The sequence below is a fragment of the Dermacentor silvarum genome, chromosome 4 (assembly GCF_013339745.2).
Source record: "Dermacentor silvarum isolate Dsil-2018 chromosome 4, BIME_Dsil_1.4, whole genome shotgun sequence".
Lineage (NCBI taxonomy): Eukaryota > Metazoa > Arthropoda > Arachnida > Ixodida > Ixodidae > Dermacentor > Dermacentor silvarum.
This window is the reverse complement of record NC_051157.2, coordinates 71,961,219-72,249,576: the sequence shown is the minus strand read 5'-3', so window position 1 is coordinate 72,249,576 and position 288,358 is coordinate 71,961,219.

Below are 288,358 nucleotides of genomic sequence, written 5' to 3'. Positions count from 1 at the left end.
CTTCCTGAATTTTTCACAAATGTACAAATATGAGCTAATCCTGCTTCAGAGCTCGAAAAACCATGGAAGTCCCAACTTTTGAAGTTTCTTTTTGATAGTGGGAGCACCATGGGCAAGAGTCTTATACATGGACGTGCGGTTTTCCCTTCAATTTCTAGACTAAACATTTTGCACTTCCCGCAGCGCCACGCGTGCTAAAATCCCGCAGGAACATCGAATTTTTATTCGCCTGGATCATTCAAAGTGTAGTGGGGATGAAGCAACGCGCGCAGCAGTGGGACACTGTCTTGTATAGAGGTCACGGAGAAAGTGATAGAGGTGCGAGCGTAGATCGCGAGCTTTTGACGCCGGCTGAGACTGTCTTTGTTCCCGTCGTGCAACCATTCCGCCTGACGTCCAACGTTAATAAACCCCCTCCCAAAAGTAACACTTGGCATTGTTACTTGCCTAATTTGTCAAGAACGGACTGCGAATTTGTGTTCGTCTGCACCTCTCAGATGCACCCTAGAACAATTATTGGAAGCGAATCTCGAAGGCTCTTTCCTGCCGTATGGCCTACTGCGGAAGTAACATTACAGGGATGTTTGAGGCATAAATAACTGCTAGGAGTGGTGACGAAGATCAATTCGCAGTTTTTTTCTTAACAAGGCAAGTAACAACGCCAGGTGTTACAACGAACAATGCAGGTTATAAAAGGTAATGTTTCTGCAAAGTTTTAGCAAGAATGGAGCTGCGGTAGGCGCAAAAATCTTTTTTCTACGATTTTATGCGTTTCGTAATGGCTAATCTAAGCTTCGCCGCAAAACAGATATGTATTGTTAGTGACATCATTAACACGCGAAGATAAAAATAATTACAGCCTACGGAGGCCTTTGGACCTAAGATTAGGATAATGCGGATGGCGCAGTATCTCTTTTGTGTACAAGATCGGCTGTCCGAGATTCTCACTTTTGTCGACAATGCACCGTGTGCGCTTGACCAAATTGCACAACGTTGATGCGACGAAGCTACCTAAGCCCCTTACCACGACGCCACTTTTGTTATAATCTTGTTGTTGTTGTTTCTTATCGAACATTTCGCCCGGTACGCAGCACCTTCATCTGCCACCTTTCTTCTTTTTCTGCCCCATGCTTCATGCAGTGAAATAATCGTAAAATGCTTACGGAAGGTTCAGCAGTATTGCACACTAGCAGCTCGCAACCGACAACCGCAAAAGAAAAGCCTAACTTTAACTAAAAAACAAAACAAGAATGGAAACCAAACAAAACTTCGCACGACGCCTCCACATTCGTTTTGACAGCAGCTGCCCGGCGCGCCCTCTTACCAAAAGACGCCACCAGGAGAAAGTACGGCGCTGCATGTTTCTGAAAATGACCATTCCGGCGCAGTCTTTAGCAATGCTAAATGATTGGGACACGCGTTGGGGATCGAAGCTGTAGGGGTGTTATTCTATGTGTTTATTCGTCGTGTAATAGAGGTAAGAAACCGCAAACATTGCACATTTTCTCACAATATGACATGTTGCTTTCTGTCTGCCTTCTGAAGTTACCGACATCTGTGCGATTGACAGGCGTACGGTGACTCAAGGAAGAGTTGGTGAACGATTTATGTGCGTATGACAAATGCATCGAATGCTTCGTCACCACTACCCTAGGTGTGCATGTAAATTTTGCACGTTGTCGCACATGAGATCACGAAATCAAAAGTCCGAATATTCGAAATAGCCTCGCAACAGCGCCAATACCTGGGCACTTAGCATCATACCAGGGGCGGTATTCTGTAAGAGTTGATTTAGTGGACTGTCCACTTCGGCTGTCACCATTGGCTGCTGCTTCACGAGCAGGAAGGTGCCAGCCAGTCTCCTTCCTGCTCGTGAAGCAGCAGCTAATGGTGACAGCCAAAATGGACAGTCCACTAAATGAACTCTTACAGAATTCCGCCCCAGGTGGTTGTGCGAGCCCATCAGAAGAGTGACTGAAGTAAAAAAAAAATGAGAGGGCGCTTAATCTTCGCTTTTAAGAGTGGAACGCGATAGCATTCAAAGATCCCTGACTGCTTCTCACGCTTCCCACAACTGCAGCTTAAGCAACCGTAATGGTTACCGGGAAACACTGGCGGCGAACGCTATGCACGAAGGCGAGCTTTTTGGTGGAAATGCGGCCTCTTGCGTGGGGCGATCCCGGAGATATTGCATAGCCGCGCCAAAAAAATAGCATAATTTTCAGGTTTCCGTTTTTGTTTCGTACTTTTATTATTTCAGTCTGAGAAGATTTAACATAAAAGGCATGCGCTGTGGGTGTTTTGGTTCATGAGATTTGTTTGTTGATTGTCATTCCCTAAATTTCCAGGAATAGCTTTGCCAAGAATGCAAGACAAGGTATGAGCAACATTAATGATAGAATGATGTGGCATACCTAAATATATTTGGAGGGCCTGCGTGGTTGGGGATGATTTTCTCGGCCGTGGGCGCCAAAGCCGACACCGACGCCGGATTTTCTGCAACACGGGGGCCCTTATAACGGTGTCACGTTAAAAGAGAGAAGGAAATGCAGAACCACAGGATAAAAACATCGCCAAAATTGCTGTCTTCGTGAAACTACACTCTCTCTCCTGAATGAAAGAGCCACTCAAACTAACAAGCCCTTAAAGCCAGTATCTTCAGTGAGATTATTGATTACCCTGCTAAAGCGATGTTTTGCCAGAAAATAAAATGTTCGTGGTTCTCAATAGCATCAAACGATATAGAACGTGATTTATGTCGCGTCCCATCTCGAGGCGTTTGGCGTTCCTCTGTGCGGAGCGCTCCGTAATTAATGAACTGTGCCGCCTGATAAAGAATTCCATCAGCATTAATTGCTATGGCTGTACTCCGAGGTGAGATACAAGAAGGCATACCTCTATAGCTGTAAGAATATTTGCCTCTTTTATATATTCGCGAAAGCAAATAATTTAAAGTAATACATGGCGAGTGAAACAAGCCGTAGTATTAATCACATGCAATCAATTTATTAGTTCTTCAGCCCTCGCAAATCAGAAAGTTCATGCATATATTTTTTTTGCCCGAACATCCTCAACTTGGCTATATGTTTACCCTAGATGAGTTGAAATGTGTCATTGCATTACGCCGCTCAAAGACAGCTGCCTGCCCAGATGACGTGACGTATGTGATGTTAAAGAACCATGCGCCGGCAGGTAGAATGGCACTATTAGAATTATTTAACGACCTCTGCATATACGAGACTCTTTCTGATTCACGGAAAGTTGCACGTGTAATCCCCATCTGGTAAAATACAACTTTGTCTCGACTGTTTCCGACCTGTAAGCCTTACAAGCCGTCTTTGTAAGGTAATTGAGAAGATGGTGGACTGTCGATTTCAGTGGTGGTGTGAAAACACAAATGTGCTATCCAATTTTATGCCATAGTTTAGAAAACTGTGTTGCTTTATGGATGCAGTGCTGGTCCTCGTCAACAAGCATCGAACAAGAACGTAGCTGTGGAAATGTGACATTGCGACCTTTCTAGACATTCAGAGAGCGTATAACACTTAAAGTCTTATACATGTGCTTGTTAGCATGTTCCCCCTTGGTCCATAAAAAATTTGTATGCAAACCAAGAAAGAGCTGAGTAAATATCAAATTGTCACGCAGGGCGTTCCGCAGGGTAGTGTACTTACAATATGTATTTTTAACTATGTAATGAACGCTTTGCCATAAAAACTTCTGGCTGGTCTACAGTATTCATTCTACGGAGATGACGTCTTCATATGGTCTTCGGGCTCATGTGTAGGTCAGATACAGTCGACTTTGCAGGAAGGCCCCGAAGTAATTCATTTCTTTAAAAAAAGGGCATGGACTTTCGTACGATAAGACCGCTGTACTGCCTGTTACTAGACGGCAGCCGAGAAATTTTCAGCTTAGCCTAGAAGAGAGAACTTTGACTGAGAAGCAACACAAATTTCTTTGCATTATTCTCGATCGCCAAATTGTCACGAGTCTCGCACATCGTTACACTCGAAAGCAAGTAAATTCTATCATAAACGTGCTTCGCTGACTATCCGGAACAACGTGGGGAGGATCAACCTCATCGCTACTGCAAGTTCACACTGCACTAACAAAGCAAGAAATCGCTCATTCAGCGTCCATCCTCCACGGTGTATCGCGAACTATGGAGGAGAGACTAGCGCATTTATTGCCAAGAGGGCTTATAGTGTCTCTCTGCGTCTCCAAAACAACCTCGAGCCCTCTTGTAGTCGCTGAGGCTCGTCATCTGCTTTTTACAGTTACGCGACCCATCGAAACTTGTAGACATGCGTACCGCATCCTAACGCAACATGAAAGGCATCCACTAAAGAAGTCTCTTCAGAAAAAAAAAGAAAAGTGAGAGTATCATAAAACGTAATTACCGTGTTCTGAAATGTGCAGAATGAATCTCTGTTATCAGCCTTGGATGCTGCCTACCCCCAAGAAAGAATTATCAGTCGAGAACATCATACGCACGAGAAATGTGTTCATGATAGCTGCGCAACAGCTTGGTCTTTGCAACTTGGTTCGGTGCGTCCGTCCGCCCTTTTTCTCGTGACGCCATCATCACCGAGCCTTCTGCTCATCATCACCCTCTCTATGTAGCGAAAAAATAAATTGACCCACCACAGCAACTGGGTATAAAAATCATACGTTAGCACCAGGCTGCACTCGGAGACCGAATGCACTAACCACTGAGCTATCGCGCCATTTTTTACCTTTATTGTATAGAAATGGTGCCGCGAAAAACGAAGGTTGTTTACATCACAGCCACGTACGAGAGAGAGAGAGAGAGAAACGAGAAGGAAAGGTAGGGAGGTTAACCAAGGACGTGCCCGGTTTTCTACCCTACGGTTGGGGAGAGGGAAGGGGGAAGAATAGATAAGGAGCGAGAATATAAATAATCATAAAGAGTCAGTCATTCACACAGTCAGTCGCAGAGGAAGGTCCACTGTCACAAGCGCTCATACAGTCCAGTGTCCTTCAAGAAGTGAAGAGCTTTTGTGGCCTTTCGCATGCAAGAATGTGTAGGCCATGGTCCCAGAATCTTTTCCTCTGACAGCATTCTGCTATTTAACATGCTTAGTTGAGCTTGAAGAATCCGTCGTTGAGCGTCAAAAGCTGGGCAATGACACAGAAGGTGCTCTAGCGTCTCATCAAGCCCGCACGAATCGCATGCCGCACTGTTAGCCATTCCTATTAGGAATGAATAGGAATTTGTAGATGCGACGCCCAACCATACGCGACACAGTAAAGTTGCTTCGCTACGGGAGTGTCCAGGTGGCAGGCGAAGTCGTAATTTAGGGTCGAGAGAATGCAAGCGTGAGTTGCTGAAACCAGGTGAATTCCATCTCAGAAGTGTGATGTGGCGAGCAAGTGATTGAAGTTGGCGCGCAGCGTCCGTTCTTGAGAGCGGTATAGGCACTCGCTGATGTTATTGATGAGCCGAGCGAGCAGCTTCATCGGCGTACGAGAAAACTGAACATCCTTCGCGCACATAGGTGCCAAGCGAAAAGTTAGAGCTTAGGCAAACACATACAAGCATCTATCTGCGAAAGTCACTCAGGAACGACTTCGAATTAGGCAACAACGCTTCGCAAATGAGAAGCTTCATATCGGAAAGATCTCGTCGACAGAGGTAGGTAAGCGTGGATATTGATCACGTGGCTCCTCTATACCAAACAGCTAGCCTCAGTAATAGGAATAAATTCTATTTAGCATGCTATTTACGTTTTTTTTTCAACAGAAATAAACGGATACCATAAGACGTGATAGGCAGTTCTTTCCTGGTGGTCGCTGTAAAATGTCCGAAATATAAAATGCGTCACAGTACAGACTGAAGAAGTCTTTCACAGTTTCACATTGGTTGCACAGCTGACATTACACACTCTAGTGCACACATGCTCGTTTTTCATGAAGCTATGTGTTTTTACATCAAGACCGGATGTGCGAATCTTCAATAAAATTCTTGAAGACATACATATGCTATGAACACAGACACAAGCACTTTCACTGATGAAGACACGGATACGGCTTTTGGTTCACTGGCACAAGGAAAGTGTTATGCACAAGTTACGTGAAGTTATGCAAGCTTTTTGTTCGAGACGCATACTGTGAGTGTGTTGGCATCTGCGCGTATAATTTGGAGGCCACCAGCTGAGGCCATTGTAGCGCATGCACAACTGGAAGAAGTCATTTACAAGATGGCCGGTGTGCGCAGTCAGACCTCTCCGGTTTATAGCTTTGTGACGGCTTAGACGTGAACCCGTTGTAATAAGCTGAAGCAACAAAGCGGGTGTGGGATGCAACAATCGTTCGCAGCGCGGGTATCAATGCTACAGCGATAGCGTTCCTCTTGCGAACACGGACCTTCGCTGCCTTGTGTGCCAGTGGGTGAAGCATCGTCGTCGTGCCACCGCTGTCGTCATCGTTGCATCACCGTCGTGCCGTCGGCGTAGTTGCCTTTATGTATAGTCGCCATTGTGGACACCGACAGTTGACGGACTTGCGCAGCATTGCAGGTGTTTTGCACAAAGTTCCGGGCTTTGAGGCTATGCTCGGGAAAGAAAGAGAAGAGAAGGGAAAGGAAGTAGGCCAACCATATGCATACGTCCGGTTTACTACCCTACTCAGGGGGATGAAGGTCAACGAATGAAACAAGAGAGGCAGGAAAGTTGGGAGAGCGCTGCTTGAATCCTTGTGAATACACAATTTTTGTAGATCTAGTTCATTATTTTTCCTTTCAAATCGTACATTCGCACCAACTTGTACAGCTCTCAGACTTTACAGAGAACAGTGATAGTGCCGCTTCATCCGGAGGCATACATCGCTACGGCAACAGTCGATCAGTGAGGTATGTCGACTTCAGGAACGGCAGCTTCCGACGCTTGTGGTATTTGACTTCAATACCGCAGACGCTGCTCAAGCCAGGTCATTTTTTGTATAGAATTATACAAGTACAAACAATGTGTTTGGCGAGAACTCCTTCCTTTTTTGCCTGACAGCAAAGAGCTGGTAACAACGCAGGGAACGGTGCTCGGGTGCCAATAAAAACTATCGTTTTTCAGAGAGCTATGCATCATGCGAAGAAGTAAAAGCGCGACAGTCCGCACGTGTACGAGTAATTTGTATTATTTTATAGTGTCATATCATAAATTCAAAGACTATGAAATAAGGCCGGTGTTGCGGTCGTCGAGACGAAAGGCTGCTAAAAAATGAGACGGCTAACCTCCAATGCAACAATGACACTTTTTCTTCACAAGAAATAATAGCTTCTTTCTAAAGATAAATAAATAAAAAAGAAAAAAGAAAGAAAAAGAGGAAGGCTGTCAAAATTTCCGAGGAGTCATATTTAGACGTTCTTACACATCTATACGCGCAGGCGTAAAAAGAAAGCCCTGGTAACGAGAAATGCAACTATAGGCAAGTGGGAATGCGATGAAATCAAAATGCCGATTTGCTGTGGCTTGCAGAAAAGGGGCACAAGGCATGAACAACAGTCATTTATTTTTATATTTTCTTTATTTTTTTCTCTCTTTTCTGTTTTTTAACTTTGTTCCTTCCTGTCTTTGTTTCTTTATTGAATAACGCTCCAGTACATGATCGGATCGTTAGACTTCGCTCCGCTGTGTAGGAAGAAAGAAATTGGGTTTGTGCTTTCGGAGGACCCATTGGACGTGAGTTAATGCTGCATTTGTGCGTTCCAGATTGGCAATCAATATCTGCATGGCGAAATACTGGATAGGAACCTCAGTGGATGGCCCGTATACTTCGTGAGCACGGATCTAAAAGCAAGCGTAGGAACAAGAATTTTCGATTCCTGCTGAGTATATAAAACACTTAGTTGGCGAAGCGATTACTAGTGGTCGCTCTGATAAAACAAATCAAACAAACCGTGAAGGTAGGATCCAGTTTGCGAGTGCTGTATGCAATCAGAAAATAAATGATGCGTCAGCGTGGACTGTTACTTTTATTCACCATTAGTAGTAATTATTCAAGTTGCATATTACTAAAACAAAATAAGAAGGGGAACCGAGGGGCTCGATTTTGTTAATCATAACCACATGAAGCCAACAGACAATGAAGCCAAGGAAAGCATCGGGGAAATTAGGTGTGGTTGAAATTGGAATGTAGAAAATATTGAAGAAAAGGGAACTTGTCGCCGGTTCGGCTCCCGCCGGCGACAAGTTATCTATTGCTTGGTATTCTCTTCTGTGCTGCGATTAAGTGCTCAAATTTTATTTACCATGAATTGTACTTTGTTTTCTTTTTGATCTGGTTGTGTATGCACAGCTGGGATTTTGACGCCCACCAATAACAATAACAATAAATTGCTAGCAAGTCGCTGGCGTTAGGGCGAACTAATCGACAACTCAAAGCACTGGGACATGTACCATGTAAAACCAGTTCTGCATAAGCCCGAAGGGGAAGGAGGGTTCGCGAAAGAAATAAACTGTCATCCACTCGTACGTGGGACGAAGCTACAAAGAAAGTCCACGCAGGTTTTCCTTTCTTGACAATACCATATAGCAAACCGGTTCACGCAAGCCATAAAATCAATTAATCAGTCAGCCGTAAGGTTGCACGCTGGTGTTATTGACGTGGCGTCTGCGGTGATTTATGTGCCAGGGCAGCCGTATACTTTTACTGTAGCATATCCTTGGGCGCCGGCATATATGATCATGTGACAACTCCTGCCACTCACCGCATTCTGATCGGCGTTTGCTCGCTGTTTACAAGGACCATGGCGGCCGCAGGCGTGGCTCAGAGGACCGCTATTTTGGGCTCAGAGGACCGCAGTGAGTGTGCACTACGACACGAACTTTGGCCGAAGGTGCAGGAGGAGTGAAAGTATATACGTTTGATTTATAGGTTCTGTCTGTATTACAGTCGTATATCGTGTGTAAGCTTACCGACTGAAGGCGATGAATGTAGCAGCCTGGTGTTTCGTTTTACCCTTTGTATTCCATATAGCCTTTATAGTGGTAGATTTATCGTCGTTAACTGTATGTGCAACAACTTGCGTCTTGGATTAGGCGTGAGCGCGTGCGCATAAAAGCCATCTTAGTGACTTGCTCCAACCACGGTGATTGGTTCCGACCGCGTCATTCTTGTCGCCAACGTTGATCAGATAACCTGAGAATGGTTTTCTTATTTTCTCAAATTAAAATGCATTCGCGTACGCGTGGACTAAATGGTCGCAAGTGGGCGAGCGATCGCTCGCGTGCCGTTTAAGTACCGGCACTGAACGAAAACTCGGGGCGCACCCCTATTATTCTACGTTTGACTTCGGAGTTATGTAAAGTAGAAGTTGCTCGACTATGTCAGTCGCGTTTGTGTGGGGAGGTCGTAGCGCCGACTTGCATGCATGCTTATCGAAGTTCAGCCTTCCGTGATATTTTGTGCTAGCGGGGGCAGTAACAATGTGTTGTTGCAGCAGGGGGTGGGGTTGTTTGATAGTTGTCACCGGCAATTGGTCCAGCAACGCGGAGCCGACCAAAGCACAAGGCGAGCTACCAGTGCTCCATCAGTCCTAAGTCGCGCAAAGAAAACCTCAAGAAGCTCCTGCCTCTGTGATGCCCATAAGAGATAATATCTGTTTTCTTGTAGCATGACGCTTGTTGGTACACTTTACCAGGCTCAAACGTCTACGCCGCTGAGCGGTCGGTTGGGCGCGATTGGTGTGGAATTGCAAGCGAAATATATCCAACACCAAATGCGTAAACAAATCCCTTCTAAGTGCTGATACATCCACATTGAAATCACCGACAACGACCACAGGCCAAGTGTCATCGCAACTAACCCACGCAAAGCGAGTAGCCATGAACCTTTCGGCATCGCATTTCGACATCGAAGAGACCTTCGCTGCATTCTCCGTTTCGCGACCCGCGTCATCCCTTCTAGCTTGCCACTTACGGTCGGCCTCTCAGGCACGATCTTCGGTGCTACACTGCTCGCTGCGGTTGTGAGTGCTTGTAGCCTCTGCCTCACGAGGCTATGTGCCATTGTATTTTTTGCTTGCTTACGGGGGTATGAGCCATTGTTGATGATAATTTTTGTGTGCGGACACGACAGCTCTATGGTACCTTAGCCATATACAGCTCCGCTATAAAGAGATACCCTACGCAGTGGAAAAGAGGTTACGGGATGACATGAAAGAAAGGAGGGACGTGGGCATCGCTATACAGTTTATGAAATCGAACAGTGATCAATTGATGAACAGAAGAACGTGTTCACATTTCTAGTGCGACCACGTAAGTTAACAAAAAAAAATACAGCTCTGCGAACCTGTTTCTCAGGCATGCCTTATTGGACGGCTCCAGTGCGTTCTATTAGGCAAGCGCGGTTTGAGAATTTCAGTGTACAAGACACCCATGCTCTACCTATCAGAGGAATGCTTGAGCCCGCCATGTTTTTTTTTTGGCCTTCATAAGAATTGCAATAAATGTACTGTTGCCCTCCTCCTTCAGTAATCGATGTATTGTTAAAAATGGTGTTCGTGCTTTTAGTAAATTTTCTTCCGCCCGCAAAACATCGCTAACAATTCACAGAGCTCCGCAGCCGAAGGTCAGAAGCGAAATGAATGCGGTGAGTAACAAGAGTATATCAGGTATCAGATCCAGACGCGGAGTGCAGCTTTTTTTATTAATAGAAGACGCTCCCGCCAAAGGTTCGGTGCCAGAGAAAGCACTCAGGAGATTGCGCGGCGGTCGTCCTTATTGGTTATTTGTTTTTGTGAGTTTCCGATATTATTAGATTTGTTCAACTGTTATCTCCGCAGGCGTCCTAAAAAATAAAAGCATCTTTATAGCAATGGAGTACGAGCGTTCCTTCTGGCTCCTGAAGGGACCGCGACGGTTCCTGTAACAAGAAAGCGACGGAACATGTCGGACTTCAGCAAAGAGTATTAAAAACAGACCACTGGTTGCAGTGGCGGCCATAGCGGCCGACAGAAAAAAAAATTCAATCTTGCCTGCTTGCTCTATTTACCCGTTGCTGTGACCTACATCTGGTACTTTCGGAATGTCTGCCTCTAGCTACGCAGAGGTACTCTCACCGGTCCAATACCCGCGAATATTTTGAGTTTGGGAAAGCAGAAGCGCTTTTATGTGTCACTGAACAGCTTATGTTGGACATCTAGAAACTATGAAATGCTTGTAGGCGACCTTTAGCAGATACCTGCAAAACTGTGATGGCATTTCGCAACATTAGTAGTGTCCATTCGTCCGGCTGACCTGATAAAGCCTTGGCATTCTCGTAAACTTCAGCCGACCTGTGAGCAAAGGACCTTCCACTAGTAATAATGGAAAATCTCCGATCTGTGGCCGAGCGGTGACATTCATATTTATCCTTAAGGACTCTTACAAGCTGTATGGAAATGTCTCTGAATTCAAGGGTGAAGTGTTCAGGCCTGTGTGTTGAGCCCGAGATCTGTCATCGTTCAATCGATCAGAGAAGAGGAATCCAGCGTGCTGCAAGAAAAAGGCTTGGCTACAAAGCATATTATGAAACGCCTTTACAAAGAGTTGAAGAGAACAGGATCCAAAATATTCTTCGTTATACATGTCACCTCGTTATAAAGGTCGTGAGTTAGAACACTGAATGGGGCAGGATGAGCGTGCTATGAAACCGATGAATCTTCATTCTTAGCCTGATACAATGTTTATTTTTTTGAAAGTCTGTCTTTTGTCTTTCTTTTTATGGCTGCACGCATTGCTTCACCGAGTAATTGTGTATATATATATATATATATATATATATATATATATATATATATATATATATATATAAATGAGTCTTTATGTGTCCATGAGGAGAAATAAAAACTAATTTTGGCAGGCGAGTAATGCCTCCAGATCTCGTAGTCGCTAATTGCCATTAGAGATATGCCATCTCCTCGCTTACACGAGGCAAATCTCACAGGTGTCCTGTTTTCTCATTGACAGAAACTGAGCTCCAGTTAAACTTTTATTCGCCCCCCCCCCCAAAAAAAAAAAAAAAAAAATCGCGCGTTATCGTTATACGTTTTTTGCGAGGCCAAAACTTTCAAATTACAGGAATAGGGAGTAGGCGGAGCGTGGCCGTTGTTCCAGAAAGGCAGACGGCCCGAACGTCGCGAGGATTATAGGAATGTGGGAAATGTGCGGGCGTCGGGACGCTGGAGTCTCGCGGGCAGCCCGAACGAAGGATCACGCGGCTGTCCATCTGAACCGGGCGGAGACGACGCACGTCTCCGCGCTGTCGACCAAACCGCGCAGGAGTCTCGGCCGAACCGCGCGCAGGCGAGGCAGGCCGGGCGCCGCCATAGCTTCTACGAAGCTTTTTCCCTACCAATCATTCCTCCCAGCCGGAAGCGTCCTATGCGGCGGCAGCGTATTCTCACTCTCCGAGACCAATGGGAAGTGTGCAGCTGGACCACTCGGGTTATCACGCGCATCACTGCTTCCCTTCGGCGCGTGTGCCCTCGAAGCACCGTATCGCGTTCCGTCTTTCCCGAGTGTTTCGTCCGAACTCCGACGCCGAACCCTTGCGCAGCTTGTAGGGCAAATTTGGCAGGTGAGCTCGTTCTTGCGGCTTGTGCGATGTGGCCTATGTCGGTGACCTGACTGGATGTTAAAGAGCCCGTGTATACAGCGGTGGCGTATAGATCTGCGAGACGAATTGGAGCGCTGGCACTTCAGTTTTGCTCAAGTAACCGATATTTTCATGTTTAACGTAGCATTCAGGGGCTCTCGTATGCCCCAGCGGAATGGCATCTTCATCCGCTTCAGCGTTGTTAAAATCCGGCATACCAATGCAGATATTTAAGAAGCGATTCAGAGAAGTGCTATTCGGATAATATATATATATATTGACACAAGACAAAAACCGTCTTTAAATAACGCGCGCAGGTTCGTGCACCCTCGAAGAGGACAGCGGCGTATTAGAAGAACAAAGACGAAGACGTAATGGCACGTGCATTCGCCGCACGCACTGGGAGATATGTGACCGTCGCCAAAAGAGGAGGAAGTGAAGCGTAGCTCGAGGAAAAGAAGGCTTCTTGATCTCCTGCTTGGAACGCTGCAGCTATTTAATTTATTTACTTGCCGGGCACAAGTTCGCCCCAATAAATAGTTATCTCAGAAGACCTTGTATCATTCGTTACAATTCTGGTGGAGGTGCTGGGTATGATTTCCAGCCCCATTCGAGTTGAAGAAAGCAGCCCGGAGCCACGCCAACTCGGACCCAACGAGCTCACGCCTGTCCACCAGCGCACGAGCCGTCGCCTACGTGGTGAGCGACCCGAGTTTTCTCTTTTACCGGAGCCAACTAGAATAGCAGCAGCAGCCAATACCGAAATGACATCCCAGACCGCCTCAACACACGTCGTCGTTGATCAGCCGATGACGCCTAAGCCTTTCCACGGCGACACTTTTGAAGACGCCGAGGACTGGTTAGAAGGCTTTGAGCGTGTGGCGGACTACAATGGATGGAACGAAGACCGGAAGCGCCGCAACGTTTATTTCGCGTTGCAAGACTCTGCACGAACGTGGTTTGAAAACCATGAAGCTGCCCTCCGGTCGTGGGATGACTTCCGACGGGAGCTGTTGGCTACGTATTCGAGCACAGACCGCCGAGAAAGAGCTGAAGCCGCTTTGCAAGCAAGAAGCCAACGAAACAACGAAAGCGTGGCAATGTATGTTGAAGATATGTCCCGCTTATTTCGCCGGGCCGATCCGAGCATGAGCGAGGACAAGAAGCTTCGGCATCTGATGCGCGGTGTGAAGCAGGAGCTTTTTGCCGGTTTGGTTCGAAGCCCTCCACGCACCGTTGCCGAATTCCGCGCCGAGGCGACAACTATGGAGAGGACACTCCAACAGCGAGCGAGGCTCTACAACCGCGATATGAATGTCGCATCTGTGGACGCCATATCAACGGTGTTCGGGAACGGCGTCGATGTCTTACGAGAACTCGTAAGGTCTGTGGTTCGAGAAGAGCTCCAGAGGCAACAGATGAACAATGGCCCTACAGCGGTCTCTTCATTGGCAGAAGTGGTTCGTGAAGAAGGTGAGACAAGCAGTCCGCGAACAGCACCCACAAGCACAGCCACAAGCGTCACCAATGGTACGGCCGACAGTATCGTACGCCGAGGTACTCAGAGGAACGCCTGGACGTACTTTCGTCACGGCACCTACCCATGTACCCGAACGTCAGTTCACGCCACCTCCGCCTGAGACGAGATTGCGGAAGGCTGACATATGGCGCACTCCTGATCGAATCCCACTGTGCTACCACTGCGGGGAAGCTGGTCATCTCTACCGGATGTGCGAGTACCGCAGAGCGGGACTTAGGGGTTTTTCCGTAAACGCTCCTTGCCCAAGAAACGGCGAGCGCCCTTTTGAAATCCGGGAGTATTTGTCGACGCGCCAAAGCCCTCATACTTCACAGCAACACCAACCTCGGTCAACAGTACCACTGCGGTATCGATCACCGAGTCCGCGTCCATCCTCCAGCTCCCCGAGGCGAAGTTCCCAAAGCCCGCGTCGGGAAAACTAATACCGGCGACCTGTGGAGGTAAGGCCGCTGTCGACGCAAGAACAGAGCCTCCAGCGCTGACTCCGAAATCTAACGACAGACGCGAGAGCAGTTGCGGAAACAGTGACGTTACTTCCGATTTGTGTGTGGTTGTGGACGGCTACGAAATTACTGCTTTAATAGACACAGGCGCAGACCATTCAGTGATGAGTAAAGAACTTGCCAGAAGACTAAAGAAAGTGCTGACTGCTTGGAGAGGACCGCAAATTCGAACAGCCGGAGGACACCTTATCGACCCGGTGGGCAGGTGCACTTCTAGAATTGGCATACGTGGCTTCACATACGTCGCTACTTTCATTGTGCTGTCAGAATGCTCGAGGGATTTAATTATTGGAATGGACTTTTTGCAGGCGAACGGTGCAGTAATCAACTTGCAGGAATCTTGTGTGTCGTTCTCAACGAAGCACGCCATCGCTACGTTCGAGTGTGAAGAACAATTCGATGCGCTCCAGATTATAGACGACGACGTCACGATACCCCCAAGATCCAGCATAGCTGTCGCCGTAAGAAGCAACGTGTTCACCGACTATGAAGGAATAGCAGACAGTAACATTGGCCTCTTACTCGAAAAAGGGATCTGTATGGCCAGAGGTCTTGTTCGGCTGCGTGGTGGGTGTTCTAATGTCTTTGTCACTAACTTTGGAAATGAAGTCCAGCATATTGCGAAGGGAACTGTCATTGCCCGCCTTAATGATTATGTCCAGATTATGGATTTGAACCCTTCCGAGGCTGCACCACTCAAGTCTGACAACGTCGACTCCATACTCGCATCCATCAAGATCGAAGCAGCACTATCACCGATCCAGAAGCAGCAAATAGAAAGCCTTATACGAGAATTCGCCACGTGTTTCTCAACGTCATCCAAAGTCCAGAGAACATCCATCGCCAAACACCGTATCATTGTCGACGAAGCTGTCAGGCCTATTTGCCAGCATCCCTACCGAGTGGCACCGAAAGAGAGAGAGGTCATCAGAAACCAAGTTGAAGAAATGCTGAGAGACGACGTAATTCAACCGTCGACAAGCCCGTGGGCTTCGCCCGTGGTGCTAGTAAAGAAAAAGGATCAGACCTTGCGTTTCTGCGTGGATTACCGGAAGTTGAACGTCGTCACAAAGCGGGATGTTTATCCACTTCCGCGGATCGACGACACCCTTGATAGACTACGGGATGCGAAATTCTTTTCCTCTCTCGACCTCAAAAGTGGATACTGGCAGATAGAAGTGGACGAAAGAGATCGTGAGAAGACAGCGTTCGTCACACCAGACGGGTTATACGAATTCAAGGTACTTCCGTTCGGCCTCTGTTCCGCACCTGCCACATTTCAGCGGATGATGGACACTGTACTATCCGGGTTAAAGTGGCAGTCCTGTCTTGTTTATCTTGACGATGTCGTGATTTTTTCTACCACCTTTGATCAGCATGTGGAACGACTGCGGACTGTGCTCAACGCTATTAGTTCAGCAGGGCTGACGATAAAGCCACAAAAATGTCACTTCGGCTTCCATGAGCTCCTTTTCCTCGGCCATGTGATTAGTTCTGAAGGCATCCGTCCTGACCCTGAGAAAACTGCAGCAGTAGAAAAGTTTCCTAGACCAACGGATAAAAAGGCCGTGAGGCGATTTTTAGGACTTTGTGCCTATTATAGACGTTTCGTCAAAAATTTTTCGAAGATTGCCGAGCCGTTAACGCGATTGACTAAAGAAGATGTACCTTTCATTTGGCTAAGTGAACAAGAAGATGCATTCAATGAGCTCCGACGCCGACTTCAAGACCACCCGGTTCTTGCGCACTTTGATGAAGAAGCGGAAACAGACATCCACACGGACGCAAGCAATTTCGGGCTTGGTGCCGTCCTCGTTCAGTGGCAAAACGGAGAGGAAAGAGTGATTGCATACGCTAGCCGCACTCTTTCGAAGGCTGAAACTAACTACTCTGCTACGGAAAAGGAATGTCTCGCAGTAATATGGGCCATAGGAAAATTCCGACCATACTTATACGGTAGGCCGTTCCGAGCAATCAGCGACCATCATTCGTTGTGCTGGCTTGCAAACCTGAAGGATCCTTCTGGGCGACTTGCTAGATGGAGTCTGAGGCTGCAGGAATACGACATAACGGTCGTGTATAGATCTGGTCGCAAGCACACTGATGCTGATTGCTTGTCACGTGCTCCGGTCGAGTCTGCTCCTGTGGAAGATGGACACAACTTTCCGTTTCTTGGAGCCGTAACCACGTCTGAGATGGCCAAACATCAACAGTCTGACGCCGAGATGCTTCTACTCATCAGGCACCTGGAAGGACACCCCGTCCATGTTCCGCGAGTTTTCAAACGGGGATTATCATCGTATGTGATGAGGAATAACGTCCTCTACAAAAGAAATTTTGAGCACAGCAGAGAGAAATTCTTACTCGTCGTTCCTTCATCCCTGCAATCCGAAATCTTGGAAGCCTGTCACGATGACCCATCCGCAGGACACCTCGGAGTGAGTAGGACATTCGCTCGAATTCATGCTAAGTACTACTGGCCAAAGCTATTGAGTTCGGTGCAGCATTATGTGAGAACGTGTCGGGATTGCCAAAGACGCAAAACGCCTCCATTAAAACCCGCAGGCCTCCTTCAACCAATAGAACCCCCAGAAGCCCCGTTCGAACAAGTAGGAATGGACTTGCTTGGTCCATTTCCGACATCGTCATCAGGGAAACGATGGATTGTAGTAGCGACTGATTACCTAACCCGATATGCCGAGACAGCCTCTCTAATCAGTGCAACAGCCATTGAAGTAGCTGAATTCTTTGTCACCAACGTGGTATTACGACATGGTGCCCCTGCAGTTATTATCACGGACCGAGGAACTGCGTTCACAGCGGATTTGACGCACTCCATTATGCAACTAACTCATACCAGCCACAGGAAAACAACTGCCTATCACCCTCAAACAAATGGGTTGACCGAGCGACTGAACAGGACGCTGACCGATATGTTGTCAATTTACGTAGACTTAGAGCACCGTACATGGGACAAGATACTACCATATGCAACATTCGCTTACAATACCGCATTGCAAGAGACCACTCAAGTGACGCCATTTCAGCTTGTTTTTGGCCGAACAGTTACCACACCCTTAGATGCAATGCTGCCGGTAAACGATAGTGCAGAACAAAACCCTGAAATCGGCGAATTTATACAGAGGGCCGAAGAAGCACGCCAGCTGGCGCGACACCGCATTCAACAAAGACAGCGCATTGACGCCGACCGGTACAACTTGCGGCGAAGAGAAGTCGAGTATGCACCAGGTGACAGAGTATGGGTGTGGACTCCCGTACGGACGCGCGGCCTGTCCGAAAAGCTTCTGCGCCGTTATTTCGGCCCTTACAGAGTACTTCGCCGCATTAGTCCCTTAAACTACGAAGTTACGCCGGAAGGACAAGTGACCTCATCACGATGCCGACGTCGCACAGAAACTGTGCATGTGGTCAGAATGAAGCCATATTATGACAGGCAGTGAATGTTCTACCAAACACCTCTACTCAGTGCCATATACCATTTTAGTGTGGACAACAGCTTGTCAACAGTTTCGCCACTTTACGCATCGGGACGATGCGTTCTTGGAGGGGGAATAATGACACAAGACAAAAACCGTCTTTAAATAACGCGCGCAGGTTCGTGCACCCTCGAAGAGGACAGCGGCGTATTAGAAGAACAAAGACGAAGACGTAATGGCACGTGCATTCGCCGCACGCACTGGGAGATATGTGACCGTCGCCAAAAGAGGAGGAAGTGAAGCGTAGCTCGAGGAAAAGAAGGCTTCTTGATCTCCTGCTTGGAACGCTGCAGCTATTTAATTTATTTACTTGCCGGGCACAAGTTCGCCCCAATAAATAGTTATCTCAGAAGACCTTGTATCATTCGTTACAATATATATATATATATATATATATATATATATATTTATTGTTCTCTTAGTTAGTGACTTTTGCAATATTTGTTGGAAATCATATCGTCACCTAGCACATGATTTGCTGTAAAATGTTTTCCTTTGCTGTAATATGCTTCCTAGTAAGCATTTTTTCGTATTCTTTGTGTGTTGTGCTTGTGTAGGTTGCGTCTGCCTTACTACTGCACTTGTAAGGGTGCCAGGGCCTTGTCAGGCAATGTTCGCATTTAACCGTGCCCTCGAAGGCAATGTTGTAAGTGTGTCGCAACTAAACCTATAAAGAAGATTCCCCCGCTCCCCCACACTGATTCGGCGCAAGAAGAGTAAGTGCATTGTTACGCCCCAAATCGGATGTGTGGATTTTTTTGGTGCTCCCCACGAGGCAGCCCTTTCATCAGCACCCGCCCAGACGGCGACGGGACCCGACACCGACTGTGACACGCAAACAAAGGAGCTCACTTCGGTGCGGCAACAACCGCCGCCCTCCGTGGAAGCGGCAACGACCCCGAAGGCCAGTCTCCTGACCCTGCAAGCTGACCATCACGGAGATCCGCATTGATACAAGATTGATACAAGGGGCCAACGTCGAGGACTTACATGGGAACTCCGTCGACTTCAGGTTCCCAACTTGCAACGTGGTTGCCTAGTATGCGGGGGGCGACTACGCAACATAGGAGGCGGAGTCCGGCGGAAGAGTACGTCATGGGCGTGATTTTACGAACGGTTCGACGATTAAAACCGCTCAGCATCACGAAAGTAGACCCGTCCAGGGTTACAGTGTACTAGAATATAAAGGTAGTGGGCTCAGCGGCGCCGGGAGCGTGAAGCCGCCGATGTCAACTTGGGAGCGGAGCTATACATTCAAATCGACGGTGCAACGCTTGGTGTGCCATAGGGAAAGCGCATGTTGCTACGCATTCAAAGAAGAGTGGCGTCGTGCCGTCCAGATCAGTGTAGCGTCAACGACCGCGTTCCCACCCTTTCCGTTTGTGCTTGGACACCGCGGAGATCGCTGTGCCTATTCGCGGCGTCTCGTCTTTGCATGTGCAGCAAAATGCGCTTCCCCTGTAGCACAGCAAGCATCCCACCGTCGATTTTAATGTAGAGCTCCGTTTCCAAGTTGACATAGACGGCTTAACCTCGCCCCGTTTCCGCTGGTGCGCAGTGAGCACACTACCCTTTTATTCTAGTACACTTTGCCCGTAGTAGTTGTGGCTCGCCATTACACAATTTATTCTTAGTTTATGCAAAAATTACACCAACATCAAACTATTTCCAGGTTCAATGCATAATGTAGATTATATTCCTCCATGTTTAGGCGAACATGGGAGCGGTCAATCAACACTGTACCAAACCGTGCTGCTGTCGACGTCGCCACCGCCGTCGCCTATTCGTACACTGCTCCGTCGTGTCTGCTGTACGTTTTTTTGACGCGACGGTGACGCGACGGTGCGCTTGACGGCTTTGTGAATGAGGCCTTAGGGGAGAGGCGGGCGAGAGCCCAGAGAGAGTCGGCGGCACAGGCGGCAGAGGCCGGCAGGGTAGCGCATGCGCCGCAGTGGGAGAGCGGGCACGCACACGCACAGTCTAGGGTGCCTCGATATCCTCCTCGCCCACCGTTCCTCTTCCACTGAGAAGTCGCGTTTGCTCTCCGCCGTGAGTTCGCTCCCCATGAAAGCGCGCGTCCCTGGCCCTGTCGCCTGTGCCGCCTGTGCCGCATTTATATACCCCAAATAGGAATGTAAATGACACCTGTTCTTCGCTTTTCGAAAGTAATGATCGTTAATCCTACATTATGTATCTACGCAGTTATTAGAAGAAGAACGCCAATGACAAACATACTCCGGGGGGGGGGGGGGGGGGGACACAGATAGGACAAGTGCCACTACCAACTGTTTCGTCTTGTCCCCTCATCTCTTATGTTTCATCAAGTAACCCAACAATACTCCTATGTTTCTACACGTGCGCCAGTTGTCAATCGAATATTTTATTCCTGCCAGATGATTGACACGATAAGAGGAAGTTATGGCCCGGTTTTATTCATCCCAATTGCGAGGAGCAAGTTATTTCATTCAGTATATAGACATCTCGGCGTGTGTACAGATAGCCCTCACGAGACGTATCGCAGAATTGGCGGTGAAAGCGGAGAGACCGATTGCGGCAGGGCCATTTCGAGGAATCATCTTCCGCATCGCTGAGCCCGAGAGGGGCCGAAAAGGGGAAGTAAGGCGAGTCAAGGAAGCGAAAACACAGGAAATTGAAGGACGCAACAGAGGCGTGGAAGGCAGGTCTAGTAGACCTGGTGTTATCCTGCTCGGCGCGGCAAATTACGCGTGCGAGGGCGGGCGGCAAATGAGCTGCCGCCATCTTAGCGACACAGCTGCAACTTTGTTTCTTTTTTCTTGTCTTACGGCTTGAAGAAACGTTACTGCTTATAGCCTCGCTATTTCCATTAGGCCATGCGTGTGTGAAAATGTTCTTCGTTCGTCGCTTTGGTTATCATATTTCCTCGTGATAGAACCTTCTCTCGAAAACACACATATTACATAGCAAGCTGTGCCTGTTTTTCGGTATAACAGGCAATTGCAATGAGCTTTGACGGGGTAGTTCAAGTGTATTTTGCTATCGATATCAGTAAAAATTTTGGGCAGCAAATATCCCATCAGAAAGTGTTTGATCGTTTGTTCGGCTCTGGTTATCGAGTTACTTTAGTATCGAGAGTTTAGTATCCGGACGTGCGTCTTGTTAACCTCCCTGCCTTTCCTCGCTTCTATTTCTCTCTCTCTCTCTCTCTCTCTTAGTATCGAGTTACAATAAATAGTAGGCGAACAGGAGAAGCCGCATCCTTGAGCCAACGTTTCGAAAAGCGGATGTGTCTCTCTCAGGGCTGCACTACAAGGTAAAGTCAGGGCAAGTCCGTTGCCAAGGCTCTAATTGTTGAAAAAGCTCAGCGTTCAGTTGCTCGCCTACTGTTGGTAATTTCGTATCCATATTCCTGTGTTTAGCTTAGTAAGACGAGTATCATGACTAGGGTCTGCGCTCTAAATAAGGCGTAATAGAGTACGTATGTTTTCGTGGGACTCACCTAGCTACAGCGATCAATATTAGAATTAAGCGCCTTATGGTTGAACTCTCGTTTCTTGTTTTTCATTAATCTGATGGTTCGCAAACCACACCATGGTGAAGCTTTCTTTCACCCGTAGTCGTGTCGATCAGTGGTGCACCAACTCTTTCACCTTCCTATTTTCATAAAAAACCTTCCATTATCAAAATAATTGTATACGAATATCAGTTTTTTTTTCTCCTTCACCATCTCCCCAACTTCGCATTCTCATTACTCATGCCCCCTTTACCTGAGGACCAGCTGCGGCTGGTGAACAGGGGCGATGCTATCAGCGCAGAGCCACAGCTATCTGGAATAGGGAGGCCGCCCGCCTTCGGGAATCAGCAGCTTGGTCTCCGAAATAAAGTTTATTCATTCGCCCTCCTTCCTACGCCCTTATACCACTTGGGATTGACATGGAGTGCTTCTCTCCAGGCTTCTCTATTGTGGCCTTGTCTATTGCACGCCACGAAACAAGCGTGGTTCATCTCTGAGCGTCTTTAGAGGGCCAGATAAAAAAAAATTGCGAGCTGGACGAGTGTGGGACTTGCCGTTGACAATACTGGCACGAACTGCCGAGTCTAGTAATACAGGTCAGTTTCTGGAGTCAACAAGTTGGTGGTGACATGACGGCCTATTGCAAGTCAAACACACTTTAGTTATGCTCCCCCCCTCCGCTGTGTTGAACTTGAACGCTGTGTTGAACTGTGTTGAAAGTAATTATAATGGACACTAGGAAATTGCAAGCTCAAACAAACATCAAACCTTCAGTTTGTTTGTGGTTGTTGTACTAATCGTGGATCAATTGGTTTCGGCACAGTTCTGCACAGCATAATTTAGCGTTCCGATTTTAATATACCGAGCCAAGCGGCAAGTTTAGGAATTCACCGCTGCGATTGAATTGGCTGTAGGCAGCTGAAACACAAGCGAAATTGTTACATCGTATTTTGTTCATATATATGAAAGAAATATGAGAGTACTGACAATAAATTTTACCGATAAGGAGGGCAACATGACTCTGCCATTGCCAAAGTGACTGTGCTCTATGGCAATGCACCATTTTACATGAACTTGCAATACCATTCATACAAGTGAACGAATGTTTGCATAAGCAATGCTCAAGACTGGTATTCAACTGACGCCTGAGTCAATTACTGTCACATTGTGCCTCGAGCAAGAGGGCAAGTGCTTCCTAATCTTTATTTTCCTTTCCGAAGCTTTGAGCGTGACGTTACGAGTAGTTGTGATTCTATGAACCATGATGTTAAAAGCAACTGTGATGCTACGAGAAAGCGTTATGTTATAGGGGTATCCCGATACTTAGCTCATGACTGATTAGTGCACTAATAAGGAAACAGATATGCTTGCTATTCGTTGAAGGAGAAGCTAAGCGTAAACTCATTTGCATCCTCACTAAATCATAGTATCAACGCGTTTTGATTTCGCCTTGCGATACCGAACTAAATATTTTGAATTGTGCTGTTGGTTTAGGGAGGTACTGGTCACTTTGAGCACAATAAGTCGTGAATAATAAACGGGTACCTCCCAATGTGTAATTGATATGCTATCATCGAACCAAAAAATGTTACGGATGTTACGGAGATACTTTTTATATCTGCACAATTTGGGATGCATTATGAGAGGCGAAAATTGCATTATTGGAAAGAAAGTGAAAAACAACCTCGAAAAACAACCAAGAGACAGCCAGAAAAAAAGAAAAATCTGCAAGAGTAGACCCACGATGTTTTTAAACTGACCGAGCAGTAAACAAACAATAGGCGATCGTGCAGAGATCTAGCACGAATACAGCTGGGTTTAGCTTAAAGAACGAAATGGCAGAAAAAGGTGTTATAGAGGGGCCAAATCAGGTATTTTGCTTTAGTGTACCAAAAACAGGGGTACTTGTGAGCCTTCGAGCGTGCCTTGTCCCTTTGGTTTGTTCGCCTGTGCTTTCTTGAAGTAGTATTATCCTTTAATGTACGAAGTGATTTTTTTCATATTAAAAAGGGCTGTCTCTATGTGGAGAGTTCGATCATTGCATGGAGTCAGAAGTAGTGGCTGGTCGAGTACAGATGTGTGCAGTGTTCATTGATGACATACGCCGAACGAAAAAGGAAAAAAAGGTTAAAATGTGTACATGCTGCATAAGCAGGAACGGGAGGGGGGGGGGGGGGGGAATGGGGCTGCTCAGCGGATTTGTGGTATCTAATCTCTCTATTGCATGACGCCCCCGAATGGACCACGATGTTGCAGTTTTGAAAATTTGCGTGCACTTCTTAAATAACGAGTGCCTTTGCTTGAATAAAGTGTGCAGACGCGGCACATTATTAGCACGTTAGGCACCTTTAACGCAAGCTGCTCGCCCTTTGGGATGTTACACTACAGCCTGATTGTTACTTGATTTTTTGTTAATTATCTTTCAGATTAGAGCAGTTCGTTAACCTATTTGCAGTGTCACGAGGCAGACCAATGTGCTCAGAGGTCAGGCATGGAGTCTCCATAACTTCCTCGAAGCAGCCAACTTAAACAATGATTTGTAACTTATGCGTATACTACTAAGATTAATATTAACTATAGAAATACAATTTATTATTATTTATTGAAGAGCAGCTCGGCACATTAAAAATGTTTCTTAAGAATCACTGATACGTGACCTCTGAGTCACGTGCAGTCTTTTGCCATTTTATAAACTTTGCACCCTTACCTTGTTCTGTGTGAACAAAAACTCTTTAAAATATAAAAAAAATATCCCGTTTTTATGACTGAAATCTGGAAATGACATAATACGTGGCGCAGTCCGTGTAATGAGGACACTTGTCTTGTTCTATATGCAAGCACAAATCGTGGGCGTAATACCTTCCAAAACCGGATTCCGAGACTCCTAAACGATTTAGTTTCCGAGGGTTTATATTAAGAAACACTCACGCATACAACGTTAAAATTGCGTTTACAAAATCTATTCCCCTGAATTTCGGCATGCGTTGGAAATTAAATCAAGAAAATTTCCGCGGTAGTCGCGTGGCCACAGTTTTCATTTTTTTTACTAATGTCACATAACTCTTCTGCTCGTTCCTAACTACTACTATGTGTTCGAGTTGAACTCTTGGGTTTTACGCACAAACCTATTTTTGAAGCACTTAACATAATACCCATAACAGAATTGTACAATAATGTGCTGCTTAAAAGATATAAATTTAGCATTAGGCAAAATGCCTTTCTTGTTAAGCTATCCAATTTAAAACATAAAACGTACACATACGATTCCCGAGCCGCTGGTGATTGGTTTATACCAAAAACACGTACGAATTATGGTCGACAAATGATTTCTTATCGACTACCCTCTCTACTAAATTCATGCAATGCCCTATAGAAGAGTGATTTTTGTTTTTGTTTGCTTTCGCGTGTAAATCAACCTTTGAGAGCAAGTTGTAAGATGCTTTTTTTTTCTTTTTTTTAGTTTTGTTGTTGCTGCATTATTGGCCACTTTACAGTTATTATCTATCTATGCTCGTACAAGCCAAGTTTTTTGTAGGGGGCGTAGACCCTCGTCAAGCCTGTGAAAGGCTTTTTGTCTACGTCCCCATCATCATCTTAATGATGTAAATAAAGTTTCTGGCTGTCTGTCTGTCTGTCAAAATTACGATATGAGTATGAGGTGCGCCGTAGTGAGGGTCTTTGGATAACTTTTGGTCGGCCTTTTTTCATTTATTTTACACCGTCAAAAATACGGCCACCGCGGCCTCAATCATACATGTGGCTTGGTTGCTTAGTGGCTGTGGTGGGTGTTGGGCTGCTAAGCACGAGGTCGCGGGATCAAATCCCGGCCACGGCGGCCGCATTTCAATGGGGGCGAAATGCGAGAACACCCGTGTACTCGAAATTATTCTGGAGGCCCCCACTGCGGCGTGCCTCATGAGATCGGTGTTTTGGCACGTAAAACCCCATATTTCTTTTTTAAACCTGTGGCTTCAGGATCAACAGCGCAATGCCATAGCCACTGAGGTACTACGGTGGGTATTACTATACGTTGCTCTTGTACTGTTGCATATATGACCTTAAAAATGCTAATAATGTGTGAGCGATAATCTCTCTACTGTATATTTGCTTCCCTTTGATTTCGTTATTTCTATGCGTAGTTTTTTTTTCTGCTTTACCTGCTTTGGTTTTCGTGTGATGTACCTGTTGTGACTACATGTAAAGTTATCGAGGAGGGAATTTGTATAGCTGGTACATGGCCGGATATTTGTCCCGTTCGCTTGCAATCTTGCTACTTTGCAACGCATATATAGACAAACATGTGAGACAAATACCATTACGAGAGAATAGACATTACATTAAGAATTATAACGCTTGTCGCTATCATTTGAAAATCGATTCTTTGTGGACAATTTTACATTTAGCTTATGGTCTATTTCTGTTCAACCATAAAGTGTACCACTTTTTTATTGTTGTCAGAGTTTGGCTATGCCCGCCATGTATGCCATTTAATGTCAAACAAATTCCCTAAAACAGCCTTCGCCTGTAAAATTAGTAAGACCACTTGGCGTGACACGCGTTTTTCGGTGTGGGCGATTGAGATTGTTGTTCGAGTGTTGCGGCTTCGACTGGTGTTGTCTGCTAAAACAGAGAGCCTAAATTCACAGGAGAGAGTGCCCGAGCTAATTAGGGATATTCACATTCTCCGGACTGCTCATCACTCTTTCCATTTTACAACGTCAGCTGTTATTAACATATTCAGCTACAACATTTGCTTTGTTTTTCTGTCCGAGAAAACGCACGTACATGACTTCGGCACCTTTCGAAACAGCTGAATCACACACGTGGAATGGAAGCCTTGACGTTCACTTTAGCGCGATAGCGTTAAGGACTCCGTGTCGCAGGAAATCCGGCGTCGGCTTCAGCGTCGGCGTTAAGCATCGACGTTAAGCATCGGCGTCTGGCGGAAATAATCATGCCGAACGACATCATCCCGAACCACACCGACAACAAAGGCCCTCCGCGTGGCTCAAGTCGTTAAGGAACAAAAATTGAATTTCTGAAAGTAAGATCCATCAGAAAAATTGTAAAGTACGACTTAACCGAACCTACAGGCATGATAGCGTCGGATTGTAATTTGAATATACGAAAAAGAAAGCATGATAAGCAGCCAGGGATCTTTTAATGCTATCGCGTTACACTCTTAAAGGCGAAGCTTAAGCGTCCTCCAATTCTGATGGTGTTTCACTGTACTTTGGTTCTAGGCAACATTGAGGGGAATGTTGAAAACCGATCCTTTCTAAATTTCGGACACGCGCGCGCCTCAGGGAATAGCAAACAATTAATAAAATAATGAAAAAAGGTCCTGGGGCCTTCATATTTTTATATAAGACGGCTTAAATTCCTCCCGTAAAATGTCTTCCCAGCACAGCACTTGTGTTTAAACGTGAAGCCGACTTTAAGAAAATCAATGTAAGCTTGGTTTTTGTAAGCTGGCTTTCCCACGTTGTTTGTTGCAGTGAAGCCTACTCATGAAGAAAATTGTGATGCGAACGGAGCCCGATAAAACTATCGCGTTCCACTCCTAAAGTCGAAACTTAAGCGTCCTCCAATTTTTTATACGGTGGCTATGGCACGTTCTGCTGCTGATACCAACGACGTAGTCCGATTCGTAGCTTCGGTGACCGCATTTCGAATAAGGCTGAAATGCAATAACGGTCAGGTAGTCCGATTTAGGCGCACGGTCATGCAGCCCAGGTGGTCTAAATTAACCGGGAGCCTCACACTGTGGTGTCCCTCATGGTCCATCTATTGCTTTGGGAAGTTACAATTTATAAAATAATTAAAAAAATAATTGTCAAACGTTGACCACAGGCAGTACGCAGAAGATGTCATCACAAGAGCATATACAAACTGTTACAAGAAACTTCCCAAGAAAAAAGAATAAACAAGGTAGACTTTACGTATATATCGAATTGGTCAGGGCTGTATTGAACATCTGATGTAGCGTTAAAGTATTGAAATGATTACCAAAAGCCCATCGATATTCCTCCTAAGGGCTTTTAGAATTCTCGCTTTCAGTGCAATAATGTTATCTGCTTATGTGTAGCTTCCTTATTCAATGCAAATTTTCCCACGCTAACACAATCATGGGCAGCGCATTAGATCGATCGATCGATCGATCAATGAATCAATCAATCAATCAATTTTATTGATAAAACACGAGCAATAGATAGAAAGCTATAGCCTACATTTGGTAGTGGCCCACTCTAGTTAATACATCGAATAGGTCAGCAGTAGCCTATAATAATAGGAAAAAAATGCACATACGCATGTCCATGACCGCACCACTAAAACAGATAACAAATAACGTAACTAAGCTGCACTAAATACTAAATAGAATAAAAACTGTTTACCGACCCTGATTAAGCCAATAAAATATTTTGGAACAATACTAAAGGTCTCCTGCTACCTTCATTTCTAGCGGTAGCTTTTGAGGAATAGCAGGGGCAGCGTATGACATTCTGTATGTGTAGATGAGTCTGATAACTCAAAATGTTCAAAAAGTATAGATGAAACTGAATCATATTCCGAACTTTTCTATGGTATCTCTCGGCTTTTTTCTGTCCTTCTTGCTGCTTCTTCTCAACGTAAACAACGGTGAACGAGTCCTTTGTTGGTGCGAAAACGATTTATCAAAAGGCACACTCCATCACTAATAGTCAATTTTGATTTATTCGGGTCGCTTTCTTGGAAACATAGATTAGCCGCCGTGAAATCATTTTTTTCGCAATTTACTCACGTAATGAATGATCGTGCCGAAACACCACCAGCGGAACTCTCCTAACAGTGCTTTGTCTGCTTTGCTTTTTATCCTCGAAAACCTGCTGGAGTGGCAGACTTGACACAAAACTAATAACAGCTTAGTGCACCGCATTCAGACGGAACACAGGCGCGTGTGGGCTTTAGGGATCACAAAATAACAAGTACCCTGTTGTTAAATTTTGGTTGTCAGGCTAAGGAACTTTCTCTATCCGAACGGTCCTCTATGATACCGTTCAGTATTACATTTATCAACACTTTTTCATCTAGCTCTGTCAAACTGCCAATTTGTAGCAAATAAACTTCACGTGTTTGCTATTAGAGCTGTCGCTGTTATGTGGGTGGACGTGCTCTCTTTTTTTTTTCTTTTAACTGGCTTTGGAGTCCTATTGGTCTTCAGTGTCATGTCCTGATTTATGCGACAGCAGAACATGACATCCTCGGATGTCCTGTTATTTTACGGAATGCTTCTCAGGATAGAATGCGGTGGCATACAATAGTCATACGAAAGTGTACGTCCAACTATTTTCAACTTTTATCTTTCTATTTTTAATGATTAAATTTGAATTGCCCTTTTGTGTTGCCTTTGTATTCGGAGTTTTTAAGGTCGGCAGTATTTAGTAAATGAATAAAAAAGTTCGGACCTGCACTTAAATATATTTCCATAAACATTTTTGCATTTCACCCACATCAAAGTGCGGCTACGGCAGCTGGGATCGAACCCGAAACCTCAAGGTCAGTCGCGCAATGCCATGGCGACTGATCTGTACCACGGAGAATTGCGTATGATCTATAATAGCATGAGTTGTTGGTCGACAGGCTGGCGTTTATTGCATTGCACGGCGATTGCACTGCATTGCGCTCATTGCATTGCACTACATGTCCTTCACGTAGTAATTTTAGCGGCATTAGCTCTAAACAAAATGAGTAGCACAAGGAAGAGACTACGAAGATTACTCCAGAAGCTATTTGAGGTAAGGGCGTTGCTCTCCCATGACAGGAATAGAAATCAAATTTCACTTGGCAACCCCGACTACCCCGCTTTCGTCGCTGGATATATGGCCTGGACTCCCTCCGCCTATTCGGCCTGCTTGAGAGACTTGACCTTCGTGCTAGCATCTCCCAGTAGTTTTCTTTCCTCTCCAAGCTGCATAATGAGCATTTCCGAAAAACATTATCCATATCGCACGCAGTTTGGGAATTAGTGTAAGCGACATTTCAATGACCACCGATCAAGACAATAAATGTGTTCGTACCTTTGTTCAAAATTCTGTGTCACCTCTGTGTCGTGTGCGAAACAGCTTCGCTGGTCACCCACCTTCACAGAGTAGAATGGCACAGGATTTTATTTTAATGACGAACGCATCCCGTAACGGCCGACAGCCACAATAGCGTATGTTGCAGTTTTATACAGGGACGATATTCTCGAGTGATTACCCATTCCTGGCACTGTGCGAAAACAGCGAGCTTTGCAGGGCGCCAGAAACGCGGTCAGTCGTATACGCCGACACGTCCGGGGCCGAGTCACGCGATACCTCGTGAAAGTGATCGAAATCCTGGTAGCGACAGCTTGTACTCACTTCGTATTCCTGGTGATAGCCCCAGATTTCCCCAGTCTAATGGCCCGACTGAGAAAGGCATTCAGAAAGTTAAAATAATTTTTACAAAAACGACGGAACGAAAGAAGAGACTTTTGGATGGGTCTTCTCTGCTACAGGCCTAAGCCGCTGGAAGACGGAATGTACTCAGGAGAGCTAATTGAAGGTTGGCAACTGAAGACACCAATACCGGACTTCAACGAGGCCCTACGAACAACAGTACTAAAACATGGGCAGGCGCACCCGAATCATCGGTGTCTCCCACCTTTAGCAAAAAGGGCAAGTAGAGTGCGAATTCGGGGGAATACGTTGGAAATAAAGGCTAAATTCCTCAGCACGATGCAGCCAAGATTCTATTCGGTCACCACCAAAAATGGCAACGTTCTGCGGCGTAACCGCCAACTCCTCTAGGCAACCTCTGAACCATTCTGCGACTTGGAAGACTCCTCAGATCAAGAGAGCGACAGTAGTGAGGTCCTCAGCCGTCTTCACAGAACCACGGATAGTCCAGCATTGGAAACTGAGCCTCGGAGCCTCGGAGAAACTGAGCCTCGGAGCCTCGGAGAAACTGAGCTCGGAGCCTCGCCGCTGCGGTACCACGTGACTAAGCGACAGTTTAACGGCTGCTTCGACGGCGCTTAGTCGCTCAGTCTCGCAATTGGCCGTCGGTGCGCGCGCTTCAGTGCAAATGACAGGCTGAATCCAATCATCCAGTAGATATGGCTAGACGGCAGGCTGCGAAATCTTAAGCAAAGACAAAGTTGGCTGCTGAAACACCGGAACAATGGGAGGCCAGATTATCACGTCATAGAGAAGCTTACCAAGCGCAGAAGCGTGCATTAATGAACTACTGTGTGCATAGTCTTTGCAAAACCAAGCTAAACAGACATTTCGCTCATGACAACTAGGTTTACAAGAGTTATAACTCCGATAATTTTTCTTTTCACGCCTCCAATGAAAGGAGTTCTTAAAATAGAAGCTACACACGGACGCGTGCAGCACACTTTAATCACCGCGCACAATCAGTGGCACTAGATTCCATTGCCCTTCGTATATACATCAGTGCTGAATAAACTGCCAGGTTCTTTGGCTGGCCTGGTATATGGTGAACAGTGCCGACGACAACCCAAGTACAAAACAATAGGCGACAGAATAAGAAAACTTTGCCTTCCCGTCGCTTAGATTTAACTCAAGTATTTGCACGTCAATGCATCGCCGGTTCTAGTCCCGCGAACCAATGCGTAATCACATATTTCTAGCGTTTAGCAATTTGTATCTTAGGCTTTGTGTCCACTGCAACAATCAGTAGAATGATATTCGAAATGTTGGCAATGTTGGAAGAAGAAACGTCTTACGATACTGGAGGCGCAATAACACAATCTTGCACGAAAGAAACATCTCGTCTATATAAGCAGTGCACAAGTTGGAGCCTAGATTCAAAGCATCACACTATCCGTCTCTGTGATCTTTCCATGCGAAGTATTTTTTGCCTCATTCTAGGCACTTAGTGGTAGGTAGGCAGGCAGGTAGGCACGTATTTCATGTGTCGCCTCGTTTCGGACGTCTGTAATGAAAATAAATTCGTGGGCGAAAGGGGAATCGAATGTCGGCGTAACCTGCAGTGCTCTAACCGCTAGGCCAAGATCACTTTTTATTGCGATAGCAATTATATGGACACTCCAAGCGGATTTATGCCGTCGTCGTCGCCGTCGCCGTGAGGTTCCGTATGAAATCTAATGGCGATGAAATCGTCGCCGCGCACCGTATGCTGTATGAGTGAGTGAAAGCGCACGAGGGACGCGCGTTTTCACGGAGAGCGAACGCACGGCGGAGAGCAAACGCGACTTCCGTCGCGCAAAAGGCCGTGGTGGGACGGGAGGAAGGGAAGGGAGGCGACGTTTAGCTGCGGCATCGAATGCGTATTTATATAAAAACATTGCGAGGCGAGAAGGTGGTAAAGACTTCCGACGCCGCTCGACGAGTGTCCCGTTCTGATCTCGTCGAAAACCTCCGAGCCGCCGGCAGAGGCACCGGCAGCAGTCACCAACGGCGCGTACGTTCGGTGCGAACGCGAGCAAAACGTCGACGGCGTCGACAACACTTCTGCGCGTGGTTGGTGCTGCTACGTGTCCAAGTGTTTACAGCTGATAAAACTACTATCCTTACTCCGTATAGCTTTCTACTAATTTGCTATCGCGATTGATGCTTCGTCTTTTGGGTGAAACTGCGACATTTTTCCGCAGCTGGCTCGTTGGTGCCCCTCGGTTTGCGCTCGTGCTTGTGCTCGGCATGCACTTTTGCCACTGCTCCCGCGTTCGTCGTCGTCGTCTGCTCCCAGAGCTGGCTGCTTTGCCGCTAATCATTCCCCCGTAGAATGTCACTTCTCTTATATTGTCGTAATGGGGAAGCTGCGTTTACGACAATATCAGCCATTGCTTAAGGAGGTATGAGCCATTCATTGTCTTACGCAACGGACAGATTTCATTTTGAAGTAATTTTATGGAAATTCATCCAGAATCAATGCGCTCGGGAAAGGGCTTGCCGTCGACGTGCCTATTCTAGCGTGAGGGCTTCCGAAGCCCAGGCGAAACGTCAGCGAAGAGCCGCGGACCACGAGTTAAAGGAGCGCGATGTTGAGGCCAATTGTCAGCGTCCTCTTGCCCTCCAGGAACCTGACAAAGGTGTTGCACGCATTGGCAAACTAGCGCCAACTTCTCCGGTGCGGCGGCCAGGTTTCAACGCGAGCTTGTCAACCGGAACTTCGGAGCCAGCTGCAGTGCGTGTTACTGGTTGTGGTTCGAGCACAACGTGGTACTGGTCAGTACAATTCGTTCGGAGGAACACCGACGAAACACACGACAAGCTTCGCTTAGCCCCATTTCCTCGACAGGGGAGGCATACAGATTTTTGTAGCGTTAGCTACACTGGCCTAGCCAAGCCCGTTTCGCGCGGAACATCAAGAGCCGTGCTGCGCATGCGCAAGGATCAGTGATGTCACGCGGCTTGCGCACCGGAGCCACCGGAGCCGGCACCTCTCGCGGACTCCGCCGCCGCCGCGCGCGACTCACCGCCGCCGGTCTGCGCATTCCAGAGGAGTGACGTCGTAGCCGTGGTAGACGCACTGGCGCCGGCAAGCGCTCGCTGTGCAGTCGCCGTCTGACACTGCGCGGGAGCCGCTGCGCTTCTGATTGGCGTTTGCCAGTGTGGTATAGCCATGGAGAAGGAGAGCGCAAATGCTGCTCAACAGCGCAGGAGAAGCTTGACTCGTCGGATCCCGAAGTAGTTGCCTGGCAATTAGCGGTTGAGCGTAGGAGGAATGAATACATGTGCCACATAATACGTATACAGCGTGTGTGTCATTGGAGCAGCAGTAAACATGACAATCAAGCTAATCCTTGACAATCTAGACAACCAGGAAAGCTAAGAATAATCAGCTGAACCTTTGCTAACGCTACGTATATCCTGGCATAGCTGAGCTAAGCCACTGCAACATTTTTTCTTTCTCTGTTGCCTATGTAAGACTAGGAAGGAGGAAGGAAGGAAAGAGTGGAGAAGGAAAGGCAGGGAGGTTAACCGGTTCAGCACAAACGGTTTGCTACCCTACACAGGGGAGCGGGATGAGGGGGAATGAAAGATGGGGAGGAGAGTCACAGTCCATCACTCTTGCGTGGTATGTGACACACACTGTCACAGCCGCCTGTCTAAGCCCGTTTCTTTTAAAAACCTAAGTAGTCCCTTCGTCGCCTTCAGCTGCGATGTCTTTTGTCGACGACACGTGAGAATCGTTTCAATTGACATTGGTTTATTGTCAAGTTTCGCTAGAACGGACGCCAGGGACTGTCTCGGAACATTATATTCAGGACAGTCGCATAGAATGTGTTCCAGCGTCTCCTCTCAAAGACAGGCATTGCAAAAAGCGTTGTCGGCCATTCCAATGAAAAATGAATAAGATTTCGTGAATGCCACCCCTAGCCATAAGCGATAAAGCATAATGGCCTCTCTTCGGCGGAGTCCAATTGGCATACAGAGATGCTTCAAAGAGAGCAGGTGGTATTGACGATTGCTCCGGTTGGTCTGGCCGCTTGGTGCGCACCATAGAGAGAGCATGATCTCCTGTGCAAGCACTCGAAGTCTGCTGGCTGCGTCAGACCGTGAGAGTGGTATGGCTTCTTCCTGTGTGACATCAAGAACTGCCCGAGCGGCATTATCGGCGTAAGACTAGGCCGCGATCGCACGCATACTCCTCTCGTGCAAAAGCTTACTATATAACTGTTTGAGACGTTTCGCGAGTTCGTCACGTACCAGGCTCTCGTGTTCTTTCCTCGTGACAGCTCGCGATTTGAGTCACCGTGTTAGACCGCACCCGTTTTCAGGATCGGCTCACATTCATAAGCACTTTCCTCGTAGTAGCTAATGGTACGTAGACACTGTGTCATGCTGTACCCCCTTCATGATCGGCCCAGGTTGACCACGCTATATTGTTTCATCGCCAGAGAGCAAATGCCATCGTCGCTTTAACATAAACCACATGACACAGCTATACGCATACGTATGATTGTATAACACGTCGCTGACGACGTCACAATCCATGTTTATCTCGCTCGAACTCATTCAGTACCTATGTAGAACCCACCACTCAGCATGTGTTAAGGTCGCGTCGAATATCAGGTGTATAAATTATGCCGTCGGCGTCCCACGATTGTCGTCACCGTCGCCTAGCTTCTTTTGTCACGCACATGCTCGAGTGAAGCCCACAGTACTCGTTTCACACAAACTAGTTGGTCCACCTGGTAACGCTTTGTGTAATCCCAAACAGTGCTGGGCAGCCAGCTACCAGCAAAATTACTTCGCATTCTATCGATTGCCATAGCGTGTGGGAACTGCTTCATTTTTTACGATCGGCTTTCGAAGTGCGATTTGTCCTGACAAAAGACTCAACATCCTCGCTGAAAAGAACGCATTTTTCACGAGGAACCTGCTGCCTGAAATTTTGCTTCCACTGCGACGATCAGTCATCTGGAGCGATGTTCGACGCATAAAAAAGCGCAAAAAATGTCTAGCTGTCAAGAAAGGAGAGGAAGTAGCACTGATCTCTGCCGTATTCACAAGCACCCTGACACCCGCATTATCGTTCACTGCTGACTCAGCAACGGTTGTCTTTCTTGCTGGAAGCGTCACAGTGATGCATACAAAAAGAAAAGGCCTTAATTCAGATCTCACTTGACTCTTGTCATCGTCACAAATATGTATTTTCTTTTATGCATGAGCTGTGCTTTCTTTTTGAACTTGCGTATGTGTACGTAAGCTTACTTGTACTTTTTGATGGGGGAAACGACGGGTGCAGGTCGTACTGCAACGTATTCCTGGCCCCTCTTTGACATTAGACTAGCAGATGCCAGCACTCTTTTTGTCATTCCCCGCTCTTAGACTGTTGGACTCGCTCAGCCCGTTCGTCAGTGAGAAAAGTAGAATGACATTCAATGTGCTTGCTACGTTACAAAAAAGAAGAAATAAATAAATAGAAAGAGCTGGGAGGCTACAGGCGCAAGAACATGATTTCACACGATAGAAAAATTATCTCTTATCTATTGAAACAGATAGTGCGTATCGCGGAAATCCTCAAATATATGAACTTCTGGCACCCTTGAGATATACGTAATGCATTCTAAAACATTTCGTAAGCTTGTGTTAACACTGCTAACAATAATTCTTTACTATCCCGAGCTCATCAAAAGAATGAATTATCACTAGTTCCTCTAACAATGAGTGACGCGCGTTGTTTATTGAACAAACTATGCGGTAAATTGTCCAAGGAAACTTGGTTCATGAATGATGCGCAGAACTCTCGATTATGTAATATTGATCCTGGAATAGAATTCAATATTCCGTTTAAAATTAACCGATCGGTTGAAACAACAGTACATAGGCTTCGTGTAGGCACTGCCTATACTAAAAGCTTCCTGTATAGGATAAGAAAAACTAATAGTGCTACATGCTCATGTGGAGAGGCTGAAGAAGACATAGAACACCTTCTTCTACGCTGTAAAAAACATGACGCTTCCCGTAAGAAGCTTTCAGAAAAACTACGTGGCTTGGACAGACGACCACTATCCATAGGAAAAATTTTGGGTCCATGGCCTACAGAAAAACAACAAAACATCGCTGCGCGCGCCTTGGTACAATTTTTGCAGGAATCAAAAATATCACAAGAATACTGAGTCGGATATTAGTTATTGCTGGTATTGTTATTATTAGCAGGCACTCTTGATTACATGTTTACTGTGTCTTCGTGTTCATGTGGCATTTGTGTCTGCGCACAAGACTGTTGTAATTAGAGCACGGCATTCAAGAGGGACCTAATTCGCAAGTGCCCAACATCATCTTTGTGAACTTGGTTTTGAGAACATTTATGCTTTGTGAACTCATGTGTTGTGTGTGAACACTTCAGTTTTGTGAGTATTTATGTTATGTGAACTCTTTTGTAGTGCGAACATTTATTTATATTTCAGTTAGGATTTTCTACGTGAACGTTCGTACATGTGTTTTGTGAGTTTTGTGAGTTATATGAGTTTTGACAACATTCTGAGGACAACTATCATGCAAGAGAAGAGGAGTAGCCGGCGCCACATATAGGCACCAACCTCTCCTTAAATACATTTAATTAAAAAAAAATAATTCTTTACCTACTTTTGCCCCCTCTCAGAAAAACAAAGGAAAGTTGGTATTTAACCTGACTATCTTGAAAGGGAAAAGCTGTCGTACACCTGAGAGTATTTTGAAACTACAAAGAAAACCCATACGGGCTTCGCAGAAAGCTCCGAAGAAGAAAAATTCGTCCTGACCCCGGGCTTTAACCCAGCGGAACCGACGCCTCAACGGGGCTGTCGTTCTGTTATTTGAGCTAATCAGAAGGCTAGCAGGTCGCGTAGCGACGCTGAATGGATCAGCCGAACTGATTTTCCATAAGTCTAGGTAGGCGTCCTCAATAAAAGAAGGAAAACTGTTCATATATAGTGTCGGTGCTCTCAACAGGTTGTTAGCATTAGCAAAGTGTTAAAAATTGCATGATATTGAAAAAAACAGTGTGGAAAAAGGCAGACAGGGAAATGACAGCAAGATACACAGAGAGCACTTTACGCGGAACTACGCAACATATATATTTAGTGCGGTGTTCGGTTGTTGACTCTGGTGTTATGATCGCATCTGCCTACGCGACGTTCTCATGCGAACACGCTCAACAATTCGCCTTTCGAAGTGACAGGCTGTAGAAGCGCCTGCAGTCCGAAGAGTCTAATGGTGGGATTATTTCAGCACACCTGCTACTAGCCTTGCTGTTCTTTTAAGACAACATTCTGGTTTGCCTAGTCTGTACCTGAGACGCCCTTCGCCTTCGCCTGAAACATATTTTATGCGCTGCAGCATGGGACCGGCGGACATCCTTTGAGACAGTTGTGTGTTGCTGTGCTTGTCTGAGTTTTAGCGAAGCAAGCATAGTGGTCTTGCAAACATCTCCTAAGCAACGCACCCCCGAAAACCAGACGCCTGGTAGGAGGGCTACTTGTACAAGTCTTAGTAAACCGGTGGTTGCCCGGCGGTATTGATGTATCAGAGATAAAGTATTTCCGCGGACACCTACTAAGGCATGCTCCAAATACTACATTTAAAGGCTACTGTCTCGATAATAAGCAGTAACATGTCAGTTGAACATAGACATAGATGTTCATTTATGGAGAAATTCGCAAGACGTACTGTAGCGCTGATGTCGCCGTCATATTATTGTCGTTATTTTATTCTAGACAACATTCTATTGTCGCTCAATAAACAGGAAATTGCAAAAATATCTGAAATAGAAATTTAATTGTGGCAGCAATTACAGCACTGCGGAGTACCAATAAAGGAGCAACTCGAAAATCTTCAGGAAGACGAAGTAAACGAAACAAAATCTGTAAAATTTGAGACTGTGAGGCACGTAGCTGGACGACCGAGTAACTCACCGCGATTTCTAGCTGCAAGAAAAGTTTAATGAAGCAATCAGAAAGACAGGAGTACGTTTTTCCTGTATGTCTGACTTTTTCCTTATTATGTTTTTTTTGCAGCTGTAAATTACAGTGCTTTATAATGAGCATTTAATACTTTTCTCCGTTTACCCTAATATTCACCGAAATCGCGAACATGCTGCCGAGCATCACGACAAGCCTTAACGGCGACGAAAACAGTAGTCGTTAAGCTCTGACGAAAGGGCAGTATACGCGGGATCTGGACACCTCTGATCCGGCTGACATCTTTTTCAGCATTGAAACGTCGTTCAATTTTATGAACATGAAGAACATAAATTACGGGAAGATGAAGAACATAAATTAAATCTATGGCACCTAGCGAGTTCGGGAAATCTCCTGTATCTGTACCGGTTCTGTACCTGTCTAGAACATGACATCTTCATCTTGCCTGCCGTCTGACAGAGCCCTTCGGAAATAATTGATCAGTACAAGCCAAAGCTACTGTGATCAATTATTTTTTTTTCACTTATCCTCGACAGCCCGCAAACTTTGTCACTGTTCTGCCTAGAAAATCTTTCGGCCCTCAGTTTCTTATCTCTGGTCAAAGTCGCTGACACAAGCAAGCCTGACGAAACAAGCTGGAGCTTAATACTGCCTTAATTGATAAGGAGCACACTGTCCCCAAGATTGCATCGTTTCTGCTTTCCTGATTCGGAGACCGCCTCGCTTGCAACAGCGCTTCCAGCCGATCTTTCGCTTAATCTTCAGCTGAACGACGCACGCCACTGGGTACTGATATGCGTGTGTTTTGTTCGCGAGCAAGTAAGATGTAATTGTACACTTCCCAGTGCCAGTGTTACGAGCGCTTGCTTTGATTGTGTCACGAAGAGCCATGCTGAGAGCCTCACACGATTACAGAGGCAGGGCTTCAGTCTGGCTCGGAGCTACCTAATGTTATTACTTCCGGCGAAAAAAGGCGCGACCTCTGTTGCGGCGGCCAAGACCTCCACTCCAAAAGTATCTTACGCTAATCCTGGCCTATAGAAGCAGCTCTGCCGGGTCACCTCAAACGATTTCACCCAGCAGAGCTGTTTGACTGTGGGCTGCTGTCACGCTTTTGATCTCTACGCTTCAGCAGCAATAAGAGCACTTTCACTGTTCAGTTCCTTCATTTATTGTTCTGCCATTAATATTTCTGGTTGTTCGTTTATTTTGGTAAATAGAGTCAGATGTTTGGCTTCTCTATTCTCAAACTACAATAGTTATTCCTAATTGTTGCTTAAAAGGCCGCTTATTTTTGCATTATTGGGGTGATTGACATAAGCGAGTTTTTAAGGGCGATAACTTTTTGATATTTTGGCTTCATAACTGTAGCGTGGATGCGTTTTGATTGATATTATGGACGAAAAATGCGCTGCTGTCTACGATATGAGCACAAAACTGAGCCCGGGCTCAAGCAAGACACACTTGATTCTGAGATGCCTATAAGAGCGATTCAACCACAAGAACGTTTCTTACAAGTGTCACTCCGGCCTGAAGGTTCTGTGTCAATGATGATATTAGTCCTCAAATATTGTTCATTACTTAAATAGATGTTCTTGATTTTTCTGGTACGTAGATGGGGCTGGTTGAGGCAACCTGCAAGATCCTTTTTTTCAGCCTTAGTCCCACTCATGCAATGCAGTCGACATGGTTGACCTAATTCATGAATTTCTTGTCTGCGTTCAGCACAGAACGTCCCACATATTGAACACTTCTATTCGAGATGCATTTAATTATGGCAGACTATAGCTCGAAGGTTATCAAGACATTTCATTACCTGTAAGTCATTCTAACGGCATGGTACTTGAAGCGTACTGCATTCTCCACAGATATGAGCACTGATAATGATTTAGCTACGTTTGAGTATTAAAAACAGCTAGAAGTGGCTTACTTGAGAAAAAGATATAGCAGACGATGTGCATTTTCGTCACATTTACAACAAGGAATCGTAAATTATACGTTTACGCTAAGTCACGTGCTAAGTCATTTTTAGCGAGACCTTTAAAGAATAAGCCTTCACAAGACGCGCTTTTCGTGGCTGCCTCCAACGCAGCTTCCCGTCAAAAGCAAAGCATGCGGCACATTTTTTAACTACGTTTGCTGCTTCACTCTTAAAGAAGTGAATAAAGTGATTAAGTAAAATGGCAGAACCTTTTCTCCTTGTCTGCTTGGTGAAAAGTGAAACTTCGATGATTTGTAGACCAGAAAAACATAATTATTCATAGCGCTTCGTCTAATGTAGCATTTCTATGACGACGTGTCTCCAATTCCGACCGTGTGTAATACGCTTGTGGGCACTAATATTGTTCCGTCATTCTAGTACAGGTGTGACTTATTCGCACCACTTATTTATCGATATCACATTAAGGAAGAAAGAAAAAAAAGACAGAACAAAAGAGAAAAAAAAGCACACACAAAAAACATTCGGATACTGTAACTCTGTGAGTAAAGTGAATTGAAGGAATAGGGCAGTATTCTGTAGTAAAACTGTTCATCGACACGTGTTTCCTAAGCATTTATGTTTGGGCCAGACGTAAGCGCCACACGCAATGCGCGGCAAGCATTCGACTTATCGGCAGTGTTGAATACTACTTCCTTTGGTGGCCGAATCTGCAGGGTGCGCCCTGAAAACTTACCCGTAAGTGGTTCTGCCACAATATTTTCCCGAAACGAGGTATGGCGGGAGACAGTAATCGCATTTCCGTCGATGTTCGCTGCCGAGATTGAATAACGTTGCTTTCTTTTTTCATCATGCATGCTGCCGTTCTTCTGGACAGCCCTGCAAACAAGAAGCCTCTTTCGAAGTCCACGATCCTAGAGCCGCATTATGGAAGGATTCTATTTGGAATACATTCTTCTTCCTATTTTCTCAGTGGCTCCGACGCTGTTCAAGCTACGCACTTCCCATGTTGAGTGGCCGTTCTCGGCGATGACGGCGTCAGAGCCGGCCCGGCAATTTTCAGGCTGAATAAGGGATACTGCTGAAGCCACCTCATCATGGTTGTGAATTTGCTTCAAAATTATTTCCTGGCTTTTCTGGAGCTTTGTTTGCAGAAGCCTGATCAAGGAATCTCTTCCACCGCAAAAAAAAAGAAAAAAAAACAGAACAGTTTATATGAGAGACACGAATTCAGGATTACGTTAAAATCTCTTTTTCGCTGAGTGTCCGGCGCATGCACCCATTACTATAGGCTCTCAAAACAGCACGCAATCTGTCTGGTGTCATACTTTTTGCATATAGGATGCTGGGGTTTCAAACGGCTTATGTGACGAAGTTTTAACTAAGAGCATATCAGTACTGTCGTATATGCATATTCTTCCTTATGGACCGGTTGTAACAATCTCTGCCGCATTCAATTACATTTGAATCACATTTGGTAACCTTTTATCTCGTGAGATGGTGCCCTTCTCGAAGTCCTAAAAGGCACGATGTTGCAGCCTTCGTTATTCGGAAACACCTGGATACGCACTCACCAAAGTTTGCACAGACAAGAGTTATGATCTTATAAATACAAGCTGGGAACCTCAAGCTTTTCTATAAGAAATGTGAGGGGTTACTGTGAACAAAAGAAGTATACTACACGCAGGACACTAGGCATATATGGCTTTATCGATATAGACGGTCATCCCATTGCAAAGTGTTGTTCAGGAGCTCACTCGACACACGCCCTGCCTCTTCGATGAGCGAAGTGCGACTGTTGGAGGTCTGGAGCAGACCACCGTCAGTTGTCTATATCTATATATATATGTATACAGGTTGTTTCAGCGAACACTTTCAAAAAGCCTTAAAAGTTGCCTGTGGCAGATAGCACAATTATAGTTCATCAGCTGGTCTACTCGATGAGGCGGACATTACTTGCACAAGAAATTGCAATGCATAATCGAATAATTAACAGAAGGTCACTAATTAACATTCTAACTAATTGCCCGATGGCCCATATTGCAATTTACAAATTGTAGCCGTGGAGTTCACAAGGCGTATTCACTTGGAACGAGTTCTCGAGATGACACCAGTTTCGAGATATTAATTCCCGAACTTTGAGGAGAAATGCATTGGCGTTCCAGTTAGGTTCTTAATAAAACGTCGCTTTATGCATTGAAGCACAAAATTAACTGGAACGCCAATGCATTTCTCCGCAAAGTTCGGGAATTAATATCTCGAAACTGGTATCATCCTGAGAAATAATTCTAAGTGAATCCGCCTTGCGAACTCCAGGGCTACAATTTGTAAATTGCAATATGGGACATCAGGTAATTAGTTAAAAACTTAAGTGTAATGAAGAAGACAAGACGACGACGAAGCAGCCAGCAAGCAAGCCACAGTGTTGGTGCTAACCACGCGCCCCGAGCTTGCGCTTGCCCGGATTTTGACTGCTGGTCGCCTCGCCGCTTCTTGACGTTCGCCTGACGTTTCTCGCATTCATTGATGTTTACACGTGAATAAATCACGTTGCATAATTAGTAAATTTTTGATAATTAGTCGATTATGCAGTTCAATATTTTGTGCAAGTAATGTCCGCCTGTTCGACTAGACCAGCTCATTAACTATGATTGGCTATCTGCCACAGGCAACCTTAAATAAATTTTGAAAGTGTTCGCTGAAGGACCCTGTATATATATATATATATATATATATATATATACATACATACATGTATACCGGCCTCCAACACTTCACACATATACACTTTTTTCCCGACTGACACTCTAATTCTACCACACTAAAATATAATATGGAAACATCAGCACCACGTATTTGATGGAATGATTTTTAAATAGGCTAAATGAGCAGTTTCTGTTTGATAAGTGTATACACAGACAGACAACCAAACACAAAAGCAACCAAACGTGTCCGTTGCAGGGATCACGCTAGTCATCTGAAGTGCCACAAGCGAGAGGCGAAAAGCAGATCAGCTCTGCTCAATATATTGTGCAATATTAACATATGCTTTTCTTTCTCGAAGTTTCCTTATTGATTAAACGGATGTTGGTTTCAGTTGTCCCGAAGCAAGCGTCAGCAATCCATTACATTGAAATCCGCGATCCTACTGGCTTTAATTTTTGAATCACCACTTCGAGGCATTCTCTTCCCAACGAGGTCAGGAAACGGAATCTCCCTGCTGCTCGTTCGAAGCGTCACGCAACAGGCCTGTCATTAATCTGTCATTGCTCAGGGTAAGCGATCGTTTCGATTTTTCAAAATGGTCATTTTACGGTATGCGATCGACAGTATTATGTTCAGGGCGTTTTACGCGCTATCGAAAACTTCCAACGCACTGACAGAGTGCAGATTAGCCTCGATGTGTGCTTAGCTTCTTAGTCGTGTTTACGTATTGCATCCAATTAGAGCGAAGGGACGCACCTTTCTCTACATCAGCGAAATACTTGGTTTCTTTAGTGAAACCAACTTTTACTTATTGTAAAAGTTATAGAACCACGTCACTAAAATATCATCGGCAGTAGCAACGGGCCCGTGTACGGAACTGTTCTCATTGGAGACATGACTGGCTGTGAGATCGCCCAGGTGTGGCACAAGTGGCGAAGTCTTTAAGCAGTGAGGCTGGTGTATACCTCTAAATAATAATAATAATAATAATAATAATAATAATAATAATAATAATAATAATAATAATAATAATAATAATAATAATAATAATAATAATAATAATAATAATAATAATAATAATAATAATAATAATAATAATAATAATAATAACTGCAGGACGAAGGCGTCTCCAGCGATTTCAGTTTACCCCTGTTTAGCACTAGCTGATACCAACTTGCGCCCACAAATTTCATAATTTCCTAACCTCACCTAATTTACTGCCGTCCAAGACTGCGCTTCGCTTTCCTTGGCACTCATTCTGTCACTCTAATAGACCACTTTTTATCAGCCCTACGCATTACATAGCTAGCCCAGCTTTATTTTACCTCTCTTAGGCTACGTTTTCACACTTGGTCTCGAAGCCGGCGGAAGCGTTGTCTTGTCCTAACTTCTCGCTTTTGCAGAGCCGGATGAATTCATCACCGCGGCTTCCTGGGCGTCCGCTTCTTCAGCGGCTCGTTGTGCGCCTTCATAAAAGAAAAGATTAAATGATTTATCCCATTTGTTCGTTCAAAACTAGAGCGGGAAAAGTTTCATGCAATTAGTCCATAGAATCAGAAAGAGAAATATCACTATCCAGAAAATCACAGAGAAATAACACTTCATATGGAAGTGATGGCTGAAATGGGACTGCCGAAGAGACCGAGAAGAAACCCTAAATCTCGTTACTGTATCGACGGAGCGCGTCTGCTGGGCCCGTTGAAATTGCTGTCGGCGCTCCTGCGATCGCCGTCAAAATGTCTGCGACTATACGTGACTTGTTAAGTGTAGTAAATGAATTTACATGGACTTCAGTATAACTAATAGAAGGCTTTTTTTGTCAGAAAATGCATGTTTATGGTACAGATGCGGCATATAGAAAGCAGCAAGAGCGTAGTCATAATACTTACAAATAAGCTTGTGAAACACTCTTAGAATGCATGTCATAAACACATTGAGAAGGTACTTACACTGCTTGCGCGATCGAAGGTATTGTTTCGACGTCATTAGGGGAAATTCAGTTGTATTTACTTTAAAAGTGATGAATGGTACACCGTCCTTGGTAATGTGGCATCATAATGCTACTGAATCTGAACTAACATCTATCTAAAAAAATCTGAACTAATATCTGAACTAATATCTAATAAAATCTGAACTAATAATTGAACTAATATCTAATAAAAGTCAGAACTAATATTTATCTTGCCCGATATTGTTCAGTGATGGTGCTGCAATGATGTAAAAGAAAAGAGCCGACTAATTTCAACATTTTTTTAAATACTGGCGCCAATGAGAACGTCTTATAATGCAATTCTAAAGTTTCAGAGCAAACAGCAGAACCTGCTGCTTTTTTTCTCTTCTTATTCTTAGCAGCGTTGTTCACGAGTCAAATAGAACTCTTGCGTTGATTATGCCTAGTAACGTTTTTAGTCATAGTTGTAGCGCGCACCTATCCAATGAGTGAGTGGTGGATTACACGAGTAAGCTCCGTTCTTCAAACAAGAACGCTAGTCACGGTACAGGTCAATGCTGATGCCTATTTTTTGTCTCGTTTTTTTTTCTTACCATCACAGATATCTTTATAAAAAAATACAAGCAGCAGCCCCAGTCATCTGGTTTCAAGAGAAGGGCACGTGGGAAAAGCTGCCAGTATACTACGGCATTTCTGTTCCTTTCCAGCATGAAATTTACAACACAATGAACCGCAGGTTATCTTTTTTATCAAAGCACCGTTCGGTTTTGAACAATAACAGCCCAGAAAATGCACGAAAGTAAGCAACCCAGACGACACAAAGCGCTTTGTGGCCGTGCCGTTTCGGTGCCGCTTCAGTTGAAAAGTAAATCACGAACAAGCCCCGACACGTGCTCTTCTCCCGATCCGGTATGCATACGTCGTGCCAGGTAAGCGCACCTGAGTGGAGTCTGAGATGTACAGTAAACGGATAGCGACATGGAAGGATTGTGTTTCTAGAGCAGGAAATGACTGCGTCCTGGTCACACTGCCATGCAGTGCGCATTAGTTTTTAGCTGGTGTATCTAAGATCAAATAAGTTCTCTCTCTGTGTTCTTTTTTTTTCATTTTTGTAGCCGCATTGCTTTTTTTGAAATTGTCCAGCCTCCCCCCCCCCCCCTCCTCCTTTTTACATATCCCTACAAAGAGTAGCGAACTGGATTTTATGTATTAACTTCCATGGTTTTCCCCTTTCTTTAGTATTTCTCGCTCACTCACTTTGCTTAGCAGGGGGGGGGGGGGGAAGGGTGGAGCAAGCTGACACCAACCATGATTCATTTTCGTGACAGAGAGCGCACCCAGAAATGTTGGTGGAAGACAACGCCACGGGTATTCTTCACAGGGGTAGTTCTCGATTGGAAATCTTTCTTTGGGAACATGCTTTCCCGCTTGGTATTACTTCAAGTTTAGTAAGAACGAATGGCTGCAGTGTACACTACAACGGGCTTTCTTCACAGAGCTTGATGCGTACGATGGATACAAGCATTTAGCACTAAAACACCGAAAGCAGTTCTAATAGCATGCAGGAATATTCGATGCATGGAGGTTAGCTCGAGTAGGAGCAGCGCAAACAATGATAGATGTCACGTTCGCAACACCAGTGTGTTTGCGCACTGTAAGCCTTCATTAGATAATTGGTAGTTCACAATTCTTATGAAACGTAGAATGCAGTATTGAATCCACTGTGGGCGTTTCTCTGGGCAATCTTGCGCCAATTCCTTACCATACCAGGAACGACCGTAAAAAAAAATTCGTCGGCCCTTCTCCTACTCCTGCAAACAGGGGGGGGGAGGGGGGGGGGGGCACGCGAAGCTTGTACCCTCGAAATTAGGTGTCGTGTTCCCTGGCCTCGGGGTTTGCCGCCCTTCGCTGACGCTTTCTTTCGGTAAGACGGGCCTTTAATGTGGGATCCGCTGCCTGCCGCTCTAAACGAACCTGGGCTGCCTTGAACGCAAGATCCGCACAAGGAGGATTAAAAAAAATGCATTAAAAAAAAATCCTCCTTGGATCCGCACGGTGAGCGCGAGCCTGCTCCCGGCGACGCTGATGGCGTTTCTCGTCGAAAGCAGCCTGTTCCGCCGCCGACCGAACAACACGGGGCCTTCCCATCCGTTTGCTGAGTGTGCACTGAAAAGCAGACCCAACGCACAGCGCGCGAGGCCCTTTCCTTCTCTTGCCCTTGCCCCGGCGCGCGGCCGCTCCTGATTCGGTGCTCCCGTCACGTGTTACGGGAGCACGCATCACATGTTTCATCAGCGGTCTATTCTTAGCCTTTCCCGACGTTTTCCTTCATTTGAGCGAGATGTGTGTGTGTGTGTGTGTGTGTGTGTGTGTGTGTGTGTGTGTGTGTGTGTGTGTGTGTGTGTGTGTGTGTGTGTGTGTGTGTGTGTGTGTGTGTGTGTGTGTGTGTGTGTGTGTGTGTGTGTGTGTGTGTGTGTGTGTGTGTGTGTGTGTGTGTGTGTGTGTGTGTGTGTGTGTGGTGTGTGTGTGTGTGTGTGTGTGTGTGTGTGTGTGTGTGTGTGTGTGGTGTGTGTGTGTGTGTGTGTGTGTGTGTGTGTGTGTGTGTGTGTGGTGTGTGTGTGTGTGGTGTGTGTGTGTGTGTGTGTGTGTGTGTGTGTGTGTGTGTGTGTGTGTGTGTGTGTGTGTGTGTGTGTGTGTGTGTGTGTGTGTGTGTTGCGGTCACACCTGCAACAGCACCGACACTTGTGAGGCAATGCAAGCTTCGCTTGAAAACGTCATCTTCGCAACAATGCAACTCTAACAGCTTCACAGTTGTCGTGACTCGACGTGACAACTCGACCTGGCAGCAACTAGACGTGACGAGCAACTCGACGTGACAACGCAGGACACGATAGGGACTAACAGGAACATGCAGGCATAAGCAGAGGCTGATGGACGGTTTCTTCATTTGTACGGTATAGTCATCGGATTTCTGTTCGTGTAGGCATAGTACGCCTTTATGATTGGGTTCGATTCTCACCGCCGCCGGGCACCCACTGGTTCAAAAGGGTACAAGCGTACCCCGGCCTGGCGTTCGGCTTCCTTCAGGGGTGATACACTTGGGAAAGGAGCCTGCGCCCTGAATTCCCGCCGAAACCAACGTGAGCACGGAAATCGTGAGTGGGCTGAGCCTACAGGATCAGCCCACGCACTGCGTACCGCTCAGTGCTTGCACGAAGATCCACGGAGACTTCCGTCATCAGACGCAGTATGCTCTAGATTAAAGAGGTGCCCATAAAAACATCGTTCCAATTTTTTTACTCTGCATGTAGGGAAAATCAGACAGCTACTAGGAAGCGATATATGGCTGATATCGAGTTTAACCGGCTGAAACAACATGAAACACAATGCCGTACATGATAAAAAGGAGGAAAAAGCAGAGAAAATAAAATTTTCGAGGGTACATGTGTCTCGAAACTGCGCATACTGCCTGACTACTTGACCTGCGCCAATTCGCGATTTCGTTAATTTTCGCATCGCTTTGTTGGGGATTGCGGGAAGTTGCGGGAATTTTCAATATAGGATCTTTTTCTATCCGACTGCTGCCCATATGGGAGCATATTACGCCCCTGCTGCATGAACGAAGCCGATGTGTTTAGTGTTCCTAAGCTCATGTGACGCAATATGTGTGTAAAAGTAAATGTATCCGCTTTTGTATACACGTGAACATCAACCCATATAATTATATCAATTTGATACTAACTTTCGGACCTAGTTTTTGGCAAGAGGTTGCAAATCGTCTTATAACACAAATATATAGCAGATTGCGGCACAGTACAAAGCACTTAGTGAAGTTTCTCCCATAGAATAGCAAGTAGCCCGAAAGCAAGAAATCGCGTCATGTACCTTAGTGAGACACGTGGCCTGCGACAGCTGAGCTGTTCTGAACTAATGTCCTCCTGAAACCCCTTCTACAATACATTGCACATTGCCTTCGAGATTTTTTTGAAATTCACTCGGAAGTGATTACGCAAAATATTCATTCTGGGTATGAAGTACGGTGCATGTATAACTATAAAGGTGCGGTTTACTCATATTCTTCTCATCCGCTTTTGAGGAATTTGACACTAAATTGATCTGTACCACTGGTCGTCTCAGACGGCCGAAAGCAACCTTGAGGTGTGTTTTGAAAGCACCGAGATTGCGTGAAAATACCGGGCACAGCAGCAACATGGCAATGTACTACACGTATTTACACCTTCATCTCTGCATTTAAGCAATGAAATGCAGTTTTTATCATAGCAAAGATGAGGAGATGACGGAGATAGTGGAGAAATGGTGACGCAGCTTTTGGCATCTAACCATGGTATTTAAATATTATAAATTGCTTTTTCTAGCTCATAACATAACAGTAGACAATAAAAACCACCTTGAAGAGCGATTATGTGCCAAATTTGTGTTCGGGTCTCAGGAGGATATGAGTCCTCGCTTCTCGAAAATAGCGAACACGATTAATATCATAATTTCTCGTTGACAAGAAATTCACCGCAAAATCTCAGTCGCAGGTACGTGGTCGATGTTTGTGCAACAGTATTTTATCTCTTCAGACAACTGCACTCCTCCCTCCTGCGGTTTCGTGCATTCATTTCGCTCTCTCCGAAACCATCTGCGCAATGAACATAAATAAGCAAACCACGCAATGTCACCATTGTCCCTCGTGTACGTCGGCACACTCCTCTGACGACGTGTTTAATTGATGAGCGAGCCGACACATTGTCTTTCGCAGAACCACAATTCTGGGCAATCGCAAGCGTGTACCACTTGCATATTATTTATCACACGCCTCTTTCCCAGGGAGCACATATATATATTAGTGACGGTTTTCCTAATCACAACGAGAACTTTCTCATTAGGAAGTGGCATGCTGGATGGCGTACTTACAAACCATATTTCGTACAAGCATTGCATGATTAGACGAAGAAAAAAAATCGTTTAGGTGAAGTCGGTCGCAGCACCTAACCTAAACATATTTAGAAAGCGTTTTATTAGGTGCAAAAAAGCGTATTTAAAGATATGACAAAAATACACGGCAAAAATATGAGAGTTAAGTATTTGCAAGGAAAGTAATTCTGTTACACTCGGTCCTTAGACAACCCTATCAAACAGCACACCCTCAAGGGACGTGTTATAAATACAGAAAAGTAAATTTCCATGAAGGACATAAAATAAAAGCTACATGCTATTACAATAAGACAACTTAACGAGGTGTTTAATGAGTCTCGTGTGCAAAGTGCGTTTCCGCTACAGCCTGGAGGCGCACTGCTAGGGAAAACTTCATGATGCTGATGTGCCTGTGTGCGCATAGATTTGTCATGTGATCATCGGGTGGCATGTACAAGTCATTTGCACATGCAAAAATAGCGTACTTATGGACATCTGACGTCACTTCTCAAATCCAAAAGAACCGCGATCACAGACATCTGGTATACCAATGCTTTCACGGTTGGTCATACGCAGATCAGTGCGATCTGAGGCAAATTTTCCCAGGTAATTTATACTTTTATGAAATCAACACAATGCTGTTTACACCACTCAATCGGCATTCGGTTTGCCCTTACGCGAATAGATAACTCGACTATGATACATGTTGCAATCATTGTAATAGTACTTATTCTAGTATCGCTCGAATTGTATGAAATATTTTTGCGCCAAGGTGCCCAAGATGGCTACGATATTTGTGGGGCGTTTCTGTCGCAATTGCGCGTCCTTGTTGAAATCATGTGAGCGTTAGGGAGTATCGCGTTAGTCTCTTCGGCTGGACTGTGCATTGTAAGAAATCAAAGAACAAAGGACACAATCCTGAGCACGTGTCCTTACCTAGACAATAGTGTTGTATAGGCAAATCGACGACGTACGTTAAGTAGCCTCCGTACACAGGCCAACGCCCCTGAGCTTGTGCAGGAACGCTCTCTAACTTAGGTGCACGTTTGGCGCTCTCTTTCTGTTTATTGATGTACGGTGTAGTTATAATACATTTGAACAGATTATAGTCTAAACTAGATAGAGGAACCCCAGGCTTAAACTACTATAGCTCCCAAAGTAGGTTAAAGTGCCAGCAAGGGCAATTCTTATGAAGGGAGTGATTTCTCCAAGATAAATACCAGCACAATTAATCAACGGCCGAATGCCTCAAACGATATCTTCCACACTCATATGCGCATCTCATGCGTTAAACTATGTGGCTGTGTGGGTGTAGGTTGCGGTTTGGCTCTTATCAGTGACAACTTGTCTGTCTCTACAGTTCAATACTGCCCCCCCCCCCTTTTTTTTTTACATTTTCATAAATAGCAGAAGGTTATCATAAATATACCTCTCATTCATAATTCGTTGTACACTCTAAGTATAAATAAAATCGGGTGGGCTGTATCGGGAACGAAGCCGCAGTGAAGAACATGCAACGTCTTGTGCGTGCTGTCGAGGGTACGGCACGCACAAGAGGTTGCACGTTCTTCACTGCGGCTTCGTAGCCTTTTTATTTCCCGTAGCCTTTTTGTACAAGGCTACGGGAAATGACGTAAGCAAATACACAACTTACATTTACTCCACGTAATATAAATCTCACGTGCTCAACATATGTTACAGCTTGTTTACTGCAGCTATTAAAGGTCCCTATGAAAACGGACATGTCTTGCCGTGGTCAAAGAGAATGGGCGGGGATTGGTATCCCTCCGTGGTATTGCTGCCCGAGTCTCTGCACGCCATTTGTGAACCGTGTGCGTCGAATGCGAGGGCGCCATTACTAAGAAAGCGTCAAATTACTGCAACAAATTGCACACTGGCGAGCCCTATAACTCCTGATGAACGCAGATTAGCGTTTGATGGATTGTGCCCATTATGGCGGAGTTGGCTCTCTCAAACGCGACCACTCCCGCTCGGGTCGACAGAAGTACTGCCCAGCTATGCCTCTCTGAACGCCGACTGAGTGGCTAAATTATGCTCTCACTGAGTCACGCGTGACGCGCCAACAGTGCCATCTCAGCACGCGACGCATGCATGATCTAGTGTTGGCTTCTTTCCTCCACGGAACAACACCAAAGTAAAGCGCATAGGTATAGCACTGTTGTGAAGCGATAATACGAGTACTATAATACATTTTCGTTACATGAGGTTTTATCAAGCGACCCCTATGCTGACCGAACTGATAGACGTTTCACGCCAACGAAATGTTTATTTCCACTACACTTCCAATGAATTCATACTCTTACGCAGTGTTTATATATGAACGTCTGCCCTGCGTGTGGTAGAAAACTGGGGCCCAATTCACAAAGCTTTCCGTTCGTATATATAGGTGTTGTTTGGTCTTTGCCGACGGCCTTTTCTAATAGTATGTCCACCATCAGGCTTGGCTGGAATTTTCTTTTACGAAATATTTCAGCGCAAGTGCTTTTTGCAAATACAGGGCGCCAGTTTCATTAATGTGAGAGTCATGACTATGACATTACGTAAGGATTCCTTTCGCCTCAATGTCAGATTTTTGTTTCGTGTATTCAGAAGTCGGGGTTGTGGAAGCGCCGCCACTATCTCTCTAGGCAACACGTTATAATATCACAATAAATAAATGAGATACTCTACAAAGTGTTTTCATTCGGCACTTTTACATCTGTTCAACGGAAAGCGCCACCCACAGTTACGCTACGACGCTAACAGCTGTGTGAACATTACAGTGTTTTTTTTTTGTCCTTCGTTTTCTTTTATTTTGTTAAGGTTTCAAAGCAACGCCCTTTACACTGAACAGCTGTTGCTGTTTCATGCCAGTATTTGGTGCGAATAATAATGTTCCAACAAGAGGGGTCATCGCCATCCGCGGAGCGATCTATCATGAACTGCGCATAAATCTACTTATCAGCAAAATGAGAACGTGCGCACATACGCAGCTCCGGTTGAGACCCTGAATTTCTTTTTCTCTGTATGCGCAATTCATTATTTCCTACTATGCCGAGCCAAGGCTCTCCGTTAGGAATGTCGCCCAAGCATATCATGCCATCGCGTATGCTTGTATAACATAAGGTGTTCAATACATCAGTTTTTACGTATTTGTGTTGTCACATAGTTTATCACTAAATATTCTTGGCAAGACAAATATTACTTTCTGCGAGATGTGCAATTCTTCGGCACAGTGAATTGCATTTTCGTCCAGTGTTACATCTCACTGTTATGATGAAATAAATAAGCTTACTTCACCGAGAGAAAACAGCAGCAAAAAATGAAGGCATCCAGCAAACGTTCCCAACTGCATAATTCCACTTTTCACTGTGCAGAGACCCCTATAAACGTTGGTCCCAAATTCTACAAAAAGAAAACAAAAGTGAAATGAGCTTACTAGTCTGGTTATCCTCGGCTGCGTTGCTGTGAATAGTCGCGGTAGGAAAAAATGCGACAGAATTGTTTTGATGGTGAGTGACGCCACAATGCTATGTTCTAAAAAAAAATCGCTCAGGCACAACCATTGAACAAAATGATTACGCGCAGAAATTTCAATTCCCCCCTTGCCTTTTTTACTCCACATATGTTATTTGTTGCTCCCGGCCCTGCCGCGTAATGCATTTTCATCTTACTTGCTTGCGTAAACAACGCATGCCATAGGTTTAGAGCCCTAATGGGGAGAAGGCATCAGAAAGGATCCCCCGTCCTAGTGGGAGCCGGCTGTGTGTCGACAGTGGTGTCATCGCGTGTTTGGGCGCGACCTGCAGGATATCATTTTTCGGTGCATGCATAATAAGAGCATCGCAGTAAAGTTTTACCATCCCCGGTGACCCAGGGAATATTTCCATCATGTCGGGCAAGCATATAGAGACTTACTTATGAGTCCTCTCTTTTTACTTTTCCTTTTACAGGTTCTATCTGAGTGGGTTTGCGAAACCAGGTTACAGCCGCAACAAACTTGCCGCTTCTGATGCGAATTAACGAGGACCGAAAGCTGGCAGGGTCAAAGCTATAGGGCCGTAGCGCTCGCCAATGTGCCTCGATAAAGGCGACCTCGTAACGTTATTACCGGAGATATAGTGGCGACAAGCCGTGCAGCATAGGCTCACAGCCTTTGTCTTCCCACAGGATGCCCCAAAACGAACGCAGATATGCACAATGTGATGGACCAAAGGGCAAAGGCCCGGACCTTTCTAGCAAGATTTTCTGTTGAGTCATAGTAGACGCCCGCGGAATACCAACGACCGTGGGCATTCATCTTAAGACACTATAATACTCTGAAAGTGGAGCCATCGCAGTGATAACCGTGGTTAAGGGGGTGAGCGGAACCCAGAACAAGCACTGGACGTTGATAAGATACTCTGGCCACGGATCTTACATATCGTCTTTCCATACCAGCTATAGGCGTGCATGGTCGTCGGCTTCATGGTAGCTGGGAAAAAATTGGCGACACGATGTTGCGACGACGTGGCATCCTGTCACAGCATAGTAGCACCAAAGTTGTTGCAACGTGTTTCTCGTTGTTGTGATGATGGAGGAGGTAATGGTGTTTCTACTACAGGCAGTGTTGGTCTAGCAGAGAGTGTCGTCAATTACTCCGCCTGAACGCTGCTGTTCAGAACAGAAAAATAGACTACCACTCGTCCAGGAGCCTTAGGCATAACGAAGGCCGTAGTTTAACGAGGCTAAGCGCTGGGCGAGTTGATACGTGATCAACTAGAACGAAAAGGAGGAAAATAAACGCGTAAGCTGCAAAGGAGGGTTTGTATCTCGAACCATGATTGTGATGACAAGTTTGGGTGCTGATGTAACACGTGGTGGTAGTAGTGATGCTTTTTGTTGGAGCACGCGCTTTATAGGACCTTGTGGGTTTATGAAAAAAAGAGACGTTTGAAAACGATTTAACCTTTAGCGGAAGTCGATCAAAGACAATGTCTTTCTGAGCGAGTTCTGGGTGAGGTTTGGGCGGAGTTGCTGTGCCCGGCACTCTATACGTCACTACTCATGTTAAGGCAGTAGGAGGAGCGTCTGACTTAACTTTCTCATTGCACTATATTTGCGAGTAACCCACATTTTTAGACTGCACCACCTTCCGGATCAACCACGGAAGAGGCTAAAAACACACATACGCGCTACGGAAAAGTGGGGGTAACTCGCTGAGGAAGACATTCTCTTCAAACAAAGCTCATTTCTTAGTCCGGTATTCGTCCTGTGTACTTTTTGTATCTTCTGCGTCACTCGAGACACTCGAACACTCCTTCGCTCTCCCCTTCCTATTCCACATAATAGGCCGTCCGAGCCATCCTTCAATAAATACATTTTTATCGTCATCATCTGTGTCTGCCCACTTTGTAGTACCAAGAAGTGAGTGAATTGCACAGTGCTGTATAGACAGGGCAGTCGTCCACTGTCAGAACACGAACTTCTAGGCCAGTGCTACCAAAGGAAATTCCCGAAGAATGCTATATTTGCTCTACTGAAGTTCCTGAGGTCTACACGGATTCACGATGTACTTCAGCAATTCTGCCTCCTGCAGCTGTATAGTGTACGCGGTTACGTTGTTCATGCTCGTCTTCCTCCCTCCCCCTTCTCTTTCTCTTTCTGTACCTTTAGACTCTTTTTTTTTCTCTTTTTATCCACGTGCCCAATACCTCACTTGCAGGGTAGCCAACCAGAAATAACTCTGGTTAACCTACTTGCTTTTTTTAACATCTCCTCTCTTTCTCTTTGTATCTCGTGTATGCGTACTTTTTGTTCTTGTTTTCGTCGACTGGATTCTGTTTTAGTTGAAACCGTAGCATGGGGTTGCGGAATAATTTTGACCACGTATGGTTCTTGAACGCATATGTAATAATCGGCATGTGATCGTATTTGCCTTCATTCCTGAAGCAATGCGATTGCCGTTGCATAGAATTGAACCCGCGACGTTGTAGTCACAGCCAGAGAGCTGTCACGGGGGCTCGTCGTCGTGCAGCTCGTATGTTAAAGAAAGGCAGAGCCGGCGGCGCAGTCTACGTTCTGCTTGGCTGTACCATCGGAAGTGGTACGGTGCTAATATCCATAGTAATGATATCAATACTTCCGGTCTTTCCGCGCTTTTCATCACTGCGGTATGCTTCACCTCTTCTCTTCTGGTAACAATTATTCACACTTGGCTGACGAAAGTGCAATTGGTTGTTGCCACCAGACAGATTCTTAGTTGTAAGCAGCATGTAATGTTGTATACTTCTGATTATAACTATGGCATGCAAAGGTCTAGGGCTGAATTCGCAAAGATTTTCGTTCGTATAACTGCTATTTGCTATATCATATGTCCTGCATCACTATCGGCTGACATTTGTTCTTACGAACACTTCCAGCATATCAACGTTTTTGTGAGTAACCCGACGCAGTAGCCCAGTGGGTATGGCGATGCGCTGCTGAACTTGAAGTCCTGGGTTTGATCTCGGCCACGCCAACCCCGTTCTGGTGGGGCGGAATACAAAAACACTCGTGTACCATGCGTTGGGTGCCCGTTAAAGAACCCCAGTTGGTCAAAATTATTTCGGAGCTCCCCGCTACAGCGTGTTTCATAATATCATCATGGTTTTGGCAAGTAAAACCCCATAATCTTTTGTGTTTGTGTCCCTGGTATTTTTTCTTGTATGTGTCTCTGCTATTTGTGTGTGTCTCTAGTGTAGTGTGTGTGCGTGTCTCCCTGGTATTTGTGCATGTGCCTGGTATAGTGTGGTTCCCCGGTACGAGCCCTGGTATTTGATGTAGTATTTCGCATGTTCAGCTGAAGTTCGATTTTAATTATACGTGTGTGGCATTGAAAAAAATATTCCTCATTATTCTAATGAATGAAAAGATGGAGATCAGCTTTTCACGTACTCATCGGACATCGGCAGTTGACACCACAGACGCTGTACCTTGTGCACCTTTGCAAGTTGTAAGAAATACTGAACGGCTATATCAGCTTAGCGACGTAGAAGTGTTCATGAGCGCGGCTTGCTGGCCTAGCTGGTAAATGGTTATACTAGGAGAACGTCACAAAACTTGAAAAATAAAAAAAAATCGAGAGGCAGACATAGCAGGCATAGACCCTCCTGTCACTTTGTCTATGTCTGCCTCTCGATTTTTTCCTTTCTCAAGTTTGCTGGCATTCTCCAAGTATACGTAGAAGTGGTTTCACTTTTTCTTCTATATATTTTTTGGTTTATTTAACACTGACTCAAACATCTCGCTTGTTAACATTTGTTGAAATACAATGCCAAACAGCCATGAACTACGCGTGGCACTCAAGGCTATAGTTCTGTGCAGATCGCTTTCCGCTATGCGCTTGGCACAAAGTGTTTCGCTTACGTCCTGGCGACCTTGGCTCACTTCTCCCCTTAAATAGGACGAGGACGCAACGACAAGTTTTATTCCGTCTTCTCTGGTTACTTTCTCGTTGAGTGTAGGTCCAGAGTGCTTTGAGCCTCGTCCGCGCATTGTCGGTTCTCACCGCGCCTTGAATGGTGCGTGGATTAACTCGCATTCTTCGGTACGCGGGAGCACTACAGGGAGTTTCCGCGACGCCCGTTCTCCTATATCCGCTCAGGCGCGGAGCTGATTACGTCTGAGGTGAGAAAAGAGAAGTCGTCGCCGAGCGGAGGACCTCTTCTTCTTTTTATAACGCTCCTCGCTCGGCGCGGAGGCAGCACTCCCGTGAGACAAGAGCGAGAAACCCGCTTATGTGGGTCGTCATTGCGACGGACCGCTGCCCAGGCGAGATTTTGTCTTTCCAGAACCGTGCAGTGCTTTCGCAGCAAGAAAGTGCGCTCACGAGGGCGTAAAGTACGGCGCGCTGTAGAAGAGTCAGACAGTCACAACTCACTGTTCCCGTGATTTGAACGACACTGGCGGTATAGCCGAGGTGTGACGTCATTGAGTGTACCTTGCAGCAACATTTGACATGTATACACTTCATCGAGTACGTATACGACGGTTTCTTAGTATACCACAGTGGCCTCCTCTGTACGCGCAATTCCATGAATGAGACTCGAGGTGAAACATGGAGGAAAACGAGAAGACAGGACAGGGAGGTTTGCCTGTGTGTAACCGACTGGCTATCATGTAGAAACTGTAGAAACAAAGATAAAGGAATACCAGAAATTAAAAAAGAGCGAGAGAGAGAGAGAGAGAGAGAGAGATAAGAAAACAATACGGGTTGATCAAGTCTACCACAAGTCCGCATGTTCTCAAGTAGCGGAGCAACGCGTTTAAGGTCTCCTGCGCTCAGTTACATTCAAGGCAATAGACAGCTCTAGCTTGTTTGTAAAGCGTATTCACGTTTACGGAATAGCGGGTTACCACAGACATACGCTTGAGTTATTGGGGCCCTTTGTAACGGAAGAATCCAGAAAAAGCACAGACCTTAATTCCGGTGACCAACCAAATTATATGTAATTGCTTCTCTAAAGCGTCGACTGCGACATAATCGATAACCTGTTTATTTTTATTTCCTTCGGCAAGCACAGCCATATAACACAAAAAATGAAAAAGAAACGCTCTTAACCAGTCGTAGTTAAGTAAAGCTCCAAGAGGTTTGGCTACCAACTTGCTACTGCCATTTATGTGTTCGGTAATCCAATGTTCTGCAAAGGTTAAGAATTCGATGCGGACAAGCTGAAACTCACTAATCAGTGCACGCATGGAATATCTACATGAAAGACTTTGTCCTCTATATAGCGCGGTACTTTCTCACGCTGATTCGAGGTATAAAGCATAGTGCAAGGCATTTCTCCCTGTCATGTAACCTGTGAGTGTTAGCAACCTATTATTTTTGTGGGTTGTAAATAAAACTGAGTGCCGCGATGGCTATGTTCTTTTACAAATCACGAGGCCTCGGTTTCAATGCCGGCTACGGCAACCGCATTTCGATGGGGGTATAATGCCGCGATGGCTAAGTTCTTTTACAAATCACGAGGCCTCGGTTTCAATGCCGGCTTCGGCAACCGCATTTCGATGGGGGCGGAATGCAACAATGCTAGAACACTACGCTTTCGGTGCCGAATAAAGAAAACCAGGCGGTCAAGATAATCCGAAGCAACCCTACCCTTCCATGCTACGACATTTCTCGCTATCTGTTTATAGCTCATGCCTTGAGTTTGTAAACTCACTCCACTCACTCACTCACTCACTCACTCACTCACTCACTCACTCACTCACTCACTCACTCACTCACTCACTCACTCACTCACTCACTCACTCACTCACTCACTCACTCACTCACTCACTCACTCACTCACTCAATCAATCGATCGATCGATCGATCGATCGATCAATCGATCAATCAATCAATCAATCAATCAATCAACATAGCTCAATTGTATCGCATGCTATAGGGCAACTACACATAGGGTGAACTAGGTTTGTAGAAAAGTCTGCGATAAGCGGTTATAGAGGTGTACTGAATGCTGCTTCTTAGAACGCCCTGACTGCGCTGCGTCTTGACTATACCGGCTCAGAAATGATTTATTATTATTTTCAAATACTGCAATCCTGTTACGGGATTTTATTAAAAGTATTTATTATTGTTCAAATATTTTCGAGCCCAATGCCGGGTATGCTAAGGAAGCAATTTGTTTCGTTTCCATCCTACGGCAGAATTTCAGGGTCAGAAATCTTGCTTGAAAACGCTCAATAAACACGGCCCGCAAGTAAGTAAGTAAAACAATGCGGCTTTACCTACCCGACGTGCGGTTGTGACAGTGTGCCGGGAACGTCGGCAAAAAAGAAATTCGGACCTCACGGCGCCCGTTTCTCAGCGGCAGTTATACCAACCACAGCTCCGACTACGCTGTACCGATTTAGAGACGCAGTCGAGTCGCAGAAAAGTGAGCACCGAGCGCATAAGCGAGGAGAGTTTGCCGCGCGCAAAGTCCCCGAGGGGCGTCGCCGCTTCGCATTCGGCCGTGGCCCGCTAAAATGAGGAAATAGAAGTGCTGGTGGCCAGTCCGCGACTTCTGCCATCAACTATGGCGAGGTTTCGCTCCTATTGCTCCTTTTGCGCTGCTTGTGTATACGTGACGCTCGAGCGCTTTCTGCGGTCTCTGCCAGTCCTACGCCGGGTTCGAGGCACGCAGGCGATGCCCTCTATCGTTTCGGGGAAGCTGAGATCCCTGCGGAGGTAGCTTGTCGCAGCGTTTGCTTATGCGCGCTGTCATTTTTTATCGCTCCGGTTTTGATACAGATGTTTGTTATGAAGGCTGGGACACTCTGGACGTCGTCAGGTCAAGGTGCTCCGAACAGATGCAAGCAGTTATGTATGTACGCAATGGGATGAAATTGAAAGCAGCTAGCCTTTCCGTACCCTCTGCCTTACAAAAAAAAAAAAGAGAGAGAGAGAGAGAGAGAGAGAGAGAGAGGTGGGTACGCGGCAATACAGAAAGTGATGGGGCAATACCGAAATCCCGCGCTTTTCGTTTGTTCTTTCTTTTTTTCTGAGCGAAAGGTGAACATATTTGGAACCTGAAACGACGAGCCTTTTAGGCGGCTTATTTATTTTGATACCTCCCGATGGTATCAACTCTTTCGTATATCTGCAATGCAGTTGGTTTGCATCTTTACAGAATGTTGCACACTCGGGTATTCGTTGCGGCATAAGATGGTTGCGTACGCAAAAAGTGCAGCGTAACAGAGTTGAGAGAGATGCTGATAGTAAGAAGTATAATGAAGCGGAAACGCTGCAGAACGTCATGCAATTACTATTACTGAAATAGATCAAATATTGGCTCTTTCAATTGGGAATAGCGCACAACTGCTTCTTATGAAACTACAAATAATTGCACTGTGCAGAGCGCTCACGTTTGCACTAATCGCTGTATTAGTATGGAGAAGCTTTAGTTTACGCCTCCGCCTCAGTCAAAACGCCCAGCTAGCCTGCGGTTACCGGAATACCGGACATGCTCAGCGCTGCGACAGAACTGTCACAACGCACGCTGCTCGGACAGCTCTCGCATAGGGATCGACGGCCAGGTGGACAAGTTGGAGAGGCTTCGCGCGCTGGCTGTAAGACAACCGGAAGTAGACGACATGACGTCACATCATGACGCAGAGCCAGTGAAGGCGGAGCTTAGTCCCGGTCACTCGGTGGACGTGTTGAGGAGAAAAGGCATGGTTAGGGAGGAGGGTAACTTTTAATCGTCCGTAGATCCCTTGATATAAGACGCTTCACTTAAATTTCGGCGCAAATGTTTTACTGTAGTTGTACCATACGAGTCTACAAAATGCGTCCAAAGCGTTTCGGGAACCCTTTAAGATAATTTGAGGCTATCTTGGCATCAGCTGCAGTTCGCGATTCTGTGGGCAACTAAAAGCGGTTCTTTTCATTTGATTTATTTCATTTATTTACTTTCAAGGCCGTTCAGGCGTTACAGAAGGGAGTGGGTGACATAAAAAAATAAAGAAATAGCGAAAATAATAACAGCAAGTTGTTTAGTATAGGGGATGACAAATTGCAGATTTGAACATTATGGGATATTGTATGAAGACGATGGAGGCGCGAAGGTGATTCCAGTCCCGGCTAGTACTGGGAATAAACGATTCAGAATACAGGTTAGTTCTTTATACTTGAACGTCAACTTTGTGTCTATAGTCAATGCGCGATGAAACATAGGATAGCAATGATTGTTTCAGATTGGCGTAATATGTTTCGTGAAGTACACATAGACGAGAAATTTGACGGCACAGAGCCAGGTGGGGAAGCTTTAATGTTTTTTTTGTGTGTGTGTGTGTGAAACGTTTGCAGTCCGGGAGCAATTATCCGTGATAAACCTAGCAGAGCGGTTCTGGACCGGCTCTAACAAAGACGCAAGAGAGTTATCGTCGGGGTCCCAGACTAGTTAAGGACGCACGAATGTCTTGTAAAGTAGTAGGTTTATTGACATATGAGCAAGTTGAAGGTTACGACGAACAAAGCCAAGTGTTCTGTTAGTCCTATTAATAGCGTGATCAATATGCGTCTGCCAGGAAAGTTTATCAGTAATATGCACACCGAGATACTTGTACATGCTAACTATAGGTTCAAGGAACTGTTATTCCAGTCCAGTCTATATATATCTTGACGGACCAAATAGGCCCAGCTGGCGGAGCTGAGGTGGTAGCAGCAGTGGATGCGGTGGTTTGTGCCATGACTGGTGTTGGCGAGCACAACCGTCGACCAGAGCGGAGCTCTAGGGGTGACCGGTAGAGCAAGAGGACGGGGATAGCAACGCACGCTCCTCCACTTGTGAGACGACGCCCGGGACGACGGCAGAGCTCTTCTATTGTCACACAGCGCGAGACAGCCCACGAACACCAACCCGACAAAATGATAATGATTATGAGGATGGGTATATACACATGAAGACGATGATGAACTGCACAGTTAGCGCTCACAATATATATAGTTCAGGAGGTTTAATCATGCGTGTAATTCGCATGGCTTTTTTGTTAATGTTTAGTTTCATTAACAAAGTATTGCCTCAACTAGAAATGTTGTCAAGGTAAGACTGAAGGGTAGATGCAGCGGTAGTGTTAGAAATTTGTCTGCACATAACACAATCGTCCGCAAAAAGCCTCATGCAAGAATTAACCAAGTTTGGATGTTCGTTAATATAGATAAGGAAGAGATGTCCTAGTACCGATCCCCGATGAACACCTGCATGATTTAACTGGACAAGGGCAGTAGTCATGCTAGTTAGTTGTTACGTACTGTGTCCGGTTGCTTAGGAAACATTCGTTCCATATAACTGTATTGGTATCTAGATTTAGTTTATCAAGTTAGAAATTCAGCAGCTTGTGAGAGACAGTGTCGGAGGCTTTAGCAAAATCAATAAATATGCAGACTATGAAATGTGAACGATCCAAGATAGCAAGTAAATAAGTAGTAAATGCTAACACCTGAGTCTTGCAAGAGTGATGAGAAAGAATTAGATTCTAAAAAATCCGCTAGCCACGAATAAATAACGTACTCTAACAGTTTGCATGGAATGGAGGTGAGCGAATTGGGTCTGTAGTTATTGGCACTGTGAACATCACTGGAAATATGCACTGGGACCGCCTTTCCAGCCTTCCAGTCACCAGGTAGTAAGGCATCCTGTAAAGACTGCGATAAAATATGAGAAAATATAATGCCTGAAAAGGTTTCAGAACTCTTTAAAAACAGTAAATGATCTCGTCAATATCCGACGAAAGAGACGTTTCTGAGTTACTGATAAGCTTACTAAGGCCCTCCGAGTCTATTAAAACCGGTTCCATACATGGAAAGGTCGGAGCAGGAATGTCAGGAAGTGTGCGCGATGATGAATTGGCAAAATGCAACGAAAACTTTTCATTCAGTACGTGACAGCATTGCTCACGAGGAACGATGAGCCCACGTTCATAGTTTAAGGTAATATCTTCACTACTTTGTGTGTTTATCGCACTCAATAATTTGCGTGGGTTATGGCTAACAAGGTAGGAAAAGTGTTGTTAATCTTAAGTGACAGACAGATAAGGGGACCATGAGTGAAGTGTTTCGGAAGCCTTGTCACGACTAAAAATAGTCTTACTTATCAGATTGATGACTTAAAACCAGGGTGCCCGTTAACAGTAGATATACGATGAATAGGAATATAGCTACCCGCCGGGGTGGCTCAGTAAGTTAAGGCGTTGCGCTGCTGAGCACGAGGTCGCGGGATCGAATCCCGGCCCCGGCGGCCGCATTTCGATGGAGGCGAAATGCAAAAACGCCCGTGTGCTTCCGTTGTAGTGCATGTTAGAGAACCCCAGGTGGTCAAAATTATTCCGGAGCCCTCCACTACGGCGTGCCTCATAATCAGAACTGGTTTTGACACGTAAAACTTCAGAAAGAAGAAGATGAAGATGGAATATAGTTGTCTCTGAGGCCTCTCAGTTTTGTTTCAAACAAATACCTATTTTCATTCGGTGACCGACCGCTTTCTGAAATTTGGAAAATATGCATCCGCAAAGCTTTCAAACTCGGCATTTAGTGCTTGAAAATGTGCTTTGTTATTATTGCGGATGATTGTGCTGTTTCTGGTAGCCTTTGTAATGATGGTACTGTGATATTGATAGCACACTGATCCCTTAAACCGAGAAACAGCGTTAGTGATGAAACATGCTTCGGAGAACTTGTCAGTACAAGATCTAATGTATTCGCTGAAGAACTAAGTTCTTTAGCGAGTTGATGAAGATTGAAGGTAATGCACAAGTCAATGAAAGCTGCACACTCGGATGAAGCAGAACTTATAACAGGACCTGCTATAATTCCACAAGATAGCGATGCAATATATATATAGCTTTTGGATGTCTAATTGTCAGTGTATTTAAACAATCAAAGAAATCGTCAACTAATGCAGGCGCTATTGGGCGGATGGTAACAGGCGCAGATAATTGAGTCCTTCTGGTTTGCGCTATACACGCACACACAGAACCTTAAGCGGTGAAGAAACCCGAACGTTATAAGAGGCTAAATCATCAGACACTGCGATAATTCCCTCGCCAATTATACGGGCTGTGTGGTAATTTCTATTTATAGTGTAGTTCATTTCACAAGTGAATAGCTCGGAGTTATTGGCTTTATCTGAAAGCCAAATTTCAGGGGAAAAATAATGTTGGCGTGGCACGTGTCAATCATCGAAGGTAATTCAGCACGTTTCCTTACAATGCTGCGCATATTAGCGAGTAAAAACGAATAAGATGGTGTTTGCTTGACATCAACTGGCGCGGATTGTCGAGACCTGGGTGGCTGATACGAGGCGTTTCCTTTGTAATCTACAGCGTCACTAGCGCGAGCGGGATTTTCGGTTGCCGTTAATTCGTGGACCGTTTACTTGTTTCTCTAATTCGTCGGCACTGAGACTCGAGAAAGCAAAGACATGTGATAATCGCCTTCTAGTCCCGCATTGAGTCTTTCGGTGCGTCAAATAAAAATAAATAAAATAAATTGACGAACAATATTTGTGTTTCAGAAACATACGGGAAGATATCGAAGTTATAAAATGCGATTATTTACCGTAATATCTGCAATAAGCGCTTGCGTATTACGATGTTTACGGCATTTTCTTATTCCGTGTCATAGTGCAGCGTGATTGAATGTTACCGCCAACAATATTTATGCTTCAAATGCAATGTAATATAATCTTTGCTTTGAAGTTATAAAATGTCCGCACTATTTCTGTAAGACCTAGTGGTGCCTCATGCAAGATCAATGACATTTTACTGAATTTTCCTCTTCTACTGATAGGGTCCCTCCGGCTGTAAACAAAATTATACAATGCAGTTTTTATACGTATAAATCGAATATAACCGGTTTCCTTGCTTCCTTCACGCCTAAAGCAGAAACAAAAATGCGTGTGCATGCGTGCAGGTGAAAGGCTTATTTTATTCTGTGTCACGATCTGGCTAGATTTGTGAACGACGTGTATTCGACTTCATTTTTTTTCCCCCTGTTTATATATATTTTTTGCGCTGGAATACAGAAAAGAACTTTCCGTTGCTCATTTACGCTTGACAGGTTTCTCTATGCGATCGCAACCATGTCGGTTCTGAGCGGAAATTGAAAGTAGCGTGCTGAAGCTCGAAAGCTTGGAGTTTGATTGCTGCTTGTGGTCTAGCGCGAGCGCTGGGACTTCGAACTAATAGCACGATTATTTCATACCTTTCCATGTACCTGTTTACCTGTTTTGTATACGTATCATAATAATAATAATAATAATAATAATAATAATAATAATAATAATAATAATAATAATAATAATAATAATAATAATAATAATAATAATAATAATAATAATATCAGCCTATATTTTATGTCCACTGTAGGACGAAGGCCTCTCCCTGCGATCTCCAATTAGCCCTGTTTTATAGTGTTCCTATATTTTCCGTTATCTATTGGGTAACGGCATAATCTCCCACAAGGTAGGGCCAGGTAATTAGAGCGCACTGGTAGCTCTAGCTCTAGCCAAGTAATTAATGTGATCCATTAATGTGATCCGTTGCCGGTAACGGCAACGCAAAGTTGCCGTTACCGGCTGGGGCTGCGGCTGGCTACTGGCTGCGTTTGGCTGGAGCTAGAGTGAGCTACAAGCTCGTTCTAGCTCTAGCAAAGTAATTAATCTGTGATCCGTTCGGTAACGGCAACTTTCCACCAGCTTAGAGCCAGATGAAAAAAAAAGAAAAAAAAAGAAAATCAGAGGAATGTGCTCGGTGCGTTCTAACCTCATTCTTTTTCTTGTGCCATTCGTGCGCTGCTCTTGTTTTCCGCGAAATGTAAGAATTTTCTACCACTTCGGAGATATTATTATTGGTACTACAGAATTTTCAGCCCTGGCACCTCACCGGAAAAACCACTGGGGTTTCCTTTTCATACACGTACAACTTCATATTTTTTATAATTTAATAAACGTCTTTCTCTCTCTCTCTATAAGCCAGCAAGTAAAGATACACAGTATGTTTACAATAACACTTGAAACTGCGTTAATGTACTGGTTGACCTGCATTACTTCAAAGAGTAAGGAAAGATGCGTCGTATGAAGAAAGTTCTTTCAGGTTATATACAGATTTGTCCGAAATGACATAGCTCATTTTTTAGTATCTTAGTGATTTGCTACGGAGACGTGAACGTTGGTTTTTTCTATCATCATCTTTATGCTTAGGATAATTCTTTTTCTATTGCTTCTGCATCATGTGAATTAGCGAAGTTTGAGCCTACAAATATGACAGGCGAAGTTCGCACTGTTCTTTATTTAAGGAAGGTTTTCAAATTCAAATTCAAATTTATTTACCGGACAATAAGCTGGAAGTTCCGCTGGGCTAAAAGCCGGGAAAACGGTTTGACAGGGCCCAGGTGACCGTTACATGGCAGCAGCTGTACAAGGTGCGCAGGTTGAGATGGTAGATACGCCGTGACAAAGGTAAAATGAAAACAAGCAGATTATACAACATATACATAAATCACACAAATGCACCTAAAATTACAATGCACAAAGAAATGCATATGGAAATTTACAAGTAACAATATATTTATCAGTCACACAAATGTATAAAAAGAAAATATGAATAATATAGTTTCTCTAACATAGTTTTCTCTAACTAAATAAGGGGCTCACTCCAGCTGTGACCATGCTAAAAAATAAGGCATTAAAAACGGAGAATTTCGCGAAGCTGTACCGTTGGGTTCTGTAGTGCTACAGAGATAAGTTCAAGTTGCGCCGACGCTCGTTTAACATTGAAAAATAATAACCAAACTTGGGGCATTCGGTTGCGTCTCTTCAGACCCCAAGAAGCCTAGCGGTGGCACAATAATTATCGCTTTAAAGGAAACGTGCTTTCAAAGCAAGGGTTTGCGTGGCTTTCGGTTGGTTTCGTATAGGGGTGCCAGCAGCCACTACTAATTCCATGCGACCTACTTATTCTTGTGTGTAAAGTTCAACAGCGAGAGATAGACACAAAGAGAAACGGGAACGAGCGCTCGTCCTCGTGTGTTTTTGTTCCGGTCTCGCTGCTAGACGGTTCTGCTTTACACAGAAGATGCGTTGACGCTAACTAGCCTAATCAGTTACGCTGCTGTCCTACTTAAGTTACACAGGCGTGCGATAGAAAAAGGGGGAGAAGGAAAGGCGGGATGTTAACCAGAAATGCGTCTGGTTGGCTGCCCTACTCTGGGAACGGGAATGAGTGAATAGAAAGATGAGATTACGATGAAAAAAGACGCACGAACATGCAGTAAACATGGAATCCCAAAGTATACCTCACTGGAGCAATCTCATCAAAGGAAAGGTGCAGCTTACCTTCCGCTTCTCTTCGCTTTTGCGTAGCCGCAAAAGCAACAGTGAAAGTTATTAAACGGGTACACAATAACGTTACATATAATGGCATGCTTTTTTTTCTTTTCAAGGTGCTGTCATGTCCTCTCTACATTCATGTTGTGCTCGCATTTTGCAGTCGGCACTTCTAGGTTTTGTAACGTTGTCTTTGTGTTACTGTAATTACAAACTGATATATTCATGTTCCTTTTTAATGTCGATCTCTCTCTCTCTCTCTCACTCATGGCCTTTTATTAAGCATAGACGTGTGTTCGCAACGGCGATATAACGCTCTAGCTCATTAACGAAAACGAGAAGCAGTGTTTCTGTGTGAAGGGACGTGGAGAACATTCGCAGTAAATAGAAGAAATAAAAAAAAAGAAAGTAAATTATGGTGGAACTCATTTCTGGATGAATGTCGACGGTAACGCGAATAGTTTTCGAGCAATGTAGCGGCATAACGTATTCCTGAAGTGACGTTGATTTAACACATGTAGTGGCAATTCTTACACTTTCCTTTCATAATAAAGTTTCTCAACCTTCTTGCCATCGACCACATTTTTTTTTGCTGGTTCGTGCGGCAGCTGTCCGCAAATAAACCACGTGCAAGAATATGTCGACGTGCCGTCTATAGGCTGCGGACATGTTAGGGAATACAGTTTCTCTTTTTCCTAATTCTTAGCAAGGATGCCAACGACGTTAAAGTTGGTGCTCTGTGAAGCGGATATCCTTTAACCCGCATTGTGCGCTAAGACCACCGTTAACCTAATCCTATATCGCTTCAGATCTGTAAGGTTATACGGTAGACGCTTTCATTTTTTTTCTAATCGATTTCCGCTTCAGTCGACCACGACGTCGAATTTTCAGGAAGGACAGCATTTGGCTTATTATGGCGCCTTGCCGCATCAGGCGATTCAATAAGGATCGCTTCCAACGCTTTCCCTTTGTACGAAGCAAAACAGAAGCGAACCGTACGGCCGTTGCAAGGCAAGAAAGAAGACTCGCCGTCCGCTCCAATACTCGGGCAGAGAGGTTTTCTTGCGGAAATTGAACGCCGCCTATTTCGGGGTGTTTTGACGCCGGCCCCGAAGAGACCGAGACGTACAGCGCTACTTTACCTCCGCAGTTGCGTGTTTGCAGGACGCTTGTAGAAGTGTTTGTACACCACCTACGCGGTCTGAGATCTAGGCTTAAAAGTGCGGAGGTCATCCTAAATCCGTTTTTCACGTGGGCGTGCAGAGGCAGAGGCAATGTTTTCGTAGCTGTGAAGCCGGCACCGTCAAGTGGGTGCGCACACAAATCCGAATAGAAATAGGCATTTTCACTGTTCTTCCTGGAATCGGACGAACTATTTTGATATGTGCGTGCGTGCGTGCGTGCGTGTGTGTGCACGTGTGTGCGTGTGTGTGTTTTTGATAGTTAGGGAACGTTCATTTTCAAGTGCACTACTTGCTTTCTATAGGAAAGGAAGCGCATTTCACATCGTTTTGAAACGTAATGAATGGTCATGGATTCAATGAAATACTGAAGTGCGTTGTCGTGGGCGCCTACCTAATGAAGTGCCGGGTCGGAAATAGAGCAGGATAAAGGATCAGCATAGCTTCCCGGAAACTTCACCCGAGCACTTCAAACTGAGCTCCGTAATATCGCTATTAGACGGTGGTTGCGCAGGTCACTTAAGGCAGGGCTCTTCGCCGAAGCTATATAGCTCTAAATAGTATGGAGTGCCACGCGCGTTTTATTAATATATGGAAGGAAAGCAAGAAGCAAGGGCAAAAAAGAAAGGTAAAAATTTTAATACACAAGGCGGGTGCGTAATTTAGCCATAACTGCTCAATACAAGGCATTAAACGAGAGCAAATATAGCAGAGGCGTTCAAGGCAAATTGCCATAGCCATAGCTCAGTCCGAGAGATAAAGGAGAGGGCAGGGTGATATTAGTGTCCACGATAAATTGATGTAGTTTATATAGAACTACTTTCCGCTGCAGGGCATCGTCGAAATAACTGGTAATGTTCGGAATATGTTTTCCCTTTCATTGTATTTACTGGTCTAGGAAAATACCAATAAAGACATTTATTGAAAAAAAAAACACACACGAGATTCGCACTTTTTCGTTTTAGTTTTGTGCAGGATTGCTGGCTGGAACCTCCCTTGCTTCCCGAGTGGTGATGTGGGTGGCGAACGGTATTGGCAGAATATTAGGTACACCGTCCGAACTTTACGAATTGCACAACGGGAAAGCACAACGGGATTTCAAAGAGAAAGGCGCAGCGTTTTGAGAAAGGTATAGAGCAGACTTAAGCTCGGAGGTATTGCTGACTCTAGGTTGCAGAGCGCGTGGGTCAGACGAAGTGCGCGAACACCGGTGGAGGTGTAGTGTAGTAGCGCGGACCTCCTTATCGGCGCCTCCACTCCTTTTGCGACTGTACAGACATACTCTCCGATGGCAACCCACCTAAATTCTGCAGCAGATGAGCATTAAACTCTTTTAACAGCGGGGCTGTTTAAGGCCGAGGTTGAACCGTGCCGAGCGTTGATCAGTAGTGAAAGCAGAGCATAGGAGGAGAGGACGTCCAGAGAGAAAGAGAGAAAGACAGAGAGCAAGAGAAACAAATAAAACAAAATGAACTTTCTTGGCCAGTCGGGATTTCAACCCGGGTACTCGCGGCCCGAAGGCGAGCGTCATAACCACTGCGCTATACACCCATGCTTATTCCGTAGTGTTTAGACGCAACCAAGGACGGAAAAAAGTCAGGACAGGAAAGAGCGTCACTTGCAACTAATTTATTGAAAGCAGACAAGAGTCAAATTTATAGGAGAGGATGGCCTGGTGCGCACGTACATTTGCGCACGTAACTCAAAGTTTGCATCGTTACCCAATCATATGGTGCAGAAACTGTCGTTCAGTGCTGCGTAAAGCCACAGACGTATCGCTGACACAGATGTCACGTTTCATAGCGATAAAATAAGCCTCCATTAACTCCCGTGCCAGGGAATCTTTGCTTTTGCCGAGAATGCGGCTATTGCGAAAGTCTGCCTCACATGTGCAGGAATTACAGTGCATAGGTGAATGTGCACAAATCTTATTCTTGATAGACAGCTCCTGTTCCCTTGCTCTATCATTGATGCAACGGCCTGTCTGACCGATATAAACCCTGCCGCAATCAAGTGGAATTTCGTACACCACACATTCGAGGGCACAGGCCAGCAAGCTTCCGTGGATCCGAAAAAACAATAGGTACTTTGTACCTACTGGCCACTTTTTTTTTTAGATTGTGGGCCACTTTATGCATGTACGGAACCACCTGAGGCCTTTTTTCCACTAGCGGCTTGGCTTTCCGCTTACCCTTCAATTTCCGAAGGAGGGTTTCTGCAACTGCGACCATGACAGAACAAGGGTATCCGGCTGATTGCAGCCGTGCAACCTGGAAGTTAAAGCTTTCCTGCATTTTGTGAGAGCAAGACCTCACCAACGACGCCTCAAGACACATGGAGACTATTGCCCTTTTTACAAGCTTAGTGTGCGCCGAGTCGAAGGGTAAAAGTTCTTTGCGTGAGCGCGGGCAGTATGCCCAACAAATGTGTCGTTCAGACAAGAATAAACTCAAATCTAAAAACGGCAGCTTGTCATGTAAAGGAAGGGCTTATATCGGTCAGACAGGCCGTTGCATCAATGATAGATCAAGGGAACACGAGCTGTCTATCAAGAATAAGATTAGTGCACATTCACCTATGCACTGTAATTCCAGCACATGTGAGGCAGACTTTCTCAATGTCCGCATTCTCGGCAAAAGCAAAGATTCCCTGGCACGGGAGTTAATGGAGGCTTATTTTATCGCTATGAAACGTGACATCTGTGTCAGCGATACGTCTGTGGCTTTACGCAGCACTGAACGACAGTTTCTGCACCATATGATTGGGTAACGATGCAAACTTTGAGTAACGTGCGCAAATGTACGTGTGCACCAGGCCATCTTCTCCTATAAATTTGACTCTTCTCTGCTTTCAATAAATTAGTTGCAAGTGACGCTCTTTCCTGTCCTGACTTTTTTCCGTCCTTGGTTGCGTCTAAACACTACGGAATAAGATGAACCAACTAGCCCAGCAACAAGTCCTGATAAACCCATGCTTGCAGAACATGCATTTATGGGAACCATATGGTTGCATTGTACCGACGATTGCAATACAACTTGCTAAGGGCGAGAGAGAGAGAGAAAGAGGGAGAGGGAGTGAAAGAGAGATAGGAAGGGAGAGAGAAAGGAAGAAAGTGAAAGAGAGAGAGAAAAAAATCACAGCATATCCGCGAAGTGAATGATGATGAGTGGGCGAAGCACCGGGGGATCATTCGGGTAAACCACAGCTACGGACGAGAGATAAAGAGAGCGCGCGTCGGGAACGAGAGAGAAAATTACACCATCTTCCCGTAGGGGAACCCTGGGTAGTATGCGAAGCAGCCATGGGGTCGACTCAAGGTAGTTTTATCAGCTGTATAAACTTGGACATGCAGCAGCACCAGCAACGCGCAGAACTGTTGTCGACGCCGCCGGCGTTTTGCCCGCGTTCGCACCGAACGCGCGCAAAGTGAAACCGGAACCGGAAGTGGAACCAGAAATGGAACCGGAAGTGGAAGTCGAACCGGAACGCCATCTAGTGAACACTTCATAAAACTACAGGTGGCTACATGTATACTACTACTACTACAGAGGAGGGAACGACCCACACCCTTATGAGCTTCGCCCCTAAAAAATAACGATATAAAGTTTCTTGGCGAGGCGGGATATTTGAACCCGGCTACCCGCGGCCCGAAGGCGAGCGTCATAAGCACTGCGCGATACACCCACTTTTTTACTGCGATAGCAATTATATGGACACTTCAACCGGATTTCTGCCGTCGGCGTCGCCGTCGCCGTGAGGTTCCCTATAGATAAAATCTTCGCCGCGCGCCGTATGCCCGAGCGGAAGCGTGCGGGGACACGCGCTATCACGGAGAGCGAACGCACTCAATCTTCCACGCGCAAGCAAGGAAGCGAGAAGCGAGCGCCGGAGGGAGCGTAGGGGGGGGGGGGGGGGGGCGCATTTCTACTCTACCAACAACCGCGCTCGTCTCTCGCTCGCACCGTCTCTTATCTCCACACGGCTCTGACCTTTACGCGCTGTGCATTCGCCGCTCAGTTTCCGTTGAAGCGATAGACCGCACGTACCTTCTCCGCTGCGGCGTATATGCGCTTGCTGCCAGCGTTTTGACAGTCGTTGTCTGCAGTCATTCAGTGTGATCTATTCATGTTTGTTTGTGCGCGCTCACACGACGCTTGTTCAATCAGTTAGTAATAGTCGGGCCACATTTTCCAACGCAGGCTACACATGCAATGCTGCCCGGGTCGGCAGTGCAGCGCTACAGGTGTGTCCCTTCGCACGCGCTGCCCACGGGAAGCGCTTCTCATCAACACCACCGTTTCACACGCGCCTTCTCGTGGTCATCGAGTATCTCTTCATGTCGGTCTACTTACGCCGCAGCACACCTGCTTACTTAATCAGCTCATGTTTACTACAATTCATATTGCTACCAAAGCCGCTCACCTTACTTCGTATGACATTGCTGTGTTGCTATCGCAATCATTGCTTCGCCCATAGGGCAAAACTGTGACATTTTTTTTCTTTATTACCAGATATTCGGCAAATATATTAATACAAACTACTGCATCAGCTGACAATATTCACTTTCCCACTGCGGAGCTTTTAGCTTGCGGTACCGTATACGCTTGCAGAACCTGCATTTATGGGAATCATATGGTTGGTTTGTACTGACGATTGCAGCACAACTTGCTATGGGTGATAGAAATAGAAAATGAGAGTGAGAGAGAGAGAGAGAAAAAGAGAGAGAAAGAAAGAGAGAAAAACAGAAAGAGAGAGAGGGAGAAAGAGAGCGAGTGAGAGATAAAACACAATATAAACATTCTCGGCGAGGCGGGATTTCAACCCGGGTACTCACGGTTCGAAGGCGACCGTCATAGCCACTGCGTTATACACCCACGCTTGCAAAGCTCCACTGTTTCATCAGATTTCACAAGCGTGGACCTGGCTTAATTTTTTATTAAGACGAGTTCTTGTAAGGAGATAAACACTACTGTACTCCAGCATGTAATAAAATAAGAGACACTTTGGAGATAAACACTACTGTACTCCAGCATGTAATAAAATAAGAGACACTTTGGAATATATAAAGTCATAGCGATACACTAAAAGTGCTTAAGGAAGTGTTCTCGTGAACAGTTTACGAGTCATGAGACAGATACCGCATCATTAATACAAATTTATTCCACACCGGGGCCGCGGCAGCAGCTGCAAAAAAATGTTTGTGCAAAGTGCAGTCTCTTTTAGACAAAAAACATGAATTTTTTTTTTCGGCTCAGATAACCTGCAGAGAGGAAAACTTAAGAATCCCAGAGTGAGTGAAGCCATGAAACATACGTAAATACAAAAGCGTTCTATTCACCTCTCTCGATGATGAGCGCTCATTTTGAGCCTACAAGCTTATTCTGAGTGAGAATAGGCAGAATCTTGAACGCCAAAACCTAGAGATGATAACCACATGTTACCGTCCTTATAACCTTTACAGAGATGTGTAAACGTGCGTTATTCAAGAGTTCCTTTGTTGCTGGAATACCTGTTGGCATCAATTCATTAGGAATAAATTTTAGCTTCTCTGATTACCCGTTTAGCAGCTTTTCTGACATATTTTGTGCTTTTCCTTCTTGATACACTTATTGCGCCATTGTAAAACAAAAAACGTTATTAGTAAATATGCAATACCTGGTCACTGCGCCAGAACAAATGCGTTAGCGCGTTGGCTGCAGTATGTGGATTGACAAAAAGCGGCCTCTCGTGTTCCTAGAAAAACCCTGTGAAGTGACGGCTTGCATAATATGGTTGCGGCCTTTAAGAAATCGCAAGCGATCGAACGCTATGCCAGTTGTCCTACCATGAAAGCGGGCTGCATAACATTCAACACATATAACGTGTCTAGGTTTGCGAACAATTTAGAGGGCCTATATTAGCCCCTTAGTGCCTAAAATTTGGCTTTATGTACAACCGAGAGTGAAATTATAGAGACCACGGCATCAGCAAAAAAAAAAAATGCATTTTTTCTAGCTCAACCATACAAGTGAAATTGTCTTAATGCATGGCGCTGGTCAAACAGGCGATCGTATGCCGCACCACTTGATTTCCGCCTATATGCCTAAGCTGTGAATAAAAAGAAATGTTTAGTGCCACCCCTGCTCCCCAAACTTTTGCTCTCGACAGCAATTGTTTAAGCACCTAAAACCCACATTTGAGTAGCTAAAAATCCGGCCCTTACTCATGAAGTCAAGAAATTGGAGGTGTTACAAGAGAGGTGTAAGAGCACTGGGGAAGTGCTTCATATTCCACATAATTTTTGCGCTGAAATGCAGCGCTTTTGTGTATAAGTTTACTTCACCACGATTGGATAGATATATATTATTAGATCGTGTTAGCTCAATATTCCGTCCTATAGCGCGATAGACAGCTACTGGGCTTGGGCGCAGAAATGGGTTCGAAGGATTTCACAGTTTTTGCACGCAAAACTATGAGTAGGTTACCAGTCGAAATACATATTTGAAGACTGGTTACTGAGCGAAAACTGAGAGCTCGCGCGACTTGCCACACTCTAAACAGGGAACCTTTGTAAAGGTGCACGTTTTTAGGTTTTTATACCATATATACCAGCAAGAACCGAATTCATTACTGCGAAGTTGTCGAAGCGGCTAGACGCATTCGAAGATGTTATAGGCACGTTTTCTCGGTGTACTGAAAAGAACTACATCCTTCAGTAAATTTACATTTACAGCAAGGAGAAAAGAGACACTTAAGGGGTTACGTGCAGGCATATTTTGATCTGCGTGGGCTAATAAGGGATCCAAATTAAAAAGTTGCTAAACCCTCGTTTTCGGTCTGTTAAGAGGCGTTATAAGAAACGCTTACAAATGGCGCGCTTTCTCTACACCTGGTCCTTGGGCCAATAACATTTAATAATCATAATTAGAAACCATTACAATGTGCCCCCGTTGCCCTAGGAAGACAAATAATGGCAAGAGCTTTATATTTGCACAGAATGGAGGCCACAATATGGGTGACGTGTACTGAAAGTTTGAATTGTGTAGATTAACGTGCGTTTTTAATAAAAATAACTTCGCAATAACGGTTGTCTTCCTACTTTCATGCATCATGCCATCCGCGTAGTTGGCTTTAGATCTCCTTCCTCTCAACGAGGCGCATTGTTTACATTTCGTTGAAGTAGAAGTCGTGTTGCTGATCATGTACGAAGAACGGTTAACTACTGCCTTTTTAAAAATCACTTATACAACTGTTGCGGAGCTTTATAAGCGAATTTTACGAACCACGTAGGAAATTTTTTTTGTCAATTGAAAGAACTCAGTGTTCCACAATGTTCTACAATGTTTGTAATTTAAGGGTATAGGGTGCATCTATGGGTTACGTGTTTTCCCAATGTCTTGAAAGAACTCGCCGTGCAACGAAGTTCAGATTATGAGGAAATAGGGGGCACCTTATGGGTGATCTGTGGGCAAAGCTACAATAGTGCCTGGAAATAAGTGGCCTGGTTTGCCAGAATGAGCATGCAATGTTTCCAAGAGTCCTACGAGAACTCTGCGGGATACCGAGTTCATATTCGGTTCAAATATAGCCCATATTGGGTCGGTTTGGAGAAACTTCAACGTTTATAAGGGAAAGAAAACATAAAGTTGCAAATGAGTAGAGAATACTCACTTTATATCAATTTTCACGCGTTCCACGAGGCACGTAGCAGGATTATTTAGTGTTCTTGGTGAACTAAACGAGGCAGGTTTTCTATATTTGTTTAAATTAAGTGGCATATCTGGTGAAGTTCCAGTTGAGTGAGTTATTTACAGGATTTGTTTATTTTACGAAAGGCGCAAATTAGAGTGCGCTGTCCTGAAAGAACTACAGCTGCCCCAGATATTAAATTTAAGGCTAATGGAGGGAACAATAATGCCAATGTGCCTACGAAGATAAATGTGTTTGGACAAACGGACTTTGTGAAGCATTCTTGCAGAAATACTCCAAAGCGTTATACGTACGTTGTTCGCTATGTTTTCCAGTGTCTGAGTGAACTGTGCGTCACAGCGAGTGTAAGTTCCGTGAAATTCAAGGACACGCTAAGTTTAATGGGTGGCGAAATGCCAATGTTTCTCGCTGAACGAGCTTTGCAAATAATTATTAAAACCTCGTTTCCTCCCTATCATCATGCGGGATTCGTGGTTCGTAGTAAGTTTCCCCGGTGTCTTTGGTGAAGTAAAGCAAGCACCTCATTTATATTTGGTGAAAATTAGGGGAAGGTTATGGGTGATGGGTAAGCTAAGTTCTTCATAGAACCGTTCAACTTCATTTCCACGACCGGACGTTGCAGCGTGGGGTTGTGCCTCTTTTAATTTATATCTTCTATCTAGCTTTTACGATCACTACTACGCTTTCTTTAATATGGTAAATAAAAAAAACAGAACGTTTACGCATATTTTAGGCACGCACACCAACTCGCCCAAATGTCTGCTCCAATGAAAGCTCTCACTAATGCTGCCCGCTATTTCCTTATAATTTCCCAATCCTACCCTGCATGTTCTCTCACCCTAAAGTCTTTTGTATAGCAGAACACGTGGCCATTAGTAAACACCGTAATATATGCTTCACAAGTGCTCCCGACCTCAATTATCCGAAGGATATTATAGGCGCCACCTAATAATTCCTCAGAGTCCCGTTAATAGCTTCACCCGCGAGGGTTCTCGTGTTGAATGTTGCCAAGTTCAGTTTCTAGTGGCAGCCTGTCCGGATCCAGATATTCTTAGCACCGCCCTTCGGTGGTCTGACATCCGCCTGGGACAACTGAACCGCAACTGCTAGGGACTAAGGTCCGAGTGTTATATTGCAATATTCATGACGAAGGTACCGAAGAAATGCTACTCCAAGAAGGCTACTTCTTGTTCTTGTGAGGGAGTGTCTTCTTTGTCGTTTGAAGCTCAATGGGCTTTCCTAAATTGGTTCCACCTTGAATAGTATAAAGAATTACTCACTCACGCTTTTTTTTATCTTTTTTTTTGCCCGTTTAAGGTGCCACTTTAAGCCTGAAAAATGTAGTGGCCTAAATGAGGATTCCAACTTGGGACATTGAGCATGAAATACCAATGCTCTAACTCTACTCCACGCCACGCAAAACCCAAATCCACGTTTTATGAATTAGTAAAAATTATCGTCCTTTTGAAAAAGGTCAATCATGGCAGGCGAAAATTTGCGGCTGCTGAAGGTACCGAGGTGATGCGAAAACGCGAGAAGGCCTACGGCGAGTAAACTTCTCTTTCGTAAGGCATTGTGGTGGGCTACACCGTACAGCTTAAGAGTGCGTGGTTTTATGCAGCGGCCATCAAACAAGCCTCCATGCTGAAGGGCAGAACGCCCACCAGAAAAGGCAGTGTGGCGAAGAGAAAGTTTGGAGAACAGGAGTGCTGATTTCTTATTCATTTTCGTAATAAGTAGGAGTCACTGAAGTAGAAATCCATCCGCAAATAACAGAGCGATGGGATAGCATTCCTATGTTATCAACATTTCTTTCTCTAGATATTTTAGATGTAGCATAAACTACAAGGTACATTCTTGTATTGCAGAACTATTGATAGCATAGTCACATGCCTTAGAGCAGCGTAAAAAAAAATGTTAATGACTTTACAGCTACCAGCCCTCGACCTTATATCCCGCTAAATATTTACGCAGAAATTTCATTATCAAGAGGCTAGGTTAAAGAGATGAAGAACCGCCCCTTCGAAAGTCTTCCCTTCTGTCTGATGCTGAAATTGATACTCAACCCCACAAAGAGACGTAGCGGAATTCGAAGACGGAGCCGCCAATAAGCCTAGCACTTAACAACTTAATACAACGTGTTGCTTGGCTAATTGGGTCATACTTGCAGGTTTTAAATGCGCACACTTCATCACGACAAAGAAAATAGACAACCGACAAACTCTAACATAAAGCGCTGTAGCGCTTATCGGTTATCTACTATTTTGACCCGTCTAGGGTGGGCACTTTTCAAATTTGCAAGCTTTTTTTTTTATTCCGTGACCAAAGAGGGCAAAAGGTTGAACAGAAGCAGAAAACACGCAAATAGCAGTGCTTATTGCCGAAGGAATGTAGCCTAATGGAACGTGTTGCTTAACATTTACAGCTGAAAAAAAGCTACGACACCGTCTAACAATGACTGTTGACGGTAATGTGGTTAGCATTGAATGAATACCGCCACCGTCGAAACGAGGTATGTATGAGGCGTACATACTGCAGCGGGATTGCTCTTTCGCGCTTCCACACTAGGGAGCCTACATGCAAAAACAGCGCTTGCATGTAGGCTCCCTATTGCATACGAATACGCTGCGCCATTCAGCGCCGCCGCCACGGTAACCTGTGCGTAGCCTCGGAAATTCATGGCGCGCTTTTGCGTGCGAACGCCGAAAAACGCGTGGTGCGGCAAGCGGGCTCCTCCCTCGCGCTTCTTAATGGGAAATATAAGGTACAAGAGACAAGCCTCCTCCCATAAACAACGCTCTTCCTTTGCGCGGAAATGCAGAATGGCGACCAAAAGCGATCGCCTTATCGGCGTCTTGCCCGAACAGCGAAGACGGCGCGAAAGCCATCATGGACTATGACCCTGGCCGAAGCATAACAAGCCTCTCGTCCCGATAAACTGCCAGCTCATGCACGCTGCTCCTCCGTATTCACGACCGACTAGACACGCACGGTCACCGAATATGCTCGTTGGTGCGGCCACTGAGCTTCGGCGAACGGAGTCGCTCTGCGTGGTGTTATGTATAGCGAAAACCTCCCCAGGGCTGCGATAGTCGTGCACTTCCACTTCAGTGCTGGTATTACTGCTGTGGTCTGTGGGAAAGTTTTGCTAGTATACCACAGTCACATTTCCGTGCTTTGAGTTTCAACTTGCAGTGAACTTTCTATTATATATTTTCACTAAGCATACAATTAGAACGCTCCAACGCGTTCCTGTTTTGGTTCAGAACAATTTCCGCGTCTCCGCCCTAATTTGTACTTTCAGGTTGATATTCAGAAAACATCTCTAGAAACAGCGTCGGCGACTAGGTTCCGCATCGTTTGTTACCTCTTCATCACGTCAATCGCTATCATGAGTAGCGGGCACACGTACAAACGCCAGCAAAAAAAGGAAATGCTTTTGCGCAAGAAAGGTTTTGTGAATGCGGCCTTCTGAATACAGACCACAGAAACAGACTGTCGAAGTCAAAGTTTATTGATCATGTAGCACCGAATTCGTACATTAACCAAGCATAAATACAGGAGGACGTCCCAAAATGAAAACACAATAACGTGACCTTTCAATATGTGTATACAAGAGGGAACAGATAGGTGTGGGCAAATTTACATAGTTATCTTGCTTGTTAGGCTGTAAGCTGGTAGGAGAGCTTGCGCATGTCGTTCCAGCTAACCTGGACCAAGGTCCGAAAAAGGATGCATCATTTTGCACGCACGAAGCTAGAAAACCCGCGCGCCATAGCGAGTGCCATAGCATAATGGGATGATGTCGGAGCATGTGGTATATAGACGAAGCAACGAAAGTCTGAGAATTACCACAACACGTGTTAAGTAAACGGGGCTTCAGGATTACGGTCGGTCGCTACATTGCTCTAATGTTATTGGCATTACCGACGACTGTCATCGTGAGATCCGTTCTACCATAAATTTTGATTGTATTATTGTTCTTTTTTATTCTTTTGCGAAGCACAGTATTTCGATGGTCCATCGAGCTACTCTCCGTACATGGCCTTGTATATACAAGCCCTGTCTGAAAATTATCCGACCATGCTTCTTGAAGAGAAAAAAAATTGGCTGCATATCTGCTTGCTTCACTGCAAATGACGTCGAAAGACGATATCTTCTGCCACCCCTGATACGTAACACCCTCTCTTCTCCCCCCTCCCATTCCTCACGCTCTTCGCCTCCCCTCTCCCTCCTCCCATGATGGATGCAATGGAGGTTTTACTGAATTCAATTCAAATTTCCCGCGCTAGCCCTGCTCTCGCGCCATCTGTTGGGACCTTTTATTACTGTTGGCTTAAAGCCGGCTACAGAGCCACGGCTTCAGTCGGCTTGTTTTTAACGCGTAGCGTCTCTTTGACACCATGTCTAACGCGTTTATTTTTTCATTTATTAACGTAAAAACCAGTCAAATGTGTATTCTTAATTAAATAAACGCTGCGGATCATGGTTACGTACGTATATTTTGCCTCAAATAGGGCTGAGGTTTCCTTTGCGCTGTATAATGTTGACGTGTATGACCCCGTGCCACCAGTGCTAGTAGCTTGGTTGGTTTTAGCTGAGCGGTTGAATCGGTATTGGCCGGGTGGTTGAATCGAGTGACAGACAAAGTTTTTCGCGTTTAGGATAGCCCAAGAAAGACTATCGTCGTTAAAAAATCAAGTGTCGCCTGGTATGCTTGTCATCCTCATTCCCTTCAAAATAGTGTCCCCCTTAATGCACTCACCGAGTCCCATGGTCCTTCCACTTGAAACATTCCACCATTGTCAACTTCTTGAAACTGCTAGGGCAGCCGTCACATTGCACTTGCTGTTCTCTCAAATTTGAAAGATTTTTTTTCAGGTGTATTTCAATGTTTGGGAACAGCCAAAAAATTGGAGGACGCTTAAGCTTCGCCTTTAAGAGTGGAACGCGGTAGCGTTATCGGGCCCCGTTCACATCGCATTTTTCTTTATGACTAGGCTTCACTGCAACCCACAACGTCGAAAGCCAGCTTACAAAGACCAAGCTTACACCGATCCCCTTATAGTCGGCTTCACTTTTAAACACAGATGCATTGGTGGGAAGACATTTTTACAGGGGCAGTATAAGCTGTCTTATATCCAAATGTGAAGGCCCTGGGCCTTTTTTTATTATTTTGGTAATTGTTTGCTGTTGCCCCGAGACGCGCGCGTGTCCAGAACGCATTAGGCAGGCTAAGTCCCAGTTTGACCTGCCGAGGAGGCGAGCGCCATCTGGATGGTGTTCTTGCAAGTAGTCTACGCGGGCGCGCCGCTGTTTAAGGTACAAATGCTGGAAAAGGGGTTTGTGGTTGAGTTTCCTCGTAACAGAATTAAGTATTCTTGTACATTCAAATTACAATCCGACGCTATCATGTCTGTAGCTTGTAGTTAAGTCGTACTTTACGATTTTTGTGACGGATTTTACTTTGAGAAATTCAGTTTTCTTCACTAACGCCCCTGCGCCTCGTGGAGAGCCTGCGTGGTCAGGGTGGTTTGGGATGATTTTCTGCGTCACGGGTGCCGGCGCTTACGCCGACGCTGACGCCGGATTTTCTGCGACACGGGGCCCCTAACGTTATCGCGTTAAAAAGCCACACGAAGCCATGTATGGAGAGTAGCTTCATCGAACACCGAAGTATTGTGCTTTGCAAAACAATAAGAACAAAATTAATACATGAACAGTTTATGGCAGAAATCATCTTGTGATGACTGCCGACGGTAATGCGCGTAGCATTAGAGGAATTCGAGCAATTAGAGCGATTAGAGCGATTCGGCCGGCTAGCCTTCGAACCCACTGCAGATTGCCTCTAAGATAGGAAGCGCGCGGCCGCGCTCAGCCGCCGAGGCGCAGCTGGAGTTGGAGTAGATCGCAACTCCCTGATTACGCCCTCCCGTACTGTATGGTTCTTCGATGTCAGCTCCACCTCCATCGAGGATCCTACCCCGCAGCAGACAAAGCGCCATCAAGGAAGCTTGCTCGGCAACCTCATAAAACATAGTTAGGTTGGAGAGTTCCCGCTTTTTGCCGCCCCCCCCCCCCCCCCCCCCCAAGACAAGAACGAGTGGTGTTGGTACGGAACGAGCGACAAAAGCTCTCGCGTCGTTCAACCAGTGTGTGCGCAGTTATCTTTTGTGTTGCAATACCTTTCGCAAGACCTTTCGTGCCCAGGGATCCTGTATGAAGGAGCTGCTTTATGGTGGGAGTGGGTAGAGCACTGCACGGGCCGAATTTTGCAGCACGGGCCCGGCCCGGGCCCGATTTTACGTCGGGCTGCCCGCCCGAGCTTACCCTGCCCCCGGTACCCTACCTCGGGCTCGGGCTTACCCTACCCGCGGGTAGGGTAAGCCCGAGCCCGTGCAGTGCTCTAGGAGTGGGTGCGTAATCATGTGGCATTTTTCGTATTTTGCGCGATTTCTCCACCTCTAAAAATTAATCACAGTAATTGTACCTTGCTGAAAACGTTACTGTTCGATGTTTCTTATAGCTGTGTACAACTTTTTAACTGCTGTCTACTCAATTATCACAATAAATTTATAATTGGATAATTGCAATTAGATAATTATCTGTAAGTAACTAGTCAGTACAATCAACAAAAGTTACTGGTAGGTTATCAACTCAATTGCGACCCATACGTTCTTAGGTTTTGTTCGCACAAATTAATTAATATTTTTCAGAGCTTTATTCATGTTAGCTCGGATACGCGGTATAGAAGGGAAGGTCGCGAGCGCGTGCTCAGGTATTTACTTTATAACCAAACTGAAAACTCAAGATGCTGCGAATTCTTTAGCGTGAAAGACAGCAATTCGGCACAAAGGTAATCTGAGCAACTCGATTTATTAAACTAGCTGAAAGCTTAGTGCAGATGTAACAACTATTTATATAACTGCAATGTTAACAACACGGAGCAGCAAAGGAAAACGGTGTAAGGGCACTACGATGAACTCAGTAAATATCACAGGACCATTACGAAAAACCAAACAATGCTTAAGTAACGCTTTTCATCAGCCCATTTCATCTAAAACATAGCAAAGGTACTAAAAGGACACATGATTGCTCTTAGTTTCGAATAATAACACCAAAATAATTTTCCTGGGTGTTTGACTTTCTAACTAAAACATGCGTCGTTCTTCTGCGCTCACTTCAAGCATGAAATCTGACAGAGTTGAGCCGTGTGGGAAACGTGCAGGTGACGCGCTCGGATTGGTACACACTCATCAAATATTGTCCTCCACGTGAGCTCAGCTCACAAGAGCGTGTGCCGCTGTCGTTATGTCGTTCAAGTTTCGCGAGAAGCCCTCTAATGCCAGCTCAAGTGGGGCACAAACGCAAGACAGGGAAACCGGAAGTGCCAAGCTGTTTTGTACGTGCTGGAGCACTGAGCGCACACGTTTGATAACTGATTTGACGATGCGTGAAAAGGTGGCACAAGATAAAATGCAGAAAATGGCAACCAAGTTTAGAAATGTTTATTGTATTAACTTCCGGTTGGTGGGCCAGCCTTCGTCAAAGCATTGGTCAACACTTCCAAGTTTTCCATCCAGGCGTGCTTACGACGATATTTTCAGAATCCTTTTTAACACGAAAGTGTTTTATGCCGGGGTCCACCAAGACTTCACTGACGTATTTCCGTCACGGAAATACGTCATAGAACATAATACAAAGAAAGAAACCAGAAGAAAAAGTTCCACAAACATGCAAAATTTGGAAATCGAACCCACGACCTCTCGGTCCGCGACGATAGATCGCCGAACGCCACAAACGCATTTGCAGAGAGCTACACAGACGCGCCTTATATATCTAACACTCCTCCGTGTACCCGCGCTCTTGCTCGGGGCGGTGCCGCCGCCTACGAGCAGAAAAGAGAAGTACTGCATTATGTCACTAACGCGCACCGACAGTGAACGCTTCGGTGGTCTCAGCACTACGACGCCTCGATGCCAGCATTCGAAGGGACGCTGGCATCAAGAAGCACTACCAACGCCACCTAGGTGGCGTTCACCGTACTCAGCACAGCGGAGCGTGGCCTCCGCAATTAGCTCTGAAAATGTTTCTGAAGTTGATCGCGGAGGCTGCAATTACGACGCGCTGTACGCGCTGATTTGACTCGGTGACGATTCAGTTACGTGCTTTGTCTTGCGCGTTGTATTAGTGTGTCAGTTATGCTAGCGTGTGCAGCGTAGTGCAGCTTCCATATGCATGACGGTTGCTCATGGTCATCGACGTTGGTAGTCGTGATGGAGGAGACTGCCACCAGGCGTCAGCGTGGGTGCATCAACGCCTAAGGGCGCTTTAGCCACAAAACACCAATAGACATTATATATCAATGTGCAATAAACATTTTTCTGTGAAGACACGTTTCACTTTCGTGTTCTATACCGATTCCTATATAAGAGGGATCAACCACATTTTTTTTTGAACAGAGCAGCAGCCGACTTGAACTACCTTTCCAAGCACATTGCTTCTAACGGCTGCTCACGATCATTTACTGATGCTTAATGTAACCGCCTCCCTTCTTAACATCCCTAACGTCTTTCTAATAAAATGGCAAAGAACTCAATGTGTTGCAAGCAGCATGTAGTTTTTCAGAGTTCCCAATACACAATCATTACGGTGTGAAATGCGGCTACAGATTATCTGAAAAGCTTTTTTGTGCCACCCAAGGCAGGTTATATGCGTTAGGCAGCAGATTAAAAAAAATAGAGTGCGGAGGTCTAATCTCGGCGTGATGCGACGCATGAACATTTGTGAAACTTCAAGGAAAGCCATATTTATCAGCGGCCTAAAGACAAGTTTCATAATTACCAAGGCTGACACTCACATTTCTCAGAATAGTTTTGTTTGAATTTCTCGATTTCAGATATTTCCTGCAAAACAATACGATTCCTAGAGGAATCACTCTACCAGGAAGGGTTACTGCGCATCGTCGTTTTCACGTTATGCGTGCGTTATGCGTTATGACAGCGGTGGCATGCAACAGTTTAGAGATAGTAGAACTCCTACAGGGCATAACGCGAGGATGGTCTAGAGGTGAATTGTCGGATGCGCGACTGTACGGGCAGGTGATATAGAGGCGATTAGATATCGTCGATGCCTCTGCCACTAGCGCATGCCTTTTTTTGTTTTTCGCATAAATCACAGTATAAGCACCTCCTGACCAAATTATGAGCTTTTCTTTAGCAAAAACAGCACTCGTGTTCTCCAAAGGACGAGGCATCTCGTAGATTATAAGAAACACTTGGATTCACGTCACACCAAACGTGATGACCAGTGATATCAAGATTCAGACTACAAAAGTGAAAAACCTGAGGCCGTATTCATAAAGATGATTTTTTTTGTAAGAATGGTATCGCCATGGCTGTTGCAGAGGCGCCTGTCTCGCATGACAGCGATTGGTGTGAGGAAAAAAAACGATCGCTCTGGTATTGACGAATCCTATAGAGCAGTTACGTAAGATAACACAAGAATACGAGCCCTTTCCATTGTTGATAGCACTTGTGAAATATTTGTTCAGCTTTGTCGGCGATCTTGAGAAGTCGACAGTTTAGAAAAAGCTCGTGTATTGATATGATATTTCGTTAGGCATGGACTGAGCGTAGTGCACTGCGAAACCTTCGTGGACTATGCTGGCTTAGGGGCATCTGATTAGGTGCTGGTGCACTTCCTTAGTGATAACGACGACTGCACGATTGCACTATATGTTGCTGCTTGGCATGTGTCTTCAAAAAAGTAGGCTTTATCTTGGCATTGACAACACTTGCGTGTTATCCTAGATGCGCATCAAATGAATCCAGAGGTCCTAAAAAATTTACCAACCACGGCTTGTCTGTTCACTTTACGTTGGTTCAGAAGTCCAACAGCCCCAAGTCTTTCTTTTCTTTCTATTTATTTATTCCGTTCATAAGACTTTCCTACGGGCTTCGTGCTCTCAACCAGAGTTTAAACGAAACGACAGGACAGATCGCTTTAACAGCGAAGCTGTTCTAGCTAACCGTAAAAAGTGGCGCCTGCTGTCAGCAAAACCTCGCCCAGCTATGACGTCATTGCGTTGCCTAGCAACCACCTCGCGGAGCGGCGTGTGGCCTCACCTCCTCTCCGTGCCGTTCACATGTTGCCTTGGCATGGGACGTTAAGGAGAGGGAAGGAGAGCATGCGCGCCGCGCGCGTAATGCTCGGTGGAGGGAAAGAGAAAATGAGAGCGAGATGGAGAGAGAAATAAATTGTAGCAGCACCAACGAGGCAATGCGCAGAGCTGCTGCCGACGCCACCCGCGTTGCCTAGCCGCGCAAGCGCCGAAGCCGTAGCGATGACGTCACCTCGCGTTGCCTAGTAACCGCCGGCGCAGGAGCGCGCTCGCTTCGCCCGACACAGACAAGGTTCCTGCCTGCTTGCCTGCGTTTGTGGCATGCCAGGAATGCTGTCGCTCGTAGGCGCCGACGTGTACAGCGCTATTCACGCGCAATGTCGCGAAAGGGAAGGTACCTCCGAAAATGATCGCTCGAGAATACCTTCCCTACATGCGTAGTTAAGTTAAACCAAGTTAAGACCTAGCAGCAACCAAGTTAATACCTAGCAGTAGCAGCCAGTAAGACTTGATGATTGACATTATCACTGTGCCTAAGCTTTGCACGACCGAGTGCGAATGTGCCCGCTTTTTAACTGCTTGTTACTTCTTTTCGTGCATTCAACTTTTTTATTATAATCGCAATTATACGTACACTCCAGGCAAAGTTTCGCCGTCAGCGTCACCGTCGACGTCGGCGTTGCCACGCGGTTCCGCATATATTTAGGTATATGTATTCTATATATGTTTATGCATGCTGTATATGCAAGCTAGATGCTATACTATTCAACCCCCCAAGTTGCTTAAACCAGGTCTTCCGTTCTTCACTAAATTATTTTTCAGATGAGAGTCTGCAAGCCGTTCTTCACTGAAGTTTTCAGAATGACAGCCTGCAAGCAAATGAAGGAAGCCTAAAACTGCATGAAAAAATGAGGAAAATTAAACGAAAGGAACACAGAATACACCACAAGCGCAGACTGTATTGTTTCTTCCCTCCGCTTGCCCTAGTTTTTTTTTTCGCGCGGTTTTAACCTTCCTTCAAGTATGAACCAACTAGCCTGCAAGAACGTTCTACTAACGCAAACAAATTTCATGAAACAACATTCACAGCACATGGCTTTTATTTTTAATCTTGTCAGGCTATTTATTAATAAATGTTCAAAGACATACCTGTGCTCATTCCTGAAAAGGTGTAATTTAACTGGCGTGGCTCTTTGCGGGCAGCGTAGTGGCGCTTGCGCGCTGCCATTACCGGTCCTACATCTCGTGTGAAAGATTTACCGCTGCCAAACATTTCGGATGCACCCGCGCATGTCGCATCTGCGTTAGTCGGTCCCGCGTATAGTTAGATAACCATCCTAGGAGTTAAGCACAACGTTAAGCCTTGCCATCGCTGTCAGTGCTTAACCCTTCGGGTGAAACTGCCAAATTTTTATTTACAAATTTCATTGCAGTACTGAAGGTCTTGTGAAGCTACGTACAAACTCCGCAGAAGATTCTGTGACTGCACAAAAATTGAAGAACCACACGCAGTGTTCCAGTGCCCTGGCACGGACAGAGCATAATTCACTAGTACAGGTTACGTGGGCCCCCGCATCGCCTTTAACGTTCTCCCCTATAACCATGCTAAAGTTCATAACACAGCACCTGCGTGCTTCCTCTAGAAGATTACAAACAATTCGTATACGTATGTAATATTTCGCTTTGCCACGAAAACAAAAACAAATAAAAACGTTTCCTGACACTTTCATTAAATTGTGCTTCTGATTTTCTGCTTATGTGAGAAGCGCTGGCATTACGCGAGAACAACACGCCCCCCCCCCCCCTTTTTTTTTTCTTTCTTCTTTTTTTTTTAGTGCTTCAACTCAGAAGGCTGTTTTCAACCGCCTCGGAAGTGGTCCCCGCCGATGAAGTATTCGTGCACAGCACTGACTATCCTCTCTATTTTATCTCGCGCATGCCTGCTCTCAGTGAAACTACGTATCTCCTCAACCGGAATTGTTCGGATACTTATTCTGGCATCTGCCACATGCAGTCTGCAAAAGAAGCGAGTAGCAAGTGCAGACGACGACTGCCAGAAGCTCCTCTTGCTGACATCAGTTCACAGGGTGGACCGAAAAGGGGAGGTGAAGGTTAATGAAGCGAGACATTGCAATTGATGGTAATAGTAAGGACGGAGGGCCCAAATTCATAGGAAGAACCTAATATGGTTGTACCCTCGTGGGCATCATGCGCGTAGGTGGGTGTGCCTTGCAACTGAGCGCCGCGAGTTAAGTTACGCTGATGCTTGTGTGTTTGGGATGCGTGAGTGCGCGTTTCTTCCTGTTCACAGCATCGGCGCATATTGCGTGGAAAGCAGTGCCCCACTGTCTTAACTATCAGAGAGGTAAACAGCATCGAACGGAGGCTGGAAGTGCAGTTAGGAGCGGAGGCGGCCCCTACGACCGGTGCTGCAATAAAAAGTGAGGCAATGAAAGAGTTGCTTGCCATGCACGGTCAGTTGTTATTGAAATGGTTCATCGAAACAAGTTTCACTGCTCTCTAAGTATTGGCCCTTTATTCTTAATAAAGGAGGCGTTCCCGAGAACCTACATTTTGCTTTATTATGTTGTTCATTAACCTATCGTCGCGAAATCTGAATAAATATTTTGGCGCCTGTAGTTTACTTCATAAATTTTAAATACAGTACTTCGAATTCCGGTGGTACACTCGTATCACGAGAATTTCAATAAAAGCGTGAATTATCACACGAATGGTATCGGCCGCGCTGATCATACATCTCAGATAATCACAGCAGTGCCCCTGATTTTGATACTTTGGTTAGTGTTAAAGGACTTTCCGATCGAGGTAAAAATTCACAGGGTGTAAGTTATATACAGGCTCATATTGCGGCGCCACTTGTCAGGTAATGTGCCAAGTGTATTTCGTTTGTAAAACATTCTTTCCTCGTCTATAGCATGTTACTCTGCTCACTGAAGGTTGGACTTTGAGTACGGCACCGTTTTGGCACTTCTGTATTGCTTTACTTTCTGATCTAGTGCTTAGGATCGTAAGCACACGTTAAGAAAGTTTTCCTTTAAATAACCAGGAAAAAAGCTCCACGTTGCAGTAAGCGAAGCGAAGGCAACTACCAATGCACGGTTCATGGCTGAAATTAGCTTGGACAGCCATTTAGCGGGCCACTTACGCCGCATAAAAAAAGAAAAAAGAAAAGGCAAGCGTGTGGTTTAAACAGCTACAAGGTGTTTGCGTATAACGTAACCACATAATTGGTAAGCAGACACCTTTAATGTCTTCACTTCAACATATCTGGTATACTTTACTATGGTAAAACCGCCCACCAGCATATTTTTAAGTAACTAGTTACGTTTTAAGATAATCATAAAACAGCGGCGGGGACGCAGACAGGGAAAAGAAACAGCAGGGTGGTGTGCTCTTTCTTTTCGCGGCCTGCGTCCCTGGGGCTGTTTTATAATTATGATACCACACCAACTCGCCCTGCTGTCCCTACTTTTACATCTTAAGAGACGCGTTCACCACGCCTTTAATTCTGCGGTGAATACTGTTATGCGAGCCTACGTGTCGCTTTTGTTCCTTTCTTTTTCCCTTTCCCTTACTCCGCTTAGTTTCGTCTCCCCAAGTGCAGGGAGCAGACCTGGTGCAACCTGGTTAACCTCTTTTCATTTCCTCTTGTTTCTCTCTCTTCGACGCACATTTTAACAGCCCTATGTCGTAGTCCACACGCGAGCTCCAGGCTTTAGAAAAACAAAAATGTAAACCCTTGCATAGAAATCGAAATATTAAAAGAAATACACACAATGCGTGATTTCGGTTTACCACTTCAATTGCACGTTTCCATTCCATGTCAATTCAAAACCTCATCTCAAATAGCAAACCAGGCATAAAGCAGAGCTGTCATCTTCAACGTCCATTAATCCCCCCATTTCAGCGTTCGGAAGACATCTACAGGAATATTTTACAACTTCTTTTTCAACATCTCCCCTGCTACGAAACCTTCACGTTAGTTTGTATGTGCCCCATGCCATGTATCGCATTTTCTTAATAATTCATCAACGCAGAATTCACAGATGCAAACAACCGTTATAACATAAGTTGTGCCCTAAGTTCTCGCCATGGTTTCTTCGGCCCTTGCACGTTGAACTCATATTAACTCACTCGGTGGTCCATAACACTTTTCTACTGCATGACGCAGACTCATCGGGGTTAGTCAAGTGGCAATGGCATTGCGTTGTGGAGCTCCAGGTCGCGGGTTCCATTCGCGGGCCGCATTTTGATGCGGGCGAAATGCAAAAAGAGCTCGCGTGCTTAAATTTAAGTGCACATTAAAGAATCCCAGATGGATAAAAAAACGGAGTATCCCACTATGATGTTACTCATAATGGATTGCGCTGTTTCCGTGTAACCCGCCGTGGTTGCTTAGTGGCTATGATGTTGGGCTGCTAAGCACGAGGTCGTGGGATCGAATCCCTGCCACGGCGGCCGCATTTCGATAGAGGCGAAATGCGAAAACACCCGTGTACTTAGATTTAGGTGCACGTTAAAGAACCCCAGGGGGTCGAAATTTTCCGGAGTCCTCCACTACGGCGTGCCTCATAATCAGATCGTGGTTTTGGCATCTAAAACCCCTATAAGTTAATTTAATTAATGTTTCTGTGTAAAACTCCAACATTTCATTTTCAATCAATTACGCTGAAATAGCTGACAACGGAAGCAAAACTAAGACTCGTGCTTTCACGTTCATAACAGTGTGCAAGACTTCGTGAACATCATGGATGGAAATACAGTGAAAGAACAACTGAATCTGACCGTCTACGCTTCTGAACCTCTCCTGATTGGCTGACCCACATAGCTGCAGCTTCTACTGGAGTGGTGTGTTATCTGAAGCAGGATAGAGAGACTAGTTGAATCATTTTTGTTTCATTAATTATCTTTGATAAATGATCTTATTTCTTGACTTCATAAAAAAAAAAACTTTAGAAGCGATACGCAGAAGCAGGCTCCGCACACGCAGCGACGCAAACTTTCGAGTTCATGGTGAAAAACACAGTTTACGTTGGAGAGTGATAAGCTATGCGTGATGTACTACTTACCAAACTTTCGCCCTTTAACATATTTACTCGAGGTCATAATGAGCTGTCAGAAGCGAGCTTTGAAGAGGTGCGGGCTTGATAAGTATGAAAATTTCTTTGTTGATAACTTCACTTCTGTATTCGCTTGGATGTTTTTACAGTGGTGGTGTAAAAATATCTGGCGTCCTGCAGGAGTTCCCACATGAAAATCGGTCTAATAAATGATCTTGCCAAAATACCATCAGTCAAAACGCCCGCAGCGATGTAGCTTTTTTTTTTGCTCTTCGAAATGATAATAAAGATATATACATGTATATCGAGCAAAAGCCTCGAATCCAAACTAATGAGAAATAAAGAGCCGCGACTAGCAATATACTCGGCTGACATGAGCGTTTCTGAGAATACTGCGTGGGCATACCTAAACGAAATTCTTCCTTTTATATTTTTTTTTCGTGTCCTTGCGCGAGACTGTGCCCACGAAAGAAGCCTAACGTTTCTGAAAGATTTCCTGTACAGCGCTTTCTTGCCTTTCTGCACTTCATTCCCTAAGCACATGACCTGTGACTCGAGATGTTCCCATCGACACTTCTCTCTATCGTTAATGCTCTGCGGCCGTACAGTACGTAATGCCTACTGATTTTGTGTCGTGTTTTCCACAACGAAATGTGCCCATGTGTCAGGAAATCAACGGACAAATGGTGCGCCTGCGCACGCGTACTGCTATGCTAGCACTCCTGGTCGTCTACATACTGGGCGCATCAGGTTCCCTCCCTCGTCAGTGCGAAAGTATGGTGTTTATAGGTACTACGTCGATCCACCTGCTTGGTGACTACCTTTAGGGTCATATAAATCTAAGAATGTGTCACGAATGTTGAAATGACTATGCGAAGACTGACACCGTTTGCATTCGACAATGCCCAATCATTGTAGCCGCCTCCCGAACTGCTCGCGGTTGTAAGTTGCGCTGCTGAGCACGAGGTTTGAATCCCGGCCGCGGTGGCCGCATTCCGTTGGAGGCGAAATGCAAGAACGCCCGTGTGCTGGCGTTGTAGTGCAGGTTAAAGAACCCCGGGTGGTCGAATTTAATGCGGAGCCCTCCGCTATGGCGTGCCTCATAATGAGAGCTGGTTTTGCCACGTAAAACTCCAGAAAGAAGAAGCAGAAGAAGAAAGTAATCTGTGGGATTGACGGGGGGTTATTCTATTAAGCGAAAAGATTACGTATATCATGAGATACTGATGCATAGGATTAAAAAAAGAACTTTACCGTTCATCTATGAGCTTGAACTAGAGCCCATAGATCGTAATGTTCCATTTCATTTTCAATGCGTCTGTAATTGGCTCGGACATGACAGGCATGCCGCCGCGCCGCCATTGTCATTGATACCGAGCACTCAGCGTGCCACGGGACACGAAAAGAGCAACAGAAAACGGAATAAAATGTTACAGAATACTGGTCCAGTAAGTGTTTATAAAAGGTTTCCAAAGATCTCTCGCAAGCGCCGAATATACACATGCAGTACGCATTGCCACGCTGTCTGTATGCATGGCTGTCTCAATGCTTTGAGACAGTGAGAAGCGAAAACAAAAAATGTTGACAAAACGAGAGCATGTATGTTTCAGCCTAGCGAAAAAAACTTGACTCTTTTTTGTCGAATTATAGCTTGAAGACAGCTACAAAAATGTTATTGAAGTTGTTCAACAAAAAAATTAATAGCAATTTAGGCATCACTTGATAGTAGCAATGTCTATGCCACGACACTTTCACTTGTGCATCTTTGCGTGTTCCTATAATGGGAGTGCAAGTCAAGCAGCATTCGTAGCATTGAGGCATAGGGTATGTAAAACTAGTTTCAATGTTAAGGGCCCGTGCAATGAGCATACCAGTACATGAGTTCATAAGGAGGACCGTACCACTGAAAAGAGATGCCCAAACAACTGACTTCTAGCTTCACAGCCCTCAAAGGGCTAACTCAGTAGCTCTTATGTATCTTAAAGCAGAGACAGAATTGCATGAAAGAAATAAGAAATCAAGCAGTTTGCGACACTAAGGAAAGTGGGTGCAACTTGCCGAAGCTAGGAATGGGCGCAAACTCCTGCTATGACGACAATGGCCCAGCGTTGTGAAACTGTCGCTTTCCTGCCTCGCCTCGCCATTGTTTCCTCATCTAGAAACTTTGCCGAGCTTCTCCCAGCTGGCACCACATTGTTTACGCGTTTCGCGCACTTGTGCCACACTGAAACCTAATATATGGCTTCTCGCGCCCCGAGAAGGTGTCAAGTGCAGGCGATTATGTGCCTAAGTATGTGTGCGTAGTTGCGTCAGCCTGCAAGGTCGGAATCCATAAAGTTTGCGAACGTAGTCACGCGTGTTAACGAAGCACACAACGGTACTACCTGTGGGAACCTCCTCCAATACCGCCTCTACTTGACGACGTGCTTTGAAAATTGTCATTGGAAATTGCGCTAAACAATGAGCTAATTATCTATCTCCACCTTCGTTCCTTTTTTTAAGAGAAATCACAAATTGTTTGATAGAGAGAGAGAGAGAGAGAGAGAGAGAGAGAGGTTTATTGTAATAAAAAATCTGAGGGATCTGCAGGAATTGAAGTTTAGAGCAGTTACTCGGGACATTGGGGAAGGGAAATGGGATTAAAAGGAGAACTAGAGTAAAGTATTAATTACTCACATACATACCAGCGTCGGCGATTGGCCCACTTCTTGCTTAGCTTTCGGTGGCTGGTAGAAAATCGCGGCGGCTTACAGCGGACGGGTAAAAATGCCTCTAAATTGAATCCTCAGCGAAGAAAAATTGGCAGAGTGATGTCATGTATCTGCCGAAAGGGCTCGAGAATGTGCGCTGCCACGCAAAAACTTTCATTAAACGCAAATAAAACCCTTCTCCCCGGCAGCTCCGAGTAGCCAGTGCCTGAGAGATCATTGGGCAGCCATGTTCTATTCATTTCGCAACGGGGCAGTCTCCGGCTATTCCCCCCAAAAAGGACACTCAATTTTGTTATGTATATTAATGCATCTTTACTGCGTACACGTCACTTTGACGTGGTAAGCTTTCGCTGTTTTGCGACGTCGCGTGGCAGACAGGCAGCGGTGCAGTAGGTGCAGCGCAAAAACGTTTAACCAGCAGAGGAGGGCTGATGGCGAAAAAAGTGTAGAATTCGATATAATTATTTTTGGTGGGTCTAATCACGCATGATCAGTGCGCGCACGCCAGATCAGGTGTCACGGTTACCGTTGCACGAGACATGAATCAGGACAAAGACACACAAAACACAATTATGATGTACCACACCGATAAGTTCACGTCAAACCTTATACACAACCGCAAGAATCGTTACACTGAGTTTGATGTATCCTTCTTGAAACGGTCCTAATCACGTGCGATGTGGCGCTTACATGTCTGCTTCGATGTGCTTCTTGCGCATGGCCCGGTGGAATGCTGGCGTCTCTGATGATGGGTGTCTCCACAGAATCGGCTTGGCTTGTCGAGCGATGTCGTCGGTGAGGTTGTCCCCGTAGCATTGGACGGGGCCGTTGTCCTCGGACCAAGCCTTTGCTGGCGACCACGGTGCACTGCCGCGGGGCGTGGAGGATCAGGCCCGGCTGGTGCAGGGCCACCGGTGTCCTCCTCCTACTCAACTCTTCGATCTCGACGCCATTCGTTCACCGACTTGTTGTTCTTCTCTTCGCCCAGTCTCCTAGCGGACTTCTTCCTTCTTTTCTTCTAGCCGTCTTCTCGCTCCTTCCAGACCACGTCAGCCTTCTTCTTCCTTCTTCTCTTTCCACTTCAGCTCGTGACAACTAGGAGTTCTCGCTGTTTTCCCCGACGACACGTGACAGACAAGCGAAGTGGGGGTTGCCCGAAAGTGTTTGTGTTAAAAACATAAAAGTTTTTCCGAGCGTGAAAGAAGCCCGCGAATACACGCAAAGTGCCTCGAGCGGCCAGTCGCGCCGCAGTTTTGCGTGTATTCGCGGGCTTCTTTCACGCTCGGGAAAACCTTTATGTAGCACGTATTGAGCAACAGAAAGCTGTAGCGGGAGTTTGTCATGTTGCTCTACAATGTTCTCATTTACACTTTTTATCTAATTATAGTATTTGAGAAATTGAATAAATAATTAGGACTAAATATGTAATTAGGCGGAATGCAAAAAATAATCTGAGTATCTCCAAGCGACGGAAAACAACATTACCTCGGTTCTGGCCCGCTACGTGGCATCTGTGCATATTTTTTATAACTTGGTGCATGATAGTTGCGACACGCAGTATAAATAGGTTCGAAGTGTATGGGTAATTATTACCTTTGCAGCAATATACGTATGCAAGCACTCCTATGCGTTATGAGTGCTTTTCACGAACGCTCGAATTTGACATAAATAGGAGGAACATTATCGCCTATGGGCATGCGAAGTTTAGTGCGTGTGGATAAATTAGTTCTTCAATGGCTTGCAAGCGTTATGCGCCCGTTATTTACCCTTGTTTCATAGACTCCTGTAAAAACCGAGTACACATTCCGTGAAAATGGGAGAAATTTTAGCGGGGATTGTGAGAAAAGTTTAATGTTTCCGGCGCAATTATGATCGTTGCAGATAACTACTGAGCCCTCAGCTTTCAGCTATATTGATGAGTTATTCGAGGTGTCCGCCCTAAAGGACCCTAATAAAGTTTTTTATCCATCCATTCATCCGCAGTGTCCTCGACAAGGAAAGCGAGTTACCTAGTATGATTGTGTAAATAGGGAGCCAATGAAGCGTGATGTGCAGGTAAAATTCAGAGTACCTGGGTCAGTTACTGTGGAAAATTATAACTAATGTGAAAATGTGTGAATGAAGCCTTTGATAAAAATTACTTAAGGAGGGGCTCTAAAATGTTACATATTTTTATGCGGCAATATTGCAAGCGGTTGAGGCATATATGCTGGTAACGTGCTAATGTTTGTCGTCTAATAACAGGCAATTTAAGTGTTTAGTCCAAACGCTTGCAGGAAACAGCTTTGCGGAACAACTTACGGTGATTCTAGCAAGGTGGCATAATTCTGCTGTCTTTTGTCCTATAATAGCAACTGAGAAATACGGTTATTAAGCACCGCATGTTGGTAGTTATAGCAACATCAAGCTGCTACATCGCAGCCTTCAGCTCTACATAAGATCATAAAATCACACGAAGAGATAAAGAAAGTGCAATTTATTTCATCAACTCTTGACTTCATTACTTGTGGCACGAACCAGTCTGAAATTGCGCTTTGGAAATCATACTGTGCCGCTTCCGAACGCATTGACAATTTAATACCGTATTTGACCCTAGGGAAGCACAATAAACAAAATTATTTCACCCAACCTTCTTTAATTTTTACTCTTCTGGGAAAACACACCAGACACACGCGGACTCCATCTCCTCTCTTGTGGAATGTGACTGTTGTAATCTTACAGTCCTACAAGACCACAGTGACAACCCCTTTGGTACGCGTTACAGCACTGACGCAGTCCCGCCCCAGAGAAAGCTAGCATGGTAGCTACAGCTAGACATCCGCGGACAAAAGGTATGTAGAAGGGGACACAATACGGCGCTGTCCGCGTCTGTCGCGCTGTATATAGCTAACATGAAGCTTCTCCAACACGCCCAATTTTCCATCTTATAGAAAGCTATTTCATGATTTGGCCGCAGAGAATTGACCTTTTTTGTTATATCTGGGTAAAGAGATTTTGGCGCCTCGTAGAGGCGCTGGCTTAGACCTGACTTTATACTCACCATCGTTCGCAATCACTCGGCCCTGCTATGCCACTTCCCCTGTAACATATTCATGCCGACGTGAAGAAACAGTCAGTGCTATGTAGTGGCGCCTGGCCCTAAATTTACCAATGTGTACTCATTCTTGATTGGGGTGACGGATATAGTGCCGAAAGCAACGCCTGTGGTGGCAAAGAAACAAAAGAAAACTTTTTTGTTCTGTTGCCCGCCCCTAGAAAATGAAAGGCTCAGCCTACGCAGCGCCGTAAACATGTTAGTCTGATGACTTTTTTCGTTGAACAAGATCTCGTGTCCATAGTCTCGTATACCACGGCTGCAGAAGACCGTGAAAGCATTCAGCAATACCTGAAAGCAACCGGTCTGAGCGGCCATCTTTACCACACGGCTGAGAATTTTCGAAACGAAGCTTCTCGGAACCTTCGGGAATTTTCTGACGGTGGCTTCTGGGTGCTGTAATACTTCTGTAATGCCAACGCCAGCTAGCTCTTTGAGATGATCGCTGGGTGTGTTACATTGCATAGAACGGGTGTGCGAGAGTGCAAGCGCCAGTTTTTTTTTTTTTTACACCATAGACTCGGGAATTAAAAGGACAAGTTTGATAGCCTTTGATTAACACTTTACCAATGCTTCGCTTCACATAGATTCCAGGATGAACGTTGGACCTGCACAGTTTTTATTACATTGGCGACTTTATCGCACATCAGCTCAAATTTCCCACCCCTTAATTTTTTCCCAGCCGGGCTCTGTCCTGTTTATCCTCCCGGCCTTTCATTTATTCTTCTTTTCTCTCTCTCTTTGCTTTTTACTTGCATTCTTAGCTCTTATTCAAGCGAAAGTGCTAAAAATTTTTTAGTTTTGTGTTCTTACGGTTTTACATAGGGACACAGCACCACCGCCTTTCAGGGCAACGACCACATAAACACGCCTAATGGGCGTCTACGCGTGGTCGCCAGTTTCTGCCGGCCTTCTTCGCACAATTGTGGCACATCGTGCTCTAAATTAACGAGCCTTGTGGCGCAACTTTCGTGCTCCTCACTCTCGCCATCAGGTTAATTGTGGCTGATCCTAATTCCTCGCCAGAATGCACTGCGACCAATGTCTTTTCTTTACAAACTATCAAAACTACAACAATAACAAGTGGTGCTTGACCCCAATTATGCCCGCTCAAAGTCACACTACATGATTCTGTCTCAGCACTTGTGCTTCGTGTTGCTTTTCACGTAATATCCTAAGAGAATCCTGAGTAGATTATTCTCGCATGCAAGGTCCAAGAAAAGTACGACCCGCCGTGGTTGCTCAGTGGCTATGGTGTTGGGCTGCTGAGCACGAGGTCGCGGGATCGAATCTCGGTCACGGCGGCCGCATTTCGATGGGGGTGAAATGCGAAAACACCCGTGTACTTAGATTTAGGTGCACGTTAAAGAACCCCAGGTGGTCCAAATTTCCGGAGTCCCCTACTACGGCGTGCCTCATAATCAGAACTGGTTTTGGCACGTAAAACCCCATAATTTAATTTTTTTTTAAAATAGAGAGCGCTTCAAGCGATGTATAATAAATTCACAGGCATGCAAGGCGCATTTCGTGTTATACGACTACAATGTCAGCTTTGGTCTACAATGTCACTATACTGTCACTGCACTACACGACTACAATGTCAGCTGGTCGCATCTTTGATCTAAAGGTATCAATATAAAGACGAATCAGTTAGGAAATGCGCTCGAGATTGGGTGTCTAAGTTTAATGTGTAACAGATCACAAGAATTGAAGCTGTGTGATTTATATCTTTTCATGTAAACTAAGTGCACGTTACTGCTGACACAGAAACATGCGATTTTTGGACAAGTGGACGGATCTTTTTCACTGTTTATGTTTACTTATATTTATCAGAATACTTATTATACTTTATCGGTGCCCGTGAAAATTCTAGTAAACATTTCACTTCCTAAGCAGGGCTTAGGCGTGCCTTTGAAACGAAAATGGCCACAGCAGTTGCAGCGGCATAAAGATGTGTTGAGCAAATAAGTTTTGTGTTCAGTACGCGAATACGCTAAGTGGGCCTGCGATGCGGCTTTCATAGCTGTTTCACGGCACCTAACAGGAATTCTACGTGTACTTCCATGAGCCTTTGTCATCAACCGTCTGTGTGAGTTTGTGGCGTCAGCTTGTGTGCCTCTCAGTCATATCACTCACTGTTACTCTTTCAACCGGCCATTTCATCCTGTGACCTATCCATCAGAATCGACGTGCTAGGTCATTAGACGTGCTAGGTCACGCGCTGACTTGTTGACTCATCAATAAATGCGCAAAAAAGATAGCCAACTCACTATTTAAATTTTTGCGCAGATGTTGAGCCATTGCGACACGAGCCGCGTGGTAGGGTGCATACAGCCAGTAATATTTAGTATACTATACGACTTTTGCTCGGATACTTGCCCACTTAGACGAGTAGATTTTCTAACAAGCTCAGAATAAACAATGTGTGCGAGAACGTCCACACATAGTTTTCTAGAAAAATAATGAAGGTTTATTGGTCGACCTTGTGCCCTAAAGAAAAGTGAATAATGACTTGGCTGCGGTGATGAGAGCAAGCGCAGTCGGCGTCCGTTGATCGAATGTCACCGCATTCTCCGGTTCGTTATTAAGGCGAAAGTCTTAGGTGTCTGTGTTGGCGGTGCCCTTGTCGGTGACCTTGGGGAAACTGCACCTTTACGAAAAATGGCCAACGCCGCAATAATTGTTCGGCTTGACGTCACATTTCTCAGAGAGGTTCCTGTAAGCAAAGTAGATTAGTAAATTAGTGGCATTGATAAAAAGTTGGTACATATCGTTCCGGGTGGGAATCGAAGCTGGGCCTCCGGGGTGCTAGACCCGCAAGCTTCCCTAAAGCCACGGTTGCTCTACGGTTCTGGTTTCCTAAAGGTGTGCCTAGTGGGTGCGTGTTTGCACACGTCACGCCGCAGCCTTCTCGCTGGCTAAAGGCGTGGCCTAGTGCATGCACTAACATGCTGCACTTTAGGTACTGCGTTAAGTGTTCATATGTGGCGTTCAGGAGGTCGCCTTAGTGCCACACGTGTACTTCCCATTGCAGCACTGTTATGTCTGGCAAGAAGTCTAGCCTCGATTGTATAACTTCATGCATTACCAATATGCCTTACGAAGAAGTCTAACCCAGATTGTATACCTTCATGTATTACCAAACGTGCGGCAGGCTTTCGCCTTCTTGTGTTACAAGAGTGTAACACCTGCCGAACTTTTTGTACATCCGTCGGCGAACTTTCTCGATGAAGCGCTGGTAATTAAGCATCTTCTAGAAAGTGCTACAATTGTCTCGGATTATGCAGGCTAACCGATATGACGGATCCAGCTATTCTAGAAATGACGAAAGCGTTCAGGACGCAGCCGTTATGTTCTAACGCATCGTTGCGTGAAAAAACAGAGAAGCGATAAGAAAGCGGTACTGTCATAGCCCAGGATAAAAACACGAAATAAACGCACGTGGCAATGCCCCCCTTCCACCCCCCTCGCCCCACCTCCATAAAAGAGCATAATGCCGATGCTGAGAACAAAGCACTGAAGTGAAACAATAAACTTGAAAGCATGCAATGCATAGAAAAAAATCAAGATTGTCCAGGAGTTCTAAGATTTCTTGTCGCACATTCCTTGGAACGACGAGATGGTGCGTGATCACTATCTCTATGCATTTACTGTTTCTGTACACACCGGCAGTATTTGTAGGTGACGAGATAATCTACAATTCCAAGTCGCAATTCCGTCTCTGTAGTGCCAATGTAACAACCTTAGTTTGATCTGTAACAGAAAGGCGACAGGTACCATCAACACAGAGGTTTCTGATCTATAAGTAAGCATCTATAAGTATACGCAAAAGTTCTTATGTTCAGTCCTTGACAGTTGACTAACATGCGCACCGCGTGTAAAATGCGTGAAGAGAACATTAACGTGGTGATAAATGTTCTGCGACGCAGTGTGGGAACAAAATGGGGCTGCTCAACATCCTCATTTTATCGTGCGCACGGTGCAGTCATACGCGCACTGTGCGTATTCTTCCTTGGTCCTAGACAATCTATCCCGCTCCTCAGAGGAAGCTCTTGACTACATTCTGGCCAGAAGTCGGCGTATGTGCTTTGGAGTTCCACGTGCAACGGCAAGTGCTTTAATAGTTCCAGAAGCACGCCAACCTTCTTTTCGGGAATTGAAATGTGTTAAGTGCCGCTGTTGCTTTCGTTTGGCAACGCAGCATGCCTATCACCCGCTTCTTCTTGAATTATTCATAGAAACAGCGCACTTGTAAACGCGACAATATGGCCATTATCCCAAACAATAAGTTTTGGCCCGCAGAAGCTGAGTATCCTCCATGGCTGCTATGAATTCCAGAGGTTTCAACCAAAGTGCCGGGCACCTCTCGTAAGTATGACCTACCGGAAATAGCTGTGAAACAACTGACAGTGTGACATATCTACTTTGACCTACAGGAATAACATTCAGGTTTACGCAGATGGCCCTTGTCAAATTGAAATTTCAACGTCGGTTTTCTACGCACCCTTTACGGGAGAACTTCAAATTATCAAGCGTTCCTAACTATACTACAGCAGAACCTTACGCCATGATTTACGCCATGACATTCACTTGCTCGAAACCGCACTCACTCAAATGGGTCATCCTAAGCGACTCCCAACGTTATTGAGCATTGATTCCACAAGCATGATAAAAATTATCATACTTTATTATATTAAGTACAGAATATATATAAAAAGGCGGTAAACTTGCAACATGTAATTTTATTTCCGTGTATTCCTAGTCACTGGGGCATTACAGGCAACACATACGCAGACAGTTAAGCACACGCGGCGCTCACTGAAAATGATACTCATCTAATACCTCTTTTACACAGCGATCCATTCAACAGTTTACGTCAACTGTACATATGTTTATCGAGAGATAGTTGATTTTTAAAGCGGTGGTCAAAACTCTGTTCTGTTTTAGGTTGGCCCAAAAATGGAGTTAAATATTCCAGTAACGGGCACACGTTCTCTGTAAACAGTAATACACAGATTACGTCTAGGCACTGCGCACACAAAATTTTTTCTTTGTGTGCGCAGTGCTAGTGCATAGAGTAGGATGAGCCAGAATTGGCGGTGGGGTCTTACTCGGAATCATAAGCTGTTCAGCACCTCTTGTTGTACGACACACATGTTCCTACATTGTACCTCTTGTGCCATTGAGGCACGTACCCAATCTGTAGGATTGGTCAAGAAATGGGTACAAATGCAGTGGAACATACCGAATGGCTAAATAAAAAAAAAATTCTTTGAATATAATCCGCTCCTTCATTAATGGGTTGGTGTGGTTACCTATGAGCTGAAATGAGATGTTTATTTATTCGTTTGTTTGTTTGCTTTTTTGTTTGTTAGACTCACCGGCCATAGTCCAGTGCTTATGGCACTACGTGCTGAGTTCGAGGTGCCCTGCTGGTTGTGGTTTCGATTCCCACCGCCGCCGGGCACCCACTGTTTCAAATGGGCACAAGCGCGTACCCCGGCCTAGCGTTCGGCTTTCCTCAGGGGTCATACGCTTGGGAAAGGAGCCTGCGCCCTGAATTTCCGTCGAAATCCTCGTGAGCACAGAAAACAAGGAATGTTTGGGCCGCTCTCATGGCGACCATTTCCCATGTGGCGCCCCAAGCCCATATTGAGGTGGGAACACCTTCGGGTTGAGGACAAACACCCCTTTCCTAGCGTTGAGGTCCCATAATGGCCAAGCACCAGGCCAGGAGCGCGCTTGTACCTATTTTACCGGTAGGTACCCGGCGGCAACACTTGCCTCCCACAGCCGCGGCGGATGCTCTTTAACAAGGCCCTCTATGGTTGGACAAGAGGCGCCCAGAGACAACTCCTGAAATCTCTATTGGGCCCTCTTACGAGATGTGAACCCCCTCGAGAGCCGAGCACCAGGCCAGGGAACATCTCTACCCATTAGAAAAAAAACCGGTGGGTTCCGGGCGGCACCGAGATTTGAACTCGGTACCACCCGCGTACGAGGCGCATGCTGTACCGCTAGGCCACCGCTGTGGTCGCCGCGGCAGGTCCCTGCCGCGGCTGCCGCATTCCAATGGGGCGGAATGCAAATAACGCAAGTGTGACATGCATTGGGTGCACGTTGAAGTATCCCGGTTGGTCGAAATTAATACGAGAGTCCCCTCCCCGACTGCAGGGTGTCTCATAATCGGATAGTGGTTTCGGCACGTAAAACCCAGAATGATCATATTATTTTTTTCCAGCGAAGCTGTCTATGGCTAGGCTTCCGTGGCCTTTTCGTGTCCGTCAACAAATCTGCGTGTGCAAAAACTCAGCTCCCGAATTTGATGCAAAATCGCTTCATTCTATGCAAAAGCTTATACGTCTCATCGCTTGGACGTGTATTTTCAATAGATTAGTTATCAATGGCACCATTTTCAAGATCGTTAGACTCTCAGGTGGATAAGAAGGGTTTCTCAAAGATTTGCTGCTGTGCGACCCGCGTCGGCCATGTGTACGGTCGCACCGCCCTCTCTTTGCCATCTTTCCTAGCGCTGGCGTGCCTAGTTTCCTTCCGTTCTCCCGGCGTGGCGGTCCCGTCGCGCGTGTCTAGTTTCCTCCGGCTCCTCATGGTGGCGGTAGTCTTCCATGCGAATTTATGCCACCGATCAAGACCGCCGATCAAAATAAAAGTGTGTGTGCGTGTGTCTTTCTTCAGGATGACTGCTGTTATCGCTCAAAAGAAATAAAATTTGCTCATAGATTTGATTTAAATTCTTTTGTCACCTCTATGTCTTGTGCTAAACTTCTTCGCGGGTAATATTGGAATGACGCGTGATATTTTATTACGCTTAACAACAGTGCACTTACCCGCACTACTTTTTCGGTAACCATACAGGAGTTATATAAGCATGTCAGCTGGTACTAGTATTCGACGCACATATAAACCTCGTAATACAGTATATCTGCCGAGATACCACCCGATCCAATGGCGTGCCTCGTAATAACAACTTGTTTTGGCACGTAAAGCCCAAGAAGGAACCATCCGATCCAGCAGCAGACAGCAGCAGCAACCTTGCGAAGTGCTAGAGGGCCAACTAAGATAGCTTCAGTTTAATAAAAGTATGAATGCATTTGTTGTGTAAGACGAAATTCGAGAGACATGGAAATTTTCTATGGGAGACAGTTTTGAGTAATAATAAAAGAACCTTGGGGAAGCTTTGAGCAATGATGATTTCGGTTCGCTCCCAGCCGGTATACTGACTTTGCTTTAACGCGAATCTGTAGGTTGCATTGGAAATCAATGCCCCTCAGCGGCGTCAGCATTTTCATGAGCTAGCGATGTGTATTTTTTTTAATTTTGCCCCGCATCTGCTACGTTATTCGTTTCACCTCGGCATGTCACAAAAGGAGGGCATTATCGATTTATTCCCCGCCATTGTGACGCTTAACTTAGCCGGAACGAGGACGAGCTATTTATCTTTGCGGCGCTCTTGTATAACTACTACAGCTCGACCTGCATACGCTGCAAGTGACAGATGTTGAGATGACAGCCAGGCCCGATAAACTTTCCGCCGTGCAACGTAGGCGAAAATAAGGTGTCTGCTGTTTCACAAGGCACGACCAGAGGCGTCCAGTCGGTGGGAAAAGGTCGCTTCGTATGGAAGCCTCAGTTTGCATTTTTTTTTCTGGCTCATTCGGTCTGCACCATGCAGGCGAAGTGTTAAGGGAGACAATAATTCGAGCATCCAAACTTAGTTTTTTTTCAGAGCCCCGTAGTCTATCGGTACATAAGAATACTGTTCACGGCTACGAAACCGCATTCCAACAGCCTTATGTAAACATATCAACCTCTCCAGTGGCGTGTTTAATAAGATACTCGCCAAACCCTGTAATATGTCACTGTGAAATGTTTAACATAGAAATGCTTTGCGCAAAATTCAAAAAGAGCATAGTAAAATTTTAATGATGAAGTACGTCGTTGTAAATATTTTCTATTATATGCCGGAAAGTTCAAGCTTCTTAAGTTTACTCTATTAATATTAAATATATAGGATTGAAAAAACGAAAAGGCAGAGCAACTTAGGGCCCTTATACGCGAATTTTGTCTTCATCTTCTCACGTCAAAGTTCTTTTCTGTACCGACAAGCTCCAAGTTACACTATCTCTTTTTTGGGCGTCTACAGTTTGGTCGGGCCAAAACATGAAATGCGAGTTCAAAGTGAACGTTTTTCTTACATCTCTACTTGAACTTGCTTCAAATAGGATGCTCCTTTTGTTAGCATAATTTTTGTCTTGTTTACATTTATGGTTTTTCTAGAGGTAATTACACGTTTGGGGCATGTGCGCACGTGTTATATATACGAAAGGAGTAGCCTCAGTTTTGTAACTCTGCCATGGGACAGCCAGCTTTAATGTTGCCTAGCTTCCTGCTTGTATAGAGTTGTTAAACAAGAGCAACATTGCTTTACAACAATGCAGGGTACGCGGGTTTAAAGGGTACGAACTATACACTCTCTATGAGATAAAACATAGACACCATATAGTTGGATCTCTTTCGCTCAAATAAATTACTTGCAGTTAATATCAAACTCGCTTTTGCAACTTTTGTTGAACGGCAGTAATTTCCGCACCTACCATGTGAGACTTACGCTTCCCAGAAAGGGCAGGATAACTTTATCAAGCCAATCGCAAGGTTCAAGGACAAACGTAAAAGTATTTATAACGCACGATAAACTAAATAAAAGGCTGCCTTTGTGCCACCTATTATTTCCTGATCCATATAGTCCGTGGAATGCTACACTTGAAGGAGCTGTAAGTTGGGAATGTAAACTTTGTGATGGTTATACAAACCTGCCCGTGCGACTTTTTAAACCGTTGGTATTTCGATTGTGTGTGCTGTTGTGGCCGGGGGCTGAAAGCACATTTTCACTTTCAATACGCCTGCGTTCTCTTTTAGTTTTTCGAATCGAAACAATGTTCTTGTCAAGAAATCGAGGAAGAGGATAAAGTTGAGGAAGAGGAAAAAGAGAGGGATGGTGCAAGCTATACGGGCGGATATAGCCTTTAAGAGGCATGCTGGTTCCACTGGCTCCGCTGGCTTCACTCGAGCGTATGCTTTTACCGTGCAGGCATAAACATGCCAATGTCAGTGTGTAGTGGGACTGTAACAATGTGTCGGCTACTTCCTCCTTAAGCGAAACTGATTTACGAATAAATACGGGCTTAAAGGACTCGCGAACAAGTTGGTTCTCCAAAGCAAATGCGTGTTATTGCTGACACGGCTCGTCTACTTGATGTTACGTTGTGAAAGCGCAAGATATTTGCTTATTTTACTTCAATGAAGTTATCAGAAAGCCTATATGACAGCCAACCAAGCGTTAGTTTGTCGTCGTTTGACTTGAACCGAGGAAAGACGCAAGAAGGAAGCAAGCGAGCTCAGGCCAGTGACAAGTTCTTTGTTTTTTTTTTTTTTTGCCCTCCCTTGCAAGCATCTTTGCGTGTCTTCCCCACGCCTTTATTGCTTGCGCTCCATTGAAACCCACGTACGGGTGGGCACATCATCGCCGTACGTGACTCCCTAAAGCGACGCTTTCCCGCGTTTCTGACGGCCGCCAATTGGCCACATTCGAAGTACCCGGAGAAACTACGAGACTTGCAATGGCATTTCGCCACCGCGCTAAAAGTGAGGCCAGTAACAAGGAAGAAGAAACTGAATAAAAAAAAAATCTACCAGCCCGGCATGCAGTCAGCATCTTTTAGCTTAACGGTGAACAGAATCTACAAAATAAGAAAGAGAGAGAAGGCATCGAAAAATAGATAAAGGAAGAAAGAAAAAGAAGATTGACGCTGCAGGCTTTTTTCGTTCGCTTCTGTAGTTACCATGCGGATCACGTTGGATGACATCACGTCGGTGAAGGCGAAATCGTCTTTCGGCTAGCCGAATGCCATGCAAATAGGAAATAGAGTGCGTTCGGTAACAACACCACCCGTGATGTTCGCTCACATTCGCCTATTTGTGTCAAGCCGTAAACATAGGAACATGGAGAAAGGCGCCCTTACTAGTTTTTCAATGCTCTTGGGTATGCATTTGCCATCATAAAAAAAAAAAACTGTCAGCCCTTCCACTGGGTTGGAGATGGAAGACCAGCAAAACTGTACTATGGTGAGAATATGTGTTTCCAATTATGACTATTAAGTTGTGATGGTGTATTTGGTTATTTGAACTATTAAAGAATGAGAAATATATATGATCAAGTGGTTTTCATTTATTAAGTGACCACAGGGACCATGACCTTATGGTCGGTATCGTACACCGCCATAGGGTGTACGGCAAAAGTTGGCACGTTCTTCATAAACACGTCACCAACGCCGCGCGCGTTCGCCGCCGCCGTCGACAACAGTTGTGCGCGTTGTTTGTGTGACCGCACAGAATCGCTGTCAAAACGCTGGCTACGTGACGGAATGGCTAAACGCCGTTGTCGACACTGTTAGGGGAGAGGCGGGCGAGAGCCCAGAGAGAGAGTCTGCGGCACAGGCGACAGAGGACGGCAGGGCTGCGCGCATGCGCCGCATTGGGAGAGCGGGCACGCGCACGCACAGTCTATGGTGCCTCGATGCCTTCCTCGCCCACCGCTCCCCTTCCACTGGGAAGTCGCGTTTGCTCTCCGCCGTGCATTCGGTCCCCGTGAAAGCGCACGTCCCTCGCCCTCGCGCGCTTTCACTCGCACATACAGCATACGGCCAATGAGAGTTTTTGTTTTCCTATTGCCGGACGCGACCATCGAAGAGTGAGCCCTTAACAGCTTCGCTGTAAAAGTGGGTTATGGCTTACCTGAGTGTGCTTTGGTGCGGCCGTAGTCATCCCATCAGGACCGCGGAACGAATCTCACCTCATTGTCACCCCGCAGTGCCAGCGGACAGCTTATGTGAGGCGACAAGGACTCTGGCAATCATGGTAACGCCTTGACTCGACTGTACAACGATCGACCCAGGTGCCCTTGCCGACAGCGCTGAATTGAAGGGCAGCGGCGCAATTTTATCGAAGCAATAGCTACACTATAATGCTCATCTGCGATTTCGGAGCAATACATACGCAAAATGGGCTCCCAAGATCAGCGTGATTAACAAGGGACCGCATGGAAGGGCGTTTCATGAGTAATTCATTATTTCAGTAACAGCCAAAGAGTGCTACTTAAGCGTGGTGGCTGATGCATTCGAATAGCTGTGATGTCTTTGGTTCGTTGGAGCCTGCGGAGCGTCGAGTGGAAGGCGCGCTTGTTGCTACGGCTCTCAAGGCATCGTAAGAACTCAGAAAATCAATTCTGCGGTGCCAACCACGTGTAATACATTGGTTGTTCCTCGCTAAAAGGATGTAACCGACTATAGGGTATTGGTCATTATTCAGATTGTACGCGGGTTCAAAAAATAAAAAAAATGAAAAGGGAAATTGAACATTGTGAAATGAAAAGGTAGGTCATATAGATTTCAAGTGAATAATAATAAAATTATTACAGTAAAAAAAGATGAGAAAACCAGAAAAAAAAATATGACATGCAATTCTCGTCTCGCAGAGGAAATTGCAGATTTCATCACAAACTATCCTATGGCTAAATCCAGATAAGGCCACTTGTGATAGTTGTCAATATTTTTCTTCTTCTTGTATACAGAGATGAAGCGTGCGCGCCTGTGCCATTGAGTCAGGGAATAAAAATCTGAAAATAGCCACTCAGAAGAAAGCATTCAAGATCGCAGCCTTTCGTTAATAAATGTGTCTCTGCTCGTTGGTCCTTTTGCCCTATTTCAGCCTACAATAGGCCGTAGCATTCGCGAACATCATGCAGATTATGCAGAAATCTGCTGGTGAACCATTATAAAAATCATGTCCCTGGCAACCGTTTGTATAGCGTTGTTCAGGATGATTATAGAGCTAATGCAAGGAACCAAAGAAGCACATATACAGGGAAGTATGCAATGGATCATATAGCGCAATTACGCAGAAGAAAAAGGCAGACAGAACGAGCGACTCCTTTGTTTACGTGCTCTCATGCATTTCTTATCCTCACGCTTTCATCCCATGGCTTTGCAATATGATCAACTTGAAAGGTCAGCCATCACATGAAAGCGCCCGACCCGTATTGCGTGCCTGCACGAAACCATCCGTTCATACAAAGTAGAGTTCTATGCATTATGGACCACAACAAAAGCATGGCCCCCGACTCCACAATTTTCTTCCTTGCTGAATTTATTTCTCAGCCACGAATCTCCATAGCTTTCAGCATTGACCACCTGTTGTTGTCAGCCACACCGCGCTTCGTACGACTCGGAAATTTTCCTGCATTCACGAACAAGCTCAGACGAGTGTGAGTTCCCGACGTCGTCCTGGTCTTGATTTGCGCTAGGTGCATATTTAGTATGAAGTGTGAACGAGGGGAGGCTCGTTGAGCTTCACAATACCGCTTAAATATAATAATCCTGTGCCCACGTGGGCCGTATACCAGGAAGCTGCTCGATGGAACGCTAAGATTATCACGCTACAATATGTTCTTTCCCTGTGGCCTTAAAACGGTACACGTCAAGAAAAACATATCCGCACACAACTGAAAGTCGTGGTCTGTTTCGACCCAACACGCTTCTAAGAACAATAACCTATATGAATAATTGTTGACTTCGTATGTACTCCTTTGAAAATGTATACATATCAACCATAAATATTTTCGTTGCACAGCATTTGCTTTTACTTCAGTGATGATGCTTATCGCGTTATTGTCTCCCTACCTCCAAATATACTCCTAGGAATTCCTTTATTTGAGCGTTTTTTTAACACGTACGTTATTTTGTATGTCATTGTTATTATCTATGTCGAGTTCTAAGTAGCCTGTCCTATTCGTTAAGATGTAGTTGGTTGACGAGCATCAGAGCTTCACGTTTACCGGGGGAAGAAAGGCGATGTGAAACAGTAGGAATCACTTAGTCGCTTGTCGACGGAAGAGTATGAAAAACGACAATGAGTACAGAGATATACCTTCACTGCTCGAGCCGTGGTGTACAACGCGACAGATTTCAGAAATGCCTTCTTGAAACTGTAGCACCACGAAGGTATGCGAGAAGTATGCACGGAGTGCCTAGGAAGAGTGTTTCGCAGTATGCGCCTTCTCGACGTTCTTGTTATCTGGGCCTGATGCCGTAAGTGTGCCGCGGACGGTAAAATCTTTACAATTGAAATAATATACGTTTGAGAAGTTAAACACCCCATAACTTGGTCTTATGAATTCTTCCCAGTGTTTCAGCAGCGTCGCGGTCGTCCTCGATCTCACCTCCGTTTCCAGATATTGGAGCTCCACGCTTGGGCAGCATCCCTAACGACGAATGCCCTAAAGTTGGAAAAAAAGGCCAAAATTTGGTGCTGTAGTGCACCGTAAATGTGTTGCACGTTGTCGTTGTAGAAAGATGTCGAGAAAATGTTGGAACCGATGTGGACAAACTGTAAAGCGGATACGCCGCATAGGCGAAGGTACGTGCGGTCTATCGTTTCAACGGAAACTGAGCGGCGAATGGCGCCTAAAGGTCAGAGCCGTGTGGAGATAAGAGACGGTGCGAGCGAGCGACCAGCGCGGTTGTTGGCAGCGTAGAAGTGCGCCCCCCCCCCCCCCCCCCCGCTCCCTTCGGCGCTGGCTTACCGCTTCCTTGCTTGCGCGTGGGAGAGATAAGAGACTGTGCGGACGAGCGACGAGCGCGGTTGTTGGCAGAGAAGTGCCCCCCCCCCCCCCCCCCCCCCCCCCCCTGCTCCCTCCGGCGCTGGCTTTCCGCTTCCTTGCTTGCGCGTGGGAGATTGAGTGCGTTCGCTCTCCGTGATAGCGCGCGTCCCCGCACGCTTCCGCTGGGCCATACGGCGCGCGGCGAAGATTTTATCTATACGGAACCTCACGGCGACGGCGACGGCGACGACGACGGCGACGGCGACGGCGACGGCGACGCCGACGGCAGAAATCCGGTTGAAGTGTCCATAAAGTAAAGCATCATCGTCATATTCGCCCCCCCAAAAAAAAAGCCTACAACAAAACGAAAACAATTCCATTGAGGTGGCGACAGATTTGTCAAGAGAGATAAAATTAGCAGAAACGGCTCTGAAAGGAAGCACTTGGGAAATCCTAAAGACATCGCTAACAGCACTATTACGTGCCGTGCCTTCCGACGCCCAACTGTTTCAGCAAGAGAAGGTCTTAGGAGCAGCGTGTAGGTGCCGGCTATGACGTAGTTAAGGTTTTTGTATCATTCTACCAGAACAGGGAGTGAGGCATCTAATTTCGAGAACTTTTCCTTGTACTTGCTCTAGTGCGCTAATGTTTTAACTTTCCTTCTCGAATGTAAGACTCCACCACATGCTCAGTGTGATACGTAATAGAAGCAGCCGTTCTTCCTGAAGTGCACACAGTGGCGGTGCCAAATGAGGCCCGAATACGGTTAAAAGGGCCCATAGCACGAAACAGGACGACAAGAGACGGGGACGAGCTTCAACTTCCAACTAAAGTTTATTGGGCTTGTACCTGGCATCGCCGTCCTGTTGCTTGAAGTTATATATATATGCTCTTGTAGCATGACGTAATGCAAACTTGCTTAATCTGCCATCCTTCTAAATGAGGTGATGACATATCCCAGAGGCACGTCGTTGACTCTGCAGATTATCTTTTATTGCAATAGCAATTATATGGACACTCCAAAGCAGATTTCTGCCGTCGCCGTCGCCGTGAGGTTATCTATGACGTCAATGGAGATGAAATCGTCGCCACGTGCCGAACGCTGTATGTGCGAGTGAAAGGGCGCGAGGGACGCGCGCGTTCACGGGGAGTGAACCCACGGCGGAGAACAAACGCGCGTTCTGCGCCGTGCTCCCTTAAGGGCTGCAGAAGTAGGCGTCTCTTTCCTCCTTTAATTTCACCCGTATATGTAGAGCAAACGCGCCTTCTTCCGACGCGCGAAAGGCCGTGGGGGGGAGGGGGGGGGAAGGGAGGCGACGTTTAGCTGCGGCACCAAGTGCGTATTTATGTCGACGTTTTGCCCGCGTTCGCACCGAACGCGTGCGGCGTCTGTGACTGTTGCCGGTGCCTCTGGCGGCGGCTCGGAGGTTTTCGACGAGATCAGAACTGGACACTCGTCGAGCAGCGTCGGAAGTTTTTGCCACCTTCTCCCCTCGCAACGTTTCAAGTTTCTGTTTGTAGATGTCTGCTTACTCGTGCTTAAGCAACTTCTTCACGTGCAACACATGCGCGCTAGATCTACACACTCATCTAGTCTGCTTGATTTAAACATTGCGAGGCGAGAAGGTGGTAAAGACTTCCGACGCAGCTCGAAGAGTGTCCCGTTCTGATGTCGTCGAAAACCTCCGAGCCGCCCCCAAAGGCTCCGGCAACAGTCATCAACGCCGCACGCGTTTTGTGCGAACGCGGGCAAAACACCGACGGCGTCGAGAACAGTTCTGCGTGTTGCCGGTGCTGCTGCATGACCAAGTTTAAACAGCTGATAAAGCTACTATTATTACTCCGTATAGCTCTCTACAAATTTGCTATCGCAATTGATGCTTCGCCTTTCGGGTGAAACTGCGACAACTTTTTCTAGATAAGCCGCACACATCGTGTGTGCAGTACAGATGGACACCAAAGGCTGTTCGGAAGACAATGAGGTGCATTCATTGATTTTTTTGTGATTTAATCAATATTCCTTTTATATTGCTACATATAAAGTAGCACGGGAATGACTACGATACAGGTATATTTACAAACGCATATGCATGTAGCTCTTACCAGAACGAACAGCCTGTGCCAGGTTAAGACGTCGTCCTCTTCCTCTTTTCAATCATGACAGGCTTGATGTTGGTTACTGAAATAACTGTTCCGTAGAATTATAAAACCCAGTGCTGCTTGAAGAACTCGTCAGGAGCACATTTTCTCCTTCGCACTCAGTCCAACGTCTTTGTGTTAACGCATGCCGCAAAATGATACGTTCTCTTGATTATGCCCTCGCACGTCTCGTATTGAAGCCAAGAACGCTTTTACAAAAAGAAAGAGGTAATAAATTGTGCCTTACCCACAACGAATTGGCAAAACCCCAACGCCGAAATTAAGTAGACAGGGAAAAAGAGCTATATATGCGCGCACGCTCCTGATTGAATTCTAGTGACGACAGGAAAAAAACCGCAAGAACGGCTGCAAGGAAATGAATTAGACACGACAGTAAACGAGATCAGATACTTTGGAAATGAATATATTAAGAACTGATAGCTATACTACACGTAGTTTAAGAGGTGAAGAAGGCAAAGAAGGAGCAGGTTTTCACGTGCTTGAACGCTATCCTATTGTGCCCGTTTTAGGTGCCAATCCGCTCCATATTCATGGTATCCCTGAACAAAGTGCACTTTGTATGGTGCCGTCCGACCACTTATTTCTGATAAGACGCCATGTTAGGAACTACACATTGTAACCAATTGGCCTGTATTGAATCTTGAATCTGTTACCTGCATGACCCGGGAGTTTTTGCTAACGCACCAATAAAATTAGTACGTTGCCATAGAGGCTACAACAAAGGGTACATGACGAGGGCTATTCAAGCAGATCGCTAACAACAAAAGGAACTCAGTGGCTGTGTATCACGTTGAGTATAGTGCTATGAAGTGACAAATCGTCAAAGCGTTTCATAATTTTCATCGCGCACATAGATTCCTGTCCTCTTATATTCCACCGCCACACTAGCTCTCCTAATACATTATCCTTGGTGCAGGCGCAACGGCAAAACCATGCGACGTGCATTTATCTTTTCTTATTTACTTTGTCGTTATTTAGTGACAGTCTTGTAGCTGCGCATTTGCGTCGTAATTTTTTAGGCCGCAGTTTAATTATAGCAGCGCTCGTCAGATTCCACCCGTTGTTTGCCTTGGGTCGCTGGTAATTATGTTTTCGCAGCGCTTTCCGCAGTTATCGAAGAAGCTAACAGATCCACCCGGCCGGACCATGGCGGAACAAGGGAATTAACGGGTACAGAACGCAGCTGGCGCCACTGTGTGACTCCTATGCTCGCCGACCCATCTGTGTAGGTCCGCAGGTGGTCTTGATACGCTGCACTCAAATCGTCTGGCACGAGAAACTTCACTTCGGGGGTTGGAATGGTGCATTTTACGTGTAGCTGGTGCACCCTGACGCGACCGATAACGTTCCGCCAATGATTGCGTTCACTCTGTCTGGTTGTGAAGTTTTGACACTAAGAGCCGCAAAGAGGCTAACAGAGGCTACTTAGATTTTGTCGACAAAATATGATCAGGAATTGTCACAAAAAGAAGCTGCATAAGTGCGTAGCGTAAGATGCGAGTTGCTTGTGCAGAAGGTGAGTATTAAATTAGCAGGATGCTAGGCGAGGCACACAAGGAAGCTACAGTGTAGTTCGAGCAATAAAAGCGCCGCTTGAAACAGGATGACAGTCACACTGGGTCGAGTCTGGGTGAACGGTAGCAAGATAACAAGGAAGTACTGCTACAGAGACAAACGCAGAAAGACAGCGACGACTATAGAGCCCCGTCGACAAAAGTAGAAAGTATGAGACGCCGAAGAATATAAATTGAGAACAGAAGATTGGGGTTCCGAAGAGCTTTCTCGTAAGGAAGCCTGTCTATTCGTTCGCCAGTTTCAAGTTGCATATGCTTGTGACTTTCTGAAAGAAACTCCAAATGAGAAAAAAAGAGAATGACTCAACATCAGTTTAGCACTAAGGTGACCTGGTTTTGTTCAGATTTTGTTCAGAGCTGCGTTTTCCCGTATTTGCGCTAGCAAACGAAGCAGACAACTGCTCGCGGCCGGAAATCGACCTCCTTTTCTGGGAAAATAAAGAGAAAGGCTGTGCTGAATGCGGAACGTGCTACAATGTGCCAAAGTGAGGTAGAAACACAGAATGTCTTTGCTGCACAGTGGTAAATGTTTATTTTATTGCAAGATCTAAATAATCACTCAACCTGTTTCTTTCCTTTGTCAGGAACGAGAGGCAAGATAATATATCGCACTTTGTTACGTGTTGATAATACTGGTATTAACAAGCAGATACACGTCTGTATGTTCAATAATGATTTCCTAATCTTGTGCCATTTTTATGCAAAGCGACCGCAATTAAGTACGCCGGTATCATGCTGGCAAACCTTTCTACTTGGTGCAAAGTCGCAATTGCTGGAGCAGCTGGCCAAATTATTTCACAGTATGAATCTTATAAGAGCTCAAAAATAAATTAGAGTTAGTGGTCGAGAGAGAGAGAGAGAGAGAGATGGATGTCTATAATGGAATGCAGAGAATTCTGCCGGCTTCTATTTAGAAGCTTAAAAACTCTGCAACTGAATAGGGAGTGGACACGGGTACAGAAACAGCCTTGGAGGAGAAGGAGGGTGAAATAAAAAAAATTATGGTATGCACAGGCGAGACAGAGGTGATGTTGTTGTTATAAATACTACTTGAGCTTGACAATCAAGCTAATGTCTTGAAGGAGGAAGACCAAAAAATTTAAAGCTTGACTTCGCTTTGAAGGATAAGGAGCGGACATAGGATTGGAGTTGAAAATATTTCAGGCCAACATAAACCTTCTTGTATTCACCGAGCAATCGGATTTGATCTCCCGTTTATTTCTTTTGTTTTTCTTCGATGAAAAACTTTGATGGAAACTTCTAACTACGCATACTTTTATGGTCACCCTGTACACGCTGACTGAAAATGTCACGTAGTGGCTTCAAACTGCATGATTATTAAAACTGATACCTCTTGAAATCCTCGTCCTAAAACATCGATGGGCCGGATGGCGTTTAGAGTTCAGTACCCCCTTTCAGAGTTGCCAACTCCGGTCACGTGAGCGTCGAGAAAGAGGCACAACCTATACTAACGACCTGACGGAAGCACCTGCCACAATTCTTGCATCTGGTTGATGTCATCATCCTCAAGAATTAAATGGTCATGACAGTGAACGAGAAAACAAAATGTAGCACATCCTGAAGGTACAGTCACGTGAAATACGATCTACATTACGTGATGGTGATTCAAGGGGCCCAAAGATTGTACGCCGGCGCCGACATACACAATATTGCAGAACAAAACAACATTCTGATTATTGCTATTCATCAATCCAATTTTTCGTATATCGGCGCCACCGTGTAGCCTTGGGGCCTCTTCAATCGCAGACACCGTGTTGCAAGTCATATTGCACGCAACTTTACATTGCTTCAAGCATGCCATGAGCTCTGGTGGTGTATCGTGAGTTAGATCGCAGATATCCTTCTACGCCTCATCTGCTCTGTTTAAGCACTGCTGTTGGAATTCAGTGCTCGAAGCAGTGCACTGCAATAGTTTATGTCAGATTTAAGAGGGGTGGGGGGGGGGGGGGAGGCAGAACAGAAAATCTACCAAGATGCTAATTTGATAACTTCTTTACAGCGATAGCCGTTATGGGCCCACGTTTACTTTATTGACCCTAGTATGGGTTCCCCTCGTCGTGTTTATCCATCTAAACTTACTTCTGCGAATCCAAAATATGTCCTCCTTATGTTTTCCAATTTCCCTAACTCTCTACCATACTTTCGCGCTCGCGTTTATTTTCTCTTCTATTATCTTTTTCTAAATTCTGTGTGAAAAATTTGTTAGACCTTCTTTCTCGCATAGACTTTCTTTGGTTCAATCTCAGCATGTTTTTTTTTTCGTTTTGCTCTAGCAATGTGTCGACTAATCTCTGGAATATTCGCTTTCCTCATTTAAAGCATTTTTTGTATTTTGATTTACCTTGCCTATTTTGCGGCTTTCCCCCAATTCTAGGTGCGTCCTGCACATAGGGTATGTGCAATTTTCTAAGGCCGCCTCCACTGTCATGATCATACTCACTATCCGGAGCAACTATTAAAAGGCACGTCTACCCTAGGATGTCGATTATGTGCCTTGTTAGACAAAGCGAAGCAACCTTACCCTCGCCCAATCGATCGATAGCCGTCAAGTCCCTTCAGACATGATGAACGAGCACCAAAAGAGCTATTCTATAAAACTAACAGACTGAACCCAGCTCAGGATCTGGAAAGCCTAGTCGTAGCGGTCACTGCCATCTTCGTCGTCCAGGGTCCAGCCCTGTAAGGCGCCAGTAGCTCACCAATATTCTTATTGATCGAAGCGGCTGACGCTGAAAATAATAGGCTTGAGCCAAAATCTCGGCCGAGTGTTAATAAAAGATCGCGTTGGAGCAGTTCGGTGACCTCTGCGAAGCACAAGCTGAAAATAAGAAGAGGCTAAAATTGAACGTCCACCCTCGGATGTTCCCTTTAAAAGAATAATAACCTTTCCTAACAAGGCAAGACAAAATTGCGAAGAACGTTGATGACCAATGTAAAGTTTGCAGTTTTATAGTACATGTATTGAACTTTCAACGTTCTCACACGCGTACAGCTTGCACATTGCCCTCTTCGAGATTACACAATTTGTGAAGCAAGTGCCTCCGTCACCGGATAAATCTGATAACACGTGTCACTATGTGTCCTAAATAAGGGGGTGCTTAAGCTGGACAGTGTTATGTTTATTAATGTGTCAGTCCTGGCGGTTCATTCACTGAATGAATGACAATAACCTCAAAACATTCACTGAAAAGAATGACAATAACCTCAAAACATCACCGCAGTAAAGAGGGACACCAACTACAACTACGCGCATGTAAAAAGCAGTCATGCAGAGAACTTATGAATATGCAGAGTTCTCGAAGCAATGTCCATCCGGCCAAGAGTGAACGTCGGTATATAAGGTACACATAACAGGGCATCCGCCTATCGACTTAGTATTGCTGCCCCATGCCAAGCCCAGGGCTGTGGGGCAAGGACATAGTGTTATTCTTTAGGTAGGTAAGCTTGCACTGGACTCTCCGATTTGGGACGCAGGTTAGGATGAAATTAGAGTTTAAGAATTTATTTACCGTGAAGGCGAAGGCCTGGAGTTAAGTAAATTTTTAATTTACATCAAAGATCTTCCCAATCGCTTAGCAAGCCGAGTGCGAAGTTTCGCCGACGACTGCAATATTTGCTGTCCTATAACCAGCGCCGACGAGCACCACATTCAAAACGACATTCAGCTTATTTTGCATTCGTGCAACACTTGGTTAATGACTTTATATTCATATAAATGCAAAGTAACTCCTTTCACTTGCAAACGCTCAATCTCTGATTTCCTCTTATCACATAAATAATAACCTGGTTTTTTTAGCTACTCCATACGAGCATTTAGGCATTAATCTCTTACAAAGCCTTTCCTGGACCCATAACGTTGCTACCATATGTGCTAATACTTCAATATCACTGGAGTACTTACGCCGAAACCTACATAATTCACCCTCCAACAACCGCAAGCTAGCTTATCAGATGTTTGTTTACCCGCAGCTAGAATTTACCTTTTGTCACCGGATCAACAACCTAATCACCTTATTAGAGTCAGTACGAAATAGGGCCGCTAGGTTTATCTCTAGTTACTATAATTAAATTAAAAATTAAATTAAAGCATCTGACAATTAAAACATGAGATTTCACTTCCACCCTTAAGTACTCGTCGTGATTTTGCGCTCTTAGCATCACAAGTACTGTGCATGCAGCCAGAAAATCGTTTTTATGGCTTGTAGTCGTACCTTGCACAACACGCAGATTACATAATCACCACAGCTTCACGCGCATCTATGGAAACACGCATTCATTCAATTCGTCAGGCGATTTCCTCGTCTCCAAAACTAATCCTGATAAATTCTGCCAGCTCATAAGTTCATATTCAAGTGCGTAACTTCGACAAAAGGCATGCCTGTCCTTTATTTCCCCAATTTTATGCGTTCTGTACGCTCTCTTGTTCTTGTTTATGAGTTAATTCTTGTGCGTATTATTCTTGTAGTTTTTATCCTGTGACGTAGGAGTGGATACATTTATACATTATTTTGTTTACTGAATGAACAATATCTTTCTTTCTTTCTCTATACGCACCTTACCATCTCCTATTATTTTTGTACAATGTTTTAATGTTTGTATAAAATGTTTATACATTATTAAATTGTCCATTTTATTATATACGTATATAATGTTTTGTTATATACTCATTTAGCCCTCACTGTGACAACCCCTTTACCAAATGCCTCATATACGAAGCTTATAGGGAAACTTTAAAGAAATAAATAATACGAATAAATAAATAAATGAATAGCTAAATAAATAAATAATCTTGAACAAAGGACATGCAAAGGAAACGGAATATGATGGATGTATTGCTTTATACTGGGTTTCTCCGTAAAACAATTAGGCAATTTTGAAAAATTGCCTATGGCAGATAGCAAAATTCCAGTCCTTGAGCTGGTGTAGTCGAGGAGGCGGACATTACTTGCACTAACATTGAAATGCATAACTGCCCAATTATCAAAAATTTAATAATTAGGTTTTTAGCTTTGTAAATTCTAAATTAGAATATGTGCCTTCTGGCACATATTCCAATTTACAAATTGTAGCTGGCGAAACTGCAAGGCTTATTCACTGCACGTCTCCCTCTACTGCCGTGCCTCATAATCATATCGTGGTTCTGGCTCGTAAAACCCCAGAATTTTTTAACCTTTTGTCTAGCACCTTAAAATACGTTATAAAAGATACGAGCATTCTAGATTATTACTAGAGTTTAGTAGTTATCTCTGTGTTTGCGCACGACATTTTATTGTTTTTGCGAAGTGCCCTTGATCTTGACATCGCTAAACCTGTGGTGTAAGCTTGTATAATATTCTATGGTAGACTGCGCTCCCTCGAATTATCAGTGAATTAGAATTCGCTGTTCTGTACTCTTAAATGACATTACTTGCTGTGTAATGTCATTGCTGTGTACACATACCTTTTATGTTGATATCGTATCGATTTCTTGTGTCTTTTCTCGTTTCTTTCTTTTAGCCCGCCAATTTTTGTAAGTAATGTGTTCGTAAGAGAGGAGGATTAGCGGGCATCAACCATGATGCCAAATTGTCCTGCCCACAGAGTTTATAACACAAAAAAAAACCTTCTGGAAGATAGCAAGCGGCATGCATTGCGCTAGGTCGAATTTGTTGCGGGAAAGAACATGAGGGCACACGAAAATATCCTGACAATTATTGTCGCATGTCTAGAATCAACGTAGGGTAACTGTGAATGACAGCTTTCAACGTACGGAGGATCATTGCAACTGAATGCCAGGTTGGAAAAGCTTTGTAGTCTCGACAGATGACAAACGCAAAGAGCAGCCCATTATCAGTGGCGTGCAACTAGGTACACGAAGGTGAAAGTATAGGGAAGCGTGGAACCCACGCACGCTTACATAATGGCTTAGCTTGCACTGAATTTCTCATATAGGTGTTTTAATTTGCGAATGAACGACGCGCATCGGCGCGTAATCCGACGTAATTGATGGTGCGTTACGCCTGGCGTGATAGAACAACATGTGAAGCCGTGCTCTGTAAAATTGGACATCGCTTATGCGCACTTTCTGGTGAAGTGGCTACAGTGAAAAATGTGCTTTGGTATTCTACAGGGCGACCGAAAATACTGTAACGCACTTTGAATTTTATTTATTTTATTTTATATTGTTCGCATTTTTTGGCACCAACATTATTCAATTTGTGATGCTGGTGCTTTTTTATTTTAGAGTTTTTACTTTTACTGTTCTTGGAAGGGTTGTTATTGATGTCACGTCGTTTTAGAAAAGAAAATGGTATCTGAAAAGTTGCGGCACACAATCCTTTTGCACCACAAGCAGGGTATGACGATTCCAGAGATCGCGAAGATGCTCAAATTGCAGCGTGTTCAAGTCCATCGCGTCATCAAACTGTTTCAGGATACAGGGCGTGTCAAAGACCGGCAGTGAAGCAGGAGCCCTCAAACGGCAAAAACCCGGGAGCTGAAATTGCCCGTCAACAAGAAAATCAAGAGAAATCCACTGAAACACATGAGGAAACTCGCCCGAGAGCACGGAGCTAGCCACTCGACCATGCACCTACTCGTGAAAGAGGATCTCAAGCTCACGGTGCGCAAACCAGCGGAAGGACAGCAGCTAACAGACCAAATGAAGGCCTCCAGGCTGGAAAAGTGCCACAGGATGAAGCAGCTGAGCCGCGATAAGCCTTGAACCGGATTCCATACACCGATAAGAAGATTTTCACCATCAAACCGGCTTGGAATTCAAAGAATCACCGAGAATTGTTGCCGAAAAGTTGTTCGCGACCTGTCAGAGTGAGAAGAACCCATTTACACGAGATCATCATGGGCTGGGGAGACAATGTCAGGCCTTGGGAAGACCAAGCTCGTTTTCTGCCGAAAGAGGTCAAACTTAATGCCGAGATCTACCGCCAGCTATTCCTAGAGGGCGCCGTTGTTCCCTGGGGTCAACAGAATGCAGAAAACACTGACTGGTGGCTGCAGCAGGACTGGGGCCCTGCACACGGAGCGAAGACGACTCTCGAGTGGTGTGAGGCGAACCTTCCCCGCTTCTGGGGGAAGTACGTTTGACCTTAAAATACCCCCGATCTCAATCCGACGCACTTGGCTGTTTAGGGGATCCTGGAGGAAAAAGCGTGCTCTTTCAAGCACAAATCTATCGAATCACTCGAACGTGCTTTGGAGAAGGCCTGGGAGGAAATCACTCCAGAAGACATCACGGCTTTTTTGAAGAATTTCTGGAAGTGTCTTCAAGCACAAGGTGGACGTATCAAAGCACAAGGTGGACATCTTGAAACTGAAATTTGAGTTCAACAAAATTGAATGGTCTTTCGAATAAAATAAAGCGCGCCTCGTTTTGTTCGTCCGTTCAAGAGTTATGGTTGTTTGCTCGGGTTACAGTATTTTTCGGTCACCCTGTCGTTTTTAACAATGTGAGAACACAGGCTTAGCGGCCGAATAGCAATGCGGCATGTTCATTTGTACAGGTTTGCGCGGGTAAACAATTGCATGTAAATGTGAAAGAGTGAATTCAGATTTTCACATTTTACTGTGTAATCACGCACGCACACGGGCACACGCACACACGCAGGCAGAGCAAGGCAGAGCAAGGCAGAGCAAGGCAGAGCAAGGCAGAGCAAGGCAGAGCAAGGCAGCGCAAGGCAGAGCAAGGCAGGGCAAGGCAGGGCACAAATTATGATGTGCTGCGCAATTATACTTCCTCACTAGACATTCATATATTACTCTTTCTGGTTGAATATGACGTTCCACGAGAAAGTCAACTGATTGCGATGCTCAAAATGTCATAATACCAACAAAATGATAAATGCTATATAATGCCTCAAATCATATTGCAGCCTAATCAGAGAAGCCAAGCAGTTTCGACCAGGATGCACGAGCTGATCATGAATGTTTAGGATTTAGAAGGGGTCCCGAAATCAGCATTGTTGCCTGTAATGTATATCACCGCACAAGGCTGCAATGAAAAAAAAAATACAGGATGTCTGCGTGCTTGTACCAAGTATTTTGAGCATTCTATACTTTTTGCAATGAATACCGCAAAACGACATGCATGATCGCGGAAAGAAGTTAAAACGAGTAGCGAGCTTGACCGAACATATTACTACGAAGTTACGCCAACCCCAGAGAGACATTCTGGCTGGAGCAGACGACAAAGAATACGGGTCTGTCTGGCGCTGGGGGCTTTTTTTATGTTTACTATTACCGGAGAGAGGCGAGGCTCCCCCAGAAGACCTTGTCTTTTTTTCTTCGATGTCAAACGCTGCGGAGTCAGCTTAACTTCACCTACCCCACCTTACCCTGCAGAACCATCTTACGCTAACATAGAACCCTTTACTTAACGTTCACTTTTCTTTACTTCCCTTTCTCTTAGACTGCACTAGCCTTCAGGATGAACAAAGCCGCACTTCCGGTTCCGGTTACGGACACACGCAGTTGCAGCGAGCCTATCTCGGGCTTCATTTCGGTCTTTTTTGCTAGTTAGGCATTTTTACTGCGCAGTACATATATCTGCATTAACGTGGTGCGTCTTTTATTGCGATACCAATTATATGGACACTTCAACCAGATTTCTGCCGTCGGCGTCGCCGTCGCCGTGAGGTTCCGCATAGATTCCAAGGGCGATAAAATCGTCGCCGCGCGCCGATTGCGCGCGCGAAAGCGCGCGGGAGACGCGCGCGCTATCACGGAGAGCGAACGCACGGCCGAAAGCAAACGCGACCGTCGCGCGAAAGGCCGTGGGCGTATGAGAGGGAGGGAGGCGGGGCGACGCTGTGCTCCAGCACTAAAGGCGTTTCTTGCAATCGGGCGTAAGAGGAACTTGCCACTCAATCTACCACGCGAATCTACCATGCTTCGCCTTTCGGGCAAAACTGCGATTTTTTCATTCCAAGCTTCATTTGGACACCTTTTTGGATGTCCTACCGGCACTAGAAGGATTCAAATCATCTACTACAGGTATACCAGGTGAAACTGATTGCATACACAGATCCCACGAACCCACAATCAATCTGAAGTCTCCAAAGACATTGTCTTCAAAAAAAGTTGTTGGATTATTAGGAGCAGAAAATCTTAATCAGAACGCGCCAGACGGTGTTTTTTTTATAGAAAAAAAAATAAACAAGAGAACACAAAGAAATAACATGTCACTTTGAAGAAGCCATGAAACTATCCGCAGGGAAAGTTGTCCCCTTTATAAAAAGCTGAGCTTTGAACTTTGTTTCCGCGCAAGTATAGAGAACGGGTGCATATAATAACACTGGCGCTCCTGCCGAAGTTCTTTCTATCGCTCCCGACGCCTCGATCCTCGATTTTCAATTCAGGCAGCAGAATTCTCTAGAAAAAAAAAAAAACCTCGTCATAGTAAGATACCTCGAATCTGAGAAAACCCAGAAACATCGGTGGCGTATCACACGCGAACCAGGTGAATTGGAACGCAAAACTACAAGATGCGTCTGAGCCTCTTATCTCTTCGAGAAAAATTGCGCAGCCACCCGAATCGGACTTGCCTTTTTTGTTTGTTGGTGGTGTGGGCACCGTGATTGGAGCCATGCGGCACTCTGTGGGCACATACCTAACCAGGAACGTGGTATGCGCTCGGCGGAATCTACAATTCCTTTTTTTTCCGTCCCGAGCTCGGGATCTTTGGCTTTCCTTTCTGAATTCTTAACACGAACCATCGAATGGGAAGAGCTTTGATCATATACCATACATTACGGCATATAATTCTTTAGAACATTGGTCTGTTAACAATTCTGTAGATATCGTGGCTGATTCGCTTTTTGTTGTTTCGCTTTCTGTGTGCTACTAGCACTGTAATGAGAAATGTTGAGCAAAGCGTGCATCTGTAGTTATGGAGGGGTTGTACCTACACAGATGAGCCCGTTAGGACGGGAACGAACCGCGCTAGGACGGGACGAAGTGAGTACGACAGACAAGTGAGTAGACAGACATTTCGTCCCGTCTGTCTCCGCAAAGTTCGGGAATTATTATCTCGAAACTGGTGTCATCCTAAAAATTTATTCCAAGTGAATCCGCCTTGCAAACTCCACGGCTATAATTTGTAAATTTCAATATCGGCCATCAGGTTATTAGTTAACAATTGATTAGTGAATTTTTGTTAATTAGTCGATTATGCATTTTAAATTTTTGTGCAAGTAATGCCCGCCTCTTCGAGTAGACCAGCTCATTAACTAGAATGGGGCTATCTGCCACAGGCAACCTTAAATAAATTTTGAAAGTGTTTGCTGGAACACCCTGCATGTTAAAGGTAAACATGATAAACCATGGTTACAAAGCGCGTATGTTGAAACCGCTGACTGCTTTCCTCGGATGAGTTGTTGTCAGACGGTCGGAGATGTTGATTATTATTTGCTACGATTTCAATTGTGCAAGATAAAGCACAACTTGGAATGAGAAAGAACCGCTTGACAGCACCAAGAGCTTCCAGTGCATTAATATGTACACGAGCCGTAACCCCACTACCGAGAGATGGTCTTTTGTGACATGTGGAAGTCGACTTAGCCAAGTCTTTGTATATTTCTTGCCAAAATTTGATTGTTGTTTTTAGGACCATATATAAATTTAAGATAGTTCTCTGCCAATTAGCTAAAGAAAACAGCAGTGGCGAGCAGCCTTCCAAGCAGATTCTTTTTTTAGACGAAGTGGCTCACGCCATCTCATTCGCATCTGCAAGCGGATATTGCTGAATCCTGCGCGAGTCGGGATGAAAGCAGTCAGGATTTTGGTGGAAGCGAAGCGGTGTCTAAAAATACCCTGGCCTAGTCGGCTGAAGGAAAGAAAATGAGCAGTGACCTACTTAGCGGAGGAGCTAATTAGGCCTTGTTTGACAGGCTAGCACCGAATGCCGGAGAGCAGGAAAGCGCTAAGAAGTGAATAAACAGCGGCTGGCCCTCAAGTGTCTGCTTATAGTCGTGTGACAACGATGAGAGCAGTGATGTTATTGGAAGGAAAATGAAAGTATAGAACACGGCGTTCTTCCCAACGTTCCACGAATGACGAAAACTGGCATTTGCCTATGTATGACTATACTGAGCGACACTATGACAATGTTTTGCAAGTGTCATATAGACCACATGCGCAACCAAAGTTTGCAGTCAGAACACGACGCTCGAATTCTGTGGCTACAAGCTTTTGTGAAGAATCTACAAGCTTATCTGCGCCTCGCAAGGCGCCTTCACGTCCACTTCTCGTTGCTTTCCGGAGTAATTACGTTTCCTGCTAAGGATGGAATTATTTTTTTTTCTTCTGGTCGTTGGAGCGCGGAGGACGTCAGAGCGAGAGTCACCAGAACGACAACGAAGGTTACGTGAGGAAACTTTAGCTTCACGCCTCGCGAACAGCGTAAGCGCAAAGTGATAACAGTGATGATCTTACTAATATCAGTAGTACCGACAATTGGTTAAACTTAAAAGAAAGGACATTTATATGTACAAAACTGTAGGTTTGAGGTCGGAAATTGGAATTATACTTCGCGCTTGTGAGAAGTTGCGCGTAAGCAATGACATCGAAGCGACGCTAGCGAGAGCTGAGCTGCCAGTGAACTCTGGAAATGCGACAGACCTGATGAGCGCGCAGGCTTTGGGATGAGCCGGGAAAAGAGTGGCGAATATTAAATTTCCGTTGGAGAATTGGCGTTACGACAGCACCAATACGACTTCTCTTTCATATCTCGCACTGGGTAATAGATTCGCTCACGAGCCTCGCGCCCGTCGACATGTGGCAGTTAACGCTTCGGCGCTTCCAGGAATCAAGGTTGGAAATGTATCTGTGTGTCTGCATTTCTCATTTAGGTGGAATGAGAAGTGGTAAAGGTAACGATAAAGTTTATAGAATTGCAGTATAAAGTATTCGTTGATGACACACGTATTTGTTCCCGCCTTACAAAAAAAAAATAGCAGTGGCGATTTAGCAGTATATGTAATAGAAATTCTTTAGTATTACGTCGCCCCTGTGTGAGGTACCAGTACCATGACTTAAACCTCGTTCACCACATTGCAAAGTGCTGATCATGAACTTACTCCACATACGTCCTTCTAAGCTCCCCCGTACCCTCTCTAGCTCTACCACGTGACTGGCTTCCCACACTTCAGCCACATACATGTTTTTTTCTACTTTGACACTCCTAATGCTACCGCATTGGAACAGAGGGCTTTAGTTATGACAATTCCACGATGAATGACTGTAGAAGGGTTTACTTACTGTAGAACGGCTACTTCGAAAACCTCTTCAGTAGAGCTGCGATTCACGATAGAACGAACAAGAAGGAGATGCTAGTCTACAGTACCCATTTGATTCTGCCTGGTTCTAGAAAGTAGTATTAGGGATCATCTAATAGTGCTTACGAAAAGGCTGGACAGGGAGTTGTTTTCTACTTCAACAGCATACTTCGTGATCACGCGAATTCCAGCACTTTTCATTTTTGTGTGATGTAGACAGGTTGCTTTGGTTTTCTTTCACTTTCTCAGCTCGTTCGCCATGCTGATACGAGTATTAGAATTATTCTCCAGAATAATATTATTGTTTTTCCCTATTATTTGTTCTTCAACCCAATCAGAACCATTTTCAGGTAATGAACGCAGTGAAGAGTGGTTTAATCGCTCCGGGCTGCATTGACTGAAGCAGAGCGACAACAGTAACGAAAAAAAAATTCGCTTCGACACTCTGGCTAAAATGTTTTGTCTTTGTCGCATCCTTCGATACTCCGATAGAATGTAGAACGAGCATATTCACATTGTTTCTTTTTTCCCATGTGTTTAGCAGAACAACCCTTCCACTTTTCTGCAATTCTCTCCACCACCATCGTTCTCGTTGCTCCTGTATTCAGGAGAACATTGTGGTGTATAAAACAGATTGGGGTATATATTCGCCTATATCAACACCTCGCTCACCGAATGACTCTAAAGACGGTTTCACATAATTGAGGGCCATACGGTATTTCATTACAGACACCGAAAAAGGGTTATATAAGTGGGGCGCGTGCCGTATGCGCTGTTAAGTATGACATAAGGTACTTCACGTGATATGAAAGCTTCCGAGAAGCTTAGGAACGTAAGTGGAGAGATAAGCATCCGCAGTATACGTTGCCATCGTAACAGGTTGTGCTCTATTAGGTAGGAGACGTTATTGTGCGCTGCAGCCGACACATTGGCCTGAATTCATGAAACGAACCCAACTATTTCGAGGCGAAGTAACGCGTCTAGCGGGAACGGTACACCGCGTGTATACCGGGGGATGAGAAAGTAGGTGCGCATTATATGTATATTTGCGGGCAATATGACGTTTTGTCGGTACACTATCTGGTTTCTATTGGATGTTATGCTCTGCGGCTTTAATCAAAACTCCTAGCAAGTAACGTGAATCACTGCGAAAAAATGTTAAAACACAGCGCGAACAAAATAATGAAATCACCCATGTGTGTCATGTTGTCCTTCTTTTTCCCTTGGAATGTTTGGTTTCGCTGTAGTTTCAAACTTTGCCAATTTGTCATATTTTTTCGGATTGTTTACCTTATCATGGCCGACGAATCCTGTTTCGAAGGTACAAAGCACGACCACGTACGACGGCATTTCGATTTGGAGCACATACGTATCGGCCGAAGCTGGCAGATACCTTGGGTCACTCGGTTGGCGCGAGAGGTTTGATTGATTTATTATTTCATTGATAGATATATAGATAGATAGATAGATAGATAGATAGATAGATAGATAGATAGATAGATAGATAGATAGATAGATAGGCTCAGTACAGCTGAAGTAGGCAAATAATGCTATTCACTTTAATAGAGAAACACAAAAACGAGGAGGCGGCGTAAAAGGGAGTTAAGCATACGATATGAGTATCTACATATATACGAATCACAGAAAATAAACTCTGAAATGTGTCAATGCAGGCAGAATACTTAGTACATGTTTTTTTTTTTTTGCAGTAGAGCCATAGGACAGTCTCTAATGCAAAAAAAGCCATGCAGAAAACGAGGAATGCTGCCTGTTATACTTTGATCAAGATGATAATGATAATAATAATAATAATAATAATAATAATAATAATAATAATAATAATAATAATAATAATAATAATAATAATAATAATAATAATAATAATAATAATAATAATAATAATGTAGGGTGCAATTCTTGTGGTGAGCAGTCCAGCTCTATCAGGTGTATATACGGAATAGAGGTTTGCATGTGTGAGCGAGTTTTAAAGTTTGGATAAGGGAGGGCTCTGGGGATGGGGAGTTCCCAGTAAGTATGGAGTGCGTTGGGGTAATTCGTGTATGCTTGACATACCGGTTTGCCAAGTCTATTCTTAATGTGATGTTCGATAGAATCATTGCGTATTCTAAGTGTTTGTTACCTGTCGTATTAGTACAGCGTCTTCTATTGTGTGTCTTTAGAGCGAGCGGCCTCTTGTTACCAGCTCCGACGGGCCATCCTAGTGTCTGCTATGTCTCGTGAATTTTTTCAACGAATTTCGCCGTTGAGCTCAGTCAAACACCAAGACATGTTGAGGTGATCGAACGTATCAGGTATCGAGTAGAGCATGTATACGTAATTGCTGGGGCTTCAAAATGTTCGTGATTAGCAAAATCACAAAGTCCGTAAATGACACCGGCAGGTGCGCCGAATATCGAAATAGGCGTCGAGATTTTTCAAAGTTCCTAACCGTCTTTATGCAAAATACTCATCTTTGAATGATCTCTGTAAAGATTACAACATCTCAAATATGGAATTAATTTAGCTGCGGCATCTGCAGCATCTACGTAATCTCTGTGAAAGTTGAATCTGAAAATCCTTCCTGGCATCCAGAGCGTTGCTCAAGGATTAGGTTTTTCTTGATCTATGCCTACTAAACTTTACGTATATATATTTTTATTGGCCCCGTAAAGGCTCAAGTGCTCACAGCATTAAAAAAAAGTAACGTTACTTGTCAGCTCACCTACTGCTAGAAAGCTTGCACCCCGAGTACGAGCCTGTCCCCTGCATCTCAGCAAATGGGATGGATGGGGCCAGCCAACTGTAAAACCATAGATGCATGCAAACAATGCACTACGCTGACGCATTGGCTAGAAGGCGCCATAGGCACTCGCAAAACAGAAGTTTTACATGAAAGGTGAAGAAACGGCTACAGGACGAAGTCGGTCGACGAGGGCATCAGAGAGCTCGGGACCACGCACTCAGATGTTTGTTCTGCGTTAGGGTGAGTGGCGTCAGAAGAGCGGAAAATTGGCCGTTGGTCGAAGCGAAAGGAACTAAGCGTGTTTCTTCATCCATCTTCCAGCTGAACGGTTGGAGAGGAGTTTAAAGCGGCATGGGCCTGCGCGTCATGCAAATGCATCGGCGCAGGCTTCGAAAGCGCTGGCACGTCCCCTGTATGCTAAGGGCTGCCTCCATTGACTATATAGTGAAAAGAACGGCCGGCCTATAAAAGCTTCTGAGAAAGGTTGAATGCGCAGATGCTTTGGTTGATCTTCTTTGGCATTACGGGTGAAACTTTTGGAACGGTTCTCCTTTTAAAGGACAAATTCATTTCCAAAACTGCAATTAAATACCGTATAAATGCGCATGTAAAAATCATACGCTGAAAGAGGTGAACGGACGCTTTGAGAGACGAGAGACAAAGAAGTGACAACCGTCGCTTTATGCGAAACCATGCCAAGGCGACTTTATCAGTCCAAGGAAAAAGAAGTGTACTATTTGCTGCCAACTCACGAAAAAATTGCTTTGTGGCAAATAACATGTAAGCATGTAAGCGTGGTGGTGCTATGTCGGTACACGACATGCAAGAAACATTTATTGCAAATATTTCAATTGACGCCATGAAGTGGCACAGATTTCGGACAATGTTTCCCGAATGAGGCTTTGTGTGGAAAAAAGATTCTTGACTGGACCACGACACATCTGACATGAACCAAAAAAATGGTCAACTACACTGCGCACTGAACGGAATTTTAGAATGTTTTTAATAGTAGTTATCAGCCGATGCGAACGAGCGGTGCCGTTTACCAGGTCTCAGAACCAAGCAGCAATGACCTCAGAACTACTTGTGCCTCCTTCCCCAGAACGTCGTGCATGTTCAGCTTCTCTAGCCTTGTCTAATGTGAGTTCTTTTTTTCTCCGAAGTAGCACTAGAACGTCACACTTTCTCTGTTTTCCGGTGTTTCTGCATGCATATTCAGTCGGCGCTGCTCGCGAAGGTACTGCACGCTAAAGACAGTTCGGTGACGATGATGCCATGTCGAACGAACCCCAGCGGCGAGCATGTGAAATCAACTGGCTGAGCACTAACAAGCCTGTTTCCTCCCTACAGATCCCGCAGTCCCCGTCAAACAAACATGACTGCCACCTGCGAGCGTTGAGAATTCTGGTTGGTCCGAAGGTGTGGCAGAAGAAATGAGCTCATGGCGATGTAAATGAATTTAAAGGATATTGCGAGATGTTATGGCGGAGTGAGAAGAAGAATATGATCTGGGAAGGGGGAAGCGCGGGAGAATGGCGCCTCGAACTGCGCCTGATAGCACATGTACGTGTATATTAATTGTCAGACAGCTTCTTTATATATAATTCGCTAGAATTATGTTGGGCTACGACTTCGGCACACAACTTTTCCTCCCCCCCTCCACTACCCTCAAACCACATTACTCCTATAACGCCTTCGAGGACATCTCACCACATCCTCTTAATTAAATAATTATCGTCGGCACGGTTTAGTAATGCAATTTCTCCGGAATCAGCCCTCATTTTTCAGCGAGAAACCAACCGAGCACACGCACCGGATCCCAGTGAGGAAGGCAATGAAAATTTCCTCTAAATATTTCGGTACTTGAAGGGATATATATTAATTGTTACGGGGAGAATATTTGCGTACCATTTCTTGTTTCATTGCGTAAATCTGTTGACAATAGAACCGGTCACCAGCGTAATTTAGAGGTAACACAGCGGATATAAAGAGGATTTGTTGTATAGTTGCAGTTGCGCGCGGCAGGAGCATTCACCTATGGCGCGCCCACCAAAACACGCGACACATGTCCAGGCAGTTTAGACATTGCCCCTTCAACAATTTCTAGAACGTGAACGCAAAACAGCAACGTAAATCATCGGCAGCGTTTCGAAAAACTTACGTTTAAAACTTGGCCGAGTTACAAGTTTCAAAAAATAACGTTGATAACGTACTTTGCTGGAATAACACACGCATTTAGTGCTGCGTTAATTATACCAGTGTATTCGTCCTGACCAATCAACTGCTGTAATGCCGCAATAATTGGCGACTAAATGCCGCGAATGCGTATGTTATTAGAAGGAGGTACCCTCTCGACGTTGCTAACAAAAACTTATTGAAAGTAGGCTGATATTTTGAAATATGATTTTTGAAAATGCCGCCAATTGAGTTACGCCAGTGTGTTGCGGTGAAGCTCAGCAGATTGATGACGGGGCAATATCCAAAATTCTTGGTTATGATAGGATCATCACCAAACGTTAAAAATTCAATTATGGGGTTTTACGTGCCAAAACGAGTTCTGATTATGAGACACGCCGTAGTGGGGGACTCCGGAAATTTGGACCACCCGGGGTTCTTTAACGTGCACTACAACGCAAGTACGCGGGCGTTCTTGCATTTCGCCTTGATCGAAATGCGATGAGTACACGGGTGTTTTCGCATTTCGCCCCCATAGAAATGCGGCCGCCGTGGCCGGGATTCGATCCCACAATCTCGTGCTCAGCAGCCCAACACCATAGCCACTGAGCAACCACGGTGGGTACATCACGAAACGTGCGGAGGGTATCCAAATACGCGCTTACGCACACTGAAAATTAAGCGTTGTGACGGAAAAGCGCCGGCTCTCTCGTGCAGTACTCAGACGTGATCCGTAGTGTTTATGGTAACGATACAATTGTGTTTGCAACAGAATATATTACCTACGAGTTTCAGAAAACATTGTGCATTATAAAGTAGGCTTGCACTTCTTGTGCCACTTTGCTCGTGTAACCTCAAGCAAGGTTTACGTTTATGCACTGAAGAAGTCACACCATTAATGTCAAGTATTCTTAGTTTTTTATATTTCTGCATCACGTAGTTCACCACTTATGCTGAAGTAGAAACACCAAGTCTGTCGAATGCACATTGTTTGAGGTCGACGCAGTCATGTGACGAGGACTAAGGCGATGTCTGATGTTTGTCGAAGGAAGGATTATTAAAAGTGGTTTATGGGGCGCACAAGAGTACAGCATATGTGTAAATAAATTTAAGGGTTCGGTACCCTTTTCGTCACAGTGCACAAGCCCATTTTGGAGGTTTGACCAACGATGTGGCCATACCCAGTGGCACACATGCAATTGACTCAGAATGGGCAGTCAATGAGAAATTAAGGAAAATAAAGAGAACCGCTAAATTTGTTTTTCGCGCACATGATAGTACAGGCTTTGTGTTTACGTTAGCTGCAAAACTCTCATATTTAACTACACACGGTGTTTCATCGAAAAGTTTCAAAAATGTTTAAAGGTTGCCTGTGGCAGATAGCACAACTCTAGTTCATGAGCTGGTCTACTTGAAGAGACGGACATTACTTGCATAAAATATTATGCATAATCGACGAATTAACAAAAATTCACCAGTTCAATTTCTAACTAATTACCTTATGACCCGTATTGCAATTTACACATTACAGCCATGGAGTTCGCAAGGTGGATCCACTTGTACCGATTTTTCTGAATGACACCAGTTTCGAAATAATAATTCCTGAACTTAGCGGAGGAATGCATTGGCGTTCCAGTTACTTTCTCAACAAAACGTCGTTTTATGCACTGAAGCAAAAAAGTAATATTATAAGCGCAGGTTTTATGTCATGGTTTCTCTACTTTCTCTGTGAAAACGTGGTGCTCTAAAGCCGGAGCAAATGTGGTTAGGCAAATGTAGAAATTTTAAGCCGTCAAGGAAGTCGTTGAAAATCCTTGGCTCTTTTATTAGGCGACCTGTGTGTTTTGTGCATTCCTTGGAGCCGACGTATTAAATGTACAGACATTGGTCGTCATATTGTTTTATCACACAAGCACACGTTCGCTCACTGGCGCTATATTGTGTGTCAATTCCGTGCTACATAAGCCAGCTTTCTGTGTTCTACAGCACGGAAAAATAAGAAACTCGGTAAAGTTGGCAAGACTAGCTTCACTTCAAACTTCGAAGAACAACTGCGGTTACACAAATGGTGAAAATGGCCCCAGCATACTTAAGCTTTGGTCATGTGTCCACGTGCACAGCTCTGAATGCCACAGCCACAAACGGTGTGCGGTGGGTGACCTGATAAATGCTATGTGATAGCTAAACTATGCAGGGAAAATGTGTTTCAATACACTGACCACCTGTTATTGTTGTACAAAAGTAGTAACACATGTCCCAGGGATTTGCCTGTAGATCATGCGTAAAATGTTTCTATTAAGAAGAATTTCGCCAAGGGAAAAAGAAAGGCGGCTCCAAATTGCTGTTCCGTCGACAGCGGGAAAAGAGAGGTAAAACCTTTTATCAATTGATGCGTGGGAGTAGTCAAACTCGCCTCTTTTTCCCGGCCACACAAGTAGAGGCGGATTCGGGTCTTGAAGCAGGTGCCGCCATCTCGCCGCTGACGCTGGAACTAGTTCGCGCAGATTCCCCTCTTTTGTTGACTGCCGTCAAGAGAGGGCAGCGGAATGAACTGTGTCGTAGAGTTACCGTATATGGCTCACTTTAGCGAGCCATATCAGTCCTTAAAGGGTGATGTATGCAGCAGTTCTACTTTGTCGCGGGAAACGCGATTAACGAGTCTTGTATGTGCTATTCGCACAATGTATGCTCAGGAATATAGAATGCAGTGTGAGCATGCAAGTAGTTAAGCTCAGAACAAAGAAAACAACTGCGGGTGTCAATATCTGAAATAGCAAAGACAGAGCTTCTACGGTGAGGAGCAGTGCTGTTGGGTGACAGCGGGCGCCGCTTTTAATTCGGCGTTCACTGAGCAACATTCATTTACCAAATCAAGGAATCAAGCAAATTTAAAAATTGAATTCGGGGATCTACGTGCCGAAACCACAATATAATCATGAGGCATGCCATAATGGTGATTCCAGAATAATTTGGATCGCCTGGACTTTTTTAACGTGCCCCTAAATGAATGTACACGAGCGTTCTCGTATTCCCGCCCTATCGGAATGTGGCCGCCGCAGCCGGGATGGAACCCGCAATCTCGACCTCAGCTGCTCAGTGCCATAGCCAAGGAGCTACTATGGCGGGTCAACAAGGAAGGGGTTGGCCACCACCACTACTCATGACATATATTCCATACTTATTTTCTTGCACGTAAGACTACGCTTTTCGTGTTCAATATGACGAACGTGTCTTCTTGGTGACTGCATTGGAAGTATGCGCTTACGTTTCATTCATTCATTCATTCAAACGTCATTCGCCAAAAGAAGTTGGAGTTGATGTGGTCGGGTCCCCCAGTCCATGGGGACTATTCTATAAGTGTCCACATAGTGGACATGTTTCGTCTGCTGCTGAAGTGCTGATTGGTTGGGGGTGCCTGTCTCCTTCTGACGCATACCCCAGCCCAGCCAATCAGCACTTCAGCAGCAGACAAAATGGACATGTCCGCTAGGTGGACATTTACAAAGCCCTGGGCTGATGTTTCTGATGAGCCGAGCGCGCAACTTCATCTGCGTTGCCGTTGCCAACAATTCCGCAGTGGCTAGGCAACCATTCAAAATTACAATTTCGTGGCCTTTCTCGAGCACTTGGCCATGAGCGTGCCTTATTTGATCCAATAGGTGCTTTTGTAACTCATGACTAGGCAAATTGCAGTGTTTGTATATATAGGGCTGCTTTTCAATCGCAGTTAATGGCCTAACCATTTGGTGGCTGCTAGAGCACGTAATTAGTTGCACATTTAAGAGCCGCAAATTGTGTTGCTGTCGTAAATTAAAATTCACAAATTAACAATTCAGCGCTTATAGCTCTCATGGTTTAGGTTATCGAGTCTAATTTACATCTAGATATTGTTATGCCAAAATTTCTTCTTTATTTTGTAAAAGATGCTCCTCACTAGGCGGAAGTATCTTCCATCATTTATCAATAACGAAATTTTATTTTGAGGAAAATGAATGACGTCAACAATGAAGGACTGTCGGGAGGCAAGCTAACTCCCTAGCGGTTTCAAAACGACACATAGCAAGATAATCAACACATATTTTGTAAAGATTCTTCTGCGCAAATGTCTACGAAAACAGTTTGTAATTCGAGTGTGAAACAGCGTGTTGCACGAAGCGAATACAAGTTTCCCGCTTTCTACACAGATGGCGCTATATTTCCGAGAAACTGCTTGCAAGGGAAGAGGAGGAAGGTGTATATCGATCTTGGGGCCCTTTCTTGGCTTACTAAAGAAAGTATCACTGATACTGAAAGTGCTTGGGTTGAAGAATTCCATCATGAACTAAAATATACACTTCAAGCTTAAAAGAAATCTACACTCGTACATTTATTAGATAAGAAAAATAGAGCAACGTAGTTGCATTTGAAAGTGTTAAAGAAACTGAGACAAACGCTCCCAGGCTCAGTATATCTGTTTACTGGTAAAGTGACAAAACAATTACGGCAGAGCTCATCTCACGATAACTGTCGATGGTAATACGAATAGCGATCGAACAATGTAGCATCAGATAATATTCCTGAAGTCACGTTTATACCGGGTGTTCAAAATTAAGCTTTACGGAATTTTTTAAGAATCACCTGTGGCAGGTAGCATAATTCTTATCGTTGAGGTGGGTTATTCGAAGAGGCAGACGTTAGTAGCACGAGAAATCAAAACACATATCTAACTAATTAACATGAATTGACTAATGAACTTCTTATTTAATTAATTTCGACACATATTGCAATTTACGAATTGTCGCCGGTGACTTTGCAAGACGCATCCACTTGAGATGAATTTCCAGGATGACACCAGTTTCGATGATATTATTTCCCAACGTGTGGGACGAAATACATGGGCGTTGCAGTTACTTTTGTGCTTCAATGTATAAAACAGCATAGGAGAACAGCGTAGGAGAAGACGCTGGCCAATGGCGTAACCCAATCAAGTTGGCACATGGCAATGGCAATCAAGTGGCACAAAAATCTGGAATATTTTACCCCTAGAGGTCAAAACCGCACGTAATTTCAAGCAAATTCCAAATTCTTTTTGGCAACCAAATTCTTTTTCTTGACAACCAGAATCTCTAACTTACTTGCATCAACTAATTAGGAATATTTCTTAATGTTTCTTGTCTGTTATGAATCGACATGTTCCGTAATTCTGCTCTTAAATTCTGCACCTGACCTGTCTGTTATATTTTGACACTCGATCGGAAACTAGCCTTCCCTGGCTATCGGTCCAGATATCTGTGTAGTCATGTCCATGTGAATAAAAAATAAAGCACTTGCAAAAAAAAATGTCACAGTTTCGCCCTAAGGGCGAAGCAATGAATGCGATAGCAACACAGCAATGTCATACGAAGTAAGTTGAGCGGCTTTGGTAGCAATATGAATTGTAGTAAACATGAGCTGATTAAGTAAGCAGGTGTGCTGCGGCGTAAGTAGACCGACATGAAGAGAGACTCGATGACCACTAGAAGGCGCGTGTGAAACGGTGGTGTTCATGAGAAGCGCTTCCCGTGGGCAGCGCGTGCGAAGGGACACACCTGTAGCGCTGCACTGCCGATCCGGGCAGCATTGCGTGTGTAGCGTGCGTTGGAAAATGTGGCCCGACTATTACGAACTGAATGAACAAGCGTGGTGTGAGCGCGCACAAACACGAAGAGATCACACTGAATGACAGCAGACAACGACTGTCAAAACGCTGGCAGCAAGCATACGCCGCAGCGGGCGAAGGTACGTGCGGTCTATCGCTTCAACGGAAACTGAGCGGCGAATGCACTTAAAGGTCAGAGCCGTGTGGAGATAAGAGACGGTGCGAGCGAGCGACGAGCGCGGTTGTTGGCAGAGAAGTGCGCCCCCCCCCCCCCCCCCCTTGCTCCCTCCGGCGCTGGCTTCCTGCTTCCTTGCTTGCGCGTGGGAGATTGAGTGCGTTCGCTCTCCGTGATAGCGCGCGTCTCCGCACGCTTCCTCTCGGGCATACGGCGCGCGGCGCAGATTTTATCTATAGGGAACCTCACGGCGACGGCGACGACGACGACGACGCCGACGGCAGAAATCCGGTTCAAGTGTCCATATAATTGCTATCGCAATAAAAATTGACAAAGTTGTTCGACCACTAACATACTAAGAGCTAGGGGCTGTATGTTAGTGCAAGTCAACTTGGATCATTATTTTTCTCGTTGACGCTGTTATGGACACAAATTGCAGGATAATGTATCAATCACCCACACACTGAAAACGTTCCTATAGCAGGCAAAAACAAAAGCAGGCAAGGCCTACGCCAGACAGTCAGGCACAGACAAAAACACATATAGGAACTAGCCAAATGAAGAAAAAAACTCTTTTTAGCCCAGAAAAGGAACGAATGCGGGCTAGTTCAATACAACAAAACACAGCGCCTGCCTTCTCTCAGCGTATTTGTTTTCTTTTTCTGCCCCAAACATCTTTTTTTTTTTCATGGAATGCCAACTCGCCCAAAGATACACCCTATCGCATGTAGGTAGAACGAAACAAAATCTTTGAAAACAAAATGCCAAGTCAAGCTTCTCCCATTGTAACACACAAGAAGGCGGGCGTATGTACGTCTCGATAGAGTGTCCCGAAAAGACTATGCTGTGCACGCACAATCTTTCTGTCACTGGTGTCGCAAGTAACAACAAAATAGTGTCTATACGACGAAGAGTCCCATGTCTTAATGTGAGTAGTGTGTCTCTCCCTGGCAGAACGATAACTACAGAATTAAAAGGAAACACTCTTCGGACATATCACAGAATGAAGGGGGTGCGAGCGAATAAAACATAAATAAATATATAGCACGTGCACAAGAGAAAATAAAATATATGCAGCCGGCAAATGATTCAAGTGTCAGGCCAGTCAGTGAGTGTCGCCCAGACACGAGCTTGCCATTTCGCTTACCGCTGTCTTTGCTTATCTGGAAGCGTTAGCACGACACGGGCCACATAGGGGGGAACAAAGGCACGGGTGAGCTGAGGTGGACGGGATAACAACGAGGGCGCGATCCGGATGGGCGGAGATCCCCGCCTCGCCATCTATTTAGCGGGGATGCTGCTAGGGACAGCGCCACAATGTGCACGCCACCAGACACCTCGTAAGAATGGATAGAGCTTTCGATGGCGCCCTTCTAAGGCGAAGTATTGGAAGATTCGGGAGGGTGGTAAGAGGGAAACTATGAGGATTACTTGCTTAGGTGCGACAACCACATTGGTATTTATGTAAGTATAATCATCATGACGTTCGTGTAAACATGGCAAATCATTTCTGGGCTAATCCGCGAACTTGAAGAAGTTTTACGAACAGGGAATATTATCACGTTACTCCGGCTAGATGACAATTTTTCGTTTGCATGTGATCAACACTGTCCGCAGTCTGCGTATTGCAGGCGAGAGAGTACGAGCTTGTGATCATTAGGCATCGTCCTAAATAGGATTTCTGCTAGAGGGAGCACGCCCCATACCTCCTCCCCTTCCCCCCCCCCCCCCCCCATTTTCTTGAAGTATAAACTTGGAATATGGTGTAGTTATTTCAGGGTGCCATAAAATCACGCGCACAACATTTTCTAGCGCTTCTAATCACACTAACTTAGCTGTAAACTGGAGTGAGGCGAATTTGCCAAACACTAAGTGCACGAGTACCAAAATACACGAGGAGAGATATATAGGACTAGTGCATTCTGCCAGCACTAACTTTTCATACGCAGGCATGCAGGATAACACAGAAACTTGAAAACCCGTTAAGAACCACGCAATGCGAGAGTACGCATTTTGCATATATTCGTTGTTTCAATAGTCTTACCATCGAACATAATCCAATGTGGTGACGTTTTTTTATCATGTGCCACAACCTTCTTAGTGGGAGCGCCTCATGCCGCTGATACCAGTCGGAATGCAACGCACGAGAGGGATAATTACTGGCTGGCCGGCACAAACCTTTGACATATTTAATAGCTTGCGTCTTTTACTGTACAACACAGTAAAGTCTGTCTCAATTTGAATGGCCTATTTTTGCCTACGTATTGCGTTCGGGGTGCTTAAATTTATGTTGTGTTGCTGTGCCGGAAACCTTTCCTTTTTGGCTCATGAGCATAGCAAACTACCCTTGTTTTATTAAAGTTAATTCGCTTGAGTCTGAGAGATCTTATTCCTAAGTGATCTTGATTGAAGCTAATTGGAGTGATTGATAATTCTGATTTGTGCAAAGACTCATAAATGTCCTGAATGGGGCTAATAGTTGAGCTCTTGCATAGTAAGAGATCCCTTTTAATAACCGTCGGTGTGTACCAGTATACAAACGGTTATTGTATATTGAAATGTAACTTGTGAAAACGATTCATGCGCTTTAAAACACATGACAAGAGGTGAGATGACAAAAAATATGGGGTTTTACGTGCCAAAACCACGATCTGATTATGAGGCACGCTGTAGTGGAGGACTCCGGAATAGTTTGGACCACCTGGGGTTCTTTAACGTGCACATAAATCTAGGCACACGGGTGTTTTCGCATTTCGCCCACATCGAAATGCGGCCGCCGTGGTCGGGATTCGATCCCGCGACTTCGTGCTCAGCAGCCCAGCATCATAGCCACTGAGCAACCACGACTGCACGCCTGAACTAAAACTCTAAATATAATACATTATGAATATTAATATAAATATGACTTATATATATATATATATGTATGTATGTATGTATGTATGTATGTATGTATGTATGTATGTATGTATGTATGTATGTATGTATGTATGTATGTATAAAGTCCTAAGAGTGCGACTCAAAAAGCTCGCCATGCGGCCAAGCCGTCACTAGTATTATTTCAGGACAAGCTTCATGATGTCTTTTACCATGAAGCATTAAAAAAAAGCCATCATTTTTGTCTTTAACTCTCTCATCAATTTGGCTATTATGGACGCCTTTCTTACTGTTTTAGTTTTTATTAGTTATTACAGTTAGCACGAGTAAAGCCGTAGGCTTGGTTTGAGCGGTGAATTAAGTTTTATGCGTTAGTGTCAAATGATACATTGAGCGAAATGGAGCTCCACTAACGTGAAACCTGGGGAGGTGCGAAGCATGCAGAGATGCAGCGCTAATGGGCTCATACCCCCTTAAGCAATGGCTCATAACCCCGTAAACGGTGCCTCCCCATTACGACGACAGAAGAGAAGTGAAATTCTACGCTGGAATGATGAGCGGCAACGCAGCCAGCTGTGTAAGACGACGACGAACGCGGGAGCGCTCGGCACGGGCTCCCGTGCCGAGTGCGAGCACGAGCCGCTTGCTTAACGTGACGACGACAGGAGACGCCGACAGCCAGGGTACAGTGTCTAGTGCGCTGTAGCCAGGGCGCATAGGGTGCGTTGCACCTAAAATTTAGAGGATGCTTGAGCTTCGCTTTTAAGAGTGATACGCGATAGCATTCAAAGATCCCTGACTGCTTGTCAGGCTTCCCGGCAACTGCAGCGTTCGTTTTAACGCGATGGCGTTAAAGGCCCCGTGTTGCAGAAAATCTGGCGTCGGCATCGGCGCCGAGGTATTGAGTCAGCGTCCGCAGCCCAGGAAATCATCCCGAACCACTCCGAACGTGCAGGCCCTCCGCGTGGCGCCGAGGCGCTAGTGAACTATTTGAATTTTTCAAAGTAAAATGTGTCAGAAAAATTGGAAAGTACGACTTAAACGCAACCTACAGATGTGACAGCGTTGGATTGTAATTTGAATATACGAGAAAAGATAATTTTCTTACACGAAAACTCAAACACATATCTCTTTTCCAGCATTTCTGCAGCGCTCTGATGTACTCATGTTGACACGCGATCTATTAAGTTTCTTTAATTTAGTTTTGCGCCAGTGCGCACAAGAAACCTGCATACAGAGGCGCGCCGCGGTTCGTTCCTTGCAAAAACACCATCCAGATGGCGCTCGCCTCCTCAAAAGCCTAGGGAGCCTACATGCAACGCCTACATGCAACGCCGTTTTTAGGGTGGTGACAACACCACTATTTTGACCGCTATTTACCGCCAAATTTGGTGGGTAGCCATTTAGGTCCCCAGTCTTTTTGGCTTTTTTTGTCACGCTCTGATGTACTCATGTTGACACGTGATCTATTAAGTTTCTTTAATTTAGTTTTGCGCCAGTGCGCACAAGAAACCTGCACACATCTTTAATATACTAGTTGCATTTTCCTTTTATTTTAACACATCAAACTTACTTTTCTATTGCATGTCGTGCGACACATGTAAAGCGAGAAGTTATAAAGCACGATGGCGTGCTCGTGGTAGCATTATCTCACGCCAACAACGTGAACTGTCGTTGCCTTCCAGTTGTACATGATAAAAAAAGGGTGCTTTTCGAAGTCTACTGTAACAAAGAGTGTCCTTACTAGCCTGTTTAACTAAAACTTAGACGTGCCGTGTGCGGCGCTCAGACGCGCCATTTGTCTTTGGCTGCTGAGGCCAAATTTTATTAAAGGAGGTTAATTAATTTCAAGTCACCAAGGGGTGCGGGAAATGTGCTCCGTCGGCTGCTCTTTCGCCATTTTGTGCCCCAGATTTAACCCGCCAATTTAGCTGGTGGCGGCAAGTGCCCTTACAAAGGCTGTCACCACCCTAAAACGGCGTTGCATGTAGGCTCCCTACAAGAGCCTAGGGAGCCTACATGCAAGCGCTGTTTTGCATGTAGGTTTCCTACAGGAGCCGCGCGCCGAGGCGAAGTTGGAGGAAAAAGAAAGCTCCAGTTGCCGGGAAGCCTGATAAGCAGCCAGGAATCTTTGAATGCTGTCGCGTTCCACTCTTAAAGGCGAAGCTTAAGCCATAGAGAAAGGAATTCAACAAGAGGGGACACTCCCATAGGGCCCAGCGGCCGAATTGACTGCAGCGTGCCAAGCGGTCGGTGTCAATCACTGACATCCCTTCCGGTTTCGGTTTTGGGCGCGCGTATTTTGAACGCAAGCTAGCACGCCGACTGCGCCAAAGCCCCCCCCCCTCCTTTTTTAGGGGCGAAGCTCCTTAGGGTGTGGGTCTGTCCCTCCTCTGTAGTATGTAGTAGTAGTAGGTAGCCACGTCTACTTTTATGGAAAAAAATGTTATCATTCTTGGCAATCACCATGTTATCACTCTTGGCAATCACCCATCGCGTTTTCAACAGGCGTGAGTACCGAAAGAAGGTGTATGTTGTTACGGAGCCACAAAAAACGTCACAGACTTGCCCCTCTAAGATTCATTACACGCCAAACTAACTTTATCACCACGGCCGAGCTGCTTATCACTAACTGCGTCACAGCGCGCTGTGCGGCCAGCGTGCCTCAAAAGTACCCCAGAAAGTAACAAAATTACTTTTCAGTAATGTCTGGCGTAAGAGAAAGCGGCACAAACTTCTCCTGGCAAGATGCACTAGACTACACACCACGGCTGAGTTCTCGCTAACTGCGACACGGCGCCCTGTGCGTCCAGTGTGGCTCAAAAACCGAAATAAGTTACAATAGTCCCGGGAATAGGAAGCGTTGGAAACATGTCTCAGCACGATTAATTAACTCAAATTAACTGCGCCAGGATGGCCGAGCTGTTTTTCGCTAACTGCGTCTTAAGTCTCGGTCCCGTGCCGTAAGCCTGATTCCGTCGTAGACTGTGAAACAAGATTTCTCACCTTGCCGTAGTCCAATAGTGCAGTGGTGTCTTGTCCCAGTGCAGAAGGAACGCAAGAATACGCCGAGAGCCCAATAAACCAGGTTACATTTAAAAAAGAAAAAAAAAGGAGAAAGACGGGTCGCCGCGCGCGAGCGCTCAAACGCGCGCGCAGCCATCCTCGCTGGCTTCGGGGGAGTGTCTGGCGGATGACGCATGTATCTCGCGCGTCATTGACCTGTGGCTAGGTAAGGCAAGGAAAAAAAGTCGCAAAGCTTAAGTTCATTTATACGCAAAACGTTTTAGTTTTCGCGGCAAAGAATTAAAAAAATAAATCAATGCCTGTTGACTTAAGTTCACTTTCTTTTTTTCGATGCTCGCGGCAGCTAACGTTCGGTGTCAAAAGTATAGCGTGACGTATGGTGACGTGTTTCCTGTTGCCAGTTTTTGCCGAGTGTCCCCTCTTGTTGAATTTTTTTTCTATGCTTAAGCGTCCTCGAATTTTTTTTTCTCCACCTTCGCCTCCGCGCGCCGCGGCCCGGGTGAGCGCTATCTCAATAGTGTTTTTGCAAGCAACCAACCCGGGCGAACCGCTGTATGAATTGTAAAAATGCTGGAAAAGAGGTTTTTGGTTGAGTTCCCGCGTAAGAGAATTATGTTTTCTCGTATATTCAAATTACAATCTGACGCTATCACGTCTGTAGGTTGTGCTTAAGTCGTACTTTACGACTTTTTTGACGCATTTCACTTTGAGAAATTCAATTAGCTCACTATCGCCTCTGCGCCACGCGGAGGGCCTGCGGGGTTGGGGTGGTTCGGGATGACTTTTTTAACCGCCGACGCCGACACCGACGCCGGATTTTTTGTGACACGGAGCCCCCTTACCACTTTCGCGTAAAAAAAAAAATACCCCCCATTCTACCTTGTGAAAGTCGATGTACAGCGAAGCTGGTGCGGACGTTAGACCACCCCCACTGACGCTAGACAGCGTTACACAAGCACCGCCACCGCTTGCCAAACCTAACGTCAGCAAATGCCATTCTATGCTTAAAATCGGATATCTAGTCAGATCAAATATCAATAGAACTGTTGGCTCTGGGAGCCCACGGTAAAACCACAAATGATGCAGTGCAGGGTGACATGAGTTGGGCCTCTTTTGAAGTCAGGGAAGCACCGAGAAAAATTAGTTTTGAAGAAAAGCTAAGGAACATGGATGAAAATAAATGGGTGACTAAAGTGCACAAGTATTTGTACCTGAAAAGCGCGGACACAGAATGAAGGAAGAGGTCAATGATGTTGGCAACCAAGTACAGGATAATCAAAACTGTAAATAGACAACCAGGAGTCATCAGAAAGAAAGTAAGAGAAATAGAGACAGTGAATTGGATGCAAAGAATGGAAACAAAAAAGACCATGGAGATTTACAAGAATGAGAAGAAATAAATTAGAAGGAAAAATCTGTACGATGACACAAAGGGCAGTGCCTTGTTCTTTGAGGCTCGAGCCGGTTGCCTAAGAACCAAAACATACCGGAGCAAATATTCGGAACTAGATGAGGCATGTGTATGCTACAGTAAAGATCCAGAGACCACTCAGCACATCCATGGAATGCGAAGAGACTCACCCAGCGAGAACCGTAGGTAACGTGCAACTTCCAGAAGCACTTGGGTTTAAAGCGGAAGGAAACATCAACCGATCAACCATAGAGATAAGCAAGAGACGATTAGAGTACTGGTGGGAAAAAAAACAGGGTAGAGGTTGATACGACCTGATCTCTTAAAATAATAGGTAGCGGTAAAAGGTAGATTTCGGAAAAAAAGTCAGGCAAGTTTGCACTCGGTCGCGCAAAGCTTAGGCACAGCGAAGCTTACTGGCTGCTACTGCTAGGTGTGAACTTGGTTACTGCTAGGTCTTAACTTGGTTTAACTTAACTACGCATGTAGGAAGGTATTCTCGCGCGATCATTTTCGGAGGTACCTTCCCTTTCGCGACGTTTCGCGTGACTAGCGCAGGGCGCGTGGGCGCCTACGAGCGACAGCGCTCCTGGCATGCCACAAACGCAGGCAGGCTAACCAAGTTTGATACAGTGCCAAAGACGCTGTCGCTTGTCGACGCCGAACACGTTGGCGACATTTCGCGTGACTAGCGCTGGACGCGTCGGCGCCTACGAGTGACAGCGTTCCTGGCATGCCACAAACGTAGGCAGGCTAACCAAGGTTGGCACAGTGCCAAGAACGCTGCTGCTTGCCGACGCCGACAAGCTAGCCGCTGGATATGAATCGGCCAGCTTCGCTGTGTCTTGAGCTTTGCGCGGCCTAGTGCAAGCTTTCACCTTTTTTTTTCTCCTGGCTCAGCGTGCCGCGGAGAGAAGAGAGGCGTGGGCCGGGGAGGCTGAGAGCTGGCGAGGAGGTGACCGCGTGCGCAAGCACCCGTTTGCCTCTTCTTCCTCCTCCGGGTTGCCATGGCTACCACGGCTACGCACCACAAATTAAGGCTGGCTTAAACAGCTTCACTGTTAAAAAGAAAAAGAACAATGAGAGGTATACAAAAATGCTAGATAAAGAACATGTATAGTATACCTGATTAAACCAAGCAGGCTAGGTGACTATTTGTCACCGCCCCGTTTCAAAGGGAATGTCAATAAATCATTGGCATCATCATTACCTCAAGCGACATACGTCATGCGAGCACACATGTGTGGGGAAGTGCAGCATACACCCTCATTCTTCGAGGCGGTCCGCCAAGCGGAAGTGCCTTATTGAACTGGATTAATGTTTAAAAGCAAATTGCGTCAGAAAATTCGTAAAGTGCCACTTACACACAACCTACAGATATGATAGAATCGGATTGTAATTCTAATATAAGAGAAACCTTAATTCTGTTGCGCGGAAACTCAAACGCTTTTCCAGCTGCCGTTTTTGGGTGAGCGTACCATAAAAATCACGACAAACTACAGGCTAACAGCTTTGCCTGAAAAGATTGTATTAAGTGCCAGACCTTCTATTTCACTTGACAAAGGTCTTAAGCAAGCATTTCAATAACTTTTCGTGGTTGTTGTTCGGATCAACCTAGTCTAAAAGGCTGTTTTTCATTATGCTAATCTCTAACCACTGCAGAAGGTGAAAAGACAGCTACAAAAACATACAGGTGTAACACACAGGCTGTAATCTGTGGAAAGCGAAGCTTTCGTAAAGCGGTCAAATAAATGATATGTACAACTCAGGGTGATGAACTCAATCGCGTCTACGTTCATTTTATGCAGCCTATAATCTCATGCAATGTTCGTCTTTACACATCCCAAAGGTCGCAACTTTAATTCCATGCAATTTTCAGGTTTCTACGCTATCCACCTAAAACCATGATAAACACATAGGACAAGTAAGGCGGATGCACAGTGCGAGCACACCAACAACAACGGCAACAACAACAACCATGACACGCCAAATCCAGGAGAGTAGGAAAGGAGAGATTCGCGCATTAACACATTCGCGTATTATTAACAACATTCCTGGCTGAAATTGCCCAGAAAAGCTTGAAACGCTGCTTCGACAACCCAATATTTGTAGTACATTCGAGAGTACGCCTAAAAGAAGTGCCGGGAGATGTTTGCGCATTAAATATTAGACTCGTTTTATTTCAGCACCTAGTGTAAGAGGGGGTTACATCGCGAAATAAAAACACATTGTTTTCGTATGTACCTTTCTCTTCGCAGCTGTCGCAACAAGAAAGGAATCCAGGACAGGTGCTCTTTGGCCTTCACTGGTGCTTGTGCCATAAAACCCCATTAATCATCATCATCCACGAAGGAAAGTGCTGCGAACCGCACATCTCACCTCACCACAAAAAGCTTAACACCTTGCATAAATATCTTTTGCTAGACAGAATAAAAGCTATGGTGTAGCAGCTGTGGAGGGGATCACAAAATGAGTAATGCATACTCTACGAGTATACATACGAGGACCAGATAAATATTGGCCGCTGTCTACTCTAGTAAGTGACAAAACTTGCGCTTCTGAATGCTGTGTTCGACACGTAAACAAGCCATGCGACTCGCCGGAACAGCCAGAACATTCACAAATAGATACAGGTGAGTGGACATGAGAGATATAGTGAGAAATGCTCGGACTCGCATAGTGCACTGACACTTATTCGTTTCGGGAAGGCCAGCCGAGCATATTGCTGTCTCCGGAATTGGGTATCCGTTGCGCCCGGTACGCTGGGAGAAATGAATATTTGACCCGGCGTACGGTGGAACAAGAGGCGAACACGAAACAAGCCAAACACGCAAATAAAAGAGACCTGCTAGCAAAGAGACCGTGGGTGTTTCTTGTGCGTAGGCAGTGGCTCGCTGAGAATTGATGTTTTTCCGTTGCTACATGGCAAAGATGTTCCGGCGTACCTTGCGTCGTTCACGACAGCCTCTGCGAATGCGACTAGGCCTTAGGGAACATTAAATCATAGAAGGGGATCTTGTTTCTAAGTCGGTAGGTCTTGGGAATCCTTTGGAAATCCTCTTTTCACATCTTAAGGTATTGCTTTTATAAGAAGGTGGAACATTGAAAACTGTTCATACATTCTTGTAGAAATACTTGTTCTACTTCTCTGTAGAAACGTTGAAGCAGTACTCGGCATTCCTACATGGCCTGCCTTCCAACTATGGATAAATTCCAATAATTTCTGGCTTCGCCGACTTAGCGACAATCAGCGTACTGAGGAAAGTATCACTTTTGACCAAACAACCACTGGAAGACGCTCGCTTGAGTTTAGTTTCCGTAAATCTCCGAACGCTAACGGAAGCTGCACAAGGCTGTTTCGTTAATGCAGGCATTCTATCATAACAAAAAAAAAGCCTTCCGCTGTTTTTCTCACCGCAGCTATAGGGCGGAAAAATCGGTGGCACCGTGCAGCACTTTTGCAATCAGGCTTAGAGGAAATCAGGCGGGTCGGTTCAGGAAATTCGCTGCTTCCCCGCGTGGCCTGTAGCTCTCTATATAAACTCAGCTCACGTTCTGTAGCGGACGTTTGGCGGAAGTGAGGCGGGGTAGGCGAGAGTGGTGGTAATATAACGGTCGTGACGTTCGTATCTAATACGAAGACTTAAGTCTTTGCCCACGCGTGTTCTTCATCCAACCTAGCGTCGTTTGGTATTTGTGCTTCTAACGGCAGGAACTCTGAATGCTGTTGTAAATCTTCTTCGTCATGTTGAGTTTGGCTACAGTAAGTCACAGTCTGTACAAAGGCACACAAGTGCAAACTGTCGTTAGCTTTCGTTTTATAAGCGTGGTAAGTGCTGCCTCAAGTCATTTCTTTCTACTTCGTCATCCGCTCAATGGCAGTCGTTCTTTCTTGGCAAAGTTCACGATAAAGTAGAGTCACGTATCATTCATATTTTTTGTATTAGTGAGCGTCTTTTTTTTACTAATATATACTTTCAATAGCAGGAAATACACTACGAATCGAGAGGTTAAAGCAAGTTTAGGTTGATATACAACTGCCGGAAAGACAAGGTACATGGACGACGGGCCTTTCACAGAACAAACGACTCTGGAAGCATGGCTTCGTGCATCCTAATGCATTTCTTAAGGCCTATGAGACCATTCTGACTAACTGAGCGATGAACGCTCCAGCGTGTGCGTGTTTGCACACTGCAAATTTTTGTCTTTCCCCTCGGCTTTTAATCTTCTTTTCCCCTTCTCTAGTGCAAAGCACCTAACCAGCCTCATTCTAGTCAAGCCTGTATGGCTTCTTCGTATCATTTCTCTTTCTGTTCTCTCTCTCTCTCTCTCTCGGCAGTAAGCTATACCAATACCATGCTCCGGCTACTTTCCTGCCCATATCCCCCATTCCCACCCGACCTACCTTTAGATGCTAAGACCAAAAGTAAGGCGCTGTACCCTGTGCCCATATTTTAAGAAAGGTGTTTTCTTACCTTTCCTTTCTTTTGCACTCTTGTATATCCCCTTTATATAAAAAAGGAGGGCGTTACCTATAAAATATAGGTAACACTATAAAAGGTTTTTTAACTATAAAAACAACATTACCTTGGTTCTGTCCAGCTACGTGGCATTCGCATATTTTTAATTCTTGGTGCATGATAGTTGGGACACACTGTATATTATACCTACCTTTTACCAAAGCGAATCATCACAGGGTTGTTTTGATTACAAACTGACTCGTTGTTTTAGCGTAATAGCTGCTTCTGGTTTATATTTTACTCAATTTTGTTGGTGTGTATCATTGAAAGCACTTTATAGACGGTTTCATGCTCGCGATAACAGCAGCGAGCGCGCCGCTCCCAAGAATCTTCCGGTCACGTGCCTTATCACTCTTCTATGTTTTAACGCATGGTTGCTTCTTTGCCAGTTACACTTCGCAGCTACGTCAGCGGGCAAAACCGGAAGCCGTGCAGGGCCTATGTTTGTAAAGAGTGAAAGGGTCTATAGGCTCTACTAACTGAGAAAAAAAATTAATGTCAGTTTGCCTCATGGTCCCGCTACTGTCTTAAGACAAATGGGAGCGACGTTACTTCGGTGTCAAGGGAGCTGTGACTGTTGTTCGTTACGGGAAGGGACTGCAGAAGCGCTATAGCTTGCTGCGAAATAATTATGTATGTCGGGAATGTTATCGGTTAATGTGAGAAAAAACGTGAATATAAGTGACGCTGTTGGTCCTATGTTTGGGTTAATATTGTATCTAAAGATTAGGTACCGCTGAGAAGAGCTGGCTACTTCTCCACAACTTTGGCCCGGAGCATGAAAGCACGCCGTGCAAAGTAACACGCAGGTGACGCACTGGAAAACGTAAGAAATATCCTAATATGTTTATGAGTTCCATAGAAGTCGGAAGCATGCACTGGATGCAGGCGGCGTCAGGCAGGTTTTTGGAAAATCTCATGAAAAGACTAGCAATGCCCGTGTTATCGGGCGTTGTCGCACTGCCTTGATAAGTGTCAACTTGTCTCCAGCCATCAGTCAACTAATAAAGTAAATAAATAGTCGAGTACGTGTAGCGCCGCCAATCGAACCCTAATCATTTCCTTTGCTAAAGGCTGTGCGTGCCGGCAGTATTTTGCTCGGGCGCAGAAGGGCTTGGTGCCATATGATTCCTCCTCTCAGTCAAAGATTGCAAAACGGGGAGTTGCTATGCTCTGTGTAGAATCGGCACTCCGGAAATCGTGCGTACACCGGATGCAGCTTGCTTTTGACAATCAGATTTCCGCATCTTAAGACGGCAGGGTTTCCTGACTCGATGGTATACGTCAGAGGTGAAATCCCTCCTACAGGAGGTAAAATGTTCCAGGAGTAAAGCAAGGGTGAGGACCACCACTATGACCGCAAAGCCAGTAAGTGGTACCTTAAGTTCATAAGGTCACTCACAACCTAATGAAGGTGGCAGGAAGATATGGCGTCCCCCTTGTCTTTTCAGCGTCTTTTAAGCTGGCGCGGCTCTGCCCTCGCACCTCCAGAGAACCTAAAAGGCAAGGCTGTGGCAAGAATCATGTCCAGTCAGGTTGCCAAATGTAATGTAGGAGTTGTGTACGAAATCCCGCTGACAGTGTGGCAAATATTACATAGGACAGACGGGGCAATGCCTGAAGTGATCGAGCCAGGGAACATAGACAAAAATTTAAGACGGACAAATTGTCGCATCGCAAAGACTTCCCCTGTGAACAGCGTTTCAAGAAGATTGAGATTCTGGGGAGAAGCCAAGATCAAACGGCACGCGAACTGATGGAGGCTTATCATTAAACCAAGACTGTGTTAGCAATACCTCCATTAGGCTGTTTGAATCAGAGATAGTTCTTTTTAAAAAGTGGTTGCCCCGTTAGGCTGATGAGTGGACTTGGTGCTGCGTTCTGTGCTTGTCATATTTGTCTATATATTCCTACGTGTTTTCGTGAATAAATCAGTTGCAAGTTTCCGCCCGTGTCGTCGTTATCGTGGTTCTCTTTCTCTGTCTTTGTCCTTGATCAGCGGTCAACGTGCCATGCAATCGAACCCTGACTGTATCGGTTACCAGCGCCGCACACCGCTAACTACGCCAGCTCTACCAGAAGTCCGAGAAAGACGACAGCGGAAAATTAAGCTTGGTAGAATTCAGTTTCACACGACAATAAAAATTTTTACCCAGTGATTGTAAATTCTTAAATTAGCTTCTTTCGAATCTTTAACCACTCTAGTGATGGCTTCGTTTCTCGTTCTCATGTATAGCGCTATTTAGCATTTTTGTTCTCGTTTCAGTCCTATCCTCTTTCAACAATATAAGAAATGATGGTAAGTGAAACGTAAATGAAAAACATACTGGTAAGTGAAGTGTTAAGCACCAAAGCTTCACGACGGGTAGATTGTCGATGTTCTACTCCCTTTACGGAGGCCTGTACCTCCTAACCTTAGTAAATGTGGGTTTAAATCTTCAATTGGTTCGTTATTGTTCGTTATTCAATGTGGAACAGACCTGAAGTGCCTGGGGCACAAGCGCGTTCTCATCGCCAAAGAACCGATCGGTTAGCACTTCGGGAAACCCCGTCCGTGGACTAAATATAAATTCGGAGTTCTAGTGCAGGCTCACTCGAAACATTTTAACTCTGCGCTAATTGATAGCTTCGGGCTAGAAAGATCCACCTCGCCGAGGACCTACTTTCTCCTACTGAAAGCAGAATGGCTACTGTAACATGATTCTCTGATTGTGTCGTAGCTGAATTTTTGATCCGGTACTTATAGATTAGGCCCTATAGAAAAGCTGGAAAAACAAATAGATAACTAAATAATTTCTGCGGTAATGCGCAAAATGGAGGTAGATAGATTCGTGCATGGAAGGGATCAGTTTTACATGATTGGATAATCGTGCTAAGATTGGTTGGACACTGTTAACATTTCCTTGCTTATGAGGAAAGAAGCAAACGAAAGCGATAAGTAATTGTTCCTGACATACACAAGTAAATCTTAGCCGCCGTTGTATATAGGTTAGTGGCTACGACGTTGCGCCGCTAAGCTCAAGGTCAGGTGCTTGACCCCTGCCGCGGCGGCCGCATTTCGATTGGGCCGAAATGCAGGAACACTCGCGTACTTAGATCTATGTGCACGTCAAAAAACCCTGGGTGTTCAAAATTATTCCGGAGTGCCTGCTAATCACATCCTGGTTTTGGCACGCTAAACCCCAGAACTTCCTTTTAAAAAAATATTTAGCTGAATCTTAATAGGAAGAACATTTTCTGTGCAATTTCGCGGCCATGCGCAGGTGCTGATTGATGAAAGACGCTCTTTAGGAACCCAGAAGCGATGCTGGGTGATGTTCCGGCGATATTCCTCGGACGATTGACGACCACTACCCAATCATTTGACAGAAATGTGCTCTGCAGAATACATCATAACGTCAAGAAGTAGAAAGTGACTAGAATGCGTTGTTGCGTTTCTCAGCTTAGGTTCGCGTGGTTTTGTAGCTATGGCTTAAGTCAGGCTTCAGAACGTGCATTTACGGCTTAGCCGCACCTTTAAACCGGCTACTGAGAAATTTCACTCATATGTATTCATGTAACAGGGTGCTAATCAGTTTATTTCTTTTCACGTTTCACTTGTTGCTCATGGTAAATGCAGATCAAATGTAAACCCAGCAAAAAATATGACGACCAACTATTTTCGCACTTATCCTTGTGTCTGAGAGGCCGACTGAGGAGTTAAACGCCAACTGAGTAGTGCAAGTAAAACGACCAGAAAGAGGACCTCTTTCGTACACTGCTCGCTCTTTTCCCTTGAATTTTAGTTGGAACTTTCGGTGTACTTTAATGACTGTGGTTGCAACTCGTTTCCAAAATGTGGCCATCTGTTCTCCGCAACGAACCATGACTCACTTGCCAAGCGCGGTTATAGATCAGAACACTTCGCCTTGCGCGATTGCTCTAGAAAATAGTCGCTGCTATAACATTAGGCGTTTCGTAGTGCCAAAATGGAATATTTTGATTTGTTTATGAATTTGATGAGTTTATTGGGTGAACTTGTACCCTGTAAACCATGATACTGCTCGGCGGTGGCGATAGCAACAAGTGTCGTCAGCAGTCGTCAAATCAAATGACGTCCGCTTTCGCCTGGTGGTCTGGCTGTGGACGTCTGAGAACAGCATCCTCCGACAATGGTAGCCCCCTGCAAGAAAACCTCCAGCGTCCGTCAATCCGGCACATATGCTGCGTAATCACGTGTGTTCCAGCTCTTTAGGCAGTCGACCGGCCAATGAGTAGTACGTAGCGCCGGGCGAAAAGGAAGACCACCCACACGCACAAAAAAAGGAAGAGACGAAAAAGAAACTGAGAAATATGAATGAATGTGATTGCGCAACTGGAACATACCACACAAGGGTCTCTCTTCGTTGTTTAAGAAATAAATCAAAGTATCGCCTACGCATGGGCGTTGTATTAAATGTTTCTGCCAGCGCAATAAAATATTTACTTCTTCCCAGGAGGTTGATCTCTTGAAGTTGGGGTGCGCACTGTCCGACCTCCTTGGCACTGTCGGAAACAATGTCCCCGGTTGGATTCGTTTTCAAGTGAAGCTTGTATTGTCTCACTTGTGCCAGGGTTGGTGTACGCGGATAACTATCATCGTCAGCATTGGCTCGAGCGTCGTCGTCTTCTTCCGCAGCTGGCTCGTTGGCGCCCCTCGAATTGCACTCGTGCTCGTGCTCTGCATGCGCTCGTGCCACTGCTCCCGCGTTCGTCGTATTCGTCTTCTTCTATAGCTGGCTCCATTGCCTCTCATCATTCCAGCGTAGAATTCACTTGTCTTCTGTCGTCGTAATGGGGAGGCTGCGTTTACGGGGGTATGAGCCATTGCTTAAGGGGGTATGAGCCATTCATTGCCTTACGTGATGGATAGATTTAACTTCGAAGAAATTTAATTTCGAAGAATCGCAATCGGCAATGGCTGGCGAATGCTGCTAACCACGTCGCCGAGCAAGCTCGAGACACCGAACGCAAATGACAATGGCGGACTTGGTCGACCGTTGTCGACATATCCATAGACATGCTGACCCGACCGTGAGGGCTTCTGTAGCCGAGGCTCAAAAGTGGCACGAAAGGGAAGGACAGTAGAAGGAAAGGGAATGACAAGCAGTACGAAAGGGAAGTAACCGTAGTAGGTCAGGTACACACACGAGAAACTTCGCTTGCCCCCATTTTCCCGACAGAGGAAGTGCTTGCGATTTTTTTTTCTTTTGAAGCGAAGATTCCTCACCTGTTCCCCGAACGTTGGCGTTAACTGTGGTTTTCTCGCTAGAATGAGTGAGTGAGTGGGTGATATTTGTGAATATTGTTACGGATATTGCTTAGATTTGAGGCACTACGTATGTGCCAAGAATCGTCTTGTCGAGTAAACAACTTGGGCAACTTAATATGTTCCCAAATAGACAACTTGCTGCTGGCTGTTGTCTGGCGTAGTAGACAACTTCGTTCACTGGGTGTGTACGACTGGGTATGTACTTGAACGAGACAACGTCGGGACTCAGTACGTGCCCATGGGTCTGCGTCAATTCTCGGCCAGTCCCCCAGAATGGATGTGCTGCTGTGACACCGGGGTTATGAAGCCTTAAATGTATTTAGATATGATTCGTGGATCTCTGCGTGTGTATATTTCATCAACACTGGTCTCTTTACAAGTATCATTCATGGTCTTCGTCCTCGTTAGGACTTGCAGCATCGTAATAATATATAGTACTGTTACTGTACGTACATCACCATTCTTGGGGCCAGCTGACAAAACATGGTGAATTCCGCTGGGATGGGAGGTGGCCGGACTCGCCCTTGACCGGGGATACACACGTGTTTACCGTTTAGGAGTTGGTCTGCCACCGAGTGGTGCTTTTGGTATCTGTCTTCTGGCGTCCTCGATGGGGTAGGGCTGAGGAACGGCTTCGGAATCCCGAGATACGAAGAGCTCCCCACAGACCCATCTACTTGTTTCTGCCTTGGTACTTGTCTTAATTTCGCGTTCGTTGACTTCCATCAGTACATAGTGACCCAGCTATCCCTCGTATAGGAGCTTTTAAATGAATGGAACATTGCCGGAACGTGCTTCTTTGGAAGCTTTTGCAACGACTTTTCCACATGAATTGCTTCCGCGACGTACCGCCGATTATCTTGCTGCTATGGGAGTCTTACGTGTAGCTAGAAGTCGGGGTAAAATTCATAGCGGTTGTAACTCTAGAAAGCGTTTTTTAGTTATTTTTTTTTACTTTTGTGAACGCGGGACATTCAGAAACATTTATTTCTAGGTCGAACTAATGCTGAAAAATTTCAGTGTGCGGCGGAAGACGGAACTTATATTTAGAAAAAAAAAGTAGCAATGTCTAACATTTAAGCTGCCTACAGCCAATTTGGCTGTAGCCATGCTGTAGGCATGGTTAAGCAATGGCCATTAGCAACAAATCCTAAAGAGCCAAGCTTACAATACTGCAACTCTGTAACAATTATTATTATTGCACTTCTGTAAATTGCATCCTAAAGGGCGTTTAAAACACACTTAGGGCATCATAACGTGACTTTAACGCCATCGGTATATTGAGAATTCCTTTTCCAAACTTGCGTAGCATTTGATTACAAGTTCTGTAAGATGTCTAAACTTTACATTTTACGTGTTCAGTCTACATATTTACAGCATCCAAAATTTATTGTATTTAGTATATGATATTAAATTTGAATATTACAGCAGTACTGATATTAAAATATGTCTGTTTTATTGTTCTAATTTTAAAGTTTAGGAATTTTTACGAACTGGACAAGGTTTACATAAAAATTGCACCTCTTTATATCCTACAACGTTATCTCTATTGGAACTCCAACGAATTTTATTCGAAGACTGATGGCCTAGGTAGGAACATATATCTGTTTGCCATCATCCGAAAAGGGATATGTAAGAAGATACAAGTGTAGCATGCCAAATAAAGCGTCGTATTGCTCTTTCCTGCTAATTCAATATCGTTATATATACACTGCTTGTTTCCTCAGAAAGAAGAAAAGATTCAATCGTGACGTTTTCATCTTTACATATGCATCCTTGAAACATCTATAAAACGAGGCTAGGTTTACGTCTGCTCATCCTGACAGCATAAACTACATCGTTCTCTAACCACCCACCTAATTATATAGTTACGGTTGGTAAGATGACAAGAAAATTACTCAAATCTTCTCCGCTCAAGTCCTGTTCTGACTGTGGGCGCAGGATTTGCCAGTGACAATTTTCATCCGTGCGCTTTAAAGAAAGTCGAAAGGGAAAAGAAGGCCTGCGCAAGTTAGATACATCTTGACTAAGTTGGAGCCTATAGTTTACGGAAATCAGCACCTGTGTAACGAGCACGTAGCCGAGGGTCCCCAGCGACGACTAATTACTCCAGCTCTCCACGCCTCACGTTTTAATATTGCCTCGTGCTCTCTTCAGCCTACGCGCAGCCCACTCTATGTTCGTAATTAATTCTCATTAGAGCCGTATCCCGGCGACCTGAATTAGTTCACGTCCACGGTAAAACGAATGAGGTGGATCTGTTCGCCTAGCTAAGGTGACGCAGGCGACCCAGCCAACTATTATCTCTGCCCGAAGGCCAAGAGTGAATAATTTGTTGCTGTGTTAAACCGAGAACAGAATAAAGTTCACTCCGCGACTCGATCTCAGTGGCAAATTAGAACAGACTTGCTTGTTCAAAAAACACTGCAAAGAACGAATATCAAGCCGGCACTAGCTTCAGCTGTAAAGAGAGATAACAAGGAACAATACTAAGAAGCGCGAAGTGGACACGGACATACAGAAAAAAAGGCGCATACACAGGACAAAATGCGCCACTTCCACTAGTTTAATCTTGCTATTGTTTCACTACTTTGTATACCACAGACATCCGCGTAATAAGATTACATCAGTGCGCAGAACAGTATTAAAAACATGATAGAAGCGACAAACTATAAAATCTACGTAACATGTGCCGAGACTCCAAGAAAAACACGTTCTTTTGCTGTTGGCGCAATCGGAGGCGTGCTCACACGAATATAGCAGCATAGCACCAAGTTTTCCTATGGCTTCTGCTTCAATATTTCCTCTCTCGGATGTTTCAAAGATTCTCACTTACTGATTGAAATGATTCGGGCAATAAAAATGTTCGCTGCTTTAAATGTATTTACGGTGCCACCGCAGTGCTTGCGTCCACTTTTAGCTAACGGAGATCAGGAACGTAAGTGTGACCTAAAGCGTTTTGCAACAAGAAATCATGAACCATTTTTACTATGCTAGGCTTTATTATTCACTTGAGGTTCTTTTATCTGGTGTAAAACGTAGCAGGCGAGAGCAGCAGGCGACTCTTTTTCGGGCAAATGGCCGACGGCTTCCCACGCATGGGTCCGGTCACCCGGCATTTCCGTAGGAAATATTGTGATATTAATTGGACACCATGACACGTTTTAATAAGTGTATGACAATATAAGACGCTTACCTAACCACGGAGCAGGCGCTGGATTAGCTGGAAAAGCAGATCAGGATGTCCCCGAGTAAGCTCTATAGCAGTTTTCCGGAAGTAAAAACATGTAACATCAAACTATCGATATCAAAATATCAAACCGCTAATCGGTAACAAAATTGCAATAAGGATTGGGAAAAAGTAGTGGAGATCGGCAAAGTATTATAAGAAGTGACATATAAGCAAATTCGCAGGCCCAGGGTCGAGTCGACTGGCGCGGAGAAAGCGTTGACGGAGTGATCGATAAAAGGAAAGGAAAGATGGAGGGTCGATGGGAGTGGCCTCTTTCTTTCGGCCAACCTGAACGTGTTGATCGTCCTCACGATGATACCTAAATGTTTACGCAAAATTTGCCGTAGCGCTCGGGCCTCTTTAAATTTTGCAACCATGCTATTTTTTTCGGATTTTTCGGCTAAGTGAAATTGGTCACAGCTGAATTGAGTGAATTGGAGGCGGTATTGTAAATCATTATACTCATGGCCTGCCTTTCTGAATACCTGTTAAATCTATGGACTTTCTGCAGGCGCACATTATTGAGTTTATTATACAGCGCGTCTATAATCGTCAAACTTAAAATTATATACTTGCGCTGCCTAAAATTTTACAGCCGAACCCATTGGCACAACTGTAGAAACCCAATATTGCGTATAGTAGGCAAAACTGTGAACCATTATTTTTATCAATTATAAATTTTTTAACTTCAATTATCAAATTTTCATAATTTTTTTATCAATTATGCAATTATCAGCAGTTACTGAATAAAACTTACCTTTTGTCTACCTCATTTCAACAGACACCGATTTGTTTGCGCGATTGATTAATGCAAATAACGTTCTTTTGCCGACTTCAGCCGTTTTTAATCCATTCATCCATGCATCCATCAACAAGAGCGGGTGCTGAGAGTGTGACGACTATGGCCGTCATGCCGTAGTCGTCACACCATCGTCGTCATACTGGTTTCGTGATACAGTCATTGTCATGCCATTGTTATCTCACACTTTTCGTCATTCGATTATCCTCGTGTCGTTTTCATAATAATTTTAATGACGGCATCTCATTGTCGTCAAGCCGTAGTCGTTATACGCCTTTGTCGTTCGATCGATTTCATTCCTTCTTCGTCAGTCCATCGTCACTGCGTTGGTGTTGAACAGTCGCCATGCCTACATGCTCGTGGCCCACCTTGGCAAGTGAGTGTCATAGCGAAGTGGGAAAATGTCCAAGTATGTGGCATATAGGCGAAGCAACGAAAATCTCACATTTACTACTGCACGTGTAAAAAAAAAAAAAGAACGCGGCTTCCGGAATACGGACATTGCTCGATTGCTATAAGGCATGGCCATCGACGGTCATCATGATATGAGTTCTGGCAAAAATTTTTGGCTAGTAATCCGTAATATTTATTTTTTCATGTCGCGTGTCAACGGCTCCCTACTGCAGATTAGCTAAAAGAACTGCACTCGACAAAAGTTTTGCGAGAGCGCCTCTGGTCAAAAGGGAAAGGCCAATTTTAGTGCTGTACAGTTTCCTTTATTTATATAATATTGTAGTGGCTACCACCCAGCGGTGGCCACTGCAATTTTAAATGAAGAACGCAGGTCTCTGTACAATGCTCGAATATAGTGAAACATGTGAAAATGCTCGGGTATAGCGAAGAAATCGCACCGGATATAGTGAAAGGCGCTTGCAAAGTCTTCGGTACGAAAATCGAAAAACAGACACCTAGGACTTCCAAAGGTTGTGAGCACTCCATTTTACTTATGCAGCTTCGCTGTCTTTGATGTATGAAGTGGTGAAAATTGCAGCCATCTACGAAAGTTTCTTTCTTTAAAATGGGATGAATAAAATACGAATCTGGAAATATTTAAAGTAGATATCTTTGGCGTAAATTGAGTGCTGCAGCCAAAAGACATGAACACAAAACGTGAACCAGTGTCAATATTTTGGAAACAGAAGGTAGGAAATGTGGCTTCCGATCTTTCTTGAAGTGCACGTGATTTGTTTTATTGGCACTGTCGTGAAATCGCAAACATTATTTGCATATTTGTGAAGCCGCGGGTAAGTTATTAGTGAACAAAACATGCCTCTAGCATTAAGAAACTTAGTAACTCGTGTTTTACGTACCAAAACCGCGATATAATTACAAGGAACGCTAAATTAGACGTACCGCAGATACGTTTTGACCACCTGGAGTTCTTGAAGATTCGCCACCATCGAAATTGAATTCTCGAGCTCAACAGCGCTATGCTAGGGTCCCCAAGCTACTGCGCTGGTTTAGGGGCCTCATCTTTCATTAGCCATTCTGAAGAATTCACCTTGCGCTTTTTTATAACAACATTATCAACAGAAACAGTTAAGCACCCTCTGTAGTAGAAAACCATTTACTTCCCTTGATTTATAAGGACTTACGTTGCCTTCATGGATGGGGCCATCCTTTGGTCTAACAAGATATCAAAATATGTATATTCCTCCGCCTCCCCCCGCCCCCCTTTCTAAGGAAAAAGAAGCAGTTACGACTGATTTATACTCTCCTCGAGCTTCGCCGGTCTTTGTGTAAGTCACAGTACGGTACATAAACTCGAGCAGCTACAGGCGCGGTCACTCAATGGTAAGCGATATTTAAATGCACCACCACTCACATACATGAAGATTATGTCCTCTTTGTGGTTCAGTGATTGATAACCACCGTAAAAAGGGGGAAAAAGGAAGCGCATCAGCATAAAATATTCTTTGATATTTCTATATACTTTACTGGACTGGAAGAGCCGACTTCCTTGATTGTGCTTACGCAGAATCAAGAAACATTTGCGCCAGCAGTTTCCAATGAATAACCTCTTTTGTGTACGTTCAGAATACAAAATAAACAACAGCAGCAACAAGAAGAAGAAGAAAAAAAAGCAAATGGCGTCGGAACCTAATGCTCGCCAATAGTGCAAAAGAGGATAGCGACGCCCATAGCTTCTGCAAGAATGACGTTAGTAGGCAGGAGTACCGGGATCATAAATAACCAGGTTGCGCAAAGAACACACGAAACTGCTGTGTGAGAAAAGCACTTTGCCCGCCTGTTCGGCGGTCATATCACTGACCAGAAAGCAGTTCTTCAAGAGAATGGGGGGTTTCTTTTATCCATAGAGTTTACTATAAACATTACTGGAGGGAACTCGGGTGCCAGTATCTACTGGAACTGCAAGTATGCTCATTCAGCCATCATGGGAATGAACACAAATCTACCTCGTCCTTCTGTCTTCAAACGGCCTCGAAGCTTAGCAGACTTATCGTTTTCCTCAATATGATATGCGAATAATACAAAAATTCGCAATGATAATGCACATGCGCAAAAACATACTTTCTTCAACTGTTTATAAAACCATAATTTTCGCAAATTTAGAAAGATAAAGCCTTATAGGTAACTTAGCAGAATAGCTGATTGGGCAAGTTGGTGATTCATAATCCTAAGGGTAAGCGCGAAGGCGAAATGTTTGTTTTTTGATAATAAAACTTCAGTTGGTAGTCTGCGTTTGTCCTTTTCGCTTGTCTCGTCCACGTTTAACCATCGCACTGCACACTTACGATTATAGGTAACGCCCCAAGAACGTCTGAAGCCTTAGGCATGAATAATATGACTATTATGATTTGTAAACATATACACAGGAAAGAGAAAGCGAGAAGCCAGGCTGGCAACTGCCACCAGAAGGGGCACAACGCCTGCCTACTCTTCAGAAAGGAGGAGACAAACGTAGAAAGGAACGATAATACGCAAAGAGAGAGAAAAAGGTAAAGGAAAGACAGGGAGGTTAACCAGACATTATCTCCGGTTGGCTACCCTGTACTGGGGAAGGGGTAAAGGGATTCGACAGGAGAGAGAGAAAAAAAGTAAGTATAAAAAAGGGGGAAAAAGGAAAAAGAAAATCACACACACACACACAAACAGAACTGTTTCTGTGGGCATAGTCACGCAGTCTGAGAAGGCGTTCTAGTGTTGCACAGTGTCAACGTCCCATCCTACGTCACACAGTGTAGAGTCACAATTTGTCACACAGTGTAGAGTCACACAGTGTAGAGTCACACAGTGTAGAGTCATAATTTTGCCACAGAGTCCGGTGTCATTAAATAACGCAACAGTGCCTTCAAGGCGGCTCGCACTGTTTTTCGTGTAGGCCATTTTCCAAGGAAGTTGATTTGCGTTATTGGGCGTTTTTCCAGTATATATATCGTGGCTGAGAGAGCAGCTCTCTGCGGGTTAAAGCGAGGGCACTCACAAGGAAAGTGTGCGATTTTTTCTTTGCACCGGAAGAGTGTTGTAATCACAGTCGGTCAGATAGGCCGGTGGCTCGCAAGAAGCGCAGGAGCGCCTGCACGGCCTTCTTCTGTGACGTTAAGTCCAGTCTGTGGCGGAGAAATTTTTTCTTCCGACAGAGGCCGGTCGTCCAATTGGTTGAACGCGTTGGTAAGAGAATGTCTTTGCGCACTGTACTGCGGGCAGGCGCACAAAATATGTTGAATCGATTCTTCATTGCCGCAGTGGTCACAGGCTGCACTGTCGGGCATTCCTATGCGGAATGCATAGCCGTTGGTAAACGCAACGCCCAACCATAACCTGCACAAAAGAGTTGCGTCTCCTCGGCGAAGCCTTGATGGTACTCGAAGGCTTAGGGTTGGGTCCAGAGAGTATAAGCGAGCATGCATGAAGTGCGATTCATTCCATTGTGATCTTGTGCGTTGGCGATCAAGCACGCAGAGCTTCCGTGCAGCTTCAGTCCTAGAAAGTGGTATGGATCGTTTGTGATCTTTATGAGCTGTGCGGGCAGCTTGATCGGCCCGTTCATTGCCGATAATTCCACAGTGACTCGGAAGCCACTGAAAAGTTATTTCTTGCCCTATCTCAGTCAGATTGTGTATTGCCTCGGCAATCTCAAAGACCAGCTGCTCGTGTGGACCGCGGCGTAAAGGTGATAGTAGAGACTGCAGAGCCGCCTTTGAGTCGGAGAAAATTGTCCATTTGTTTGTCACTTGTTCACTAATGAATTGCAGTGCGGCACAAAGCACTGCGAGCTCTGCTGCCGTCGATGTTGTGACGTGAGACGTCTTGAATTTAATAGTTGTGCCCATCGTTGGTATCACCACTGCCGCGGTAGAGCTGTTCGGCAGGACGGATCCGTCGGTGTATGTATGGGCAGAGCATTGGTACTTCTCGTACAACAGAAGTAAGGCGAGCTGTTTAAGGGCTGGTGATGACAGCTCTGCTTTTTTCTGGATGCCAGGTATTGTCAGGTTGATATTTGGCTGGGTAAGGCACCACGGAGGAATCGAAGGTCTTGCGGCAGGAGTGAAGCAAGTTGGTAATGATTCACCATGCGTGGCTATTGTTTGGCAGAAAGAGGTACGTGGTCTGTCCACAAATACGCAAAACTATGTATTATACCCATCGTTCTCATGGTAGCTGAACAGTCCAATCGCGAGTGTGCCGCTACCTCGCTACATTGAATCCACTACCTCGCCAAAGTGTCCCCTAGTAATTTTTGTAGAAAACCGTAGGCTTTTATTGGAGCACTGAACTTTGTTGTTGCACCCATGGATGCGTCTCGTCCGCGCTTATGAGTGCCCGGTGTTGCTATAGGCGTATCTGGATGCGTAGCCACCGCATACGAGAGTATTGTTGGCGTTGATAGATTGTTACCCCCATGACGATACAGGAAAGTGCGTTTTCTGCTTTTACGTCCTTCTTTTGTAATCCTGCCGGCGTGGGAGCATAGGTCTGCAGAAAGCCAGAGCTCAAGTAGTCTACAAAGTAAACAATTAAACCCTCGTACTTACTTAAGTTCATGATGTAATTGGCAGTGGTAGCTTTTGCTTTGAGTTATAGAATTCTGTCATCTATCAAGCGACCGTGCTTCCTTCTTTTCTAGGTGAGATTTATTCGAGATTTTCTCGAACGTTGCCCTCACGCACTCGTTGAGCAAACCATTACAAAAATGCGCAATGAGTAGATGGAAGTTTAATTAAAATTAAATGTATTGTAGGGCCTAACGCCCCGAAGCATCACACGGGATTCTTTAGCTGTACATCAATTTGGATGAGTGACTGTTTTTGCGTTCCACCCTCATCAGACAGTGACTCCCTAGCCAACTGTATTGTCTTGTATATTTTGAAAGCCTTCGACAAGGTGAATCGTAAACTATTACTGCATGAATTGCAATTTACTTAACCTAGAAAGCAACGTTCTTTCTTGGCTCCAATGTTTCCTGCTAAACGACTCCCGATTTTGTTTCCGCTAACAATGTGACCTCCCTAATGAACACCCGTCAAGACCGGCAATCCACAAGATACTGTGGATTGCCCTTATTTTTGCGTGTGCATATTTGCCGATTTATCTACTTGTCTTTCAGCTCGTATGCACTTGTTTGCTTACGACTGTGTTACCTTCGCGAAATAGGCCACACTAGTGACATAACCAATCTTCAATCTGACCTCAGTACTATCTCTAATTAGTGCAATAACTTGGTGCATGGAACTAAAGAATAGTAAATGTAAATGGAGGCACTTAACCGGATCCACTTATGAACTGCAAATCTATTACCTAAGTATACTCTTTTAGAAATAGTGTGTTCTTACCAATACCTAGGCGTTCACATTCTTATCCACATCGCCTAGACTGTTCACATTAATAATGTTACTAACAATGTTAACAAAGCTGTGTGATACTTCCAAAGGAACTTTTCACCCGCATTCATGAAACTAAAACGCTTACTTTATATACCACCAGTATGTGCAAAACCTGAATACGTGATACCAGTTGGGGACAAAAGTCATGAAAACCTTATATATTCATTAGAAATAATTAAAAAAATCTGCTCGCTTCATCTTATCTTACTATAACAGAACTGCCAGTATAAGCGGCATCAAATTTAGCCTCCACCTAACCCTACAACACATCGTCGTAATGTGACCCATAGTTGTCTGTTTGCTTACAAATTTTATTGCAATTGTATGTACACACAAAGGATTTCTGCCGTCGGCGTCGCCGTCGCCGTGAAGTGCCGTATGACGTCAACGGCGATGTAAATCGTCGCCGCGCGCCGGACGCTTTATGTGCGAGTGAAAGGGCGCGAGGGACGCGCGCTTTCACGGGGAGGGTAAGCACGGCGGATAACAAACGCGCGTTCTGCGCCGTGCTCCCTGGAGGGCTTCAGAATTAAGCGCCTATTTCCTCCTTTTGGTTGTGGTGGTGGTGGTGAAACTTTAATAATAGAGAAAGCTATGCGCGCTTTATTCCTAGCTGGCTCCTTTACAATCACCATATATATATATATATATATATATATATATATATATATATATAGTAAACGCGACTTCTTCCGTCGCGCGAAAGGCCGTGGGGGGACGGAAGGGAGGGAGGGAGGGAGAGAGTGGAGGCGACGTTCAGCTGCTGCACCAAATGCGTATTTATATAAAAAATTTGTCGCAGTTTCATCCGAAAGGCGAAGCACCAATTGCGATAGCAAATTAGTAAAGAGCTATACGGAGTAAGGATAGTAGTTTTATCAGCTGTATAAACTTGGACATGCAGGAGCACCAGCAACGCGCAGAACTGTTGTCGACGCCATCGGCGTTTTGCCGGCGTTCGCTAAGTTGCTCTACTAAGTTGCTTTCGCTATTGATGCTTCGACTTTCGGGTGAAGCGGCGACATTTTTATCATAATTCTTTGGGCCACCAACTGATATTCCGTCCCCTTTATGTGTCATCTCGGCTGGATCATTGTCACAAGGTTAGAATTTCATCATGCAAAACTAACGCTTTCCTTCAGCCATTCCTACCACGAATATACCAAGAGTGAAATTACCATCCTACGCACATTGTCACCACAGTTTCCAAGGAAGACTTCAAGAATTTCTTAGCTAACCCTGCATAACGAAGCCGTTCTACCGTATACTATTTTTTACTTCCTTTCGTTTGTATGTTCTTTTTTGCACTGACTCTAACCACTACATTCTGTAGCACAGTTTGGCCATGAGGATAAATCAATAAACAAATGAAATGATGATGATGAAATAAACTTTAATTTTCGAGACGGTGTTCCCGAGCGTTTGAGCTGTGGATCACTCTGGGTGGGAGGGTCCTTCATTCCAGGAATCCTCTGGCCGCGATAGCATCCCGGGCGCTGGCGACAAGAAGTCGTTGTTCGTCCAGGGCCGGGGTGGAGATCTTGGCCTCCCACGTCTCGGCGAGGAGGTTCACGTCTTCGGACGTTGTATGTTTGGTAACGGTGTCTTCGAGGCGCCACGGGCACTCGAGTAGCAAATGAGCCAGAGTGTCTTGCACGGCGCAGATCGGGCAGTTGTAGTTGTGTAAAAAAATACATTTCAACATAGGAGAATATTCAGAACTGCTAGATAAGAAAATTACTCAGAAATCACAAATAAGCATCCATGAGGAGCATTACTCCAAAACAGGTAGGCGCATCCTCTGTGTCAATAACTCTTTTCTCCTGCACTTTTACAGCGTAAGCTGTTATGGGCTAATTCCAATAGCCGCTTCGGCTCGCGATGGTGTCCGCCGCCACCGCCGCCCACGGTGTCCGGTGACCCTTAACCGCTATCGCCGGAAATGCAAAAAGAGCACCAGGTGCCCGTCGGGATTGAACTCGGGCCCGCTGCGCGGTAGTCAGATACTCTACCACTGAGCCACGCCAGTGCTTGCTATCGGGGAACGGAAAAATGCCCTATAAACGCGCCCTGGGCACGCGCGCAGGCGCAGACTACGAGATGCGATTCAAGCGAGGAGCGCAATCAACGCGATCCCGAGCCTCCACCGGTATGGTGGCGCCATCTTGTTAAGGCGCCTGCAAATGTAGAGCTACATGCGCGGCTACAACCAGGCATCATCGGGATCAGCAGACTGCTGCGCAGAGAGCATTACAAGCCTCACCTCGCCGTCGACGCGGGCAGTTCACATCGTTTTCATAAAAACGAGGCGAAGATACTTTGCCGCGAAGGCCCTCTTCTGCGTGGTGCCGAAATTGCAGCTACTCTTGAGCCGCTCCACCAGCTTACGCTGTGACTGTGCTGGGTGTGCCGCGCAGGCCAGTCACTTTTTATTGCGATAGCAATTATATGGACACTCCAAAGCAGATTTCTGCCGTCGGCCGTCGCCGTCGCCGTTGCCGTCGCCGTCGCCATCGCCGTGAGGTTCCGTATGACGTCAACGGCGATGAAATCGTCGCCGCGCTCCGGACGCTGTATGTGCGAGTGAAAGGGCGCGAGGGACGCGCGCTTTCACGGGGAGCGAACGCACGTCGGACGGCAAACGCGCGTTCTGCGCCGTGCTCCCTGAAGGGCTGCAGAAGTAGGCGTCTCTTTCCTCCTTTACAATCACCATATATGTAGTGCTAACGCGCCTTCTTCCGACGCGCGAAAGGGGGGGGGGGGGGGGGGAAGGGAGGCGACGTTTAGCTGCGGCACCAAGTGCGTATTTATGTACAAACGTTGGGAGGCGAGAAGGTGGTAAAGACTTCCGACGCAACTCGACGAGTGTCCCGTTCTGATGTCGTCGAAAACCGAGCCGCCCCCAGAGGCTCCGGCAACAGTCACCAACGCCGCACGCGTTTTGTGCGAACGCGGGCATAATGCCGACGGCGTCGACAACAGTTCTGCGTGTTGCCGGTGCTGCTGCATGTGCAAGTTTATACAGCTGATGAAGCTACTATCATTACTCCGTATAGCTCTCTACAAATTTGCTATCGCAATTGATGCTTCGCCTTTCGGGTGAAACTGCGACAACTTTTTTATTGCGATAGCAATTATATGGACACTCGAAAGCGGATTTCTGCCGTCGGGCTCGTCGTCGCCGTCGTCGTCACCGTCGCCGTCGCCATGAGGTTCCGTATGATGTCAATGGCGATGAAATCGTCGCCGCTCTCCGGACGCTGTATGTGCGTGTGCAAGGGCGCGAGGGACGCGCGCTTTCACGGGGAGTGAACGCACGTCGGAGAGCAAACTCGCGTTCTGCGCCGTGCTCCCTGAAGGGCTGCAGAATTAAGCGTCTCTTTCCTCCTTTACAATCACCATATATACAGAGCATACGTGACTTCTTCCGTCGCGCGAAAGGCCGTGGGGTTACGGGAGGCGACGTTTAGCTACGGCACCAAATGCGTATTTATATAAAAGCGTTGCGAGGCGAGAAGTTGGTAAAGACTCCCGAGGCTGCTCGACGAGTCTCCCGTTCTGATCTCGTCGAAAACCTCCGAGCCGCACCCAGAGGCCCCGGCAACAGTCACCAACGCCGCGCGCGTTCGGTGCGAACGCGGGCGAAACGGCGACGGCGTCGACAACAGTTCTGCGCGTTGCTGGTGCTGCTGCATGTCCAAGTTTATACAGCTGATAAAGCTACTATCCTCACTCCGTATAACTCTGTACTAATTTGCTATCGCAATTGATGCTTCACCTTTAGGGTGAAACTGCAACAAACTTTTTTTCTTGCACCTTCGTTTCATTTTTCGAGGTAAGTGTTTGGTTGTGGCAGCACTTCTGTTCATTTGTAATCCGAGGCTTATCAGCAGTACACTCATAATAATCTGAAGAAATTCGGTATGAGTAGCCATAACGCGAGCGTACAGCCCACAACGTTGCCGGGATATCACTCTCCGCAATATCAATTCCATACTTGTTCTTTCAGGCGCGCTTACAAAAGTCCAATATGCCGGGAAATTCTAGCATGCAACGCCGCTCACCGATGCAACCAATATTAGTTTCTACACTCGGAAGTACTCGCCTGCGACATACAAGAGCTTCAACGTAATGTAAATGGGAAAAAAAGTGCCACTTATATTTGCTCAGTAACTTGCGTCTGGGTCAGCATCACGTAATAGCCTGTGCCAGTGTCCATGACATGAGACTACCGTTGTTGCTGGGTGCGACAAGGGTGCATCAATTGTTTCAGTTTCTTGTTTTCCTGTGGAGATGCTTGTTACACGCGGAGCATATAGTGTCTGTAGAAGCCTGTCGTCGATAATATTGGGTTTGAAAGAGGCCAAACGCTACCACTCATGAAACGCTAGTATTGTGGTTTCATCTCTTCGGCATTGTGAGCTTATTGCACAGAAGTTTATCATCTTTGCGTTTCCGTGACCTTTCCAGCCTTCCAGAACAGAATTCAGTAACATGAAAACTAGCAGTAAAGCACAGAATAACTTGTTGTACATTTTTTTCACTGCGGAGAATAGCAGGAATGCAAGATTGCCATCGCGTTTCCCAGAACAAAGCAAGATGGATTGTTTGTTTGAGTAGGAAACATGCTCTGCAGGTATAGAATGGACGTTGCGCAAAGCATTCGTAGTTTTAAAGCTTCCACTCCTCAGGTTTCAATAAGTGTGAAGACTAGCGGTTTCGAAATTATATTTCAAATTGCCAAACTTTCATTCAGATTTTTCATTACTGATGTTACCTTGCCTGAGGTGTTTCTTGGATTTCGCATAGTTTTCGAGAGGTACGTGCCGCTAGGAGGCAGGTTCGAGCTAGGGTTCTCTGTGGCGAAGAGAGAGATATAGATGTGCCTGGCGCTCCCAGTGCTAAAGGTGGTACCGATGACTATCAGGCGAAGACGTGGAATCTAAGACCGCCGTAAGCCACATAAGAAATTAAAGTGTCCCCCCTTGTATGCGGAACCACTCACAGTAATGTTCGATTTATGACAAAAAAAGGAGTACTAAGGAGGAGAGAAATAAAGAGTAAAAGGCAAAGACGTTAATAAGAGTAACTGTCTGGTGGACTACTATGCACTGGGGGACTAGAAAAAGCAAAGTTGGAGAAAAGAAGAAAAGATATCAAAGTAACCTGTCCGCACAAACATATAAAGGCGCCTGGAAACAATTTTCTTTTCTAGAGTCCCTGTGCTTTCGAAGACGCTCCCTGCTTTTAAATGAACATGGGTTGATGTCGGCAGGTACTAGGGCCCAAGGATTCTGCTTTCTGTTAGGTGATGATTGAGAAATTTGTCGAGCGTGGCGCAATGCCCCAGAGCGCCACCAGGCCTGCAATTTTGTAGCAATGCTTTTTGCAATGCTATTCCTTTTCGTGCAGTTCACGTTCCATCAGTGGTCAGATCAACACTCCGTCTGAGTTATTAATGAGATCAGCCGGCCGTGAACGGTGGATGATAAGAGTAACGTGGAATCAAGCGGCAGGCATCGCTATACAAAATCGCGGCCAGATGGCTGTTCTTGTGCAGTGGCATGATCACACGAGCATTCATATAACGGTATGCAATCATCTTGCATCTACAAGTTTGCACCTACAAACTTCGCATTTGAGACTTCTGACCATTCCGATAGTGGAGGAGTAGGCATTTGTGATTGTCACTCCAATCGATAGACGGCGTATTAGATATGCGCCATGCCGTGGTAAACCTGCGCGAAAAGTCGTAGCTTTGTAGCGATACAATTTTGTAGCGATGCCTTTTCCGATGCTATTGATTTTGGTGCTTTTCGCACTCCATCAGTGGTCAGAGCCACGCTCCACTCGTGTTATCGATGGGATCAGGTGGTCGAGAACGGTGGAAGATAAGGGTTACATAGAATTGAACGGAAGCTGCAAAATTGTGGCCGAAGATTGTAAAGTCCGCTGAATTCCGTTGGGCCCATGCAAGTGCATGGAGGTTTAACGTAGCACCCACGTTTGACACCCGAATATCATGACACTCTACTTTGTTATGCTAAGATCAAGCGGCAGTGTCTTCTTGGTCATTTTTTATGGAACTGCAGTCACTCCGCAGCTGTTGCAAGGTGATGTCGCACCTGTTCTTAACTACTCAATGGTATTTTTTTCTTGTATACCCAACAAGAGTCGAGCTTCAGGACTTCTGTAAATAAAGTTTTCACAGACACACATACCCGACAAGTTGTTCGTGCACGGATCCACAGCGTACTGCAGATAGTAATCTCTGGAGGGGCTATATACCTATATGCAATCCTAGGAAACTGACTGCTGTGGTGCTACCCGCCGTAGTTGCTCAGTGGCTATGGTGTTGGGCTGCTGAGCACGAGGTCGCGGGATCGAATCCCGGCCACGGCGGCCGCATTTCGATGTGGACTAAATGCGAACACACCCGTGCACTTAGATTTAGGTGCACGTTAAAAAACCCCAGGTGGTCCAAATTTCCGGAGTCCCCTACTACGGCGTGCCTCATAATCATATCGTGGATTTGGCACGTAAAACGTCATAATTTAATTTAATTTTGCTGTGGTGTTACCTGGTTCACGGATTCAAGTACCGCACGCAGGGTGGCAAGCTCAGCTGCCACCGTCGTCGTAAATGTTGTTGATGTAAGCGAAGCTTTGTATGCTGTTTGCTTTGATTGACGATAATTAGCGGTGATGTAGGCGGCGAATGTGTAATTTCTTCAGCCTTTAGTCCAATACGAGAGTGGTGAGTTGTTGTTACACGTTACCTTGCGTGCACCACGGCTGTTTGCCTGCGTAGTCCACAGAACACACAGGGCGACGTGTTTGTTGAGGCGTTGTTGTGCGTCATTGTTCATAATCTCTGAGAGGGTTGAGCATTATCATTGCCTCACATGGCGCATAGCATCGTGGCAGAAGTGTTAAGCTTTAATTGAATTACGGGGCTGAACGTAATTCAATTATTTATAATTGTTTGTCTACATTGTATGCATACATTCGCGGTCTGCACCACGTTTTGCTGCGTAGCGAAGACGCTCCTGTTGCGCGCGACGCTTCTTTCGGGCCTGGGTGTCCTCGACGCAGAGTGCACGCTTCGGAGCCATTTTGCTGGCGCGCGTTTACGTGCTCCATCTGCCTACGTGGCCAGCAAGCTGTTGAGACGCCAGCTCCAAGCGCTCTCTTCAGACTATGAACCATTGTAATGCTTACACTATCACAGCCCAGCGCGCGACCTCTATATCCCCGCCTCTGCATTTTTGACGCGTCGGAAAGCAAGCACGCCACGTGCCATACGCGCAAAATGGGAAACGCAGCCGCGGCGGCGACGCCCGGGATGCGCTGAGGCGAGCGCCATCTGGTAGTGTTGCAAGGAACACAGCAGCACGTGTGGTAAGACAATCACAGCGCTGCTGCTGTGATGAGGGACAAGTGGTAAAGAAAGCTTCGCTTTAAAAAAGGCTGTGCCCAATATGGACTTGTATTGGTGAATGTGTAACAAAGCTGCCGCTGTTTCTCAGAATACACGTTTCACTTTCATGCTACGAACAATTCCTCTAGAAAGAGAAATCAACCATTTTTTTATAATCGGGCTTTTCACTGAGCTTCCAGATAGAATATAGCGCCAAGAAGCCCCAATTTGTATGTAGCGACTATAGCCATCAGGAAATTTATACTCGGCCAAAATAGAATGCTAATGTCAATCGCACATTCAAAGGCTGAGTGAGCAAGAGGAAGCGAAGAGGGGAAGTGTGACCCTGGAAGACATTTCAACATTATGGTTTTTCTTGATCAGGGCGCCCTGTCGGTACATTGGGGTAATTCTGAGACTTTACTTGTTCGCAACGCCAAGTTTCTGTCTTCCTGTGCACCCTTTGTCCTGTTTAGCTGGTCAAGTTAGCGAGAAATATTCAGAGCGTATAAGTTGCGCTAGAAGCTTATTTACAATATGGCCTCTTCATTTTTCTAATACGTTTTTTTTTTGCAGCACCATTTGTTCCACGCTTGCTCCGGCGTTCGAAGTACATCCTGCCCAATATAAACTTAAACTGTGACATGTGCGCTGTAACACGTCGAATGTGTGGATCGCACATGTGTGGGAAGCATCCCTGGGGCGCGCCAAATACAGCCAGATTCACAGAAGTCGATGAAACAGTGGACGGCAACCATTTTTTACGACATTAGCGGTTGTAACAACAAGCATGGAGTGAACGCTCACTAGAGTGTTCATCACGGCAAACAGCTTCGCAAAGCACCTGACGTTGGTGTGGCCACCGTGGTATTGCGATCATCAAGCGCAAGCTGGGAGGATACTACGAGGATACAAGTCCGTGGTCTGAAAGAAAGTGGCCCAGGTCATGATATACAATAAAACTGTACAGCGTACAGCTTCATCGAGGTTAATTTTATATCTTCGCCCCACAAGGGTCCCATCCTACATAAAATGCGGCACGTCGTAAATATCGTATTCGGAAACATGCGATAGCAATAGAGCTATCGTTCTTTATTTTTGAATCAACCTGGTTGTCATGGTAATGCTGGCGTCCTTCTAAGAAACGTCTTGATAAAGGAACGGAAACTTCACTATAGCCGCTACTGCTGGTGTTAGTGGTGACGACGCTGGGACACTTCAGCCGCTCCATGCCTCTAAGGTTGTGAAAAGTGAGAACGAGAGGTCATATTATCCGTGACATATATTAAGATCTGTGTATATATAAGCTGTACTCACTTTGTTGAGGAACAAATCTCGATGAAGCAGTCAACAGTTTGGTGAATTTGTTATTCCCAAAGCTCGCTCAGGTAGCATCTAAAGTGACGCATGTTCAACATGTATTATAGCCTAATTAAATCCGAGCTGTCCGTTTTCTGATGAGCAAGCTGTTTATGGTTCCTGGCTCATCACTGAACGAGCAGAAATAGCAGAACATGGCCTTTCTGCCATCTCAGCTACATCGTACATTTTTTTTTCTGTGCCACCGTTGCGGATTGCCTTTGATTTCAGAGCTGTGGGTTTTTGTGGTTACTACTAAACTTTACTTACTTCTGTTGCTCATTTGTTCACTTCATTGAAAAGCCATATCCAACTTTTTATTTCCAATGAAGTGAACGAAATAATTATTGTCGGATAGCGCGGACTTGTATATGAAGGACGTCTTTACTGTACGACTAATCACAAGTGACAAACACTGGGCAAAAATTTAATTGTCTACTGAATTATAATTTAAATTTGGAAAGAGATTTGGCTAACATGAGGCTCAGATGTCTGGTAGAGGTTGTTATGACTTTAAAATTCTTTACAGATTTTACATCACGCGCGTTCGTTTAAATAAGGCCGCTGGGCATTCACGGATTCCCAGAAAGTCACCATTAAAGCGTCTGCTTAGCAGGAAGGTCATTATTTGAAGAGCTTGCGCAAATGTTAAGAGTGCGCGGAAGAAACCTGAAAACAATATCTTTACCCCCCCCCCTTCCTCTTCCCCCTTTCTGCAGGTAAGTTGGAATGTTTCGGTGCACACCACGTTAGTAAAGTGTAACAGCAGCTGGTTTTCATGCGCACGCAATGAGCTCTTCTCTGGCTGCTACCGTAATGACTAGTGAGAGGCCCAGTTAGGTAGAGTGGTAACGTAGAAGGATTATACCTGAAACATCGTATCATTAGGAATACTTTTTTTGGACTTACTGCTGACAAAATAGATAGTTTAAGGACTTCTCGTATTCCGTTGCTGCTTCATGAGGGACATTTTCCACGCGACGACGTCATCGTCATGACGGCAGCATTAATAAACACGTTGTGTACTTTATGCGCGATGACAGTGCAAATGAGTAGTTTTGCTGATTGGGCCTCTTTAACGGAACACATAGAAACCACGCAGCTCTTTTTGCTTCTGACTGCAGGTGCACTCCATTGCGGACCGTAGAATGTTCAGGTGCCTGGCCGTAAGTAGAGTTATGTCAAGCTTTTTGTGTTTCCATGTTTCCTTGTGTCTTCGAGTTTTTGTGCCACTTCTGTCCGCGTTCCATGTGCTATGCTTGTAATGTGGCACTTATTGTCAGGGACTTCTCTTGCACGTGCCCAGGAACATTTATGATTTGTGGACGTCTGTGAAGCCTTGTTTCGTAAGTGAACCTTCCAATGGACGTCACTACTTTCCAATTGTCGCTTCTATTGTGAGGATAGCTTTGGACCCAATTATCCAGCCAGCGAAAAGCAGTGGCCGGTTCCACTTACAGGCACCAACATCTTTTAAGGGCAGCAAATAAAAAGAATGTCGAGCAAGCGAACGAAAACCACGGATTGAATCTTCGGACTGTCAACCAGTTTTGTCCTTCTGAGTCGCCTGTGCTGACAACAAAAACCACTGAGCTGACGTGGAGTCACCTGTCTGCTAATGCAGGCCAAGCATGGCATGTTCTCTACAAGTGTTAATAAAGCACTTGTCTATAACCTGTGCTATTATAGCCGCGACGGGACAAACCTTTAGAGCACTCTAAAGTTCCCTCATGACATTGCGGGTTCTTGCCGTAGTTCTGCGTCCGATAATCACAAAAGACGTATGCCATACAATCACTTCGTGCATGTTTCTATTTTTGTTGAGATAGCAATGATATATACCTTCCAGGCAAATTCTTGCGGCCGTCATCGCCGTCGCCGTGATGTTCCAAGAGAACTAAGATCATATAACGCGTCGTGTGATCGGTTCGAGGGAGAGTGTGCGAGGGTGAGTTGAGAAAAATGGTGGCTTGATATGCGCCGTCTTACCGCGCACTCAGTGCTGGACGTTACATGATCAAGCTCGCACTGAGGGAGGAGATCGCGCGTCTCCTGCTCTATATAGCCCAGCCGTGGCAGCGCATGGCCGTCCACGCGGCTGGGCGCCGCCGTATCATTGAGGTAATCTGAGGCAGGTGCAAGGACGAGCCGAGATGGCTGGTGGTTTCATGTGGGCTATATTTCCGTTAACCAATTTGATAAATTCGCGTAATGTCAGTAGGACCTCAGCCGATAGAGTGTAAGAGTAGGGTTGAAGTTAATATGCATAAGACAAAGGTAATGCTCATTATCCTGGCAGGAGAAACAACCATTCGTGATGGCCGCAGTCACGCTCTAGAGTCGCTGCAGGAGTACGTTTACCTAGGTCAATTACTCACAGGGGACCCTGGTCATGAAAAGGAAACTTGTAGAAAAATAAAAATGGGCTGGAGTGCATACGGCAGGCATTACCAAATCCTGACTAGGAGGTTACCACTGTCGTTGAGAAGGAAAGTGTACAATCATTGCATTCTACCGGTGCTGACATTTGGAGGATGAACTTGTAAATTAACAAAGAAGCTTAACAACAAGTTAAGGACCGCGCAAAGAGGGATTCTTTGAAAAATTTTAGGCGTAACGTTAAGAGACAGGAAGAGAGTGGTGTGGATCAGATAGCAAACGGGGATAGCCGGTAATCTAGTTGACATTAAGAAATGAAGCAGGACAGGTCATGTGATGCGTAGGACAGATAACCGGTGGGCCATTAGACTTACGGAATGGATGCCAAGGGAAGGTAAGCGAAGTCGAGGACAGCAGAAAATTAGGTGTGGTGATGAAATTATAAGAAACTTGAAGGCGCAAGTTGAAATCAGGTAGCGCAAGGCATGGGCAGTTGAAGATCACTGGGAGAGGCCTTCACTTGCAGTGGGCATTAAAATAGGCTGACGTGGATGATGATGAATATCAAGCTTCGTAAAGGTTGTCAATAGAGAGCAAGCACGAAGCCTCCACTTTCCTGCACGCTGCCCTTCATCCCGCCTGCGTTGTGACAGCCAGTGCTAGCGGTCATCTGTTGAGGCCTGTTCTGGTTTGCCTGCTCCCGTGTGACATCATGCTTGTTAACTTAATTAGCTAGTGAATGTTTACTGTATAAGGCTGATAAAACCTACGAACCTTACTTTTTCTAGTTGTCTAACAATTTCCTATCGCTATGAATGAATGCTTCGGTTGTAGGTCGAAACAGCCACTTTTTTCCCCTAGTAACCAATCTACTTCCGCTAAAGTAAATACAAATAGTCTTTTGAACTAACACTTCATTCGTTTCAATTATTGCGGTCTTTCCTTCTCAGTGATCCTTGAAATAGCTATCATAGGCCTTGGCTGACGGTATACGTAACGCCCGGATTATTCACTTACCTCGTGCCTTTGTCACAGAGGTTCATTTCGAGATTTGTACGGAGCATTGAAAACTGCAGTTTATCATATTTGCTAAGTACACAAAATGTTGCGTGAGTGTCGTCTGACGAAACCACGTAAACCATTGACCAGATGCATATGTTTGGCAGGTATAGGAAACTTGGTTTATAGAAAAATACATTAATACAAACAGGTTGCATACACACTTGTCGATCTTTCATGCTAGTTTCATAAACATATTGTACTCCGAAAAACAGGGTATTTCCTCTTACTCCAGAAACAGTCCCGTGCTTGACAGGTTACATATTTATTGTGTAGACCCGCACTAAAAGAAAATTCTAAAGCAGAAGTACCACTAATATTAGCATTATTAGTAATGTTTGTAATATTAGCATAATTAGTGTAAGTAAATCAGGTGTATCCCTAATACCATTTTATTACTTCGAACTCTGAAAAATCGGGTGTGCCATTACCTCAGAAACTCCTTTGCATTATTTTTGTCGGGTTGTTCAGCTAGGTACCATTTGGTTATAAGGCCTCGGATTATAATGCCACGAAAATGCGGCGCGTTGTGCGCAGGTGCCATGCAATAGCCAGCCAATAGCGTCTTCAAGTGAAAAAAAATGAAAAAGCAAACGCACGTGCTGTAAGGTTTCGCATTTCCCTAAACTTGTGCACTGGTTGTCGGGAACAACCCCAAATTGTGCCAAGCACTGACGCGTGGGTAACACTCCCCACGTTCGCAGCCCCTCGAACTCTTAAACCTGGTCGGGCAGACGGCTTTGCCGCCATCGATTCCATCGTTCTTGGCTACATATTTTTGCCTGGCTGATTTTTTGTAGGATTCTTTTCAACGAAAGGCTTTTCGGGCATCGCCGCAACAACCGTTTTCTTCAAACCATTTGGAGTATTGTAGATCAGCGACGGTGCCACAGAATGACGGCCCATATGCTCCAGTAAAACCACAGCCGCCTCTCAGTGTTCTCTTCATATTGAAATAGTTTTTCCAATGACTTGGATAAGAGTGTTATGGTAAATGATATACTTCAGGGAGTCCCAGCCTGCCGCGGCTTGTTGGTGACTGCAGAAACTTTGTTTACACTTCTGCTAGCTTGTTTCCCCGGAGAAAGTGGTCGATGGCCGTCTTGAGACCTTTTGCCATCTTGCGGGGAACTCACTCGACATGTGCCACGTAAAACATTAGGGCACACGTTTGAGTTCGAATCACCACAGCACGTGCAGCAAGAGTGAGTTTAAATATTGCTGCTTTCTCTATAACTTCGGTCACCCTCTGAAATACCCCTTTCCATGTTCATTTCGATACTTCGCCCTCTTCGAACATCATACCAAGTACCCGAACGACATCTACTTGGTGCATATCTGCGGGGAGCTGTTCTCGAAAGCGACCAAAACGTATAGAGTCTTGCTTTTTGGATGTATTGATTAAGGCTAGAGACAGTGCAGCATGCTCTTTAGAAATCTCTAAGAAATTGAACAGGATTGATCTATTCGCCATTATTAGAAATATATCGTCTGCATATTCCGTGATTTTAACCTTGTGGATGCTGCACCCTGTAAAACTCCGCGGGCAGTTTGCAACCCTCCAAATGGGAAGCCCGAAAAGACAAGTTGAACAGCACTGGCGTGATAGGTAGCACATATCTGACGCCCCTCTCAAGCGGAGAGCTTGCTGTTGCTTCATTGTTGGTAAATATCTGACCCTAAATATCTTTATATACCAGTTGAATCTTTTTCACGAATTGCTCGGGCGATCGAAAGTGGCACAAGACAGTGATCAAGTACCAGTGATCGATCCTGTCGAATGCCTTTAGAGATACAAAAGCTCCTGATACCCCTTTCTCCTTGGCGTAGAAGAAGAGTTCTTTTATACACGTAAACGTCACGATGGCCCATCTGCCGCGTATCGTCCATGATTGCAGAGGAGAAGCCATCTACACCGAAAAGCACCTTTCTGCTTTCGGGTGCTCATGGCTGTGTCGCCGGTGTGCGGTGGCTGGCGCGAGTCCGAGCTGAGAGGGACCATGACCTATTCGCTCCTGCGGTGGTCTGCAGTATTGCTTATTGGTTTGGTTGCATTACTTGCTTTGTTTGTCTTTTTCGTTCGCTTTTCCACAAATCTTGAGACTTCCATTGACAAACAAAATGGGTTGTGCCCATGTTTGAATCGTTGATATATATATATATATATATATATATATATATATATTGAAAGGAGATTTATTGAAACTCGTCCGAGGGATCGCAAGTGGCTTTTTAGGCACAGTCCTAGCTGTTGGCATCCGCAGCTCGAGCTCGGGTCTCGCGCCGAAGCGATGCCAGTTCCCACGGCTCCTACATGCATATTCCCCACTACAATTGCCCCGCTGCAAAGGTGAGCCATCCTGGCGACCTACGGTGATGAGACGACGAGGGGGTCGTGGTACGGCTTCAGGCGGCTGATGTGAACCGTCTCGCTGTCACGGCGGCGCTTGTCCGAAGATGGTGTCACCGGTTCGACCACATAGTTGACAGGCGATGTACATTCGACGATCCGGTACGGACCCTGATATTTTGGAGCAAGCTTTGGGCTAAGGCCTGGAGATTGGAATGGCAGCCGAAGCCAGAGGTGAGAATCCACGGCGAAGGACTGTGCTGGCTGATCGTGGTCGCGGCGATCTTTTTGGATGCCTTGGGTATCCGACGTGAATGAGCGAGCCAGTTGACGGCACTCTTCAGCATGTCGAGCAACTTCTGAAAGCGGGGTGAATTCAGAGGCGTCCGGGTGATACGGAAGTACGGTGTCAAGGGTAGATGATGGTTCACGTCCATAAAGAAGAAAAATGGTGAGAAGCCTGTGGTAGCCTGAGTGGCGGTATTGTACGCGTAAGTCACAAAAGGGAGGACGTCGTCCCAATTGGAATGATCCGACGCAACGTACATTGTGAGCATGTCACCAAGAGTGCGGTTGAACCGTTCCGTTAGACCGTTAGTCTGTGGGTGATACGCCGTAGTGGTGCGGTGAATAGTGCGGCACGCTGCCAGTAGCTCATGAATAACGTCCGACAAGAAGACGCGGCCTCGGTCGCTGAGCAGCTCTCGCGGTGCGCCGTGCCGTACGATGAAATGCCGTAAGAGGAACGCTGCGACATCGCGAGCAGCAGCCGAAGCAAGTGCAGCAGTTTCGGCGTATCTTGTTAGATGGTCTACTGCGACGATTATCCAACGCTTTCCGTTAGCAGTGCATGGAAGGGGCCCAAAAAAGTTCGATCCCGACTCGGTCAAAAGGACGTGCAGGACACGGTAAAGGTTGCAGTGGGCCTTTCGTATGAAGAGTTGTCTTGCGTCGCTGAGAGGCTGCACATGACCGAATGTATTTGCGCACATAAGAATACATGCCTCGCGAGTAGTACCGCTGGCGGAGCCGCTCGTACGTTTTCAGGACGCCAGCATGTGCTTGTTGTGGGTCGGCGTGGAAATACGTGCATATGTCGGAACGCAAATGGCGAGGGATGACGAGCAGCCATTTGCGACCGTCTGGCTCATAGTTCCGGCGGTACAAGATGGCGTTCCGCAGCACAAAATGGGTGGCTTGGCGACGAAGGGCTCGAGGGCATGTATCCGTTGAAGAAGTAGTTAGAATGTCAATGAGAGACGCAATCCACGGATCCTTTCTCTGTTCAGAAGGCATGTCAGAAACGGTAAGCGCAGCAACCGGGCAGTCCCCGGATGCCGGTGGCGTGTCGTCGGATCGCATGGGTAACCGGGAGAGGCCATCCGCGTCAGAATGTTGACGCCCGGAGCGATAGATGACGCGAATGTCAAATTCCTGGAGTCGAAGAGCCCAACGTCCAAGACGCCCCGACGGGTCGTTCAGTGACACAAGCCAGCACAGCGCGTGGTGATCTGTCACAACGTCAAAGGGAAGGCCATACAAGTAAGGGCGAAATTTGCTTAAAGCCCAAACTATAGCCAAACACTCTTTTTCTGTGACAGAATAATAGGTTTCAGCCTTTGTGAGGGTACGACTAGCGTAGGCAACCACATATTCCGGGAAGCCAGGCTTGCGTTGCGCAAGGACGGCTCCAAGACCAACGCCGCTGGTATCCGTGTGAACTTCGGTCGGAGCACTCGGATCGTAGTGACGGAGAATGGGCGGTGAGGTAAGTAGACGACGCCGAGTGATGAAGGCTTGTTCACATGCCGGAGTCCAATCACGAAGGTCACCAGGCCTAGTCAGGAGCTTCATCAGAGGTGCGACGATGCAGGCAAAATTGCGCACAAAGCGACGAAAATAAGAGCAGAGACCGACAAAACTTCTGAGCTCTTTCACTGTAGTCGGCCGCGGAAATTCTGCGACAGCACGAAGCTTGTCAGGGTCGGGACGGACGCCGTCTTTGGAAACGACGTGACCAAGTATGGTCAACTGACGGGCTGTGAAGCGGCACTTTTTCAAGTTAAGTTGAAGGCCGGCGGTGGCAAGGCAAGTCAGAACTTCGCGTAGACGAGTGAGGTGAGTGGTGAAATCAAGGGAGAAAACTACTACGTCGTCTAAGTAACGCAAACACGTCTTCCATTTGAAGTCTCGCAAGAGATTGTCCATCATTCTTTCGAATGTCACGGGTGCATTGCGTAGGCCGAATGGCATCACCGCAAATTCATACAGGCCGTAAGGCGTAATGAAAGCTGTCTTCGAGAGGTTGGACTCATCCATCCGGACTTGCCAATAACCCGATCGCAAGTCCAAAGAAGAAAATAATTTGGCACCATGTAGACAATCCAGGGCGTCATCTATACGTGGTAGAGGGTAGACATCTTTTCGTGTAATCTTGTTAAGGCGACGATAGTCCACACAAAAACGAATCGAGCCATCTTTTTTCTTAACTAGTACCACGGGAGACGACCAAGGACTACATGAAGGTCTGATAAGACCACGATCAAGCATGTCCACAACCTCCACCAAATGAAAGAGGGATTTATTGAAACTCGTCCGAGGGATCGCGAGTGGCTTTTTAGGCACAGTCCTAGCTGATGGCATCCGCAGCTCGAGCTCGGGTCTCGCGCCGAAGCGATGGCAGTGCCCACGGCGCCTACATGCATATTCCCCACTACAATATATATATATATATATATATATATATATATATATATATATATTGACGCAAGAGAAAAACCGTCTTTAAATAACGCGCGCAGGTTCGTGCGCCCTCCAAGAGGACAACGGCGTATTAGTAAGAACAACAAAGACGAAGACGTAATGGCACGTGCATTGGCCGCACGCACTGGGATATATGTGATCGTTGTCAAAAGAAGAGGAAGTGAGGTGCCGCTCGAGTGCAAAGAATGCTGCTTGATCTCCTGCTTGGAACGCTGCAGCTATTTAATTTATTTACTTGCCGGGCACAAGTTAGCCCCCAATAAATAGTTATCTCAGAAGTCCTTGTATCATTCGTTACAATATATATATATATATATATATATATATATATATATATAACTGCATGGATTCATAAATTACCTTCGGCGTAGGATCCCGACGCTGACGCTTAATTGACGCTTAATTGTCATGTCGACCCGCCGTGGTTGCTCAGTGGCTATGATGTTGGGCTGCTGAGCACGAGGTCGCGAGATCGAATCCCGGCCACGGCGGCCGCATTTCGATGGAGGCGAAATGCGAAAACACCCGTGTACTTAGATTTAGGTGCACGTTAAAGAACCCCAGGTGGTCCAAATTTCCGGAGTCCCCCACTACGGCGTGCCTCATAATCAGAACTGGTTTTGGCACGTAAAACCCCATAATTTTTAATTCTCATGTCATCATCATCAGCCTATTTTTATGTCCACTGCAGGACGAAAGGCTCTCCCTGTGATCTCCAATTACCCCTGTGTTACGCAAGCTGATTCCAATTTCCACCCGCAAATTTCATAATTTCATCACCCTACCTAAGTTTCTGCCGTCTTCGACTGCACTTCCCTTCTCTTAGCACCCATTCTGTAACTCAATGGTCCACCGGTTAACCACCCTACACATACAATTATCATGTATATTGATCTATATAAATCTAAGAATAATAATGGTAATAATAGTAATTATTATCACTGTATTTTTAATACTTATTAATTACCACAGAAAAGGCCTGATACGCATTGCCCCGGTGACTCCACTAAGTCGTAGTTGCGATTTAGTTGCGTGATCGGTCTCCATGACTTTAGACACTTGTTATGCATACCGACTTTGAGCAGCAACACTATTATTATATCTCGGAAGGACATTTGTTTTCGAAAGTTTACCCCTAACAAGTTTACCACCTCCACTACTGCGTCTTCGAGAATGTCAAAGAAGTGCCTGTAAAAGGCCGTTAGAATGCCATCAGGTACAGGCGCGTTTCTCAAGTTGAAAGCCTAAAGGGCTTCCTAGACTTCGTCTTTGGTACCTGATTCTCGGAGCGTTAACGTCGCCTCGGCGCACAGCTTTGCCATATCAGTACAAGAGACAGCGATCTTACCGTCCAAATGAGCCTATCTGGTATACGTTCTTGCGAAGCACAGGCAAGTGAAATGTGCGCGAAAAATTTTCTGTTCTTCATTTGAGTCTCGCAATACAGCCGTCTTTTAACGCCAACTCCATGCGCTCTGCCTTACTCTTCTTAGTGCCTATCCACTGGGCATACTTCAAATCTCCTATGTCCTCCCAGGCCAGGAGGAGTGATTCAGCTAACCGTGGCGATGGATACCTTTGTCATAGCATCGATGTAATCACGCATGGCTTGAGTCATGAGACTTCCCCGTTCTACGAATTGAATTTGCCCCCTTACCACGGAGAAACATAGAGGTAAAGAGCGGACACTCCCGTAGGGCCCTGCGGCTGATCTACTAGCTGCACTGCCGTCAGTGCCACGAGCGGCTGATTAGACTGTTAATTTTGTCTTCCGAGATTTTGGGCGCGTGGCTTAGCTCTGTTTTGGTTTCTGTTTTGATAGAAATGCTCTCGGTTCTGGTTTACCTTTGGCTGCTAAAATGCTCAACTACGTCGTCTATAGTGGAGCGTGAGAGCTTTAATATTTCATTTTAGGGACGCCGCCCACCTCACACGGTTTTACCGTCTGCTCATTTCTCTAAATAAAGTTTATTCCTCCTTATAAGCATGCCGTATATACAGATGTAATAAGCTCGCGCATCGCAACCTTCTTACTGGAAAAACCGCCGAGCTTCTCGAAGAACCTAAGAATGCCTGAATTAGCTCATGCACATTTGAAAAATAATGCGATCAGAGCTGTTTTGATTGGAAATTCTTGCAGTTCTTGAGACGCTTTCATCAGTTGCACACAATGGGAAGAAGTGGTCCGATACAAAGGAGTTTAATTTTTCTTGTTAACATTGAGAATTGCACAGAAAAGGTACTGGAGCACAAATTTCACAAGAACGAACACATAAAGCAAAAACACAGACCACATCAAGAATGTTTTAGCCATGACAAGCAACGCGTCAAATAAAACTGGATCTTGCAAACCGGCCCAGGCGCATGCATTATGCATATAGAGTCAGGTAAACATCCTTCACAAAGCGCTCGAGCCGCGCCAAATAAAACGTTCGTGTGACGATACGGGTGAGCCACAGATAACAAATTCTGTGCTTTAAACCGAACCTGTCGCGAGTGACTTTAGAAAATTACGCTATGGAAGTGATGCACATTGCATTTCCGCAAAATACGGGTGCAAAAAAATTACATCATCTTCCCGAGGGGAACCATGGGCTGATGCGGAGCATCGCGGTCGTTATAACGGCGCGCTCGCGGTCGCGTGCAGCATCGGGAGCAGCCTCTCGTTGTTGACGTTCACACGCGGCTTCCCGTTCTCGAACTTCGGGTTCCGCCGCTCGCTTCCTACGTTTACGTTGAACTTCACGGTAGAGCACTGCACGGGCCTGATTTCTCGGCCCGAGCCCGGCCCGGGCCCGCTTTACGAGGCCCGAGCCCAGCCCGGGCCCGTAATACAAAGCCCGAGCCCGGCCCGGGCCCGAGCGTACATGACCGAGACCAGCCCGGGCCCGGCCCGGGCCCGACCCGGGCCCGCGTTACTGAGCCCGGGCCCGCCCCGGGCCCGGGCATTCATTACTAAGCTTAGCTATAGGCCCGCGTGTGCATGACCAGCCCCAGCCTCTAAGAAAAAAACTTTTTTTTACTTAAAGACTGTACCGTATCTGTCAGCCCCACGTTCTCGAGGTTTAATCAGCTGCAATCTGGTGGTGCGCATGCACCTTGATTTGTACGATATGGTTCTATGATGTCATTTAGCATGCAAATATACAGGGCGTTTCATTTTAGCTGAACCAAATTTTTAAAGATTGCCTGCGGCAGATAGCACAGTTATAATCCTTGATGTAAACTACTCCATGATGCGGCCATTACTTCCACGAGAAATCAAAACGCATAATTGAAGAATTGCAATAATTACGCTAATTAACGTTTTAATTAAATTTTTATGGTACATCTTTCAATCTACAAATTATAGCCGCCGAGTTCGCAAGGCGTATCCACTTGGAACGAATTCTCAGGACTAAACCAGTTTCGAGATAATAATTTTCAAAGTGTCTGACGAAATCAATTAAATCAAATCAATTTATTGTCCAGTTTACATCCTGGACGGTCATTTTGGACTAAAAGCTACATATGTAGCTTGACGTGACCGAAAAGACCAGGCAAGGCAATAGTACAGCAAACAGTGTGCACACATGCACAATAGTTCACATATATTTCCAGCTATCGCTGGAATTCCTCATAGACGAAATAGCTATGAATGGAAAGGCAAAGAATATTTGCGTCACGGCGAGTTAACAGAATTGGAAAAAGCTTTAACAGAAAGCATTTTAAACAACACTACAATATTCATACTAGCTATACAACATAGCATGAGACTGAATTTTACAAGATAGACATTTGCTAAGAAAACGAAACAGGATTTACATTATATACTCAGAACCATACACAAAGGCAGAATAATAATCACATCAGACACATTACAAGCGACCAAAGTGTCAGCTGAGTTCTTTCTTCCTGAAATTACTGCCATCTTAGTATCTGCTCAAAGTGAATGGTAGGCAATGTATTAACGACTGATGCTTATAGAGCGTTCTGAAGTATGGAATTGACCATATATCTCAGGATTTCTTGTGTTCGCATTAATGCGACGACGCTCTAAGGAGGCTAATTGTTTTATGTAGTTCCAAGCTAATTCTGACATGGCCTAATGGATGTTCAAAACGCCTAACTGAATATTTAACATAATTACGCGAATTAACTTTTTAATTAATTATTTTACGGCACATCTTTCAATCTACGAATTATAGCCGCTGAGTTCGCAAGGCGTATCCACTTGGAACGAATTCTCAGGACTGAACCAGTTAGATATTAATTTTCAAAATGTCCGACGAAATGCATGGGCGTTCCAGTTAACTTTTTAAGGAAACGCTGTTTTATGCATTGAAGCACAAAAGTAACTGGCCTTAGCGCTAAAATAATGCCATAGTATCGACACTGGTAATAGTGCGATCGCAAAAGCGGTAACATGGAAATGGTTTGAGGAGTGGTTCTTTGTATAATTTATTTTTCCTTACGCGGAAACAATGTTCGTTTTTGCGGAAAAGAAAAAAAAAATTGCGTAGCTTACACTGGCGGCGCAATGCTAAAGAGACAGCGGAGATGATGGGCACCTAGCTAGTCCTGGATTTTGGGCTAGACTAAGCACTACCAAGTCATCCCTAGCATATTCCGAAATTTATTTATTATGGATTGATTATCAATTAGCTATTGATTGGCTATTGATTGTCTATTGCAAGATATTGGCCACGTATTTTGGATAGACTAAGCACAACCAAGTTATCGAAATTTATTGATTATTCATCCATTATTGATTAGCTATTGATTGGCTGTCGATTGGCTATCGTAAGGTATTGGCCACGTATTTGGGCTAGGCTAAGCACTACCAAGTCATCCCCAGCATTTTCGGGAATTTATTAATTATTGATCGATTATCGACTAGCTATTGATTGGCTATCAATTGCCTATCGATAGGCAATTAGTCCCCACCATTCTTAGCTAGACTTATCCAGGCTCAGCTTCGCTAGTTCACAGGTGTATGTGCCATTGCGCTTGGACCCTTTCTGTACTTCTGCCAGGATCGGCCCACATTTTTGGATTCAGCGGACCCCTTAGGCCCGGCTGAAACAGCTCCGCTGTTAAAAATGAGAACTTCATCTGTTTTACTATTTTCTTTGATATAGTCATCTGATGAGATATACAGTCAAGAGAGTGGTGTGGATCTGAGAACAAACGGGGATAACCGATATTCTAGTTGACATTAAGCGGAAAAAATGGAGCTGGGCAGGTCATGTAATGCATAGGATGGATAACCAATGGACCATTAGAGCTACAGAATTGATACCAAGAGAAGGGAAGCGCAGTCCAGGATGGCAGAAAACTAGGTGGGGTGATGAAGTTAGGAAATTCGCCGGTGCAAATTGTAATCAGCTAGCGCAAGACAGGGTTAATTGGAGATCGCAGGGAGAGGCCTTCGTCCTGCAGTGGACATAAATATAGGCTGATGATGATAATGACAGTCCTCTTACACGTGTCACTTCAGCTTGGCACAGAATGCATTGAACCATGCAATGAATAACGGTCGCGTGTGCTCGAAGGCCTACTTAGGCCCTTCAATGAGCGGGCCCAAGTCTGGCCGGGGCCCGTGGCTTCAAGACCGAGTCGGGCCCGGGCCTGCGGCCTCAAGCCCGAGCCCGGCCCGGGCCCGCGGCCTCAAGCCCGAGCCCAGCCCGGGCTCGCGGCTTTAAGCCCGGGCCCGGCCCAAGCCCGCCGACAAACGCTGCGGACGGCCCGGACCGGCCGGTCGGCCCGGGCCCGTGCAGTGCTCTACTTCACGGTCCGGAACCTCAGGTTCTGCTGCTCGACGTTCTCGAACCGACGCTGCTTCACGTTGCCGAAGCTCAGGATCCGCTGCTCGACGTTCACGAACCAACGCGGCTTCACGTTCTCGAAGGTCGGGTTCCGCCGCTCGCTTCGTACGTTTACGTTGAACTTCACGGTCCCGAACCTCAGGTTCTGCTGCTCGACGTTCACGAACCAACGCGGCTTCCCGTTCTCGAAGCTCAGGATCCGCTGCTCGACGTTGACGTTTCGAAGCGGCTTCGCGTTCTCGAAGTGTGGAATCCGCTGCTCGACGCTGACGTTTCGAAGCGGCTTCGCGTTGGCGAACTGAATCCGAATCCGCTGCGCGTCACCGACGTTTACGTTCTGCGTCGCGAGCTCTTCTCTGCGCAGCCTTGTCTTCAGAGGTGCTCGCGGTTCTGTTAATGAACTGGCTGCTGTTGTTTCAAGATGTGCCAGACAGTTCGTTGACAGATTCGTTGGCGTCCATTCAGCGCATCGGACGGCGCAGCGTGACTAAACCGAAGCAGCAACTGAGGCAGCGGCGCATGTACAGGGTTTATATAAGCAGCTGGCGCGGAGAGGAGGAGGAGAGAGAAAGGCGCGCATGCGCGCGCTATCGCACAGATGGTGGATGAAGACACGGAGGGAGAAGCGAGTTATCGAACAGATGGCGTGGAGAGAATGAGGAGAGGTGCGGACGGACGCCGACGCCGACGCCAACGACGCCGCGGGACAAGCCGCCGCTATAAGATGCTCCGCATCTAAAAACAAACGGGTGGCTGCACGGTAAACGGACGCCACGGCTCACATTCTATGCTGCACGTGCAAAATACGCTCACCCAGCATGACAAACGTCTTGTTAACAATGTTCTTAACGCGAGAAACCGAAAAAATTATTTCCGCATACAAAAAGAAACACCTTACCGCAGAAGCGAGGCGACGCGTTGAAAAGCGCGGTGTGGTGGGCGTAACCAGCAGCACATGACCGGCGCAGCATCAACGCAGGAAGTTGATATCAGCAGCCTGTGACACTCGGCCGCGAAGCAGCTCGAGTGTCCGCTCTTTACGTATAGTATGTTTCTCTATGCCCTTACAGGTTCGCGTCAGACACTTGTGTCTCTCCCTTACTACTTCCTGGGAAACTTTACGCCAGCTCGTTTTGAGGTGATCCCAGATTCCTGGAAGAACGCTTATGTACAGTGCTACATGGAGCCGAATTGAATGTAAAGTTCATTGTTTGCGCCATACTTGATAACCTTCGGAGTAATTCCGGAGTTTTCTGCAGCGAATTATTTGTGTTTCAGAAACACCTGCCCCTTTAGGAAAGCAGACAGAAAAACAGATAAACAATTCGTCTGCTGCACGTGACCTTTACACTATCTTCAGTAGACCCATATTTCAAGCATAAGTACGGTGGAGAAGAATATCGCCGTGTTCGCGTCCTATCCGTTTGTGCTTCGATGCCGCGGTGCTCGTTGTGCATGTTCGCGGCGTCTCTCCTTTGCTTTTGTAGCACTATGGACTTTCCGTGCGGCACACCAGCGTCCCACCGTCGAGATCAATGTAGCGTCCGCTACCGCGTTCACACCCTTTCCGTTTGGACTTATGCAATTGGGTCGATGTTAATACCAGTTACATAAGGAAGCGAAAACAGGTGGTTCCAATTCTGCTTTTGCATCTTGTCCAACACTGGCGCGCATGGTAATCTACATATGTATATTTTGTTCTCTACGACGAAACAACCAAATTGTAGGTGTAGCGCAAAAAAGAAAAAAAATAACCCACGGGCGTAGAAGAAGAACGGAGACACATACAGGCACTAACTTCCAGCAACGATTTATTTCCGGGAAGAATGCCACTTTTATACCTTCACGTTTTCACTCGCTACACAAGCACGCTAGTGGGTGCGAGAGAAAGCGTACAAGGATGATCTGAGAAAGGTGGTGGTTTGATGCGCACCGTCTTGCCGCGCTCCAAATGTTGGATATTACGAAATCAAGTGCGCGCTCGGGGAGAAGAGCGCGCGACTCCGCCTCTAGCCCGGCCGTGGCTGCATATGGCTGTCCGTGCCGCTGAACGCATATACACAACCTCCACTCCGTATCTTGGAGGTAAGTTGAGGCGGCTAGAATGACTAAGAAAGGGCCGAGACGGCTGGTGGTTTCGTGTGCGCTATCTTGATCTTCCCGTGCGCCTAGTGTTAGAGGTCGCGTAATCTCAAGTTTCAGTGACGTGCTGAAGCGAGAGGCAGCAAGCTCCGTTCGCCGCTGGCGATCTTCTTCTGGCCAGCATTGTGACAGTGAGTGCTCGTGGTCATCCAGTGAGATTGGTTCACACACGGACCGTGTGCGCGTGGCACCATGCTTGTTAGTTTATTTTCTAAGCGAATGCCTAATGCAATTTATATGACCGATAAGATTGCTAATCTTACTTTGTGTATTTGTCTATCGCTATCATGCATTGACTTTGGGGCAAAACGACGTTTCTGCGAATGAAATTTTCCCCGTTAGTCACTCAACATCTCGAATTACGTGTAACGAAGGCAGCAGAGCAGGAAATATTTTGCAGGAAACTGAAGAAGCAGTTTCACTAGACAGAAATGCTTTCTGGGTGTTTTAAGAGCAATTCATATCAAATGACAGAGAAGCCACACCAAAGAAAGCAAAAACGTTTATGTCTTTCCAGCCCAATTGAACACAGCATGTGTTCATCGAACCACTATTTATTTGTGGGTACATAGCGCTAAACAGTAAAGGAATAGAAGAATACTGTTCTAAGCACAAAAAGAAGCCACGGAAGTTTAGAGAATTGTCTCCTAATGCCAAGCATTATTTGTCTTGGCTCGTTTTTCCTTTGCCTATGTTTAGCCTAGCTCACACCAAATTGAAAGTTGCCCACCCCAGAAGTTAGGTTGACCCACACCAAGTTTCAAGTTGGTCCACCGTCAAATTCAGTTTGTCCCACCCCATATCACCCCCAAATTTAGGATAGCCTCTTCATATAACCCCGATATACAGGTTCGCCCACCGCACATCACCCCCAAGTTTAGGTGCCCCACCCCCCAAAATATAAAGTTGGCCCACCCCCATTTCACCCCTAAATTCAGGTTAGCCTACCCCATATCACCCTCAAATTCAGGTTCGCCCACACCGATATCATCCTAAGTTTTACGGTGGCCCTCCCCCATATCACCCCCAAATTTATGTTCGCCCACCCTAATATCGCCTCCAAATTTATGTTAACCCACTATAAATTTCAAGTTGGCCTATGCCCAAGCTTTGGCTGGCCCACTCCAAATTTCTAATTGGCCCACCCCAATATTGCCCCAAAATTAAGGTTGTCGCATCTCCATATCACTCCCAAATTTAGCTTGGCCCATCCCCATATCAGCTCCAAATTTAGGTTGACCCACTCCCGAATTCAAGTTGGCCCTCTCCAACGCCGTGTATTTTCTATGGAGCCCTATGTATTCCTATGGAAAAGGTGTCACGTTTTTTGCGTTACAGACACGATTTTGCGACCAAATTTGCTGGGGTACTCGCCAAAGAATGCTACGCATTAAAAGCATCTAATTTAGAAGCGTAAATGTCTCTAAACTACACAACACTAATGCTAGGTTGAAAACGATAATCAATTTTCGCCGATGTACGTAGAGTGGAGCAAGGCATAAGTTATAAATGTATTTTAACACACGGAAACGTGGTGAGTTTCTTTTGACTTTAAAAAGTATTTCTATCTGAAAGAAACAACAAATCAATAAAGAAATGAAGTCTCCAACGACTAGGTAAAGTCGTTAACAACAACACAGAAAGAACAAATGTGAAAGCATTCACAATGGTATGTGAACACAAACAGCGAGCATATTGTGAAATTCTAGGTGGTGGTGCTGAAAATGTATTTGTCTTAAATATCGAATGCTGTCCTCCAGGCATAGGTCGGTCTCACATGGCCTGTATCAGGAAATCCAAGCCGGAATTCGTGATAAGCCTGAATTGTAGGGAAAAATTGATTGAAACGCCTGTATCACGTATTGCACAATGAGAATGAGAGAAAAAACTAGTAAGTAAAGTTATTTAAAGTATTTAAAGTAAAGAAAGTAAAGTATTTCATTTGGGGTTAGTGGTGGCAGTGGTGGTGGTGCAATAGTCGGGATTATCCTAGTGTGCGTGTCCGGAAATTATGCCTGAGCCTTTCTTACGCTATTAGTACGGGTGTTTCACAACTCGGTGTTTCAGAAGAAAGCAATAAACAGGCGTAGAACTCTTGGTTATATCAGGCCCTTCCGGAAACATCACGTCTCAAAACGCCCGTGTGCGGAAGACCATTCTTGGGTGGACCATGACGTAATACCCTTCTTTCCTTCTACTGCCAAGCCGTATATGACTAGGCGAAACCAAAATCCGTCCGTCCGATGTGCGCAGAAACTATCATCATCAGCAATGACTCGAGCGTCGTCGTCGTCTTCTTTCACAACTGGCTTGTTGGCACACCTCGGCGCGAACGCGATCGTGCCAGTGATCCCGCGTTCGTCGTCATCGTCTTCTTCCGCCGCTGGCCCTGTTGCGGCTCATCATTCAAGCGCAGAATTTCACTTCTCTTCTGTCATCGTAATGGGGAGGCCGCGTTTACGGGGGTATGAACCATTGCTTAAGGAGGTATGAGCCATTTATTGTATTACGTGACGGACAGGTTTAATGTTGCAGCAATTTGATTTTGAAGAATCGCAAGCGGCAATGCGACAACGGCGGACTGCGGGAATGCCGTCAGTGACGTCGTTTTCTCCGTCACAACCGTGCGTGTGTGTAACCTCATAAAGAAATACAAAGACGTAACCAATAATTGAGAAAGACTTTAATGAACCCTCTGGATTAACCCAGTGATAAACACCGGGGCCGCACGTATCAGCTTCGCGGGTTAGGTATCGGTACAGAGTGCTTGGGCGGCAATTTTTTGAACTGCAGGCACAAACCGACGAGGTGTTCCGAAGGTTTTTTTTTTTAACCTCCTTTTGTGTTCCACATCACCGATCTTATAACACAAAGCGGGTAAGTGGTTTTTTATAGTCTTAACCTTTCCAGCCTGTGTGAAGGCGAAGTCAGTTCTAACACGTTTCTCTAAGGACAGCACGCGAACGAAAGATATGAACGGACCAGGGGAAACAACTGTGCTACAGCTTAAAGTGGACGCTGTCGCCAACAAGGCACACTGCGCAGTACCACAAATGGCACTGAAGCGAGAGAAAGAGTTGAACAAACTGCGCCTCGTCACGTCGCGCAATTGTCGTACTTCTTTCGTTTGTGTTACATTTACGCCAAATGTGGGGAAGCAAGGAAATCACGGAGAGAGACAAAGAGAGAAAAAAGTGCGTCGATCCCGGATCATCGTACGTGCTGCAGGCCGCCACCACGCGCTGCCTGTGAGAACGACCAGTGCGGCGCCTTGTGCGGCCATGTGTCCAAAGTGGCCGAGCACGTTTTTCTCATCTACCCCCCATTGGTGTAGGCGAGCGGGCTACACGCTGCAGCGATACAGAGGAGGAAACGAAATGATCGCATGGCTAGACTCCCACTTCCTAAGACTCCATCTGCTATCCTGCACGTTTTCTTTAGCATTATTTTGGGGCTACTGCGCAAGCAAATACAGAAACGTGAGAGAAGATAACTCAAAGAAACGAGTAACGTGTCGTTACCGGTCCTTACTGGCTCTCTTAAATACGTTGCATTTGGCGGAGCCCTTCTCTTGTATCGTATCTTAGTCCTGGCGAAAGACAAAATTGCAAACGAATTGCGGCTTATTCAGCTTCTCGGCATGACGTCACTGAAATGCGAATATTGTATCGAAAGGTTGGCTTTACACTGCACATTTAACGTATAATGTTGAAGAAAGACGACAAATCACAGGACGTCGCCGATGACCACATCCAGTACTCCCGCGTCAATAAAACGGCCTTTCCTTAGGTTAGAGAGAGAGCATCTTCATTTCTGCGAGATTTAGTTCGAGTTGTCGCGGTTGAAGTCCGACTGGGCCCTAAGTCGTGGTGCGTGCTCGGTTCATTTGTATGGAGTCATTAACGTGTATTATGTGCACCCCAAGTTGTCATAGCATTGAGTGTAGCTCCTGCGCTGCAGTGGTCCAGCTCTTCCGTGTGTAGGAAAAGTACGGTTAGATGTTTGAGCGAGCTGACAAATTATGCGGGTGCCATTGACGATGACTGTCAATCTAAGTGAACAGTACGAACGAAAGAATGTACAGGGTCGTCCACTCATAGTACTAACACGGCGCAGAGTGGCCGCTCTCCGTGGAGCGCCAGCGCACATGGCGCGACCGTGCACCGATGCTAAGCGGCGCCGGCGCACAGGGGCTTCGATGCCGAGCTTCGTGTCGTGTGTCGTCTGCTAAAGCACGGCGCGCTTCCGCGCTTTATCAGACGGCACGAAGCTCGGAATCCAAGCCCCTGTGCGCCGGCACCGCTTAGCATCGGTGCACGGTCGCGCCATGCGCGCTGGCGCTCCACGGAGAGCGGCCACACTGCGCCGTGTTCGTACTAAGAGTGGACGACCCTGTACGAGCGAGTGAGGCGACAGTCTGTCCCGGCTTGCCGCGCATCCCTGCTTTTCGGTTGTCCGAGAGTCACGTGCCCTTTCCCTCGGCGCCTTCCCTTGCCTTCCCGGAGTTTTAGAGCGATAGATCTACTACTCCAGATACAAACCCGGAAAACGCCTGGTTCCGTAAATTTGACCTTCAAGCTCAGACAAAGTCAAACTGGGATTTAGCCTGCCACTACCGGCAGCTGCTGCGCACACCACGTGGGTGCCCATATCTTGAAAGCGATCTGCGATGTGGACAAAGTGGGCGGTCTCGCGGGGCTCATCTTAAAAGCGATCTGCGGTGTGTACAAAGTGCGCCGAGTGCTGGTAGCTTCCTATGTGCTGTGCTTTCGACGCTTAGTTGGCATTAAAGCGAGACGCAGCGTGACGGTCAATTCTCTCGCTGCTGCTGCCACGCCGAGCAGCATCTGTGTGTTGTCTAGTGCAATTGTAGATGTGGTAGTCGCTGACGGCTCCGAGCAGCGCCTGTGTCCTTTCCCAAAGCAAGTAAAACCGTGCTATCGCTCTGCAAACTTGGTGTAACCGCGTTCAACCACGGCACATTTTCTTTGTGGCCTTCGTGGAGAGCGGACGCGTCCACTGTTTGCTCTCCTTCGTGCGTTGGCGTCAACGCCGTGAGCGTACAACACGACGCTCGCCTGCGCCCGAGAATTGGCCAGGTATTCTCGTCGGCCACATCGTTCACGATAGGCTGGCCACTGTCGGGCGGTCAGCGAGACGTCCGACGAACTACGATGCACGAGCCAGCGACATCGTTCACTCCTCCTGCCTTCGGCCCCTACCCGCGACTAGCTTGTCTGAAAGCACGCGATCTCTCCCTCGCTTTCCTTTGGCGAACGAGCAAGCGAGCTACCAAGGCGACAGTGTGGGTCGCTGGGTACGTGCGACTATATTTGTGGTGCCCTTCATTGGGCCTCTTTGATGGCAGAATGGTGGTACCTATCCAAGAGATGGCTCTTGCTTAACAACAAATCTGACCTGGTTTTGTGTAAGTGGCAACGTTCGTAAAAACCAAATGACGGTACTGGCAACCGCAATCTCACGTCTCACGCAAGGACATACAGAGAATGATAAATCACCTCTCTTTTCTAGATCGGGTGTCTATGCGGGAGCTCGTAGATTAAATGCAGATCCAAGCGAGGTCATTTCAACTGCCGTACCCTAACCTGGATTGCCTCGGCTTGAAATGTCTCGGAGACAAATGATTTAGCTAGGGTCTGTCTCATTGGTAATTATTAGCTTTCAACTAGAGTTTTATTATTGGAACAACATTACGTGTGGCATTAAATGACGATTTGGCTTCTCAAGCAGTATTTCTAGAAATCCCATCTGTAGCCATAGGGGCGTTGCAATCGCGCGACGTCAACGCAATCCTGGAAGCCCATAATGAAAAGCGTCTTCTCCCGGGAACCTCGGCAAGATAAAACGGATGCAGGTATGCACCCTAATATTGACCATATTCTAAAGCTTCTTAATGTAGTAAAGTTAGCGTTGGTGTCCCGTCTCGAAAATGGAATCCAGATGTAAGCGGAGTGGCGGATGGCCAACTCCACGTATGCGTTTCTCCAGTGAGACAATCCACAATGCTTTCCACAATGCTTCCCGGACAGGCCTTTCTATCCTTCTTTTTATCCATTAAGGAAGCGACCAAGGAAACCTGGAAAATTAGTTAGCCCACCAAATAGCCAGCGACAGCTTCTCAACTGTAGACCTTCTTAATGCGTTTTCGGAATACGAAAAAGCGAACTGCAGCTGCTGTTCTAGAAAAAACAATTACCAAAATTTCATTTGGTCGGACTTTCTAAGTAGTAGCCAATCGAATTTTGCCTGCACATTGAAGCAGTTTTATTCAAATCCGCTCACATTGACGACACGTGCCTATCGATTTTAGTGATTTATTTACAGGATATATTTTTAACTTGTTTTTGTAGTACGTCCGGTCTTGCGAAGTTGATAGTAAGGAAGAAAGAGCCAAACATTTCGAGGAAGCTTTGGAACAGTTCAGAGTAGGTTCTGGTGAATTGGTACTTTCTTTCCTTGAGTAAAGTATGCAAAGGTCTGAGCAACAGTAAACTAGAAATGAAGTTGAAACCCACCCAATTCTGGCAGAGCAGGCCCAGTAACGCCGTTTTGAGGCTGGCACTAGAGTACCAACGTACAATGTTCGAAGGAGCGCAGTAAATAAGATTTGACCAATTATAGGCTTTCAGTAGACCCTGTCACTCTGAGTATTGATTTCCAATGTCTAAATTCTGAGGTGTTTTTAGACCTTTTCTTCCACAGCCACAATTTTCCATCTGACAGTATACCAGCACAACATTCCAGATATCCTTCCTTTACACTGGTGAAATTTCGAAACGCCACTAAGCGGCTCCTATCATACTTCCGAAATAACGCATAGCTCTGCTTGCACTTGGAAGGCCATTTCGACAGTGATACCCGAATCGGAACAGGAAGCGGACTGGTACACATACATACCCCATACATACATACCCCAGAAAGTGGATGGGAAAACGCCGCCGCGGTAGCTGAATGGTAAGAGCATCCCACGCGTAATGCGAAGACGTGGGATCGTCGCACACCTGCGGCAAGTTGTTCTTCATCCACTTTCATTTAATAAATTTATCATTTCTTTAATTCATTTCGTAAGTACAAGTAATTTCCCTACATTGTCCCTGGTATCGTTGTTTGTCGGCTTCTTATGCTATCAATATCGGGTGCCTTGGTTCCCTTTCTTCTCGTGCTTTATATATATATATATATATATATATATATATATATATATTCAAATGGGTACAAGCGTACCCCGGCCTGGCGTTCAGCCCCCTTCAGGGGTGATACGCTTGGGAAAGGAGCCTGCGCCCTGAATTCCCGTCACCTCTGAAGGGGGCCGAACGCCAGGCCGGGGTACGTTTGTACCCATTTGAACTAGTGGGTGCCCGGCGGCGTTGGGAATCGAACGCACAACTTCCTGCAGCCGAGGCGGGAGCTCTACCCGGACCCCGGCCGAAACGTCAAAATTAAAGTGTTTGTGTTTTGCTACGTGCGCCTGCACTTCTTATAATTTATATGTATATATATATATATATATAATATCATAAGAAGCCAACAAACATAGACACCAAGGACAACATAGAGGAAATTACGTGTACTTGCTAATTGAAATATTGAAATGATAAAATAATGGATATGAAACTCGATGAATAAAACAACTTCCTGCATGCAGGTGCGGAACGATCCCACGTCTTCGCATTACGCGCGCGATGCTGTTGCCATTGAGCATTGCACGCCTTATACATAAACTGTTCCGACGGTGGAAATACGTTGTGTCACCATATTGATTCAATGCCAAACGCATTACCGCTGAAAGTCATCGTGAGATAGGTTCTGCTCAAAATTGTGCGTGTACTTGCCTTTTGAGAAAGAATGTTGTTTGGAACCGTATTTCTTCGGGGAAGAGGGGCGGGGGGAGTCGCTGATAAATTCTTAAATATATAGTTACACAATAATTCTTGCTTCTTCACTTAATCACCTCGTTACCGTACGTTGATGCTGCATCGGCGGTGGATGATATCACTTAAGGTGGCTAACAACGCAGACTACGGGATTAGAGATGCGAATTGGTCAGAGGTATGTTTTTGTGTTGATATAATTTTTGCTTGCGGTATGCGCTGTTGGCCATGTTGAAAGTAGAGAACTAGCTTAGCTTAGCTTAGCACTCTCGTACCGGCTTAATCCGCTTCGTTAAAGAAATTATGCAAATACAACACAAACGTTGGAACCTATGCTAAGCGAAGCTTTCGTGAAGATGTTAATTAGATGTTATACAGTCACATGTGATACGTACGCTATTATTTACTCTCATCCTACGCAACGTGTAATCTCATGAAATGTCTATGTTTATGCAGCGCATAGGTCCCAACTTTAACGTGTTGCGATATTTCGTTTATGCACTGCTCAGCTCACAAGATTTGCCTCAGTTCGGACGCAAATTCAGGTGAATGCACACTATGAGCCGCCGACTCAGCGATGTTGCGATGACGAATGCAACGTTTGAAGCTTGTCGAGTGAAAAATGGCTAGGAGAGGTGCATGTACAGAAAAGGATGACACATATCTAATCGTATTTAGGACGTTTATACCATTTTTTTTTGTCACAATGGCACTTACCCATTCTAAAGGGGAGTAGAATAAAACGTATATTGCGAAAAATAAAATAACGTGGAGATCGAAGGCTTGTCCTCGCTCTCGATCCGTGCCGGTGAGAGGGTTTTCAGTCCACGATCCCTACGCAATTTGCGGCTTACCGGGCCCGCCGCACCAGCTGATGCTGCTCAAGCAGGTCCGAGCTAGACAGCATGGCCTCACACAGTTCTAGGGTAGTATTGGGTAAAGGGAGGAGGGGGTTATATTGGAAGTGTGGGTACACGCCCCGGTGGTATGATAGAGGGAAGCATACTCGCCACATTGTGGGCATCTGTAGAAGTACAGGAAGTGGTGAACGGCATGGTAGAGGCTTAAGTGAGGAGGGTTAATTTGCAGCTGCCGCCACGCAACCACTTCTTTCCGTGTGAAGGTTTTGTGAAAGGATGGATTTGCGCTGAAGGGGGTTGGAGTAGGTGGGTATGGGTTAAGAATGTGCACGTATCTAGTGGCACATTACCAGTGGCCAAGGATCTGGTTAACGAAAATATCATATTTAAGAAACATTGAAAGCCATTATATATCCTGCGCAATTCCAGTAAAATGTATGTGCGCTTTAGAGATACCAATGAACTCGACATTACGTGTACATTGTCTACGTGGCGATTTATTTTGATTACACAGAACAGAGCTGTGCTCACTGATACCACTCTGTGGGTCGATATTAAACCATGCTACTCGCCCCGGCGTAAGAAGAAAACCGGGGCTCGATCCCAATACAGCTTGGCTTAGAAAATCGACCATAATTCAGTGGCTTAAAGCTGACAGATAGTTTAACCACCTGTGAACGCCGGTGGTTCACAAAAGCGTATTTCGCTCTATGGAATGTAAGAAGCGCACAGATAATAAATCGGTGAAGCGAGCTTCAAGTCACCATTACGAACTTCTTTTTTCTCCTCTTCCATCTCGCCCACCGCTATTCGATGCGCACCCAATTTTCTTCTTCTTCAGCTTTAGCACATTTCCCTCCCTCCACCTTGGCTTTCATTCCTCCTGGGATGGCATTTAAGCCCATTGTAATGGAAACCGATTATGCATTTACGTTCACACCGAAATACAAGACAGTCAGCCTTGCTGTCTTGCGGTTTTCACGACACGATATGGTTCTTTATATACAGAGCAACTGTTTTATAGTATACTTTTCTCAAGAGAACAGTCTTCCTGCCTCCACCGTTGGAAACGTTGTTTTATTTTTTTGTCAAGATTTGTTATTTTCATTACTTCGCGGTAGTTCGCTTGGCTGGCTCTCTTTCTACATGAAGCAAGGCCGGGAAACATGCTCTGAGAACTCCACCTCATGATATTTTCATGATGCACCACTGAGAAAAGGTCGCATATTTACGACCCGGTCTTGGTCGTACAGCCACCCACTGTGTTTCGCTGCGGCCCCATAAAAAGTGATCGATCCTTCTGGGCTATCAGATGACCCTTGAAAAGTTTCCGACCATAACATGTCAACTGGATGGCTTCTCTTGTGGCGTAAAGCAGACAGATTAGTTTTCGCCATGACATTCTGTTGCGAAAATTGTTGCTGTTGCATCGTTAAGGTCCGAAGGATTGTTGTTCCCTCGTCATATGACACTGCACGTCCGAATGGTCATTTGAGCCCTAGATGGTCAAATAGGGCCACTGAGATAGGGCCATTTTCGCTTTACCAAGTTCTTCGGGCGACACAGAAGATCCATGCAAAACACGATCCAGGAGCTCACCCTTCGTTGTGTCAACAGGTAGGTTGACCGGAGAATCATCCTGGACTTGGTACATAGCTCTTGAATGTCACTCGGTCTTTGTGTCTACCGACGAAAAAGTTACGCACATCTTCGTTTACTCGTCGGCTGCGCCAAAATGTGTAATCAACCTGCATATATTAAAAGATAAAGTAAGTGTCATGTCGTATCGTTTCGTTTTCCTTTTATTATGGCGTGATGTCACCATTACGAACTTCATTATTCTCCTTCTTCTTCTCGCCCCTGCCATCCGGTTTTCTTCCGAAGATCGTCTTGTTCTTGAGATTTGGTACTTTTCATAGAAATTGAACATGCCTTCAGCTAATAAGTTGCAATCCCGAGCTTAGTGAGTAGTGTACACGTTAAGGCTTATTTGCTCTGCCCGCGGGGAATATGTGTTCGTTCAAACAGGAATGGCTGACAGTCACTAGGGATGTATTTCCGTTTGCATGGAGACTGTGGAATACTTCCGTCACTACCCAGCTTTCGAGGATTAAACGAATCTTTCCTGTTCTACCAAAAGGCAACAAGACGAGTGAACATACACCGAGGAAAAGATTTCGGCATCATGGCATCGGCGGCTGTTGTTTAGTAAACGATTTGAACCTGGGAAAGCTAGGGCGCCGAACAAGCACAATATACCAATAAGCTAAATATTAACCCAAGTGACGAAGAAATGCAAAATAAAAATTTAGCCAGCTTCACAGACTTAACGTCGCGAAGACTGAGGAAACAGCGGAGCTGGTGGCTTATACTAGCTTTTTACTAAGCTTTAACTTGGCTTTTACTTAGCTATATATTGGCTTATACTGAGCGTTAACTTGAATTTTTACTTAGCTTTGACTTTTGCTTTTACTTAGCTTTAACTTTGCTTTAACATCGATTTGTCTATTTTCATGGTGAGCTTCTTCGTAGCATTGCCAATACGCATCTTCTCTCTCTGTAAACTCTGGATCTCCAACCCTCCTCCATCGCTTTGCTTGAGCAGAGCTTGCTCGGATTTCCGGATCTGCGCGCAATCGTTGAAGCCGCTCCTGAGTAACACCACGACGCCGTTGACGCCGCGCCTCTTTTTCTTAGGGAGAAAGCTGCTTCTTCATCCAAGCCATGCTCACGGCAGAATGACGCCGTCGCCAGCGCACGCTCCCTTCAGCTAAGGATAACCCTGCACGTCATGGTTACGTCATCACTTCTCTCTCTTTCTCTCTTAAGTTCCGCCTCAACTACTGCTTGGCGCACACTATCTCTCGATCTCTCCACCGCTACGTCATCGCTACCCTTTGTTTAGCTCCACCCACCTGCTGCTCAGCGCGCCTTCCTCCTCTCTCACCCTCGCCGCTCTCAGAACAGCTACGCCCCGCCGCGCGAGGTGTCCTCCTATTGAGAGACAGTTACCGCGTTGCACTTAACCCAACCTTTCACCCCCTTCAACAACTAGAATCTCCTTCGCGCTCCTCATGCAGCTGCGCCTATTCTGGTAGTACGCTCGGCAAGGCTCAATGTCGACCTTAAACAGCTCCGCTGTTAAAGTAGAGTTGGAATGAAAAGGATGTATACGTAAATTGTAGCTTTCTATTCACTATAAAGTGCTCGCCATACGATATGTACAGTCAGGGCAAACGAACGTCTAAACTAGCGTCGCAAACGAACAATCGAACGTTCGTCGCAAACGAACGTCGCAAACGTTCGTATAACCTAGCGTAGATAACAATCGTCGCAAACGAACGTCTAACCTAGCATAGATAAGAAGTAAATAGTACAGTGAATAAATAAATCAAACCCCCTTTCTTAAACAAAGATGCTTGAATGCGAAGCTTTCTCCCATGCAAACTGAATCAAAGTCGAAAGTCCAAAGCCAACGACCACGCAATGAAACCAAGAAATGCTGAGCGACCCGATGCGATGCATATGTGATTTGAATGCTTTTTTAGGATTGTATTTTGGGAATGTTGATGCTGAATGAAGACACATTTCGTTAAGTTGCATAGCCTTTATATTAGATCATGTAGGCGTGGATTACGCGTACACACTCACACTTTCACGGACGACTCTACACTTCTACAGTATTGCCTTGTGATCGCTGTGGTAGACGGGTCAGAGGCTCTGCCGTTGCCGATACACGGGATCGGCCTTACGGGCACGATCGCGCTCGCGCTTACGTTCACGTACATGTGCGTGCGCTGCACCCGCAGCCTACCCATGATGACGGCCGGGAATGCATTGCATGACGCGCGTAATGCAATGCAGATATATACAGTTTGTCTGTGTATATAGCGGGGCGTTGCAGTTCTCATTGTTCTTAACGGTACAACTGCATGCGAATGTAAACTGTAGTGTTCTACGATACGTATGTCATGCGCCGTTGTTCTATTGAGAGCGCAGATGCGCAGCCGTTGTTCTATTGTGTGCGCAGATGCGCAGATAGTTCCAGTGAGTAAGTTGGCTTTCCTGCAGTGCGTTTTCGGCGCTCACGGGCGAATAAGTGAGACATAGAACGCTTCGCTTTAATATTATTAGGCTATATGCCAGAACACGGCTGAACTAACAATTTTTTATGCGGCACAGAATAAAATCACATCGACAGAACTACGACACGGCAGACGATTACTGCATATTCAAAAATAGACTGGTATTCATCTGTACTCCTAAAGCTATCTGAGCCCCGTTCTCATGTTTATTACGCAGCTGCCTTTGGCAACATTGCCATGTGCATAAAAACGTGGGTTCTTGCTTCTCCCTTTCTCTTGAATTTTCTGTTCTTTAAGCTTTGCACCCAAGGTTTTAGTCTTTTTCATAAGAGCTTAAAGAAAGCTTGATTCGCAGACTAAATTGTAACCCTCAAGGACGACATCGAGATCCGTGAGACAGTGAAGAAATTTTCCTTAGCTATAAGACAGCTCAAGCCTAGCCTCGCAGTTAAGCAGCTTGGGGATCAGGGTCTGCGCTGGTGGACTCAAGCCAAGCGCAATAGTTCGCTGAACGGCCATACTATAGGTAAAAAACATTTTTCTCCTGCAAATCAACATCAGCATCGATGATGAGAGCCCCGCTTTTTCTAGTAAAGCGCGTTCTATGCCGTTCTTTGAGAATGCGGCATTCACTGCCGCATGTAGGTCCAGTAGATCAGAGAGTTCGTTTCCGCCATCGAGTTCGCGATGTGCATGACCTGGTTATTCGCTTCAAGCAGTCAACCACAATGGCAGTGCCGTAGTGGGAGGGGGGGGGGGTCATCTTTAAAAAACGCGAAACTTCTGTCCTGTGTACATGCTTTCATGGCGCTTGAAGCGCGCTTTGTCTCTTACGCGCAGGGTTCACGAGCGTCACTGGCCCCTGCTATGCCTTTGTGGAAACCGAACTATAACAGCGTGAGAACACAGGACGTGTCCCATTCCTGCATGATTTTTTTTCGCGCTGTTATAGTTCCGTTTTCAGAAGTACCGTGCCAACGAGCCGCAGACTCAACTCACATAATACGCACTTGCTGCCGTTGGTGGTAGTGATGGTGTTGCAGCAGGTGGGGTTAGCTGGCGCGCTTGGCCGGCATTTGTTCGGCTGAGATACTCATATTTTGTTAACAAAGGTGTGTCACCGTACTATAATCAATTCCGTGTCTTAATGCAGGGCAATTTACAGTCGTAGAACCACTTTCTCGATTACTCCGGGCCGTTTGGTGAACACTAAGTCTTGAAAGCTCGCGTTTGAAAGACCTCTGTCCGAATAGGAATTGCGAAAGGCATTGTTTCAAAGCCTACAGGCTATGAATAAACGCATTTTCACGTCAGTGCCTTTGCATGTCAATGTCTTTACATGTCAGTGCCTTTCCAAGTCAAAGAGCGGCTGTAACCCGTTCTACGAGCCTTCTGTGCACAAATTAAGCATGTTCCACCCACTCAACAATTCCAATGGCGGTAAAAGCCGCTCATCGGAGAATTCCGTGCGCCGGACAATTATAGAGTACCGAGGCATAGCTGCCTCAAATATGGATAATACCGAATTCCGTTTACGTGCTGAAAGACTTAAAGATTAGCTTCTTCGGGAGGATGATGATGACGTTAACAATATGCGCATCTAGCTTTGCAAAGGTATGCCGGCGATGGCTCCGCCTGAATGTCTCCTTTTAACATGTGTGATGTTAAACATGCACCGTTTTAACGCGATAGTGTTAAGTGCCCCGTGTCGCAGAAAATCCGGCGTCGGTATTGGCGTGGATGTCGGCGTCCATGGCGGAAAAAATTATCCCCAGCCACCCCGACCGCGCAGGCCCTCCACGTGGTGCAACGTTTTGGTGAACAAAAATTAAATTTCTCTCAGTGAATCCCTTCAGAAAAATGGTAAAGTACGTCTTTACCATTCGGCGTCGGATTGTAGTTATAATGTACGAGAAAACATAATTCTGTTACCAGGAAACTGAAACACAAACCCCTTTTCCAGCATTTCTACCACATTAAAGTGTGGAATTATCGTGCCATGCAAGAATGAGGGTTCGCAGGAATGTGGTGACTTGAAGTGATTAACAGTAGGCGAACAAGGGTGATCATGTTGTATCCAGAACAGAGGGTTCCTTTGGTCTAATAAAGATGCGCATTCCATGTATGACTAATTCACTAGACTTAGAGGAAGGATGCATTCCGCGAAGTTCACCCCACACGCACTGAGCATTTCACACCACTGCTGTGGTTTAGTGGTTAGAGCGTCCACGTCAGCTGCGGGCAATGGTTCGTCCGAAACCCACCTCCGGAGTCCCAAGTGGTCATAACGGATACAGACGTGACCGGGGTCTGGCGTCTGGAGTTCCACCTGGGGTCTGCGTCTGGGTTAGAAGCCTCGTGAACCCTGGTTTGAGCTCGTTAGATCACCAGTTTCGATCACCCTTCAGCTTGAAAACGTAGTGCTCGGAATGTGATTACTATGACGTGGTTCACAGGCTTTCACAGGTTCCTCTGTGCTTTCAGCTTCGGATGTCTAGCCCTCACTTCGTCTAGTGCCACGAGACAAATATTATTTTCCTTTGATCTATCAACGCTGTCAAGATAAGCGATTGGAGACGATTAGCAAGTACTGATAAGTGTCCCCACCCTCAGTCACAGCGGCTAGCGCTGGCGTCTGCAGCGTCACGCAGTTTTATTGGAACATGCTTTAGGCTCCCACTTACTGCGCATTCTCGCCCTGAGGTGCAAACCCAAAAGGCGCGCTGACGCCAAAGACAGCTCTTGTTCTACTTAAAGAAGTGAGGATTTCGACGACGAGGAAAGTAAATAATGTAACGGGGTTTATCGATCGTCAGCGGCAAACGCAGTCACAAAGTACAGTGCAGAGCAGTCATAAGCAAGTGCAAGTGCGAACTGTAAAAATGAGGCTTGAGTAGTCTTCTTCATTGGCCAATACCCCCGTGTGGGTACGTGCCATATGTTAAGGCGAAAACAACATCTCACGAGCCAAGCGGCCACAGCGGTGCACGGGCTCTCTTAGTCATTACAACGGAAGTATATGGTGCTTGTCTGTGGTATGTGAAGGCGCGTTTTTTTGTTATCTGCACTGTTTCCGACGCTTTTTAACCCAACGTGTTTGTCAGTAGTATTATGCGTTAATTGCGACTACACGCATAGAGCTGGAACAAATATGAAACATGGTCATACATGGGCCAATAAAAATGAGAAACGCGTGAGACGAAAAGAATTCATTTACAGCCATTGCTGGCGCACATCCATTTGCTGTCGACACCTGCATGATTTAGAGCACCGCCCATTGGGCCGCATACCTAGGCGGAAATGCAGTTACATAGAACTAAGCTGCAAGAAGACGCATCTGTTACCTGAATGATTGAGGTCCTCATTTGCTATAATTGCCATGAATACTTCACGAATGTATGTCCTCGACTGTCTTTACTTCTAATACGGCCTTGCAGCGTTTTGATATTATGGCGCAAATAGTGGTTGGCGAGTGTGTCAGAGGTACATTTTGGATGCGAGACGGGAAAAGGGGCCAGAACTACACGTATTTCCACCACGTAACTGTTTTTCTAAGCATGCGGCTGCTGGGGATTAGGAAGAAAAAGTTCAGGCTGAGAGAACGTAGTGACCTGAACAGGAAGGGGCGAAGAAGAACTCAAAAGTAACATCCGTTTGTAGTGTCAAAAGTAACATCCGTTTGTAGTGTGCGGTAGCAGCTTATGTGATGCTGACATGGTTACTTAGCACAGCGGTCACAGTATTGTAGCTTGCTGTGTCTGTTGGGCTGGCAGTAATCACCAAGGGCCGCTACACGAGCAACAGATACTATAGGTTGACCGTACTGAAGCTAAACATCGCCTCAGGGGACCAAATTTAGCTGAACAATGTCTATCGACAGTTAGAGTTTGCGATCGCGCCCTACTTTACAAACAGACGAAAATTATAAAACAAAAGCTCTATCAAAAAGACGGCCTTGATTTGTACATTTAAATAAGGCATGTGGAAAGGATTATTGATCTCATTGAAGAACCACCAAACCGATGAGAACACTATTTCAGAAAGAAAAAAAAATGAATTGCATGGACTGGCAGTCGACAAAGTAACAGTTCATAAAGTTTACAGATATTGACAAAGGTACCAAAACTTTAAAATTAACTGATCTTCCGGTATGGGAGAAGGGGGGGGGGGATGAGGCGGGAAGCAAATGTAGGAACGCCGTTAAGAGGTGCTACAGAGATCCACAAGGGATGGCGAGTACCGAGCTAACCCAGCTGTGGTGTTTGGCAGCGCATCACTCGTCAAGCAGATCCGGCCATTTCCGGCTATCGTACCATCTGGTCTTACCCAGAAAACGGTAAAAAGATTGCCTACGTGTTTCGGCGTCATCCTTGAGTCAGAGAATTCTCAAGAGTGCGATTCCTTGAACGGTGCCTGTGCGGTCAGGTTTGACATGCTAGACAACGCTGAACCACCATCCGAGCATACCTGGATCGCACCTTGCGCAAACAGAGCGAACACGACGCCTGTAGACTGTAATTTAATGACGAATTCCGCTATGTCATTCTGGTGGAGTCACACTAATCCTCGAGTGTGCGACCGCGTATCGCAAATCCATATCTGCCATGGGAAGAGAAAACGATTCTCGCCGGTTCGCAGCGTAAGTTATCACGTGCAGTGGGCATTCATTGGATTATTAAGTATAACCCTAGTTTCAACGTAAGACTTAGTCTGAGGGTTAGCTCGTTCAGGTGTAACGCAAACCTGCCAGATGAATCCCTGCCTCAAAGGGAAAACAGAAAGTGCGAAACGCTACAAAGGCAACTGAGTCCAGTAGACCATAGGAAAACAAAAATACATTTCGAGTCCGCTAGTGCAAAACGAGTTCTTCATTGCGGAGCCTAAAAGTCGGCTCCAGATAAAGCGGCGTCATTTACCTTATCATCTGTGCTTTATGACTTTTGAAATTTTTATAACATTTTAGAGAACCATAACAAGTAGTTTTGCCCTCGCTTTGTGTGTCAGCTAAATCTGCTGATATTTGCGATTATGGCTAAATTTTATGTTTGTATTGGCGGAGTACGTCTCAATTATACGACCATCAGGTACTAATATCCACGTTGTCTTTTTATATAACATTAATAGTTTCATGGTCTTTCTCTACTTCCTTTGTTAATTTCTTTAGAGAAAACAACCGCATGAAATTCCTTTTAACAGAACGATCAACACGTAGAAATAATAATGCTTTACAAAATGGGCTAGGAATATTAAGTAACAACTATCATATACCAGTTGATCAAGCGCGGTGTACAACGAACTTTTCTAAGTTCCTTTCATAGAATATGAAAATGCATGTGATCCAGCAGATATACCAGCCGTCATGGAGGCATTCCATAGTCATGTAGTGCAGGGAGAATGCGTGTGCATTTTAGTAAATATGTATAAACACTCCGCAACTACCCTATTTCTCCACAAGACAAGCGGCCAAATACCGATCATGAAAGGGGTTAGACACAATCTCCCCAAACACCTTCACTGGATGCTTAGAAATAATCAAACTATCAGACTGGCAAGACTGGGAGTGGGAAGGAACAGCGAATATATCAGCAATCTGCCGCTTGCTGACGGCGTTGTCCTGTTCAGCAGCAAGAAACGATTGAGGCCCTTATCCGACAAAATGCAAGAGTACAGTTGAAAATTAATATGCGGAAGACAAAAGTAATATTCACTAGCCTCACAGGATAACGGGAATTCATGATTAGCAGCCGGTCTGTACAATGTGTGCAAGATATATATTTATCTCGGCTAATTTCTCATACAGGATACTGACCACGAGAATAAAATTTACAGCAGAATAAAAATGGGTTGGCGCGCATACGGCTCTCACTACCAAATCATGACCGGCAGGTTCCCATCCTTGAAAAGATAAGTGTACAATTATTGCATTCTATCGGTACTGATATGTGGAGCAGAAACTTTGGGACTAACAAAGAAGCTTGAGAACAAGGTAAAGGCCGCGCGACGGGGTACGGAACGAAAAATGTTAGTCGTAACATGAACAGACAGAAAGACAGCGGTGTGGATTAGAGAGCAAACGGGGGGTAGCCGATATTCGAGTGGATACTAAGAGGACAAAAAAAAAATGCCGAAGCACCGATTGCGATAGCAAATTATCAGACAGCTATACGAAGTAAGGATCGGCCGTATACACTTATAAAAATTCGCTTACTAACTAAATTAACAAGCACGGTGTCACACGCGCACAGCCAAACATGAACCCATCTCACTCGATGACCGCGCACCCGCTGTCAAAACGCTGGCGTGAGGAACAGCGGCGGCAGCAGCGAGCGAATTGCCCTTCGTGATGCCCCTCGCTTCAACGTGAACTAAACGGCAACAACACAGCGCACACGAAACCGCCAGCCCTCTGTACGGCTAGACTCTGTACCCACTGCAGACGGCTTTCAATACAGCTCTCAGGCCGCACTCAGCCGCGCCAAACGCAGCGCTCAGCCGCGCTGCGTAAATAAGCGCAAACTATAGTTCTAAAAACAGTTTAGAGTAATTTTAACGTACCTATAAATGGCCTACTTTGATGTTGGTGCCGATATTGGATTTCTAGAGCCTAAAAATGCCTTTTTGTGCGTTTTGCACTAGCGTAATCTTGTTTATTATGCTGTTAGCAGCTAGAAAACTTGGCCAAAGCCAGCCGATTATTAATCAAACACTTTGCGGGGTGTAAAAGTTGTCTTTAACAGCTTTGCAGCAGACAAACGTATCACTGTGAGAAGGGCTGATACTGCTTCTACGCGACGATGCACTTGAAGGTGGCTTAGCGTACTACTGACCTCAGTTCACATTTTAACCCGAGAACATCGAGAAACTTAAATGCTCGTGCGCAACGCTGACCTGGCATGTGGGACACACTTTGGGCGTTCCGGAAAGGTTCGCCACCGTCCTCAATTAACGTGTTGCTAAGTTAGTTCAAAACTTCAATCTGTCTTGGAGAAAAATCCGGGGTTTTCACTACTGAAATAAATGTAAAAGGTTCTGTCAGGTGAACACTCGGCATTTCGAGAGGGCATTAAGCCAATGAACGTTCCAAAGTACATATACGTGACCCTAACTTCGGTGGATGCTGAGCGTGTTCCTTCTCCGCTTCCAAACGAAAATATTTTGATGCTGCTTCTTTGTCCCGGCTTTCACAATCTTTTTTCGCGGGATGTATAGTCAGACTAAATTTAGGATAAGTCTTGCGTGCTACGCAACTTGCCTCAGTCCGTTTTATCAGGAAAATAAGATGCATATCCCAAAACCGGGGTTTAGTGAGGTGTGTTGCAGAACAGGAGAATTTCTTATCACTTGATTCTATACATTCCTAAAGTACAGTTCTTGACACCTATATATGCCTTAAATGGCAGATTTTGCGCCTATTTTTGGCGCCTAAAACAGCGGCTTTCTTTTTTTCTGTTTTTTTTACTGCTTAAGCGTCCTTTCTCTCACGATGATATACATAATTAAGATAGATAGAACTATTTAAATAAGCAGAAAAGAGGAGCTATCTGTCGGTAGAGCATTTCTCTGGTGTTCCACTCCTCACCAAAAGAGAGAGAGAGAGAGAAAGGAATCAAGACAGAGAGAGAGATAAACGAAGAGGGAAAGGTAGGGAATCAAGACAGAATGAAAATAGAAGACACCAGGTGAAGAATAAATAGCCCCGTTTCGAATTGAATGAAGTATAGTGCTTCGTGGGGCACTATTCTCGAAATCTATTGTTCGGGGATACGATCACTTTCGCGGGACTTTGCGTGACATCGTGTGACTCGGCACCTACAGTGTCCCTGTATATGCTCTCGAAGGGAGCAGAGTTGCGCTAGTGTTCTTTCTTTTGTTCTTTATTTCCGCTTTTTTTTCTGGTTTTGCCCCACTATAGCGCTGTTACTCGCCAAGCGCCATCGGGTAGCTCAAATAAACATCAAATGTTCGGACCCACTGCGCAGAAGCCATCTATACGATGCGACGCTGTCTTTTTGTTTCCAGTAGTGCCGTCGACATCACAAACCGGTGCTGGGGAAAAACGAGCACACATTTCATACATCGGTTGCAGTATCAAAGAATAGCGACGGGGTTACTTCGTCCTGCGCGCTGAAGCGGTATAAACCACGTCATATCAAGAGAGCTTGCGTTTCAATATGACGGGGTGCAGCGCACCCAACTATACAGAGCACCCGGAAAGCGGCAAAGCCTTTTCGTACGAACTAAAGTTGTTTGAGAAGCTGCTGCATCTCGAATCCTTGCAGATTTGCTGCCACGGAAGCGGCAGTTTAGTCTGCGCATGAGGGAATCCAAAATCCGCTGTACAGAAAATGTGTGCGTGTTGAAAATTAAAATAATTTTGTATTCTAAGTATCTGCACCACAAAGATCGGACTGCGCCGCTGTTACGAACAATGTTTATCTATAATTCACTCTCTTACAGGGGTCGCTAGCGTACCCGCAAGGCACAACTGGCGACGATCCTTAATCGGCCTGTTACAGCGGCTAAAATGCGCGCGTTCATGCATATTGTAGCACAACTAATTCGTGTCGGCAACAAAGTCTAGAAACAAACACAATTCAAATTTTCAAGTTGTGTGCGTGAAGCCTTCTTAAAATCCTCTGCAAAACTTTGAAACAATAATTACGTGCCTTCAGGCCACGACGAGAAAGCTTGATACGCTAGCTGGATGAGAAATTGCCCTATAGTTGGCATTGCAACATATTGCACAGAGTACGCAATGTTTTGAGCCGTTTAAGCGTATTTTGCCGTCGTAAGTGCCAAGTTGCACAGTGCTTGCGAATGGTGCCTCGCCTGCTCGTCGATCCCGATTGGCAGATTAAAAAAATGTCACAGTTTCGCCCTGAGGGCGAAGCAATGAATGCGATAGCAACACAGCAATGTCATACGAAGTAAGGTGAGCGGCTTTGGTAGCAATATGAATTGTAGTAAACATGAGCTGATTAAGTAAGCAGGTGTGCTGCGGCGTAAGTAGACCGACATGAAGAGAGACTCGATGACCACGACAAGGCGCGTGTAAAATGGTGGTGTTGATGAGAAGCGCTTCCCGTGGGCAGCGCGTGCGAAGGGACACACCTGTAGCGCTGCACTGCCGATCCGGGCAGCATTGCATGCGTAGCGTGCGTTGGAAAATGTGGCCCGACTATTACTAACTGAATGAACAAGCGTGGTGTGAGCACGCACAAACAAACATGAATAGATCATACTGAATGACTGCAGACAACGACTGTCAAAACGCCGGCAGCAAGCGCATATGCCGCAGCGGGGAGGTACGTGCGGTCTATCGCGTCAACGGAATTTGAGCGGCGAATGCACAGCGCATACCGTGTGGAGATAAGAGACGGTGCGGGCGAGCGACGAGCGCGGTTGTTGGCAAAGTAGAAGTGCGACCCCCCCCCCCCCCCCCCCGCGCTCCTTCTGGCGCTGGCTTCCCGCTTCCTTGCTTGCCCGTGGGAGATTCAGTGCGTTCGCTCTCCGTGATAGCGCGCGTCCCCGCACGCTTCCGCTCGGGCATACGGCGCGTGGCGAAGATTTTATCTATACGGAACCTCACGGCGACGGCGACGGCGACGCCGACGGCAGAAATCCGGTTGAAGTGTCCATATAATTGCTATCGCAATAAAATAACGAGAAAAAATTATGGGGCCGCTTTATTCCTATATATGGGGACGGATTACCAGCGACGCTGCTTAAGCTGCGTACATGGTGTGCATAAATTGTGAAATCATACATTTTCATCATATGGCACCACTACACCGACACAAGCGCCACTGTGGTCACCACACCTCGCATGCACCTGCCGCAACCACTGCTGCAGCCGCGCCGGCATCTCAGACGCGCGTGATGTTATAACCACAGAAGCGCAGGCGACGTGCACAGACGCCGTCGCCACACTCTTTCTCCCTATCCCCCTACCCGTCTCCATTGTTGCAGAGCTGTCACCACACTCTTTCCCTCTCTTCACTCTCCCCACGAATGCGCGCCACGTTATAACCACGGAAAGCGCAGACCATGTTCACAATCAGCTCCATTCCTGTCCAATTGTATTATCTCCATCCCTGCCCACGATACGCACGCAAGTCGCCCAGGGTACCCGCTCTGGGAGCGCGGCGGGGGATGCATACGGGGGCTAGAGGTAAACAGCTGAGCTGTAAAAAACTTGGAGGACGCTTAAGCTTCGCCTTTAAGAGTTGAACGTGATAGCGTTATCGGGCCCCGTTCGCATCGCATTTTTCTTTCAGTGGGCTTCACTGCAATACAAGACGTGCGAAAGCCAGCTTACAAAGACCAAGCTTACACCGATCCCCTTAAAGTCGGCTTCACATTTAAACAGAAATGCACTCCTCGGAAGACGTTTCTCCAGGGGCAATATAAGTCGTCTTATATTAAAATGTGAAGCCCCTAGCAGCTTTTTTTATTATTTTAATAATTGTTTGCTATTGCCCCGACGCGCGCGCGTGTCCAAAACGCATTAGGCAGGCGAAGTCCCAATTAGACCTGCCGAGGATGCGAGCGCCATCTGGATATGATTTTTGCAAGTACCATACCTGAGCGCGCCAATGTTGGCATGGTAGAAATGCTGGAAAAGGGCTTTGTGTTTGAGTTTCGTCGTAACAGAATTATGTTTTCTCGTTCATTCAAATTAGAATCCGACTGCAGTACGTCGGTGGGTTCTGGTTAAGTCGTACTTTACCGTTTTTCTGACGGATTTCACTGTGAGAAATTCAATTGTTATTTACGAAAACCACGCACCGCGTGGAGGGCCTGTGTGGTCGGGGTGGTTGGGGATGGTTTTCTCCGCCACTGGACGCCGGCATCCACGCCATCGCCGACTCCGACACGGACACCGACGCCGACGCCGGATTTTCTGCGACATGGGGCCGTTAACGCTATCGCGTTAAAAGAGATGGAAGAGCAGTCTATAGGCTTTAGCCGCCGTGCTAAGTGTGGCTCCTGCGCGCGCGATGAGTCGGTTTAGCCACGGCCACTGGATGCTACACGTTTTCTTTTTTTTTATCCAGTGGCCATGGCATAGCTTTGGAACAAATTGATGGACCTTTGCGGAACTCTGCTACCTTTGGGAGTATATACAGGCACACTAGGCAACTATGGTACGGTGACAATATGCCAAGACAACCTGCCATTTCACTTATCTTTATATGGGCTATAGGAGGAGTAAAATGAATGTAAATTAACTCAAGCAAGAAATTAGTAGCATAGATTGATACATATCGACAATAGTAGATGGATGGATGAATGGATAGGAAATGGAAAGATGGATGGATGGATGGATGGATGGATGGATGGATGGATGGATGGATGGATGGATGGATGGATGGATGGATGGATGGATGGATGGATGGATGGATGGATGGATGGATGGATAGATGAATTAATGAATGGATGGATGGATGGACGGATGGATGGATTAATGGATGGACGGATGAATTGGACGGATGGATGGATGAATGGATGGACGGATGACCAGGCGGGGGCGGGCGGGCGGGCGGGCGCACTGACTATAGGTTTTTAAAACTTATAAACAGAGGCAAAAGGAAATTGGAATTAGGTACGAACCAGTGGAGGCGGGCATTGCAAACACAATGCTCCACTGCGTAATGCTACGTTAAGCTTTACACGGAAACGAATAAAGAGACGTCGACAGTAGCCTTCAGAAATTTTTCTGAGCATAACGAAAATAAAAGGGACATCACTGATGTCATCAGGGATCGATACGTCTACTCGAGACAGACACGCGTGACCGAATAGAACATGACTACATAAGTAAAACGCGAAACTGTGCAGATGCATTCGGAGATCCCCAAATCTTCTGTTGCTTAGTCATGGTTTGTTACGGTTGTTACCGGTCTAAGCTAGTGACACAAAGTCCTTGTTTGCGATGCCGCTCTTCTCCCTTTGTTTCGTCTGATGCCCCTTTTCTCCCTTTGTTACGTCTGATCTGCACTTGAAGTCCAAGCGGGTAATGCTTTGAGCGTGTCAGAGCGTTGTCTTGAAGGTTCCGGATTTCATTTGTATAACCTCGGGCACTGAGACCTCTGTTTCATTTGAGGACTCGAACGCCTACTTGAGTGCGGAGTACACGACCAATAATTGCAGTCGCTGTTTTGGAGTAACACAGCCCTATAGCCACTGAATCACCAATAGGTGCGAGTTTGGTGTTGGGGTAAAAAAAAGAAAGAAAAAGGAAAAAAAAAGCAACTCGCCTAATTATTGTGGTCAATGTAATTCAATAGCTTCTATTTAGCTTCTCTATGGGTTCCAGCTCAGCGTTTCACAACCTTCAGCGTGATATTCGATATCATCTCGCTTCTTCCCACTTAGATGACAATGCTTATGACGTATACTCACAAGGCTACGTGTGCAGCCCACTATGAAAGCTGGCTTCCGTCTGCATTAAGACGTACTCCTTACGACGCGAGCAGGTACGCATACGTCGCAGAGAGCCTCCATAAGCTGAGTGATGAGAGCCGTCACAACGGTACGATGGCGCTCTCGAAATTGGCGACGAGCGTCCTAATGAGGCACTGAACGCACAAAGCCAGAGCCGCCCTTTCGGCGGAAGCTCCTCTAAGTGGACCCTAGCCATGCAGGCATAACACGCATCGAGCGTCTGCGGCTACACGGCTGCTTTGCTGCCTCAAGACGCACTATTTGCCCCTAGTATAGTTCCTTGTATAAGGCATGCGTGTGGAGGATATACGTGCTTAAAGATTGCCGAGGCTGATTAAAAGTTTCCTTCCTGCCACGCCATTAGTAAGTTAAGATATGTCATTGTTATCAGTGCATGGAAATTATACAAGCCTTTTAACACTAACGGCAACACTGAAACCTTCTCTGCGGCCCTGACTGCAAAGTTTGCTGCACAACTTACTAACGCATTCGTCATGGCGAAATGGAAGATGGCTCCACGTTGGCGTTCAAGATTGAGCAGCATGCAGCAAAAAAACTTCGTCCGTGGGACATCCAAAACTTGTATGTCACAATACCCGTGCGTCATTTTTTAAACAATGTGGACATCCGCCGAATGTCCCGCTTCGAATATCATAATAATTAATGACGTCGCATGGATATTGTATTTAGACATATTCACGCTCATCCCGACTCTACCTCGGACAAGTGGGAGAAGTCCCTCAGAAGCTCGCTTTTCGCCGACCAGCAAAGGGCCGTCCAGCAGGTCCACGAAGCGGCCGGCAGGTATTCCCGGTCAGTCCCTACGTGGGAGACGCCCGCTACGCGCTAAGCGCGTCCTGCAGGACCTAAATAAAGTTCTTCCAGTCCAGTCCAGTCATCCCACGCACGAATAATTTTCTTCACAGAGGGTTTGCTTTTCGCTTTTCTTGAAATAGAATGTTTTTCGACATGTTCCAATTATAATTCGAAGCTATAATATTTATAGCTCATGTGTACTTAGTACTTTGCGTATCTTCTGACGTGGTTTACTTTGGAAACTCCAGTTATGTCAGTATGGAACATGTGCCTGAAGGAAGACCTAGACGAATGAGAATGACACGGCGATTCCGCGAGTGCATACGCGCATATAGACGTGTCCACGCGATGTATCTACAATCTCGCTGTGTGATGGTTCTGCCCGTTGAATATATCAGACAGTGTCTGCTGTGAACCTAACATTAAATAACCTTTATAACAATGGGTACAAGAGGCCCTGACATATCGGTACAATGTACTCGGCACGTCCTCCTCCTCCCTGAGGCATATGCAATGGCTGTCCACAGGAGGTCAAAATGGGTGAAACGACCATGCCAGGGACGTCCGCTGGACAAAATTGGCACATATCAGAGGTATCCATATCCCGGCAGTGGATGTCCAAAGAATGTCCCGTGAATGCCATTGGCGCCATGGTTACAGACCAGAATTTTCAAAGCTTGTAGATGGCAGTCACATTTTGCAGGGGACTGTGGGAACTGCTGCACTTACACAGTACTCAGCCTTTTCTACTCGTGTGCTATTTGCCAGTGTTCGTTCATCATGGCTTTATCAGCGGCCGCGCCATCAAACCCACAGTACTTGCATACTTTCGCAGGCCGCGCCGACAGATGGTGACTGAGGTATAGATTAAGTACGCTTGGTCTAAACATCAGTTTCAAAGTAAAAATCAATTTATAGTCTTAATTAAAAAAGAAAGAGAGTGGGAATCCGGTTCCATCTGCATCGGGGTGGTCTTCTTTTTCTGTTCGTGCAAGTTACTGTCTTGAAGCTCACCTGTACACGGTACGCCTCCAGCGCTTGTCGGAATATTGTTTTCCCAGCTGTATTCATTTTTTAGGTTGATGAGGAGTCAACAACTAACAGTATTTGAGCGTGAGTGATATTTTAACATGAAATATGGATGCCCCACTTACCCATACTGAAGCCCATAGTGGAGCCGGAGAAGGAGGTGGCGAGGCCTCGGTCGTATTACGTTGAACGATGTTTCGGTGGCTCGCATGAGGGAGAAAAATCTTACTCTAGCTCGGGCCGTCCATGTATGCGATTTAAGTCGAAAATCCTTGTCCAGGACTAAACACTCGGTTACTGGTCCTTTAAATATATCCTATGCTGAGCGGGATCAAACCCATGTCAAAATGGTTCCCCAAGGATAGCAACCCGACACCCGCCACGGTGACTTAGCGGTTATGGTGTTGTGCTGCTAAGCGCGAGGTTGCGGCATCAATTACCGGCCGCGGTTACCGCATTTCGATGGGGGCGAAATGCAAAAAGAGGATCACACGTCATACAATACATGCAGCGAAAACCACACGACAATGAAAGCACTACACTACCAATATTTACTCGCCTCTCTGTTGATCCTCATGTCTCCCAGAAGCAGCGTCTGAAATTCTTCTCAGACGAATGTACACCGCCGTGGGTCACAATTACTTGCGCCACATTACGGACTAGCGTAAACGCTCGGTGATGCTACAGTCAGCTGTTCGGGTTCAACAGAGGCTGCCATTTTGCAATGCGCTCAACGGCATGGACTGCATGTAGATTCGACGAATATGTGGCTACGGCTTAAAAAATAGGAGCACTTTCATTTGCTTTTCTTTATGCTACGGCTGATTTCGCGTTGTAAGGTCACAATACAAATTTGCATTACGTAGGATGGACGTGTGCTTTTATTAAATGTCCTTTTACAAAATAAATTTGCTATACAGCCCCGGAAAAAGAGAAGATAACACGAACGAAATATCCGCCCAATGGAGGGAGCTGGTAATTAGACTAATAAAAAAAAAACGCCGTGCCTACGCACCCACCATTTGCAAAAGTGCTGACGTCACGCGAAAAGGCATTGACATAAAAAAAGTCATTTCTACAAAAGAGCACCCTTACTTTTTCTTTTGAAAGCACGACCTTTTTTGCATTACATCCAGTGTTTTCTACACCTGATTTTTTTTATTTTCACTGACTGAGTAACTGACTGACTGATTGGCTGCCTTTGCTGGCTTTGCTTGACTCGCCTTGGCATGGCTTTGGTGGCTGGCTGGCTTGACTGAATAATCAACTCGCTAATTCATCAAACAGCTAATTTACTATCTAACTAAAGAGAAAATATAACTGTTTATTGGGTGGAATTCTGCCCAGAAAAAGAACCGGCACTCATAATCTTAACCACAGTGGCGAGCACAGTCGTGGGTTGTCGAATTTTGTTGATCAGTCAGAATGTACTACGCATGTCGCAAATACCGTTCTATATTATGATTAAGCAAGCCTCCTTTGTTGTATAGAATTGGCGAAAGCTGTCGGGAGATGTCAGGTACTGACGACGCGCCTTGCGCATAGAGAAAGCTTGCCAACGGAGATAATGGTGGTGTGAAAACCAATACAGCCAAAATGTAAAACAATTGAGTGCGGCCATATTTTAATCTTTTTAACAGCGGAGCTGTTCTTAGTCGAGCGTGCGCCGTCGATGACGGCGCCGTCATGCAGGAGCAGAGCCGGAGAAGTCACGTGACCCGCTTGCTGCAGGAGGAGAGGAGCCAAACAATCCGAGCGCGCGCCAGAGAGGAGGAGGAGAGGCGGCGGGGTGTACTAGCAGGTGTTTGCGCCGCGCGCTCTTCGCACGATGGACGCAGCTCGGCGGCCGCTTGACTCCCGGTATAGCGGTCAAGACCGCAAAAGAGTTCATAGCTGATTCATCAACTTGGTTTAAACCAGAGTACTATAGAAGCACTCCATTCATCCTCGTTGGTGACTTCAACATGGATAGAGTTAACGAATCTTGGCTAATGGAAAACATAAAAAATGCGAAAAAATGAAAGATACGCGACAATCGCAAAAACAGAACGACCACAGCTCCGTTGTTTCGACAGATTTCAGTTCCTGGTACTGGCTGCATCTTTTGTTATTATTCGGGATAAAGATGAAGTCACTTCTCTTACTGTCACGTTCCAACTATATTACAGTATCCACACCTCCCGATTTTCATAGTCTGGGCTCGCGCACTTGCTATGTTCTATGCATTAAAGGAAAATTCTCTGTAATGACACACATTTAAATACCTGTATGTGGCCTCAAAGTTATATAAATGGAAGGCGACCATTACAAAATACTTTTACGTCATCTGACGTAACGCTGCATCAAATATCGCCGTATTTTGCCATAAACTATTGCGGCGGCTATACTTTTGAGCAGGCGGCGTAACGCAAGCAGTCAGAAAATTTGTTTTACAGAAGTGGTATCTGTAACTTGTTTATAGCTTTACCCACAGCTAAAAATTTATTTGAAATAAAGTTAAGTTCTGTCGCGGCTCTCAATGCATCAATATATTTTTTTTAGTTCGAGAACAACATCTGAAAAGTAAACTTTACTTGCTTTCAAGAGCCCTGCTTAACCTATAGAAAGGCCAGTGTATACTGGTACAGTTCCCGTCAGTCAAAAATAAAGACGTAGTAATGTTGTTCATTTGATTAGTTTATCAAGTTGTCATCTTAACCTGCTGTAGCCGGGTGGCTGTAGGATGAGACACCCGATTAGTACTGCTTCACATGGCGTAAGACATTGCGTACGATAGTGGCGACTAGCGTAGTAATCATGCGAATCAGCTTTTATGCTCATGGCGAAGGACGACAATATGATTGTCCACATTAGCAATTTCTTAAATTAGTATACATTTAGCATGTAATTTAAGCACAACTCTATTAAGAGTTAAGTTACTTAAGGTAATCACCACCCCGTTAGTCGGCAAAGTTGTCGCCACAATTTGATGGGGAGGAGGAGGAGAGAAAGAGAAGGCAGGGATGTTAACCAGAAATGCGTCTGGTTGGCTACCCTACTCTGGGGGACGGGAAAGAGGGAATAGAAAGATGAGAGGAGGGGGGTGGAGAGAGGAGGGGGTGGAGGAAGGACACGGTGAGCTTGCGCACGCACGTGGAGGGCCTGAGCAATTCAAAGGCGTTCACATATAGGCCAGTCGTCCTCAAGAAATGCCACATTTTGAAAGAATGTACTGGTGTCTTTGACAGGTAGCAACGACGTCGTATTTCCCTCTTCAAACTGCGAACTCAACGTCATTATTTTTTCATTGTTCAGCAATACCGCAATCTTAGCTATTATTAAAGGAAATAAAGCTGGGGTCGTAGGCCATGTCACCCTTAGTGTGAGAACCTTAGAGAGTGCAGAATGAAGAGTATGCATTTATGCGAAAATCACCCCAAAACGCCAGTACCGTACTATGTGTAAGAAAAAAAAAAGAAAGAAATGTCTCCAAATCAAATGTGACAAGCAGAATGTGAGTCAAATAATGCGGTATTTTCTCTGACAATGACGCAATTTCTTCTACAAATAAACATAGAAGAAGGCATGCTGAACCTAAAATATGCTATATGTAACGGCGTACAAGTGGATGGTTGCGGAAAGGTGACAATGGGCGACCACCTTACCGCACGCCCACGATATCCTGCTTGCGTCACAAATGCAAGTGACGTTTCTGACACGGTCAGCTTTACAGACAGACAAACCGTCTTTCAAAGCCGATCTCGTCAGAAAGAGACGCGTCGGCAATCGTTTGGTTGGTCGAAATACATTCTTTCAAAGTAACGAGTGTACTGCACACAGTCAGTAAACAACCACGGTACTGCGCCTAACAAAAAGGCGCGCACGGTCTTCTTCACTATTGTCCGCACCCAGAGCGAAATAGCACCGCGCTTAGGTGTGCGCATTGGCTTTTCGCATGCGTTGCAGGTGTTTTGTCCCCACCGACACAAATGCACGTGCAAGGGAACCAGCCGTATTCACGCATGCACTGACAATATCCTGACGCCAAAATGACATACGTTCCTTGCGCGCACGCAAAGCACCCGCGCTTCAAAACAACGTTGCCGCCAGCCTGCGAACAAACCCTGAATAGACGCATCAAGCGGCAGCAAAGCGAATCGGGCCTCAAGCACCTGCGACTTAGATAAACATTTGCGCAAGGCACAGTGCCGTTGCAGCCAGTGGACCCGACGAACGGAAGCGCCAAATGCGCAATTCTGTGGGAAACGTCAACAAAGATGCTCCGAATGCTATACGGTTGAAGGTATGTATGAGCGAACCGAAAACGACGCCATGTGTATGAAAAATGTCTTTTTTGGAAGCGGTATGTGGCGCCTTTCCGGCCTTCCTAAAGTGGACTTGCAAAGCAGATGCGCTGAGCCACGGCTCAGCGGGACGCGATAATAGACGCGCAAACGCTGGAACCATTCAAATTGATGCAGACCTGCTCCTTGTCGATATGCCAGCCTGCAAGTGCCTCGCGTTCCTTTGTGCAGTGAATTCGATTTGTAAACAAGGCTCGTAGGAAAACATCAACTTAAAGCTAGCATTTAGGTACACAATAGAAGTGAGTGAGTGAGTGAAATGACTTTATTGAGCTCCAGAGATGATTGAGCTAAGAGCATTTATGTGAACACTCAAGTTATTTCGGGTTTATTTCGAGCGCCTGGTTTTTGCAACGTGATGTAGGTAATGGAAGTTGAGGCACCCTTTCCTGAAAATCTTCTTACCATTTCGACTTTATTTTCGAGAAAGTTATGTTTCTGATAATCGTAGGGCTGCCGGTGACGAACCTTTAATTACAGGACTCGGTCACAGCCTGGCGCGTTCGGAGCGCTATTACACATGCGAACCGTCCTTGCTATGAATAATGAAGCAGAAAAGTAAAAACAGAAATATTTTAGTTCAGTCAAACAAGTAACAATGACGTACAGTGATGAATATGAAAGGAAAAGCGCTTGTTTTTCTGCACATGTGGTATAGGAGGAATGATTTCTTCTTTTCTTGTTTGCACTTACGCGAGCCTCTTCCCGCTTTTTTTTTTTCATGTTGCCTTTCAGAGCTTTTGACACACTTTTGATGCCTGCGACGTAAGTGCTTAAGCAGGATCTTTGCTGAAACGTTGTCATATCATGTGTTGTCTTTTTTTCTAAGAATTGATTCAAGTGTAACGAGAAAGCCTCGCATGAGCCCGAGCCCAACTGCTGTGAGCCTGATCAAATCAGTCTGCACCTAATTTGATTGTCGATAGCGCCACGGTAAGCAGATTACAGATTATCTTTGTGGATACGGCTAAAAGCAAACGCCAATGTGAGCGCCCAACTTCTTTCACTTTCTGAGGCCGTTAATTAAATATTCACAAGTTGCAGAGGTTTCATCCGATGCACACTAACACGCCTGGTTCATAAAAATTTCACACACTATATACCCAAGCACTTCCATGGTCCACTTGAATCTAATACATCTTCCGAGCCATGCTGTCTCTTTTGGTTTGAACGTTACCCAGTCTCCCCCCTTTTTATTCACTCGCCAATCAATCATCGCCAGACAAATTGGTTGAGTACGTACACTGCAGGACTTCTATAACGACATCGTGAAAGAAAAGGCGACAAAAATATGATGGCTGCCATGCACCCTTTCCTAATGTCTCTTGTTGGTAGTTCAGACCCTAGTATGGAAAGTGGTATATTAGATGTTCATTTCCGTCAGACCTGCATAAGTAGTCGGGTTAAGCTTCGAATTATACAACCCACAATGCAAGGCTTGCGTTACTTGGCCTCAAGCGGTAGATGACGCTATGATGATTACAAAAAACGCAGCGAAGTTAGTAGTATAATGTTGATCTACAGCAAATGTTTTGGCGCTGTTTGTTCTTGTTCTCGCGTAGCATACTTAAACGAATCAAGCATACTTAAAAGGACTTTTCCTTATTAGTGCTTCAGAAATATGTTCGGCTTCAGTATTTACTTCAAGCTCATCGGGGCATATTCGTCGTCTCAGGCTGTAAATAGACTGCTTCACTGAGTGTGTGTCGAAGTCGACTTCCCATGTTTTTGTATACGAGTACATGACGACATCGCATTACAAAAAACGCAGCGAAGTTAGTAGTATAATGTTGATCTACAGCAAATGTTTTGGCGTTGTTTGTTCTTGTTCTCGCGTAGCATACTTGAACGAATCAAGCACACTTAAAAGGACTTTTCCTTATTAGTGCTTCAGAAATATGTTCGGCTTCAGTATTTACTTCAAGCTCATCGGGGCATATTCGTCGTCTCAGGCTGTAAATAGACTGCTTCACTGAGTGTGTGTCCAAGTCGACTTCCCATGGTTTTGTAATACGAGTACATGACGACATCGCTTTACAATTTAATGAAAACACCTCCAATAGTTCGTTCTCGCTGCGAAAGCTTTTCCCATGTGCGATAGCAGCTGCTTTTTCCAAGAAAGTCCTCAGTGCAAACGCTGTACCGCCGGAAAGCAGCTATTGTAAGAAAGTTTGCGCCAGCATTTGCACCGTCGTATCTGCTTAAGTATATATACTGTAATTCCCAGCTTGTGTCAACATGTGCCTACTCAGCATGCTTGTGCAAAAGATGATATTCTTACAAGTGCATCTAACAACGGGAAAGCGGATCTTTCACTTAAGTGAGTGACAATGTTCCGGCTTGCCTTCCCACAGCACCAGTTCATTTCAGAACAGGTACTCCATTCGCTTAGTACTCCCTTCGCAGGTACTCCTTCGAAGTCCTGCAATGGCAATGGCAGGACTTCGTATATGGAGAATGAAAGTGCAAATTCGAGTTCTGGTTTGCGTTTGACCGAGAAAGAAATCATAAGGAAGTTTATGGACACAGACCTGCGAGCGCCATGAGGCATGGCAGCAATCGCAGAATTGGGAGCAGGTCATCGCCCTTACTCTGTAGTGTTACATACTCTGAACAGTTGAATGAGACCAGAGGAATTCGCATCCTCTTATCATATCTATCAGGATAATACATTCTGGGGCGTATAACCAGTAGTTGTAAACACTCCTATCAAACAGCAGCTACAGCAAAACGTGGTTTGAAATGCACCCGGCCCCCACAACATGCTAGAGGCAAAAGGCTGTGTGTGTGACATCAGTGTGAACGAGTCGGTGGATTGAGTTTGGAAGCCGTGCCATATCTGGCGACCCTATTTTTTTAACTAGTGCATACATATTCGTATGTATGTATGTATGTATGTATGTATGTATGTATGTATGTATGTATGTATGTATGTATGTATGTATGTATGTATGTATGTATGTATGTATGTATGTATGTATGTATGTATGTATGTATGTACGTACGTACGTACGTACGTACGTACGTACGTATGTATGTATGTATGTATGTATGTGTATGTATGTATGTATGTATGTATGTATGTATGTATGTATGTATGTATGTATGTATGTATGTATGTATGTAGTATGTACGTACGTACGTACGTACGTACGTACGTATGTATGTATGTATGTATGTATGTACGTACGTACGTATGTATGTATGTATGTATGTATGTATGTATGTATGTATGTATGTATCTATGTATGTATGTATGTATGTATGTATGTGGTTGCTCAGTGGGTATGGTGTTAGGCTGCTGAGCACGAGGTCACGGGATCGAATCCCGGCCACGGCGGCCGCATTTCGATGGGGGCGAAATGCGAAAACACCCGTGTACTTATGTTAAAGAACCCCAGGTGGTCCAAAGTTCCGGAGTCCCCCACTACGGCGTGCCTCATAATCAGATCGTGGTTTTGGCACGTAAAACCCCATAATTGTTTAATACATACATGTATGCGCTTGTCCTGTCTTCTCTGCCGCCGTCCGTGTTTTCTTCGCGCTTAAACCAAGAATAGGTTAACTAGGCTGAGCTCAGTTGTCTATTCTGCACTGGGGAAGGGTGTAAGGGGAATGAAAGATGAGGGATAGAGAAGTTCACACTTTCCACGCACACACACAATCAAGCGTTCATCATTAAGTTCACCAAAAGCGGTCATACAGGCTGGTAAACCTCAAGAAGCGCAGTAGCGCTTTTGTGGCTTTGCACATCGCAGACGCATGAGTCCATGGTCCGAAGATATGCTCTTGTAGAAAAGGGCTGTCATGTAAGTGCCATAAAGCTGTTCAAAGTGCAAGCCTCTCATCTTCGTATGAAGAGCTGTCACAGTGTTTTGTGGTTTCTTCTGCGCCACCTGCTTAAAGAAGCAAGCAGCACTTTGACTAGGTCGAGAAACCACCACATGGCATACATGGCAATGTAGCAAAAAGGTAGCAGATATAAAGCCCTCAATATGAAAATGAAGACAGAAATGCGCACGAAATCTTACACAAGAACGCGCACATAACAGACACATAGTACACTCGTGTTCAACCATATGTCATCAACTTTGCAAGATTACTAAATAATGAGCCTGGAAACACAAACTGCCTTAGGATAAACGGAAGAATATAAAACGCTGAGCACGTGTTTATACCATCTGTTCCAAGCTGTTTAACGAAAAAAAGAAAGATTTAAGAACACGGCGCAAGATACAATTTTCAGACCTTCGGTTATCGGTCACCAGTGACCGGACAATCGAACACCCTATTTCTTAAAATTATATTGTGCACCGTGATTTTGTGATATTTTTTTTTCCTATGAAAAGCTTGGCTAACGGTAACTGAAACACATGGTATAAATTATGCAGATGCTGCTTCATGATACTTTGAGGCATAGGAGCACTAGTTTTGTGTGGCAAAGAGCAGGTGAGAACTAGAAAAACTTCTGAAGTATCAGTTTAAAGTCAACTGAGCAAACGATGTCGCCTTTACGAAATGAATGTTAACACTATGATGAAAGATTTTTGTGGTGTAAGAATTTTACTAACAACCTATTTGCCTATCGTCGCCCATAGCTCTGGATGAGCCTGTGAAAGATCGTGTTGCTCTTAAATAAGTTGCACCCATGTAAACTCCTGTGAACCCCAAGCATCTTGTCAAGTGTCGATCTGAGACGCATGCACTCAATCATCGAAATGAAAAAGAGAAATAATACATAAAGCTCCTACTTTGGTTTAAACTAACCGTATAGCCGAATCCGTAGAAAAGAAATCGTACTCGGCCTGGCAGTAAATTTATTTAATTCATGGACAGCAGAGCGGTAAAAGTGAAGCCACTTGAAACAAATTCTCAAAAGAACTTGCTATGCACTCTTTCGTTGACTCGTAGTTTCCAGGCCTTTTTCTATAATTTCTGGAGATTTTTTCTCAAGACGACTCGAGGAAAACTTTTCGCGTTGAAGAGTTGCCTGCGTCTTCAGTTATGAAATAAACAGGGATGTGCTGTGCTACAACCGGTATTCCTGCTCAAGAACGCCTTTTCAAGTATAGCTCGAGGAGCGCGCTTGGATTCGTTCAAAAGGGGCAGTGTCGTTGAATGCGCGCATTTCCACTACTGTCTTTCAAACGAAGTAAATGTGAAACAGAAATGCTCGAACAATGGAAGGATTGAGAATCGTAAACAACCACCAAGTCACGTCAGCGCAAGGCGAGTCTGGTTAAGAACCTTATTTTGAAGAGTGCCTTGCGCAAGCAGCCGCTCTCAGGTTAATGCGGCATGTTCTGAAAGAGCGCAACTTATTGGCGCTGTGGTATGCACAAGGGAATGCATCACCGTCAGCAATATGAGGACGAGCAACTTGAACAATAGGGGGAAAGCTAGGCGCTCGCATGTAGTTGAAGGGGGTGCGCTCGAAGCAGATGCAAGCATGTACAGGGCATTACGTTTTAACCATATGTTTGAAACACTCTGTTTTGAAAAGACATTTCATTACAGCGTGTCTGGCAGTTCCTCTCATTCTACCTCTTAACGTCCGCTAAAACGTTAAGACGCAGAATGAGAGGGGCTGCTAGACACGCTCTAATGAGATGTCGTTTCAAAACAGAGCGATGAGGGCCCATAGTGTTCAGAAAATGGCAATGCGGCTTGCGTTTATGAGAAGTTTCAAGTACGAAACTGCCGCCGTTGAATGTATGCGCGATGTTGGGGTTTGCAGAGACGCCTACCAATGAGGAAGGAGCGTAATCGATAAAATCGAGTTTTAATATTTTCGGCAAACTTATTTGCCTTAACGCATGTATCCATACGCTTGCACTAAAGCATCCGCAATAGCGTAATTTAGGCGCATTCCTATGGCTGCAACACCTAAGTAGTTTTATTGAAACGCGCGCGCACTTCCTCCATGCTATACATCATTGAAAGTGCTCTAATGGCCCATTTCTCGGTAATGACGCATAACAGCGCTATTTAGAGTCTAGGGCATTTAAAGTAAAGCATTAATTCCTGGCACCTACAACACGTTGCAGTGCCAATGTATGCTTCCGGGTATCAGAATATAAAAACATTGGCGTAAACTATTATGTTCCATAAGGTGATGAGAGTGGATTCCATGCTTTATTTATTGAGTTCAATATAGACGATGAGATGCCGATGAAAATAGTAAGTATGGGCGCAGACAATGTAGTCAGTATGAACCTTTAACACAGGACTGTGGCTGATTGCACTGAAGTGTCCTAGGCTCTGTCACGTCTATCAGTGCATTTTGAAATTAGGCACTATGAAACTACACTTTCAGAGGTACAAGCAACCTGGCAGATTATCATAACGTAAGCGAGTCTTATGATGACATACCAAGTCTCTTGACAATAAGGTCCCTGGCAACTCCATCATGCAGCGCAAAGTTTTCGTCTTCTTATTTGATTCATTGCCAGCAACTTTCGTTGACAGAAACAAGCCATTAGCCAGCAACTTTCACTCACAATATTTCAAACATTCGGATTGGCTGAAACTTTTTCTGACGAACAATCCTAGCATGAGAGCGTTTTGTTAATACGTGCCCAGAAGTTCTGGAAAGGACAAAGAAAGCTGGTGAAGTACTTGCCGTAGACACATGTAAAAGGGCTTGTTACAAGGAAAGCATTACAATTTTTAGCGTAAAGATAAACCTGCTTCATGACTAGACTGCTATAAACACTGACGAACCACAAGCAGAAATCACGTGCTTTTATATAGGCTTCTCCGCGAAGCAAAACCCAAACCAAAGCGTGCATTACCTATTCTGTTTCTACATTGCTTGGAAAACTTTTGTCGTTGGCTCACTACTAGTGAATTACGATACTTTTTTTTATCAAGCGGAGAACAGTTACCAGACTTTAACAAGTTGTTTTTGCAAACAATTTCGCCAGTTGAGAATATTCCAAAGTACCAAGTGTTCCTTCTTGAGTTCGAGTGTAATATTCAATTCGCATTTGAAACTTCGAACATTCGCCAACCCCTACTTAAAAAGCAATGGCTTAGAGACGCATCGCACATTGTGTCTGTACTCTGTAGATCTGCAATACCGTACCTGAGGTCCCGCGCAAGTAAGCGCGTAAGCTGCGTAAGTCACTGCGAGTGTCCGACTGGCAGCTATGCGATTGCATTTATAATTGATTAGGTTGGTTTAAGTGAAACGTTTGTTGAGGGATTGCAGGCGTTTGGGGGAGCGAGGTCATTTTTCGTAGAAGAAAAAATTCGCACTTCTGCCTGAAAGGCGAAGCACTGGCGAAGCCAATTAAGTATTAGACAACTACACGAAGTAAGGTACTTAGTTTTGTAGGCCGTGTAATTTGCAGCAAAAATTCGCTTACTAATTAAATTAGCAAGCATAGTGTCACGCGCGCACAGGCAAACATGAACAGATCTAACTCGATTACCGCGAACACTTGTCACAGAGGGAGCGAACGTCTCCAAAACCTAATATTACGCTACCGTCAGAACTGGGTACGCGGGAAGACGATGCATATGCAGCCACCAGCCATCTCAGATCGCCCAGGCTTTGCACTCACCTGAGATTACCTGCAAATTAGGTCGCGGGGGGTGCCCAGCCAGGCTATAAGAAGAGACGCCCGCTAACCTCAAGACGCGTGATAGGGCACGCCTCCTTCCCAAGCCGCCAGCCTTACGGACTGTACAAGTATAGACCTACTCCGGGCCATGACGTCATACAGGCAGCCGCCTACCGTTGCCTGCTGTGAATCTGATTTTATTGGTCCTGAGTTTTTGACCGTCGTACAGGAGCCCAGGAATTTTCGCGGCCACGGAATGAAGTGGCTTGAGAAGAAATAGCAAGGAGTTTCTTTTTTATTCTACCCATGCGCCTCCACGCTACCGATGTCATAGGGATTCTTGTTTACAAACATGAAGTTTCTGTATACATGGGTGAAAAACAGGAGTAACTGAAACGAAGCCTTAGAAATCTCTAACCAAGATGACTATCAATAACCCGAAGTTTCGGAGCCAGCTCTGCAACCTGGGGTTGGTAAATAACAATCTTGTTCGGAGTTTTTTTTATAGTTTTGCTTGAGTTAGTTGTCACAAAGGGGCTGCTTTCTGCCGAATGTCTACTTTTATGAAGGAGTAACGCGTAGTGTTGCTTCTGACAATCGGCACCACTGTGCCGAAAACACCTGTAAAGCGACAGAGACACTTGTTATACAGTTTAAGTATACACTAATATATACAGCAAATTGAAAATTGCTTCATTGTCTTTGCGCACTGAAATGAGCGTTTCGTGTAGCAGCGTGGCTCACACTGGCTCTTAAAAGCATGCACTTACAGGTCGCTACACAGGGCGCCACGCCATTGAAATGAGTGACCGATATTCGAAGTATGGGCGCTAACAGAAGTATTTCTGTATGTGTTCGCTTCAAGAGAAATTATTGTGGCTATTACTTATCTTGTGACGCTAACGCTTTCGAGCGCAGTATAACTTTTACGTTAAACAAACAAGCCCGAAGAAGCCACAGGTTGTTTTAGTAAGCACGTTGCGGATTACCGTGAATTCCCGGGCAGTTCATTCAACTTCAGGCATTCGAGTTGTTCTGAGCTCTAGTAATGCTATCTCCCGAAAGCAGGCGTGTGCGCGTCAATGGAGTTTGTGTTTGGAAGCCAATGCGCGCTGCTCCTGACGCAAAGTTTCGAAGCCCCAGCCGCGCGGCGGGAAAGTAGTTAAGCTCGCGGTGTTTCCTGCTAAGCAAGTAAGAAGAAAGCCGGCGCGTGGAATTCAGGTGGCGACAGCCTTTATGCGTGTGCCCGAATTAAATAAACTACTGGATGCTGTGTAGACGGAAGTGGTTTTCTGCAGTGGGAGGCGGAATGCTTTTTTTTCGCTTATGATGCCCCATGTACTCTCCTAAGTATAAGTATATACGGACTATGGATTCCGCGATGAATCTGAATTTCCTTTCTGCCTATGAATGCAACTTTAAATTGAGAATTGATATCCAAACTCGGCCTCGCGAAAATTTCCGTGCACTCGTGGAGTCCAGTTTGTGCGCGTGAACTGCTAATAGTTTTTTTTCTTTCTTTTTTTTTAAGCGAAGCTTTCTTTGCGAACCGTCTTGTATTTGCTGCCCGTGGCTGACGGGTGCTGCTGCTGTCTTGCCGAGTAGCTCATATTTTAAAGAGAATTGAAACACGTGCCCGATGCTGAGATCGAAGCTCGGTCCCCCAGCACAAGCAGGCAGATGCTCTAACCTTTAGGGCACAATCACACGTATGCGTAATTGATTTTTCTCTCGGCTATTCTTTCCTTCTTTCATTTCCCCATACCCTTCCTCCAGTGCAGGGTAGCAAACCAGAATCTCTTCTGGTTAACCTCGCTGCCTTTCCCACCTCATTTATCTCTCTCTCTCTCTCTCTCTGTATGGCGCGTAAGGCAACTATAGCTCTTCTAAATGATTGCCGCATCTGTCACATCGCATAGCACGGGCGCACAAGAACACATGCACGTGTGCCAGTTTACTTTATGCCAAAGACGCAGGAATGAAATGCGCAAATTTATAGCATTTGATTACCCCCTTCAGAAAAGCTTCGCTTCTCATAGATTCCAATATAAGCCTTGCATCTGCAGAATTATTTTTTCGTCGGCGAAACTGTGTTTCGTATACTTTTGCTCGTGGGTCTACATGGTTTTCATTGCTTGAGTCGTGTTTGTCTATACAAACGATGACGGCGCTTGGCTTTCGCTTATTTCCACGCAGCGCAATCACTCGCGCTGAGCAGTATACTTGACTTATAAGAGAGGCACTGCATAACTGTTACACTTGGAGGAAATAAAAGTCCAGACCGAGGTTAGCCAAATCACCTTCCAAACGTAACTCTGCTACTTGGTATTTCGTTTTTATTAGCGGCAAATATAAACTCAAACACACGACGAAAGACCGTTCATGGCAACATTAAAATATTGCCTTGGTTATATAAAAATTGCAGCGAAGGATAAGTTTAATAGAGGGCCACTGGTAAAACGGAAGATAATGACGTCAGTTGATGCACTGAAAAAAGGAAGGATTTTGTTCAAGTATGGTTGTCAGGAGACGTTGGCGGCTCTACGTGACGCCGGCAGCTAATTTTCACATAACATGAATTTACATTATTTGCGCGTAATTTTCATGGGGCGGCAGCTCGACGAAGCACATTCTTGTATAAATGGGCAGCTTTCTTTTTCGAATGCGCTGTGCTTTTATGAGTCATTATGGAGGATCTTGATCAAGCTCTTATTAATTACCCACTTTATGTATTAGAAAGGACGGCTTTGAGGTCAACACTAAACGATCGTTTTACTAAGCATATATCAAAAGGGAATTGACAGGGAGATGGGTCAAACGCGCAAAGCAGATGTCAGAAAGCTTTAATATTTTTCTGCATGATCTCGCAGTAAGCTGGCGTCTATCGTAAGGTGGCGTATATCGCTTTAAGCAGCATGGTTCATGCTGCTCATAGCGATATACGCCACCTTACTAAGGGCCCATTCACACTTGCGACTAGGCGAGGCCGCGCGACCAAGTTAGGCGCAAAGCGACCAGTCGCAATTTCTCGCAAATGGTCGCTTTTCTCGAAATGCGACCATTTCGGGCCAGTCGATCGCTGCTCGATTTTTCAGTCGCGCGACCGCAGTCGCAGAACAGCTGAACCAATCAGATGTGAAGGAGCAGGACGTCCGTATACGCTGACGCTTATTTTAAGCGGCGATGACATTGCAAGCAGACGTGAACGGCATATCGCGAGACATTTCGGTTTAGCGACTCGTCAGTCGCATTTGTAAGTGTGAACATCGTTCGTCTTCAGTAGTTTTCTGGTCGCCAGTCGCAATCGGTCACGCGACCTCGCCTTGTCGCAAGTGTGAATGGGCCCTAAGTGGAGCTTACATGTAGTCTTAGCCCTCATCGTTGTCCTTTTGCTTGGGGTGGTCGCAATAAACTTGGCTAAGCTGCATTCTTCTGCAGGTTTCTTGAAATCTGCGCATTTGGTTGGGAATTGGTTGCTCTACGTTGAAAATAGAGTGGTCATGCGTAGAAGTCTTCGGAGCAGCCTTCACAACACATCATTGCCCGTCAATTCTAGCGCAAGTTATGCAAATGTTTAACCTCAGCACCTGCACATCCCGAAACGTTTCCATATTTCGCGTCCTCTAGTAGCGCACCTGCCATGGGACACAACGTATAGAAAAGAAGCTTAGATGTAACGCAAATGTTTCAGACTGACAATCGTGGGCCGTGGACGAGCAAACACTTTCGCCTCGGCAAACAGCCCGCATCATTTTGCCCTGTAGCCAAACTCGATGGCGTCCAATGCTGCTGCAGCTACGCGTACCCTAAGAGCGTCGCAAACATGCCCAGCGAGTTATGTACATGCGTCGCCCCGCGGAAAGCTCGGCGGCGGCAGTGTCCCCCCCCTTCCCAGCCTTCGAAGCTGGATGGTGTGTTAGCATTGCAGGGGCAGTAGTCTTAAGCTGGCAGCATCGGGAGCAGTACGTAACAGTTGACAGATTCTCCGCTCAACGAACTCCTCAATCGAGGAAAGGTCGCATACTACGGAACGTACGACGTCGTACGTTCTGTAGTATGCGGAATGGTGTTTACCACGTACGACGAGATTCCCGTATCGTTTGTGGCTCGCTTAACACGCTTCATCACATACAGGGTGTGCCGAGCAACTTAAACCAAACATTGAAAAAGAAGTGATGCACTGGAGATGGTTGTTGCAAACAGACTATAATGGGCAATCGTCTTGAATTACTCAGTATATATTGTTACGGGATGGGAGAAGCGTACTAGTAGATACAGATGGGTTTTAATGGCTGCGTAGAGAAGAGAAACCCAGAAAATCCGAGAAAACATGCCAGCGTCGCGGGGCTGGGATAGGATGACCGTCGGTGGCGTCGACGGGGCCACGGTGGAAGACTCCCCTTCGGATGACATGGCGGCCAGGTTACGTCCGCTGCGGAGCTCCGTCTTGCGCAAGTGACTACCCCGCACCTCCACCAATAATGTTACGGGAAGGAAGGAGCGTACTAGTATTTACAGATGGCTTTAATGACTGCGTAGAGAAGAGAAACCCAGAATATTTATCGTCGTCTCCCAGGGCACCAACCATGTCGTCTTCCTTCCACATTACATACTGTGACAATATATTATTGCAATTAGCTTTATTTTTTTAACATGAATAAATAAGGAGGTGTTAGCACCTACACATGATGCCGGCCCCTCGTTTTCACATAGGTAACATATGGAAATGTACCAAACAACATCAGAAAGGCTATAACCTCAGTTAGGCGGTTCTTTGTTATCAATTTTTAGGATGTAAATATTGAAACAATGCTGTTATGAAACTAGAAACGCTCAAATACTTTGTGTGCCAGTTCTCACGGTTTTCTGGAAAAGGACTAGAGCTTTCACGAAACTCACATTTTCAGGAAATGGGGGGTATGTTAGGGCAATATGTTTGGCCAACTTTGAAGTGTGTGTGCCAATTAGGGTTAAAAATATTGCGAAACCATCGTTTTCGGTCCGTTATTAGAGGCGTCATTTGAAACGTTTCAGAAGCTTCCCCGTCTCCCATAAAAGGCAAAAATATGGCAGAGCTTTCGTATTTTTGGAAAATAGGGCACTGTATGCTGGACATGTTTTAAACTTTTTAAGCGTCTAGGTTGACAATGTGCTTTGAAAATAATTTCTAAATGGTTGTCTTCTTCCAATTTTATGCGTCATACAAGGCATGTAGTTGTTTTTCCTCCGTGTCCTTGATTAGCTATCCGAGGCACAGTGTTCCCATTTCGTTGAACTTGGAAGCCAATATTATTGCGAAGTGAAACGTTTGTGGATGAATTACTGCATAAATTGTCCTAAACGAGTACTGCAGACCGTTATATACGGGCAAGATTTCAAACGGACCATTCATATGAGTTAAGCAACGCCAGCCCCATCTCAGCTGCGTAAACAAAGAGATCGAAAGATCGAAAGAGAGGGATAGGAACGCCAACGAAAACTCCGTACGCGAAGTTCGAACTAAATTCGCTATTTTCATTAATGGTCAGCATGCCACTTACCTTTCTATGCGCTGTGTCGTCGCTACTTAGTGGGTCTCAAAAGCGAATGCTGTCGCCCAGACCACCATTCCCCAGTTGTCGGTACAAAGTGCTATCTTCGTAGCGTTTGTGATCGAAAGGAAAAATATTTTGCTAAAAGAGATACGCTTCGTAAAAAAAAAAACAAAAAAAAACAATGTATTTGGGGTCGATTGCTGAAGGTTGTGGCGCATAAAACCAGAACCTAATTTATTTCCTTTTTTTGCAGTTCAAGAAGGTAAGCGAGATGACAGAGTCATTGGGAACTTATTTGGAGGCATACGGGGTAGTTCTAAAAAAAAGAGTCCCCCGTAAAGTTGTATATACTGGGGGCACACTTTGCAGATTGAAATTCCTATGCCGGCGTCATTATTTTCGGGGAACTCTTGGAGGAAGAGTAATCACCGAGCGCAGGGGAGTTTGCGAAACCAGGTTTGTGACCTCGGCGACGTAGTAATCCCAGTGATTCCAAGAAGCTCTACCAGGGAGCTTCTTGGAATCTCCACCCATAAGTATGCCATAATGGATGATACCTTCCCTACGTACATCGAGCTATCTGCGAGTAGGTCGAGCCAGCCATCACTTCTGCATTCAAGAGCAGACATTTAAAATACTTCTGAAATACTTACCGTTATCTACATTGGTGTGAAAGCCACAAAGATATTTTCAGGTTTATAAGACGTTTCTTTGCTGTAGACGTTTTTTTTTTTTTGCCGGGTGTAAAAGCGTAAAATCTGCAACAATGTTAAATGACCTATGACGAGTAGGCATAAAGGTGTACTAAAACCTACACCGCAGTGTGTCGCTAGCTACTTCAGCTATTCCAAAGCGAAACGCAGCACTGAATATTGAAAAAAAAAAACTTCTTTATGTGCGGACAACCCATGCATATGTGGAATCGCCATAGTTAATCCATTTATTACATTTGCAATGACACCAAGAAAATTAAATTCAGATATAAGAAGTAACTGTTATTTGTGAAGGAGGCGGGGTTTTCGTAGAACGGCATCGACAGCTTTGTTTGAACAGGAACCACCCGATTCTGAGAGGCTCATGTAAAGCTTTTTCTGAAATATTCGTTAACTTCGACTTGAGTAACGTGCTTAGCTCAGGTTCACTCCTATCGAAGTACACGTTGCCTTCTCACAGTCTGTCCCAACTTCTTTCTGAGTGCGCTATATGAAAATAGTTCGGCCGCACCCGTTTGTCTTGTGCCATTGGCATTGGTATGCTTGCTCTTTCCTTATAGTGCTTCGTAAATATTGAACGTATCATTTGTTCATTTTCACAAAGTAAATACAGTCCGAGGAGGAGGAATAAACGTTTATTGTGGAACCAGCACTTTAATATGGCCGGGCCTAAGCCTCCCATGTGGGGACGTCGAGGGCTTGCCTCACCACCGCCTCACGGGCGTGCTGGGTCGCCCAGGTTTGGTCGTCGAGGGCGGAGCTCCGCAGAGCCTCACGCAACCTCCACAAGAGGGTCGTGGTGTTAATGTGTGTGTACTGTGCTGGGCACTCCCACAGCATATGCAGAAGCGTAGCCAGGTGAGTGCCACAGCACCGGCAGTTGGGGGTATTGTAAACTTCAGGGAATATAAGGTGGAGGCGGGCGGGTGAAGGGTACGTGTTTGTTTGTAGCAGACGCAGGGTGGTAGCCTGCGTCTAATACAGTCCGATATGCATATCTTTTCATGATTTGCTGGGAAGTCATCAGCTTGCTCCCTGATTATTTCCTTCATGGCCTTGTGCGTATATGTACATACCAAATAATAATAATAATAATAATAATAATAATAATAATAATAATAATAATAATAATAATAATAATAATAATAATAATAATAATAATAATAATAATAATAATAATAATATAAAACAACCACTTCGATAATGGTGATAACAAAGCGCTCTTAAAAAATTTCAACAATGACATATTTTGTGTGCAAGATTTTCGCAGCTCTAGCGTCTGAGCGTGTGGAAACTGAGAAAAAAAAGACAAAGTAAAAATGCGATGTCACGCAATTGTTGGAAAAAAATGTGGAGGACGCTTACGCTTCCCCTTTAAGAGTGGAACGCGATAGCATTCAAAGATCCCTGACTGTCAGGCTTACCGGCAACTGCAGCTTTCTTTTTTCTGCACCTTCGCCTCGGCGCACTGCTGCCGTAGAGAGTCTACATACAGCGCTGTACAGCCTTGCATGTAGGCTCCCTACGCTGCCGAGGGGTCGAACGCCATCTGAATGGTGTTTTTGCAATGAGCACCGACTGGAGCGCGCCGCTGTATGAAAGGCAGAAATGCTGGAAAAGAGGTTTGTGTTTCAGTTTCCGCGTGACATAATTATGTTTTCTCGTACATTTAAATTACAGTCCGACGCAATCATACCTGTAGGTTGTGGTTAAGTTGTACTTTAAAGTTTTTCTGACGCATTTTACTTTGAGAAATTCAATTAGTTCACCAGCACGTTCTGCACCACGTGGACGGCCTGCGTGGTCGGGGCGGTTCGGGATGATTTTCTTGGCCTCGGACGCCGCACGCGGACCCCAACGCCGGATTTTTTGCGACGCGGGGCCCTTAACGCTGTCGCGTTAATATTCGAATGCATGTCTAGACTCTGCGGTGGCAGCATACTGCGAGCCGATCGATTGCCAGCAGACCATGACTTTTACCGTCAATAACTGGAACTCGCGTAGAGCAGCATTACTGAGAAGAAATTGGCAGTTTTACCTGAAGGCGAAGCGTTGAAAGCGATAGCAGAGTTCAGCGCAACGCTCGAGCTTCTCACACGGTGTTCTAACAGCCTTCGCATGGTGTTCTAATAGCACGCGAAGGCGATGTGCCACTGCAGCAACTGCGCCCTAACTGATACCATGCCTGTGACAACACTATAGCGGGATAAACGCCGGCAGCGTTAGTGACGTCGCACGCAGAGGCTGCTCGAGGCAAGACCGAAGGAAAACCCGTCGGCGTTTGCCAGCGCTCATCGAAATGCTTTGAACGATTTACCTTTCTGTTTACTTCCCGTTATGCAGCGACCTTGAAAGCACTGATGCTTGAAAAACTTGCGGCTCTTTATACGCAATGCCTCACGACTTCAAGTGTACCAGAAAGCTGGAAGAATGCCATCATTATACTCATCCATAAGAAGGGAAACGTTAAAGAATTGAAGAATTATAAACCCATTAGCTTGCTTTCAGTATTGTATAAAATATTTACCAAGGTATACTTCAAATAGAATCAGGGCCACACTTGACTTCAGCCAACCAATAGAACAGGCTGGCTTCGGGAAGGTATATTCTACGATGGATCATATCCATGTCATAAATCAGGTAATAGAGAAATCTGCGGAGTACAATCAGCCTCTCTATATGGCTTTCATAGATTATTAAAAAGAATTTTATTCAGTAGAGATACCAGAAGTCATAGAGGCATTGCGTAATTTAGGAGTACAGAAGGCATACTTGAATATATTGGCAAATATCTACAACAATTTCACAGCTACCATGGTTCTTCACAAGAAAAGTAGACAGTTACCTATCAAGAAAGGAGTCAGGCAAGGAGACACAATCTCTCCAATGATATTCGCTGCATCCTTAGAAGTATTCAAGTTCTTAGACTAGAAAGTTAGGAGTGAGGATCAACGGCGAATATCTCAGCAACCTTCGGTTTGCAGATACCATTGTCCTATTCAGCAACAATGGGGACGTATTACAGCAAATGATCGAGGACCTTAACCGAGAAAGTGTAAGAGTGGGGTTGAATATGGATATGCAGAAGACAAAGATAATGCTTAATAGCCTGGCAAGAGAAGAAGAATTCAGGATCGCCAGTCAGCCTTTAGAGTCTGTAAATGAGTACGTTTATCTAGGTCAATTACTGACACGGAGACATATCATGAGAAATAAATTTACAGAAGAATAAAATTGGGTTGGAGTGCATATGGCAGGCATTAGCAAATCCTGACTGGGATCTTACCACTGTCCTTAAAAAGAAAAGTGTACAATCATTCCATTGTACCGGTGCTAACATATGGGGCAGAAACTTGGAGGTTATCAAAGAAGCTCGAGAACAAGTTAAGGCCCACACAAAGAGCTATGGAATGAAAAATTTTAGGCCTAACGTTAAGAGACAGGAAGAGAGTGGTGTGGATCAGAGAGCAAACGAGGATAGCCGATACTCTAGTTCACATTAAGCGGAAGAAATGGAGCTGGGCAGGCCATGTAATGCGTAGGATGGATAACCGGTGGACCATTAGGGTTACAGAATGGATACCAAGAGAAGGTAATGCGCAGTCGAGGGTGTCAGAAAACTAGGTAGGTCAAGTAGGAATCAGCTAGCGCAAGACAGGGGTAATTGGAGATCACAGGGAGAGGCCTTCGTCCTGCAGTGGACATAAAAATAGGCTGATGATGATGATGATGATGATGATGATGATGATGATGATGATGATGATGGTGGTGGTGGTGGTGGTGGTGGTGATGATGATGATACACTGACCGCTGTAGGTACAATGGTGTGGTATGTAGACAGCTGCTCAGCAGGACAGCTAATCTGTGTGCGTACGAACAGGAGGCACTGGCACAACGCTGATGCCAGCAGCGGAAGCCTGAACGCTGACCTCCCTTGGGCAGAGCCGATTTAGTGGGCTGTGACGGTGCGTGCACTTCTCTTCGTTATTTTTTTCAGCAAAACGCACAGCACGTCTCTGGAGACCTTCTAACCCCCTGACAACGCAGGGGCTGCGCATGGGCGTCGATGCCGTGACAGCAGGACATCACCAACGGTGACGGTGTAAACACGCCGGAAGTGTCCGTATGATTCTCGTTGCAATAAAAGGATAAATGATAGGAAACACATAAATGCCTGCGTATGTCACCACTCGAAATCAAGCAACATGGTTGAAGTGAGCATCGAAAATCATGCTGTAGACATTGCCTCTGTCGGCCTCATGAAATATCGCTGAAAGCACTTCGGCAAGCGGATACCGCAATCTAGCTCCTTCGCGGTTCATTTGCTCTGGTCCTATAAAACTTCGCTTTGGGCTCTTTTCTAATCTCAAAAACGAAAGCCTCGAGAAGCAAAAATAATGGTTTCAAGTAGATCAAGGGGCACGCCTCCCAAAGGATACGACGGAAACGAGGCTCATGAGGAAATCAAGTTACACACCAAGAACGGGCGGAATATCCCAATAGTCAATCAGCTCAAGGTACTGGGTCTAATAATCGAGAACAAAGGTACAAACGGGGAAACCTTAAGGAAGTTAGACACAAAGGTAACGAACACCATGCAATTAATCAAACGAATTACTAACAAGCACCAGGGTATGAAGGAAGAAAGTATCATACGGCTCATACAATCATTCATAATCAGTCAGATCACATACATAGCAGCCTTCCACAATTAGTTTGCAGCTTAAAAGACCAAAATTAACAACCTCATCAAAAGGCATACAAACTAGCACTAGGGATTCCAATCAGTACGAGCACAGATCTCTTCCTAAAGTTAGGACTCCACAACACACTGGACGAACTCATAGAAGCGCAACAAACATCCCAGGTGGAACGACTAACCAAAACCAAAACAGGACGGCATATACTACGCAAGCTAGGAATGAATTACCACAATAAATACGGGGAAAAGAGGAAGATAACGAGAGAAATTCGCGACAAACTCCTAGTAACAAATATACCCAAGAACATGCATCCCGTTTACAACAAGGGCAGACGCACGTGTAGAGCAGAGAAAATGATCCGAAGCTATGGCTCAGACGACACAGCAGCCTTCGTAGACGCGGCTGAATACCCACACAGAAATAGCTACGTGGCTGTAGTCGTTGATCACACCCAAAAGCCCCTTACAAGCATGTCAGTTAATACCAAAGATTCCGAGACAGCAGAAGAGGTAGCCATTGCACTAGCATTGGTCTCCACAAACGCTCAATACATAATTAGCGATTCTCAGGTAGCCATTACAAACTATGCTAAGGGTAGGATCTCTCCTGAGGCGTGGCGCATCATCATAGTAAACAAAGCCAAATTCTCTAACGCAGAGAAGAACGGCAGGCAATTGCTCTGGTTCCCAACACATACGACTCCAGGCATTCACGCAGTCAACCCCCAACGAGGTAGCACACCGCGAAGCTCGAGGTCTTACTCGCCGAGCTGAGCAAGGAGGGACTTCTATCGGTCAGGGGAACGCGGAGGAGGAGATCTGGAGAGAAAAAGACAGATTAACAAGATTTAGCGATATTACAAAATTGTATCAAAATCAGAATCGAATATTACCACCGCCTCACACTAAACTGAACAGAACTGAGTCCGTTGCTTGGAGGCGACTACAAACAGAAACCTATGGGAATCCCGTGCAGTTAAAGACTTTCTACCCCGATATATACGCCAGCGATATATGCAAGCTATGCAAGTATGCTAGAGCCACCCTTCAACACATGTTGTGGGGATGTAAAGTATATCAAGAAAAAATGGCAGTCTCCCCGGAAAATCTACGGGCGCGGTAGTTGGCCACGCTACTCAGCTCAGAACTCCTAGACCAACTTTTGGACGTCCAGCGAGCCATGGATGCCGTGCGGGAGCAACAGCTCCCAGTGGCCATCTAGGCGGCCCCGGGCCCGGGCTTCCCAATCGCCGGATTTCAAATAAAGTTATGTCACTCACTCATTCAAGTAGATCAAGGTCCGGAATGAGAGTCTTAGTACAGAAAATAAAATTCTGGATACAGAAGATAGGATTAGCAGAGAACCTGTTTGGACCGTGCAATGGGCATGGAACAAGCAACGCAAATATTTCGTCTGGAAGATTGGGGTCAACAGCCAGACCGTTTCAATCAGACTGATCTCAGCTCGAAGCTAGGCACGTCCGGCGACGTGCCGGATCGCGTTGAGACATAGCATGAGGAAAGGCAAGGGGCTCAGAGAAGAGTGAAATACTGGTGGAAAAAGAAGGCTATAGGGACCAAGTTTTGAGGGCTTTTCCGAAACGGCAGCGCTCTAATCCACGAACCTAGAGGCTTCAGACGGATATAGCACCGCCGTGCGCCTGAGACACATGCGTCTGAAAGGCAGCATAGGCCAGAAAGTTTGTATTCCAGCTGTTATTTTACTTCTTTCACTGGCAGATGAGTTTTTTCCTCGTTTCAGGCTACTGAGGGAACCTGTCAGCGTGTGCGTCTTCAATCTCGAATAAAACGTACTTACCCTGAGGGAGTTTTGCAATTACTGCTGGATGCTCGAAGTACCTAAGGAACCGTACTTTCAAAGGCTTGTATCGCCGTTGATATTAATCAATTAATGTTGCCGGCCACACATCATCGGACCGCTCGCTCCTGTCGGTGCCCGTCACAACATACAATAAAAACTTATACATGCCTACACACACACACACACACACACACACACACACACACACACACACACACACACATATAATATATATATATATATATATATATATATATATATATATATACATATGGGCACTACTTGTATGGCTCTACGGTTGAGATGACGAAGTTTTGTAGTAGAAAGTACTTCATCTTTCATTGTGTTGGGCTCGAAGACAGGGAGAACGCGTGTATATCTTCACATATTTGACAAGAATAGCTGGCAGATTCATGCAATCTATGATTACTTCTGTACGCGTAATTTCTATCCCGGTGTGGCTTACACGGACTACTTTACCCGTGGTTGTGAATTCCCATATACGGGTGCATTGCTTCGTCCATGCGACAGTAAGAGCCACCTAATAAGTTGACGAGTTGTCTCTCAACGACTAGAAGATGGGGATGCATAGCTTTTTAAGCTTAGACAAATTTGCTGAGAAAAACGCTATCGATTTCCAAGAGGCCAACAAAGTACAAAGGCCGCAGGAATATTTGGAAGCTACGCCACAAAAAAGCCATCCGCTTTGCGTCAAGTGACATTTATTTCACTAGAAATAATGGCAGAAATTATTATCGCGAGAGTATGAAAGAACAATAAACATTGTTACATGACAAGAAGGAAAAAAAAAAAAAACTCCAAGTAACCACGGATTGAAATAAGGACGGAGTTTTTAAGCGGCGATTATGAGCAAAATCAACGGTAGCAATATTAACTTTCCTCCTTTTAGAATTCCACATTTTTGTTTCTTTTCCCTGGTTCTAATTTTCTTCACATCAGTTTTGAAAATGTTGTCTTTTAACTCCATCTCTATAACGGTTCAAAGTTTGTATTCACTTGATTGATTCAGAAGCGGACGTGATGCGCTTCGAAGATGTGGTGGTGGCTCTTATACTTTTTTATCTTCACAGCAGGTTGTCAGTTGAATCTAAGTAGCTGAGACCAGAACACGATGAATATTTCAGTGACCGCTTGATTGCTGGAAGTGGCACAGCACCTGCACTGCAGTAAAATTACGTGCGGCGCTGTTGGTGATTTCTACGGGAAATTATGTAATTATACGATTATCGGCAAGGACACCTCTGAAAAGCAAGCACTCTACGAAGAAATAATACTGGCACCTTGGAACAGGCACTTCTGTATTGAACGTTCATTGTGACTGATTCTTTGACTGCGACTGTGTTTTGTGTTTGTGTCGAAGGTTCATTGTGATTTTCTATGTGACCTCAATCCTTAACTGTGTCGGCGAGTTTGATGACATCTAGCTGCGTCCCGTGATATGGCAGCCGATGGGGTAGGTAATACAGAAAAATATTGTTACGTTGTCGGGAGGTGAAAAACGAGACACCGCCAAAGGTGTTACTTGAAAAGTTAACTTTTTTCTTGGGGGGGGGGGGGGGGGGAGGCGATCTTGCACCCCGAAAAACAAGTAGCTCTATGAGCACATCGAAGTGAATGAGCACGATCGTTGATCTTCGAAATCTAATCAGCGGGTCAAACGCGTCGGCAATTTTTACGTGAGTCATCGAAGATTCCAGCGTAATCACTATTGCTTGCATCCCTTCCAGAATATGCAGCAGTATTCCAGTCGCGCTTGCGATATGTTTACACAAAGTTCAGCGACAACATTTAAAACAGAGAACCGGCGACAAGAATCGAGAAAGGGCTGATACATGCAGGCGCATCTTGCGTCAAGGAATAAGTTTAACAGTTGTTAGCATGTGAAAGAGTGTGCACCGGAAGAAGAATAACCAATGTACACGTGTCAGTATGCTTTAAAGCGCACACGTAGGAAGAAGACCCGATGCACAACTTACAAACGTCAAGGCAGTTAGAGTGTTGGGCTAATTCAGCGCTGTATTTGTCGCCCTCTGTTTTCCGTTCTTGTGTGCTCTTTCGTTCTGATTGATGATGTACCAACTAATCAAGCAGCAAGGTCTCTAGCTGTGTACCTCTATAGTACATCGGGCCTTCTAGCTCCCTTTGCGCCCTTTGACAGCATCACAGTATCGTCTTCCTACCAAGCGCGTCGCTTCTCGCTTGCAGCCACGAAAACCTACTTCCTGTATGATGTATCCTGTTTACGTCAACGCTGTATCTTTAGCCTTTTGTTGGCCCAAAGTGAGCAGAATTTTGACTCTAATTCATCCTATACCAACTAGCCCAACCACAAGACACTCATGATGACGTTGCTTTCGACATCTATAGAGAGCTGGAGTAGCTGTGTCTTAAGACCAAATCATGGCAGCGGAAGCAAAAATGAAGCGCTTCATTTTGCTTCCGGTGCTGTTGCGAATACAATAGCCGTTTTTAGAATACTATAAGTGGCACTTTCGGCACATTGCACAGTAGTCTGGGATAGTTATCCCCTCATGTTGTGAAATTTAACAATGTTACTAGGACGAACATGGATGCATAGTCCGGCACCAAGTTGTTGCGTTCGCCTCTGTCGTATGTTTTCTTCACTACTAATTTTCCGTTTGCAGTAGCAATATTGTCTATATGAACTAGATCCTAACAGTGCAGGATAATCTATGATCAAGTAAACAAATGCTGTGTGCGTCAAAGAAACAGGTGCGACTGCATTGTATGTAAGCTTTCGGAATCCTTTCTGCTTTGTCACTGTGGGACATCTTCAAAGAAGAGGCGTAATGGTACAGGTTTCTGTGGGTCTAGAACCGGAAGCTCTTGAAAAGTGCCTACGCAGAGAGAGAGAAAGCAAAGATAAGAAAGGCAGGGGGGTCAACCAGACGAGAGTCCGGTTTGCGACCCTACACTGGGGGAAGGGAAATTGGGAATAGAAAGAGGAAAGCAAGAGAGACAGTGAACACTTTGTGTGCACACAGCAAAGCGCCTTGAAATCAGTCAAGTCCAAGCAAATGCCCGGCCGATACTCGTCACTACTTATGTTTCGTCTGCCGTAGCAATATTGTCCATACGAGCTAGATCCGAACAGTGCAGGAGAATCTAGGAGCAACTATACGTTACGAAAAGCACGTGTGACTGCATTGTATGTAAGCTTTTGGAATCTCTTCTGTGCAGACTTTGCAGCTAACGGTGCGGACTGGAAACTGGCATCTCGGTGGTAATTCAGCTTGCTTATTTTAGGTCATACGTTTCACTAAGGCCTGACACCCTAGCATTTATTCGCGACACGCCCCACCACTGTGCCAAGAACGCATTTGCTCGTATAGATTTAACGTAGCGTATCGCGTTTTGCGAAAATGAAGTATCCGGAATATTTAGCCGTTGATGCCAGGTATCTCTTGATATCGCCACTGACGACACTTGTGACGCTTACCGTGCACTCGTGTGGTGCAGCACAGCGCTCGAGATTCAAGCCGTCCTGGGGCCTATAGTATAACTTTGTGCTCACTCTGCTTGACAGAACAGCGTACTCTTTCTGTTGACAGAAGCCAGGGAGCCGTGTGGAGTATGTGCTTCCTGTTCTAGCATTACTGAAACGTTTTCTTGAGTTGGTTCTTCTGTCGGTCGACAATGTGTACAACATATTGCACAGCAAAGAATTCCACCAGTACCCCTTAGCCTAAACTGAAGCGTTCCAAGCACCGCAATGCCTTTGCAGCTGGAGCGTAAACCTCGCTGGCGAACGCACCAAGAACTATTGGGTTTTCTGTTATTAAACGTGCTTCATTCATCTCGATACGCTGATTCCTCTAGGGCATTCCCGCCTTCCTGAGCTATGCGAGCGGTTGAACGTGTTGTTCCTCTTCGAAGCTTCTTGCACCCCTCACAGCTTCAGCGCACTTCTCATTGGCATACTTTCGTAATACTCGGGATAGCGGTGCTCAGTATATACCACGCCACAAGGGACTAGTTATAGTTGCGACATCGGCACGCAGTGCGAACGCCTGAACTTTGACTAATTAAACGCCAAGCAAGTAGGTTTGTTAGATTCAGCACAACGTTCCGGAGTGCTTCTGGCAATTTCATCAGGTAATTTCATGAGGGAGTTCAGAATTTTGTGCACGTAAACAGGTTTGGGTATCCAAAGGGACCTTTGCGTACGGCTCCACGCCCGGCTTGCGTTCTTTTGTCCAGTTTTGGGGTTGTTTTGTAAGTTCGGCTGTTTGCGTCCCCCAATTTTGCGCACACAAATTTTAAAGCTCCCTATGTAAGCTAGAAACAGGTGGCTATGTGCAACTGTAACAGCACAGCATAGCTGGAGTGCGCGCTCGCGTGCTCCAAGCTTGCCGTGCTGCGTTATGCGTACTGTCTTTGTCCTGCACGGATACTGGGCAAGTACAAATTGCGCACTTTCTAGCGCATCAATACAAAGCTCAATCTCAAAGAGGCCTAGAGTGAGCGCGCACTGGCTCTCGCGTTCCCTTGTAGATGTTCTGCTAGGTGCGGCATGCATAGCGTATGTGTGGTCTGGGCTTACGTATCGCGTAGCTCGAGGCTAGTTGAGTGTTCCAGACTAATTGAAATTAGTGAGCGCCGACGGCTACGACACCACGGTCAGCAGTCCGGCCAAAATTTCAAATACTACGGTGGATGGGCGTGGCCCAGCGTGAGCAGAAGATAGTCGGCTCACGCTTCTTGATTGATGTCAGCTACTGGCAAATAGCAGCCGTGTATGGGGATCCGCTATATGAGGAGATACGGTCCCAAAAAAGGGTCAGGAGAAGGCTGCTGTTGAAAAGAGAGCACTTGAGAAAAAAATTCAGAGCCCTTCCACTACTGTGACGATGGAAGCCAGCGAAGCTGTGACTTTGGTGGGTGTGCTGTAGTGAATATGGTGGAGAACAGCGACGTTATGATCGCAAGACCCAACGCGCTAATGGGTTTTCGCAAGCCGCTATGTTGAGTATTCGCCTAAGTGTTACAGCAAATACCTACTAATGCCTCTCGCCTCGCAAAAGCTGCCCGTTTGCTGACTCTTTAGATAAGGTTACATTCACCAGCACTTGTCATGCTTTGTGTAGGTCACACGTACGCGCATTAGTAGCGGTCAAAACAAAAGAGTTGAGAGCGAAGCGTCACAATATGTACGGTGTGTAGTACTTCTTTATATAAATACAGTCAAAAGCCCGAAACCTTTGTAAACACAAAAACCATCCTCCATTACATGCATTATTTAGAAGTACGCGCCGGAGCAAGGCTGCCAGGAGGAGCTATTAGGAAAAATGAGACCCTAGAGATGTAATAAAATACACCCGGCACACCTAAATCATTAAGCATGCAGTTCATCTGTGCTACCAGCCATCAACGATATGAAAACACGTCCGAGCTCATGTTTTTAGCATACGCAGAGTGTGTGTGTGCGTACAGCCATGTGCGTGTTTGTGTATGCGTGTGCGTGTGGGCGTGTGTGTGCATTGTATGTTCCTGAACCTGCGGCAACGTTGCTTCGCATGTTCGTTTGTGCCTCAAGAGACACTCTGACAGTTCTGTAAGCCCTTTGCTTGTGCCAAATGACCCGGAAGTATGCTTGGGTCGTGTACTATTAAAGTCAAAACTAAGGAACGTTCCCCTGGCGAGAACTCTATCTCCGCGGAAGGAGTAAGTTGGCCGCACAATGTGCAAATCTCATGTTTGTCTGACGGATCTTTTTTCGCTAGTATGTTGTTTTCTTTTATAAATGTGCATTGTATATCTATCGTCACTTGCTGCGCGTCTGTGAATTCTGAAAACAAAAGGTGTAATAAGTTTGTAAAGGCGACTCTTTCAGTGGAGTAGCTGCCTGTCACGTATACTATGCTTATTTATACTATGCTCATTTGTAGCACAAAAAGTACATGTACTTTTTGTGCTACAAACTCTGCTTCTTCCAGACGGGGTAGACGCACTAGAGTACTTCAACTCTACCCTGAAGAAAGGCGAAGGAGGAAAGAAAGGGAGAAGGCAATGATGTTAACCGGAAATGTGCCTGGTTGGCTACCCTACACCGGGAAATGGGAAAGGCGGAATACAGAGATGACATAGAGAGAGGGGTGAGGGAACACCGCGGTGAGTTTGCGCACGCGCGGAGGGCCCCACAAAGTCAAAGGCGTTCACACAGGCGAGTCACCCTCAAGAAACACAAAAGTGCCTTCATAGCCTTGTGGGCCGACGAGCGCTGCACGGACAACGGCCGATCGTCTAGACGTCAAAGAGTAACCGCACTACTTAGTGCTGATTTTACTCTATTGCAGCTGGTTATATCCGCTGAAGTGATGCTGATTTTACTTACTTGCAGCTGGTTGAGGCAGTTTCGCGCCAGTTTGCAAAAGAGAAAAGTACCTGAAAGCTTGTTTCTTACATTACAAGTACGGGGAAGTCTAACTTTAAAAGAATGTTATTTGGCCTACGTAGTAGTGCTCATTTCCAGGTTCTCGAGTGTACCGTGCATACGGTTAAGCTTAAAAGGCCACCATCCATTACATAAAACTTTTGCGTATATGAGGATGCCTTTTAAGCTTTTGACACACGGATTCTGGACATACATATTATGGGAGCCTGTAGTGAGCACTGCCATATATGTAGACATAAGTGCAATCCTTTAAAATTGAACATCCCTGCACATGCAATTTCTGAAACGAGCTTTTAGGGATTAATATTTTATAGGCAAATACGAAGCTGCATCAAGCTCACAAATTTTGCAAAACGCACTTGAAATGCTTCAAAACGCGCTTCAAGTTATCAGCCAGATCAATTCAAATCCAACATAAATAACAAGCCCACATAAAGAAAGATTTGTACACTTTATCGAATTAGGACCAAGAGATAGTAACGCAGACATAGCGATTAATGAAAGCCCAGTGCAAGCTGACCAAGAAATTCAGCCGCGAACAATGCAAGATGCTTGCAGTACGCAATGTTCGTTTCTCCACCCCACAATTTAGAACGAATACCAGAACTGCAAACCAAAGAAAATGTTGATTTTATGAGAAAAGAAACCAGGAAGCATGTAGTAAAGTTCACCCAAATATATTAATAAAAGTGCGTTCTGTGGTATAATAGCGAGTAATAACTAGAGGCCGGATATTTAGGCAATAAAAAAGCGCGTTTTAGGCGCCAAAAACGGGCAGGCAAAACAAGGTTTTAGGCCTCCAACGTCGTAAATATAGGCACAATAAATTTTTACATAAATGCAAATAATTACAAACGAAGACGTGCGCGGCCTATATCTACGATAGGAAAACAAGAAATGTTATTGTCTATGATGGCACAAAGACACCAACAGTTGAACATAGCCGTGCAATTGTCTCATAAAACTGCTGGACTAATGACGATCAATTGTCTTCATTCAATAAGCACACTCCTCATATTCATGTTCAATGACCACTGTACTCGAGCGTCGCATATAGTGAAACAGGCATGAAAAAGAATACGTGAAAGCTGGGAATACTGATTAAAAAAAACGATACTTTATGTCTGCCTGACGCAATTAAATTAAGACACAACAAAAACAGACAAATAACAAATGCAAGAGAGACTACGATTTATAAAGAAATTAGCATGTTCTTACATGAGGACTGTTAGGTACAACTCTTCGCAATTTTCTCTATACAATGACATTATCCGAATTGTACAGGCCAGACGTCCCAACACTGCCAAATACACTTCCGCCCATTTGAAGTGCACATGTTTGAAGAAATATGTTTGGAGAGCACGCGAACCTAGTCTAAGAATCACTGTGAAGATTGTGGAAACAATAGCAAACTACCACCATCTCCAGATTTTTGGATTCAAAATTGTGCCTCTTGTCACTGAGAATGATCTCGTACGCTGAAAAAGAACGCCCGACGGCAGTGAACACCTTAAAAAGTAAATTACAAGCAAAAAAAAAAAGCCGCGTGCACATCACATTTTTCTTTCTTATTTTGCTCTTCACTCTCCTTTCCCCTGACGGCTCTCCGCGGTTTCGCATTCGCCAACCGCTCGCGCAATGTCAGCGCGGCGGCGTATGCTGGCCGGCGCGTCCCATTTCAATGCTGCTAGCAATTGTTTTCCGGGAGTTGGTTGAACTAAAGGACTAGGTTGAACCCCATAGAGTTCCGAACAGTCAATGTTGCCTGGTAACATGCACAACGGTCTCTAACTGCACTCCAAAGCGAAACTTGAGGCTAAATAGTGTTCATTTAGGCGCCGATATTGAAAACAGGCATTTATAGGCATTTAGGCACAAAAGCCGAAATAGGCATTTATAGGCACTATAAAAACACTATAAAAGCCATTATTAACCTCTAATTCATGCTCATGTATCAAAGTGGGGCGATAGGACCGCAAGGAACAAAAAAGGCATTTGCCTAAAATCCGGTCTCTAGTAATAACAGTGAATGCACTAAATAAAGTGAAGCGGCAGTATAATACACAAACCCTCCCACCCCCCTCCCCTATCCTCCCGAAGTGAATGAACGAATTGGAAATACAGTACGCAATGTTAAATATTTTACAGTAGTGACCTCGGCATTTTGTAGATGCTGCTGAGTTGGTATAAGGTATTACTACGAATGCAAATTTAAATAATTCTTAATGAAAAGCAGCGGAACTAGGTGAAAGAAAATTCTACAGCTGAACTGAATGTACGTCACACATCCGTCACGCAGTCTCAGTCCTAGCCGAATACACTTTCATTCACATCGCAGCGTTTAGGGAGTGTTTCGCGAACATGCGATCCATAATATTCACGATGGCTGTAAGTCGGGCGAACATGAGAACCGGACAGGGATTCAATAAATACGAACATCTGCTATGCCATGCTTTATGATAAGCCACAAGTCAAATAAAACACGAAAACTATTGTCTGAATGAAAACGTCGCCATTGCTGCTCGTTTTCTTTAAATGCCGCTGTTTGGCAATGCTGCCTTCAAGCCTCCAAAGTGCGGCTCACGGAAAAAAATCTGTCGCTTTCTTTGAACAATCATCAGGACCCTGGTAAGCCACCTTCGTCATATGATATCTCGGTTGCTTTTACCACTCGAATGCACGTGAAGGGACTTTCGGAGAAGTCACAAAATTTACATGCATGGTACAACACGCACTCAGTCTAGCCAACCGTATTAAACCTCGCAACTGCGCTACTACGGGACTACTCACTGCTTGCAGGGAAAGACGGAATACGCAAATACAGACAAGGAGTGATGAGAGGTGAAAGAGATCATGTATTACGGGAAGGCAGCAAACGGTGGCGTTGGACCGAAGCGATCATGCGATTACATGGTGCTTAACCGAGATAGCCCAGCTATCGCGTTTGCAAGGTTGTCTTGACTCGGTTGGCGCTCCACGCATTTTCTTTTCTTTCTATTCGTTGATCGCCTGTGCCAGATATGGAAACTTCTCACACGAAAAGTATTTTCAGTTTGCTTTAGTTGTAAAATGAATCAAGCACGCAAGCAACGGGAAACTTTCCCTGCGCGTGTGAGTTTAATGTACAATCGGAAAAAGGCAGATTTATAAGATTGACGATGACTGTGCGTCGCTCGAACGATGTTTGGTGTGTGCATGTGCACACGCTTGGTGAGCCAAATTACTCGAAATTATGCGCTAAGTATGACATTTTAGGGTGCGTTTAGTGCCACGGTCAAATATACTCGGACCGTGGCCACATCCATCATTGGCACAAGAAGCGATTCGTGCACTAGTACAGTACTTCAATTTCACCGGTTTGAGAGCCCGCTTATAGTGTCCCTGTGCATCCTCGCACGTGCACTGAGGGCTCACTCTCTTCCTTTTTTCATCTTTCTATTCCACCTTTCCCTTACCCCCAGTATAGGGTAGCAATCCGGACACTGGTCTGGTTGCCCTCTCTGCCTTTCCTCTCCATGCTTTCTCTCTCTCTCTCTCTTTGTGCCATGGAATCGGTGTCATGATAACCATGAACGCACCGTTATTTATCTGTCTTCAATCTTGAAAAAGTGCCTGACGATGGTGCTTTTTTTTTTGTACGACAAACTTTCTGTTTCTCATAAGACAAGAAACAATAGAACATTTTAATTTTCTCGACGGGGCAATGACAGTAACCAACGACTTTTCCGCTCGCTTCACTGCAGAGCAAATTTACTCTATCTGAAGATAATGGAGGTGACATGTGCATGCCGTAGAGCTCTTGCCACAAAATCTCTGTTTTCTCTACTCTGCCGTCACAAAATGGTTCGAAAAGAGATAACACGTTTCTTGTGAGGTAGGTTCTGCTTTACTACACGATGACTCCTTTATATTTTAGTGTGTGCAAGTGGCCTATTTGTGCCTAGCTTGTGGTAGCAAGGTGCCAGCAAATTTAGCTGACTTCCCACCCCGCTGGCTTTCTGCAGTTCTCCAGAGCCACCGTAAGTAGCGCATGTGAATGCAAACATTATGATGGGGCAAAGGTGTGCAGTCAAATGCTTCCGCACCTGGGACAACATGAGCAGACATGTTAAGACTGGGGCTTCGAGGAGACAATGAGGCATCTTATCTTTGAAAACCCTTGCTACAGTGCGAAAAAAAAATCCTACCGATTTCGTTAGACAGACTGGAGGATTCTCTTGTCGGAGGAAAGAATGCTGGTAGGTTGACCCAAACCAACTTCACCACAGAAGGTCTTAAACACGTTGCTCCGCTTCCTGGGGACATACAGAAATCGTGACAGCATTGTGTCCGCATGTTTCTTTCGTTTTAAAACGAATAGCTGCCTTTAGCTCTTTCGCTCGTTTTTGCCCGAAATACGCAAATTCCGAGCGTCTAGTTGCGCGTAACTTTTGTCGCGCAACTATTTTTCGCATTTTGCGGGCTTTCATTCAAGTTTGAAAAAAAAAATGTGTAGCACGTATTCATCAACAAAAAGCTGGATCGGACATTTTCAACGATGATCTACAATTTTGTCATTGACACGTTTGCTCTAAATAGAATATTTGAGTAGTTGAATGATTAATAATAACTAATTGTGCAATTAGCTGAAATACAAAACATAATATAACTTGCTCCAAGCGACATCTAACAACATTACCTTGTTTATGTTCAACTACGTGGTACTTGCATAGTTTTAATTTAGGCACAAGTTGAGTTGACGCATGATATAAGGCCCTTTGCTAGTATTTGAATTCGGCGCACATAAGCCCGGCGTATCATCGTCGTCGTCATCACCAGCCTATTTTTTTTTATATCCAGTGCAGGACGAAGGCCTCTCCCAGCGGTCTCGTAGTACCCCTCCGGTTATCGCTCGCTGATTAAGTACCTCTGTCTATCGCTCGCTGATTCCCACTTGCGCCTGCTAATTTCCTCGATGGCATTAGGAAATTGCTCCCCCCCCCCCCCCCGCCACTAATTTTCTGCCATCCTAGATTGCGCTTCCACTCCCTTGGCATTCATTCTCTAATAGTCCACCAATTATTTGCCTTACGCACTACCTGGCCTGCCCTGCTCCATTTTTTCTCATAATGTCAACTAGGATACCGGCTATACCCGTTTGCTCTCTGATCCACACCGCCCTCTTTTGTCTCTTAACGTTACGCTTAAAATGTTTCGTTTCGTTGCTCTTTGCGCGGCCCTTAACTTGTTCTCGGCCTTAAGTAGTTCAGTTGCCTGGCAAGAGGACAAGAGTTCAGGATCGCTAGTCAGCCTCTAGAGTCTCTGCAAGAGTACGTTTATCCAAAAGGAAATTTCCAAAAGAAGTAAAATGGGTTAGAGTGCTTACGGAAGGTATTACCAAATCCTGACTGGGAGCTTACCACTGTCGTTGAAAAAAAAATAAAGTGTACAACCCTTGCATTCTACCAGTGCTAACATATGGGGCAGAAATTTGTAGGTTGACAAGGAAGGTCGAGAATCCATAGCGTATATATATATCCAGAAAACTGTCCACCGAGATAGAGACCGACCCGGCAGCTGAGAGCAGTAGCAGCAGCCGCAGAGGTCACACCAAACTCAGGAGTGCAAGCGAAGAGAGACAGATTAGAACTTTTATATTGTACAAGCGGCTATGTGTTCGAGCCAGAGTTTCGTTTTAAAACATTACAAGGCATAAGCATGCGTGTGAATGCCCATGGTTGTATATTGGAGCAAGCCCTGTGAATTCACGCCACTCGTGCTGCACAGAGCAGTATAGCAGGAAAGTGGAGGTCGAAGGAAGGATGGGCGACACATTCACTGCCCCAGAAGGAAGCACACAGAGAAAGCAACGCGGTAGCGTATACCTTCTTGCGTCTTTGCCGCATAGGCGTATGCCGGCATCGCGCCAATCGGATCTCACCGAGGTCGTAAATTTCGCTGCCTTTCCGCCACGCGCAGGATGACGTTACCCGTCTTTTGCATTTATCCGCCGCGGCGGGCCACCGGGTCTAACGGTGAATCATTTTTGGGAAGCCCGTGGGAATGCGCATTCCTGCACCCATGGAGATAGGTGGGAAGTGGTTTGGCGTTCCAGAGCTTTAGCGCTCATTGTGTCGTTTACTCCCACGCCCTTAAGCTGTCGGTCTCTTCCATGTCTGATCCTGTTTGTGCACATCAACGAGTATGCGCAACAACCGGTGACAGGAACGACTTGAGCCCAAGAGAAGAGGTGACGACGATAACAGGGAGTCAACTGGCAAAAGTGTCTTAATATGTTATGCCATGGATGAATGGCAAGCTCGTTTTTCACACCTTCCGAGTGTATGGGCGAAAATGTGGGAATGGCACATTGCTCTCGCCCACCTCCGGGGTAGCTCTGTTTCACTCTGTTCTGTAACTCTGGTACCGCGACCTTTCGAGTAGAAACTTGTTTCTCTACGCATTTACTACCAGGAGATGGCGGAGCTTATCTCCTCAACAAGAAAGACTAGAAACCGCGAAAGCCGCGTTATGCTGGTCTTTTTTCGGCTGTTTGTTGGCACGTTAGGACCGAAAAAAATGATGAGTGGCCCCTTAAGAGAAAATGAAAAAAAAGGAAAAGGTTAATGCGGAATGACGGTATTATTCATGTAATGCTCGTACACTGTACTTACGGAAAAAGCACTGGTCAAGTGGAAGTTTAACAAGACTAGACAGAAAAGATTCTCCTACACCGAGATTATTTCTGAACATGGTCAAGGTTACTTGTGCATAATAGTTATTTGCAAAGTATCTAGTAGGAGCCCAAAATCTAGCGGACAGACATTTCTTTATGTGAACTCTTCGAGAATAACGCGAGGGAATATCTAACGCCACAGAAAAAGAGAAGAAAGAAAGAAAACTAGAAAGAAATAGCGAGAGAGAGAACCAGATTCGTAAGGCCTTGCAGAACCACATCCCCAACTTCCAGTGAAGCTGTTTCTTCCGAGCAATTGCAATGAGAATAAGTTGCCTGCAATTAAACCACATACGTTTAAACAATGACCAAATACGATTCGCATTTTCTAAACCTTGCCCTCGTATCCTGATCACTTGTTAAGAAATATTTTACAATCCTTCTAGTTAATCTGCACACATTTTAATTCGCGAGTACATTGGTCACGACGTTCCTCCCCACTTCACTAATTTTAATTGTGATGGCAATTATAGTTCTCCCAGGGCAGCGCGGTAAGTTCTGCGCCACTTGTAAAACAGAATTATAACGCTCCGCAGCACTTAAATGCGTAATCCACTTTAAAAAGCCGTAATTATCCCACACACTTCAAACTTTGGTTGCACATCAGTCTTAAGCTGTCTCTGACTTTTCTCAAATATAAGCATGGCACTTAGTTTAGTTCGCCGAGGACACCAGGGAAACCGACTAGAGAACATCGCATAACGCAATAAAGAAAACTAAGGTTCAGTATTTGCAACAGTCTCAACTACAAGCTCGACACAGATTTCACTTACAAATCTTCCCATTACCACGAGATGTAATCTCTTTCTGAGGTAGACGATTCTCGGAACACTGGGAAACAGCGTAAAATGCCCGCATAAAGCTTGTGAGAAATTGTAAAGGAATTTTTCGCAAGAGCTGTATTTCATTCACACACAATTAACTTCGCACATCGATTGGTCAAAGTATTTCCTCTATTTTCACTAAAAGCAATCTCGGTGACGTTTCTAGTCCTTTCATGGTAGCGTGGTAAATCTTGCAGCACTTGTCAAACATACTGATAACGCTCGGGAACGCTTGCATTACTAATTTATTAAAACGAAGCTTTCTATGTCTCACTGATTCGTCCGCGAGCGCCGAAAACACACTGCAGGGAATCCAACTTACCCAATGGAATTATATGCGCATCTGCACACATAATAGAACACTCTGGGCATCTGCGCATGCACTCATAGAACACTAAGTTTACATTCGCAGTTGTACCGATAAGAACAATGGGAACTGCTACGCCACGCTACCCAGACGAACTGTATATATCTACATTGCATTACACACGTCACGTAATGCATTCACGGCCGTCACCATGGCTAGGACGTGGGTGCAGCGCTCGGCGGAAGAAGAGGCAGCCGTACGCGAACACGGGATCGGCCCGTAAGGCCGATCCCGTGTATCAGCAACGGCATGCAGTCAGTGAAAGTGTGAATGTGTGCGTGTAATCAACGGCTACGTGATCTAAAATAAACGCTATGCAACTTAACGACATGTCTCTTCATTCAACTTCACCGTTCAAAAAATACAATCCTAAACAAGCAATCAAATTACATATGCATCACATCGGCTCGCTTAGCATTTCTTGGGTTCGTTGTGTGGTCGTTGGCTTTGGGCTTTCACTTTGATTCAGTTTGCGAAAGCTTCGCGTTCAACAATATTTCTTTAAGAAAGGGGCTTTAATTTTTTTGCAAGGCCCACAATTAACCTAGTCACTTCGAACTTTGTCTACACATCTGCCATAATATTTCCCTTCTTCTCACCAGATATAAACAAGGTGTCCTATTTAGTTCAGTGAGGACACAGGGGAAAGGTACAACAAACCTAGTGTAGCGCATCAAAAAAAAAAAAAAAAAATAAGGAGAAGACAAGGTTTCATTAATGATTTAGAAAGCTTGTATTTAAGTCAGAAGCATTAAATAATCTCCACAGATCGCACTAACATTACCGTTTTTGTCCATGCAATGTGAACTTCGTGCGAGAAACATGGCAAATAACGGCTGCACGACGCTTCCAAGCACTTACTTAATAAATTTTATCTTAGACTCGTATTGAAATAAAGCTGTTGGGAATAGGCACAAACGTCACGCATAATATATCACAGGGAGAGGCCTTCGTCATGCAGTGCACATAAAAATAGGCGGATGATCATCATGATAGTGATGATGAATATACCCCCTATACCCTCAGAATGTGAGCTTTATGGAACTTTGAGTTTGCTCATGATATTGGGCAAACGTTCTACGCGGTACACAAAACACGCTTGTAAAGTTGTAGAATACTTGAATAAGAAGTTTACTGCGAAGGCTATATTTAACCTACGCAATTAAAGCTTTCTGTATGTGGCACTCATAATATGGCCCCTATTCTCTCCGAATATAGAATTGATGCCACCTTTTTTTATCTAGGGCAGCGGGAAATCTTTGTAGGCGTTTTATATAACGCCTATAAAAAAAGGAAGACGCAAGGGCTTTGCGGTTTCTATTTAGCCCTCACATCTAACGAACAGGTCCCCGATTACCACTTAATACAAGCTCTCTGAATTATGTAATTCTTTGAGGACACAGTGAAAACATGCATATGTTTCCCAGCACTTCTAGTCGTACCAACAGCTTCTCTGTAAAGTAAACGATGGCATATGCTATTTCTTCGATAATGCATGTGTTTAATGACGCAAGGGAGATGGTCTGGCCCAACAGCACCCACTTATTTCTTTAACATGTGGCTGGAATTGCGCGCTTCGCTGCGTTTCATAAACTCGCATAACATTACACGAAAAACTATTCGCAGTAGAATACGTTGGCTGCCCTCAGTAAATGAAACACGACCCGAAAAAATGCTGACTCTGCCTGACATGCAGCATCAATAGCATCGCATAACGAATGCTATACAGCGTTGTGCCATAGTGAAGCAGTGGTAGTTTCCTTTATGTCATTTGAGATACGAAGTTTCCTGTCTCCTGCAGAAAAGGAGCATAATGAACGGGACCTGAAGAAACGACCCACAACCGCATTGTTTTCAACATTGCTGTTTTTTTTTTCTGATCGTGTCGTGAAGCAAGTAGCCCAAATATGTGTGGTCCTACAGGTTCAGTGCTTTTGATCTTCAGTTTTTTGAGTCCACTTGATACCAGTAATAAACAGTCTGCTGTTTTTCATGGTTACTACACTTCAGTAGAAGAGCAACGAAGTGTTTAGGTCGATAAAATACGATTTCACAATGGCTAGTAGGTGAGGTAACAAAAATTGCTTCTCTAAGCACGCGCGCACTGATTTCAAGGGAGATTGACCATCACAAGAACATGTGAACATCACCCGCTCGAGATAATGGGGCTCCTCTAGAATGGTGGCGCATTTGACCTGACTTCAATAACTTACCGCTCTTGGCTCCACAGAGAGCTTCGATTTGCCATTTTCTGGCAGAAATCTTGAGCGGTCCCAAAAGACGGTGGCCAGTGGCCAAATCGAGAAAGCCGCGTTGGAGGAGCCAATATCGACTTAGCCGTGGCCGAAAAGTGGCTCTGCTTCGCACCGCCCGCAGGATGGTCGTTACGGGTGGCGCCTCGTAAGACATCGGCGCCGACGCGTGGGCCTGATTATCGATCCTAGCTGCTCAATGAGAAAGCAAGAATTATCGGCGTGAAAGCAAGATTACGTCTTCTAGGGAAGTTCTTGCAGACTTTTGGAGCGGTTGTCCGAAGTGCAGTGGTACATAAGTATTCATTACCGTATTAAAAAGTGAGTATACAGAAAAAGCAGAAACAAAGGTACTTCTACGGCTTAAAAGATCGGAAACACCCATTCACACATGAATCATCTTACTTCAATAAAGACATTGCTTCCGATTTTGCTTCAGCCATAGAAGCAACTATGGGGCTATCCTCAACACTGAGAAAGGTAAATTGTGTGAAGAAATTGAAGGAAAAGGCGGAGAGAAAAAATTCACTAGGAGCAATATTTTTGCCTAAATTGCAAGACAGTATCGCGGAGGAGACAGGTATATCAAGCGCAGACTGTAGTAAAGCAAAGTTGCGTGATCCTCTACATTTAAGATCAATTGCTTTTCATGAACTTTTCGCTTCCCAAACTCTTACAAGTCCTTTGCATTAAGGTATTGCCACCTGAAGAGTACTTTTATAAAATATGTTCTTTTTTTATCACCAGCCTATGTACCCTGCTTTATAGGCAACAGACACCCGCATGTTGAATTTGCAAGAATTTGATTAAAGCACTCTGGCCGACAGATCGAAGTATTCTGGGACATCAGAACAGAGGGGGCGTCAGATATTCTAATTGTCCTTTTGTGTTGAGGAGAAAGGCGACGTAAAGTGCCTGTACAATAGACAGCTCACGGAACCACTTTGAAAGTTGCAAAAGAATCCAACATGAATCAGGAATACAGCAAAGCATTCCTTTCAGTTCTGAATTTCGAATATTGTCCGTGGCAACGTCTACAAGTACAAAATCAAGTACATAGTTTCCCTAGTTTCTGTATTGAGGAAAATTTAGATACCTTGGCAAGCAGCAGGTGGAATTCAAGATCTTCAAAACATCACAATGGGCACTATGTTATCAGAGCCGGGAATAAATTACTTGGCAATATTGCCTACAAAGTGTCTTTCAGTTATATTTCATCATTCAGCATAAATCTGACTTTACTGATCTGTTCGTGGGAATTGACAACGCTCTGTAACACAACCTGTATGATAAACTGAATTTATTCCTTACTTTGGGCTTCCAACTAACGCAATGCCATAGTTACGATATATCTGACATGTTAATCAGCAACAGGCTAATATTTTCGCCACCACTAGGAACACTTGAATAGAGAGCATACCAGTGCAATAGAAGTAGTGCTTATGAATCAGTTATGTTCGAGGACGTGTTAAGATCCTGTGCGCACTCTGACTCAACAGCACAGTGTGCATAGCACACTTTGTTTAGAACAAGCTTCAGCTAGCTAAAACAGCTGTCGGTCCGCGAACCGGATACCACAAAGATGCCGTAGATGTAGGAGACTATGTTTTTATTGCGATAGCAATTATATGGACACTTCAACCGGATTTCTGCCGTAGGCGTCGCCGTCGCCGTGAGGTTCCCTATAGATAAAATCTTCGCCGCGCGCCGTATGCCCGAGCGGAAGCGTGCGGGGACGCGCGCTGTCACGGAGAGCGAACGCACTCAATCTCCCACGCGCAAGCAAGGAAGCGGGAAGCCAGCGCCGGAGGGAGCGGGGGGGGGGGGGGGGGGGGCGCACTTATACTTTGCCAACAACCCCGCTCGTCTCTCCGCCCGCACCGTCTCTTATCTCCCCACGGCTCTGACCTTTATGCGCCGTGCATTCGCCGCTCAGTTTCCGTTGAAGCGATAGACCGCACGTACCTTCGCTGCTGCGGTGTTTGCGCTTGCTGCCAGCGTTTTGACAGTCGTTGTGTGCAGTCATTCAGTGTGATCTATTCATGTTTGTTTGTGCGCGCTCACACCACGCTTGTTCATTCAGTTAGTACTAGTCGGGCCACATTTTCCAACGCACGCTACACATGCAATGCTACCCGGATCGGCAGTGCAGCGCTACAGGTGTGTCCCTTCGCACGCGCTGCCCACGGGAAGCGCTTCTCATCAACACCACCATTTTACACGCGCCTTGTCGTGGTCATCGAGTCTCTCTTCATGTCGGTCTACTTACGCCGCAGCACACCTGCTTACTTAATCAGCTCATGTTTACTACAATTCATATTGCTACCAAAGCCGCTCACCTTACTTCGTATGACATTGCTGTGTTGCTATCGCATTCATTGCTTCGCCCTTAGGGCGAAACTGTGACATTTTTTTATCCTGTTATGACGATGGGGGAGGGGGGGGGGGGGGGGGTGGCGGGCGGGCAACGTGCAAAGTTGGTGGGTCTCACGTGGTCACAGCCAAGACATACACGCTTATGAGGTGGAATCTGTCGCGGTGAGATGGCAATTAAAAAATGTGCGCGCACGCTTAACCAACTGAGAAAGTGAACAGGTTTCCCTTTCGCTGACGCAGTAAACCAGAAAGCTCTACCTCAGATCAAGTAATAGAATACTGACTGAAGTTCGTGAAGAATGCATTTGTGCTGGAATAGGGGTATGATGCTTCTGTACTGCGAGTCTAATGTTAAATAACTTGTCGAATGACACAGAAGGTAAGGGAAAAGAGAGATTGTGAAGGCCGGATCACGTGCCACTATCATTTTTTTACCGCAAATGCCAGTAAAACATAGATCAGAAGATGCAAAATAAAAGAAACATGACAAAGTATAATGGTTTTTTTGAGCACGGTAGCACCCGATAAATATCGACTTGATGTGGTGTAGAGCGCACTAGGAGTAGGGTCACCAAGAAAGCGCGTTTGTGCGACTTGTGTTTGAAATAGACTCAGACACTGCCATGGTGCGCTGAAGTTTAGCAGTCTTCGCAGTCTCGCTTACAATTTCTTTTTTCCTTGATTTTGAAAGAGAAATATTTTCCCAGAGAATGGCACCTGAGCCCCTGGTATAAAGTATATGAGAGAATTGTAGCCTTTTTTAAAAGTTTGCATTGAAAAACCTATCACCGACGCGAAAGTTATCTTCACGCCTGTCAAGCAGAAATTGCTGTCGCTTAGGACTATGCATCCGACGCTTACCAATACACAACGTGAAGATGGATGACCAGTAAACTAAAGCCGCACAATAAGAGAGATTCAAAAAAAATAAAATTTAGAAGAGATGCGCTTCGCTTTGATGATCACTTTGCTCACAGGAGCTCGAGGCAAACGATCTGCATGCTGTTTAACACAGCAATCAATTCCGGCATAAACTATTGGTATTGTTGAAGTAGTATCCCTGAGTAAGATGTTATAGTCACCGTTACACTAAATTCTACAAATACGACTACAACCAAATAGGGGCTGTTCAAGAAGGAAAGAATACGAATGACAGTTATAGCTCAGCCGAAATACCTTCTTTTTTTCCAGTAGCCATAGCACACTTGCGTAATACGCCTTGGAAGCTAGGTCTCTGTAATTCAGGCTGCATCTTGGAACGCGATATTAGGACCGCTTGCGCGAGACAGGAGTGACTGCTGAATGATAAATTGGGCCCCTGGCAGCTAGCTCTGTGCCTTGCCTTCTTTGTGTGAATAGTAGAAGAAAAGGAGAGTTGAAAGGGCGCATGAACACTCCTGTTCACGACGTCTCTCATTATATCCGAAAGACACAGCATAACAAATTATTGTTACGCTAGCCAAGGCAGTTTCAACATCCCTAGCACTGAGACGCTCAAGTGCGACGTCACACATAATTAATGTCCTCTGTGGTGGACAAAAGATTTATTACACACTCAGTCATGCGATACGTTGATTGCCAGGCGAGCAGCTCTTGCAGCGCCGGGCCTTTTCAGGCCATTAACAAATAAAAATCAGACAACTTATTTTTCTTTTTCCCTCGTTTGAGTGTTCACCATGATTATGCTGCTGGCCTTGCCAACGGGCGAAAATCATGCAAAGCTGCTTCTACAGACGTGATTATCCCTAAAAAAGGCACTGCAACGTTTTGGCTGCCATGCCTTAAAGTGACCACGCCGAAGGAATGCGTATGAAAAATGCTCTGCAAGATCGGCAAAAAATTCAAACCTTTTTTTATTAACCGCAAAAATAACAAAAGTGTACTCGCGTTTCGCGAAACATAGTAAGAGTAATAGAATATCTTTCTCACAATGTGGTCTAGAGTACATTGTGTTTAATCCATTTCCCACTAAGTGTTCCCTTGTCAAATCTTCGTTAATGACAGTGCGGCGGATAAAGCTGCGTGATCAGCCCATGATGGTGTACGCTGTATACTGATACCGCTGTTGAGGAGAGATGCAGCCAGGAAGCTTCCGTCGCTCGCGTAGGAGCTTATACGCTGGCACAGTAGAACTGAAATGAATTTACCAAAGCACGTCTCGACAGCTTGGATCCACGTCCACAGCTCCGTCTTCTACCAGGGACACCACGAACAGAAGAAACACTTCTGGGCCGCCTGTGGCTCATGTGGCATTCACGAACACCTATTCTTTTGCGCATGTGAATGGCCGACAGCCTTGATTGCGACAAATGCGGCTGCGAGGAGACAATCAAGCGACTCCTTTATGAGTGTCCCCGTTACACTGTGTCAAGAAAAGTGTTGGTGTCCGCGCTTGACCCACTGGACGATCGCCTTTTCAGGGAGGACACCTTTCTAGGACACTGGTCTGGACGGGTTTCAGCACTTAGGGCGTTAAGATGCGCTGCTCCAATACTTAAGGAGTTGTGAATTGTGCGACCGACGGGGAAAGTTGCAGCGTGTTCCATGAAGCGATGGTGTGAATTTCTTCTCTCTATTTTTATCCCTTCTTTCCTTCTATTACCTTTTATTCTCTTCAAGACTTTCCTCAGCACTGGTTAATCAGCCGGTGCTTGCTATGGCTAACATCTACTTCTTTCCCTCCCTTTTCTTCTACTCAGTCACAAATTGTGCAATTTCTCACTATCAGGACAGAAATGTCTAGGCCAATGTTACCAAATGAACTCCTTTTAGAAGGATATATTTGCGCTGCTCAAGTTCTTGTGGTCTAGTGGCCTACATAACATCTTTGAGAATGCTGGCTGCTACGGCAAGATTCTGTACGCGGTTGACGTTTTTTTTTTGTGGTTCCGTGCTCTTTCCCTTGTTAACCCTTTTACTTTTTTCCCCGAGTAGAGCAGCCAACCAAAAGTACTTGTGCTAATCTCCCTGCCTTTTTATAAAGCCTTTTTTTTCTTTCTCTAGTTTTCTCTCTCTTTAACCAGCGTACAGTGTGCGTCAAAAGAAGTTCGTCGATATAACACAATTTTGGCAGACGAACCGACCTTACAAACACCCTTACATGCGCGAGCCCGAGTAATTCAAGTACCGCATTTCGTTAACATCGTCACTTCAAATTTTACAATAAACACATGAGCCTGCTACAAAACGCACTTCAATGCGCTTAAAAGGAAATTAATTTGAGCTGTAATGATTAATTAAGGCTCTACAATTCACTCTTAGCGTGTGAGGAGGCTTGGTAAGCACGGAAAACGCAAACACGAGAAGACGCGTGGTGACGCCTCATATAAGCTCTCGCACCAACTGTGATTTAGACCATCGGTGATTTAGACCGAACTAGCATGGGCTTAGTAAATTTTTTTTATCGGTAAAAATGGGGTTAAGTTGTCTTATTACAGAGTCAAAGACTGAACTTAAAAAGATTCAAGAACTATCACTAAGCCACATCAGCCAAAATACAAAAAAAAAATACTTTTCAATCCTTGAGCTTGACGGCAGACCTGTTCAAGGTGTGCTGCTGGGGGCGCTTATTGATTAGCTGTAATGGTTAATGCTATGAAGTGTGTGGATGCTGTGACGTTGCGCTGGGTTCCAGGATTGACCTGCGTCACTAAACCCCATTGAATTCTTGCGAGAACACATATCGTGCAATCGTATCAGGATATGTGCACCAATTCACCACCTCTGAGTACACAGTGTCTCCTGGATTATGTCAGCTTTTATTAACTGTCACCAGGACTGGCCCAGTTTACTTGGCCTTGGATCCATGAAAAGTGCAGTCAAGAGACAAAATAAGCCTCGCCTTAAACACGTTGCTTGGCTGGTGTTGGCACTTCCTTCGAAGGAGCAGGCGATTTCCTGCTCCCACGTGCCTTCATTTCATTGTACATACAGCACAAACCTGAAAATTGAAAATTTCGCGACAGCAGGAGAAGCAGTAGATCTATGTGTTCATAATGACATTCTGCTAGAATTAGGTAATGGCGAGCTTCTGTATTAGGAGCACACCGAAGAGGCTTACATGTATTTATTTTTTACGAGAAACATGAGATTCTGGCTCCACATTATCACCATTACAAGAGCACGTAGCCGACAAACGCTTGAGCCTTGAGGGAAATTAAATACTTTCAACCTGCCGTTCTTCTGGAGCGTAACAAAGGCCTAAAGCTTTCTGGAAATATATAAAAACAAGTAGAACAGACGACATTTCAGTTCCCGCTCTAAAATCGAATGGCACTGCTATAACGACAGACGCTGGAAAGGTTGAAGTGTTTAATCTCTATTTTGAATCGGTGTTTTCGGAGACACCAACGACTGACGTGACCACATCACTTCCTCCTAACAGTGCCTTTGACCATTCCATGCCTGAAATAAACATCGATATAGATGGTATCGACTGTCTTTTGCAGGAATTGGACACCTCTAAATCTATGGGTCCTGATAGAATTCCTTCCTATGTTCTAAAGAAATGTCACGGCATTATTGCACAATATCTCTGCATTTTATTTCGAATCTCGTACGAGACTGGGTTGGTTCCACAGGATTGCAAACTCGCGGCTAGTTAATCCCATCTTTAAATCTGGAGACAAGAAACTTGTGGAAAATTACAGGCCTATATCCCTAACTTCAGTATCCTGCAAAGTTTTTGAGCATATATTGTATAGTCAGTTATTTAAACACCTTGAGTCAATTAAATTGTTTACTGCCTCTCAGCATGGATTTCGTAATGGTTACTCATGCAACACACAATTAGTTGAATTCCAACACTTTATAGGTGTCCTTGACAAGAACGAACATGTAGATGCACTATTCCTGGACCTTAAACAAGCGTTTGACACAGTATCTCATCAATTACTAAATATTAAGTTAACGTCTTTGAACATACATAATAAAACCCAAAACTGGATTTGTAATTATCTTAATGACCGTAAACAGTCTGTAGTTCTTAATGGGTGTAGTTCATCACACATAACCGTATCCTCAGGAGTGCCCCAGGGCAGCGTTCTGGGGCCACTATTATTCCTCATATATATTAATGACATTGTAGATGACATACAGTGCCCCATGAAACTCTTTGCAGATGACTGCGTTCTTTACAGAAAAATAAATTCACCATCAGATGTAACAATCTTTCAGAGGGACTTTGATAAAATCGTAAATTGGTGTCTACGCTGGCGAATGAGTCTGAATATTAATAAATGTAATCACGTCCGCTTTTCAAATAAAAAATTCGAACCTCAAACCCAGTACAATACTGAAAACACAACAATAAAAAGCGTCTCAGAGTGCAAGTACCTTGGCGTTTACTTCACACTAAAACTTAAATGGAACGTACACATTCAGCATTCAATATCTAAGGCAAGTAAAATGTTGTTTTTTATTCGTAGAAATTTCAAATCAGCGTCCAAAGATGTTAAAGAAACACTTTATTTTTTGCATGCAAGATCTATCCTCGAATACGCCTCTATGATTTGGGACCCATATCAGGACTATTTGATTAAAGTAATAGAAAACTTCAAAATCAGGCTGCTCACTTCGTCTCCAATAGTTACAACCCGTTCGATAGTGTCACTGAAATAAAAGCATTGCTGGGCTGGGAAACGTTAATCACCAGAAGAAAAAAATTTAGACTCAAGTTCTTCCACCGTGTCATCTATAATCAAACAGGCATTGATAGCCGCAACTACCTATCGGAGCCAACTTATGTCTGGAATCGACTCGACCACTCAAAGAAGTTGCGTGAATACAGCTGCAATACTAACCGTTTTGCTGAATCATTCTTTCCACATACGGTGAAAGACTGGAATTTGTTGCCGGAAGAATGTGTTTCAGTGTCTGATAATCATGATTTATTTTCGCGCCTGTGTTTGTGACAATGCATTACTGTCTTTGTTTAAATTTTCTATTATGCTTGAAAATGTGAACTCATTGTATGTTCCGCCTTGATGTTATTTTGCATTGTGTATTTATTGTTTATTTCTGTGAATGATTTAACATATCTTTATCTAACTGCCCCCCCCCCCCCCCCCCCCCCCCCTGCGATAATGCTTTCGAGGCGACGCAGGTATTCTGTAAATAAATAAATAATACCCGAATAGCTAGTGTTGTGGACGCTTGTTTGTGAATAGCTAGTGATGTGAGCATAGTAAAACTCTTCGAGGATACAAAATGATATTGAATCGTGCGATGGCCCTTTGTTGTATGTATAATTGTGATGCCACGATTACAACAGTTTTATTACAGTATAGTTTTCCCATATTAGGAGGCTTACTAATTGCAATGCCAAAGGCGGCGATTGAAGACAGAACTTTACGTGAAGAACGAAATTACTCTTTTTAGCAAAGAAAAAAAAAGGTTCTTTATTGAAAACAATATTCGAAGCTCCTATTTTTCACATATTGCTTTAAGATTTGAAAATTCGCTATTTGCAAACCTTATTTCAAGCAATCATTGTAACTAATCATTATCTCCTCCTTTCACTCACTTCCAATATAGACATCATGTGCTACATCATGTGTCATGGGGAACGCCATCGTGTCTCACGAATGACACATGCATGTCGCATATCGTGTGCCAGTTGCAAGACACCATGGCGTGGCCCACGACTGTGCGTTCGGTTAGAAAATAACACGATCCGCAGAATAACACCACACTAATATACGTGAGCTTCAGCGGAGAAGAATTTGGAACGGAATCAACGCGGGGCTCGTTACGAGAGGACGCTAATGAGCCAGATGCACCGCGCAGAGACAGCTGAAACTGTCACGTGACATGGACGCACCGAGCGCGATGTCAACTAACTGCTAATGAGGCAGTGGTATAAACGTTGCACGAGGGCCCTGAAGGGGTCCTCCGGGGCATTGCAGACAGAGTGAGTAGACGGCTTATACCAACGCGACGCATCATCGCAATCGAAAACGTTGAAAAAAGAAATTCTCGACTGACGTAAGTTGGCTGTCACGGAACGCGTTGCAGACTTTGGTTCACGCATACATTGTCCATGGCAATAAACGTTTCAAAAACATCACAACAGAAATAAAATATCACAACGAGAAATACATGAGGAAAATTAGGAAAAATGGAGAAGAAAAGACAGGAGAGGTCAGCCAGTTTAAGTACCGGCTGGCTATCCTGTGCAGGGGAAAGGGGTAAAGGGAATAAAAGATGGTAGAAGGAATAAAAAGTTAAGATCGTAAAAATGCACAATAACGCGATGCAACGCATTACTACTTTCAAAGTCGGCCGCAAAATTCACAAATCCTTAAGAATCTCAACAGCGCCTTTAAGGTTTTGCATCAGAGCTGCGTATGATGCAGGTGGGCTCTCCAGTAAGCACTACTTGCTTGCACCAGTGCGAACTTGAACGTGTGGAAGCGCCTTACAAAAAAGAACGGACTATGACACATTTGCGTGGTGTAACATAACATGACCGCTTTCACTATAAACAGCCAAATATGAACCTAGCGTAAATGCTGTGAAAGAATATTATGAATTTCATACGCCTGTACCGGATTACAAAAGGTACAACGAGATAAACTGGTACTGCTGTATTGGTTTACCGTGGTTAGGTCCTTGTAAGTCATCGGCTGCCTATGCAAGGTTAAGCTTTGTGACAAGTTCAATCATCGCTGCAACCTTGTTGGCCGATGAGTTGGTGACACTCCTCGGGGATTCGTGGTTGAAATTCGTTTTCTTTAAATATTTCTTTTATGTTACTTTTAGTGAATGAGCAATCCCAAAGCGTAAAGGGTAGAAAGGTACGTCGGATGCAGGTCTTTTTTTCTTTATATACTTTTTAAATAAAGAAAGCACGCATCGTGCCTCGAGTATTAGAACTATTATTTTGTTAGAAATTGGCTCATAAAATTGCGATTATCTGCACAGCAAAATATCGCTCGCAAACCTCCATGCTTCTTGATTAACTCACTGCAGTAGCTCATCATTTTTTTTCTTGCCTTCTAAGCTTCGCTGGTTATTTCAGTGGCCAAGGTTTAAAAGACTTCTGTTAGGAAACTGCACATGTTTGGGGGAAAAATGGCGTGCAAAGCCGGTGGTGTAAATGTGCGTCGATGAAGTCTCTCTCTTTATTCGTCGATTGACTACCGGTGATCAATTTATTTACGGTATGCGATTACTATGTGACTTTTCACATCTACATGTGTTAAAGTTAAAGAAAAAGCTGCCCAACCATGGCTACTGATCTCTGCCACAGTAGGTTTAAAGAGGGTTCGTTTGTGGCACACAAAGCCGATGTAGATGAAACGAAGCACTTAAGGCACATATTCCTGCGCTGCCTCTCTCAAATGCATCGTCTTCTCGTTTTCGTGCACCGACAGGCTCCGTTTGCTTTGTTTGGTTTGTTATAGTTAAGTCTAACCCTTTGTAAACAACATTTTTTGCTTCCTAATAATGTTTTGTTCTGCCTGCAGCCTGGTATTAAGGTTCTGTCGTGAGCCCAACATGCATTTATGACAACAGCTTCCAGTTAAAGCATCCCCGGCGGCAAGGAGCCGAGTGAAGGGAAGAAAAAGTAACTGCCCAGACAGGGCGAGTTTGCAGGCAGTTATTCGTGCACACAGAAGAAGACCCCGAGGTGTTCTCAGAGTTGGATATGTATGCTGCGACAACTTCGGGTTTCGTCGTTTTTAAAATATTACTTTATTCTTCAATGTGTCGCTGCCACAGCACAAACTTTAGAAGCTAACGTGACTGCGCCGTGTGAGGCCAAAAATAGAATTGTTAAATTATTTGGATGCATGCTGTTTTCTCTACTCTTCAGAATACTTGAGGAACATTTGCAGTTCACGTTCACCGTGTAATCTGCTTAGAGTGGCAAGGGGGACTTGCAAACCTTCAAACTTGCAACGGAATGCAAGTGAGTCAATTATAAAAAGCCACTAAGGAGGAGGCTTTAAAAGGCTCGGAGTTTTTAATAGTATACTCAGGCGTCTGCCCGGGGCAGCTCCCATTTCCGACATTTGCTCGAAGCGTGAAGATACATTCTTCTGTCCATTTAGTTAATTAAAGTCTTGAAAGTAAAGATATATAAAAATTACACCCCATATTTTCAAATTTGCCGGGGAGGTACTGTCTGAGCTGCTACATCGCCAGTATTCAGACCGTATGTTCTTGAACTCTACTGCAGTAAAACCTAGGTGCGGATTTAGGTGATAGATTTCGGGGAAAACATAAACTAAATGATTGTTCAAAATACATCGGATGCATGCTGCGAGTCTACTTTTATATTTTCAGAAACTAAAGAAGGTTACTATTTGGTATTATTAGAAAGTACAACAACAACAAAAAACAAATGTAGACACTTTCGCAAAAATTGAAAATTACTTCGGCCAGCGTATATTAGTAAAACTGAGTACAGTGAATTACACATTCACGTAGAAGCGCCCACTTATATGACCTTTGTGTCACGGACGACGGAAAAGGGAAAAAAGACGATACACGGAAAAACTGACATTCCTGGCGCTCATGGACGCTGAAGTGTCTGTGTCGAAGAATGCAAGCGAACTAAATCTAATTAGTAAAAAAAACATGGGCGGAATATACAGTTCATGTCTTGAAAGTGAGTCGATGAAGAGTAGTCTCCAGGATATCCAGGAGGACTAATTAATCACGCTTCCATAGTTTAGAGAGTCCTGAAGTTTAACGTGTATTAAGCGAGCACCATCGATGCTAACAACAGTCCATCGCTCTCTAAAAGACCATTTTGCACTTTGTTCGGCTCCAAATATTCGAGTGTTAGCCTGAAAAATAAAAATAGGAGGAGCCATTAGGCAGGATTTCCAATGCTCAGCAGGTCCCCAACGCTCCCTTTGTAAAAAAAGTAAAAAAAAGAGAGGAACGACGCTAATGTAAGTGCTTGAGACGGCAGCCCTCACTTATGCTGTTGACCCTTCGTCTGGCTGTTTTCAACAAGCATTTAGTTCGTGCTTAAACCGGGTTCATAAACTCTCAGCGCACAAGCTGTACAAAAAAAAGAAAGAAAGAAAATGCCCTGAATATACTGCCCACAAGCTCTCAAGAGCTTTACTTTTCATTGCAGCGCAAAGTGGTCTTTCTGCAAGGAAAATGAGCTCTCGCGCAATATAAAGGTTCAAAATCACTCAGAGCAAATTACCCTGTTTTCTTTGCCGTATTGCAAAAACAAATATTGAGTCGAACTTCAATATTTAAGTGCAAGTGTCCTTATGGAAACGTTGACTTCAGCCATTGACTTGACTTGTTCGCCCGCTGTTGAGCTATACAAGGATCATTCACACCGGCGACTCGCAGAGGTCACGCGACCAAGTATGCCGCAAAATGAATGGTCGCAAATAGTCGCTTTGGTTGAAAGCGTCTGTTTTCGGTCAGTCGCTCGCTGCCCCGATTTTTTCAGTGGCGCAACTTCAGTCGCAAACTTACTGCATCCATCAGCGGTTCAGGAACACGACCTCTGGTATACGCTGACACTTACTTTACATTGCTTTGGCCATGAAAATAGGGTGAGCGACACATATCGCGAGCCGGTGTGAAAATCGGTCGCCGTGAGTCATTCCTTGAACACCAGTAGTGCTCGGTCACGCGACATCTCTCAATAGCCGCTGTGATTGTGTATTTAATATTTGTAGCTTCCTTGCTTTGTTATTGTGGTAAAAAAAGGCATCCTGTAAGGTTATGTAGTGTAATACCACGTACACACTAGCGGAAAAAAGCGCGCGGCTTCTGCAATGAGAAACCGCGAGAACACACTTTGCTGAAGTCAGCTGGCCCGTTATGTCGGAGGCCAAACCCTCTCATTCAAGTCATTTAGGTTTGTCTGATTGCTGCACTGCGCATCAATTCGTAAGCAACTGGTCTTTTCGTCATGGCTGTAAAATTTGGGCTTTACATCAGACATTGCCTTTAATGCCAATATTGTCGCTAGTATACTAACATTGCGTTGCATTGCATTGTTCCTGCTGCCTTGCTCGTTCTCTTCAAATGAAATTTTCTATTGGGATTTCCTTTTCCTTAAGCACGCGTCTCTCGCCCTGCCTCTATTTTCGTCGCACTGCTGTGGTTTTCTGGCTTTTCTCCTAGCGGCGTTTCTTTTTTTTTTCTTTTCTTGTTCGTGGATACGGCATCAGACGACAAAATTTTCCGCAGTGCAACTAACCCAAACCATGAGTCCTTCACTCCGTTGCGTCGAAAGCGTTGCAAGGCAGGGCTGTGCAGTTGACGCAATAACAGGGACACCGCCCAATTCGAGACCGAGCAATCAGCGCACAGCGTAGGGCGGTGCATTGTGTGGGCAGCCGAGAGAGGACGCTTTTTAATCAGGGCGCAGTGTGCGACGTGCCACACATCCGGAACACCACTGCCGCAGTCTACACCACACTTTGTAGAAGTGTCACGCACACAGCCCGGCTTGATGTTGAAAGCAGGCAATTATTGCCGACGTCACTAGATGGCTCCATATGAGAAAGAAACTCTGCTTTTTTTCTGCAGAATCATTGCCATCCTGCATTGCCTCTTATCGCACTTCCATCTCCCCCTAATCTTCAACTGTTTTTGCTTGATTTCGCTCAGCATGTTCTCCAGGGCTAATCAACCGATGTCATAGCAAGGCTGAAGCAGCCGTTCCTCTCTGAATGCTGCAAAGGATCATGCCCAAGAATTATAGACATTGCCTCTTCGGTCATCTGTTTAACTTCACCGCAATGCCGCAGCCTAATTCGATGGGCAACGTTCTAAGAAAGTGATATACAAGAAGATTGGTCGAATTTGAACAAGTTTCAGTTACCAACGTCAAGAGGGTACTTCCTTCTAATAAATACGCATTTGCGGCACTTAGTCGTAACTTCCTTTCTGCGTGATAGCAGTGTTTTGTTCAAGACTAATAGGCTCAGTTTAAGTGGTAAACACAGGATTTATTTTGTTATCTTAAATGAAGCTTTGGTTCATAAAGCTTCCCTCTATAGTGTCACAAACTGCAAATCAAGACACGCGCTCATGAAATGTTGATAGTAATAGCATAAATGATCAAAAAGCAGCAATTCTGCATCAACTATTTCACTTTTAACCGTAATTCTCTGTAACCATAAACAGCACAAACAAACCTTATATACGACCGCACTCCATATAAAAATTATATTAGGCCGTGCATTAGTCATCTAGAAACGTGCGCGGTGGCCGTAATGATAGCGCCGTGCGGGACATTAAAGCTCTGTTTTAACGTTTTATTTTCATTGTTTTTCTGATAAAATTAAAAAGCACATCTGTGTAATAACCGTGGAGGCTACAAGCAGTGCAGGCAGGCGCTATTCCGAGAGATATTAAGGCATGCTTCTTTGCTCCCGGATGAAGTTACAGAACAACTTGCGATGCGCGTGGATGCTTTACGACTGCCTGAACTATACGTATGTTTTCGCAGTGGCACGTGACTTCTGCGTAACCTAACGCAAATTGTTGGAGAATGGAAACGTCAAAAAAAGGGAAGTGATTGATTTGTTTGGATAAAATTGGAAAAGTAACTATTCTGTCATTGTCTTCTCCGCAAAAAATTAACTGTGCAATGATCAATGAATGATAACATGAGGAGATAAGATAAGAAAAAGAAGCATGTTGGATTCCCCACACTGTGACTGCTGCTAACAAATTGAAAGAAACAATAAAACGGAAAGTTATGCCTCATTGTTAAATTACACTTTTGGAATACTAGGCAGGTTGATACTGTCGTGAGCGAAACTCTTGGAAAGTGAGAAAAGACATGGGAATGAATGTCCGGTTTCGAGTTGCAGAGCTGTCTTCTTGTGGCGCCATGAGAAATGGATAACTTTTGCTCGGACCTACTTAGTAGGTAGCCAATAAGCAAGTTTGGCGTTGTATTATAAATAAATGGAGACATCAGACTTGTCGGCTCTGGTGACTTTTTCTTAACAGTATTGTCCAATGGCTAATGCCGCAGCCCGGGCCCGGTCCACCAGACTTCGCTGACCCTCCAGGCTCTGTGCCGTTAACATTGCCTCCCACGTTTCTTCGGTGGCTTGTATCGTTTCTGAGGCATCATCTTGACTGTTTTTCTCGCGGTGTGGGCACACCAACACCATGTGTTGTAGGGTGTCTGGTAAATCACAATATCGGCATAGGTATGAGAATTTATTGGGATGCCCCGGTGCATGATAATTCCATGGACATAAGTATTTGTTTGTAGTCTGCGGAGGGCGGTGGCTTCTTCCTTGCTTAATTTTGGATGTGGTAAAGGATATTCTCTTCTTTCGAGTCGGTAATGTTGCAGCATTACGGCGTAGTTGATGGGAATGTCCTCCACCTTCGTCTATTTCCGGATCCCATGCGGCAGGAGATCCCGGCTGGTATGTTCTCGGGAGACAGCATGTGCTGCTTCGTTTCCTGCCAGGTGTTCGTGGCCTGGGGTCCATACGACGTAGGTTTCGGGTAGTTCTTGGCTTCTTGATAACTCTTTTAGAATTTTCACGGCTGCGGCAGAGATTCGGCCTTTTTGTAAGTTTCTACATGCCGTTTGCGAGTCGCTCAAGATGATTGCGGTGTCTTGCATGTGGCGATGCCGAGGATGATGGCCACTTCCTCCGCTGTTTCAGGATTTCTGGCCGGTATGGTGGCAGCGACTAGCTCATTCCCTGGAGACATCAGACTTGTCGGCTCTGGTGACTTTTTCTTAACAGTATTGTCCAAAGATTTGAAAATGCTTAGACATGCTCTGACCTGCTGGCGTTATGATTCGGATGCGAGATTAAAAAAAAAAAAGAAAGAAACGGTGCTCGTCGTTGTCTTTGCCAATCACCTACCTTCGTGCTGAACATAATTGTAAAAACAAATTTTTGCAAAATATCTCACCGGACTAAAGTACCTTAGTGTGGGTTTAAAGTATCCCTTAAACTCTCTATACACGAGCAGAATTTGTGGAAATACGCCTCGAGGTGACTCGAGCGGCCCGTCGCGCGGCAATCTTTCGTGTATTTGCGGGATTCTTTCACGCTCGGAAAAACACTTTTACGTAGCACGTTTTGAGCAACAGGAAGCTGTATCGGGAATTTTTCATGTAGCTCTACAATTTTTTCATCGACACTTTTCATCTAATTATAATATTTGAGGAGTTGAATAAATTCTTAAGACTAATTATGTAATTAGGCGGAATGCAAAAAAATAATCTGAGTATTTCCAAGCGACAGCAAACAATATTACTTTGGTTCTACCCAGCTACGTGGCATCTGCGTATTTTTAAATCTTGGTGCATGGTATTCGGGACACCCTGTATATAGATGAACTACGAGACATCTTACATGTAGGCTTTAATGGCGCAATGACTCAGCGAAAAAAGATTAACACTCAAAAACCAATGGAATGGATTCGGATGTGGTACTATGTGAAGGAAAATGCTAAAGTTTAATGGTCGGAGTCATAGTCATGAGCATGACTAAGGCTTTCGCCTTAAGGGCTCTTATGCGTAGCTAAAGGGATTCCTCAGGACTTATGACATGAAATGTTGTGCGTGTCATGTAGGTCATGAAACAGCCGCCTACGTCTTGGTGCTCTCATGGTCCTTTCATTAACTTGGTAGACTCCCCGCACACGGCTTCGCATAACAACGATTCCCGCTGGGCGTGGGATCTGCCGGCTTTTTTTTTTGTATTTTCCTGCCACATCTCCTATTAGACGTCTGAGCCATCCTGACCACATTATTGCTTTATTTGTTCGTCATAACATCCCGTGCTTTTAGATAGCACGTTTATGACAGACTGTAGCTACTGTCAGGCGCATTCATCATGTTTGAGTGTACAGATTCTTTGCGTATCTGCTCTGTCTTCCTCCTCAACTTTTATACCCTTCTCCCCATTGCAGAGTAGCCTACCAGAGAGTCTCTCTGGTTAGCCTGTCCGCCTCGAACTTCTTATTTGCACTCTCCCTCTCTTCTTATTAGTTCATACATACAGCGCCGACTTTAGAAACTTTCGTCAGAATGGGAGAGGGCAGTGGAAAATTGCCAAGCGTCTGGTCAACGTAGTTTTCAACGTGGTCTTGAGGCAGAGGGTACACTATCCCAAAAAAATAAATCACTTATCTGCATGCACAAGTGCAGTCATGTATTTCACACGCCATGAAAGTGAAATTACTAACTTTAAAGTTAAATTCTCTAAAGTAACACTTTTTTACATTGTGGCAGAAACTAGGTAGATTGTTTCGAATTCAGTTTGTCCTAATTACAACGTGTAGTATCGTAATTTTGTATGCAAACCACCATGCCATTGTGTACGGAAGCTGGAAGTAGACCGTATATGAGAAACTAATTACGCGAACAACGCAGAAAGAAATGAAATACTCGTCCAATGTTCACCAATTAACTCAGCAAGCAAAAAGTTGCTGGCACAAGCTAATTTCCCTAACGCGCGATGGTGCGCATTTGTTATGTTTTTCGTAGATGTTAAGGTCCCACACGTACGCTCATTTTGCGTTCTACATCCATGCTCATTACAGCTGCTCCATGAGGGTCCGAATTAATTAAAGGCCAGATGGCACAAGACCAACAGTTCCGACCCATTAAATCGACCCCGATATACGATACTAGCTCGGCGTTCTGAGCAGCCCTGATGACCACCCTATGTAGGCGGGTGATTAAATGGAACCGCAGGCAGGATTATTTAGCATCTGCGCTGGAGCATGGAAGACAGCGTCCATTTCTCTTTACCGTATTAGCGTGCTCATAATTAAGGAATCCATACTTAGTTGCGAGCAGAACGTACACCGTGTCCGCTCTTCCTAGTATCTCGACTGTGTATGTCGGGCATGAGAAATATTATGCTTTGTCAAGTGGACTCATTAGTCAATCAAAGTAGTTCCCGGCGTCTCTACATCTAATGTGGCCTGGCACGCCCGCAGAATATTGATATAGATGTCGCTTCCTATAATATTACTTGTACGGAAATGCTATGGCACTTAAGACACAGCCATCCTATGGAAAGCCGAATGTTTTGTAGCAACATAAACGGTAGGTTGGTGTGACGCCTCCGAGCTAAGAAAACACTTTGTGACGGCCCGCTCATTACAGAGGTGAAAATCAATATGAGGAAATTAGGTATTCAATGAATTGGTTTTCTTATTTAGCGTTTCTGAGCTCCTAGTGGTCGGCTATTTCCGACACGTGCTGCCACCTGCTAGCCTCCTGGTAAACTCCAATGGGAGAGCAACTATTAGTCCTAGGTTAGTTCGCCGGACTAGCAGAAATTCAGAGGAACAGCACCCATTGAGAAAAAGAAAATGCTCTCTCGCAGTGAGTTCAGAGCTAAAGGAATCGTTGATGTCGGCTGGTCATTCCTTTTGCCTTTGCTCCTGAGGTCGGGGGTTTGGCCACGCGAAACCTTCCGCGTCTATAGATCACGCGGAAAGATATATAAAAATTATGTCGTCACTGTATGATGTAATTTAGTGTCATCCTTGCTAAGACACTTTGCTTCAGAGCCACTCGGCATTACGAGTGTCGTATGTCTCACCAGAGGACGACCATCCGCCTCACAGCTGTATTGAAGCGGCAAGCACCTTTATAAACCCTGAGGTAAATGCGAAAGAAGTCAGTCTACTTTATGATGTTTAGCAGGCGTCACGGCAAAGAATCTCTCTTCATTGAATCGGCTTGCTTGCTCAGGCTTTGGTGCATTAACTCGACTAAGGCGCGCCGCATTAAAGCAGGCGTATAACGACAAGCTGTCGGGTGGTGATACGCGCTATACCGGGGCATGAGTTTTAAGGAAAAAGAGGGCACTTCTGTTAAAGCGCAGGATATTATTAATGGCTCTCGGTGCTTCTACTTTGACTTATAAAGGCGGTATAGACGAAGGTAAGCATATGAAGGCACACTGTCCAAGCCTACCAAGGAGAACTAAATAAAGTAAGCGCGTTAAAAGCGTGCGTTCCTTGTCTTGTTAGTTGACCACAAGTTGTAAAGGAGCTTGCAGACGGAAATAGCTTTGCAGAAAGCTGATATTATATGATCATTGGAATTGGACTGATCAGATAAATTATAACAAAATGTACGTGGATAGATGTCGCTGTTCTTTAAGCTTTATATCGGAGTAGTAAATCTGTATTGTGTACACGACAACTATGAAGCAAACTATTTCACTAAAAATGTTGCAGCTAGCGACTGCTGACATGCCTGTGCGTACTGCTTGGTGATTCTTCTGAAAAACCTGCAAATACGTCACCGCTATCAGATTTAGAGCGGCATACGCTACAAAATGCGCGCGAACTGCATATCACGGAGGCTGAGCAATAATAACTCAGGCCTTACGGCAACCTGTTTCACAGCTACACATTGGCGAAGGCAAGAGTTCAATAGCAATAAGGAACCAGTGCTACCCAGTAGGCGTTTGGGTAGTTTTAGCGCGCAACTAAGATATGCTGGCACTGTCCGGTGGGGAAGACGCGAACATGGTACGACATTTTGAACGATAACACGCGCGGGCCTGTGTAACGTTTTATTAGCCCGATGCGTGCAGCAAAGCTCCGGCCTTGGCACAGAGTTTCCTACGTAAATAAGACAGGGAGCCCCGGTGCTGTGATCCTTCAGCTGCCATGTTAATGATGGTCACTATGCACAGATTTGTCTAATCTTCGTGCTTGGGGCTTCAAACGTTCCTGTGATGCTATTTATTACGCTTTGAATTTCTAAACTTTCAATCACTCTTAGTTTTGCAAACACAGCAAGGAAATTGGTCTCTGCGCATCCACGCTGTCATTGCGAATTGTTGCACTTATAACGCAACACATTGTTCCCAACAATCAATTTGCGAAGTCTAGAAGTCAGTTGAAGAAGAAGAACGAAGTTTAGGCAAATCCGTGTATTGCCTATTGTTCCATGGAGAAAGGAAAGAATTGGGCGAGAGCATGAAGCCAAACGTATTGGTCCAACACGTGATCGCCACGTCATGTGCCGTAGAGTGGTGAATTAAGAAGTTAATTAGTGATTTTTTGTTAATTATTTAAATATGTGTTTCAATTTCTCGTGATAATAATGACCGCCTCTTTGAATAATCCAGCTCAATGACAAGAATTGTGCAATCTGCCACAAGCGATTTTTAAAAATTCCATAAAATATGAAAATGATCACCGTGTATAATGTAGATGTTAGCGGGGCCAGAAAATAAGCCTGTATATCAGCGTACTAGCTCGTCTCCCGGACACGTTGTGACAGTCATAAATCATCGGCAGCGCTGATTTTTCGAGCCTGCTTATGATGCGCTACAATTTGGCTAGTGTAATAATTCCACCGGGATCCCTTGCTAATGGCATCCCAACTCGGGGTACGGCGAACGCGCTGCTTGTTGCCAGACGTCGGCTGGCGGTAAGGCCGTGCAGGCTCGTTAAAGGGAGGCAATTAGTCGTGCAGGTGGCAACGATCGACCGGACGGCTCTGTTGTGGCGCGCCGAGCAGCTGAACAAGATGATCTCGTGCTTTGCTGCCTGAAATGTTTATTCGTTGCTATTGTTGGCTGATGTGCACGAGCGCGCCGCAAGTAACTCGACATGTAGGTTAGAGAGGTCGTGCCACGATTGCTCGGCCTGCAGCATTTATGCGGTATACGATAGATGGATGTGTCCACACTGCTGCCGGCGGCTGAGGTTAATGGGGCTGTTAGCTTAAACTTAGCGTCCACGTCGATGTACTGCCTAGAGAGATGCGAAAGTGTGATGTGTGAGCACGAATTACCTGAAATGGGGTCAATAACTTAAACTGCTTAGGACGTGCATGGTTGCCCGATCCATCGCCTTATAGTACATCTGTAGCGTTATCTGAATGCAGGAATACACGTTGGCGCTCTTCACCAGCCTTCACAGTGCAAATATCAAAGCTGCCGACATTTTTTGTCGTAAAGTGATTTCCTAGTAAACTGTGAGCGATCTGAGCAGCACTTCCGTCACGTGATTGTTTGCTACATAATTGCTTCCTTTTGAAATAGAGATTGCTATAGGTGCTGTCGATTGATGAGTAATGATTCCAGCGGAAATAAGAAAAGGTTTCAATTTAACTATTAATACCAATTCGACTAACTAACATACCTGGTGTTACCTTATCTGATGGCGTCAGTTACTCGAAGCAGTGATCAGATGCATCATTTCAGCTGAAGTGCAAGGCAACCATAAATTGACACGTATATAGTCATTTGTCGAGTATTTGCAGCTTGTGGCACGAAGAATTTCATGTAAAGCGTAGTATGAGATCTCGATAAAAATAACTCCCAGCCCTACCACATCCCCCCTTGCTCGTTTAGGAAGCCACCGCTGACCGTTGTGAGCCTTTTGACGCATAAGTTGACGCAGAATTTTTGTTACAAGTTCTTCAAATCAATCATTTGAAAACACTTGCTTTAACTAAATGCAGACCATGTCTTATGCTAAATTGAGCGAGTCGCCGAGTTAATCTGTTCGTTGCCTTCAGTATCATGCGAGATTTCAAAATGGCAGAAGAAGCCTTTCATACCTGTAGCTATAAATCAGCGGTCCCGATACGCGCTTCCGTGGTTTTGTCATTGTGCAAGCACAATCAATGTGTTCTGCGTCAGTAAAACGTTGTTGAGCAAGGGCATCAAGACCGCATACGGCTTCGCTTTCACGACAAACGTCTACATGCACAGGCCAACGACTACAAATGTGTCGTTCGTCTTGGCCGTCGACAACCACAAAATGGTGAGCAAACAAAACAGATTCGGCATCATCGAAGAGCTGTGAGATAACGGCACATCGCGAAAAGGTGTAACGCTGCCTGAGCTGAGCATCGGCGGGGTCCTGCATGGGTGCAGCCGCCATTCTTGTTTGACTAGAGCGCCTCATTAAGGTCGTGAAAATCGAGAATGCATTGGAATAATAAGCGGTTGGGCCAGTTGGTTTGGCATGGCTGTCTTGGTCTTCTTTATTCCGCAACACTTCAGCGCTTTCCTTTGCAGAGAATCGAGAATGGAATCTTAAAATTCTAAAGGTTCCACGCAATAGCGCAATGCGGACACATCTGTACTTTTCGCATAATGCAAGCCCCCAAGCTCAGCTCCTCGACTTCTTAACTTTAGTGCCGCATAATACAAGTCATGTCTAAGCAGTGACGTTATAATCTGCGCTAAACCGATGATGATGGCTTGGATGACGCACCGATTCTATTCCAAATCTTTCTTTTCGTGGTTCGTCTGTTGCTCAAGCTGCACTCCGCCTACGTTATTAAATAATGAAATTATGTGGTGTTACGTGCCAAGACCATGCTCTGACTGTGATGCAGGTCGCAGTGGGGGACTACGGATTAATTTTGACCCACTAGGGGGTTCCTTAACATGTAGCCCATGGATGGTATGTGAGCGTCCTTTTTTTTTTCATTTCGCCCCGGACGGAATGGGGCCGCCGTAGTCGTTATTGAACCCACGACCTTGTTCTCAGAAGCGCAACGCTATATTAACTGAGCTATCGTGGCGGATCCTATACGTTATCACCCCTATTGGTCAGTAATTAGCAGTAAACGATAAGAAAGGAATGAAATTGAGCGAATAGAACCGTTACGTTATACCGGCCCACCTTATGCTGAAACAAAACTCTCGCCGATCCCATGTTCCCGTAGGCAATGGCGTTAAGCGATGCGTTCTTTGAAATCATAAAGCAAATGTTATGCAAACATAATGCTAGTAAGGAAAATGTGCAAAATGACACAGATACAATGATGTATTTATGTAAATGTAAATTTGTGTGCCGCGCTGTAATCTTTTGCGCGACACTTTTTTCACCAATGGCATTGGTAATGCTTAATTACCTTATTTACACAAATATGACGTGAGCTTTCTCTCTTTTCTAATTTCCGGTTTCAGATTGCGCCTCGCGTTATATTCGGTTTAGTGACGCGAATATAGAGCCTACCATTTCCTTTTTTTTTTCTAGCGCTTCAAGCTGCCCTTGCCTCGCCCAAGAGCGGCGACCTCGGAGTTACCGCTGTGCACGAATTTATTGTCGTCTTTCTTCTCATGATTTACAACGCTATTAAGGCCGCATCAACGTTGTTACGGCGTAATAATCGCAGCCTTGAACAAGACAACTGGCGCTGCTATGCAGGCGCCTTATGAGAGCGGTCTACGAAGTAGTGCAGTGAATCATCGTGCGATTCATGAAAGGCTTTGCCATGTTCGATTATGTCGCGGGCATTTCTGAAGTGATGCCAGTCCAATAACTTTGGCGGATTTCACCGAGGGCGACACCATTCTCGCCGGCAGTGACAAAGACGTGAGAACTCGTGCTTTCACTTAATTCTGCTACGGCAGTTCGCAGTAACAATGAATAAAGCCCTGAATGCATCCTCTTGTATGCGTGGTTTTCTGTTTCCCTGCGGCATCCGTTCGCGATATAATTGTTATGTATATATATATATATATATATATATATATATATATATATTGTGATGTGGAAGTACGGCACCATGTCTAGGCTGCTTGGGCGAAGAGCGAGGAAGAGGAGGTTGGCAGATAATAGAACAGCTGGCCCAGGAACGGGTGCTGTCTCTGTGTCTCTCATTCCGTTACGATGTGTATATATATATATATATATATATATATATATATTATTTTCTGAGATACTGAAAATGCCCCCTTGCCTTATATTCGTCGTCACATAATTTGTGTGCGTGTGCAGTATTTCTCTTCTGTATTGCAGACTTCATCACTACATAGATCTGGGCTCAGCGCGCTGCTAAAAAAAGAAAGTCCTGATAACATTGTGGCACCGTCTATGGGGCCTTAGTATGGGGCGGTAGTCGGCAATGGTCTTGCGTGTAATCGGGAAGGCGGCAGGCAAAAACAATGTGGCAAATAAATCTTTGGCTTTACAAATAAAAAAAAAAAACACTAATACAAGACGTGTATGAAACCACGAAAATTGTTATGTTGCCCACTTGCCAAGTTCTGTGGAATACACTTAGATCAAAACCGGATGCAGGTTTAAAAACGTTCAAAGAGTTTTCTGTGGACCAGTCACTTTGACGCGCCTCTCTCCTTACTTGAATCAATGCAGGAAACACCGGCTTCCTGGTCACTAAGCATAGCTGCAGGGAAATAAAAATTATCAAGGCTACTAAACCTTCACAGAATCAGGAAGTTTCCACTTGCAGTTTCCACTTCGCTGCACGACCGCTGGAAAACTGAACTACTAGATCCATTCGATTCACGTGGCAGAGATATTTCTTCAGATTCCGAGCACGTTTGTTTTATGGGCGATTCGCTTTCCTTGGGTGATTTTCTCGTCCATGTATAGAATATTTTTTTTTAGAAACGCGCGGGGAAATCCCATAAATCGAGGTGTTATGTCCCATAAAGACTTCAAAAAGCTCGAAAAGTGTTAAACGTTTCGCTTCTATAATATAAGTACATGAAAGGGTTTCATCTTATTTTCCCGAAACTTCCAAGGAAGGGTCACGATGGATGCAACTCTAGAAGATAAATATAAATGTCTGATTTTGGGCACGCTTTCTCTGGAAGGTGCTCTGCGGCAGTAGCTTTAAGGGCAGCTAAACCACTATAATAGCTTTCGCTGAAGAAAATTGCACATTTGATTTGTGCTCAGTACGATAGTCGGATTCTTCGTTGTTCCCATCGCTTTCTTGTTAACATAATATTTTCTTGTCTTAGTTGGTACATGTTTATTCACAACAGAAAACACGCGAAATTATAAAAAACGTGATTTAAAAAAAATTTTAGACTTGTGTCTCCTAGACTAAACATAGGTACACGTATACATGCATACAGCTTTTCCAACATCGAAACGATTTGACGTGCTCTACATTGCGCTTATCACGTGCTCGCCTATTGCGCTTATCATCAAACGTCTATGTCTGCGTATGCCAAAACTTACACCAGTGAGACTCTGACCTCAGAAAACGTTCAATTCAACAGCATGGCGCTTTCGTCTACTGTCAAAGACGAAACAAAATCGATGGTTCATGCAGGTAAAGTGTAGGACCTGTGGATTCTCCGCTCGTAAGGAGGCAGATAAGGCTTAAATAGACACCAAAGGTAAATGCAATTCGTGTGGTATAAGGGAAATATTCTTCTGCTGAACCAATAAAAGTCACTCTTACCGTGAGAGGGGAATTTGTAAGCCAGATAATGATGAAATAAACTTTAATTTTCAAGACAGTGTTCCCGAGCATTTGAGCTGTGGATCACTCTAGGTGGGAGGGTCCCTCATTCCAGGAATCCTCTGGCCGCGATAGCATCCCGGGCTCTGGCGACAAGACGTCGTTGGTCATCCAGGGCCGGGGGGGAGATCTTGGCCTGCCAGGTCTCGGCGAGGAGGTTCACGTCTGCGGTCGTTGTAGCCAGAAAAATGGTAAAAACGAAAAAGAAGAGGCGGCTGTCGACCACGCCTTGAAGTTCCCGCAACAGCTGGAAGTGACGTCATGGATATTGATAATGTCTGCTCGAGCCCAGTTAGGTTTTGAAGGTAAATATCGACTGCATTTTAGTCTAATAAGATCCAAAGCCTTAGCTTAGCAAGTTTGGAGAACACAAGAAAATACTTTAAAATCCGTGACATCAGACTGACGTATACACGCTGGGGTTTTGGTTTGAAATATCAAAATATGATTCTTACCTTCATGTTGTCTTATAATTCTCAATCTATTACTGTGAAGTTAAGTTCGAATTGTGTTTGGAAAGAATACTTCATGAGTTTAAACCGTTTAATTCATTCTTTCTCTTTGGTGTCCATTTAGGCCATCTGCAGGCTTCCCAGACTTTAAATGTATTTTTATAGTTTACAGGGCCGCAGAAATACTTGTCATATAATAGAAAATAGGCAGAAAAATAGAGAGAAAAGGATAACCAGGACTGAGCCCCGTTGGCTACCCGGCTATGGGTGAAGGGAAAAGGGGAGGGAAATATTAAGAGAAGAAGAGAAAGTCCACTGTGGAGATCGCCGACGTAATAACAAATTTCTGCTCTATATCACAGATGGTCACTCATTCCTGATCATAGACGGTCACTCAATCCGGTAGCCTTCCAAAATCGTAGCAGTGCTATTTTGGCCTTTTGTAGCAGCGATATGAGAGGCCATGGTCCCATTATCTTGTTCAAGGTGAAAGGTTTTTTTATCCAACTGATTTAGAGCTTTACAGAGGTCTGTATAACATGCATCCCGCATGCAGATTTCGCATCCCACAACAATTTTTTTCAGTAAACAACCGCAGACTGTATCACTGATTCTTCGAGAAGTTTTGTTATTGAACGGTGGGTTATATAAAATGCTTGAAATTTTTCGACGCGACACGTGGTACCAAGGAGGTGTTGCCGAATATATAAATATACTCAAGAAACGTAAGATACAGTAGTTCTTGCAAAACGAATCTCTCGTATGAAGTAGTAGCCTAAGTGACCAGCGTAAAGGTTTGTTTATTCTTTCTTGACGCAGACCAGCCACAGTACTGTATCATTACGTAAACATTCTAAACCCCTGTCCCATTTCTGCATCTCCTCAAAGTACAAGGTTGTGCGACAAGACATTGTCCCATTTCAAGCTCATATTAGACCCTTCTTCCCGCTTATAAAAGTATTCGTGCGTCTGTGTTCGTGTTTAAGATTAAATAAAGAACCGTAAAATTGTTCGTCCTTGTTACTTGTCAATGAAGTCAACGGCCTCACACAGCAAAGATTCCGCTTGCTCAAAGGAGACTGCTTATAGAGGTCGTAATATTCCTGGTGCAATATGAGCGAAGCCTTGAGTAGACTGCTATAAAAGCCGATCTGCTCGCTTGATTTTATCTTTCTTTAGCGCTCACTCGACCACTGAAGAGGCTGAGCCCGGACCAACCAGGGCAGCCTGCACGTGAGTGGCTTTGCCTCTAAACCTTTAATTCAGGCTTTGACCTTAGCCTTTGGAAGATTAATGGCCACTCTGGATATGAATTGAAATGTGCCGTGATGAGAAAAACCATGGAAATGGTGCAAATGACAAAAGAGGAAAATGGTGGATTTTCCTATACCGACTTTGAGCTATGCCGCTTCGAGCCCATTTTCTCCTATCCCGTGCTCCTAGGCCCATTCAGTGCGGTATTTTTTTGCTGCTGTTGTGGTTGGCAAAGCCGTGTGGTAAGGACAAGGCAGTACAGGAGGAACGGAGGTCGTCAACCGTCTTTGTGAACGGAGTCGATAACTATAAAGAATCGGCTATTTGAGTATTAAAATCCTTAACCTTCGCTCCTGTTATGAAATATCAGAAGACTGGAGGAATGCGCTCATGCTTTAACTCTAACGTAGCCGTTTTGGGTGCGCACCATAATGCGCACTTGAGACAATATTCTGTTCGCGTGTCTCCTTTGGTGGAAATTATTCTCACTGCTGGGCGCTTTTGAGGGCCGAGCAAGAGGGGCGCGCACGTTGTCTTCGAAAGATTACCCCTGCTTATATACTTGTAGCACGCACGCACGCACGCACAGACTTTTCGTGGTCTGGGCCTTCGTCGAAAGTTGATTTGTATATCGATAGTTAGCTTGACAGAGGTGTTTGCATCGGGTGTAGCTCCATGCAGCTGACAAGCTCATCAATAAACAATGGCCCCTGTGAAGGGCAACAATGCGAATTAAAAACATCTAATAATAGGAAGAATCAAAATGGGGACTAGAACTGAATATTGATAACACCACACGAATGGCACGTTTCGCGTTCAGCCATTTCTATAATTAGCCCATTTACTTTAGATTTTAAGTGTGCTATCCACGCGTATAGACAAACATTAGCAGAGAGTTGCGCGCAAGAATCACGTTTGCAATCAAAAAGGTTTCCCGAATGGCACTTGCCAACTGTCGCAATTTCCCACTTTAGATTAAAGTGTTAATTTGGGCTGGTTGGTACATGTGGCACAAAACACGAGTAACAGCGCAAGACAGGGCGCAGGACAGCAGGACACAAGACATAGGACAACGCTTCGTCCACCTCCTTCTTATATATGTCCTGTTTCTTGCTCTGTTTTTTGTTTTTTGTGCAGTGTTACATTATTTGAATTTCCTTCCTGTGCCCTCCAGCTATTCTCAAACAAGTTGACAATGATTAGGAAGCCATAGACAAACAAAGCAATCAAAAGTCGTGTTTTTATAGTGCTCAATGTCATAGTGTACACATACGTAAAGCAAAATAGCGAAAGAACAGCTACGCGCCCCTACTTGTTGTACGTCACCGCTGTTCGGTTCCTATAAAAAGAAGCAAATCTCAGAATTTTGTGCGGAAGAGAGGAGAAGTCGACCGTTGCGCTTGTTTGCGCAACTAGAAAGCAAACACGTCTGGTAATTTGCCCAGTAACGAAAGTTGCTCGAAGCAAGCTCATCGTGATTCTGTTGGTGAAGTGGGCACTGCGCCAAGGCAGTGATTGAGTTTGTCCTGGAGACGACGTGTCCTATATAGATATATTCCTGCGCCATACTTTTCCCTTCGTCGTTTGCTCACCTACATTGCGCTCTCTTCCTAAACTAGGTGGACCATGTAAGTGATGTTAGGAATATCTATGAGCACCAAGTATGTATGAGTGGCATTTTTTTACAATAAGGTTATTCAGGCTTGTAACGGTGTCTTTTTGAAAAAAAAAAAACGAAGCGCCACCAACAAGCAACTGTATCAGTAACGAGTCGAAATGGAAAGCAGAGTGACGTTCGCCCACAATTTCAGCTCCGGATATTATTACTAAGCTGATTAAATGTACGTTATTTCTTATACGATTATGCGCGATGAGAGCTAACAAGGAGGTACGTTGGAGCAGTAGGGTGCTTTATGGTGCGGTGGTTGATACAGAATTCCATGGTAAAAGTGGCATGCACAAAGAACGAAGGACACAGTTAGATTACAAACAAGTGCCAGTTTTACCAAGAATAATTCCCAACTCGACCAGCTTTCATTTCTTCTTGTACAGGAATCGTCCAGCGAGAAGTTCGAGAAAGGACGCGCAGGTTTGACTCCTGTATCCGTTTAGTTTATTCAATTTGCTGAAAACAAAAATACCTGGAAAACAGCTTCAAGTGGCAACACGGTAACGAAGGTGACTTTGAACGCTAAATTTCTTTCCTTCATCGCTGTTTTTTTTTTTTCAAGATACTCTGCCGCAGACTTCTCTGATTGAAAAACTTTTGCCAGCCGCGCTCCGTTGATTGCTTGCAGTGGGGTTCCACGCTCATGTGCACGCAGATGCGCATTATTATACACAATATATTGGGGTAACTGCTGCGATTTTTTTGGGTGGGACTGCGAATTTTTTCTTGTTAATGAACTTTCGTAAACTTTACTTTTTAATCGTCCCTGCGTTTGGGAGTCCTCTTGCTTACTCCATGCGAAAGCGGATGATGTGGGACGGAAAGGAACAAATGCAAGCTCGTAGTCAATCTCACGGTGATAAATGTCAGATGCATACGAAGCACTTATAAGGCATAAGCCCGTAAGCATGTATAAGACGCCGATGCCGAGTGCACAAGATAATTTATAAATCACTTTTACAGTAGCCCCGTTCACATGAACGCAACATAACGTATCGCATTTCTTTCTGTTTTTTGCGCACTGCGCTAATACAATATACTAGAGCGCTTAGAAG